Here is a 270,768-nt window from a genome sequence, read left to right on the forward strand (position 1 = left end):
ACTTAATATCAGAGCAGAAGATATCTAAATTATATGCAGAAGAAGACTAAGCAGTGTATGGGGGTGAGTCCGTTCCTCCTCGTGGTGCCCCTGGATAAAGCCTGATGCTGCAGGCCAAACTGAACGCGGACAAATGTAACTTTTGTGACTGGCAGAACGGAAGGTGTAATCTTCAAACTTTTATAGATAACAACTACGGGAATGCCTGTCACAAATGAGAATATGATGAAGAAGTAGAATAGGAAGAATAATAATAGTTGAATAAAATGAATATGAAGAATGTAATTAAAAAAAAATAGATAGAAGATTTAGAAGAAGATGAATAAGGTGAAGAAGAAGTTGATGTCAAAGATGCTGATGATGATGAAGATGAAAGTGTGGGAAAAGTAAAAAAAAAAAAAGGGGAAGGGCGTGGAATAGTGAAACATCAATATCTGACAAAAAAAAAATTACATAGTCAATATCTTTATCAATCCGAACGTCTTTAAAAAAAAAAAAATTATGCTATTCTATTTGATTGGGCTACGCCTCTATGACTTTAATGTCTCCGCCACCTCCCCAAATACATCCTGCATTATTCTTAGTTGTTTTCCTTCATGTAGAATGAACCTACAAGGAAAGAAAGGGTTTATTTTAATTCCGATATTTTGGTCCCATTGACTTGCATTGGGATCGGGTATCGGTATCGGCGATATCCGATATTTTTTGAATATCGGCCGATCCAAACCGATACCGATACTTTCCGATATCGGAAGGTATCGCTCAACACTACTGGTGACAGGTAGACATCATGTGTCTTGTATTCGTGTACAGTCAGGTCATGTCCTGCAATAGGAGTTTGCATGGCCTGGGTACGCGTGATCACTGGTACTGTAGCCACTGCTGTTTCAGTTGTGGTTATGGTACACACTGTGGTCTTGGTGAAGGCTTTAGGGGTTGGTGTTGAAATTGGAGCAGTAGTGGTGACCACTTTGGCTCTAGGTGGCGCTGCTGGTGTCTTAGGTCAGGTACCCTTTAAATTAAAAGCTGCGTCTTTGTTTCCTTACGTTTAAGGCATACCATCCCTTGTCACCAAAATGCCGAGTGAAAGTTACCCCTGGATATAAGTCCCTGTCCGGGTGTCCTTCTCCGAGGTGAGATTCCACATCTCCCCGGTTGACAAACACCTCAGCATACAAGCCTGGCTCCTTGATGAACCCCCAACCTCTGTTTAGCTTAAAGGCCACTACAGTGCCCTGCCTCAGCGGGGGCCTGGTTAGTCTGTTTGTCCTTGTGGGCCTGAGCCTTAGCGCATAGATCTTTCATCAAATGCTTTGCACCCACCCTGGTACGCCTTGTCCTTTTCCTTCCACTTATAGGCGAGCTGCTGCTGATAGTCCTCCCAGCTAAGGACCTCCATTATTTCTCCTTCTTGCCTTTCTGCCCCGGGGAACCCCATTAGACCTGTCCCAGGGTTTTATCTCGCCTGGCATACTGGTGGGTGGGATCAAGGCTCTCATTAGGCTTTCCATCCCATTGGCCTGGTCCCATTCCCCCAGGATCTGAATCCGTCAGGATCCATAACAAAGTGGTGCAGCTAGCAGGCCCAATAGGAGTTCCTCGGTTAATGGGGCACGGTCTGTCTCCTTACCTGCTGCTGTGGTGTCTCCGGTGCCAGTCTCCTCCACTGTCATCAGGGGCCGCCAAATAGGACGCTGCTCCTACAGTTTCACTCCCAGCGCTGCCTTCCATTTGGTCTTGGTGCTCAGCTGCATCCGCAGGAGTTGGTCGCTCAGCTCCTTCACCTCCTCTTTCAGGAACTCTGGGACTTCTGGTGACAGCTCACTGCGGCTTCCATCCTGGTGGCTGGGGGAGTCCTCACCTTCCACCCCACGCTCCGGGTCCGGTCTGCTCGCCATGTCATCCTTCACGTTCCTTGCTGCATCCTCATCTGGTTCCCGATCTCTCCTTTGGGGGCGGAGCTTCATCTTCCTCCTGCCATTCATGATCAGTAGGCGGATCTCAGTTGCTGACGGGCATGTCCTCATGGTGCAAAAGTATTTGGAGTGGGCGGCCATTGCTTTCGCGCCCCACAGCTAGTCCCCGCCCATGATGGCGCACCTTTCTTCTCCAGCGCTTCCTGTGGCGCTATAATGGTGGCAGTTTTGGCAGCAATTCGCAATTAACAGTCTTTCAGCACAACACAGTCTCTTAGGCACACATGACCCGATTCTCAGGGTCGGTCCATCCTGTTCGTGATGCCAAAATGAGTCACACTCCAGGGCCTTGGGGTACCCGGTACCGGGTCCGGTGTTCACAGGGGGATGTCACGGTGGCGACCCGGTTCGTGGCCCTGGGCGCCCATGTAAAAGGGAAATTAATTAAAGTTCATATTCGTGACACCACTGTGGTATTCTGTCAGTGGGCACCAACGCTGCTTTAAGGAGTCCTCTGGGGTGATGTTAGGGCAGCTAGATGGTACAACTTCCCACAGGTGAAGTATATCCCCAGGGCTCCCGGTGTGTAGATGGAAGATGGTGAATGGTGCAGTAAAGAACGAGGACACATGTTTGCAGTCTCTTTACCTGGTTTTCTTAAGATTTCAGGCAGCCACAGTCCAGGGCACCAGATCACAGGACAGGCAGGGTCCCGCTGGCTTGGAAGCGAATCCAGAGTACCCTTTACCAGGTGGAGTTAAAAGCCTTCCTCATAGCGTGGTGGTGTTGTAGTCCCTTACTGCCTATGACTTCTGATAAGGTCCTCACAGTTCTCTCTGTCCTCCATGAAGGTGGGACATAAACCCATATGGCAGGTGACTCGAGTCTTTTTACAGGATCTCTATCGTGACCCGGGCTCTATGTGTCACTGTGCTTCCTGGGTATTAGGGTGAACAGGTATATATATATATATACATACACAGGGGAGTCACCTAGAAATAGGATCAAAAGCTCCCCTGTTGAGAATTCTGTGGCAGAGCTCCCTCCTGTGGTCACAAGTGGTACTTCGGCTGGTTCTCTCTGTGAGCTTCCGTTGGTGGAGGAAAGTGGTACTGCGGCTTCTGAGTTTCCTTCCTCAGGTGATGTGGTGAAGTCGTTAGGTGCTTCTCTATTTAACTCCACCAAGTGCTTTGATCCTGGCTTCCAGTCAATGTTCTAGTATTGGACCTGTTTCCTCCTGGATCGTTCCTGTGGCCTGCTGCTCTGCATAGCTAAGTTCCTCTTTGCTATTTGTTTGCTGTTTTTTTCTGTCCAGCTTGTCAATTTGTTTTTTTCTGCTTGCTGGAAGCTCTGGGACGCAGAGGGTGTACCTCCGTGCCGTTAGTTCGGTACGGAGGGTCTTTTTGCCCCCTTTGCGTGGTTTTTGTAGGGTTTTGTGTTGACCGCAAAGTTACCTTTCCTATCCTCGCTCTGTTCAGAAAGTTGGGCCTCACTTTGCTAAATCTATTTCATCTCTACGTTTGTCTTTTTATCTTAACTCACAGTCATTATATGTGGGGGCTGCCTTTTCCTTTGGGGGATTTCTCTGAGGCAAGGTAGGCTTATTTTCTATCTTCAGGCTAGCTAGTTTCTCAGGCCATGCCGAGTTGCATAGGCAGCGTTAGGCGCAATCCACGGCTGCCTTTAGTGTGGTTGGAGAGGATTAGGGATTGCGGTCAACAGAGTTCCCACGTCTCAGAGCTCGTTCTTGTTTTTTGGGTTATTGCCAGGTCACTGTATGTGCGCTTACCTCTATGTCCATTGTGGTACTGAATTACCTTTCATAACAGTACTGGAAGCCAAGTACTAATGATTCTCAATAGAGGGAAAAAAGAAGTTCTGAGACCATTTTTTTTTCTTTGCACTGTGTTTTGCCTTTTTTTTCCCCTAGACATTTGGGTGGTTCAGGACACAGGTGTAGCAATGGACATTAAAGGTCTGTCTTCATGTGTGGATCAGCTCACGGCAAGAGTGCAAAGTATTCAAGACTTTGTGGTTCAGAATTCTATGTTAGAACCGAGAATCCCTACTCCTGATTTGTTTTTTGGAGATAGAACTAAATTTCTGAGTTTCAAAAATAATTGTAAACTATTTCTGGCTTTGAAACCTCGCTCCTCTGGTGACCCAGTTCAACAAGTTAGGATCGTTATTTCTTTTTTGCGTGGCGATCCTCAGGACTGGGCATTTTCCCTTGCGCCAGGGGATCCTGCATTAAGTAATATCGATGCATTTTTCCTGGTGCTCGGATTGCTGTACGATGAGCCTAATTCTGTGGATCATGCAGAGAAGAATTTGCTGGCTCTGTGTCAGGGTCAGGATGAAATAGAGGTATATTGTCAGAAATTTAGAAAGTGGTCCGTACTCACTCAGTGGAATGAAGGTGCGCTCGCAGCTATTTTCAGAAAAGGTCTCTCTGAAGCCCTTAAAGATGTCATGGTGGGATTTCCTATGCCTGCTGGTCTGAATGAGTCTATGTCTTTGGCCATTCAGATCGGTCGACGCTTGCGCGAGCGTAAATCTGTGCACCATTTGGCGGTATTACCTGAGCTTAAACCTGAGCCTATGCAGTGCGATAGGACTTTGACCAGAGTTGAACGGCAAGAACACAGACGTCTGAATGGGCTGTGTTTCTACTGTGGTGTTTCCACTCATGCTATCTCTGATTGTCCTAAGCGCACTAAGCGGTTCGCTAGGTCTGCCACCATTGGTACGGTACAGTCAAAATTTCTTCTGTCCGTTACCTTGATCTGCTCTTTGTCATCGTATTCTGTCATGGCATTTGTGGACTCAGGCGCTGCTCTGAATTTGATGGACTTGGAGTATGCTAGGCGTTGTGGGTTTTTCTTGGAGTCCTTGCAGTGTCCTATTCCATTGAGAGGAATTGATGCTACGCCTTTGGCCAAGAATAAGCCTCAGTACTGGACCCAGCTGACCATGTGCATGGCTCCTGCACATCAGGAGGTTATTCGCTTTCTGGTGTTGCATAATCTGCATGATGTGGTCGTGTTGGGGTTGCCATGGCTACAAGTCCATAATCCAGTTTTAGATTGGAAATCCATGTCTGTGTCCAGCTGGGGTTGTCAGGGGGTACATGGTGATGTCCCATTTCTGAGTATTTCGTCATCCACCCCTTCTGAGGTTCCTGAGTTCTTGTCTGATTACCGAGATTTATTTGATGAGCCCAAGTCCGATACCCTACCTCCGCATAGGGATTGTGATTGTGCTATCGATTTGATTCCTGGTAGTAAATTCCCAAAAGCTCGACTGTTTAATTTATCTGTGCCTGAGCACGCCGCTATGCGGAGTTATGTGAAGGAGTCTTTGGAGAAGGGGCATATTCGCCCATCATCGTCGCCATTGAGAGCAGGGTTCTTTTTTGTAGCCAAGAAGGATGGTTCACTGAGACCTTGTATAGATTACCGCCTTCTAAATAAAATCACGGTTAAATTTCAGTACCCCTTGCCATTGTTATCTGATTTGTTTGCTCGGATTAAGGGGGCTAGTTGGTTCACCAAGATAGATCTTCGTGGTGCGTATAATCTTGTGCGTATTAAGCGAGGCGATGAGTGGAAAACTGCATTTAATACGCCCGAGGGCCATTTTGAGTATCTAGTAATGCCATTCGGACTTGCCAATGCTCCATCAGTGTTTCAGTCCTTTATGCATGACATCTTCCGAGAGTACCTGGATAAATTCCTGATTGTGTACTTAGATGACATTTTGATCTTCTCGGATGATTGGGAGTCTCATGTGAAGCAGGTCAGAAAGGTGTTTCAGGTCCTGCGTGCTAATTCTTTGTGAAGGGATCAAAGTGTCTCTTTGGTGTTCAGAAGGTTTCATTTTTGGGGTTCATCTTTTCCCCTTCTACTATCGAGATGGATCCTGTTAAGGTGCAAGCCATCCATAATTGGACTCAGCCGACATCTCTGAAAAGTCTGCAAAAGTTCCTGGGCTTTGCTAATTTTTATCGTCGCTTCATCTGCAATTTTTCTAGTATTGCTAAACCATTGACCGATTTGACCAAGAAAGGTGCTGATTTGGTCAATTGGTCTTCTGCTGCGGTGGAAGCTTTTCAAGAGTTGAAGCGTCGTTTTTCTTCTGCCCCTCTGTTGTGTCAACCAGATGTTTCGCTTCCGTTCCAGGTCGAGGTTGATGCTTCTGAGATTGGAGCAGGGGCTGTTTTGTCGCAGAGAAGTTCTGATTGCTCGGTGATGAAACCATGCGCCTTCTTTTCCAGGAAGTTTTCGCCTGCTGAGCGTAATTATGATGTGGGCAATCGAGAGTTGCTGGCCATGAAGTGGGCATTCGAGGAGTGGCGTCATTGGCTTGAAGGAGCTAAGCATCGCGTGGTGGTCTTGACTGATCATAAGAACTTGACTTATCTCGAGTCCGCCAAGTGGTTGAATCCTAGACAAGCTCGTTGGTCGTTGTTTTTTGCCCGTTTTGACTTTGTGATTTCATACCTTCCGGGCTCTAAAAATGTGAAGGCGGATGCTCTGTCTAGGAGTTTTGTGCCCGACTCTCCGGGTGTATCTGAGCCGGCGGGTATCCTCAAAGAGGGAGTAATTGTGTCTGCCATCTCCCCTGATTTGCGGCGGGTGCTGCAAAAATTTCAGGCTAATAAACCTGATCGTTGCCCAGCGGAGAAACTGTTTGTCCCTGATAGGTGGACGAATAAAGTTATCTCTGAGGTTCATTGTTCCGTGTTGGCTGGTCATCCTGGAATCTTTGGTACCAGAGAGTTGGTGGCTAGATCCTTTTGGTGGCCATCTCTGTCGCCGGATGTGTGTACTTTTGTGCAGTCCTGTGGGATTTGTGCTCGGGCTAAGCCCTGCTGTTCTCATGCCAGTGGGTTGCTTTTGCCCTTGCCGGTCCCGAAGAGGCCTTGGACACATATCTCTATGGATTTTATTTCAGATCCTCCCGTCTCTCAAAAGATGTCAGTCATTTGGGTGGTCTGTGATCGCTTCTCTAAGATGGTTTATTTGGTACCCTTGTCTAAATTGCCTCCCTCCTCTGATTTGGTGCCATTGTTTTTCCAGCATGTGGTTCGTTTGCATGGCATTCCGGAGAATATAGTTTCTGACAGAGGTTACCAGTTTGTTTCGAGGTTTTGGCGAGCCTTTTGTGGTAGGATGGGCATTGACTTGTCTTTTTCCTCGGCTTTCCATCCTCAGACTAATGGCCAGACCGAACGAACCAATCAGACCTTGGAAACATATCTGAGATGCTTTGTTTCTGATCAGGATGACTGGGTGTCCTTTTTGCCTTTGGCTGAGTTCGCCCTTAATAATCGGGCCAGCTCGGCTACCTTGGTTTCACCATTTTTCTGCAACTCTGGGTTCCATCCTCGTTTCTCTTCAGGGCAGGTTGAGTCTTCGGACTGTCCTGGTGTGGATACTGTGGTGGACAGGTTGCAGCAGATTTGGACTCATGTGGTGGACAATTTGACTTTGTCCCAGGAGAAGGCTCAACGTTTCGCTAATCGCAGACGCTGTGTGGGTCCCCGACTTCGGGTTGGGGACTTGGTTTGGTTATCTTCTCGTCATATTCCTATGAAGGTTTCCTCTCCTAAGTTTAAACCTCGTTTTATTGGTCCATATAGGATTTCTGAGGTTCTTAATCCTGTGTCTTTTCGTCTGACCCTTCCAGATTCATTTTCCATACATAACGTATTCCATAGGTCATTGTTGCGGAGATACACCTATGGTTCCATCTGTTGATCCTCCTGCCCCGGTTTTGGTGGAGGGGGAGTTGGAGCATATTGTGGAGATTTTGGATTCTCGTGTTTCAAGGCGGAAACTCCAGTGTCTGGTTAAGTGGAAGGGTTATGCTCAGGAAGATAATTCCTGGGTCTTTGCCTCTGATGTCCATGCTCCCGATCTTGTTCGTGCCTTTCATATGGCTCATCCTGGTCGTCCTGGGAGCTCTGGTGAGGGTTCGGTGACCCCTCCTCAAGGGGGGTACTGTTGTGAATTCTGTGGCAGAGCTCCCTCCTGTGGTCACAAGTGGTACTTCGGCTGGTTCTCTCTGTGAGCTTCCGTTGGTGGAGGAAAGTGGTACTGCGGCTTCTGAGTTTCCTTCCTCAGGTGATGTGGTGAAGTCGTTAGGTGCTTCTCTATTTAACTCCACCAAGTGCTTTGATCCTGGCTTCCAGTCAATGTTCTAGTATTGGACCTGTTTCCTCCTGGATCGTTCCTGTGGCCTGCTGCTCTGCATAGCTAAGTTCCTCTTTGCTATTTGTTTGCTGTTTTTTTTCTGTCCAGCTTGTCAATTTGTTTTTTTCTGCTTGCTGGAAGCTCTGGGACACAGAGGGTGTACCTCCGTGCCGTTAGTTCGGTACGGAGGGTCTTTTTGCCTCCTTTGCGTGGTTTTTGTAGGGTTTTGTGTTGACCGCAAAGTTACCTTTCCTATCCTCGCTCTGTTCAGAAAGTTGGGCCTCACTTTGCTAAATCTATTTCATCTCTACGTTTGTCTTTTTATCTTAACTCACAGTCATTATATGTGGGGGCTGCCTTTTCCTTTGGGGGATTTCTCTGAGGCAAGGTAGGCTTATTTTCTATCTTCAGGCTAGCTAGTTTCTCAGGCCGTGCCGAGTTGCATAGGCAGCGTTAGGCGCAATCCACGGCTGCCTTTAGTGTGGTTGGAGAGGATTAGGGATTGCGGTCAACAGAGTTCCCACGTCTCAGAGCTCGTTCTTGTTTTTTGGGTTATTGCCAGGTCACTGTATGTGCGCTTACCTCTATGTCCATTGTGGTACTGAATTACCTTTCATAACACTCCCCCTTGTGGCCTGGAGGGTGAACATGTTGTGTGTATTGTGATTACCTGATAAAAGATATCCTTCATCGGTTCAAAGCTTAACATCAATCTCCCCGTGAGGAAAGTAATGCCACTGTAACCAGGACCCTGGGGTGTTACACTTGATTGCAGTTGTTGCTGGTAAGGGCGGCCCAACCAGTTATTAGGTTTAGGGGGCAATCACTTTTCACACAGGGCCCTGTAGGTTTGGATTTTTTTCCTGTAATAATAAAGACCTTCATTTAAAAACTGTATTTTGTGTTATCTTTATCTAATATTTACTTTTGTTTGGTGATCTGACCCATGTATGTGTGACAAACATCAGACAAAGCTTTGGCCCGCAGCCCCCAATGCCCCTCCCCTTGACTTCTCAGCCCTGTTCCAAAGCCAGCTTCTCCACCATGACAGATGATCAGCTCTACATCCTTCTATCAAGATCACATCTCACCACTTGCACTCTTGACCCGCTCCCATCCCACCTCCTCCCTACCCTCGCAAAAGTCTTCATCCCAACCCTAACATGACTCTTCAACCTCTCACTTACAAACGGTGTCTTCCCCTCATCCTTCAAACATGCATCAATCACACCTATCCTCAAAAAACACTCCCTCGACCCATCCTCTGTGTCCAGCTATCGCCCGATATCCCTTCTCCCTTATGCCTCAAAACTACTGGAACAGCATGTCCATCTTGAACTGTCCTCCCACCTCTCCTCCTGCTCCCTCTTTGACCGGTTACAATCTGGCTTCCGAACACATTACTCAACAGAAACTGCCCTAACTAAAGTGACCAATGACCTACTAACCGCCAAGAGAAAGCAACACTACTCTGTCCGCCTCCTCCTGGACCTGTCTTCTGCCTTCGACACTGTGGACCACTCCCTCCTGTTACAGATCCTCTCATCTCTTGGTATCACAGACTTGGCCCTATCCTGGATCTCATCATATCTAACAGACCGGAAATTCCGTGTCTCCCTCTCCCACACCACCTCATCTCACCCCCTGTCGGTGTTCCCCAAGGCTCAGTTCTAGGACCCCTACTCTTCTCCATCTACACCTTCGGCCTGGGACAGCTCATAGAATCCCACGGTTTACAATATCATCTCTACGCTGATGACACGCAGATCTACCTATCTGGACCCGACCTCACTTCCTTACTGACCAAAATCCCACAATGTCTGTCTGCTATTTCATCCTTCTTTTCTGCTCGTTTTCTAAAACTGAGCATGGACAAAACAGAATTCATCATCTTTCCCCCACCTCACTCTACCCCTCCACCCGACCTATCCATCAATGTCAACGGCTGCTCACTTTCTGCGGTCCCGTAAGCTCGATGCCTCGGGGTGATCCTTGACTCTACCCTCTCTTTCAAGCCACATATCCAAGCCCTTGCCTCCTCTTGCCGATTACAACTCAAAAACATTTCCCGGATCCGTACATTCCTTGACCATGAAACCACAAAAACACTAGTACATGCCCTTATCATCTCCCGCCTCGACTACTGCAACCTCCTGCTCTCTGGCCTCCCCTCTAGCACCAGTCCAATCTATCCTAAACTCTGCTGCCCGACTAATCCACCTGTCTCCCGTTATTCCCCAGCCTGTCCTCTCTGCCAGGCCCTTCACTGGCTTCCTATTGCTCAGAGGCTACAGTTCAAAATACTAAGAATGACGTACAAAGCCATTCACAATCTGACTCCTCCATACATCTGTGACATGGTCTCCCGTTACCTACCTACACGCAACCTTCGATCATCTCATGATCTCCTACTCTACTCCTCTCTCATCTCTTCCTCCCACAACCGCATCCAAGACTTCTCTCGTGCTTCCCCTATACTCTGGAACTCTCTACCCCAACACATCAGGCTCTCACCTACCACAGAAACCTTCAAAAGGAACCTGAAGACCCACCTCTTCCGACAAACCTACAACCTGTAGTGATCCCCAGTCTACTGAACCGCCACATGACCAGCTCTACCCTCACCTAGTGTATCCTCACCCATCCCCTGTAGACTGTGAGCTCTCGTGGGCAGGGTCCTCTCTCCTCCTGTACTTGTGTGTGCCTTGTTTTACTCATGTTTATTGTACTTGTCTATATTTGCCCCATTCACATGTAAAGCGCCATGGAATAAATGGCGCTATAAAAACGAATAATAAGAATAATAAAACATGCAAAAGAATAGGAAATGTGTGTGCATATGTCTATGTATACACATATATATATGTGTGGAAAATGGAGAAGACGTGCTAAGTGCTAGCTCACAGGCCACTGCAACGCATGATGGAGCTTGTAGTATTAGAAAACAGTACGCCTGGGGACAAGAAGTGATTGAAAAACATCAGAGTTGCATCTGGCAGTCACTAAGTGATGCTATCTGCATGATAAAGATATATATCTATAATAGGAGTATGGATGCATTTACTGGCCCATAATAGATTAATGAATAAAAAATGAAACGAATTAAGGTAGTGGATAACGTTTTAAATATTTGGTACAGAAACCTTTGAAATTACAGAGGTCAGACATTTCCTGTAGTTCTTGACTAAGTTTACACACACTGCAGCAGGGATTTTGACCCATTCCTCCATACAGATCTGCTCCAAATATTTCAGGTTTCAGGGCTGTTGCTGTGTAACATTGATATTCAGCTCTCTCTAAAGATTTTCTATTGGTTTCGGGTCTGGAGACTGGCTAAACACACCAGGACCTTGAAATGCTTCTCACGGAGCCATTCCTTAGTTGCTCTTGCTGTGTGTTTTGGGTCATTGCCATGCTGAAAGACCCAGCCACGACCCATCTTCAATGCACCTACTGAAAGAAGGAGGTTGTTGGCCAAAATCTTGCGATCCACGACCCATTCATCCTCCCTTCAATATAGTGCAGTTGTCGTGTCTGCTTTGCAGAAAAGCACCCCCAAAGTATGATGTTTTCCCCACCTTGCTCCATGGTTGGAACAGTGTTTTTGGAGTTGCACTCATTCTTCTTCTTCCTCCAAATATGGCGAGAGGAGTTGATAGCAAAAAGTACTACTTTGTCTCATCTGACCACATGATCTTCTCCCTTGCCTCCTCTGGATCAACCAGATGGCCATTGGTAAACTTCCAACGGGCCTTGACATATGCTGGCGTGAGCATCAGGACCTTGCGTGCCCTGAAAGATTTTAATCCATGATGGCGTAGTGTGAAGTACTACTTCTGGCATCCCTGCATGGTGTCCCCTTCCCCCTCCATGAAGGGACGCCGGCTTACTCACTTCCCCAGACCCTAGGCACAATCATCTGCATTTTCCTGCTTCCTGGTTATGTGAGTGCTGCAGTGGGCACACCCAGTACACACATGTGCACACTCCTATATTCTTAAAGGGGCAGCACAAGCATATACTAAATACCCTCCAGCTTGTTTTTCAGAGCTATTTAGTACAATTACTACATCTGTAAGATGGCTTCCAGCCAATTGCTGGGAGTTATCCTGTTGAGACCTTAGCAATGATGTACAATGTGTGGGACAGAGGAGAGACTGTTGGGGTAAAATTAGAGTAATAATAATAATAATAATAATTTTATTTATATAGCGCCAACATATTCCGCAGCGCTTTACAAATTATAGAGGGGACTTGTACAGACAATAGACATTACAGCATAACAGAAATACAGTTCAAAACAGATACCAGGAGGAGTGAGGGCCCTGCTCGCAAGCTTACAAACTATGGGGAAAAGGGGAGACACGAGAGGTGGATGGTAACAATTGCTTTAGTTATTCGGACCAGCTATAGTGTAAGGCTCAGGTGTTCATGTAAAGCTGCATGAACCAGTTACCTGCCTAAGTATGTAGCAGTACAGACACAGAGGGCTAATACTGCATAAAGTGTTTGAGAACATGATGCGAGGAACCTTTTTTTTTTTTTTTTATTATAAATAGGCCACACAGGGATCGTTAGGTTAATGCATTGAGGCGGTAGGCCAGTCTGAACAAATGAGTTTTTAGGGCACGCTTAAAACTGTGGGGATTGGGGATTAATCGTATTAACCTAGGTAGTGCATTCCAAAGAATCGGCGCAGCACGTGTAAAGTCTTGGAGACGGGAGTGGGAGGTTCTGATTATTGAGGATGCTAACCTGAGGTCATTAGCGGAGCGGAGGGCACGGGTAGGGTGGTAGACTGATACCAGGGAGGAGATGTAGGGTGGTGCTGAGCCATGGAGTGCTTTGTGGATGAGGGTAGTAGTTTTGTACTGGATTCTGGAGTGGATGGGTAGCCAGTGTAATGACTGGCACAGGGTAGAGGCATCGGTGTAACGGTTGGTGAGGAATATGATCCTGGCTGCAGCATTCAGGACAGATTGGAGCGGGGAAAGTTTTGCAAGAGGGAGACCGATTAGTAGAGAGTTACAATAGTCCAGACGAGAATGAATAAGTGAAACAGTCAGAGTTTTTGCAGAGTCGAAATTAAGAAAAGGGCGAATTCTAGAAATGTTTTTGAGATGCAGGTAAGAAGAGCGAGCCAGTGATCGGATGTAGGGGGTGAATGAAAGGTCAGAATCAAGGATGACCCCAAGGCAGCGGGCATGTTGCTTTGGAGTAATGGTGGAACCGCACACGGAGATGGCAATGTCAGGCAAAGGTAGGTTAGTAGAGGGAGAGAACACGAGGAGTTCAGTTTTTGACAGGTTTAGTTTCAGATAGAGGGAGGACATGATGTTAGAGACAGCGGTAAGACAATCACTGGTGTTTTCTAAAAAGGTCGGTGTGATATCGGGAGCAGAAGTGTATAATTGGGTGTCGTCAGCATAGAGATGGTACTGGAAACCAAATCTACTGATTGTTTGTCCAATAGGGGCAGTATACAACGAGAAGAGTAGGGGGCCTAGGACTGATCCTTGAGGAACCCCAACAGTAAGGGGAAGGTGAGAGGAGGAGGAACCAGCAAAACATACAGTGAAGGATCGGTCAGAGAGATAGGAGGAGAACCAGGAGAGAACGGTGTCCTTGAGGCCGATGGAGCGGAGCATAGTGAGGAGGAGCTGATGATCCACAGTGTCGAATGCTGCAGAGAGATCCAAGAGAATTAGCATGGAGTAGTGACCATTAGATTTAGCTGTTAGTAGGTCATTAGAGACTTTAATGAGGGCAGTTTCAGTAGAGTGTAAAGAGCGGAAGCCAGATTGAAGAGGGTCGAGAAGAGAGTTATCTGAGAGATAGCGGGTAAGACGGGAGTGGACCAGGCGTTCGAGGAGTTTAGAGATGAAGGGAAGATTAGAGACAGGTCTATAATTAGCGGCACAGTTTTGATCGAGGGATGGTTTTTTAAGTAATGGATGTATGATGGCATGCTTAAATGAGGAGGGAAAAATACCGGAAGTGAGGGAAAGGTTGAATATTTTTGTTAGGTGAGAGGTGATAGCCGGGGAAAGGGACTGGAGGAGATGTGACGGGATGGGGTCACTGGTGCAAGTGGTCGGGCGAGAAGATGCAAGGAGCCTGCTTACTTCTTCTTCTGTAACTGCTTCAAAGTCAGAGAGTGAACTAGATGCAGTGGGGGAGGGAGGAAAGTGCATGGTATGAAGAGATTGGGAGATGATTTCCTGTCGAATGTGGTCAATTTTTTCTTTGAAGTAATTGGCCAGATCGTCAGCACGGAGATCCGTGGTTGGGGCCTGCTCTCTTGGGTTGAGTAGGGACTGGAACGTGTCAAAGAGACGTTTAGGGTTATTGGACAGGGAGGTGATGAGGGTGTTGAAGTATGTTTGTTTGGAGAGGTGAAGGGCAGAATTGTATGTCTTTAGCATGAACTTATAATGGATGAAATCTTCGGGTAGATTAGATTTTCTCCACAGACGTTCTGCGCACCTGGAGCACCGCTGCAGGAAACGTGTTTGCAGCGTGTGCCACGGTTGTTGCCGTCTGTGCCGAGTTGTTTTATGTATAGGAGGAGCAGCTTCATCCAGAGCACTTTGCAGGGTTTCATTGTAATGCTTCAATGCAGAATCAGGACATGAGATGGAGGAAATAGGGGCCAATGAGGACTGCAAGTTCATCATAAGTTTCTGGGTGTTAATGGCCTGTATGTTTCTATAGGTGTGGAAAGTGGGGGTGACCTGAGCGGGATGGCAGTTCTTGATAGAGAATGAAAGAAGGTTGTGGTCAGAGAGCGGGAGAGGGGAGTTTGTGAAGTCATCCACTGAGCAAAGTCGGGAGAGTATTCCCTTATCCCCATTATGGCAAAATCAGCGACTGGTGGACTTTGACAAATTTACTGGTTCCAGAGGTTGGGAATCAAGGGGAATTCAGACTTTAGATCAGTTAGTAGGAAATGGAACACTTAAAAGCTTTAACAAACTACAAAAAGAGTTTGGATTGCCTCACGGCCTCTTCTTTCGATACCTACAACTTAGATCTGCATGCCTAACTCAGTTTAGTGCTGTGGCACCGGATAGACGAAATAAATATTTACTAGACTCAATAGCAGCGGCAAAATACACGACCGGCTTAATTTCAAACATCTATCAGAAACTCTCTCACAGTCTCGCATGGGAGACCATCCCCTGACAGCTACATTAAAATAGGAAGCAGATGTGATGCGGATTAAGAAGTTTTGAATCCTCATTGGCTGTAGATCTTTCGCAAATATTGTATCAAGCTTACAAACTTATTGCACAACATTGGCCAGACGCTGAACCACCGACAGTTAATAAGTTAATAAATAAGCAAAACAATATTATTTGGTTGGAAATTTGACAACATCTGGGGAACCTGGTTGAATGTTCCATGTCTACCATCTGGAGTACTCCTGAGAGACAACATATGGCAATTTCTGGCTTCATGAACACTTGTAGTATCATCAATTCAGGTAAAATGAGATAAGTAGGGCAAGTACACATGCAAACTAATTATGATAACTGAATGGCAGATATTCTAATGTATACACACCACAAAAAAAATAATATGAATACAGATTTCTCTGGAGTATTATCGGGGGGAGGGATGGTTGTATTAGTTTGAATGAAAAAAAAATCAAATCAAATCCTTGGAAGAAGATGACAACTTTATTATATTTTATGTAGAACAATAACATATAATGATACCATGTAACATTGAAAATATCTTTGTCCTACTGATGTCTCTTTGTAAAAACTATTGTGCAATTTTCTTAATCAAAATTATCTAATAAAAAAGTGTGTCTTACAGACCAAGAAATATAGTAATTTCTAAAGTAATTTCCCATTCAATAATAGGTCTGTCTGTTATGTGTTTTTGTACAATTTGTCAATAATGTATATAGTTTCTGAGTTATTTTTGATGGTAAACAAAATACTATTTTCCAGTAATTCATTTTTCACACTCTAGGTATGATAATGTCATTTCCTCTGTATGGGATTTTGAATTCTCATTCCTCATGTTTGGTCCTGTTAAAGGTACACTGTCACCTGAATTTGGAGGGAACAATCTTTAGCCATGGAGGCGGGGTTTTTGGGTGTTTGATTCACCCTTTCCTTACCCGCCGGCTGCATGCTGGCTGCAATATTGGATTGAAGTTCATTCTCTGTCCTCCATAGTACACGCCTGCGCAAGGCAAGATTACCTTGTGCAGGCCTGTACTATGGAGGACAGAGAATGAACTACAATCCAATATTGCAGCCAGCATGCAGCCGGCGGGTAAGGAAAGGGTGAATCAAACACCCAAAAACCCCGCCTCCATGGCTAAAGATTGTTCCCTCCAAATTCAGGTGACAATGTCCCTTTAAAATATAAACACTTCTATAAACCTCCCATGCTGGCACGGTTCCAGCAGTGTCAGCACTTGCATTTTGGGGGCTCAGGTTTTTATGTCATATGAGCCCTGCTTCCAATTAGCGCTGGCTTCATTGTTCTCACCTTCAGACAAATCGATCAATAAGAGGAAGTCAAATAGAAGTCACAGCACTGGCTTCATGTTCATGTTCAATACATCGAGGGCAACAACCTCATATGAGCCCCAGGAATGTGAGTGACTATACCACTGGAACAGCACCGGTACGGAAGGTGAATGTGATTTTTTTTTATTTTAACAAGGCAAAACATGATGACAACTCCTTTAAGAAAATACAATTTCCATTTAAAACATTTCCCACATTAAGAACGTGAAAAAGGCTTTTCCCCTGTGTGAATTATCTGGTGCTTAAGCAAATCTGATTTCTGGCTAAAACAATTCCCACATTCTGAACAGGAAAAAGGCTTCTCCCCTGTGTGGGTTCTCTGGTGGTGAACAAGACGCGCTTTCTCGTTAAAACATTTCCCACATTCTGAACATGAAAAAGGCTTCTCCCCTGTGTGAATTCTCTGGTGATTAAGCAAATCTGACTTCTGGTTAAAACATTTCCGACATTCTGAGCATGAAAAAGGTTTCTCCCCTGTGTGGGTTCTCTGGTGGTAATCAAGATGCGCTATCTGGTTAAAACATTTCCCACATTCTGAACAGGAAAAAGGCTTCTCCCCTGTGTGGGTTCTCTGGTGTTGATCAAGAACCGATTTTTGGTTAAAACATTTCCCACATTCTGAACAGGAAAAAGGCTTCTCCCCTGTGTGATTTCTCTGGTGGTAATCAAGAACTGATTTTTTGTTAAAGCATTTCCCACATTCTGAACAGGAAAAAGGCTTCTCCCCTGTGTGAATTCTCTGGTGGTAATCAAGAACTCACTTTTGGTTAAAGCATTTCCCACATTCTGAACAGGAAAAAGGCTTTTCCCCTGTGTGGGTTCTCTGGTGGCAATCAAGAACTGATTTTCGGTTAAAACATTTCCCACATTCTGAACAGGAAAAAGGCTTCTCCCCTGTGTGAATTCTCTGGTGCTTAAGCAAATCTGGTTTCTGGCGAAAACATTTCCCACATTCTGAACAGGAAAAAGGTTTCTCCCCTGTGTGAATTCTCTTGTGCTTAAGCAAATCTGATTTCTGGCTAAAACATTTCCCACATTCTGAACAGGAAAAAGGCTTCTCCCCTGTGTGAATTCTCTGGTGCTTAAGCAAATTTGATTTCTGGCTAAAACATTTCCCACATTCTGAACATGAAAATGGCTTCTCCCCTGTGTGGGTTCTTTGGTGTATAACAAAAGCTGATTTGTGGTTAAAACATTTCCCACATTTTGAACAAGAACATCTGTTCTCTGCTGTGTGAATTGTTTGATGTTTAAGAAAATTCTTTTCAAGGGGAAAGCTATTTCCATATTCGGAAGGTGAAAACGGCTTCTTTGATTTAGGAGCAGTTCGTTTTTTAATGCTTATTTTGTGACTTTGATTTTCCTTAGTAGTTGGTAAGGAATCAGAAGACAGGACCTGTTTCAAAGGATCAGATGACAGATCTTTGCTGTGAAGGCATGATGGTATATCTGGCGTAATGACATTCACTTCAATTGTATCCCGTGTGATCTCAAGATCATCTGATTTAAAAATTGAAGATGACAGCTGCCCCTCTGATCTCCTGGTACAGTAATCTGCTAAGAATAAAACCAATTATTTTTACACAAAATATCAAAACAAATGCAATATTTTTTGAACATTTCTACTAAAAAAGGTCATTAAAAATGGCAAGTTATGTAATATATTTGAATTATTCACCAACAAAATGACAGTTCACAGTCTAATAGAAAACATAATAGGATGAACCAGTGGAGCGTGGGGTTCAACAGTCAACAGTTTGTTCATGCTGCCTCCCAAATATGGAATAAAAAGCCACCAAACATTGTTATGTAGACAAAATAATACCAATGAAAAGTTCTACTCATCTTACAAAAAACAAGTCCCCTCTCAGGTCCATCATCTGTCAATGGAAAAACAGAGGTTTCTACATTATTAGTGGCTTGAAAAGCAACATCGCTTCCATAAACCAATCTAGCAAAATCCACTCTTCCAAAGTTAAATCTCCCCCTTGCTTCCGAGCCTTGCAGTGTGCTCAAATCACATTTAGCATCCATGTATTTGGCATCACTATAGCGAGAAGAACTCACTTAATTTATGGTGCGTGTGTCTTCTGGAGCACAATCTGGGCACTATGTGTTGGGTAATAAAATGGTATATTTTCCATTTTTACTCTCCAACATCCACTGCGCGCTAATTAACGGAAAGTGGCTGTGGAGTCAAAATTGTCACTACTCCTAAAGATTAATTCACAGAGGGTTATACTGTCCAAAATGGAGTCACTTTATGGGGATTTCTACTGCTCTGGTTTTCTGACATTTTGTCATATTAGGGCTTTTACAAATGCTGTGTCCCATCTTCTCTGGGATCTGCTCTTATGCCATCTGCTTATTCATTCTATAGGCGGCGCTGGAAATGGAGGAGACATCAGAACCAGCAGCTCTGAGGGGCGCAGACTGTCGAGCCACCAAGTTTAAGTTGCGTGCAACCTGTGATACCATCCATTCTGACAGAGGTACCATCCATTCTGGCAGTTTGGGTGTGCACGCTGTCCAGCCATAGTAATCTGCTCCCTACTTCAGCCAACTGGAAAGCACCGCACCCCACCAAAGCTTGAAGCATATTGCTGGAAGCTGCGATTTACAGGCTGGTTCTCCTCTGGTTCAGTCCTCTGTACTCAGCTCCCAGCTTGGGTATTTGTTTGGTGTTGTGACTCCGGCCTGTTTACTGACTACTCTTGTGTCTTTTGATTTTGTATTTTCTCTTCCCTCACGGTTGAAGACAGACTACCTGACTATTCTTCTTGTCATCTCATACTACTGAAATGCAAATATCAATTTGGCCCAAGCCTAGAGGTCTGTGTGTAAATCCAGATGTAAAGGGGTTAAAGAAGTTAAAGGATGATGGGCAAAACTGCGACTGTATAACACACCTACTGAAATAATCAAGCTGAACAGTCTTTTTAAGTATAAAAAGAAAAAAATGAGTAACTAACGGCAAAACCTCTTCGGGGTAATTAGAGTATGGAACTCAGTGGCTCTTAGCAATATAAACTATCGTAAAGGCCAGTATTTTCTATCACATTAATTTCAACAAGAAATATACTTTTAAATAAAACTATATATAAGACTGTGTGCGCACATTGAGTATTTGCTACACGGTTTCTGCATCTCGTGGCAGAAAAACGCAGCTGACAATACACGCGGTTTTTTGTGCGTTTTTGCATATCCAAAGAGCTAAATAAAGATATATTTAAAAAAAATAATTGTGATGTAATTTCCTTGTTCAACCTCTTCAGCCAGATATCCTCATTAATATTAAATAAAGAGACACACCAGCCTATGTAGGAGCATTAACATATTTAACCTATATATGCTTTAACAAAAAAGCAATTGTCAGAAATCTGCATGAAATGCAATATCTGTTTTGTATTTCAAAATATTTAAAAAAAAATTGCCTGGGCTCCCGCATAATTTCCATAACCAGCAGAGGGAAAGCCGACAGCTGATGTAAATATGTAAATATTCTGGGAAGGAGCCAGTAGCCAAAGATTCGCAGGCTACGAGTATAAATATCAGCTCACAGTTATTTGCTTAGCCTTTTCTGGCTAGTTTACAGGGAAACCCCAGAAAAAAAATTGACATGGGTTCCTCCTATAAGCTCGAACCAGCTAAGGCTTGACAGAGAGCTGCGGGCTGTTATTAATAGCCTGGAAAGGGACCATGGATATTGGCATCCCCCAGGTTAGAAACTTCAGCTCTCAGCCACCCCAGAAATGACGCATCTTATAGATTCGCCAGTTCTGGCACTTAGCCTCGCTCTTCCCACTTGCCCTGTAGCGTTGGCAAGTGGGGTTCATATTTGTGGGGTTGATGTCGCCTTTGTATTATCAGGTGATATCAAGCCCACAGGTTAGTAATGGAGAGGCTTCTATAAGACACCTATCCATTACTAGCCCTAATGATACTGTATAAAACACAGACACCCAGAATAAAGTCCTTTATTTGAAATAATCACAGACTCCTTTATTGAATCAAAATGTACCATATTTACTGAATGCCTAATCTCCAACTCCCTTGTCTCCTGCAAACAATCAAAAAAATAATAAACCAACATATACTATCCTGTCTGCCTTAGTCCATGTAATACCAAGTGTCCCACGGCGATCTCACGTGTAGAACAGTCACATCAGGAGATGGGACTGCTATACCCGGCCTCCAGCGATATATTGACAGGAGGTAATTATTCCCGCAGTGTATCACTGCGCTGCTGTGAGAGTTCACCGGAGTTCATCAGCTGATCAGCTGCGATTCTCTCACTTAGGGCACTACCGCTGTGTGAGAACTTTCCCACGCAGCGATACCGTAAGTGAGAGCACCGGAGCTGATCAGCTAATCAACTCCAGTGAACTCTCACGGTGGCTCAGTGGTACACTGCGGGAGCGACTACCTCCTGTCAAAAGATGTAGCCAGATGGGAGTAGTAGTCCCATGAGACGACGCCTGGGTATACATGTCCGTCGCATGAGTACACACACGCATATTCTCTGCCCACACACAGACGCATACATATTCTCCGCCTACACTCTTCCTCCTTTTGACAGTATTTCCCTTTGACAATTTGCAGCGTTTTTGACAGCAAATCTGAATCTAGCCCGCAAACCTTTTTACACCTGTGTTTTTGCTGCAGATTTTACTGACTCAGTTGAAGTCAATGAGTCCAAAACGCAGCAGAAACGCAAAAAGAATTGACATGCTGCAGAAAATAAAACAATACAAATAAGGACAGAAATTTACTGATAATGTGCAGTACACTTCAGGATTGTCTTTGATTTCCCTTGTTTTAGTATTCCATTGCATTTTTGGAGCATTTACAGACGTAAAAAAATTCCACGAAAATGAATTGTGTGCATATAGCCCAATAGTGTAGAGCAGACGTTTGATAAATTTAGATCTCAAGCATTTGGAAAAGGGAATGGAGACTTTTCTAAGCCCTTAACGACCAGAGGTATTTTTGGTTTTGCATTTTCATTTTTTGCTCCCCTTCTTCCCAGAGCCATAACTTTTTTTCATTTTTTGTTAAATATTGTAATGAGAGCTTAGTTTTAACATATTGTGTACTGGAAAACGGGAAAAAAAATTCCAAGTGCGGTGAAAATTGAAAAAAAAAAGGGCAATCCCAAAGTTGTTTTTTGTCTTGATTTTTTACTATATTCACTAAATACTAAAACTGACCTGCCAGTATGATTCTCCAGGTTACCACGAATTCATAGACACCAAACATGTTTACGTTCTTTTTTATCTAAGTGGTTAAAAAAAAATTCCAAACTTTGTTAAAAAAATAAATAGCACCATTTTCCGATACCCGTAGCTTCTCCATTTTTCGTGATCTTGGGTTGGGTGAGGGCTGATTTTTTGCGCACTGAGCTGACGTTTTTAGTTATACCATTTTGGTGCATATACAATGTTTTTATCGTCAGTTATTGCATTTTAATGCAATGTCATGGAAACCAAAAAAAAAGAAAGTAATTCTGGCACTTTTACTTTTTTTGTCGCTACGCCGTTTAGCAATCAGGTTAATTCTTTTTTAATATTGATATATTGGGTGATTCTGAACTCGGCGATATCAAATAGGTTTATGTTTGTTTTTTTTTTATTGTTTTAAATAGGGCAAAAGGGGGTGATTTGAACTTTTATATTTTTTTAAAAACATTTTTTTTTCTACTTTTGGCATGCTTCAATAGTCTCTATGGCCACTTCTATTTTGGACTAGAAGCTGCCATAACCCGATCAGCTCAGCTACATACAAGCGATGATCAGATCACCTGGATGTAGCAGGATTACTCACTTGTATGTGCTCCCACCACGTGCAAGCCAGCAGTGACAACGATAGAGGTCTCCAGGAGACCTCTGGTTGTCATGCCAACCCATCGGTGACCCGATGTCGGAAAGGGGTTAAGGACTACTACGGAGTTACAGACTCAGATAACTGCGGCAGGGTGATCCCACCACAATCAAAATATCATGCAGATGAACAGGTAAAAAATAGACAGTTTTTTTATTCTATGATACATCCCTAACAACAACGTATGTATGAGGGGAGAGCTCAAACACTAAACCAGAGTTGCACCCATTTATGGTGAACCACTGGAGAAATTATGAGTCCTGTCTAGAAGAGTAGTGAAAGTATTAGTGCCCCCCATTTCAGGAGAGATCGTACATTAATCAGAATTATTGAGGATTGTAAGCCTAATGTACCGCATATACTCGAGTATAAGCCCACCCGATAATAAGCCGACCCCCCTAATTTTGCCACAAAAAAACTGGGAAAACTTAATGACTCGAGTATAAGCCTAGGGTGGGAAATGCAGCAGCTACCGGTAAATGTCAAAAGTAAAAATAGATAACAATAAAAGTAAAATTAACTGAGACATCAGTAGGTTAAGTGCTTTTAATATCCTTATTGAATCAGGAGCTCCATATAATGCTCCATAAAGTTTATGATGGCCCTTTAGATGCTCCATATTAAAATATGCCCCCCATTTCAGGAGAGATCGTACATTAATCAGAATTATTGAGGATTGTAAGCCTAATGTACCGCATATACTCGAGTATAAGCCGACCCGATAATAAGCCGACCCCCCTAATTTTGCCACAAAAAAACTGGGAAAACTTAATGACTCGAGTATAAGCCATGGGTGGGAAATGCAGCAGCTACCGGTAAATGTCAAAAGTAAAAATAGATACCAATAAAAGTAAAATTAACTGAGACATCAGTAGGTTAAGTGTTTTTGAATATCCTTATTGAATCAGGAGCCCCATATAATGCTCCATAAAGTTTATGATGTCCCTTTAGATGCTCCATATTAAAATATGCCCCATATAATCCTGCATAAAGGTTAATAATGGCCCCATAAGATGCTCCATAGACACATTTGCCCAATATAATGCTGCACAAACCTTGATTATGGCCCCATAAGATGCTCCATACAGACACTTGCCCCATTTGCTGTTGCTGCGATAAAAAAAAAAAAAAAAAAAAAAAAGAAATCACATACTCACCTCTCCGTCGCTCAGGCCCCCGGCACTTTTAATATTCACCTGACTTCTCTCCGGCGCCACTCCATCTTAAGCGTCTTCTGCACTGACGTTCAGGCAGAGGGCGCGCACTAACCACGTCATCGTGCCCTCTGTCCTGAGCGTCACTGCAGAAGATGCTGAAGACGGAACGGCGCACGGAACGGGGAGCAGGTGAATATCGCGCAGCGCTGCGCTCCCCGTTATAGTCACCTGCTCCTGGGGCTGTGAAGTTCCTGTTTCTCCGGTGCCGCAGCTTCTTCCTGTACTGAACGGTCACCGTTACCGCTCATTACAGTAATGAATATGCGGCTCCACCCCTATGGGAGGTAGAGCAAGCATATTCATTACTGTAATGAGCGGTACCATGTGACCGCTCAGTACAGGAAGAAGCTGGGGTGCCGGGGAGCCAGGGACCGTGCCAGGAGCTGGTGAGTATAATTAGACGCCACCGCTCCCCCTCCCCTGCCGACCCCTGGGTATGACTCGAGTATAAGCCGGGAGGGGGACTTTCAGCCCCCCAAAAACGGGCTGAAAATCTCGGCTTATACTCGAGTATATACGGTATTTTATGATGTGGAGTGAATCCATGAAACCAGGGCTCGAGCCATGCCAACACATCTCCTGCAGGGGTGAATAAATGTACATTACAGACCTAAAGTTTGGACATATAATTCCACGTGTTAATTCATAGTTTTGATGCCTTCAGTGTGAATGTACAATTTTCATAGTCATGAAAATACAGAAAAATCTTTAAATGAGTAGGTGTGTCCAAACTTTTGGTCTGTACTGTATATTACAGCCATCAGCGCCACACAGCTTAGAGATATATCATGGCACAGGTGTAATGTTTTTTATGTAGTATATCACAATTCTCCTTGAAGTTATTTGGTTTTAAAAGAAAAGCCGGATTGCTTACCGGTAAGGCCCTTTTAATGAGCCACGACAGCACCCACTTGAGAGATTTACAGAGAACCTTCACCTGGGTGGGATCACCGTGCTGAGGACAGCTCTCCCGAATGCCAAGTCAGATGTAGAAGGTGGATCAAGTCTATAATGCTTATAATAGGTCAAGGGTGATGACTAGCTTGCGGCCTTACATATGAGCTCGATGGAGATGTCTTTATTCTCTGCCCACGAGGATGATACAGCCCGGACCGAATGCGCTTTCACTCCTTCTGGAGGATTTTTGCTTTTTGATAAGTAGGCCAGACAGATGGCATCTCTGATCCAGCGGGACAAGGTAGCCTTCGTAACCCCGTGGCCTTTTCTGTGACCCTGAAAACATACAAACAGAGCCCTACTCTGGGTTCTCTCTTTGTAATTTAAGACTGCTCTTTTCACATCCAACATATGTAGCTTCTCTTCCTCTGGATTTGATGGATTGTCATAAAAGGAAGGCAACACGATCTCTTGAAATCTATGGTTACAGGATGCTACTTTGGGAAGATATGATGGATCAGGCTTGAGAACCACCCTGTCCTGGTATATCATTAACAAAGAAGGGTCTATGGAGAGCGCTTGGATGTCCCCTTCTCTTCTGGCTGAGGTCAAGGCTATCAATAAGGCTACCTTATACGTGAGATTTTTTAGAGGAATAGAAAGTAAGGGCTCAAAAGGGGGTTCAGTTAAAGCATCAAGAACTAGATTCAAGTCCCAGGGAGGTCCCAGGGAGTCTTTTTTGCAATCACATGCTGGGGTAGTAGTGTGCGGGCCTCTGATGCTAATAAGCTGAATAAGATTATCAAGAAGGCAAGTTCTGCTGTGGGCTGTAATCTGGACTCTTTTGGGGAGGTAGTGGAGAAAAGAACTCTGAAAAAGTGTATGGCAATTATGAACAATAATGAACATCCACTATATGAGCTATTCATGAGACAGAAGAGCACCTTCAGCAACCGACTAATACTTCTGAGGTGTAAGAAGGAAAAATATAGGAAATCGTTTGTGCGAACTGCCATGGGAATGTACAACAATAACATTAGGGTTAAACCACCAAGGTGAATGTCTACTTATTTCTCTACATTTCAGTTCACTCGTTGTGTATGTCCTATTCTAATGTATAATGTTCTTCTGTCAACTCTACTGTCATGTCAACTATGTAATTTTTTATGATTTTTATGACTTAAGTTGTGCTGCTGTTATACTATAATTTCCCACGGGATCAATAAAGTGTATCGAATCGTATCGTAAACGTGGGATATGTACTGGGGTACATCTTTCGTATGCTCTAATGAATCTTGTTATTCACCTGTCCCCCGGTATGTTAGCACTATAGAGGGCTCCTAAAGTGGACACCTGAGCCCTTAATGTATTGACTGACAAACCCAATGCATGGCCTTTTTGTAGGAACTCTAGGATGGCTTTAATAGGAACCTTGCTAGAGAAGGGTTTTGTATAGAAAGTCAGGAACTTTTTCCATACTCTACTGTATATTAAAGTTGTAGATTTCTTCCTGCTTAACAGTAAGGTGTTAATTAGTTCTCGAGAAAACCCTCTTAATGTCAGTATTTGCCTCTCAAGTTCCACGCCGTTAGGTGAAGGCCTTTCACTTGTGGATAGTAAAATGGACCCTGAGACAGTAGGTCTGGGATCACTGCCAGAATCCAGGGATCGCAAACTGAAATCGCTCGAAGACAAGAGAACCAAGGCCTTTTTGGCCAGAATGGTGCTATCAGAATGATCCTGGCCTTTTCTTCCCTTATCTTCTTGATGACCAACGGAATCAGCGTCATTGGAGGAAAGGCATAGGCTAGGTCGTAGTTCAACAGGTACTGGAGCGAGTCTATTATGTCTGGATGATCTACTACATTTAAGGAGGCGAACATCTGCACTTGTCTGTTTTTTCTGGTGGCGAACAGGTCTATTTGTGGAAGACCCCATATCTTCACTATGCTCCTGAATATTTGAGGATTGAGAGTCCATTCTCCTTGGTGGAGTGCATGGCGACTTGGGAAGTCGGCTTTTGAATTTTCTACTCCTCTAATATGGAGAGCCGTAAGTGACAGAAAATTGGGTTCTGCTAGGTTGAAAATGTTTGCCGCTGAAGACATTAGACTTCCTGATCGCGTTCCACCTTGACGATTTAAATATGCAACGGTTGTTGTGTTGTCTGATAGGATTCTCATATGGGATCCTTGGAGCTGAGGAAGGAAAGCATTTAAGGCATAATTAACCGCTTTTAGTTCCTTCCAGTTGGAGGACTGCTGAATCTCTACCGTATTCCAGCGACCTTGAGCTATATTTTTACCGAAATGGGCTCCCCACCCCTCTGGGCCTGAGTCATTGGTGACTATTTTAGTGGGGATTATTGTCCATGAGACACCTCTGGACAAATGATTTTTATCTAACCACCAATGCAGTGAATTAATCACGTCTTTTGATAGGGTAATTTTTGTATTTAAATGACCCTGACAATGTGATTGTGCATACAGAATCTCATGTTGCAAGGCCCTAGTATCATATTGGGCCCATTGAACCGCAGGGATGCAGGAGGAGAGTAAGCCTAAAAGAGACATAGCATCTCTTAGGGACATTGGAGGATTAGACCTTGCCATAGTAACTTTTGAAATTATGGTTAATTTTTTGGATTCTGGTAAGAAACATTTTTGACTTACAGAGTCCAACATTAGTCCTAGGAAGGACTGAAGTGTTTCTGGATGAAGCCTGGATTTTTTGAAGTTCACAATTCAACCTAAAGCCTGCAAAGATGAAATGGTATTAGCAAATCGTTCTTAACATTGCGAGGCTGAATTTCCAATTATTAAAAAGTCATTTAGGTAAGGTACGATTAACGTATCCTGATGAAGCAGATAAGCCATCACCTCGAGCATGACTTTTGTGAAAAGCCGAGGAGCCATGGAAAGGCTGAATGGCATAGCCGTAAATTGGAAGTGACGGATCCAGCCCTGTAGGTTGATCGCCACTCTGAGGTATTGTTGATGTTCTGCATAGATGGGAAGATGGTAGTACGCTGTTGTGAATTCTGTGGCTGAATTCACTCCTGTGGTCACAAGTGGTACTGCAGCTTCTGGGCTTCCTTCCTCAGGTGTTCTGGTGAGCTCATTAGCTGCTTCGTTACTTAACTCCACCTGATGCTGCTATCCTGGCTCCTAGTCAATGTTCCAGTGTTGGATCTGAGCTTCTCCTGATTGTTCCTGTGACCTGCTGCTCTGTATAGCTAAGTGCTTTTTTGCTATTTTGTTGTTTTTTTTCTGTCCAGCTTGTCTTTTGTTTTGCTGGAAGCTCTGAGACGCAAAGGGTGTACCGCCGTGCCGTTAGTCCGGCACGGTGGGTCTTTTTGCCCCCTTTGCGTGGTTTTTGCTTTAGGGTTTTTTGTAGACTGCAAAGTTCGCTTTACTGTCCTCTCTCTGTCTAAGATTATCGGGCCCCACTTTGCTGAATCTATTTCATCCCTGCGTTTTGTCTTTTCATCTTACTCACAGTCATTATATGTGGGGGGCTGCCTTTTCCTTTGGGGTATTTCTCTGGGGGCAAGTCAGGCCTATTTTTCTGTCTTCAGGCTAGCTAGTTTCTTAGGTTGTGCCGAGTTGCCTAGGTAGTTGTTAGGCGCAATCCACAGCCACTTTTAGTTGTGTTTAGGATAGGATCAGGTGTGTGGTCTACAGAGTTTCCACGTCTCAGAGCTCGTTTCTTTGTTTTTGGGTATTTGTCAGATCACTGTGTGCGCTCTGATCGCTAGGCACACTGTGTCTCTGGATTGCCTTCATAACACCTTTCATTAGCAGACATAACAGTACTAGGAGACTTCTAATGATTCTCAATAGAGGGAAAGAAAAAGTTCTGACATCATTTTTTTTTTTTTTTTTTTCCTCTGCTCTGTGTTCACTTTTTTTTTTTTCCCCTAGACATCTGGGTGTTTCTGGACACAGGTGTGGACATGGATATTCAGGGTCTGTGCTCTTCAATGGATAATCTCGTTATAAATGTACAAAAGATTCAAGATACTATTGATCAGAAATATATGCTAGAACCAAGAATTCCTATTCCTGATTTGTTTTTTGGAGATAGAACGAAGTTTAACATAGTAACATAGTAACATAGTTAGTAAGGCCGAAAAAAGACATTTGTCCATCCAGTTCAGCCTATATTCCATCATAATAAATCCCCAGATCTACGTCCTTCTACAGAACCTAATAATTGTATGATACAATATTGTTCTGCTCCAGGAAGACATCCAGGCCTCTCTTGAACCCCTCGACTGAGTTCGCCATCACCACCTCCTCAGGCAAGCAATTCCAGATTCTCACTGCCCTAACAGTAAAGAATCCTCTTCTATGTTGGTGGAAAAACCTTCTCTCCTCCAGACGCAAAGAATGCCCCCTTGTGCCCGTCACCTTCCTTGGTATAAACAGATCCTCAGCGAGATATTTGTATTGTCCCCTTATATACTTATACATGGTTATTAGATCGCCCCTCAGTCGTCTTTTTTCTAGACTAAATAATCCTAATTTCGCTAATCTATCTGGGTATTGTAGTTCTCCCATCCCCTTTATTAATTTTGTTGCCCTCCTTTGTACTCTCTCTAGTTCCATTATATCCTTCCTGAGCACCGGTGCCCAAAACTGGACACAGTACTCCATGTGCGGTCTAACTAGGGATTTGTACAGAGGCAGTATAATGCTCTCATCATGTGTATCCAGACCTCTTTTAATGCACCCCATGATCCTGTTTGCCTTGGCAGCTGCTGCCTGGCACTGGCTGCTCCAGGTAAGTTTATCATTAACTAGGATCCCCAAGTCCTTCTCCCTGTCAGATTTACCCAGTGGTTTCCCGTTCAGTGTGTAATGGTGATATTGATTCCCTCTTCCCATGTGTATAACCTTACATTTATCATTGTTAAACCTCATCTGCCACCCTTCAGCCCAAGTTTCCAACTTATCCAGATCCATCTGTAGCAGAATACTATCTTCTCTTGTATTAACTGCTTTACATAGCTTTGTATCATCTGCAAATATCGATATTTTACTGTGTAAACCTTCTACCAGATCATTAATGAATATGTTGAAGAGAACAGGTCCCAATACTGACCCCTGCGGTACCCCACTGGTCACAGCGACCCAGTTAGAGACTATACCATTTATAACCACCCTCTGCTTTCTATCACTAAGCCAGTTACTAACCCATTTACACACATTTTCCCCCAGACCAAGCATTCTCATTTTGTGTACCAACCTCTTGTGCGGCACGGTATCAAACGCTTTGGAAAAATCGAGATATACCACGTCCAATGACTCACCGTGGTCCAGTCTATAGCTTACCTCTTCATAAAAACTGATTAGATTGGTTTGACAGGAGCGATTTCTCATAAACCCATGCTGATATGGAGTTAAACAGTTATTCTCATTGAGATAATCCAGAATAACATCCCTCAGAAACCCTTCAAATATTTTACCAACAATAGAGGTTAGACTTACTGGCCTATAATTTCCAGGTTCCCTTTTAGAGCCCTTTTTGAATATTGGCACCACATTTGCTATGCGCCAGTCCTGCGGAACAGACCCTGTCGCTATAGAGTCACTAAAAATAAGAAATAATGGTTTATCTATTACATTACTTAGTTCTCTTAGTACTCGTGGGTGTATGCCATCCGGACCCGGAGATTTATCTATTTTAATCTTATTTAGCCGGTTTCGCACCTCTTCTTGGGTTAGATTGGTGACTCGTAATATAGGGTTTTCATTGTTTCTTGGGATTTCACCTAGCATTTCATTTTCCACCGTGAATACCGTGGAGAAGAAGGTGTTTAATATGTTAGCTTTTTCCTCGTCATCTACAACCATTCTTTCCTCACTATTTTTTAAGGGGCCTACATTTTCAGTTTTTATTCTTTTACTATTGATATAGTTGAAGAACAGTTTGGGATTAGTTTTACTCTCCTTAGCAATGTGCTTCTCTGTTTCCTTTTTGGCAGCTTTAATTAGTTTTTTAGATAAAGTATTTTTCTCCCTATAGTTTTTTAGAGCTTCAATGGTGCCATCCTGCTTTAGTAGTGCAAATGCTTTCTTTTTACTGTTAATTGCCTGTCTTACTTCTTTGTTTAGCCACATTGGGTTTTTCCTATTTCTAGTCCTTTTATTCCCACAAGGTATAAACCGCTTACACTGCCTATTTAGGATGTTCTTAAACATTTCCCATTTATTATCTGTATTCTTATTTCTGAGGATATTGTCCCAGTCTACCAGATTAAGGGCATCTCTAAGCTGTTCAAACTTTGCCTTCCTAAAGTTCAATGTTTTTGTGACTCCCTCACAAGTCCCCCTAGTGAAAGACAGGTGAAACTGCACAATATTGTGGTCGCTATTTCCTAAATGCCCAACCACCTGCAGATTTGTTATTCTGTCAGGTCTATTAGATAGTATTAGGTCTAAAAGTGCTGCTCCTCTGGTTGGATTCTGCACCAATTGTGAAAGATAATTTTTCTTGGTTATTAGCAGAAACCTGTTGCCTTTATGGGTTTCACAGGTTTCTGTTTCCCAGTTAATATCCGGGTAGTTAAAGTCCCCCATAACCAGGACCTCATTATGGGTTGCAGCTTCATCTATCTGCTTTAGAAGTAGACTTTCCATGCTTTCTGTTATATTTGGGGGTTTGTAACAGACCCCAATGAGAATTTTGTTACCATTTTTCCCTCCATGAATTTCAACCCATATGGACTCGACATCCTCATTCCCTTCGCTAATATCCTCCCTTAAAGTGGACTTTAGACAAGACTTTACATAGAGACAAACCCCTCCTCCTCTCCGATTTTTACGATCCTTTCTAAACAGACTGTAACCCTGTAAGTTAACTGCCCAGTCATAGCTTTCATCTAACCATGTCTCGGTTATTCCCACTATGTCAAAGTTACCTGTAGATATTTCTGCTTCTAGTTCTTCCATCTTGTTTGTCAGGCTTCTGGCGTTTGCGAGCATGCAGTTTAGAGGATTTTGTTTTGTTCCAATCTCCTCACTGTGGATTGTTTTAGAAATGTTCTTACCTCCCTTCTGAGTATGTTTTCCTGGGTCGTCTTTGTTCGAGTCTAATGTTTTTCTTCCCGTCCCCTCTTCTAAGTTTCTAAGTTTCAAAAATAATTGTAAGCTATTTCTGGCCTTGAAACCTCATTCTTCTGGTAATCCTAGTCAACAGGTTTTGATTATTATTTCTTTTTTGCGCGGCGACCCTCAAGACTGGGCATTTTCTCTTGCGCCAGGAGACCCTGCATTGAGTAGTGTCGATGCGTTTTTCCTGGCACTCGGATTACTGTACGATGAGCCTAATTCGGTGGATCAGGCTGAGAAAAATTTGCTGGCTTTGTGCCAGGGTCAGGATGATATAGAAGTATATTGTCAGAAATTTAGGAAATGGTCAGTACTCACTCAGTGGAATGAATCTGCGCTGGCAGCTTTGTTCAGAAAGGGTCTCTCTGAGGCTCTTAAGGATGTCATGGTGGGATTTCCTATGCCTGCTGGTTTGAATGAGTCTTTGTCTTTGGCCATTCAGATCGGTCGACGCTTGCGCGAGCGTAAATCTGTGCACCATTTGGCGGTATTGCCTGAGGTTAAACCTGAGCCTATGCAGTGCGATAGGACTATGACCAGAGTTGAACGGCAGGAATACAGACGTCTGAATGGGCTATGTTTCTACTGTGGTGATTCCACTCATGCTATTTCTAATTGTCCTAAGCGCACTAAGCGGTCCGCTAGGTCTGCCGTCATTGGTACTGTACAGTCCAAATTCCTTCTGTCCATTACCTTGATATGCTCTTTGTCGTCGTTTTCTGTCATGGCGTTTGTGGATTCAGGCGCTGCCCTGAATCTGATGGATTTGGATTATGCTAAACGTTGTGGGTTTTTCTTGGAGCCCTTGCAGTGTCCTATTCCATTGAGAGGAATTGATGCTACACCTTTGGCCAAGAATAAACCTCAGTACTGGGCCCAGCTGACCATGTGTATGGCTCCTGCACATCAGGAAGTTATTCGCTTTCTGGTGTTGCATAATCTGCATGATGTGGTCGTGTTGGGGTTGCCATGGCTACAAACCCATAATCCAGTATTGGATTGGAATTCCATGTCGGTATCCAGCTGGGGTTGTCAGGGGGTACATGGTGATGTTCCATTTTTGTCGATTTCGTCATCCACCCCTTCTGAGGTCCCAGAGTTCTTGTCTGATTATCAGGATGTATTTGAAGAGCCCAAGTCCGATGCCCTACCTCCGCATAGGGACTGTGATTGTGCTATCAATTTGATTCCTGGTAGTAAATTCCCTAAAGGTCGATTATTTAATTTATCCGTGCCCGAACACGCCGCTATGCGCAGTTATGTGAAGGAATCCCTAGAGAAGGGACATATTCGCCCATCGTCATCACCACTGGGAGCAGGGTTCTTCTTTGTAGCCAAGAAGGATGGTTCGCTGAGACCGTGTATTGATTACCGCCTTCTTAATAAGATCACTGTTAAATTTCAGTATCCCTTGCCATTGTTATCTGACTTGTTTGCTCGGATTAAGGGGGCTAGTTGGTTCACTAAGATAGATCTTCGTGGTGCGTATAATCTGGTGAGAATCAGGCAAGGAGATGAATGGAAAACTGCATTCAATACGCCCGAGGGTCATTTTGAGTATCTAGTGATGCCGTTCGGACTTGCCAATGCTCCATCAGTGTTTCAATCCTTTATGCATGACATCTTCCGTGAGTACCTGGATAAATTCCTGATTGTTTACTTGGATGACATTTTGATCTTCTCAGATGATTGGGAGTCTCATGTGAAGCAGGTCAGAATGGTTTTTCAGGTCCTGCGTGCTAACTCTTTGTTTGTGAAGGGATCAAAGTGTCTCTTCGGTGTGCAGAAAGTTTCATTTTTGGGGTTCATCTTTACCCCTTCTACTATCGAGATGGATCCAGTTAAGGTCCAAGCCATCCAGGATTGGATTCAGCCGACATCTCTGAAAAGTCTGCAAAAGTTCCTGGGCTTTGCTAATTTTTATCGTCGCTTCATCTGTAATTTTTCTAGCATTGCCAAACCATTGACCGATTTGACCAAGAAGGGTGCTGATTTGGTTAATTGGTCTTCTGCTGCTGTGGAAGCTTTTCAGGAGTTGAAGCGTCGTTTTTGTTCTGCCCCTGTGTTGTGTCAGCCAGATGTTTCTCTTCCGTTCCAGGTCGAGGTTGATGCTTCTGAGATTGGAGCAGGGGCGGTTTTGTCACAGAGAGGTTCTGATTGCTCAGTGATGAAACCATGTGCTTTCTTTTCCAGGAAGTTTTCGGCCGCTGAGCGTAATTATGATGTGGGCAACCGAGAGTTGCTGGCCATGAAGTGGGCATTCGAGGAGTGGCGTCATTGGCTTGAAGGAGCTAAGCATCGCGTGGTGGTATTGACTGATCATAAGAACTTGACTTATCTCGAGTCTGCCAAGCGCTTGAATCCTAGACAGGCCCGTTGGTCGTTATTTTTTGCCCGCTTCGACTTTGTGATTTCGTACCTTCCGGGCTCTAAAAATGTGAAGGCGGATGCTCTGTCTAGGAGTTTTGTGCCCGACTCTCCGGGTTTATCTGAGCCAGCGGGTATCCTCAAGGAAGGAGTCATTGTGTCTGCCATCTCCCCTGATTTGCGGCGGGTGCTGCAAAAATTTCAGGCGAATAAACCTGATCGTTGTCCAGCGGAGAAACTGTTTGTCCCTGATAGGTGGACTAATAAACTTATCTCTGAACTTCATTGTTCGGTGTTGGCTGGTCATCCTGGAATCTTTGGTACCAGAGAGTTAGTGGCTAGATCCTTCTGGTGGCCATCTCTGTCACGGGATGTACGTACTTTTGTGCAGTCCTGTGGGATTTGTGCTAGGGCTAAGCCCTCCTGTTCTCGTGCCAGTGGGTTGCTTTTGCCCTTGCCGGTCCCAAAGAGGCCTTGGACACATATTTCGATGGATTTCATTTCTGACCTTCCCGTTTCTCAAAAGATGTCAGTTATTTGGGTGGTCTGTGATCGCTTTTCTAAAATGGTCCATCTGGTGCCCTTGGCTAAATTGCCTTCCTCCTCTGATTTGGTACTTTTGTTCTTTCAGCATGTGGTTCGGTTGCATGGCATTCCTGAGAATATTGTTTCTGACAGAGGTTCCCAGTTTGTTTCAAGGTTCTGGCGAGCCTTTTGTGGTAGGATGGGCATTGACCTATCCTTTTCCTCGGCTTTCCATCCTCAGACTAATGGCCAGACCGAACGAACCAATCAGACCTTGGAAACATATCTGAGATGTTTTGTTTCTGCAGACCAGGATGATTGGGTGTCCTTTTTGCCGTTGGCTGAGTTCGCCCTTAATAATCGGGCCAGCTCGGCTACCTTGGTTTCTCCATTTTTTTGCAATTCTGGGTTCCATCCTCGTTTCTCTTCAGGACAGGTTGAGTCTTCGGACTGTCCTGGTGTGGATTCTGTGGTGGACAGGTTGCAGCAGATCTGGACTCAGGTAGTGGACAATTTGACCTTGTCCCAGGAGAAGGCTCAACTTTTTGCTAATCGCAGACGCCGTGTGGGTCCCCGACTTCGTGTTGGGGATCTGGTTTGGTTATCTTCTCGTCATATTCCTATGAAGGTTTCCTCTCCTAAATTTAAACCTCGTTTTATTGGTCCGTATAGGATTTCTGAGATTCTCAATCCTGTGTCTTTTCGTCTGACCCTCCCAGACTCCTTTTCCATACATAATGTATTCCATAGGTCGTTGTTGCGGAGATACGTGGCACCTATGGTTCCATCTGTTGAGCCTCCTGCCCCGGTTTTGGTGGAGGGGGAATTGGAGTATATTGTGGAGAAGATTTTGGATTCTCGTGTTTCTAGACGGAAACTCCAGTATCTGGTTAAATGGAAGGGTTATGCTCAGGAAGATAATTCCTGGGTTTTTGCCTCTGATGTTCATGCTCCCGATCTTGTTCGTGCCTTTCATGCGGCTCATCCTGGTAGGCCTGGGGGATCTGGTGAGGGTTCGGTGACCCCTCCTCAAGGGGGGGGTACTGTTGTGAATTCTGTGGCTGAATTCACTCCTGTGGTCACAAGTGGTACTGCAGCTTCTGGGCTTCCTTCCTCAGGTGTTCTGGTGAGCTCATTAGCTGCTTCGTTACTTAACTCCACCTGATGCTGCTATCCTGGCTCCTAGTCAATGTTCCAGTGTTGGATCTGAGCTTCTCCTGATTGTTCCTGTGACCTGCTGCTCTGTATAGCTAAGTGCTTTTTTGCTATTTTGTTGTTTTTTTTCTGTCCAGCTTGTCTTTTGTTTTGCTGGAAGCTCTGAGACGCAAAGGGTGTACCGCCGTGCCGTTAGTCCGGCACGGTGGGTCTTTTTGCCCCCTTTGCGTGGTTTTTGCTTTAGGGTTTTTTGTAGACTGCAAAGTTCGCTTTACTGTCCTCTCTCTGTCTAAGATTATCGGGCCCCACTTTGCTGAATCTATTTCATCCCTGCGTTTTGTCTTTTCATCTTACTCACAGTCATTATATGTGGGGGGCTGCCTTTTCCTTTGGGGTATTTCTCTGGGGGCAAGTCAGGCCTATTTTTCTGTCTTCAGGCTAGCTAGTTTCTTAGGTTGTGCCGAGTTGCCTAGGTAGTTGTTAGGCGCAATCCACAGCCACTTTTAGTTGTGTTTAGGATAGGATCAGGTGTGTGGTCTACAGAGTTTCCACGTCTCAGAGCTCGTTTCTTTGTTTTTGGGTATTTGTCAGATCACTGTGTGCGCTCTGATCGCTAGGCACACTGTGTCTCTGGATTGCCTTCATAACACCTTTCATTAGCAGACATAACAGTACGCATCCTTCAAATCTAGACCCGTCATGAAACATCTAGGAAACAAGAGTTTAATAGTGGACCTTATTGACTCCATCTTGAAGGTGTGGTCATGCAAAAAGGAATTTAATCTTTTTAGGTTAATTATAGTACGAAAAGAACCATCCGGTTTAGGAACCAGAAACAAAGAGGAATAAAATCCTCTCCCTTCCTGATCCTTTGGTACTTCTATCAGAACATTCTTAGCCAAAAGACTCAGAATTTCTGACTGAAGCGCTTCTTGCTGTTCCGGCGCTCTCAGTGATGTTACAATAAAATTATCCCTTGGTAGTTGGGAAAATTCTAATTTTAGTCCGGATTTTACTAGACGAAGGATCCACTGGTTTGAAGTTATGCGTTCCCATTTGTGGTGAAAATATTTCAGTCTTCCACCCATGGGGATTTCATTACTGATGGTATCTACCACATCTGGATGTTTCGGGATTACTAAATACGGCACCTTTTTGTTTTGTTTCCTTTGTTTCCCAGCGATCCCTTTGTGGCTCATACGGCCTTCTCCTGTTAAATGGCCGTCTTCTAAACACTCTCCTATAAGAAGGAAGAAACTGTTTAGGAAATCCCTTCCTTCTTTCTCCTGCTTTATTGAGTAGGTCGTCAAGAACCTTTCCAAACAGGAACTCACCCTGGCATGGGATTTTACATAGTCTGGATGTTGACTGTGCATCCCCCTTCCATCCTTTCAGCCAGAGGGCTCGACGAGCCGTGTTGACCAGGCCTGCTGATCTCGCTGCCAGTCGGAGAGAATCCGCTGAAGCGTCCGCTAAAAATGCCGCAGCACTTCTGATCAGTGGAACTGTCTTGAGAATTTTTTCTCATGTGATCTTGCCTTTTACCTGTTGCTCCAGCTGGTCTATCCAAATTAATAGTGACCTAGCTGTGCATGTGCCTGATATGGCCGGTTTAAAGGCTCCCGTGTTCGTCTCTCAAGATCTTTTAAGGGGAGCTTCAGCCTTACGATCTAGTGGATCTAGTAAGATTCCTGCGTCTTCTACCAGAAGGGAAGATTGCTTTGAGGTGGATGCTACCGCCGCATCTACCTTAGGGACTTTAGACCACACTGCTAATTCCTCATCACTAAAAGGGTAACGCCTTTTGGAAGATGATGGGAGAAACCCTTTGCCCTGTTTGTCCCATTCTTTTTTGACAGGGTCTTTAATAGCGGAAATGACTGGAAAGGCACGCTGTTTTTTCTGGCCTAGTCCTGCAAACATGATATTCTTAACCGACCTGACCTCCTTAGTATCTGGACACCCCATAGTGTTCCTAACGGATTTTATAAGATTGTCTATACTGTCGACTGGAAAACATGCTCCGCCTTCATCCTCAGAAGAGCTTGGAGATTATCCTGAGGTATTGGAGGATCAGATTAAGCCCTCTCCAGACTCTGAACTGGAGACGGGAGAAAGGCGCTTACTTCCATGTTTCTTTAGGGATTTTGATCCCAAAGACTGGATCTCCTGCCTTATTATGGCTCTGATATTTGTGGTCGTAACAGCCGCCTCATCCTGTAAGGTCTGATCTATACAGCTTTGACACAACCTTTTAAGATACATGTCGGGCAGGGGTTGCATACACAGGGCACACTCCTTATGCTTAGATTTACTGGTCTTCTTAGCCTAAGGGGAGAGGCAGAGAAGGAAGAGATCAGCTTATAGGTAGAGGATCATAAACACTCACCCAGTGAAGCTATCATCTTCATCATCATCATCATCATACCGGTTTTGGAGGTGGAGACGCTGTGTGGGGTCTGAGTAGATCTGCATCTCTACTCCTCGTTTTACTGCTCATGTAAGTGTCAGGTCCTTCCATGGAACGACCACTCCTTTTTGCCGATGATTTTGAGCCATTAGCGCTGCTTTTGACAGCGCTATCTTGCTCCACCACTGGTGGATGCTCGTTATGCGCCGGGGACAGCATACTGAGCGAATAGCTCTGTGCCCCAGCCTGCCATTTCAATTGCGTGGTCATCTGTATTGCGCCGCCCGCCATGAACCGGAAGTGCTCCGACCACTTCCGGTTCAATTAAGCAGCACGGACTTACCCGCACGACGCAGCCGCCACCGCCTCCTAGCACTCCACCGCTGGTAACTGGAAGATCGGCCCCACACACATGCCTCCTCCATAGGCCGGGCTTTGTCGCCCGGAACCTGCCGGATGGTGACCAGACGAGGGGGGAGGCTGCATGCAGTGGCTCCCCTGCCGCTGCTACTGATGTCGCAGCCCCTGCTGTCATCGAGAGGACCACACAGGCGGGTGCACAGGCTCAGGTAATTTGGAGGTGCTCCAACCACCTTCATCAGTAGGAATCCAGGGATTTCCGATAGGAACAGGAAACCAACTGAGGAGGAGAGGGGGACCGTCCTTTTTATCTCTGTAGGTTTCCTGTTCCTATGGGCGGGTCCCTCTCTCAAGTGAGTGCGGTCGTGGCGAGGGGTAAAATTGAAAATTCAGTATAAAGGGAAACGGTTACAGTACAGAAAGTCACACTTGGCCCTCACTGCACATTTAATGTTGTCGATCATAAAAGCAAAGTTTGTCCAGAAAGACTGGACCTGGACTTGTAGGGACCATATGAGCACATTCAGCAGCACAGAAGGAGGAGAAGGTAAATTCATCCAATAAGATAACAGGGTTATAGGAAGCCAACAGCATCATTACCCTCCGATTTCTCTTACAGGCCCATCATAGTATTTTTCTTCAAGTGGCTTTCTAACTTGTCAGCACATTCTACGTACACTATCATTTGACTTTGCAGTTTACAGATATGGGCAGGTTACGACCAGCATCTCCTGATTTCAGGGTGTAGGTTGACCCTCCAGGCTATATATTCTATAGAAAGGGCTTTTAAAGTCCAAAGTCATTTGAACAGTTTTGGGTGGAGGAGAATGTTGTGGTCTAGAGGCGAAATGGTGATCACACGATTGTGATACAGCCAGACTACACCACCGATAAAGCAGCCACAGACAGTGGCTGAGAAGAATCTGTGACTTCTCTGCATTTAGTGGTCACTACTCACCTGGGTAGTCATCTGTAGGAATCTTCTCTTTACACCTCTCATCACCCCTCACACATGTCTCTGCAGTATTAATACGGGTCAGATCTTCATCCTGAAACAAATATTGTAAAAGTCACAGACAGATGGAGAAGTCACATCTATGATCAGCTCTAATCCTGCCATCTCCACCATTCTTATTACAAACCGGATAAACCGGATTACTTACCGGTAATTGTATTTTAAGGAGTCCACGATAGCACCCACTGAGAGAGGGGATCCACCCCCAGGAACAGGAAGCCTACAGATAAAAAGGGGTGGTCCCCCTCCTCAGTTGGATTACAGAGTACAAGAGGAACCGCCAAGAAAACATTAGAACATCCTCATAAAAACTACTCAATATGTATAAACATATACCACCATCACCCGGAGTGAATTACATACACATCTCTATTATGTGCTACTAAGGGAGGGAAGTGGGTTCTTTCATGGACTCCATAAAATACAATTACGGTAAGTAATCCGTTTTTTATTCTCGCCATGACAGCACCCACTGAGAGATTTCAGGGAACCATCATCTGGGAGGGACCACCGTATTGAGGACAGGTCTCCTAAAAACCAAGTCAGAAGATGATGACAAATTGAGTCTATAGTGGCTGTAAAAGGTAGATGGTGAAGACCATGTTGCAGCATTACATATCCAATCAATCGATATGTCCGCCTTCTTAGCCCAGGAGAATGCCATAGACCGTGCCGAATGTGCCCTTATTCCATTCGGAGGACCTTCACCCTTTGCTGAGTAAGCCAGACAGATTGTATCTGTGATCCAATGTGATAAAGTGCTCCTTGTGACTCCAAACCCCTTCCTGTGGCTCTGAAAAGACACAAACAGAGCTCTACTCTGCCTTCAGGGATATTTAATATGTACTTTAATGATATGTACTTTAATGCGACAGACAGACGACGGACCTATCAGGGCATCAAAGACCAGATTCAGGTCCTAGTGAGGCAAGCGAGCAATGTGTACAGAGTCGCTACGCTCACACGCTGAAATAAACCATGCAACTCATCTAACTCCCGCAATATTACGACTAGATAGGGCTCCCAAAGCTGATATCTGAACCTTTAATGTGTTAACTGAAAAACCCAGCTCCCAACCCTTGAAAATTGCAGCAACTGGAACCTCACTAGAGAAAGGCCCAGTATGAAAATTAAGGAACTTTCTCCACACTCTACTGTATATCTTGGTCGTGGATTCTTTCCTACTCTGCAGACTGGTGCTCATCATGTTGTCAGAAATCCCCCTTAATCTCAACAACTGCCTCAAGTTCCACGCCTTCAAGTGGAGACCTCTCACCCAAGGATGACAGGATGGACCCCAAGAGAGCAGGCCTGGATCTGATGGGAAGTGTTATGACACGGTGGTTTAGGAGCAACATGGAACGAGCTCTGAAGGAAGTGGTAACTGTACTGACCGCAGTCCCTAAGCTCAACACAACATTAGAAGTAGCCGTGGGATGCTCCTAACTCTCCCTAGGCACCTCGTCACCGCCTAAGAGCTAACTACCCCTAAAGATAGAAGCAGGAAAACTATCCTGCCTCAGAGAAAATCCCCAAAGGATAGATTAGCCCCCCACAAATAATGACTGTGAGTGGAGAGGGAAAAGACATACACAGAATGAAACCAGGATGAGCACAGGAGGCCAGTCTAGCTTGATAGATAGGACAGGATGGAATACTGTGCGGTCAGTATAAAACACTACAAAAATCCACGCTGAGTTTACTAAAAATCTCCACACCTGACTAAAGGTGTGGAGGGTAAATCTGCTTCCCAGAGCTTCCAGCAAGACAGAATTAATTCATACTGATAACGCTGGATAAACAAAGAGAGCACAGAACGGATAAGTCCACAATCTGTGAACAGAAAAGAGCAAGCAAAAAACTTAGCTTTGCTGAACTGGTCAGGATAACAGGGAAATCCAAAAGAGATGTGAATCCAACCAGGAACCATTTACAAGTGGCAGTAGCTGAAGGACAGAGCAGGCAAAAATAGCCGAGCAGAAAAGACGATCAGTGAAAGAGGCTGCTGACAGCTAACTCCAAGGAGCAGCCATACCACTTGAAACCACAAGAGGGAGCCCAAGAGCAGAACTCACAAAAGTGTCACTTACAACCACCGGAGGGAGCCCAAGAGCGGAATTCACAACAGGGAAGATCCAGGGGTCGGATATGGACATGGCCCTGAGCCATGAAAACCAAGGTCTCTTGGGCCAGAAAGGAGCGAAGAGAATTATCCTTGCTCTCTCGTCCCTGATCTTCCTGATGACTTGTGGAAGCACCATCATTGGAGGAAACGCATAGGCCAGACTGAAGCGACAAGGGAACTGGAGGGAGTCGACCAACTCCGGCTGATCTGCCCTGTTCAGGGAGGCAAATCTTTGGACCTTTCTGTTGTCCCTGGTAGCAAACAAGTCTATTTCCGGAAGCCCCCACAAGTCCACTAAATTCCTGAATACTTGGTGACTGAGACCCCATTCTCTCTGATAGAACGTATGGCGACTGAGGAAGCCGCTTTAAGATTTTCCACTCCCCTGATGTGAAGGGCTGAGAGAGACAAGAGATGGGCTTCGGCCAGTTCGAGAATATCCACCACAGTAGACATCAGCACTTTTGATCAAGTTCCGCCTTGCCAATTTACGTATGCAACTGACATGGTATTGTCCGACAAAACTCTCACATGCGTCCCCCACAGCTGTGGGAGAAAGTGATGTAGAGCATAACTGACTGCCTTTAATTCCTTTAGATTTGAGGAGGCATCAGCCTCCTCTATGGACCTCTGCCCCTGAGCCAGGTTATCGTCCATATGAGCTCCTCATCCATCAGGACTAGCATCCGTAGTAACTATCCTGGACGGTTTCACTACCCATGGAATCCCCTTTCCCTCCTGGTCTCCCGGGACCTCCACCACGACATGCTTAGATAACAGACATAAAACTGTTGTGAATTCTGCTTTTGGGCTCCCTCCGGTGGTTGTAGATGGTAATGCAGTTGTGCCTGGACTGCAGGATTGGACAGGTGTATCTGCTAATTGCAAGGCTGACTGGGGTATTTAGCTTTGCAGGACTCTTTAGTCCCTGCCAGTTGTCAATGTTCCTTGTGAAGTGTTGGATCACTTTCTGACTTCTCCTGCTCGCTGGCAATTTCAGCAAAGATAAGTGTTTGGTTTTTGTTTCTGTGGCACACTGCCGGTGTGCTTGTTTCAGTTTTATTCCTGCTCTGATTGTAGGATTCACTGGAGTTGCAGATATACGCTCCTGCATCTTTTAGTAGATGTAGGAAGTTTTTGTATATTCTGCTGTGCTTGTTTTGAAGGGTTTTATACTGACCGCACAGAACTCTGTCCTATCCTGTCCTATCTAGTTAGAGTGGCCTCCTGTGCTAATCCTGTTTTTCTGCCTGTGTATGTTTTTTCCTCTCCGACTCACCGCCAATATTTGTGGGGGGCTGTCTATCATTTGGGGATTTTCTCTGAGGCAAGATAGTATTCCTATTTCCATCTTTAGGGGTATTTAGTTCTCCGGCTGTGACGAGGTGTCTAGGTGTGTTAGGTACACTCCACGGCTACTTCTAGTTGCGGTGTGAAGTTCAGGATTGCGGTCAGTACAGTGGCCACTTTCTCCAGTGAAAGTTCTCATGAAGCTCCTAGGTCACCGGATCATAACAGTACAACTGGCCTACAATGAGTTAATTGCATCTCAGAAGAAGGGAGGAAAGGTTTTGAGCCATTTTTTTTTCTCAGCCTGTTTTGTCTTCTCCTCCCTCTTAATCTCTGGGTGGCTGAGGAACCTAGTACTAGCATGAATGTTCAGTGCTTAGCTTCTCGTGTGGATCAGCTTGCTGCTAGGGTATAGGGTATTTCGGATTATATTGTTCAGACTCCTGCTTTAGAACCTAAGATTCCCACTCCTGATTTATTTTTTGGTGACAGATCCAAATTTTTGAGTTTCAATAATAACTGTAAACTGTTTTTTGCATTGAGACCCTGGTCCTCTGGTGATCCCATTCAGCAGGTTAAAATCATCATATCCCTGCTGCGTGGTGACCCACAGGATTTGGCATTTTCCCTGGAATCTGGCAATCCTGCTTTGCTTAATGTTGATTCTTTCTTTCAAGCATTGGGGTTATTGTATGATGAGCCTAATTATGTGGATCAAGCTGAGAAGACCTTGTTGGCCCTGTCTGAGGGGCAAGAGGCGGCTGAATTGTATTGTCAGAAATTCAGAAAATGGTCTGTGCTGACTAAATGGAATGATGATGCTTTGGCGGCAATTTTCAGAAAGGGTCTTTCTGAATCCGTTAAGGATGTTATGGTGGGGTTTCCCACACCCTCCAATCTGAGTGATTCTATGTCTTTGGCCATTCAGATTGACCGGCGCTTGCGGGAACGCAGAACTGTGCGCGCTATGGGGTTATCCTCAGAGCAAATTACTGAGCCTATGCAGTGTGATAGGATGCTGTCTAAAACGGAACGACAAGGTTTCAGACGTCTCAACAGGTTGTGTTTTTATTGTGGCGACGCTTCTCATGTCATTTCTGTCTACCCTAAGCGGACAAAAAGGATCACCAGTTCATTTACCATCAGTACTGTACAACCTAAATTTCTGTTATCTGTGTCCTTGATCTGCTCATTGTCGTCATTTTCTGTCATGGCGTTTGTGGATTCAGGCGCCGCCTTGAATTTGATGGACTTTGACTTTGCTAGGCGTTGTGGTTTTCCCTTGCAGCCTTTGCAGAACCCTATTCCTTTAAGGGGCATTGATGCTACACCCTTGGCTAAAGATAAGCCCCAGTTTTGGATACAGGTGACCATGCGCATGGCGCCAGCCCACCAGGAAGATTGTCGATTTCTGGTGTTGCATAATTTGCATGATGCTGTTGTGCTGGGTTTCCCATGGTTGCAGGTCCATAATCCTGTTTTGGATTGGAAATCCATGTCTGTAACTAGTTGGGGTTGTCAGGGGGTTCATAATGATGTTCCTCTGATGTCAATTGCCCCTTCTCCCTCTTCGGAAATTCCGGAGTTTTTGTCTGATTTTCAGGATGTATTCGATGAGCCTAAGTCCAGTTTCCTTCCACCAAACAGGGACTGCGATTGTGCTATTGATTTGATTCCAGGCTGTAAGTTTCCTAAGGGTCGACTTTTCAACCTTTCTGTACCTGAACACACCGCCATGCGGAGTTATATTAAGGAGTCTTTGGAGAAGGGGCATATTCGGCCATCTTCTTCACCGTTGGGAGCAGGGTTCTTTTTTGTTGCTAAAAAAGATGGTTCTTTGAGACCCTGTATTGATTATCGCCTCTTAAATAAGATCACGGTCAAGTTTTAATACCCCTTGCCTTTGCTTTCTGATTTGTTTGCTAGGATTAAGGGAGCTAGTTGGTTTACTAAGATTGACCTTCGGGGGGCATATAATCTTGTTCGTATTAAGCAGGGTTGATGAATGGAAAACTGCGTTTAACACGCCCGAAGGCCATTTTGAATACCTTGTGATGCCATTCGGACTCTCTAATGCTCCATCTGTTTTTCAGTCCTTCATGCATGATATCTTCCGGAGATATTTTGATAAGTTCTTGATCATTTATTTGGACGATATTTTGATTTTTTCCGATGATTGGGAGTCTCATGTGCAGCAGGTCAGGATGGTATTTCAGATCCTTCGTGACAATGCCGTGTTTGTGAAAGGGTCTAAGTGTCTTTTTGGGGTGCAGAAGGTTTCCTTTTTGGGCTTTATTTTTTCTCCCTCATCTATTGAGATGGATCCGGTTAAGGTTCAGGCCATTCATGATTGGATTCAGCCCACATCCGTGAAGAGTCTTCAGAAATTTTTGGGTTTCGCTAATTTTTATCGCCGTTTCATTGCTAATTTTTCCAGCGTGGTTAAACCCTTGACTGATTTGACTAAGAAGGGCGCTGATGTGGCGAATTGGCCCTCTGCGGCTGTCTCTGCCTTTCAAGAACTTAAACGTTGTTTTTCTTCTGCTCCAGTGTTGCGCCATCCGGATGTTTCTCTTCCGTTTCAGGTTGAGGTTGACGCTTCTGAGATTGGGGCAGGGGCCGTTTTGTCTCAGAGGGATCCTGTTGGTTCCTTGATGAAACCGTGTGCCTTCTTTTCCCGTAAATTTTCACCTGCGGAACGCAATTATGATGTCGGCAATCGGGAGTTGTTGGCTATGAAGTGGGCGTTTGAGGAGTGGCGACATTGGCTTGAGGGAGCTAAGCACCGTATTGTGGTCTTGACCGACCATAAGAATTTGATTTACCTCGAGTCTGCCAAGCGGTTGAATCCTAGACAGGCTCGATAATCCTTGTTTTTTTCTCGTTTTGATTTTGTGGTCTCGTACCTTCCTGGTACTAAGAATGTTAAGGCTGATGCCCTCTCTAGGAGTTTTTTGCCTGATTGTCCTGAGGTTTTGGAACCAGTCAGTATTTTGAAGGAAGGGGTGGTCCTTTCTGCCATTTCTCCTGATTTACGATGGGTTCTTCAGAAATTTCAGGCTGACAAACCTGACCGTTGTCCTGTGGGGAAACTGTTTGTTCCTGACAGATGGACTAGTAGAGTGATTTCTGAGGTTCGTTGTTCTGTGTTGGCTGGTCATCCTGGTATTTTTGGTACCAGAGACTTGGTTGGTAGGTCCTTTTGGTGGCCTTCTTTGTCGCGTGATGTGCGGTCTTTTGTGCAGTCCTGTGGGACTTGTGCACGGGCCAAGCCTTGTTGCTCCCGTGCTAGTGGGTTGCTCTTGCCATTGCCGGTCCCCGAGAGGCCCTGGACACATATTTCTATGGATTTTATTTCCGATCTTCCTGTTTCCCAGAGGATGTCGGTTATCTGGGTTGTTTGTGACCGATTCTCTAAGATGGTTCATTTGGTGCCTTTGCCTAAATTCCCTTCTTCTTCTGATTTGGTTCCGTTGTTTTTTCAGCATGAGGTCCGTTTGCATGGTATTCCGGAGAATATTGTGTCCGACAGAGGTTCCCAGTTTGTTTCTAGGGTTTGGCGGGACTTTTGTGCCAAGCTGGGCATTGATTTGTCTTTTTCTTCTGCATTTCATCCTCAGACAAATGGACAGACTGAGCGAACTAATCAGACCTTGGAGACCTATTTGAGATGCTTTGTGTCTGCTGATCAGGATGATTGGGTGGCTTTTTTGCCATTGGCCGAGTTCGCCCTTAATAATCGGTCTAGTTCGGCTACTTTGGTTTCGCCTTTTTTTTTGTAATTTTGGTTTTCATCCTTCTTTTTCTTCTGGGCAGGTTGAGCCTTCTGACCTTCCTGGTGTGGATTCTGTGGTCGACAGGTTGCAGCAGATTTGGGCTCATGTGGTGGACAATTTGGTGCTGTCTCAGGAGGAGGCTCAACGTTTTGCTAACCGTCGTCGGTGTGTTGGTTCCCGGCTTCGGGTTGGGGATCTGGTTTGGTTATCTTCCCGTCATGTTCCTATGAAGGTTTCTTCCCCTAAGTTTAAGCCTCGATTTATTGGTCCTTATAGGATTTCTGAGATTATTAATCCGGTGTCCTTTTGCCTGGCGCTTCCGGCCTCTTTTGCTATTCATAATGTCTTCCATAGATCTTTGTTGCGGAAATATGTGGAGCCCGTTGTTCCCTCTGTTGATCCTCCAGCCCCTGTGTTGGTCGATGGGGAGTTGGAATATGTTGTTGAGAAGATTTTGGATTCTCGTTTTTTGAGGCGGAAGCTTCAGTACCTTGTCAAATGGAAGGGTTATGGCCAGGAGGATAATTCTTGGGTTTCTGCCTCTGATGTCCATGCCGCTGATTTGGTTCGTACCTTTCATCGGGCTCATACTGATCGGCCTGGGGGCTCTGGTGAGGGTTCGGTGACCCCTCCTCAAGGAGGGGTACTGTTGTGAATTCTGCTTTTGGGCTCCCTCCGGTGGTTGTAGATGGTAATGCAGTTGTGCCTGGACTGCAGGATTGGACAGGTGTATCTGCTAATTGCAAGGCTGACTGGGGTATTTAGCTTTGCAGGACTCTTTAGTCCCTGCCAGTTGTCAATGTTCCTTGTGAAGTGTTGGATCACTTTTTGGCTTCTCCTGCTTGCTGACAATTTCAGCAAAGATAAGTGTTTGGTTTTTGTTTCTGTGGCACACTGCCGGTGTGCTTGTTTCAGTTTTATTCCTGCTCTGATTGTAGGATTCACTGGAGTTGCAGATATACGCTCCTGCATCTTTTAGTAGATGTAGGAAGTTTTTGTATATTCTGCAGTGGTTGTTTTGAAGGGTTTTATACTGACCGCACAGATCTCTGTCCTATGCTGTCCTATCTAGCTAGAGTGGCCTCCTGTGCTAATCCTGTTTTTCTGCCTGTGTATGTTTTTTCCTCTCCGACTCACCGCCAATATTTGTGGAGGGCTGTCTATCCTTTGGGGATTTTCTCTGAGGCAAGATAGTATTCCTATTTCCATCTTTAGGGGTATTTAGTTCTCCGGCTGTGACGAGGTGTCTAGGTGTGTTAGGTACACTCCACGGCTACTTCTAGATGCGGTATGAAGTTCAGGATTGCGGTCAGTATAGTGGCCACTTTCTCCAGTGAAAGTTCTCATGAAGCTCCTAGGTCACCGGATCATAACATAAAACCTCCAACTCAAGAGCCTCCTGTTTTGCCGGGGATCTAAGAGAGGTGATGACAAAGGAATCTGAGGGGACTCGACAAAACTCTAGTTTCAACCCCGATGTTACTAAGCCCAGGGTCCAGGCATTAGAAGTGATCTCCTGCCATCTGTGTCAAAAATTTTTTAACCTGCCGCCCACAGGAGGGTCAGGGTCAATGGAATTTATTACTCTTCCTGGGAGAGGATCCGCTAAAATGGGCACCTTCTTGTTTGGTCTCCTTTGTCTCCCAGCGATCTCGGTTTTCATAATTCCACCTTCTACCGAATGGTCACTTTCTGAAGGCCTTCCTGTAGGACGGAACAGACTGGTTAGGGAACCCCTTCTTTCTCTCTCCCGCCTTGGTGAGGATCTAATCGAGCACGCTGCCAAACAGGAACTCACCCTGGCATGGAATTGCGCACAATTTAGACTTTGCGCATCCCCCTTCCAGCCCTTCAGCCATAGGACACGACGAACAGAATTCACAAGACCAGCTGACCTTGTTGCCAGGCGTAGGGAGTCCACAGAAGCATCAGCTAGATATACTGTAGTTCCCCTGATCAATGGACTAGAGGACATCAGCCTCTCTCTAGACAATTCTTTCTTGATCTGTTCCTCCAGCTAGTCCACCCAAACAAGCATTGACCTTCCTGTACATGTGCTGGATAGAGCCGGTCTAAAGGCTCTGGAGCAGGACTCCCATGATCTTTTAAGTAATGTCTCTGCTTTGCAGTCTAGACTCTAGACTGGACAGGACCACAGAATCTTCTACAGGCAGGACAAAATGTCTAGAAGTCGAGGCCACTGCGGAGTCCACCTTGGGAACCTTGGACCAAGCTGTCAGGTCATCTTCCTCAAAGGGACAAAGGGATACCTCCTCCTGGAAGATGGAGAGGAACCCTCGCGCTGTCCCTGCTTGTTCCATTCCATCCTGACCAAATCCTTCACCACACCAATAAACGGGAAAGCTCGTATCTTTTTCTGCGAGAGACCTGCAAACATAATTTCCTTTGTAGATCTAACCTCTTTCACCTCTAAAAGCCCCATGGTATTTCTAACTGATTTCACCACATTATCCATACTCTCTATGGGAAAAAAAAGATAGCCCTTCTTCACCAGATGACGATGAATCAGAAGCACCAGGGAATCCAGCCTGTTCACAACCGGAAGCAGAACAGGAGACAGGGGTAACACTTCTTGCTTTAGACTTATGTTTGTTAGGCCTGTTTGAGCATCCTAAGGACTGAAGTTCCTCTCATCATTAATCGTATATCAGCAGATCTAACTGAGGACTCCTCCTCTAAAGTCTGGCTAATACAACTCTGACACAGTCTTTTAAGATAGAGGTCAGGAAGGGGTTGTGAGCACAAGGCACTCTTTGTGCTTGGCTTTTTTTTAGTTTTCTTAGCCTGATAGGGAGGTACACAGAAAGAAGGTGAATCAGCTTAGTAGGCAGAGTCATGTAACACTCACCCAGTGAAGCTGTGATGTGGTACCGGTTCTGGAAGCGGAGGCACAGCACGAGTTCTAGATGGTACAGCTTACTCCGTACACTCTTGTTAGTGGAGTTCCCTCTTGGGAGCGCCCAATGCTGTTCTTGGGATTGCTGTGCGGCTGCACTTCCACCACCTGTGGGTGCACCTCAGATTCTCCTGGAGAGGATATCTTTGGGACACATTGGCAACAGGAGGCCACCGGATCTTATACTTACAGCCCGTCCATCTCCAGAACAAGCCTCCCCGGACCCTAGGAAGTGAACCCAAGCAAATTTAGTTCAGTAATGGTGAATGGGCAGTGTGCATACGTGGGCCTAAACTCGGAAGCACTGCCCGATGGAAGAGCAGGGCAGCCGATGCACGCATCCCGCTCCACAAGATGAGTGCCGGTCTGGTCCTACTGCACCGCGTGAGCCAGGACAGCCTCTTCCGGATCCTGGCCTCACATCATCCACCATCAGACGAGGGTGAAGACTGACAGCCAGGGATCTCCAGACGCTGCTTCTGGTGCCGCAGCCCCTGCTGTTCCCCAGACACCACACAGGTGGCATGCACAGGCCCAGGTAACCTTTCCTGTGCAGGTTCCCACAGGAACAGGAAACCAACTGAGGAGGCAAGGGGGACAGCCCCTTTTTATCTGTAGGTTTCCTGTTCCTGGGGGCGGATCCCCTCTCTCAGTGGATGCTGTCAGCGATAATAAAAAACAACAACATAATACTGGTGGATGAAACAAAACTGAGCACAAAACCTTCACAGTTGTCTACACAGAGAGAGTGAGGGGAGATCTCATGACACCTCTCTATCTACCTGATGATCCTGAGAAACATTAGGATCTCCTTGTTTACAGTCCTGTGGAAGAAGAGGACGGGGACATCTCTCTGGTGTTGTCCTCCTACTGGATAGATCTGGAAGAAACATATACAGGGACTTAATTCATTCTTTACATACAGATAATTATAGGCCGTCTGTATTTAGTCCAGTCCATTACCTGGTGATGTGAGGGGCTGGGGAATCTCCATCATGATGTCCTTGTACAGATCTTTGTGTCCTTCTAAATACTCCCATTCCTCCATGGAGAAATAGACGGCGAGATCCTGATACCTTATAGGAACCTGACACATACAATGATACCGTCATCACCCCGATCCCTTCATAGCTCTATTGTATAATGTCCCAGCATTCCCAGCAGTGTCACCTCTCCAGTCAGCAGCTCAATCATCATGTAGGCGAGTTCTAGGATCTTCTGGTCATTGATGTTCTCATGTATCAGGGGGTGAGGTTGAGGCCCCGTGATTGGGCTCAGGGGTCTTCCCCATCCCTCAGACACAGGGTCCTGACAGCGCTCACTAGAGGTCTTCTTCACTACTGTGTAATCCTGGTTATGGAGAGACACATTAATAAATCTCACTACAGACATTTCCAGAGTCCTCACCTCTCCAGTTCTGTCCATCTGTTATTCCCATAGATAAGAATGATGTAATGTGACATCATCAGAATCTCTCACCTCTCCAGTAAGAAGGAAGAGGATCTCTAGGGTTAGGTGTAATATCCTCTCTGCCATCTTGTCTCTGTCCACATCCATCTTTGATGGGTTAATAAGAAAAATTCCCTCAATAGTAGATCTTCACAGAGGATCGGATATTGTAAATACCTGAATGAGAAGAAGATGAGCCGATGTAACATCATAAAATTCCTGGCGATAATAAGGGGAAACATACAAAAAGATAGAACTTGTAGATGTTGTACTCTCTAGTCTTGTATGGACTGGAACGCAAGTTGAATTGCTGACTAAGACATCTCCTCCATGCTCCCAATCACTGCCTATGTTACTCACTGCTTTGGCGACTGATTGGCTGTAAGAATCATAACTTCGTTAGGACTGAGCAGATAATACAGAGACTGGCGGGAACCCAAGCAGTAATGGTATATTTGCTATTTTACAGTGTTTAGTTTTCTTCTTTCCATCTCCTAATAAAACCAATATATTTAGGCCACAGACAACAAGTAGTTTCTCCCTCGGAGTCGGCAGCTGAATACGTTCCTCATAGACTCATCTTCCATAACGCTAATTCTCGTCTCATTTACCGACCCTGGAATCGGCATTAGCAATACTGCAGGAGATATTCATTACACGTGACAGGAGAAATAACTACTTCATGATGAGGACGACATCTTCATCTTCTACTACGGCTCTAGAAGCAGATTTGTCCAGAGTCCGTCACTGACTCCATCACCACCGGCCGTCTATATGAAGGTTTCCCGACAATAATGTGTGTTGCCCTGAACTATGAGAGTAATACAGGTTTCCTTGGTTCCCGTCTTTCATAGTTGGGTCGTTTGTATCTATCAGCGGAAAAGGAGCAAAACCATTGTGATTCTTATAAGGAGACAACACAAACCCCCTAAATATAACATTTTATAACAACCCCACAATCTGTGACTCTTCAGGGTAAATCGCTCTCTCCCCATTGGATTAGAGCTGATACTATGAAGCTAAAGGGACTAAACAGACTTTCTGTCACCTCCATAAAGGGGCACTTTACTGTGTTTGTCAGAACTGTCCGAGGATTATTAGAGGGGATAGTTTCCCCCTAATTAGAAGGGACACCTGTGGATATTGGGGTCTTTACCTGCTACAGTTCTGGTGTGGACCCTCCACCTGCAGAGCCGCACTCCACATATATGGCAGTTCTGTGCGCACAGGACCTGTGATGAGGTCACAGGAGGGGAGGAGCCAGGGGTCACATGATCAGGGGCCTCAGTGTATGCAGGACTCTGCTGTGCTGGTTGTCATGGTGCTGGATGAGGGGAAGTTTATGTGTGGGGTCAGGAGGGGTTTACAGTGTGGATGTAGCAGAGCCGTGTGTGTACGGGGTGTACGGAGCAGAGCCGTGTGTGTACAAGGTGTACGGAGTGGAGCCTTGTGTGTATGAGGTGTACGGACCAGAGCCGTGTGTGTACAAGGTGTACGGAGCGGAGCCGTGTGTGTATGAGGTGTACGGACCAGAGCCGTGTGTGTACAAGGTGTACGGAGCGGAGCCTTGTGTGTATGAGGTGTACGGACCAGAGCCGTGTGTGTACAAGGTGTACGGAGCGGAGCCTTGTGTGTATGAGGTGTACGAAGCAGAGCCGTGTGTGTACGAGGTGTACGGAGCGGAGCTGTGTGTGTACGAGGTGTACGGAGCAGAGCCGTGTGTGTACGAGGTGTACGGAGCGGAGCCTTGTGTGTATGAGGTGGATGGAGCAGAGCTGTGTGTGTACGAGGTGTACGGAGCGGAGCCTTGTGTGTATGAGGTGTACAGAGCGGAGCCGTGTGTGTACGAGGTGTATGGAGCAGAGCAATGTGTGTACGAGGTGGACGGAGCGGAGCCGCATGTGTACGAAGTGTATGGATCAGAGCCATGATTACAATCAGCCTTTGGGGGCTAAATGGTTTTCTATCCTTGACCTTAGAGGGGCTTATAATTTGATACGCATCAAGAAGGTTGGTGTGTGGTGATGGGAGAGCGTGCTCAGTACTTGATCAAGTATCCATGTATTTGGGGGTCACACTCACGTGTCTACCACCTATTAGACAGCCAGTAAACACTCAGGGATTGCCCGCCATACACAGTAATGACATAAACATGTTGGCTACTGGCATTACTGTGACTGCCCGCCGCATAGTACCATCAAGTCTGTATAAGACCTGGTGACGCCATGTTTGGAGCATTGTACATGGACATAGTGTAGGGAGAGTTTCTGCTGATGTTACATTAAACCAACAGCCCTTTTCCAGACTAACTCAAATACAAGTGCTTCTCACAAAATTAGAATATCATCAAAAAGTTAATTTATTTCTGTTCTTCAATACAAAAAGTGAAACTCATATTATCTAGAGTCATTACAAACAGAGTGATCTATTTCAAGTATTTATTTATGTTAATGTTGATGATTATGGCTTACAGCCAATGAAAACCCATAAGTCATTATCTCAGTAAATTAGAATAATTAACAAAAACACCTGCAAAGGCTTCCTAAGCGTTTAAAAAGGTCCCATAGTCTGTCTCAGTAGCTCCACAATCATGGAGAAGACTGCTGAATTGACAGATATCCAGAAGGCAGTCACTGACACACTCCACAAGAAGGGTAAGCCACAAAAGGCCATTGCTAATGAAGCTGGCTGTTCACAGAGTGCTGTATCCAAGCATATTAATGGGAAGTTGAGTGGAAGAAAAAAGTGTGGTAAAAAAAGGTGCACAAGCAATCGGGATAACCGCAGCTTTGAAAAGATTGCTACGAAAAGGCCACTCAAAAAATTGGGGAAATTCACAAGGAGTGGACTGCTGCTGGAGTCATTCGTACAAGAGCCACCACACACAGACATCTCCAGAACATGGGCGACAAGTGTCGCATTCCTTGTCTCAAGCCACTATTGACCAATAGACAACGCCAGAAGAGTCTTACCTGAGCCAAGGAGAAAAAGAACTGGACTGTTGTCAGTGATCCAAGGTGTTGTTTTCAGATGAAAGTAAATTTTGCATTTCATTTGGAAATCGAGGTCCCAGAGTCTGGAGGAAGAGTGGAGAGGCCACAATCCAAGCTGCTTGAGGTTTGGTGGGAAGTACCACAATCAGTGATGGTTTGGGGAGTCATGTCATCTGCTGGTGTAGGTCCACTGTGTTTTATCAAGACCGAAGTCAGTGCAGCCGTCTACCAGGAAACTTTAGAGTATTTCATGCTTCCCTTGCTTTTTTGGAGATTAAAATTTCATTCTCCAGCAGGACTTGGCACCAGTCCACACTGCAAGAAGTACAATACTTGGTTTACAAACAACAGTATCACTGTGCTTGATTGGCCAGCAAACTCGCCTGACCTTAGCCCAATAGAGCTGAGCTGTGGAGTCTATAGTTTTGACTTGAGATGTGGATACTGTATATAGATTTTTAAACATGTCTTTCCCTCTTGCGGGCAGCATGTGCAGATGGCCGTGTGTATCCTTTGTAGACACCCATATATTTTGCAATTAATATCTTATGATGTGTGTATGCATCTATATATTCATCTTCTGAAGTGCAGGCAGTATTTGCATATCCATAATTTGCATATTTTACTTACATTTTCTGCTGCATTAAAGGGACACAAAAGCCTCTCAGTATAGCTTGCTACCAGTCCTGTTGTGAATTCTGCTCTTGGGTTCCCTCCAGTGGTTGTAGGTGGGAATGCAGTTGTCTCTGAGTCACAGCACTGGCCAGGTGTATCAGCTAATTGCTGTTCTGACTGGGATATTTAAGTGTGCAGGATTCATTAGCCCTTGCCAGTTGTCAATGTTTCTTTGGAAGTATTGGATCTCTGCCTGGCCTCACCTGCTTAGCTGCCAGTTCAGCAAAGATTAGTGTATGTTTCTTTTTCTGAAGCACACTTGCTGTGTGCTTATTTTCAGTGCTGATCTTTTGTTTCTATTTGTCCAGCTTAGACTGTGTCAGCTGTTTTTCTCAGTCTGTTTGGATTCTCTGGAGTGGCAGTTATACTCTCCACGTCTTTAGTTAGATGGTGGAGTTTTTGTATTTTCTGCTGTGGATATTTTGGAAGGGTTTTTACTGACTGCACAGAACTCTGTCCTGTCCTTTTCTATTTAGCTAGAAGTGGCCTCCTTTGCTAAGCCTGTTTTCTGCCTGCATGTGTATTTTCCTCTCCAACTCACAGTCAATATTTGTGGGGGGCTGCCTATCCTTTGGGGGTCTACTCTGAGGCAAGATAGTTTTCCTATTTCCATCTTTAGGGGTATTTAGTCCTCCCGCTGTGTCGAGGTGTCTAGGTTTTGTTAGGTACACCCCACGGCTACTTCTAGTTTCGGTGATAGGATCAGGGTTTGCGGTCAGTATTAGTTACCACCTACTCCAGAGAATGTTTTCATGCTGCTCCAAGGCCACCTGATCATAACAGTACAACTGGCCAACAATGAGTTAAATGTATCTCAGAAGAAGGGAGGAAAGGTCTTGAGCCATTTTTTTTTCTTCAGTCTGTTTTGTCTTCTCCTCCCTCTTTATCTCTGGGTGGCTGAAGAGCCTTGTGTTAGCATGAATGTTCAGGAATTAGCTTCTCGTGTAGACCAGCTTGCTGCTAGGATACAGGGTATTTCTGATTATATTGTTCGTTCAAACTCCTGTTTTACAACCGAAGATTCCTACTCCTGATTTGTTTTTTGGTGACAGGTCCAAATTTTTGAGTTTTAAAAACAACTGTAAACTGTTTTTTGCATTGAAACCTCGATCCTCTGGTGATTCCATTGAACAAGTTAAAATCATCATCTCTCTGCTGCGTGGTCATCCACAGGATTGGGCAATTTCCCTGGAATCTGGGGATCCTGCTTTGCTTAATGTAGACTCCTTCTTTCAGGCATTAGGATTACTGTATGATGAACCTAATTCGGTGGATCAAGCTGAGAAGACATTGTTGGCCCTGTCTCAGGGGCAAGAGGCTGCTGAATTGTATTGTCAGAAATTCAGAAAATGGTCTGTGTTGACTACATGGAATAATGATGCTTTGGCGGCAATTTTCAGAAAGCATCTTTCTGAATCCGTTAAAGATGTTATGGTGGGGTTTCCCACACCCTCCAATCTGAGTGATTCTATGTCTCTGGCCATTCAGATTGACCGACGCTTGTGGGAGCACAGAACTGTGCGTGCTATGGCGTTATCCTCAGAGCAAATTCCTGAGCCTATGCAGTGTGATAGGATTCTGTCTAAAACAGAAAGACAAGGTTTCAGACGTCTCAATAGGTTGTGTTATTATTGTGGCGACGCTTCCCATGTCATTTCAGTCTGTCCTAAGCGGACAAAGAGGATCGCCAGTTCATTTACCATCAGTACTGTACAACCTAAATTTCTGTTATCTGTGTCCTTGATCTGTTCATTGTCATCATTTTCTGTAATGGCGTTTGTGGATTCAGGCGCTGCCTTGAACTTAATGGACTTTGACTTTGCTAGGCGTTGTGGTTTTCCCTTGCAGCCTTTGCAGAACCCTATTCCTTTAAGGGGCATTGATGCTACACCCTTGGCTAAAAATAAGCCCCAGTTTTGGACACAGGTGACCATGCGCATGGCGCCAGCCCTTCAGGAAGATTGTCGATTTCTGGTGTTGCATAATTTGCATGATGCTGTTGTGCTGGGTTTTCCCTGGTTACAGGTACATAATCCTGTTTTGGATTGGAAGTCCATGTCTGTGACTAGTTGGTGTTGTCAGGGGGTTCATAATGATGTTCCTCTGATGTCTATCGCCCCTTCTTCCTCTTCTGAAATTCCAGAGTTTTTGTCTGATTTTCAGGATGTATTCGATGAGCCAAAGTCCAGTTTCCTTCCATCGCACAAAGACTGCGATTGTGGCATTGACTTGATTCCAGGCTGTAAGTTTCCTAAGGGCCGACTTTTCAACCTGTCTGTACCTGAACATGCCGCCATGCGGAGCTACAGTATATTAAGGAGTCTTTGGAGAAAGGGCATATTCGGCCATCTTCTTCACCGATGTGAGCGGGGTTCTTTTTTGTTGCTAAAAAAGATGGTTCCTTAAGACCCTGTATTGATTATCGCCTCTTGAATAAGATCACGGTCAATATCCTTTACCTTTGCTTTCCGATTTGTTTGCTAGGATTAAGGGAGCTAGTTGGTTTACTAAGATTGACCTTCGGGGGCTTATAATCTTGTTCGTATTAAACAGGGTGATGAATGGAAAATTGCGTTTAACACGCCCGAAGGCCATTTTGAATACCTTGTGATGCTATTCGGACTCTCTAATGCTCCATCTGTTTTTCAGTCCTTCATGCATGATATCTTCCGGACTTATATTGATAAATTCTTGATTGTATATTTGGACGATATTTTGATTTTTTCCGATGATTGGGAGTCTCATGTGCAGCAGGTCAGGATGGTATTTCAGATCCTTCGTGACAATGCCTTGTTTGTGAAAGGGTCTAAGTGTCTTTTTGGGGTGCAGAAGGTTTCCTTTTTGGGCTTTATTTTTTTCTCCCTCGTCTATAGAGATGGATCCAGTTAAGATTCAGGCCATTCATGATTGGATTCAGCCCACATCCGTGAAGAGCCTTCAGAAATTTTTGGGTTTTGCTAATTTTTATCGCCGTTTCATTGCTAATTTTTCCAGCGTGGTTAAACCCTTGACTGATTTGACGAAGAAGGGCGCTGATGTGGCGAATTGGTCCCCTGCGGCTATCTCTGCCTTTCAGGAACTTAAACGTCGTTTTACTTCTGCTCCAGTGTGGCGTCAACCGGATGTTTCTCTTCCATTTCAGGTTGAGGTTGACGCTTCTGAGATGGGGCAGGGGCTGTTTTGTCTCAGAGGGATCCTGTTGGTTCCTTAATGAAACCGTGTGCCTTCTTTTCCCGTAAGTTTTCGCCTGCTGAACGCAATTATGATGTCGACAATCGGGAGTTGTTGGCTATGAAGTGGGCGTTTGAGGAGTGGCGACATTGGCTTGAGGGAGCTAAGCACCGTATTGTGGTCTTGACCGATCATAAGAATCTGATTTACCTCGAGTCTGCCAAACGGTTGAATCCTAGACAGGCTCGATGGTCCTTGTTTTTTTCTCGTTTTGATTTCATGGTCTCGTACCTTCCGGGTTCTAAGAATATTAATATACAACCATAATCCTCTAAGGGGTACACCAAGCAGAGGATAAGAAGTGAGATGAACAGTGGGTAAAGTTAAAATAACTGTTTATTAATACATATTAAAAAGGCAAGGGGGGAGAGGGGGGAAGTGGACCAAAAATAAAAATAAAAAAGACACAAAAAAAAAGGGACTTCCCAGTGGTAAAGGGAGAGAGAAGCCAGCAAAGATGGATATATTTATAGAATAGTATATGTGCCGCATGAACAGATGCCCCCTCCAACACAAAATATAGGAGGTCTAAACAACACAAGTGTGGCTACCAGGGTCTGGCTTTTTAGACCGTTAACATTAAACAGGCATATACTACCACCTAAACATATTGTCACAATTATGACACATATGAAAAGAAGGGGGACCAAAGATAAAGTAATTGTAAGGGATATCCCAAAGTACCAATACCGCAGAGGCTGAATGATTAAGCAGCTACTCCTAAGGCTGATGAGAAAAGCCCCTATGTAATAACAGAATAAATGGCTGAAAAGATGGCGTTGGTAAGGTGGATTTTTTTACCTGTGAAATGTCGTGGAGGAGATGAAGGCAAGTGCCGGGGGGTCAGGCAGGCATGCAGAGGCGTGTGGCTGTGTGTGGCTGCGCTCTCCCGACGCCCGTGTATGACACTTATCTTTGCTGAACTTGCAGCTAAGCAGGTGAGGCCAGGCAGAGATCCAATACTTCCAAAGAAACATTGACAACTGGCAAGGGCTAATGAATCCAGCACACCTAAATACCCCAGTCAGAACTGCAATCAGCAGATACACCTGACCAGGACTGCAACCCAGGGTCAACTGCATTACCACCTACAACCACTGGAGGGAGCCCAAAAGCAGAATTCACAACAGTACCCCCCCCCCTTGAGGAGGGGTCACCGAACCCTCACCAGAGCCCCCAGGCCGATCAGGACGAGCCAGATGAAAGGCACGAACCAAATCAGCAGCATGGACATCAGAGGCAAAAACCCAAGAATTATTCTCCTGGCCATAACCCTTCCATTTGACAAGGTACTGAAGCCTCCGCCTCGAAAAACGAGAATCCAAAATCTTCTCAACCACATACTCCAACTCCCCATCAACCAACACAGGGGCCGGAGGATCAACAGAGGGAACAACGGGCTCCACATATTTCCACAACAAAGATCTATGGAAGACATTATGGATAGCAAAAGAGGCCGTAAGCGCCAGTCGAAAAGACACCGGATTAATAATCTCAGAAATCCTATAAGGACCAATAAACCGAGGCTTAAATTTAGGAGAAGAAACCTTCATAGGAACATGACGGGAAGACAACCAGACCAGATCCCCAACCCGAAGCCGGGAACCAGCACACCGACGACGGTTAGCAAAACGTTGAGCCTCCTCCTGAGACAACACAAAATTGTCCACCACATGAGCCCAAATCTGCTGCAACCTGTCAACCACAGAATCCACACCAGGACAGTCAGAAGGCTCAACCTGCCCAGAAGAAAAACGAGGATGAAAACCAAAATTACAAAAGGAAGGCGAAACCAAAGTAGCCGAACTAGACCGATTATTAAGGGCAAACTCGGCCAATGGCAAGAAGGCCACCCAATCATCCTGATCAGCAGACAGAAAGCATCTCAAATAAGTCTCCAAAGTCTGATTAGTTCGCTCGGTCTGACCATTGGTCTGGGGATGAAATGCAGAAGAAAAAAACAAATCAATGCCCAGCCTAGCACAAAAGGCCCGTCAAAACCTAGAAACAAACTGGGAACCTCTGTTGGACACAATATTCTCCGGAATACCATGCAAATAGACCACATGCTGAAAAAACAACGGAACCTAATCTGAAGAGGAAGGCAATTTAGGCAAAGGCACCAAATGAACCATCTTAGAGAATCGGTCACAAACAACCAAGATAACCGACATCCTCTGGGAAACAGGAAGATCGGAAATAAAATCCATAGAAATATGCATCCAGGGCCTCTCAGGGACCGGCAATGGCAAAAGCAACCCACTAGCATGGGAGCAACAAGGCTTGGCCCGCGCACAAGTCCCACAGGACTGCACAAAAGAACGCACATCACGCGACAATGAAGGCCACCAAAAGGACCTACCAACCAAATCTCTGGTACCAAAAATACCAGGATGACCAGCCAACATGGAACAGTGAACCTCAGAAATCACTCTACTAGTCCATCTGTCAGGAACAAACAGTTTCCCCACTGGACAGCAGTCAGGTCTGTCAGCCTGAAATTCCTGAAGAACCCGTCGTAAATCAGGGGAAATGGCAGAAAGGACCACCCCTTCTTTCAGAATGCCGACCGGTTCAAAGACCTCAGGAGAATCAGGCAATAAACTCCTAGAGAGGGCATCAGCCTTAATATTCTTAGAACCCGGAAGATACGAGACCACAAAATCAAAACGGGAAAAAAACAAGGACCATCGAGCCTGTCTAGGATTCAGCCGTTTGGCAGACTCGAGGTAAATCAGATTCTTATGATCGGTCAAGACTACAATACGGTGCTTAGCTCCTTCAAGCCTATGTCGCCACTCCTCAAACGCCCACTTCATAGCCAACAACTCCCGATTGCCGACATCATAATTGCGTTCAGCAGGCGAAAACTTACGGGAAAAGAAGGTACATGGTTTCATCAAGGAACCAACAGGATCCCTCTGAGACAAAACGGCCCCTGCCCCAATCTCAGAGGCGTCAATCTCAACCTGAAACGGAAGAGAAACATCCGGTTGGCGCAACACCGGAGCAGAAGTAAATCGGCGTTTAAGCTCCTGAAAGGCAGAGACAGCCGCAGAGGACCAGTTCGCCACATCAGCGCCTTTCTTCGTCAAATCGGTCAAGGGTTTAACCACGCTGGAAAAGTTAGCAATGAAACGGCGATAAAAGTTTGCAAAACCCAAAAATTTCTGAAGGCTCTTCACGGATGTGGGCTGAATCCAATCATGAATGGCCTGAACCTTAACCGGATCCATCTCCATAGATGAGGGAGAAAAAATGAAGCCCAAAAAAGAAACCTTCTGCACCCCAAAGAGACACTTAGACCCCTTCACAAACAAAGCATTGTCACGAAGGATCTGAAATACCATCCTGACCTGTTCCACATGAGACTCCCAATCATCGGAAAAAATCAAAATATCGTCCAAATATACAATCAAGAATTTATCAATATAAGTCCGGAAGATATCATGCATGAAGGACTGAAAAACAGATGGAGCATTAGTGAGCCCGAATGGCATCACAGGGTATTCAAAATGGCCTTCGGGCGTATTAAACGCAGTTTTCCATTCATCACCCTGCTTAATACGAACAAGATTATATGCCCCCCGAAGGTCAATCTTCGTAAACCAACTAGCCCCCTTAATCCTAGCAAACAAATCGGAAAGCAAAGGTAAAGGGTATTGAAACTTGACCGTGATCTTATTCAAGAGGCGATAATCAATACAGGGTCTCAAGGAGCCATCCTTCTTAGCAACAAATAAAAAAAAATCCCGCTCCCAACGGTGAAGAAGATGGCCGAATATGCCCTTTCTCCAAAGACTCCTTAACATAACTCCACATGGCGGTATGTTCAGACACAGACAGGTTGAAAAGTCGACCCTTAGGAAACTTACAGCCTGGAATCAAGTCAATCGCACAATCACAGTCCCTGTGCGGTGGAAGGGAACTGGACTTGGGCTCATCGAATACATCCTGAAAATCAGACAAAAACTCTGGAATTTCAGAAGAGGAAGAAGAGGAGATTGACATCAAAGGAACATCATTATGAACCCACTGACAACCCCAACTAGTCACAGACATAGACTTCCAATCCAACACAGGATTATGTACCTGCAACCACGGAAAACCCAGCACGATAGCATCATGCAAATTATGCAACACCAGAAATCGACAATCTTCCTGATGGGCTGGCGCCATGCGCATGGTCACCTGTGTCCAAAACTGGGGCTTATTTTTAGCCAAAGGTGTAGCATCAATGCCCCTTAAAGGAATAGGGTTCTGCAAAGGCTGCAAAGGAAAACCACAACGCCTGGCAAACTCAAAGTCCATTAAGTTCAAGGCGGCGCCTGAATCCACAAACGCCATGACAGAAAATGATGACAATGAGCAGATCAAGGACACAGATAACAGAAATTTAGGTTGTACAGTACTGATGGTAAATAAACTAGCGATCCTCTTTGTCCGCTTAGGGCAGACTGAAATGACATGAGAAGCATCGCCACAATAGTAACACAACCTATTCTGACGTCTGAATCCTTGTCGTTCCATTCTAGACAGAAGCCTATCACACTGCATTGACTCAGGAATCTGCTCTGAGGACAACGCCACAGCGCGCACAGTTTTGCGCTCCTGTAAGCGCCGGTCAATCTGAATGGCCAGAGACATAGAATCACTCAGACCGGAAGGCGTGGGAAACCCCACCATAACATCTTTAACGGATTCAGAAAGACCCTTTCTGAAAATTGCCGCCAAAGCATCATTATTCTATTTAGTCAACACAGACCATTTTCTGAATTTCTGACAATACAATTCTGCCGCCTCTTGACCCTGAGACAGGGCCAACAAGGTCTTCTCAGCTTGATCCATAGAATTAGGTTCATCATATAATAATCCTAAAGCCTGAAAAAAGGAGTCTACATTAAGCAAAGCCGGATTTCCAGATTCCAGGGAAAACGCCCAATCCTGCGGGTCGCCACGCAGCAGGGAGATGACGATTTTAACCTGCTGAATGGAATCACCGGAGGATCGAGGTCTCAAAGCAAAAAACAGTTTACAGTTGTTTTTAAAACTCAAAAATTTGGACCTGTCACCAAAAAACAAATCAGGAGTAGGAATCTTCGGCTCAAAAATAGGAGTCTGAACAATATAATCAGAAATACCCTGTACCCTAGCAGCAAGCTAGTCTACACGAGAAGCTAATTCCTGAACATCCATACTAGCACCAGACTCCTCAGCCACCCAGAGATAAACAGGGAAGAGAAGACAAAACAGACTGAAGAAAAAAAAATGGCTCAACACCTTTCTTCCCTTCTTCTGAGATGCATTTAACTCATTGTTGGCCAGTTGTACTGTTATGATCCGGTGACCTTGGAGCAGCATGAAAACTTTCACGGGAATTGGTGGTAACTGTACTGACCGCAAATCCTGATCTTAACACCGCAACTAGGAGTAGCCGTGGGGTGTACCTAACAAACCCTAGACACCTCGTCACAGCCGGAGGACTAAATACCCCTAAAGATGGAAATAGGAATTCTACCTTGCCTCAGAGCAGAACCCCAAAGGATAGGCAGCCCCCCACAAATATTGGCTGTGAGTAGGAGAGGAAAGACAAACACAGGCAGAAAACAGGATTTAGCACAAGAGGCCACTTCTAGCTAAAATAGGAAAGGATAGGACAGAGTACTGTGCGGTCAGTATTAAAACCCTTCCAAAAATATCAACAGCAGATTATACAAAAATTCCTCCATCTAACTAAAGACGTGGAACGTATATCTGCAACTCCAGAGAATCCTACACTCAGAGCAGGAATACAATCAAAAAACAAGCACACAGCAAGTGTGCCATAGAAAAAGATACACTGATCTTTGCTGAATTGGCAGCTAAGCAGGAGAAGCCAGACAGAGGTCCAACACCTTCCAAGAAACATTGACAACTGGCAAGGACTAATGAGTCCTGCAAACCTAAATACCCCAGTCAGAATTGCAATCAGCAGATACACCTGTCCAGGACTGCAGCCCAGGGACAACTGCATTACCATCTACAACCACCGGAGGGAGCCCAAAAGCAGAATTCACAACAATCAAGGACACAGATAACAGAAATTTAGGTTGTACAGTACTGATGGTAAATGAACTAGCGATCCTCTTTGTCCTCTTAGGGCAGACTGAAATGACATGAGCAGCGTCGCCACAATAATAACAAAACCTATTCTGACGTCTGAATCCTTGTCGTTCCGTTCTAGACAGAATCCTATCACACTGCATTGGCTCAGGAATCTGCTCTGAGGACAACGCCACAGCGCGCACAGTTCTGCGCTCCCGCAAGCGCCGGTCAATCTGAATGGCCAGAGACATAGAATCACTCAGACAGAAAGGCGTGGGAAACCCCACCATAACATCTTTAACGGATTTAGAAAGACCCTTTCTGAAAACTGCCGCCAAAGCATCATTATTCCATTTAGTCAACACAGACCATTTTCTAAATTTCTGACAATACAATTCTGCCGCCTCTTGACCCTGAGACAGGGCCAACAAGATCTTCTCCGCTTGATCCACAGAATTTGGTTCATCATATAATAATCCTAAAGCCTGAAAAAAGGAGTCTACATTAAGCAAAGCCGGATTCCCAGATTCCAGGGAAAATGCCCAATCCTGTGGATCGCCACGCAGCAGGGAGATGACGATTTTAACCTGCTGAATGGAATCACCGGAGGATCGAGGTCTCAGAGCAAAAAACTGTTTACAGTTGTTTTTAAAACTAAAATTTTGGACCTGTCACGAAAAAAACAAATCAGGAGTAGGAATCTTCGGCTCTAAAACAGGAGTCTGAACAACATAATCAGAAATACCCTGTACCCTAGCATCAAGCTTGTCTACACGAGAAGCTAATTCCTGAACATCCATTCTAGCACAAGACTCCTCAGCCACCCATAGAAAAAGAGGGAAGAGAAGACTAAGCAGACTGCAGAAAACAAAATGGCTCAACACCTTTCTTCCCTTCTTCTGAGATACATTTAACTCATTATTGGCCAGTTGTATTGTTATGATCCGGTGACCATGGAGCCGCATGAAACTTTCTCTGGAGTAGGTGGTAACTGTACTGACCGCAAATCCTGAACTAACACCGCAACTAGAAGTAGCCGTGGGGTGTGCCTAACAAACCCTAGACACCTCGACACAGCCGGAGGACTAAATACCCCTATAGAGGAAATAGGAATTCTACCTTGCCTCAGAGCAGAACCCCAAAGGATAGGAAGCCCACCATGAATATTGACTGTGAGTAGGAGAGGAAAGACACACGCAGGCAGAAAACAGGATTTAGCAAAAGAGGCCACTCTAGCTAAATAGGAAAGGATAGGACAGAATACTAAGCGGTCAGTATTAAAACCCTTCCAAAAATATCCACAGCAGATAATACAAAAAATTCCACCATCTAACTAAAGATGTGGAGCGTATATCTGCAACTCCAGAGAATCCAACAAGACTGAGAAAATACTGACACAATCTAAGCTGGACAAGAAAAAACAAATGAATAGCACTGAATTATCAAGCACACAGCATGTGTGCCACAGAAACAAAACCAGACACTTATCTTTGCTGAATTGGCAGCAAGGCAGGAGGAACCAGACAGAGGTCCAACACCTCCAGACAACCATGGACAACTGGCAAGGACTAATGAATCCTGCACACCTAAATACCCCAGTCAGAACTGCAATCAGCAGATACACCTGACCAGGACTGCGACCCAGGGACAACTGCATTACCACCTACAACCACCGGAGGGAACCCAAAAGCAGAATTCACAACAGACTATAGAGTACGATAGGAGGAATTCCATCTGCCCCATATCTTTTCAAATTTACCTGGACAACCTCTATTTTGATACATTGTTCTTTCATATGGGACAGTTGAATTCACCAGATCAATCCAAACTCTAAGGATCGGGGGGGGAGCCACCCACCCATCCATCTTAACGCCAATACCTTCCGTGCCAAAAAGAGCGTCTCTCGGAGAAAGATTCCAGTATAATGATCCCAGGTCTCCGTATCCCACACCCCGAACAAACAGGTCAATGGTTCAAGCGGGACAGGGATCGACAGTAAAGACGTTAGTAATGTCGTTACCTCTTTCCAGTAATGAAGAACTACAGGGCACCTCCAAATCATATGGATAAAGTCTGCATCATGCATTTCGTATTTGCGATTGAAAAGCTGACCTTAGTTGTAAATAACGGAAGAATTGAGACCTCGGGATGTTGTAATTATTCTTTAGTTGTTCAAAGGTTACAAAAAAACCCTGGTCATGTATATCGCTCATCGAGAGAACACCACAGGAGATCCAGAAATCAGTGGATGGGTGGTTTAGTAATTCTGGTAGATAACTGTTATTCCACAGTGGCATTTCGGCTATGATATCTACAAATTTAATAACTCTTTTAATTTGTCTCCATATTAATCTTGCCAGCCGGAGCAGAGGCAACAGACGACAAGCACTAACTTTCTCTATCTCCAAGAATCCCAGTGGGCAATCAATCCGGGCAGAATGAATTAAATGACTCTCGGAATTAGGTAGGGAGCTATTAGGCATCCACTTGCTTATCGCCTTAGCCTGCCCGGCAAGGTAGTACAGATAGAGGTCCGGTAGGGCCGCCCCAACCCCTCTTTTTTGGTCTCTGTAGAATAGATAATTTAAGTTTGGGACTGGTCTTCCCCCATGTAAAGGATGTGATTAACCCCTTCATGACCGGGGGATTTTTCATTTTTCCGTGTTCGTTTTTCGCTCCCCTCCTTCCCAGAGCCATAACTTTTTTTTTTTCCGTCAATTTGGCCATGTGAGGGATTATTTTTTGCGGGACGAGTTGTACTTTTGAACGACATAATTGGTTTTAGCATGTTGTGTACTAGAAAACGGGAAAAAAATTCCAAGTGCGGTGAAATTGCAAAAAAAGTGCAATCCCACATTGGTTTTTTGTTTGGCTTTTTTGCTAGGTTCACTAAATGCTAAAACTAACCTGCCATTATGATTCTCCAGGTCATTACGAGTTCATAGACACCAAACATGACTAGGTTATTTTTTATCTAAGTGGTGAAAAAAAATTCCAAACTTTGCTAAAAAAAAAAAAAAAAAAATTGCGCCATTTTCCGATACTCGTAGCGTCTCCATTTTTCATCATCTGGGGTCGGGTGAGGGCTTATTTTTTGCGTGCCGAGATGACGTTTTTAATGATAGCATTTCGGTGCAGATACGTTCTTTTGATCGCCCGTTATTGCATTTTAATGCAATGTCGCGGCGACCAAAAAAACGTAATTCTGGCGTTTCGAATTTTTTTCCCGCTACGCTGTTTAGCGATCAGGTTAATGCTTTTTTTTAATTGATAGATCGGGCGATTCGGAGCGCGGCGATACCAAATATGCGTAGATTTGATATTTTTTTATTGATTTATTTTGATTGGGGCGAAAGGGGGGTGATTTAAACTTTTATGTTTTTTTTATTTTTTTCACATTTTTTTAAACTTTTTTTTTTTACTTTTGCCATGCTTCAATAGCCTCCATGGGAGGCTAGAAGCAGGCACAACGCGATCGGCTCTGCTACATAGCAGCGATCTGCTGATCGCTGCTATGTAGCAGAATTGCACGTGTGCTGTGAGCGCCGACCACAGGGGGGCGCTCACAGCGACGGGCAATCAGTAACCATAGAGGTCTCTAGGACCTCTATGGTTACCATTCACAAGCATCGCCGACCCCCGATCATGTGACGGGGGTCGGCGATGCCGTCATTTCCGGCCGCCCGGCCGGAAGCGGTAGTTAAATGCCGCTGTCTGCGTTTGACAGCGGCATTTAACTAGTTAATAGGTGCGGGCAGATCGCGATTCTGCCCGCGCCTATTACGGGCACATGTCAGCTGTTCAAAACAGCTGACATGTCCCGGCTTTGATGCGGGCTCACCGCGGAGCCCTGCATCAAAGCAGGGGAGCCGGCATCGGACGGTATAGTACGTCCGATGCCGGAAAGGGGTTAAGGAGTTTAAATTTGCAAAAAATGACTTGGGTATTGGTACAGCACTATGTTGAAAGCAGTAATTAAGTTTGGGAAGCAATATCATTTTAATTAGATTAATGCGGCCTGCAACAGAGAGGGGGAGTCTACTCCAGGTTATAAATTTAGATTTGACCAAATCCAACAGTGGATAAATGTTAAGCTGTAGGTCTAACCGACTATATTGAGACATATGAATACCCAGATATTTGAAGTTGCAAACCACAGCTAGCGACGTAAGAGTCCCGAAACAGGGAGCCGAAGTATGAGATAAAGGCATCAGAGAAAATAATGTCTTCAAAAGGAGATTTGTAGTTAAAATTCTGCGCTGCCGCTAAGATGAATTTCAGGAGAGTAAAGTTGATTCACAGTGGTTTTATTCAATGCGTTTCAGGGGTCTCATGCCCCCTTCATCAGGAAATACTACACAGAACATACAGGCATCACAGGTATAAATAGTTTTGCTAGGTTACAAAAAAAAAAGGGCACCAACAGGTCAGATGACTCAGTGTCAAAGTTCAATGATGACACACAATTAACAATTCAAACAATTAGGGAGGTATATACAATGAAAAAAAATAATGCAATGACTTCTTTTATATTTCTAGACAATATTTCCAAATTTGAAGCATTTAAGAGAAAAAAAAAAACAACAACACACGATCTCTACTTAAATAGACAAGAACCTGTAAGAAAAGGAATTACTCCAGTTCAGAAGCAAATGCCTTACAGATGAACTACCGTGTGGAATCAACAAGCTGCTTATTCTTATCGAAAATCCATTGGAATCTTTACATTGAATGTGGAATAAAATCATGTTTTATTATTATACATTAAAAAATATAACTATATGTACATAAAGATTAATTTGTGGTAGTTTGTGGTGATCTAAAATTACGAAAATTATAATTAGTGAGTTTAAAATTGTGTCACGTACATAAAAGTAGCAATTTAAGCAGCGAACCAGCGCTCGAAGTGAGCGCAGAAACACAGTGAAAGTAACACTTCACTGTCCAGGGATCAATGATAGATATCATATGTAACAAGAGACAATATGGCATTGCCAAGAGAGGGGAATGAATGAATACACAGCACTCAGTGATCACAAAGAACAGCAGCATGAGAAGGGACACCCAGCAGCAGAGTGAAGGAGGATTGAGATAAGTGCTCCTGTCAGGAGGGGTCATTACACCCTGTGAAGCTGCCAAAATCAGCACTCTCTCCCAGGATTTAATCCCAAGAGTAAAACTTGTATGGATAAAGGAGTGAAAGTGCTCCTCTCCCAGGCAGACTCAGAGTATGCCTACATGAGGAATTTGATCAATACAGGGCAGAGGAAGAAGAATTTTCTTATAAAAAATAAAAAAAAAAGGAATTACATGGATTAAAGGCGGAAATTACAACTAAACATATCAATGAACAACTCCAAGATAATCCTAAATATAAATATATATATATAAATCTTAAATGGCTCAAAGCACAAAGGATTAAAAAATCTATCATAGCTATACAAATAAAAATATAAATATAGAAATATCAAATTCATAAAAAAGGGGGGAGGGCTGCGCATTCAGATAAAACCTTTGCAGTTTCATTATATATACATATATATATATATATATATATATACACACACATACACGCATATATATATATATACATATATACACACACACACACATATGCAAATAAATAAAAGTATTAAAAAAGAAAAAAAAAAGTGCACTATTCAGATGAAAACCTCAGTTATTTCATTTAAGCCTTGTGGTTTTAGGCTACCTAATTTGTAGATCCAATATACTTCTTTCCTATTTAATTTCATGGATCTATTAGGTACATGCTTAGGTTTATGATCGATAGGGCTGATTTTTAAAAGTTTAAAGTCCTTATTGTGCACCAGGGCATAATGTCTGGACAGACCATGAGTGAGTAAGCCTTTTTTTATATTGTGACGATGGGAATTCAGTCTGAGGTGTAGGGGCTGTGTAGTTCTCCCCACATACTGTTTACCGCAGGGACATTCAATCTAATCTCATCCTAACCAGGTGAGCAAATTTTGGTATATATTCTCCTCTTTGTAACGTGGATAAGACCCTATTGCGCTCTTTGTCTCCCCATTGTTTTACAATAAAGGCATCAGGGCAGATTTATCCCAGTTTATATATAGACCGGAGAATTTACTAAATTTATCTATGGTCGCTATCACTTGTGGTAGTGTTTCTTCTGCTTTATCCATAAATATTATCATGTCATCAGCATAAAGGCCAATGGTATCCACACGGTCCGCAATATTTATTCCCTTGATATCCGTGGAGGATCTTATGCGTATTGCCAAAGCCTCTATCGCAAGGGCAAAGAGAGCCAGGGACAGAGGACATCCCTGACGGGTTCCCCTGTGTATGGTAAAAGAATAAGAGATGGAGTTATTTACAATTACACGCGCCCTGGGATTCTTATACAGTGTATCTATCCCCCTAATAAATTTCTCTCCAAAACCGTATTTCTGTAGACGCGCAGAAAGGAAAGGCCACTCGAGAGAGTCGAACGCCTTGGCCGTATCCAGCGATGCCAGCGCCCAACTATTATCTGGCTCTAGAGAGCTATATTGAATCACCGATTGGACCCGCCTGATGTTGATAGAAGTACTTTTCCCAGGCATAAAGCCGGTTTGATCTGGGTGTATAAGGTCTAATATGAGCATATTTAGTCTAGTGGCCAATATTTTAGTGAAAATTTTGTAATCCAAGTTTACTAGTGATATGGGGCAATACGATCGACATTCCAGAGGATCCTTCCCTTCTTTTTTAAGTACAATAATGTTTGCATCATAAAATGTTTCAGGCATGGATTCTCCCTCCCATATACTTCGAAGTACCTTTAATAAAAGTGGTGCCAGGTGATCTCGATTTTTCTTATACAGCTCAATAGGAAACCCATCAGGTCCAGGGGCCTTCCCGGTGGCCATATCCATTATAGCTTTCTCTACCTCCTCCAAAGTAAACTCAGCCTCCATAGAAGCTTGCTGAGCTGGACCCAGTGAGGGGAATGTTATGTCCGATAAATAGTCTAGACATTCAGGAACACCAAAACCACTACCGGACTTGTATAAAAATTTATAGTAATCGTGAAAACACTGGAGGATCTCCTCTGTAGAGGATACCAATGAACCATCAAGTGCCCGGATCTGTAATACTGTATTAGATGTGTTATGTTGGCGTACTAAAAAAGCCAATAGTTTACTGGCCTGGTTCCCCAATTCAAAATAGGATTGACGGGTAAAAAATAATTTGCGTTTTGATTTTGTGTCTATATGTTGGGTATATAACCTTTGGGAAGTAAGCCATGCCACCCTGTTGCCACTAGTTTGATTGGTTACATAAGCGGCCTCAGATTCCTTCAGCCGTCGCTCCATCTCGTCATCCTCTCCCGCCGTCCTTTTAATATAAGAAATTGTGGAAGATAGACATCCCCTCAGATATGCTTTTAGAGTATCCCAAAACAAACTAAGATTTGAGGGGTCTGAGTGGGTAGAAATAAAGCAGTTTAGCTGATCCAGTGTTCTATCGCTAGAATCTATTAATTTCAGCCAGAAGGGATTCAATTTCCAGGTTATAGTATTGTTTGACTGACCGTACTTAAGGTTAAGAATAACTGGACTGTGGTCCGATATCCCCCTATTGCCATGCTCAACACCATCCACCCATAATGCCAGGTCACTAGATCCAAATATATAGTCTATACGAGATAGAGACCGTCTAGTTGATGAGTGGCAAGTGTAATCCCTTATCTCAGGGTGACGTATTCTCCATAGATCCAGCCATCCGCTACCATTCATAAACAGTGCCAATTGAGAGGGGGATTGAGTAGAAGGGCCCCCAGACATCCCGTCGTCCAGTCCCAATCTATCTAAGGAATTATCCATGACTAAGGTAAAATCTCCCATACAAATAATACTAGCATCAGGATAATTTAGGGAGAATCCCATTGCCAGAACTGATATATTAGCTGGGGGTAGGTTATTGTTATGAAAGGTAATTCGGTACCACAATGGACATAGAGGTCAGCGCACATACAGTGACCTGGCAATAACCCAAAAAACAAGAACGAGCTCTGAGACGTGGAAACTCTGTTGACCGCAATCCCTAATCCTCTCCAACCACACTAAAGGCAGCCGTGGATTGCGCCTAACGCTCCCTATGCAACTCGGCACGGCCTGAGAAACTAGCTAGCCTGAAGATAGAAAATAAGCCTACCTTGCCTCAGAGAAATACCCCAAAGGAAAAGGCAGCCCCCACATATAATGACTGTGAGTTAAGATGAAAAGACAAACGTAGAGATGAAATAGATTTAGCAAAGTGAGGCCCAACTTTCTGAACAGAGCGAGGATAGGAAAGGTAACTTTGCGGTCAACACAAAACCCTACAAAAACCACGCAAAGGGGGCAAAAAGACCCTCCGTACCGAACTAACGGCACGGAGGTACACCCTCTGCGTCCCAGAGCTTCCAGCAAGCAGAAAAAAAACAAATTGACAAGCTGGACAGAAAAAAACAGCAAACAAATAGCAAAGAGGAACTTAGCTATGCAGAGCAGCAGGCCACAGGAACGATCCAGGAGGAAACAGGTCCAATACTAGAACATTGACTGGAGGCCAGGATCAAAGCCAGGAGTTAAATAGAGCAGCACCTAACAACTTCACCACATCACCTGAGGAAGGAAACTCAGAAGCCGCAGTACCACTTTCCTCCACCAACGGAAGCTCACAGAGAGAACCAGCCGAAGTACCACTTGTGACCACAGGAGGGAGCTCTGCCACAGAATTCACAACAGTACCCCCCCCTTGAGGAGGGGTCACCGAACCCTCACCAGAGCTCCCAGGACGACCAGGATGAGCCATATGAAAGGCACGAACAAGATCGGGAGCATGGACATCAGAGGCAAAGACCCAGGAATTATCTTCCTGAGCATAACCCTTCCACTTAACCAGATACTGGAGTTTCCGCCTTGAAACACGAGAATCCAAAATCTTCTCCACAATATACTCCAACTCCCCCTCCACCAAAACCGGGGCAGGAGGATCAACAGATGGAACCATATTTGCCACGTATCTCCGCAACAATGACCTATGGAATACATTATGTATGGAAAAAGAATCTGGAAGGGTCAGACGAAAAGACACAGGATTAAGAACCTCAGAAATCCTATACGGACCAATAAAACGAGGTTTAAACTTAGGAGAGGAAACCTTCATAGGAATATGACGAGAAGATAACCAAACCAAGTCCCCAACCCGAAGTCGGGGACCCACACAGCATCTGCGATTAGCGAAACGTTGAGCCTCCTCCTGGGACAAGTCAAATTGTCCACTACATGAGTCCAAATCTGCTGCAACCTGTCCACCACAGTATCCACACCAGGACAGTCCGAAGACTCAACCTGCCCTGAAGAGAAATGAGGATGGAACCCAGAGTTGCAGAAAAACGGTGAAACCAAGGTAGCCAAGCTGGCCCGATTATTAAGGGCGAACTCAGCCAAAGGCAAAAAGGACACCCAGTCATCCTGATCAGCAGAAACAAAGAATCTCAGATATGTTTCCAAGGTCTGATTGGTTCGTTCGGTCTGGCCATTAGTCTGAGGATGGAAAGCCGAGGAAAAAGACAAGTCAATGCCCATCCTACCACAAAAGGCTCGCCAAAACCTCGAAACAAACTGGGAACCTCTGTCAGAAACGATATTCTCTGGAATGCCATGTAAACGAACCACATGCTGGAAAAACAATGGCACCAAATCAGAGGAGGAAGGCAATTTAGACAAGGGTACCAAATGGACCATCTTAGAGAAGCGATCACAGACCACCCAAATGACTGACATCTTTTGAGAGACGGGAAGATCTGAAATAAAATCCATAGAGATATGTGTCCAAGGCCTCTTCGGGACCGGCAAGGGCAAAAGCAACCCACTGGCACGAGAACAGCAGGGCTTAGCCCGAGCACAAATCCCACAGGACTGCACAAAAGAACGCACATCCCGCGACAGAGATGGCCACCAAAAGGATCTAGCCACTAACTCTCTGGTACCAAAGATTCCAGGATGACCAGCCAACACCGAACAATGAACCTCAGACATAACTTTATTCGTCCACCTATCAGGGACAAACAGTTTCTCCGCTGGGCAACGATCAGGTTTATTAGCCTGAAATTTTTGCAGCACCCGCCGCAAATCAGGGGAGATGGCAGACACAATTACTCCCTCTTTGAGGATACCCGCCGGCTTAGATACACCCGGAGAGTCAGGCACAAAACTCCTAGACAGAGCATCCGCCTTCACATTTTTAGAGCCCGGAAGGTATGAAATCACAAAGTCAAAACGGGCAAAAAACAACAACCAACGAGCTTGTCTAGGATTCAACCGCTTGGCGGACTCGAGATAAGTCAAGTTCTTATGATCAGTCAAGACCACCACGCGATGCTTAGCTCCTTCAAGCCAATGACGCCACTCCTCGAATGCCCACTTCATGGCCAGCAACTCTCAATTGCCCACATCATAATTACGCTCAGCAGGCGAAAACTTCCTGGAAAAGAAGGCGCATGGTTTCATCACCGAGCAATCAGAACTTCTCTGCGACAAAACAGCCCCCGCTCCAATCTCAGAAGCATCAACCTCGACCTGGAACGGAAGCGAAACATTTGGTTGACACAACACAGGGGCAGAAGAAAAACGATGCTTCAACTCTTGAAAAGCTTCCACCGCAGCAGAAGACCAATTGACCAAATCAGCACCTTTCTTGGTCAAATCGGTCAATGGTTTAGCAATACTAGAAAAATTGCAGATGAAGCGACGATAAAAATTAGCAAAGCCCAGGAACTTTTGCAGACTTTTCAGAGATGTCGGCTGAGTCCAATTATGGATGGCTTGGACCTTAACAGGGTCCATCTCGATAGTAGAAGGGGAAAAGATGAACCCCAAAAATAAAACCTTCTGAACACCAAAGAGACACTTTGATCCCTTCACAAACAAAGAATTAGCACGCAGGACCTGAAACACCGATCTGACCTGCTTCACATGAGACTCCCAATCATCCGAGAAGATCAAAATGTCATCTAAGTACACAATCAGGAATTTATCCAGGTACTCTCCGAAGATGTCATGCATAAAGGACTGAAACACTGATGGAGCATTGGCAAGTCCGAATGGCATTACTAGATACTCAAAATGGCCCTCGGGCGTATTAAATGCAGTTTTCCACTCATCACCTCGCTTAATACGCACAAGATTATACGCACCACGAAGATCTATCTTGGTGAACCAACTAGCCCCCTTAATCCGAGCAAACAAATCAGATAACAATGGCAAGGGGTACTGAAATTTAACCGTGATCTTATTTAGAAGGCGGTAATCTATACAAGGTCTCAGTGAACCATCCTTCTTGGCTACAAAAAAGAACCCTGCTCCTAATGGCGACGATGACGGGCGAATATGCCCCTTCTCCAAAGACTCCTTCACATAACTCCGCATAGCGGCGTGCTCAGGCACAGATAAATTAAACAGTCGACCTTTTGGGAATTTACTACCAGGAATCAAATCGATAGCACAATCACAATCCCTATGCGGAGGTAGGGTATTGGACTTGGGCTCATCAAATAAATCCCGGTAATCAGACAAGAACTCAGGAACCTCAGAAGGGGTGGATGACGAAATAGTCAGAAATGGGACATCACCATGTACCCCCTGACAACCCCAGCTGGACACAGACATGGATTTCCAATCTAATACTGGATTATGGACTTGTAGCCATGGCAACCCCAACACGACCACATCATGCAGATTATGCAACACCAGAAAGCGAATAACCTCCTGATGTGCAGGAGCCATGCACATGGTCAGCTGGGTCCAGTACTGAGGCTTATTCTTGGCCAAAGGCGTAGCATCAATTCCTCTCAATGGAATAGGACACTGCAAGGGCTCCAAGAAAAACCCACAACGCCTAGCATACTCCAAGTCCATCAAATTCAGAGCAGCGCCTGAGTCCACAAATGCCATGACAGAATACGATGACAAAGAGCAGATCAAGGTAACAGACAGAAGAAATTTTGACTGTACCATACCAATGGTGGCAGACCTAGCGAACCGCTTAGTGCGCTTAGGACAATCAGAGATAGCATGAGTGGAATCACCACAGTAGAAACACAGCCCATTCAGACGTCTGTGTTCTTGCCGTTCAACTCTGGTCAAAGTCCTATCGCACTGCATAGGCTCAGGTTTAAGCTCAGGTAATACCGCCAAATGGTGCACAGATTTACGCTCGCGCAAGCGTCGACCGATTTGAATGGCCAAAGACATAGACTCATTCAGACCATGACATCCTTAAGGGCTTCAGAGAGACCTTTTCTGAAAATAGCTGCGAGCGCACCTTCATTCCACTGAGTGAGTACGGACCACTTTCTAAATTTCTGACAATATACCTCTATTTCATCCTGACCCTGACACAGAGCCAGCAAATTCTTCTCTGCCTGATCCACAGAATTAAGCTCATCGTACAGCAATCCGAGCGCCAGGAAAAATGCATCAATATTACTTAATGCAGGATCTCCTGACGCAAGAGAAAATGCCCAGTCCTGAGGGTCGCCACGCAAAAAAGAAATAACGATCCTAACTTGTTGAACTGGGTCACCAGAGGAGCGAGGTTTCAAAGCCAGAAATAGTTTACAATTATTTTTGAAACTCAGAAATTTAGTTCTATCTCCAAAAAACAAATCAGGAATAGGAATTCTCGGTTCTAACATAGAATTCTGAACCACAAAGTCTTGACTAGTTTGTACTCTTGCCGTGAGCTGATCCACACATGAAGACAGACCTTTAATGTCCATTGCTACACCTGTGTCCTGAACCACCCAAATGTCTAGGGGAAAAAAAAGGCAAAACACGGTGCAAAGAAAAAAAATATGGTCTCAGAACTTCTTTTTTCCCTCTATTGGGAATCATTAGTACTTTGGGCCTCCAGTATTGTTATGAAAGGTAATTCAGTACCACAATGGCCAAAGAGGTCAGCGCACATACAGTGACCTGGCAATAACCCAAAAAACAAGAACGAGCTCTGAGACGTGGGAACTCTGTTGACCGCAATCCCTAATCCTCTCCAACCACACTAAAGGCAGCCGTGGATTGCACCTAACGCTCCCTATGCAACTCGGCACGGCCTGAGAAACTAGCTAGCCTGAAGATAGAAAATAAGCCTACCTTGCCTCAGAGAAATACCCCAAAGGAAAAGGCAGCCCCCACATATAATGACTGTGAGTTAAGATGAAAAGACAAACGTAGAGATAAAATAGATTTAGCAAAGTGAGGCCCAACTTTCTGAACAGAGCGAGGATAGGAAAGGTAACTTTGCAGTCAACACAAAACCCTACAAAAACCACGCAAAGGGGGCAAAAAGACCCTCCGTACCGAACTAACGGCACGGAGGTACACCCTCTGCGTCCCAGAGCTTCCAGCAAGCAGAAAAAAAACAAATTGACAAGCTGGACAGAAAAAAACAGCAAACAAATAGCAAAGAGGAACTTAGCTATGCAGAGCAGCAGGCCACAGGAACTATCCAGGAGGAAACAGGTCCAATACTAGAACATTGACTGGAGGCCAGGATCAAAGCACTAGGTGGAGTTAAATAGAGCAGCACCTAACGACTTCACCACATCACCTGAGGAAGGAAACTCAGAAGCCGCAGTACCACTTTCCTCCACCAACGGAAGCTCACAGAGAGAACCAGCCGAAGTACCACTTGTGACCACAGGAGGGAGCTCTGCCACAGAAGTTTCAACAGGTTATAGACGCACAGTATCACGTATTCCCGCGTGTTAATAAAGGCGTGTACAAAAACAAAGCGACCTTCGGGATCTCGTCTTGCCTCTCTGGCCTCCCATCTAACACTTCTATGGATTAGCAGAGAGACCCCTCTTGAATAGCTGGTATGAAATGCGTGAAGGGACCACTGCACCCATGGCTTTTGTGTACATTTAGCTGTGTCCCTGGTCAGATGTGTCTCTACATGTGCTACAACATGGGGGTGATACCATTTAATCTGTGAAAATACCTTGATTTTTTTTACGGGGAGTCTTAATACATGCATATTTCAAGTCATGCATATAATCTCAGACCCCATATCCACACTTAAGAAAAGGAATAATATACACCATAGCTTGTGTAGAGATCAGGAACAGCACGCAGAGCACAGAATTATCAATGGTGACTATCAAACATATCAAACAGTCAAAACTGGTATAAAAACCCCCAAAAAACAAAGCTCGAACAGTGGAGGAGTATAATCCTACACTCGTACAGTCAAATAGAAAAGGGGATACCCTCACTGGAATCAGCATTCGGTATTGTTGGTAAGCTCAACACCTCTACGGAGAGCTTCATTTTTTTGTTACCATTAGATAAGGAAAATTGCTCAGGAGTCCGGCACATTAGACACCTTGTATGTTCGTAACCATTGGGTTACCTCCGCCGGATCCGTAAAAAACAAGGAAGAGCCTTCATGGACAACGCGGAGTCGAGCTGGGTAAAGCATGGAATAAATGATGTTTTTATCCCTGAGCCGCTTCTTAACTTTCACAAATCGAACTCGCTGTTTTTGGAGCTCCATAGAGAAATCTGGGAAAATTGATATAGTAGCGTTGTTGAATTTAATAGGGCCCTTCTTGTTATGATCCGGTGACCTTGGAGCCGCATGAAACTTGCTCTGGAGTAGGTGGAAACTGTACTGACCGCAAATCCTAAACTAACACCGCAACTAGAAGTAGCCGTGGGGTGTGCCTAACAAACCCTAGACACCTCGACACAGCCGGAGGACTAAATACCCCTATAGATAGAAATAGGAATGCTACCTTGCCTCAGAGCAGAACCCCAAAGGATAGGCAGCCCCCTACGAATATTGACTGTGAGTAGGAGAGGAAAGACACACGCAGGCAGGAAACAGGATTTAGCAAAAGAGGCCACTCTAGCTAAAAAGGAAAGGATAGGACAGAATACTAAGCGGTCAGTATTAAAACCCCTCCAAAAATAACCACAGCAGATGATACAAAAAATTCCACGATCTAACTAAAGACGTGGAACGTATATCTGCAACTCCAGAGAATCCAACAAGACTGAGAAAATACTGACACAATCTAAGCTGGACAAGAAAAAACAAATGAATAGCACAGAATTATCAAGCACACAGCATGTGTGCCACAGAAACAAAACCAGACACTTATCTTTGCTGAATTGGCAGCAAGGCAGGAGGAACCAGAAAGAGATCCAACACCTCCAAAGAACCATGGACAACTGGCAAGGACTAATGAATCCTGCACACCTAAATAACCCAGTCAGACTGCAATCAGCAGATACACCTGACCAGGACTGCAACCCAGGGACAACTGCATTACCAGCTACAACCACCGGAGGGAACCCAAAAGCAGAATTCACACCACCTTCTGCCTCGGAGTATCGTATCTCTGTCTCTGCAGTTAAGAAGACGCGCCAAAAAGGGCCAGGGTGGAGTTCCGGGGGGGAGAGGCCTCGTTGGATCATATGGGCCCTCTCCACAGAAAATGTTGAGGAGAATCCATCTCCCAGGGAGGTTTTAAGCCAGTCCTCTAGGAATTGCTCAGGTTGCTGACCCTCCGAGCGCTCTGGCAGGCCAATAATTCGAATGTTATTACAGCGCAGTCTATTTTCCAGGTCATCTGCTTTTTGTTTCCAGGCATTCACGGACCCGGCGGCTTTTGACAGTTTAGTTTCCATAGGGGTGATGGTATCTTCTATCTGAGACACTCTTGTTTCAACCTCTGAGATACGCCCTCTCATAGCTTGCATATCATGTCGCAAACGACCCACTTCAGTATGTACGTCTTCTATTTTCTCAGTAAGAGAAGATCTGGTGAGGGATATGACCTGCATCAGTTGCTCAGACGCTTGTTTAAGAGTCAGTTCGCCCTGTTCTCGCTCCTCATTACTGTCAGAAAGACGATTTTTGCGTTGGTTCTGCGTGGGATTATTTCTGAGAGTGCGTACATTGTCAGAGGCGTCTTCTCTGGCATATTTCTTTAATTTGTCAGCAGCCCCTGCTCCTTTGGAGTGCTGCATGGCGGTTAGCAGAAGGACCCTTCAGAGGGATCACACATATAGGTATAGCTGGTCTATTCCCCAATAGCTGATCCGGCAAAGTTAAATACTGAAATAGATCCTAGGGAGATCACCAGCCAGATAAGGGGATCGTCAGATATTTATAGAAGCAGCAACTCAAGATTCACCCAGGCACTACGCCCCTGAGCAGCCCACAGCTTCCACAGGCAGAACAGCAGGGAGGGAGGGGTTAATCCCTCCAAAGTTTATGGCACAAACAGGAGCTTGTCAAATAAGGGGGGTGCAGGGCCCAATCTTCCAGGGAACACACCGCACTACCCCTCTATTATTTCAGTGATGTGCTCACCTCCTGAGTTGTACCGTGGTCATGCTGTATAGTGCCGCTCTCCTTACTGCTGGAGAGCACGCTGCAGTGATGGCTGCCGTCTCCCCAGGCACTGCCCAGACCCAGCACCTGTATATCAGCGTTCCACAGTGCTCCCGATTCAGCGCAGGTGTCTGCCTCCTCCAGGGGGAATATATCTGGCTCCGGTAACTGCCAGCGCTGTGTCCTGTGTGCTGGAACACGCACCCCAAGATGGCCGCCGCAGCACAGTGATTTTACCGCCCGTCCAGGCCACTTCACCTCCCGGCGTCTTAGGGCTCCGATATTGCCACTTCCGGGGATCGACGGTCTCCTGGGGTCCTGAGAGCACCGTTCCAGCCGTTGCAGTTGGTGAGTCAGGGGATTTATGGCAGGATTAAGTTCAGGATGACCGGAGCTCTCCCGAGGTGCGTCCTCTCTCCTGGACTACATAGCCACGCCCCCCGACCCCCCTAATTTTGCCTCAAAAAACTGGGAAAACGTATTGACTCGAGTATAAGCCTAGGGTAGGAAATGCAGCAGCTACCGGTGAATTTATTTCAAAAATAAAAATAGATGCTCCATACCGTTCATTATTGCCCCATAGATGCTCCATATAAAGCTGTGCCATATATAATGCTGCATACTGTTCATTATTGCCCTATAGATGCTCCTTTTAAAGCTGTGCCACATATAATGCTCCATATTGTTCATTATTGCCTCATAGATGCTCCATATAAAGCTGTGCCATATATAATGCTCCATACTGTTCATTATTGCCCCATAGATGTGCCATATAAAGCTGTGCCATATAGTGCTCTGCACCGTTCATTATTGCCCCATGGATGTGCCATATAAAATGCTCCATACTGTTCATTATTGCCCCATAGATGTGCCATGTAAAGCTGTGCCATATAGTGCTCTGCACCGTTCATTATTGCCCCATAGATGTGCCATATAAAGCTGTGCCATATAGTGCTCTGCACCGTTCATTATTGCCCCATAGATGTGCCATATAAAATGCTCCATACTGTTCATTATTGCCCCATAGATGTGCCATATAAAGCTGTGCCATATAGTGCTCTGCACCGTTCATTATTGCCCCATAGATGTGCCATATAAAGCTGTGCCATATAGTGCTCTGCACCGTTCATCATTTCCCCATAGATGTGCCATAGAAAGCTCTGCCATATAGTGCTCTGCACCGTTCATTATTGCCCCATAGATGTGCCATAGAAAGTTCTGCCATATAGTGCTCTGCACCGTTCATTATTGCCCCATAGATGTGCCATATAAAACTGTGCTACCGGTATATATATTGCTGCGGCTGCTGCAATAAAAAAAAATGCCATACTCACCTCTCGCTGCCGCAGCTCCTCAGCGTCCCGTCTCGGCGTCTCTCCGCGCTGACTGTTCAGGCAGAGGGCGGTGCGCACACTAATACGTAATCGCGCCCTCTGACCTGAACAGTCACTGCAGAGGACGGGAAGACTGAGCGGCGCCCGGCGGGTGGAACGTGGACAGGTGAATATGTAATACTTACCTGCTCCCGGCGTCCCACTCCTTCTCCCGGACCGCTGGTCTTCGGGTGCCGCAGCCTCTTCCTCTGTCAGCTGTCACTGGCACCACTCAGTAGAGGAATGAATATGCAGCTCCACCCCTATGGGAGTGGAGTCCATATTCATAAGTTTGACCGCTGAACAGGGGAAGAGCTGCGGCACCCGAAGACCGTGGGACAGGCAGGGGGAGCGCAGGAGCGCCGGGAGCAGGTAAGTATGCCTCAGACCTCTCTCCCCCTCACCCGCCGACCCTGCCGCCGACCGTGACTCGAGTATAATCCGAGAGGGGCACTTTCAGCCCAAAAATTTGGGCTGAAAATCTCGGCTTATACTCAAGTATATACGGTAGTTTTTGCATCATCACATTTTGAGAGCTATAATTTATCCATATTTTGGCCCACAGAGTCATGTGAGGTCTTGTTTTTTGCGGGATGAGTTGACGTTTTTATTGGTACCATTTTCGGGTATATGACATTTTTTGATCGCTTTTTATTCAAATTTTTGGGAGGCAGAATGAACAAAAACCAGCAATTCCTGAATTTCTTTTAGAGGGGGCGTTTATACCGTTCCACGTGTGGTAAAATTGATAAAGCAGCTTTATTCTTCAGGTCAGTACGATTACAGCGATACCTCATCTATATATTTTTTATGTTTTGGCACTTTTACACAATAAAAACTATGTTATATAAAAAATAATTATTTTTGCATCACTTTATTCTGAGAGCTATAACTTTTTTATTTTTCTGCTGATGATGCTGTATGGTGGCTTTTTTTTCTGCGGGACATGATGACGTTTTCAGCGGTACCATGTTTATTTATATCCGTCTTTTTGATCGTGTGTTATTCCACTTTTTGTTCGCTGGTATGATGATAAAGCGGTGTTCACTGAAGGGGTTATCTAGTGGGATAGTTTTATAGAGCAGGTTGTTACTGGAGCGGCAATACCAAATATGTGTACTTTTATTGTTTTTATTTTTTATTTACATAAATAAATGGATTTATTGGGATTTTCTTTTTTTTTTAATTTGGGGATTTTTTTATTTTTTTTTATACATTCTATTTTTTTTAACTTTCTAACATTGTCCCAGGGTGGGACATCACTATATTAGATCAGATCGCTGATCTGAAACTTTGCATAGCACTGTGTCAGATCAGCGATCTGACAGGCATTGCAGGAGGCTTTCCGGCACCTCCTCTGAGCAGGCACCGGCTAGCCACTTCACTTCAGGACCCAGAAGGAGCCCCGCAGCCATCTTGGATCCGGAGACTCCTTCCAGGACACCGGAACAACGCGATCTTCAGGTCTCTGTAAACAAATCAATATTCAAGGGAACATTTGAAACAGTTCTTTTAAAGCTTCTTTGTAAAACCAGTAGAAAGCACCTAAATAGGTGCCAACTATGTACAATAAAGTTTGTGAATCATTCACTGTCCATGATACGAATGTCCTTTAAACAACTGAACTCTTTAGTGCAAAAACCTTGGCCAGGTAAAATGAACTTTCAAACAGTTAACTTATTCACAGTCATATTCAAGCTTATCTATTTTGGCTGCTTCCAAGGCAACACTTGGCACTGTTACTTCCTGGCCTGGGAAGATCATAAGTCAAGGTTACGCCTGGTGACAGGTAGACATCATGTGTCTTGTATTCGTGTACAGTCAGGTCATGTCCTGCAATAGGAGTTTGCATGGCCTGGGTATGCGTGATCATTGGTACTGTAGCCACTGCTGTTTCAGGTGTGGTTATGGTACACACTGTGGTCTTGGTGAAGGCTTTAGGGGTTGGTGTTGAAATTGGAGCAGTAATGGTGACCACTTTGGCTCTAGGTGGTGCTGCTGGTGTCTTAGGTCGGGTACCCTTTAAATTAAAAGCTGCGTCTTTGCTTCCTTACGTTTAAGGCATACCATCCCTTGTCACCAAAATTCCGAGTGAAAGTTACAGTGTCCCCTGGATATAAGTCCCTGTCCAGGTGGCCTTCTCCGAGGTGAGATTTCACATCTCCCCAGTTGACAAACACCTCAGCATACAAGCCTGGCTCCTTGATGAACCCCCATCCTCTTTTTAGCTTAAAGGCCACTACAGTGCCCTGCCTCAGCGGGGGCCTGGTTAGTCTGTTTGACCTTTGCGGGCCTGAGCCTTAGCGCATAGATCTTTCATCAAATGCTTTGCACCCACCCTGGTACGCCTTGTCCTTTTCCTTCCACTTATAGGCGAGCTGCTGCTGATACTCCTCCCAGTTAAGGACCTCCATTATTTCTCCTTCTTGCCTTTCTGCCCCGGGGAACCCCATTAGACCTGTCCCAGGGTTTTCCCAGCGATACACTCTCTGTTCGGCGTATTATCTCGCCTGGCATACTGGTGGGTGGGATCGGGGCTCTCATAAGGCATTCCATCCCATTGGCACAGGTAATATACAGATGATCAGGTTTTTAAATACATCAGATAGGGATTGCATACATTAGTTAGGACTGCTCTGATATGGGTATACCGTGAAGTTTGGTAGAGCAGCTTAGTATACATTTTTTGCAAAAAATGTATCAACCAAATACCCTGTTTTTTACATCTTTTACTAGCACTTGGGGATTACTGCAATTTTTTTCAAACTGAGTGTTTTTAGGTTTTACTATTCTCTTTTGTGTCTTCAGGTTTCTTGGTGGTGTGTGAACATGTTCCTACAGACTTGTTCACTGTGCAAGTAGCCCATGTGTTCCTGTTTCCATAATTGTTCTCTTGTGTCTACAAGACTGGGGAGTTATCCACCATTCCTCTTGGGCTATCTGCACAAAAGCTGTTCTACTTTGTATGCACACATGGATTTTTCCTCTCTGAACCCTGTTCACACAGGTAATATACAGATGATCAGGTTTTTAAATACATCAGATAGGGATTGCATACATTAGTTAGGACTGCTCTGATATGGGTATACCGTGAAGTTTGGTAGAGCAGCTTAGTATACATTTTTTGCAAAAAACGTATCAACCAAATACCCTGTTTTTTACATCTTTTACTAGCACTTGCGGATTACTGCAATTTTTTTCAAACTGAGTGTTTTTGGTTTTACTATTCTCTTTTGTGTCTTCAGGTCTCTTGGTGGTGTGTGAACATGTTCCTACAGACTTGTTCACTGTGCAAGTAGCCCATGTGTTTCTGTTTCCATAATTGTTCTCTTGTGTCTACAAGACTGGGGAGTTATCCACCACTCCTCTTGGGCTATCTGCACAAAAGCTGTTCTACTTTGTATGCACACATGGATTTTTCCTCTCTGAACCCTGTTCACACAGGTAATATACAGATGATCAGGTTTTTAAATACATCAGATAGGGATTGCATACATTAGTTAGGACTGCTCCGATATGGGTATACCGTGAAGTTTGGTAGAGCAGCTTAGTATACATTTTTTGCAAAAAACGTATCAACCAAATACCCTGTTTTTTACATCTTTTACTAGCACTTGCGGATTACTGCAATTTTTTTCAAACTGAGTGTTTTTGGTTTTACTATTCTCTTTTGTGTCTTCAGGTTTCTTGGTGGTGTGTGAACATGTTCCTACAGACTTGTTCACTGTGCAAGTAGCCCATGTGTTCCTGATTCCATCCCATTGGCCTGGTCCCATTCCCCCAGGATCTGAATCCGTCAGGATCTATAACATGGTGGTGCAGCTAGCGGGCCCACTAGGAGTTCCTCGTCTAATGGGGCACAGTCGGTCTCCTTACCTGCTGCTGTGGTGTCTACGGTGCTAGTCTCCTCCGCTGTTATCAGGGGCCGCCGGATAGGATGCTGCTCCTAGTTTCACTCCCAGCGCCGCCTTCCATTTGGTCTTGGCGCTCAGCTGCATCCGCAGGAGTTGGTCGCTCAGCTCCCTCACCTCCTCTTTCAGGAACTCTGGTACTTCTGGTGACAGCTCACCGCAGCTTCCATCCTGGTGGCTGGGGGAGTCCTCACCTTCCACCCCACACTCCGGGTCCGGTCTGCTCGCCAGGTCATCCTTCACGTTCCTTGCTGCGTCCTCATCTGGTTCCCGCTCTCTCCTTTGGGGGCGGAGCTTCATCTTCCTCCTGCCATTCAGGATCAGGAGGCGGATCTCAGTTGCTGATGGGCATGACCTCATGGTGCAAAAGTATTTGGAGTGGGCGGCCATTGCTTTCGCGCCCCACAGCTAGTCCCTGCCCATGATGGCGCACCTTTCTTCTCCAGCGCTCCTAGTGGCGCTATGATGGTGGCAGTTTTGGCAGCAATTCACAATTAACAGTCTTTCAGCACAACACAGTCTCTTAGGCACACATGACCCGATTCTCAGGGTCAGTCCATCCTGTTCATGATGCCAAAATGAGTCACCCTCCAGGGCCTTGGGGTACCCGCTACCGGGTCCGGTGTTCACAGGGGGATGTCACGGTGGTGACCCGGTTCGTGGCCCTGGGCCCCCATGTAAAAGGGAAATTGATTAAAGTTCATATTCGTAACGCCACCTGTGGTGTTCTGTCAGTGGGCACCAACGCTGCTTTAAGGGGTCCTCTGGGGAGCTAGATGGTACAACTTCCCACAGGTGAAGTATATCCCCAGGGCTCCCGTTGTGTGGATGGAATATGGTGTATGGTAAAGTAAAGAACGAGGACACATGTTTGCAGTTTCTTTACCTGGTTTAGTGAAGACTTCAGGCAGCCACAGTCCAGGGCACCAGATCACAGGACAGGCAGGGTCCCGCTCGCTTGGAAGCGAATCCAGAGTCCCCTTTACCAGGTGGAGTTAAAAGCCTTCCTCATAGCGCGGTGGTGTTGTAGTCCCTTACTGCCTATGATGTCTGATAAGGTCCTCACAGTTGTCTCTGTCCTCCATGAAGGTGGGACATAAACCCATATGGCAGGTGACTCGAGTCTTTTTACAGGATCTCTATCATGACCCGGGCTCTATGTGTCACTGTGCCTCCTGGGTATTAGGGCAAACAGTTGATATATAATCCAGCTGTCCTGCCGGTTTCTGCTGTCAGTCTTAGAGTCCCTCACAACCTCGGTGTTCCGGCTACCGGTAATCTGCACCAGCCAGGGAGGTAGCTAATTCACTGCTCTGCTCCACTGGTATCAATCTCCTGTGCTTCGCTCTCCTGGACGCTCACTGCAATCTGTTCTGCTTTCAGTATAATCTCGTTTAATCCCGTAGAATGTAAGTCCGCAAGGACAGGGTCCTCTCCCCTCTGCACCAGTCTGTCATTGTAAATTTGTTTACTGCAAACATTATCTGGAACCCCTTTTCTCATGTACAGCACCATGGAATTAATGGCACTATATAAATAAACAATAATAATCTCTGTCCAGGAGCTGCAGCACTTTCTCGTGGCTGCACGGCCCCTCATCTGTTCTTCCTGCCTCTGCTCCAGTCTGCTGTCCGTCACTATCTGACTCACTTTCCCTCCAAACCACAATATACTGTATATATATATATATATATATATATATATGTACACACACACACATATATATATATATATATATATATACACATATACACACACACAGGGGAGTCACCTAGAAATAGGATCAAAAGCTCCCCCTTGTGGTCTGGAGGGTGAACATGTTGTATGTATTGTGATTACCTGATAAAAGATATCCTTCATCGCTTCCAAGCGTAACATCACTCTCCCCGTGAGGAAAGCAATGCCACTGTAACCAGGACCCTGGGGTGTTACACTTGATTGCAGTTGTTGCTGCTAAGGGCGGCCCAACCAGTTATTAGGTTTAGGGGGCAATCACTTTTCACACAGGGCCCTGTAGGTTTGGATTTTTTTCCTGTAATAATAAAGACCTTCATTTAAAAACTATTTTGTGTTATCTTTATCTAATATTTACTTTTGTTTGGTAATCTGACACATGTACCTGTGACAAACATCAGACAAAGCTTTGGCCCGCAGCCCCCAATGCCTCTCCTCTTGATTTCTCAGCCCTGTTCCAAAGCCAGCTTTTCCACCATGACAGATGATCAGCTCTCCATCCTTCTATCAAGATCACATCTCACCACTTGCACTCTTGACCCGCTCCCATCCCACCTCATCCCTACCCTCGCAAAAGTCTTCATCCCAACCCGTAGGCCATGTTCACACAGTGCGTTTTTTACTGCAGAACCGCCGCGATTTTGCCGCTGCGGCTCCGCAGCTGTTTTCCATGCAGGGTACAGTACACTGTACCCTATGGAAAACAGGAACCACTGTGCACATGATGCGGGAATCGGGAAAAAAAGCCGCGCTGAATTGCTGCGGTAAAAAAGAAGTACCATGTCACTTCTTTTTGCGGAACTGCAGCGGTTCTGCACCCATAGACCTCCATTGTGAGGTCAAACCCGCAGTAAAACCCGCAGATGAAAAATATATCTGCGGGTTTTACTGCGGTTTGTGGTGCAGAACCGCTGCAGTGTGGCTGCCCCCCCGTGCCCCAATCCCACCCCCCATGCTCCGATGCCACCCCTCCGTGCTCCGACGCCCCCCCCCCCGTGCCCTCATCTCCCCCCCTTATACTTACCCGGCCTCCCGGTGTCCGTCCGTCCGTCTTCTCCCTGGGCGCCGCCATCTTCCAAAATGGCGGGCGCATGCGCAGTGCGCCCGCCGAATCTGCCGGCCGATTCGTTCCAAAGTGCATTTTGATCACTGAGATATAACCTATCTCAGTGATCAAAAAAAAAAAATAGTAAATGACCCCCCCCCCTTTGTCACCCCCATAGGTAGGGACAATAAAAAAAATAAAGATTTTATTTTTTTCCACTAAGGTTAGAATAGGGGTAGGGTTAGGGGTAGGGTATTTTCAGCCATTTTAACCCTAAAAAACTCCCTAGAAAACACACAGACTCTGCATAGAAAACTGCATAAAAAAACGCACTAAAAAACGCATCAAAAAACGCACTAAAAAAGCACCAAAAAAGACCTGCGTTTTCTGCCAAGAGCTGCGGTTTTTAGTGCAGAAAAAAAAGGATGGAAATCAGGAACGTGTGAACATAGCCTAACACAACTCCCATCCTCTGTGTCCAGCTATCGCCCGATATCCCTTCTCCCTTATGCCTCAAAACTACTGGAACAGCATGTCCATCTTGAACTGTCCTCCCACCTCTCCTTCTGCTCCCTCTTTGACCGGTTACAATCTGGCTTCCGAACACATCACTCAACTGAAACTGCCCTAACTAAAGTGACCAATAACCTACTAACTGCCAAGAGCAAGCGGTACTTCTCTGTCCTCCTCCTCCTGGACCTGTCTTCTGCCTTCGACACTGTGGACCACTCCCTCCTGTTACAGATCCTCTCATCTCTTGGCACCACAGACTTGGCCCTATGCTGGATCTCATCATATCTAACAGACCGGACATTCAGTGTCTCCCTTTCCCACACCACCTCCTCATCTCGCCCCTGTCTGTCGGTGTTCCCCAAGGCTCAGTTCTAGGACCCCTACTCTTCTCCATCTACACCTTTGGCCTGGGACAGCTCATAGAATCCCACGGTTTACAATATCATCTCTACGCTGATGACACGCAGATCTACCTATCTGGACCCAACCTCACTTCCTTACTGACCAAAATCCCACAATGTCTGTCTGCCATTTCTTCCTTCTTTTCTGCTCGTTTTCTAAAACTGAACATGGAAAAATAGAATTCATCATCTTTCCCCCACCTCACTCTACCCCTCCACCCGACCTATCCATCAATGTCAATGTCTGCTCACCTTCCCCGGTCCCGCACGCTCGGTGCCTCTGGGTGATCCTTGACTCTACCCTCTCTTTCAAGACACATATCCAAGCCCTTGCCTCCTCTTGCCGATTACAACTCAAAAACATTTCCCGGATCCGTACATTCCTTGACCATGAAACCACAAAAACACTAGTACATGCCCTTATCTCCCGCCTCGACTACTGCAACCTCCTACTCTCTGGCCTCCCCTCTAGCACTCTGGCACCACTCCAATCCATCCTAAACTCTGCTGCCCGACTAATCCACCTGTCTCCCCGTTACTCCCCAGCCTCTCCTCTCTGCCAGGCCCTTCACTGGCTTCCTATTGCTCAGAGGCTACAGTTCAAAACACTAACAATGACATACAAACCCATTCACAATCTGACTCCTCCATACATCTGTGACATGGTCTCCCGTTACCTACCTACATGCAACCTTCGATCATCTCATGATCTCTTACTCTACTCCTCTCTCATCTCTTCCTCCCCCAACCGCATCCAAGACTTCTCCCATGCTTCCCCTATACTCTGGAACTCTCTACCCCAACACATCAGGCTCTCACCTACCACGGAAACCTTCAAAAGGAACCTGAAGACCCACCTCTTCCGACAAGTCTACAACCTGCAGTGATCCCCAGTCTACTGAACCGCCACATGACCAGCTCTACCCTCACCTAGTGTATCCTCACCCATCCCCTGTAGACTGTGAGCCCTCGCGGGCAGGGTCCTCTCTCCTCCTTTACTTGCGTGTGCCTTGTTTTACTCATATTTATTGTACTTGTCTATATTTGCCCCATTCACATGTAAAGCGCCATGGAATAAATGGCGCTATAAAAATGAATAATAATAATAATAAAACATGCAAAAGAATAGGAAATGTGTGTGCATATGTCTATGTATACACATATATATATGTGTGAAAAATGGAGAAGACGTGCTAAGTGCTAGCTCACAGGCCACTGCAACGCATGATGGAGCTTGTAGTATTAGAAAACAGTACACCTGGGGACAAGAAGTGATTGAAAAACATCAGAGTTGCATCTAGCAGACACCAAGTGATGCTATCTGCATGATAAAGGTATATATCTATAATAGGAGTATGGATGCATTTACTGGCCCATAATAGATTAATGAATAAAAAATGAAACGAATTAGGGTTGTGGATAACGTTTTAAATATTTGGTACAGAAACCTTTGAAATTACAGAGGTCAGACATTTCCTGTAGCTCTTGACCAAGTTTACACACACTGCAGCAGGGATTTTGACCCATTCCTCCATACAGATCTGCTCCAAATCTTTCAGGTTTCAGGGCTGTTTCTGTGTAACATTGATATTCAGCTCTCTCCAAAGATTTTCTATTGGTTTCAGGTCTGGAGACTGGCTAAACACACCAGGACCTTGAAATGCATCTTACGGAGCCATTCCTTAGTTGCTCTTGCTTTGTGTTTTGGGTCATTGCCACACTGAAAGACCCAGCCACGACCCATCTTCAATGCACCTACTGAAAGGAGGTTGTTGGCCAAAATCTTGAGATCCATGACCCATTCATCATCCCTTCAATATAGTGCAGTTATTCTGTCTGCATTGCAGAAAAGCACCCCAAAGTATGATGTTTTCCCCACCATGCTCCATGGTTGGAACAGTGTTCATGGAGTTGCACTCATTCTTCTTCTTCCTCCAAATATGGCGAGAGTAGTTGATAGCAAAAAGTACTATTTTGTCTCATCGGACCACATGATCTTCTCCCTTGCCTCCTCTGGATCAACCAGATGGCCATTGGTGAACTTCTAACGGGCCTTGACATATGCTGGCGTGAGCATCAGGACCTTGCGTGCCCTGAAAGATTTTAATCCATGACAGCGTAGTGTGTCTGTAGTACTACTACTGACATCCCTGCATGGTGTCCCCTTCCCCCTCCATGCAGGGACGCCGGCTTACTCACTGCCCCAGACCCTCGGCACAATCATCTGCATTTTCTTGCTTCCTGGTTGTGTGAGTGCTGCAGTGGCGCACCTAGTACACACATGTGCATACTCCTTCATTCTTAAAGGGGCAGCACAATCATATACTAAATACCCTCCAGCTTGTTTTTCAGAGCTATTTAGTATAATTACTACACCTGTAAGATGGCTTCCAGCCAATTGCTAGGAGTTATCCTGTTGAGACCTTAGCAATGATGTACGTGTGGGACAGAGGAGAGACTGTTGGGGATAAGGGAATACTCTAATTTTACCCCATTATGGCAAAATCAGCAACTGGTGGACTTTGACAAATTTACTGGTTTCAGAGGTTGGGAATCAAGGGGAATTTAGATCAGTTAGTAGGAAATGGAACACTTAAAAGCTTTAACTACAAAAAGAGTTTGGATTGCCTCATGGCCTCTTCTTTCGATACCTACAACTTAGATCTGCATGCCTAGCTCAGTTTAGTGCTGTGGCACCGGATATACGAAATATTTACTAGACTCAATAGCAGCGGCAAAATACACGACCGGCTTAATTTCAAACATCTATCAGAAACTCTCTCACAGTCTCACATGGGAGACCATCCTCTGACAGCTACATTAAAATAGGAAGCAGCTGTGATGCGGATTATGAAGTTTTGAATCCCCAATGGCTGTAGATCTTTCGCGAACATTGTATCAAGCTTACAAACTTATTGCACAACATTGGCCAGATGCTCAACCACTGACAGTTAATAAGTTAATAAATAAGCAAAACAATATTATTTGGTTGGAAATTTGACAACATCTGGGGAACCTTGTTGAATGTTCCATGTCTACCATCTGGAGGACTCCTGAGAAATAACATATGGCAATTTCTGGCTTCATGAACACTTGTAGTATCATCAATCCAGGTTAAATTAGATAAGTGGGGCGAGTACACATGCAAACTAATTATGATAACTGAATGGCAGATATTCTACTGTATACACACCACAAAAAAAAAAAAATGAATACAGATTTCTCTGGAGTATTATCGGGGGAGGGATGGTTGTATTAGTTTGAATGAAAAAAAAAATCGAATCCTTGGAAGAAGACAACTTTATTATATTTTATGTAGAACAATAACATATAATGATACCATGTAACATTGAAAATATCCTTGTCCTACTGATGTCTCTTTGTAAAAACTATTGTGTCATTTTCTTAATAAAAATTATCTCATAAAAAAGTGTGTCTTATAGACCAAGAAATATAGTAATTCCTAAAGTAATTTCCCTTTCTCATTCAATAATAAGTCTGTCTGTTATATGTTTTTGTACAATTTGTCAATAATGTATTTAGTTTCTGAGTTATTTTTGATGGTCAACAAAATACTATTTTCCAGTAATTCATTTTTCACACTCTAGGTATGATGATGTCATTTCCTCTGTATGGGATTTTGAATTCTCATTCCTCATGTTTGGTCCTGTTAGGCTATGTGCACACGTCAGGTTTTTTTCCTGACAAAATCCGGAGATTTCTGGCAGAAATTCGCGTTTTTTTCCGCGCGGATTTTTCGCGGTTTTTGCGCGGATTTTTTGCGGATTTTTTGCGGAATTTCGGCCATTTTTTTTTTTTCTTCCTGAAAGTCATTTTGGCAAAGAAATCCGCAAAAAATCCGCAAAAAGAATGAGCATGTTCATTTTTTTTGCGGAATGCGTTTTTTTTGCGGTAAAAAACGCATCCATCTGCACAAAAAATCCGGAATGCATTCTAAATGATAGGATGCATATTTTTAGCGTTTTTGATGCGGAATTATAGCGTTTTTATAGCGAAATTCCGCAAAAAAAACGCTAAAAATCAGGACGTGTGCACATACCCTTAAAATATAAACACTTCTATAAACCTCCCATGCTGGCGCGGTTCCAGCAGTGTCAGCACTTGCATTTCGGGGGCTCAGGTTTTTATGTCATATGAGCCCTGCTTCCAATTAGCGCTGCCTTCACTGTTCTCACCTTCAGACAAATCGAACAATAAGAGGAAGTCAAAGAGAAGTCACAGCACTGGCTTCATGTTTAATACATCGAGGGCAGGGACAGTGAAGCTGGGGCTGATTGGACACAGGGCTTGTGTGATGCAACAACCTCATATGAGCCCCAGGAATGTGAGTGAGGATACCACTGGAACAGCACCGCTACGGAAGGTGAATATGATTTTTTAAAATTTTAACAAGGCAAAACATGATGACAACTCCTTTAAGAAAATACAATTTCCGTTTAAAACATTTCCCACATTAAGAACGTGAAAAAGGCTTTTCCCCTGTGTGAATTTTCTGGTGCTTAAGCAAATCTGATTTCTGGTTAAAACATTTCCCACATTCTGAGCATGAAAAAGGCTTCTCCCCTGTGTGAATTCTCTGGTGCTTAAGCAAATCTGATTTCTGGATAAAACATTTCTCACATTCTGAGCATGAAAAAGGCTTCTCCCCTGTGTGGGTTCTCTGGTGTTGATCAAGAACCGATTTCAGGATAAAACATTTCCCACATTCTGAACATGAAAAAGGCTTTTCCCCTGTGTGGGTTCTCTGGTGGTGAACAAGATGCGGTTTCTGGTTAAAACATTTCCCACACTCTGAGCATGAAAAAGGCTTCTCCCCTGTGTGGGTTCTCTGGTGGTGATCAAGAACCGATTTCCGGGTAAAACATTTCCCACATTCTGAACATGAAAAAGGCTTTTCCCCTGTGTGAATTCTCTGGTGCTTAAGCAAATCTGATTTCTGGCTAAAACATTTCCCACATTCTGAGCATGAAAAAGGCTTCTCCCCTGTGTGAATTCTCTGGTGCTTAAGCAAATCTGATTTCTGGATAAAACATTTCTCACATTCTGAGCATGAAAAAGGCTTCTCCCCTGTGTGGGTTCTCTGGTGGTGATCAAGATGTGCTTTCTTGTTAAAACATTTCCCACATTCTGAACAGGAAAAAGGTTTCTCCCCTTTGTGGGTTCTCTGGTGGTGATCAAGAACCGATTTTCGGTTAAAACATTTCCCACATTCTGAACAGGAAAAAGGCTTCTCTCCTGTGTGACTTCTCTGGTGCGTAAGCAAATCTGATTTCTGGTTAAAACATTTCCCACATTCTGAACAGGAAAAAGGTTTCTCGCCTGTGTGAATTCTCTGGTGGTAATCAAGAACTGATTTTCGGTTAAAGCATTTCCCACATTCTGAACAGGCAAATGGTTTCTCCCCTGTGTGAATTCTCTGGTGGTAATCAAGAACCGATTTTCGGTTAAAACATTTCCCACATTCTGAACAGGAAAAAGGCTTCTCCCCTGTGTGAATTATCTGGTGGTTAAGCAAACCTGATTTCTGGCTAAAACATTTCCCACATTCTGAACAGGAAAAAGGCTTCTCCCCTGTGTGAATTCTCTGGTGCTTAAGCAAATTTGATTTCTGGCTAAAACATTTCCCACATTCTGAACATGAAAAAGGCTTCTCCCCTGAGTGGGTTCTTTGGGTTATAACAAAATCTGATTTCTGGTTAAAACATTTCCCACATTTTGAACAAGAACATCTGTTCTCTGCTGTGTGAATTGTTTTATGTTTAAGAAAATGCTTTTCAAGGGGAAAACTATTTCCATATTCGGAAGGTGAAAACGGCTTTTTTGATTTAGGAGCAGTTCGTTTTTTAATGCTTATTTTGTGACTTTGATTTTCCTTAGTAGTTGGTAAGGAATCAGAAGACAGGACCCATTTCAAAGGATCAGATGACAGATCTTTGCTGTGAAGGCATGATGGTATATCTGGCATAATGACATTCACTTCAATTGTATGCCGTGTGATCTCAAGATCATCTGATTTAAAAATTGAAGATGACAGCTGCCCCTCTGATCTCCTGGTACAGTAATCTGCTAAGAATAAAACCAATTATTTTTCCACAAAATATCAAATTTAATAGTTTTTGAACATTTCTACTTAAACGGTCATTAAAAATGGCAAGTTATGTAATATATTTGAATTATTCACCAACAAAATGACAGTTCACAGTCTAATAGAAAACATCATAGGATGAACCAGTGGAGCGTGGCGTTCAACAGTCAACAGTTTGTTCATGCTGCCTCCCAAATATGAAATAAAAATCCATCAAACAATGTTATGTAGACAAAATAATACCAATGAAAAGTTCTACTCATCTTACAAAAAACAAGTCCCCTCTCAGGTCCATCATCTGTCAATGGAAAACCAGAGGTTTCTACATTATTAGTGGCTTGAAAAGCAACATCGTTTCCATAAACCAATCTAGCAAAATCCACTCTTCCAAAGTTAAATCTCCCCCTCGCTTCCGAGCCTTGCAGTGTGCTCAAACCACATTTAGCATCCATGTATTTGGCATTACTATAGCGAGAAGAACCCACTTAATTTATGGTGCGTGTGTCTTCTGGAGCACAATCTGGGCACTATGTGTTGGGTAATAAAATGGTATATTTTCCATTTTTACTCTCCAACATCCACTGCGCGCTAATTAGCGGAAAGTGGCTGTGGAGTCAAAACTGTCACTACTCCTAAAGATTAATTCACAGAGGGTTATACTGTCCAAAATGGAGTCACTTTACGGGGATTTCTACTGCTCTGGTTTTCTGACATTTTGTCATATTAGGGCTTTTACAAATACTGTGTCCCATCTTCTCTGGGATCTGCTCTTATGCCGTCTGCTTATTCATTCTATAGGCGGCGCTGGTAATGGAAGAGACATCAGAACCAGAAGCTCTGGGGGGCGCAGACTGTCGAGCCACCAAGTTTAAGTTGCCTGCAACCTGTGATACCATCCATTCTGGCAGGGGTACCATCCATTCTGGCAGTTAGGGTGTGCACGCTGTCCAGCTAGAATAATCTGCTCCCTACTTCAGCTAACTGGAAAGCACCGCAAGCTGAACAGTCTTTTTAAGTATAAAAAGAAAAAATGAGTAACTAACGGCAAAACCTCTTCGGGGTAATTAGAGTATGGAACTCAGTGGCTCTTAGCAATATAAACTATCGTAAAGGCCAATATTTTCTATCACATTAATTTCAAGAAATATACTTTTAAATAAAACTATATATAAGGCTGTGTGCGCACGTTGCGTATTTGCTACACGGTTTCTGCATCTCTTGGCAGAAAAACGCAGCTGACAATACACGCGTTTTTTATGTGTTTTTGCATACCCAAAGAGCTAAATAAAGATATATTTAAAAAAAATAATAATTGTGATGTAATTTCCATGTTCAACCTCTTCAGCCAGATATCCTCATTAATCTATAATATAACGCTGGGAGCGTCACTCTGTCCGAAGACTTTATAGACTGCGCAAGCGCAGTCTGGGCCTCACAGAGTGACGGTCCCAGGAGATCGCGGTATGCGTAAACACTGAACGCACACCGCGATCTCCAACAGAGAAGCAGGGACCGCCAGGAGGGTGAGTATCGGCTATATTCACCAGGCCCCGTTCCACCGCTGCGCGCCGCCATCTTCCCGGTCCTCGGCCTGTGACGTTCAGTTAAGAGGGCGCGATAACGCGCTTAATGCGCGCCGGCGCCGCCCTCTGACTGACCAGTCACAGCCAGAGGAGCGGGAAGATGGCGGAGCGCAGCGGTGGAACGGGGCCAGGTGAATATAGTAATTGCTGGGGGGACTGAGCTGGTGACGATACCGGCACCTGACCCCCACAGCGCGCTGGTGTCCCCGCCTGCTTAGGCCCCCCAGCACTCGGCGCCCAGCGACGATAGGTGAGTATGTTTATATATATATATATATATATATATATATATATATATATATATATATATGTATATATATATATATATATATATATATATTGCAGCAGCATACGGGGCATATACAATGGAGAATCTTATGGGGCCATAAACCATAATGGAGCAGTGTACGGGGGCATACACTATGGAGCATCTTATGGGGCCATAAACCATAATGGAGCAGTGTACGGGGGCATATAGTATGGAGCATCTTATGGGGGCCATCAACCTTTATGGAGCAGTGTACGGGGCATATACAATGGAGCATCTTATGGGGCCATAAACCATAATGGAGCAGTGTACGGGGGCATATAGTATGGAGCATCTTATGGGGGCCATCAACCTTTATGGAGCAGTGTACGGGGCATATACAATGGAGCATCTTATGGGGCCATAAACCATAATGGAGCAGTGTACGGGGGCATATAGTATGGAGCATCTTATGGGGGCCATAAACCTTTATGGAACAGCGTACGGGGCATACACTATGGAGCATCTTATGGGGACCATAAACCATGAAGGAGCAGTGTACGGGGGCATATACAATGGAGCATCTTATGGGGCCATAAACCATAATGGAGCAGTGTACGGGGCATATACCATGGAGCATCTTATGGGGGCCATAAACCTTTATGGAACAGCGTACGGGGCATATACTATGGAGCATCTTATGGGGGCCATAAACCTTTATGGAGCAGCGTATGGGGCATATGGATGGGAGCAGCAAATTAAAGAACGGTGGCGCAGGATGGGAGCAGCACATGACAGAACGGGGGCGCAGGATGGGAGCAGCACATGACAGAATAGGGCAGCACATGACAGAAAGGGGACGCAGGATGGGAGCAGCACATGACAGAACGGGGGCGCAGGATGGGAGCAGCACATTACAGAATAGGGCAGCACATGACAGAACGGGGACGCAGGATGGGAGCAGCACATGACAGGATGGGGGTGCAGGATGAGAGCAGCAAATGACAGAATGGAGGCGCAGGATGGAAGCAGCACATGTCAGAATGGAGGCGCAGGATGGGTGCAGCACATGTCAGAATGGAGGCGCAGGATGGGTGCAGCACATGACAGAACGGGGGCGCAGGATGGGAGCAGCACATGACAGAACGGGGGCGCAGGATGGGAGCAGCACATGACAGAACGGGGGCGCAGGATGGCAGCAGCATATGACAGAATGGGGGCACAGGATGGCAGCAGCACATGACAGAACGGGGGCGCAGGATGGGAGCAGCACATGACAGGATGGGGGCGCAGGATGAGAGCAGCAAATGACAGAATGGAGGCGCAGGATGGGTGCAGCACATGCCAGAATGGAGGCGCAGGATGGGTGCAGCACATGACAGAACGGGGACGCAGGATGGGAGCAGCACATGACAGAATAAGGCAGCACATGACAGAACGGGGGCTGTTGTGAGTTCTGTTTTTGGGCTCCCTCTGGTGGTTACTGATGGTACTGGGTGACTTGTGTTTTCTGCGGTCTCTGGGTTCCACCTGTTCCATCAGGATATGGGAGTTTCCTATTTAACCTGGCTTTCTTGTCATTTCCTGGCCGGCTATCAATGTAATCAGTGTGTCTTGTTTCCTCTGCTACCGGCTTCAGTAATCTTCAGGACAAGCTAAGTTCTGTTTTTTCTGTTTCTCGTTTTGTTTAATTTTAGTCTTAGTCCAGCTTGCAGATATGTGATTCTTTGCTGCTGGTTGCTCTAGTGGACTGTAATTACTCTTCAATGGTCCATGAGTTGGAACATGAGTTCAAGTAATTACAGGATGGTTTTTTGAAGGGTTTTTAGCTGACCGCGCAGTTCACTTTTGTATCCTCTGCTATCTAGCTTTAGCGGGCCTCATTTTGCTGAAACTGTTTTCATACTACGTATGTGCTTTCCTCTCATTTCACCGTCATATGTGGGGGGCTGCTATTTCTGTGGGTTATTTCTCTGGAGGCAAGAGAGGTCTGTGTTTCTTCTAATAGGGGAAGTTAGATCTTCGGCTGGTGCGAGACGTCTAGGATCATCGTAGGCACGTTCCCCGGCTACTGCTAGTTGTGTGTTTAGGTTCAGGGTCGCGGTCAGCTCAGGTTCCATCTCCCTAGAGCTCGTTTTGTGTCTGTGCTTGTCCTTTTGTTATTCCCTGCCATTGGGATCATGACAGTATAGCCGGCCCTAATGTGGTAATCGTTTTGGCTGAAGTAGGAGGAAAAGTAGTCTGAGGAAGTTTTTTTTTTTTTTTTCCCCTTCAGAGTTTGCTGCCTAGTCTTAATTGCAGCCTGGCTTCTTCTTACCTCCTCTTAATCCTTGAATGGCTCTGACTTCAGCTGTTTATCATGGAAATCCAGAGTTTAGCTTCTAGCCTGAACAATCTTGCTGCTAAGGTTCAAAATATACAAGATTTTGTTGTACATGCTCCTATGTCTGAACCTAGAATTCCTGTCCCAGAGTTTTTTTCTGGAGATAGATCTAGTTTTCTGAATTTTAGGAACAATTGCAAGTTGTTTCTTTCTTTGAAATCTCGCTCCTCTGGAGACCCTGCTCAGCAGGTCAAGATTATTATATCTTTCCTGCGGGGTGACCCTCAGAATTGGGCATTTGCATTGGCACCAGGGAATCCTGCGTTGCTTAATGTGGATGCGTTTTTTCTGGCATTGGGTTTGCTCTATGAGGAACCTGACCAAGAGATTCAGGCTGAAAAAGCTTTATTAGGCTACGTTCACATTAGCGTTCCGCTAATGTGCGTTGCTGTTGCGTCGGCGACGCAGCGGCGACGCGCCCCTATGTTTAACATAGGGGACGCGTCCGTTTTTTTGGTAGCGTTTTTCGACACGTGCGTCGTTTCCGACGCTAGCGTCGGACGCAAGAAAATGCAACAAGTTGCATTTTTTGTGCGTCCGATTTTCGTCAAAAAACGACGCACGCGTCGCAAAACGCAGCGTTTTTGCGCGCGTTTTGCGCGTGTTTTTTGTGCGTCGTGCGTTGCGTCGCCGACGCACCGGCGCGCAACGCTAATGTGAACGTAGCCTTAGCTCTCTCTCAGGGGCAAGATGAAGCAGAAATTTATTGTCAAAAATTTCGGAAGTGGTCGGTGCTTACTAAGTGGAATGAGTGCGCCCTGGCTGCAAAGTTCAGAGATGGCCTTTCTGAGGCCATTAAAGATGTTATGGTGGGGTTCCCTGCGCCTACAGGTCTGAATGAGTCTATGACTATGGCTATTCAGATTGATCGGCGTTTACGGGAGCGCAAACCTGTGCACCATTTGGCGGTGTCTTCTGAACAGGCACCTGAGACAATGCAATGTGATAGAATTCAGTCCAGAAGTGAACGGCAAAACTATAGGCGGAAAAATGGGTTGTGCTTTTATTGTGGTGATTCAGCTCATGTTATATCAGCATGCTCTAAACGCACAAAAAAGGTTGATAAGTCTGTTGCCATTAGTACTTTACAGTCTAAGTTCATTCTGTCTGTGACTCTGATTTGTTCATTATCATCCATTTCCGTCGATGCCTATGTGGATTCAGGCGCTGCCCTGAGTCTTATGGATTGGTCATTTGCCAATCGCTGTGGGTTTAGTCTGGAGCCTCTGGAAGTCCCTATTCCTTTGAAGGGAATTGACTCTACACCTTTGGCTATGAATAAACCTCAGTACTGGACACAAGTGACCATGCGTATGACTCCCGTTCATCAGGAGGTGATTCGCTTCCTGGTACTGTATAATTTGCATGATGTCCTAGTGCTTGGTCTGCCATGGTTACAAACTCATAATCCAGTCCTTGACTGGAAAACAATGTCTGTGTTAAGCTGGGGTTGTCAGGGGGTTCATGATGATGCACCTCCGATTTCTATCGCTTCATCTACTCCTTCTGAGGTTCCTGTGTTTTTGTCTGATTATCGGGATGTTTTTGAGGAGCCTAAGCTCAGTCCGCTTCCTCCTCACAGGGATTGCGATTGTGCTATAGATTTAATTCCTGGCAGTAAATTTCCTAAAGGTCGTTTGTTCAATCTGTCAGTGCCAAAGCATACTGCTATGCGGGATTATGTTAAGGAGTCCTTGGAAAAGGGACATATCCGTCCATCTTCGTCCCCTTTGGGAGCAGGTTTTTTTTTCGTGGCCAAAAAAGATGGTTCCTTGAGGCCTTGTATAGATTACCGTCTTTTGAATAAGATTACCGTAAAATATCAGTATCCTTTGCCATTGTTGACTGATTTGTTTGCTCGCATTAAGGGGGCTAAATGGTTCACTAAGATTGATCTTCGGGGTGCGTATAATCTTATACGAATAAAGCAAGGTGATGAGTGGAAAACCGCATTTAATACGCCTGAGGGCCATTTTGAGTATTTGGTAATGCCTTTTGGACTTTCTAATGCTCCTTCAGTCTTCCAGTCCTTTATGCACGATATTTTCCGTGAATATCTGGATAAATTTATGATTGTGTATTTGGATGATGTTTTGGTTTTTTCTGATGACTGGGAGTCCCATGTTCAGCAGGTCAGGAAGGTGTTTCAGGTCCTGCGGGCCAATTCCTTGTTTGTAAAAGGCTCAAAGTGTCTCTTTGGAGTCCAGAAGATTTCTTTCTTGGGGTATATTTTTTGCCCTTCTACTATTGAGATGGATCCCGTCAAGGTTCAGGCTATTTGTGACTGGACGCAGCCTACATCTCTTAAGAGTCTACAGAAGTTCTTGGGCTTTGCTAATTTCTATCGTCGTTTCATAACTAATTTTTCTAGTGTTGTTAAGCCTTTGACGGATTTGACTAAGAAGGGTGCTGATGTTGCTGATTGGTCTCCTGCGGCTGTGGAGGCCTTTCAGGAACTTAAGCGCCGGTTTTCTTCTGCTCCTGTGTTGCGTCAGCCAGATGTTTTGCTTCCTTTTCAGGTTGAGGTTGATGCTTCCGAGATTGGAGCGGGGGCGGTTTTGTCACAGAGAAGCTCCGATGGCTCAGTGATGAAGCCATGCGCGTTTTTTTCTAGAAAGTTTTCGCCGGCTGAGCGGAATTATGATGTTGGTAATCGGGAACTTTTGGCCATGAAGTGGGCATTTGAGGAGTGGCGTCATTGGCTAGAGGGTGCTAGACATCGTGTGGTGGTCTTGACTGATCACAAAAATCTGATTTACCTTGAGTCTGCCAGGCGTCTGAATCCTAGACAGGCTCGTTGGTCACTGTTTTTCTCTCGTTTTAATTTTGTGGTTTCATACCTGCCAGGTTCAAAGAATGTGAAGGCGGATGCTCTTTCTAGGAGTTTTGTGCCTGACTCCCCTGGAAATTCTGAGCCCACTGGTATCCTTAGGGATGGGGTGATTTTGTCGGCTGTCTCTCCAGACTTGCGACGTGCTTTGCAGGAGTTTCAGGCGGGTAAACCTGATCGTTGTCCGCCTGAGAGACTGTTTGTTCCGGATAATTGGACCAGTAGAGTCATCTCCGAGGTCCATTCTTCTGCGTTGGCAGGTCATCCTGGAATATTTGGTACTAGAGACTTGGTGGCCAGGTTTTTTTTGGTGGCCTTGTCGAGGGATGTGCGTTCTTTTGTGCAGTCTTGTGAGGTTTGTGCTCGGGCTAAGCCTTGCTGTTCTCGGGCCAGTGGATTGTTGTCACCCTTGCCTATCCCGAAGAGGCCTTGGACGCACATTTCCATGGACTTTATTTCAGATCTCCCTGTCTCTCAAAAAATGTCCGTCATCTGGGTTGTGTGTGATCGCTTTTCTAAAATGGTTCATCTGGTACCCTTGCCTAAGTTACCTTCCTCCTCTGAGTTGGTCCCTCTGTTTTTTCAGAACGTGGTTCGTTTGCATGGGATTCCGGAGAACATCGTTTCTGACAGGGGATCCCAGTTTGTGTCTAGATTTTGGCGGACGTTCTGTGCTAAGATGGGCATTGATTTGTCCTTTTCGTCTGCATTCCATCCTCAGACGAATGGCCAGACGGAACGAACTAATCAGACCTTGGAAACTTATTTGAGGTGTTTTGTTTCTGCTGATCAGGATGACTGGGTTACCTTTTTGCCGCTGGCCGAGTTTGCCCTTAATAATCGGGCTTGTTCAGCTACCTTGGTTTCTCCTTTCTTTTGTAATTCGGGGTTTTATCCTCATCCTCGTTTTTCCTCTGGTCAGGTGGAGCCTTCTGATTGTCCTGGAGTGGACATGGTGGTGGATAGGTTGCATCGGATTTGGAGTCATGTGGTGGACAATTTGAAGTTGTCCCAGGAGAAGGCTCAGCAGTTTGCTAATCGCCGTCGCCGCGTGGGTCCTCGACTTCGTGTTGGGGACTTGGTGTGGTTGTCTTCTCGTTTTGTTCCTATGAAGGTCTCTTCTCCTAAGTTTAAGCCTCGGTTCATCGGTCCCTATAGGATCTTGGAAATTCTTAACCCTGTGTCGTTTCGTTTGGATCTCCCGGCATCGTTTGCTATTCATAATGTGTTCCATCGGTCGTTGTTGCGGAAGTATGAGGTACCTGTTGTTCCTTCGCTTGAGCCTCCTGCTCCGGTGCTGGTGGAGGGAGAATTGGAGTATGTTGTGGAGAAGATCTTGGATTCTCGTGTTTCCAGATGGAAACTCCAGTATTTGGTCAAGTGGAAGGGTTATGGTCAGGAGGATAATTCTTGGGTGGTTGCCTCTGATGTTCATGCTGATGATTTGGTCCGCGCCTTTCATAGGGCTCATCCTGGTCGCCCTGGTGGTTCTCGTGAGGGTTCGGTGACCCCTCCTCAAGGGGGGGGTACTGTTGTGAGTTCTGTTTTTGGGCTCCCTCTGGTGGTTACTGATGGTACTGGGTGACTTGTGTTTTCTGCGGTCTCTGGGTTCCACCTGTTCCATCAGGATATGGGAGTTTCTTATTTAACCTGGCTTTCTTGTCATTTCCTGGCCGGCTATCAATGTAATCAGTGTGTCTTGTTTCCTCTGCTACCGGCTTCAGTAATCTTCAGGACAAGCTAAGTTCTGTTTTTTCTGTTTCTCGTTTTGTTTAATTTTAGTCTTAGTCCAGCTTGCAGATATGTGATTCTTTGCTGCTGGTTGCTCTAGTGGACTGTAATTACTCTTCAATGGTCCATGAGTTGGAACATGAGTTCAAGTAATTACAGGATGGTTTTTTGAAGGGTTTTTAGCTGACTGCGCAGTTCACTTTTGTATCCTCTGCTATCTAGCTTTAGCGGGCCTCATTTTGCTGAAACTGTTTTCATACTACGTATGTGCTTTCCTCTCATTTCACCGTCATTATATGTGGGGGGCTGCTATTTCTGTGGGGTATTTCTCTGGAGGCAAGAGAGGTCTGTGTTTCTTCTAATAGGGGAAGTTAGATCTTCGGCTGGTGCGAGACGTCTAGGATCATCGTAGGCACGTTCCCCGGCTACTGCTAGTTGTGTGTTTAGGTTCAGGGTCGCGGTCAGCTCAGGTTCCATCTCCCTAGAGCTCGTTTTGTGTCTGTGCTTGTCCTTTTGTTATTCCCTGCCATTGGGATCATGACAGGGGGCGCAGGATGGGAGCAGCACATGACAGAACGGGGGCCCAGCATGGGAGCAGCACATGACAGAACGGGGGTGCAGGATGGCAGCAGCACATGACAGAACGGGGGCGCAGGATGGAAGCAGCACATGACAGAACGGGGGCACAGGATGGGAGCAGCACATGACAGAACGGGGGCGCAGGATGGGAGCAGCACATGACAGGATGGGGGCGCAGGATGAGAGCAGCAAATGACAGAATGGAGGCGCAGGATGGGTGCAGCACATGCCAGAATGGAGGCGCAGGATGGGTGCAGCACATGACAGAACGGGGGCGCAGGATGGGAGCAGCACATGACAGGATGGGGACGCAGGATGGGTGCAGCACATGACAGGATGGGGACGCAGGATGGGTGCAGCACATGACAGGATGGGGACGCAGGATGGAGCAGCACATGACAGGATGGGGACGCAAGATGGAGCAGCACATACCAGGATGGAGACCATATACCAATATAAATGCTCGCCACCCGGGCGTAGAACGGGTGCAATAGCTAGTATTAAATAAAGACACACACCAGCCTATTTAGGAGCATTAACATAATTAACCTACATATGCTGTAACAAAAAAGCAATTGTCAGAAATCTGCATGAAATGGAATATCTGTTTTATATTTCAAAATATTTTTTTTAAAAATTGCCTGGGCTCCCGCATAATTTTCATAACCAGCAGAGGGAAAGCCGACACCTGAAGTAAATATTCTGGGAAGGAGCCAATAGCCAAAGATTCGCAGGCTACGAGTATAAATATCAGCTCACAGCTATTTGTTTAGCCTTTACTGGCTAGTTTACAAGGAAACCCCAGAAAAAAAATTGACATGGGTTCCTCCTATAAGCTCGAACCAGCTAAGGCTTGACAGACAGCTGTAGGCTGTTATTAATAGCCTGGAAAGGGACCATGGATATTGGCATCCCCCAGGTTAGAAACTTCAGCTCTCAGCCACCCGAGAAATGGCGCATCTTATAGATGCACCAGTTCTGGCACTTAGCCTCGCTCTTCCCACTTACGCTGTAGCGTTGGCAAGTGGGGCTCATATTTGTGGGGTTGATTTCGCCTTTGTATTATCAGGTGACATCAAGCCCACAGGTTAGTAATGGAGAGGCTTCTATAAGACACCTATCCATTACTAACCCTAATGATATTGTATAAAACAGAGACACCCAGAATAAAGTTTTTTATTTGAAATAATCACAGACTCCTTTATTGAATCAAAATGTACCATATTTACTGAATGCCTAATCAAAAAAAATAATAAACCAACATATACTATCCTGTCCGCCGTAGTCCATTTAATACCAAGTGTCCCACGGCGATCTCACGTGTAGAACAGTCACATCAGGAGATGTGACTGCTATACCTGGTCTCCAGCGATACATTGACAGGAGGTAATTATTCCCGCAGTGTATCACTGTGCTGCTGTGAGAGTTCACCGGATTTCATCAGCTGATCAGCTGCGATTCTCTCACTTAGGGCACTACCGCTGAGTGAGAACTTTCCCACGCAGCGATGCCGTAAGCGAGAGCACCGGAGCTGATCAGCTAATCAACTCCAGTGAACTCTCACGGTGGCTCAGTGGTACACTGCGGGAGCGACTACCCCCTGTCAAAAGATGTAGCCAGAAGGGAGTAGTAGTCCCATCAGACGACGCATGGGTAAACGCATGGGTAAACATGTCCGTCGCAAGAGTACACACACACACACACATTTTCCGCCCACACACACACGCACGTATTCTCCGCCCACACACAGAGACACACACATAGTCTCCGCCCACACACAGACGCATACATATTCTCCGCCTACACTCTTCCTCCTTTTGACAGTATTTCCCATTGACAATTTGCAGCGTTTTTGACAGCAAATCTGAAGCTAGTCCGCAAACCGTTTTACACCTGCGTTTTTGTTGCAGATTTGACTGACTCAGTTGAAGTCAATGAGTCCAAAATGCAGCAGAAAAGCAAAAAGAATTGACATGCTGCAGAAAATAAAACAATACAAACACGGACAGAAATTTACTGATAATGTGCAGTACACTTCAGGATTGTCTTTGATTTCCCTTGCTTTAGTATTCCATTGCATTTTTGGAGCATTTACAGACGTAAAAAAAAAAATGCCACGAAAATGGATTGTGTGCATATAGCCCAATAGTGTAGAGCAGACGTTTGATAAATCTAGATCTCAAGCATTTGCAAAAGGGAATGGAGACCTTATTAACCCCTTAACGACCAAAGGTATTTTTGGTTTTGCATTTTCATTTTTTGCTCCCCTTCTTCCCAGAGCCATAACTTTTTTTATTTTTTGTTAAATATTGTAACGTGAAGGCTTGTTTTTTGTGGGTTGAGCTATATTTTTGAACGAGAGCTTAGTTTTAACATTGTGTACTGGAAAAAGGTTAAAAAAAAATTCCAAGTGCAGTGAAATTGAAAAAAAGGGCAATCCCACAGTTGTTTTTTTTCTTGCTTTTTTACTATATTCACTAAATACTAAAACTGACCTGCCAGTATGATTCTCCAGGTTAACCCGAATTCATAGACACCAAACATGTCTATGTTCTTTTTTATCTAAGTGGTGGAAAAAAAATTCCAAACTTTGTTAATAAATAAATAAATAGCACCATTTTCCGATACCCGTAGCTTCTCCATTTTTCGTCATCTTGGGTTGGGTGATGGCTGATTTTTGCGCACTGAGCTGACGTTTTTAGTTATACCATTTTGGTGCATATACGATGTTTTGATCATCAGTTATTGCATTTTAATGTAACGTCATGGAAACAAAAAAAAAAAAGAAAGTAATTCTGGCACTTTGACTTTTTTGTCGCTACGCCGTTTAGCAATCAGGTTAATTCTTTTTTAATATTGATATATTGGGTGAATCTGAACTCGGCGATATCAAATAGGTTTATGTTTGATTTTTTTATTCTTTTAAATAGGGAAAAAGGGGTGATTTGAACTTTTATATTTTTTTTAAAAAACATTTTTTCTTCTACTTTTGGCATGCTTCAATAGTCTCCATGGACACTTCTATTTTGGACTAGAAACTGCCATAACCCGATCGGCTCAGCTACATACAAGCGATGATCAGATCACCTGGATGTAGCAGGATTACTCACTTGTATGTTCTCCCACCACGTGCAAGCCAGCAGTGACAACCATAGAGGTCTCCAGGAGACCTCTGGTTGTCATGTCAACCCATCGGTGACCCGATGTCGGAAAGGGATTAAGGACTACCACGGAGTTACAGACTCAGATAACTGAGGCAGGGTGATCCCACCACAATCAAAATATCATACAGATGAACTGGTAAAAAATAGACAGTTTTTTTAATTCTATGATACATCCCCAACAACAACGTACGCGTATGTATGAGGGGAGAGCTCAAACACTAAACCAGAGTTGCACCCATTTATGGTGAACCACTGGAGAAATTATGAGTCCTGTCTAGAAAAGTAGAGAAAGTATTAGTGCCCCCCATTTCAGAAGAGATTGTACATTAATCAGAATTATTGAGGATTGTAAACCTAATGTACCGCATATTCTCGAGTATAAGCCGACCCGATAATAATAATAATATTAGCCGACCCCCCTAATTTTGCCACAAAAAAACTGTGAAAACTTAATGACTCGAGTAGAAGCCTAGGGTGGGAAATGCAGCAGCTACCGGTAAATGTCAAAAGTAAAAATAGATAACAATAAAAGTAAAATTAATTGAGACATCAGTAGGTTAAGTGTTTTTGAATATCCTTATTGAATCAGGAGCCCCATATAATGCTCCATAAAGTTTATGATGGCCCTTTAGATGCTCCATATTAAAATATGCCGCATATAATCCTGCATAAAGGTTAATAATGGCCCCATAAGATGCTCCATACAGACACTTGCCCCATACAATGCTGCACAAACCTTGATTATGGCCCCATAAGATGCTCCATAAAGACATTTGCCCCATATAATGCTGCACAAACGTTAATTATGGCCTCATAAGATGCTCCATAAAGATATTTGCCCCATATAGTGCTGCACAAACGTTATGGCCTCATAAGATGCTCAATACAGACATTTGCCCATATAATGCTGCACAAACGTTAATTATGGCCCCATAAGATACTCCATATAGACACTTGCCCCATACAGTACTGCACAAACGTTATGGCCCCATAAGATGATCCATACAGACACTTGCCCCATATAGTGCTGAACAAATGTTGATTATGGCCCCATACAGACACTTGCCCCATATAGAGCTGCACAAACATTATGGCCCCATAAGATGCTCCATACAGACACTTGCCCCATTTGCTGTTGCTGCGATAAAAAAAAATCACATACTCACCTCTCCGGCGCTCAGGCCCCCGGCACTTTCAATATTCACCTGACTTCGATCCGGCGCCACTCCATCTTAAGCGTCTTCTGCACTGACGTTCAGGCAGAGGGCGCGCACTAACCACGTCATCGCACCCTCTGACCTGAGCGTCACTGCAGAAGACGCTGAAGACGGAGCAGCACCCGGAACGGGGAGCAGGTGAATATCGTGCAGCGCTGCGCTCCCCGTTATACTCACCTGCTCCTGGCGCTGTGAAATTCCTGTTTCCCCGGCGCCGCAGCTTCTTCCTGTATTGAACGGTCACCGTTACCGCTCATTACAGTAATGAATATACGGCTCCACCCCTATGGGAGGTAGAGCAAGCATATTCATTACTGTAATGAGCGGTACCATGTGATCGCTCAGTATAGGAAGAAGCTGGGGCGCCGGGGAACCAGGGACCGCGCCAGGAGCAGGTGAGTATAATTAGACGCCACCGCTCCCCCTCCCCTGACGACCCCTGGGTATAACTCGAGTATAAGCCGGGAGGGTTCAGCCCCCCAAAAATGGGCTGAAAATCTTGGCTTATACTCGAGTATATACGGTATTTTATGATGTGGAGTGAATCCATGAAACCAGGGCTCGAGCCATGCCAAAACATCTCCTGCAGGGGTGAATAAATGTACAGTACAGACCCAAAGTTTGGACATATAATTTCACGTGTTAATTCATAGTTTTGATGCCTTCAGTGTGAATGTACAATTTTCATAGTCATGAAAATACAGAAAAATCTTTAAATGAGAAGGTGTGTCTAAACTTTTGGTCTGTACTGTATATTACAGCCATCAGTGCCACACAGCTTAGAGATATATCATGGCACAGGTGTAATGTTTTTTATGTAGTTTATCACAATTCTCCTTGAAGTTATTTGGTTTTAAAAGAAAAGCCGGATTACTTACCGGTAATGCCCTTTTAATGAGCCACGACAGCACCCACTTGAGAGAGGGACCTGCCCATAGGAACAGGAAACCAACAGAGATAAAAAGGGCGGTCCCACTCTCCTCAGTTGTTTTTCAGAGTACGAGAGGAACCGCCGTTGTTAAATTAATATATATGTCCGTAAACTTTTGTACATTTTATCTTATTTATATTCACCCATGAACAAAATATACCGTATATGTAACCACACATAGCAACTAGGGTGGGAAGTGACAGGGTGCTGTCGTGGCTCATTAAAAGGGCATTACCGGTAAGTAATCCGGCTTTTTACCATTCGCCACGACAGCACCCACTTGAGAGATTTACAGAGAACCTTCACCTGGGTGGGATCACTATTCTGAGGACAGCTCTCCCGATTGCCAAGTCATTTGTAGAAGATAGATCAAGTCTGTAATGTTTATAAAAGATCAAGGGTGATGACCAGGTTGCGGCCTTACATATGAGCTCGATGGAGATGTCTTTATTCTCTGCCCACGAGGATGATACAGCCCGGGCCGAATGCGCTTTCACTCCTTCTGTAGGATTTTTGCTTTTTGATAAGTAGGCCAGACAGATGGCATCTCTGATCCAGCGGGACAAGGTAGCCTTCGTAACCCCGTGGCCTTTTCTGTGACCCTGAAAACATACAAACAGAGCCCTACTCTGTCTGCAGGACTGGGTTCTCTCTTTGTAATTTAAGACTGCTCTTTTCACATCCAACATATGTAGCTTCTCTTCCTCTGGATTTGATGGATTGTCATAAAAGGAAGGCAACACGATCTCTTGAGATCTATGGTTACAGGATGCTACTTTGGGAAGATATGATGGATCAGGCTTGAGAACCACCCTGTCCTGGTATATCATTAAAGGGAACCTGTCACCCCGTTTTTTCAGTAGGAGATAAAAATACCGTTAAATAGGGCCTGAGCTGTGCTTTACAATAGGGTATTTTTTGTCCCCTGATTCCCTACCTATGCTGCCGAAATACCTTACAAAAGTGGCCTTTTTCGCCTGTCAATCAGGCTGGTCAGGTCGGATGGGCGTGGTCACAGCGCTGTTTCTCCCCCACATCTTGCTTATGTTCCCGTTGGTGGCGTAGTGCTTCTCGCATGCGCAAGTGCCAAATGCACTGCGCAGCTGTAGAAAAAGAGTGCACTCGCCGCTATTCAGCGGTTTCTCGGTGGGCGCGGCCATCTTCCTGAGACCACGCGTGCGCAGATTGAGTCTCGTGCTTCCCGGGGCTTCAGGAAAATGGCCGCGGGATGCCGCGCGTGCGCAGATGGACATCGCGGCGGCCATTTTCCTGAAGCCGAGATTCGAACTAGGGCATAGAAGTTACATGGAAGTAAGCGCCGGACATACACTGGCACCCACGGTATTGGGTAAGACTTGCAGAGCTTTATTATTATTTTCACCTATTTTAGGTCTGATAAGTAACAACATATATGGCGGTATTAGGTGCATGTACGTTCCCCATAAGCACTATGCACTTTATGATCACATTTATGATTGACTGATATGTGCCTAATAGCCATTGGCTCTTGCCCTCTCTATGCCCTAGGTGTTACTTGCAGTGTTTGTTGTCTGCCGTACATGAACTATACGTGTCCCTTGTATGTTATGTCTGTTATTTTTTGACTATATTTAATAAAATTTGTTACGCCTTTTAGCTTATTATGCTTTTTGGGTTTATTTATACTCCGTAGTTTTTCTGTAGGATCTATAGATGTGAAGATGGTAGTATGCATCCTACAAATCTAGACCCGTCATGAAACATCTAGGAAACAAGAGTTTAATAGTGGACCTTATTGAATCCATCTTGAAGGTGTGGTCATGCAAAAAGGAATTTAATTTTTTTAGGTTAATTATAGTACGAAAAGAACCATCCGGTTTAGGAACCAGAAACAAAGAGGAATAAAATCCTCTCCCTTCCTGATCCTTTTGTACTTCTATAAGAACATTCTTAGCCAAAAGACTCAGATGACTGAAGCGCTTCTTGCTGTTACGGCGCTCTCAGTGATGTTACAATAAAATTATCCCTTGGTAGTTGGGAAAATTCTAATTTTAGTCGGGATTTTACTAGACGAAGGATCCACTGGTTTGAAGTTACACGTTCCCATTTGTGGTGAAAATATTTCAGTCTTCCACCCACGGGGATTTCATTACTGATGGTATCTACCACATCTGGATGTTTCGGGATTACTAAATAAGGCACCTTTCTGTTTTGTTTCCTTTGTTTCCCAGCGATCCCTTTGTGGCTCATATGGCCTTCTCCTGTTAAATGGCCGTCTTCTAAACGCTCTCCTATAAGAAGGAAGAAACTGTTTAGGAAATCCCTTCCTTCTTTCTCCTGCTTTATTGAGTAGGTCATCAAGAACCTTTCCAAACAGGAACTCACCCTGGCACGGGATTTTACATAGTCTGGATTTTGACTGTGCACCCCCCTTCCATCCTTTCAGCCAGAGGGCTCGATGAGCCGTGTTGACCAGGCCTGCTGATCTCGCTGCCAGTCGGAGATAATCCGCTGAAGCGTCCGCTAAAAATGCCGCAGCACTTCTGATCAGTGGAACTGTCTTGAGAATTTTTTCTCATGTGATCTTGCATTTTACCTGTTGCTCCAGCTGGTCTATCCAAACTAATAGTGACCTAGCTGTGCATGTGCCTGATATGGCCGGTTTAGAGGCTCCCGTGTTCATCTCCCAAGATCTTTTAAGGGGAGCTTCAGTCTTACGATCTAGTGGATCTAGTAAGATTCCTGCATCTTCTACCGGAAGGGAAGATTGCTTTGAGGTGGATGCTACCGCCGCATCTACCTTAGGGACTTTAGACCACACTGCTAATTCCTCATCACTAAAAGGGTAACGCCTTTTGGAAGATGATGGGAGAAACCCTTTGCCCTGTTTGTCCCATTCTTTTTTGACAGGGTCTTTAATAGCAGAAATGACTGGAAAGGCACGCTGTTTTTTCTGGCCTAGTCCTGCAAACATGATATTCTGAACCAACCTGACCTCCTTAGTATCTGGACACCCCATAGTGTTCCTAACGGATTTTATAAGATTGTCTATACTGTCGACTGGAAAACATGCTCCGCCTTCATCCTCAGAAGAGCTTGGAGATGATCCTGAGGTATTGGAGGATCAGATTAAGCCCTCTCCAGACTCTGAACTGGAGACGGGAGAAAGGCGCTTACTTCCATGTTTCTTTAGGGATTTTGATCCCAGAGACTGGATCTCCTGCCTTATTATGGCTCTGATATTTGTGGTCGTAACAGCCGCCTCATCCTGTAAGGTCTGATCTATACAGCTTTGACACAACCTTTTAAGATACGTGTCGGGCAGGGGTTGCATACACAGGGCACACTCCTTATGCTTAGATTTATTGGTCTTCTTAGCCTAAGGGGAGAGGCAGAGAAGGAAGGGATCAGCTTATAGGTAGAGGATCATAAACACTCACCCAGTGAAGCTATCATCTTCATCATCATCATCATACCGGTTTTGGAGGTGGAGACGCTGTGTGGGGTCTGAGTAGATCTGCATCTCTACTCCTCGTTTTACTGCTCATGTGAGTGTCAGATCCTTCCATGGAACGACCACTCCTTTTTGCCGATGATTTTGAGCCATTAGCGCTGCTTTTGACAGCGCTATCTTGCTCCACCGCTGGTGGATGCTCGGTATGCAATGGGGACAGCATACTGAGCAAATAGCTCTGTGCCCCGGCCTGCCATTTCAATTGCGTGGTCATCTGCATTGCGCCGCCCGCCGCGAACCAGAAGTGCTCCGACCACTTCCGGTTCAATGAAGCAGCACGGACTTACCCGCACGACGCAGCCGCCACCGCCTCCTAGCAGCACACTCCACCGCTGGTAACTGGAAGATCGGCCCCACACACATGCCTTCTCCATAGGCCGGGCTTTGTCGCCCGGAACCTGCCGGATGGTGACCAGACGAGGGGGGAGGCTGCATGCAGTGGCTCCCCTGCCGCTGCTACTGATGTCGCAGCCCCTGCTGTCATCGAGAGGACCACAAAGGCGGGTGCACAGGCTCAGGTAATCTGGAGGTGCTCCAACCACCTCCATCAGTAGGAATCCAGGGATTTCCGATAGGAACAGGAAACCAACTGAGGAGGAGAAGGGGACCGCCATTTTTATCTCTGTAGGTTTCCTGTTCCTATGGGCGGGTCCCTCTCTCAAGTGAGTGCGGTCGTGGCGAGGGGTAAAATTGAAAATTCAGTATAAAGGGAAACTGTTACAGTACAGAAATTCACACTTGGCCCTCACTGCACATTTAATGATGTCGATCATAAAAGCAAAGTTTGTCCAGAAAGACTGGACCTGGACTTGTAGGGACCATATGAGCACATTCAGCAGCACAGAAGGGGGAGAATGTAAATTCATCCAATAAGATAACAGGGTTATAGGAAGCCAACAGCATCATTACCCTCCGATTTCTCTTACAGGCCCATCATAGTATTTTTCTTCAAGTGGCTTTCTAACTTGTCAGCACATTCTACGTACACTGTCATTTGACTTTGCAGTTTACAGATCTGGGCAGGTTACGACCAGCATCTCCTGATTTCAGGGTGTAGGTTGGCCCTCCAGGCTATATATTCTATAGAAAGGGCTTTTAAAGTCCAAAGTCATTTGAACAGTTTTGGGTGGGGGAGAATGTTGTGGTCTAGATGCGAAATGGTGATCACACGATTGTGATACAGCCAGACTACACCACCGGTAAAGCAGCCACAGACAGTGGCTGAGAAGAATCTGTGACTTCTCTGCATTTAGTGGTCACTACTCACCTGGGTAGTCATAGGTAGGAATCTCCTCTTTACACCTCTCATCATCCCTCACACATGTCTCTGCAGTTTTAATACGGGTCAGATCTTCATCCTGAAACAAATATTGTAAAAGTCACAGACAGATGGAGAAGTCACATCTATGATCAGCTCTAATCCTGCCATCTCCACCATTCTTATTACAAACCGGATAAACCGGATTACTTACCGGTAATTGTATTTTAAGGAGTCCACGATAGCACCCACTGAGAGAGGGGATCCACCCCCAGGAACAGGAAGCCTACAGATAAAAAGGGGTGGTCCCCCTCCTCAGTTGGATTACAGAGTACAAGAGGAACCGCCAAGAAAACATTAGAACATCTTCATAAAAACTACTCAATATGTATAAACATATACCACCATCACCCGGAGTGAATTACATAAACATCTCTATTATGTGCTACTTAGGGAGGGAAGTGGGTTCTTTCATGGACTCCATAAAATACAATTACGGTAAGTAATCCGTTTTTTTATTCTCGCCATGACAGCACCCACTGAGAGATTTCAGGGAACCATCATCTGGGAGGGACCACCGTATTGAGGACAGGTCTCCTGAAAACCAAGTCAGAAGATGATGACAAATTGAGTCTATAGTGGCTGTAAAAGGTAGATGGTGAAGACCATGTTGCAGCATTACATATCCGATCAATCGATATGTCCGCCTTCTTAGCCCAGGAGAATGCCATAGACCGTGCCGAATGTGCCCTTATTCTTTCCGGAGGACCTTCACCCTTTGCTGAGTAAGCCAGACAGATTGTATCTGTGATCCAACGTGATAAAGTGCTCCTTGTGACTCCAAACCTCTTCCTGTGGCTCTGAAAAGACTCAAACTGAGCCCTACTCTGCCTTCAGGGATATTTAATATGTACTTTAATGATATGTACTTTAATGCGACAGACAGACGACGGACCTATTAGGGCATCAAAGACCAGATCAGGTCCTAGGGAGGCAAGCGAGCAATGTGTACAGAGTCGCTACGCTCACACGCTGAAATAAACCATGCAACCCATCTAACTCCCGCAATTTTACGACTAGATAGGGCTCCCAATGCTGATATCTGAACCTTTAATGTGTTAACTGAAAAACCCAGCACCCAACCCCCGAAAATTGCAGCAACTGGAACCTCACTAGAGAAAGGCCCAGTATGAAAATTAAGGAACTTCCTCCACACTCTACTGTATATCTTGGTCGTGGATTCTTTCCTACTCTGCAGACTGGTACTAATCAGGTTGTCAGAAATCCCCCTTAATCTCAACAACTGCCTCAAGTTCCACGCCTTCAAGTGGAGACCTCTCACCCAAGGATGACAGGATGGACCCCAAGAGAGCAGGCCCGGATCTGATGGGAAGATCCAGGGGTCGGATATGGACATGCTCTGAGCCATGAAAACCAAGGTCTCTTGGGCCAGAAAGGAGCGAAGAGAATTATCCTTGCTCTCTCGTCCCTGATCTTCCTGATGACTTGTGGAAGCACCATCATTGGAGGAAACGCATAGGCCAGACTGAAGCGACAAGGGAACTGGAGGGAGTCGACCAATTCCGGCTGATCTGCCCTGTTCAGGGAGGCAAATCTTTGGACCTTTCTGTTGTCCCTGGTAGAAAACAAGTCTATTTCCGGAGCTGGCCATGTGAGTGGAAGCAGGGAAGAGTGCTCCTGCTGCCAGAAGGACAAAAATCCTGTTTTAACCCCGATTTTCGGGTAAACTCACCTAAATCCGGCTGGCCGAAGGTCCGGAGAGTGCAGCGGTGCAGAGCAGCGGGTCCGGAGTCGGCAGCGATGACCAGGAGGCGGCAGAAAGACGCTGGCACCAACGATGCAGGAGGCGGCCAAGATGGCTCCAATGCTAGGGAGGATGCCGAGAAGGAGAACGCCGCATGTCAGCGGCGCATGGAGGTGGCCGCAAAGCTGCAGCAGTATGCTAGAGTGGAGGCTGCTGAGGAGGCAGAACCAGGATCTGGAGCTGGAGCTGACCAGGAGGAGGAGGAAGCAAGCAAGGCTGAGCAGCATGAGGTACAGAGGGGGAAGGAGAGAGGCAGCATGGCTGGGGCTAGTGGGGGACCTGAAGCCATATCACAGGGAGAGGAGCCGACTCTTAAGGTACCGTCACACTTTAGCGACGCTGCAGCGATACCGACAACGATCCGGATCGCTGCAGCGTCGCTGTTTGGTCGCTGGAGAGCTGTCACACATACAGCTCTCCAGCGACCAACGATCCCGAGGTCCCCGGTAACCAGGGTAAACATCGGGTAACTAAGCGCAGGGCCGCGCTTAGTAACCCGATGTTTACCCTGGTTACCATCGTTAAAGTAAAAAAAACAAACGCTACATACTTACCTACCGCTGTCTGTCCTCGGCGCTCTGCTTCTCTGGTCTGGCTGTGAGCACAGCGGCCGGAAAGCAGAGCGGTGACGTCACCGCTCTGCTTTCCGGCTGCCCGACGCTCACAGCCAGACCAGAGAAGCAGAGCGCCGAGGACAGACAGCGGTAGGTAAGTATGTAGCGTTTGTTTTTTTTACTTTAACGATGGTAACCAGGGTAAACATCGGGTTACTAAGCGCGGCCCTGCGCTTAGTTACCCGATGTTTACCCTGGTTACCAGCGAAGACATCGCTGAATCAGCGTCACACACGCCGATTCAGCGATGTCAGCAGGACCTCAACGATCAAAAAATGGCCCAGGCCATTCCGACACGACCAGCGATCTCACAGCAGGGGCCTGATCGCTGGTACGTGTCACACATAGCGAGATCGCTACTGAGATCGCTGTTGCTGTGACTCAGCAGCGATCTCGCTAGCGATCTCGCTATGTGTGACGGGGCCTTTAGAGATGTTATCACACTGATCTCTTCATGTCAGCAATCCCTGAACTCCTTGGCCCAGCAGATGCAGGAAGTTAAAGGGGACACGGCACAGATTAATGCGGCTCTGCAGAAAATGGACAAACGTATAGGAGTGGTGGAGGAGAGGGTGAGCACGGCAGAAGATCACATAGTTAAGCTACAAAAAGCTGAAAAGAAGTTTGCCCAAGCAATAGCCGAGCTCGCTGCCAAAAATGAGGATCTGGAAAATAGGTCCAGAAGGAATAACATACGTATAGTGGGGCTGCCTGAAAAGACTGAGGGGAGAAATCCCACTGAGTTTGTGGAGAACTGGCTGCTGGAGAAGATTGGGAACACAGTGTTGACAAAAGTTTTTGCTGTTGAACGTGCTCATAGGGTCCCGCCGCAGCCCCCTGCCCCAGGAGCGAATCCCCGTACCATGCTTGCTAAAATACTGAACTACAGGGACAGAGACATTATCCTTAGAAAGGCTAGAGAGATGGAGGATCTGACGGCTGGAGGTCAGAAAATCGCCATTTATCCGGATTATTCCGCTGCGGTTCAGAAGCAGCGGATGAAGTTTACTGGAGTCAAGCGGTGACTGAGGGAGCTGGGAGTGCAGTACTCAGTGATGTTTCCCGCCAAGCTGAGACTGGTGGCTTTTAATAAGACACATTTCTTCCTGACACCGGAGGACGCTGCCCAGTGGCTTGACACCAATGAGAAAAAGTTGAAAGGAGTGGGAGACTGATATGCCGGCGAGATTTGGCTGGAAATTGGTTTCTCTGTCGTTGGCGGAGAGTTTTGCGCTGGTTAGCGTCGGTTTTAAAAAAGTTGAGCAACTGCTGAGGGTTCTCCTAGGCCATGTTGAGGACTGGCCGGAGGGGACAGTACTGTCTACCAAATGTGGGGGAGGAGGGCTATAACGGATATTGTAAATTGGTTTGCTATTTTTCTTACATGTCATAGAAGTGCAATGTTAAGTTATAATAAAGTTAAAGTTAGGGGGAAATTATGTTTAGTGTGGCAGCGGGACACGAATGGAGAGGGTTAAGTGAGGGAGAGTGTTCGCAGTGGGCAGTGGAGCCCCACTCTTGCTGAGAGGAAAAATGCGTTACACTGGGGGGGTTAGGGGGGTAAGTTGGGAGGAGGTAGGGGGGCGGGAGGGGGTAGGGGGGATGGGAGGGGTGGGGCAGCTCATACTTGGGAAATTGGATAAAATGAGAAATGATGAGCCACAGGGGGGGAGAATGTATTAAAATATTGAGTTGGAATGTGAGAGGTCTGGCGGATAAAACACGGTGAGCGGCAAGTCTACAGTATGCTCAAGAGCAGAAGCTTTCAATGATATGTCTGCTGGAGACACATTTAGTGCGGGAGAGGGTGAATGTATTGAATAGGCGCTGGATACAGAAAGCATATCATTCTACTTTCTCGACGTACTCTAGGGGTGTGTCTGTGTTGATTCCTGCTGGGGTGCAATATGAGGAGGTAGCGGTAAAGGAAGATTTGGATGGTCAGTATGTGGTGGTGAAGTGTAAAATGAATGGAGTATTGATGTGTATAGTGGCAATGTATATTCCGCCCCCATACTCAAGCAAGAAGATAAGAGAGGTGCTGGAGAGGGTAGAGCGCTGGGGACCGTTACCATTACTAATTATCGGCGACCTTAATAATATATGTGATGACTTTTGGGACAAGAACAAGAACCCCCAGAATAGGACGGCGGGACATACCACTACGTTTGGGACTTATGTCGGGGAAGTGGGCATGATTGATTTATGGAGAGTTAGGCATATCGGGGAAAGGGCGTATTCATGCTACTCGCCAGCTCATGGTACGCTGTCTAGGATTGATCTGGCACTAGGTAACCGATTATTAGATACGATGGTGGGGGATGTGAGATATTTACCTAGGGCTCTCTCAGACCATAGTCCAGTTGAAGTGGAATTTAGACCAGTGGGGACACGGAACGGGAGCAGAAGGGAGTGGAAAATTCACCCTAATTGGTTACACAGTATAGATTTGGAGAAGATTAAGAAGGAACTAGGGGAATTTTTTGAGATAAATGAGGGAAGTGTAGATGTGCTTACTGTGTGGGAAGCCATGAAAGCGTACTTGAGAGGGCTGTTGTTTAGGGATATTAGCAGGTGTAAGCGGAAATCGAGAGAGGCAGAGAGGTTGGCGATTGATGGGCTGAGGGTGGCTGAGGATGAGATGGTAATAACGGGTACTCTGGAGGCTGGGAGGAGGTTGAAAGCAGCTCAAAACCAGCTAGAGGAGGTCTTGCTGAGTAAGGCTGAAAGGAAGAGGGAATTCATGAATCTGGCCTATTATCAGGAGGGTGAATCAGTGGGTCATTTACTGTCGCTGGTGGCATCTGCCCAGAGAAATACATCCTTTGTTCATTCTCTGGTGACTGGGAGTGGTGTTGCTGTTTCGGAGACTTCAGAGATTTTGGAGACTTTTGCAGATTTTTACGCAGACTTATACTCCTCTCGGGTAGATGGGTCAATGGAGGACACGGTGGCGTTCCTTGAGGAGTTGGAGCTCCCGAGGCTGAGTGACAGGGATAGGGAGGATCTGGAGGCTCCCATTACGGAAGAGGATCTGGGACGGGCATTACAGTCGATGGCTAATGGGAAGGCGCCTGGCGTAGACGGATTTCCTGCTGAAATTTATAAAAACTTGGGGGAAGTGTTGATCCCTAAATTGAAGGTGGTCTTGGAGGAGGCTAGGATTGGCGGAAGGCTGCCGGCATCTATGCGAGAGGCCACAATAGTGGTGATTCCAAAGGAGGGGAAAGACCTGACACAGCCGGATTCATATCGACCAATTTCTTTACTTACTATTGACGTTAAACTCCTGGCTAAGGTGTTGGCGATGAGGTTGACAAGTGTTATTTCTGGCCTGGTACACTCAGATCAATCTGGCTTTATGCCTGATAGGTCAACTGCGATCAACTTGCGAAGATTGTATGTGAACTTGCAACTCAGAGCTGATAACTGTGGCCAGAGAGTTAGTAAACTGCTAAGACGAGGGCACCATCCAATATTCTAGTAACAGTGCTCAACCTACTGCATGTCAAGCACAAGACACATAAACCAAAGAGAAAAAAGAAACATGCAACTACGCAGGGATCACAAAAATATAACAAAGTTTATTAATAACATGTCTAAAGCCACATATACAGATTTAAAAAACACTTAAAAAACCAACACAAACAAAAATAATATAAGTTAACCCAAGAAAAACCACACAGAATTCCCAGGCCCCACCTCACTCCTCACTAGAGCTTAACCCTTCCTGTTAATAGTCTGGCAACAAATATTACCAACCAGTATCTTGCCCTGATTTACCTATAATTTTAATACCCACAAATACAACCATGGGCAAAGAATAAGCAAAAAAATCTCCAATCTAAAGAGAGGGAGATACTAATAAAGCAGTAATACAGGAAAAGACAAAGCTATTACAGAGCTATTACAGAACCAGAAGGGAGATGGACATATGGGAACCAGCTCCCTCCTCGCTATATGTCCTCCTGAGCGGTATGACTGAACCTTGATCATGCAATATGAGCCTGTCCATTTAAGGTGTATCATGATTTTGTGTATTGTGGGTTTCTTATAGTGATATGTCCATCTCCCTTCGGGAGTAAGTCTATCTTGTTTAAGGTGGACGATGTGGATGGGGAGCCATTGGAGGATGGGCGACTGGAGGTGACGAGTAAATTTAAGTACCTGGGAATATGGGTATCTATGCCGGTCACTGACTATATACATGAGAATCTGACTCCAATCTTGGGTGCACTCAAGGCAAAAGCGGATGCATGGCTCAAGCTACATTTGTCTGTGGTAGGTAGGGTGAATCTTATCAAAATGATTCTGATGCCAAAAATACTGTATATTCTTCACAATGCACCGGTCTGGATACCACGTGGGAAATTTAGACAGATCAACTCTCTGTTTAGGAACTTGATTTGGGGGAGGCAACATCCGCGTATTAAACTAGAGACACTTCAGCGACCCAAGGATGATGGGGGTCTGGCATTGCCTAACCCTGAATTGTACTTCCTCGCAGCCCAGAGTCAGCATCTAAGGGGCTGGGCGCATGAAGGGTCATCTGGAGCGGTACAGCGGTTGATGGAAGTGGTGACAAAAAGAAGGCCAGTGGTACAATGTTTGGAGGATGGATCCTTGGAGAATTTGGGGAAGCTATACCCGACTTTGCTGTTGATACATAGTAACATAGTAACATAGTTAGTAAGGCCGAAAAAAGACATTTGTCCATCCAGTTCAGCCTATATTCCATCATAATAAATACCCAGATCTACGTCCTTCTACAGAACCTAATAATTGTATGATACAATATTGTTCTGCTCCAGGAAGACATCCAGGCCTCTCTTGAACCCCTCGACTGAGTTCGCCATCACCACCTCCTCAGGCAAGCAATTCCAGATTCTCACTGCCCTAACAGTAAAGCATCCTCTTCTATGTTGGTGGAAAAACCTTCTCTCCTCCAGACGCAAAGAATGCCCCCTTGTGCCCGTCACCTTCCTTGGTATAAACAGATCCTCAGCGAGATATTTGTATTGTCCCCTTATATACTTATACATGGTTATTAGATCGCCCCTCAGTCGTCTTTTTTCTAGACTAAATAATCCTAATTTCGCTAATCTATCTGGGTATTGTAGTTCTCCCATCCCCTTTATTAATTTTGTTGCCCTCCTTTGTACTCTCTCTAGTTCCATTATATTCCTTCCTGAGCACCGGTGCCCAAAACTGGACACAGTACTCCATGTGCGGTCTAACTAGGGATTTGTACAAAGGCAGTATAATGCTCTCATCATGTGTATCCAGACCTCTTTTAATGCACCCCATGATCCTGTTTGCCTTGGCAGCTGCTGCCTGGCACTGGCTGCTCCAGGTAAGTTTATCATTAACTAGGATCCCCAAGTCCTTCTCCCTGTCAGATTTACCCAGTGGTTTCCCGTTCAGTGTGTAATGGTGATATTGATTCCCTCTTCCCATGTGTATAACCTTACATTTATCATTGTTAAACCTCATCTGCCACCTTTCAGCCCAAGTTTCCAACTTATCCAGATCCATCTGTAGCAGAATACTATCTTCTCTTGTAACTGCTTTACATAGTTTTGTATCATCTGCAAATATCGATATTTTACTGTGTAAACCTTCTACCAGATCATTAATGAATATGTTGAAGAGAACAGGTCCCAATACTGACCCCTGCGGTACCCCACTGGTCACAGCGACCCAGTTAGAGACTATACCATTTATAACCACCCTCTGCTTTCTATCACTAAGCCAGTTACTAACCCATTTACACACATTTTCCCCCAGACCAAGCATTCTCATTTTGTGTACCAACCTCTTGTGCGGCACGGTATCAAACGCTTTGGAAAAATCGAGATATACCACGTCCAATGACTCACCGTGGTCCAGCCTATAGCTTACCTCTTCATAAAAACTGATTAGATTGGTTTGACAGGAGCGATTTCTCATAAACCCATGCTGATATGGAGTTAAACAGTTATTCTCATTGAGATAATCCAGAATAACATCCCTCAGAAACCCTTCAAATATTTTACCAACAATAGAGGTTAGACTTACTGGCCTATAATTTCCAGGTTCACTTTTAGAGCCCTTTTTGAATATTGGCACCACATTTGCTATGCGCCAGTCCTGCGGAACAGACCCTGTCGCTATAGAGTCACTAAAAATAAGAAATAATGGTTTATCTATTACATTACTTAGTTCTCTTAGTACTCGTGGGTGTATGCCATCCGGACCCGGAGATTTATCTATTTTAATCTTATTTAGCCGGTTTCGCACCTCTTCTTGGGTTAGATTGGTGACCCTTAATATAGGGTTTTCATTGTTTCTTGGGATTTCACCTAGCATTTAATTTTCCACCGTGAATACCGTGGAGAAGAAGGTGTTTAATATGTTAGCTTTTTCCTCGTCATCTACAACCATTCTTTCCTCACTATTTTTTAAGGGGCCTACATTTTCAGTTTTTATTCTTTTACTATTGATATAGTTGAAAAACAGTTTGGGATTAGTTTTACTCTCCTTAGCAATGTGCTTCTCTGTTTCCTTTTTGGCAGCTTTAATTAGTTTTTTAGATAAAGTATTTTTCTCCCTATAGTTTTTTAGAGCTTCAATGGTGCCATCCTGCTTTAGTAGTGCAAATGCTTTCTTTTTACTGTTAATTGCCTGTCTTACTTCTTTGTTTAGCCACATTGGGTTTTTCCTATTTCTAGTCCTTTTATTCCCACAAGGTATAAACCGCTTACACTGCCTATTTAGGATGTTCTTAAACATTTCCCATTTATTATCTGTATTCTCATTTCTGAGGATATTGTCCCAGTCTACCAGATTAAGGGCATCTCTAAGCTGTTCAAACTTTGCCTTCCTAAAGTTCAATGTTTTTGTGACTCCCTGACAAGTCCCCCTAGTGAAAGACAGGTGAAACTGCACAATATTGTGGTCGCTATTTCCTAAATGCCCAACCACCTGCAGATTTGTTATTCTGTCAGGTCTATTAGATAGTATTAGGTCTAAAAGTGCTGCTCCTCTGGTTGGATTCTGCACCAATTGTGAAAGATAATTTTTCTTGGTTATTAGCAGAAACCTGTTGCCTTTATGGGTTTCACAGGTTTCTGTTTCCCAGTTAATATCCGGGTAGTTAAAGTCCCCCATAACCAGGACCTCATTATGGGTTGCAGCTTCATCTATCTGCTTTAGAAGTAGACTTTCCATGCTTTCTGTTATATTTGGGGGTTTGTAACAGACCCCAATGAGAATTTTGTTACCATTTTTCCCTCCATGAATTTCAACCCATATGGACTCGACATCCTCATTCCCTTCGCTAATATCCTCCTTTAAAGTGGACTTTAGACAAGACTTTACATAGAGACAAACCCCTCCTCCTCTCCGATTTTTACGATCCTTTCTAAACAGACTGTAACCCTGTAAGTTAACTGCCCAGTCATAGCTTTCATCTAACCATGTCTCGGTTATTCCCACTATGTCAAAGTTACCTGTAGATATTTCTGCTTCTAGTTCTTCCATCTTGTTTGTCAGGCTTCTGGCGTTTGCGAGCATGCAGTTTAGAGGATTTTGTTTTGTTCCAATCTCCTCACTGTGGATTGTTTTAGAAATGTTCTTACCTCCCTTCTGAGTATGTTTTCCTGGGTCGTCTTTGTTCGAGTCTAATGTTTTTCTTCCCGTCCCCTCTTCTTCTAGTTTAACGCCCTCCTGATGAGTGTAGCGAGTCTTCTGGCGAATGTGTGTTTTCCAGGTTTGTTGAGGTGTAGTCCGTCTCTGGCGAGGAGTCCATCATACCAGTAATTCACACCGTGGTCCAGGAATCCAAATCCTTGTTGTCTGCACCATCGTCTTAGCCAGTTGTTTGCATCAAGGATCCTGTTCCATCTCCTGGTGCCATGCCCGTCTACTGGAAGGATAGAAGAAAAAACTACCTGTGCATCCAGTTCCTTTACTTTCTTCCCCAACTCTTCAAAGTCCTTGCAGATTGTCGGTAGGTCCTTCCTTGCCGTGTCATTGGTGCCAACATGTATCAGAAGAAATGGGTGGACGTCCTTGGAGCTGAAGAGCTTTGGTATCCTATCGGTCACATCCTTGATCATCGCACCTGGAAGGCAGCATACTTCTCTTGCAGTTATGTCCGGTCTGCAGATGGCTGCTTCTGTGCCTCTCAGTAGTGAGTCTCCCACCACCACCACTCTTCGTTGCTTCTTGGCTGTACTTTTTGCTGTCACTTGTTGCTGTGTGCCCTTTTCTTTTTTGCTTGCTGGTATTGCTTCATTCTTAGGTGTGCCATCTTCATCCTCTACAAAGATTTGATATCGGTTCTTCAGTTGTGTGGTTGGTGATTTCTCCATGGTCTTCTTGCTTCTTTTGGTCACATGCTTCCACTCATCTGCTTTTGGAGGTTCTCTGACACTTTTTTCACCTTCTGTGACCAGTAGAGATGCTTCTGTTCTGTCTAGAAAGTCTTCATTCTCTTTGATGAGTTTCAAAGTTGCTATTCTTTCTTCCAGACCCCGCACCTTTTCTTCTAAAAGGGCCACTAGTCTACACTTCTGACAGGTGAAATTGGATTCTTCTTCTGGTCGATCTGTGAACATGTAGCACATGCTGCAGCTCACCATGTAGGTTGTCACATCTGCCATGTTGCTCCTAGATCCTGCTGACTTGCTGTGTGTTTTCCTTCTTGTGTAATCTACTCAGCCAAGCTCTCTTGCAATAATGTCCTACAGGCAAAAATTCGATCTTCTAGCTTAGGGAGACTTCGCTTCTCCCAGAAGGCACCTGGAATATGCAAATTAGCCTCCTGAAGCTTGAATCCCTGGTTTGGTGATGCTTTCGAAGCAGCTGGTCCCGGCTGTACCCAACGATCTTCTAGCTTAGGGAGACTTCGCTTCTCCCAGAAGGCACCTGGAATATGCAAATTAGCCTCCTGAAGCTTGAATCCCTGGTTTGGTGATGCTTTCGAAGCAGCTGGTCCCGGCTGTACCCAACGATCTTCTAGCTTAGGGAGACTTCGCTTCTCCCAGAAGGCACCTGGAATATGCAAATTAGCCTCCTGAAGCTTGAATCCCTGGTTTGGTGATGCTTTCGAAGCAGCTGGTCCCGGCTGTACCCAACGATCTTCTAGCTTAGGGAGACTTCGCTTCTCCCAGAAGGCACCTGGAATATGCAAATTAGCCTCCTGAAGCTTGAATCCCTGTTTTGGTGATGCTTTCGAAGCAGCTGGTCCCGGCTGTATCCAACGATCTTCTAGCTTAGGGAGACTTCGCTTCTCCCAGAAGGCACCTGGAATATGCAAACTAGCCTCCTGAAGCTTGAATCCCTGGTTTGGTGATGCTTTCGAAGCAGCTGGTCCCGGCTGTACCCAACGATCTTCTAGCTTAGGGAGACTTCGCTTCTCCCAGAAGGCACCTGGAATATACAAATTAGCCTCCTGAAGCTTGAATCCCTGGTTTGGTGATGCTTTCGAAGCAGCTGGTCCCGGCTGTACCCAACGATCTTCTAGCTTAGGGAGACTTCGCTTCTCCCAGAAGGCACCTGGAATATGCAAATTAGCCTCCTGAAGCTTGAATCCCTGGTTTGGTGATGCTTTCGAAGCAGCTGGTCCCGGCTGTACCCAACGATCTTCTAGCTTAGGGAGACTTTGCTTCTCCCAGAAGGCACCTGGAATATGCAAATTAGCCTCCTGAAGCTTGAATCCCTGGTTTGGTGATGCTTTCGAAGCAGCTGGTCCCGGCTGTACCCAACGATCTTCTAGCTTAGGGAGACTTCGCTTCTCCCAGAAGGCACCTGGAATATGCAAATTAGCCTCCTGAAGCTTGAATCCCTGGTTTGGTGATGCTTTCGAAGCAGCTGGTCCCGGCTGTACCCAACGATCTTCTAGCTTAGGGAGACTTCGCTTCTCCCAGAAGGCACCTGGAATATGCTAATTAGCCTCCTGAAGCTTGAATCCCTGGTTTGGTGATGCTTTCGAAGCAGCTGGTCCCGGCTGTACCCAACGATCTTCTAGCTTAGGGAGACTTCGCTTCTCCCAGAAGGCACCTGGAATATGCAAATTAGCCTCCTGAAGCTTGAATCCCTGGTTTGGTGATGCTTTCGAAGCAGCTGGTCCCGGCTGTACCCAACGATCTTCTAGCTTAGGGAGACTTCGCTTCTCCCAGAAGGCACCTGGAATATGCAAATTAGCCTCCTGAAGCTTGAATCCCTGGTTTGGTGATGCTTTCGAAGCAGCTGGTCCCGGCTGTACCCAACGATCTTCTAGCTTAGGGAGACTTCGCTTCTCCCAGAAGGCACCTGGAATATGCAAATTAGCCTCCTGAAGCTTGAATCCCTGGTTTGGTGATGCTTTCGAAGCAGCTGGTCCCGGCTGTACCCAACGATCTTCTAGCTTAGGGAGACTTCGCTTCTCCCAGAAGGCACCTGGAATATGCAAATTAGCCTCCTGAAGCTTGAATCCCTGGTTTGGTGATGCTTTCGAAGCAGCTGGTCCCGGCTGTACCCAACGATCTTCTAGCTTAGGGAGACTTCGCTTCTCCCAGAAGGCACCTGGAATATGCAAATTAGCCTCCTGAAGCTTGAATCCCTGGTTTGGTGATGCTTTCGAAGCAGCTGGTCCCGGCTGTACCCAACGATCTTCTAGCTTAGGGAGACTTCGCTTCTCCCAGAAGGCACCTGGAATATGCAAATTAGCCTCCTGAAGCTTGAATCCCTGGTTTGGTGATGCTTTCGAAGCAGCTGGTCCCGGCTGTACCCAACGATCTTCTAGCTTAGGGAGACTTCGCTTCTCCCAGAAGGCACCTGGAATATGCAAATTAGCCTCCTGAAGCTACGCAGGCTCCACGCAGGCTGTGGAGTAGATTGGGGCATGTACGTGGGATCACGGACTTGACTAGATACTCGCCGATATGGCATAATAACAATCTGAAAGAATTTGAGGCATTAGGGGTACTGATAGAGTGGCTGGGCAAAGGGATTCAGTATGTGTATCAAATAATTGAGCAAGGTGAACTGAAATCATTCTCCCAATTGCAGGCGGAATTTGGCCTTGGAAATGCAGGGGAGTATCAGTATCTGCGTATGAGGCATGCTTTTGGAGCTCAGAGTAGGAACGGAGGTATTAGGATTCAAAGGAATATAGTACTGGAGTATGTGTGTAATGACGGGACGACTGGAGGAGTCATATCCACTCTGTACAGGGATCTGTTGCACACTTTCCTATTGGGGTTTCCAATAATGGCGAGAGCTAAATGGGAAAGAGATCTGGGCCCAATGGATAATGAGACTTGGGAGTCGGTGTTGGAATGGATCCCAAAACTGTCGATGAGTGAACCATATAGATTGTCACAGCTTTATGTGGTACACAGAGTTTATAGGTCTCCGATGGTGCTATATAAGGCAGGATTGCGTAATGACTCTGAATGTCCGAGGTGTAGGTCTACGGATGCAGACATTTTCCATATGATGTGGACATGTCCGAGGTTGGTTGCCTTTTGGGTGGTAGTTTTAAGTCGTATGGAAGGTGCGTATGGATGCACGGTGCCAAGGGATCCAGTTGTATGCTTGTTGGGATGCGTGGATGAGATTGGGGTGGATAAACATCTAAAGATAGCTATAGCTAGATTGTTGTACATGGCTAGGAAGGTGATAGCTAGAAACTGGATTAGGGAAGAGCCGCCGTCAAGAGGAGAATTCCTCCAGTACGTATAACACGGCCTGACACTAGAAAAAGGGATTTATAAGAAGAAAGGGAAAACTGAAACGTTCAATAAAATGTGGTCTCCATGGATTGCTATGGGATAGTAATGTGAAGTGTGGCTTATACGATTGGTTGAGGGATTAGACACTCAATTGTTTTAATGATGGTAGTAATTAACAAGACGAGCTGCTTTGTGGGGTGGGGGAGGGGGGCTTTGGGATCGAAGGGGGTTGTTTGAAGGGAGAGGGGGGAAAAATACTCTGTATTGAAAATGCAAATGAAACATGTTAATTGTACTGTTATTCTTAATAAAAATTTATTTGAACAAAAAAAAAAGTCTATTTCCGGAAACCCCCACAAGTCCACTAAATTCCTGAATACTTGGTGACTGAGACCCCATTCTCTCTGATATAACGTATGGCGACTGAGGAAGCCGCTTTAAGATTTTCCACTCCCCTGATGTGAAGGGCTGAGAGAGACAAGAGATGGGCTTCGGCCAGTTCGAGAATATCCACCACAGTAGACATCAGCACTTTTGATCAAGTTCCGCCTTGCCAATTTACGTATGCAACTGACATGGTATTGTCCGACAAAACTCTCACATGCGTCCCCCACAGCTGTGGGAGAAAGTGATGTAGAGCATGACTGACTGCCTTTAATTCCTTTAGATTTGAGGAGTCATCAGCCTCTATGGACCTCTGCCCCTGGGCCAGGTTATCGTCCATATGAGCTCCCCATCCATCAGGGCTAGCATCCGTAGTAACTATCCTGGACGGTTTCACTACCCATGGAATCCCCTTCCCTCCTGGTCTCCCGGGACCTCCACCACAACATGCTTAGATAACAGACATAAAACCTCCAACTCAAGAGCCTCCTGATGTGCTTGAGATCTAAGAGAAGTGATGACAAAGGAATCTGAGGGGACTCGACAAAACTCTAGTTTCAACCACGATGTTACTAAGTCCAGGGTCCAGGGATTAGAAGTGATCTCCCGCCATCTGTGTCAAAAAATTTTTAACCTGCTGCCCACAGGAGGGTCAGGGTCAATGGAATTTATTACTCTTCCTGGGCGAGGATCCGCTAAAATGGGCACCTTTTTGTTTGGTCTCCTTTGTCTCCCAGCGATCTCGGTTTTCATAATTCCACCTTCTACCGAATGGTCACTTTCTGAAGGCCCTCCTGTAGGACGGAACAGACTGGTTAGGGAACCCCTTCTTTCTCTCTCCCGCCTTGGTGAGGATCTAATCGAGCACGCTGCCAAACAGGAACTCACCCTGGCATGGAATTGCGCACAATTTAGACTTTGCACATCCCCCTTCCAGCCCTTCAGCCATAGGACACGACGAACAGAATTCACAAGACCAGCGGACCTTGTTGCCAGGCGTAGGGAGTCGACAGAAGCATCAGCTAGATATGCTGTGGTTCCCCTGATCAATGGACTAGAGGACATTAGCCTCTCTCTATACAATTCTTTCTTGATCTGTTCCTCCAGCTAGTCCACCCAAACAAGCATTGACCTTCCTGTACATGTGCTGGATATAGCCGGTCTAAAGGTTCTGGTGCAGGACTCCCATGATCTTTTAAGTAATGTCTCTGCTTTGCAGTCTAGAGCAGTGTTTCTCAACTCCAGTCCTCAGGACCCACCAACAGGTCATGTTTTCAGGATTTACTTAGTATTGCACAGGTGATAATTTCATTACCTGCTCAAGCATTAATTCCATCACCAGGGCAATACTAAGGAAATTCTGAAAACATGACCTGTTGGTGGGTCTTGAGGATTGGAGTTGAGAAACACTGGTCTAGAGGGTCAGATAGGATCACATAATCTTCTACAGGCAGGACAAAATGTCTAGAAGTCGAGGCCACTGCGGAGTCCACCTTGGGAACCTTGGACCAAGCTGTCAGGTCATCTTCCTCAAAGGGACAAAGGGATACCTCCTCCTGGAAGATGAAGAGAGGAACCCTCGCGCTGTCCCTGCTGGCTCCATTCCATCCTGACCAAATCCTTCACCACACCAATAAACGGGAAAGCTCGCATCTTTTTCTGCGAGAGACCTGCAAACATAATTTCCTTTGTAGATCTAACCTCTTTCACCTCTAAAAGCCCCATTGTATTTCTAACTGATTTCACCAGGTTATCCATACTCTCTATGGGAAAAAAAAGATAGCCCTTCTTCACCAGATGACAATGAATCAGAAGCACCAGGGAATCCAGCCTGTTCACTACCGGAAGCAGAACTGGAGACAGGGGTAACACTCCTTGCTTTAGACTTATGTTTGTTAGGCCTGTTTGAGCATCCTAAGGACTGAAGTTCCTCTCATCATTAATCTTATATCAGCGCATCTAACTGAGGACTCCTCCTCTAAAGTCTGGCTGATACAACTCTGACACAGTCTTTTAAGATAGAGGTCAGGAAGGTGTTGTGAGCACAAGGCACATTCTTTGTGCTTGGCTTTTTTAGTTTTCTTAGCCTGATAGGGAGGTACACAGAAAGAAGGTGAATCAGCTTAGTAGGCAGAGTCATGTAACACTCACCCAGTGAAGCTGTGATGTGGTACCGGTTCTGGAAGCGGAGGCACAGCACGAGTTCTAGATGGTACAGCTTACTCCGTACCCTCTTGTTAGTGGAGTTACCCTCTTGGGAGCGCCCAATGCTGTTCTTGGGATTGCTGTCCAGCTGCACTTCCACCACCTGTGGGTGCACCTCAGATTCTCCTGGAGAGGACATCTTTGGGACACATTGGCAGCAGGACGCCACCGGATCTTATACTTACAGCCCGTCCATCTCCGGAACAAGCCTCCCCGGACCCCAGGAAGTGAACCCAAGCAATTTCAGTTCAGTAATGCTGAATGGGCAGTACGCATGCGTGGGCCTAAACTCAGAAGCACTGCCCGATGGAAGAGCAGGGCAGCCGATGCACGCATCCCGCTCCACAAGATGAGTGCCGGTCTGGTCCTACTGCACTGCGTGAGCCAGGACACCCTCTTCCGGTTCCTGGCCTCACATCATCCACCATCAGACGAGGGTGAAGACTGACAGGCAGAGATCTCCAGACGCTGCTTCTGGTTCCGCAGCCCCTGCCGTTCCCCAGACACCACACAGGTGGCATGCACAGGCCCAGGTAACCTTTCCTGTGCAGGATCCCGCAGGAACAAGAAACCAACTGAGGAGGTGAGGGGAACAGCCCCTTTTTATCTGTAGGTTTCCTGTTCGGGGGGGCGGATCCTCTCTCTCAGTGGGTGCTGTCTGCGATAATAAAAAAACCAACATAATACTGGTGGATAAAACAAAACTGAGCACAAAACCTTCACAGTTGTCTACACATCATAGGGGAGATCTCATGACACCTCTCTATCTACCTGATGATCCTTACGAACATTGGGATCTTCTTGTTTACAGTCCTGTGGAAGAAGAGGATGGGGACATCTCTCTGGTGTTGTCCTCCTACTGGATAGATCTGGAAGAAACATATACAGGGACTTAATTCATTCTTTACATACAGATAATTATAGGCCGTCTGTATTTAGTCCAGTCCATTACCTGGTGATGTGAGGGGCTGGGGATCCTCCATCGTGATGTCCTTGTACAGATCTTTGTGTCCTTCTAAATACTCCCACTCCTCCATGGAGAAATAGACGGCGACATCCTGACATCTTATAGGAACCTGACACATACAATGATACCGTCATCCCCCCGATCCCTTCATAGCATTACTGTATAATGTCCCAGCATTCCCAGCAGTGTCACCTCTCCAGTCAGCAGCTCAATCATCTTGTAGGCGAGTTCTAGGATCTTCTGGTCATTGATGTTCTCATGTATCAGGGGGTGAGGTGGAGGCCCCGTGAATGGGCTCAGGGGTCTTCCCCATCCCTCAGACACAGGGTCCTGACAGCGCTCACTAGAGGTCTTCTTCACTACTGTGTAATCCTGGTTATGGAGAGACACATTAATAAATCTCACTACAGACATTTCCAGAGTCCTCACCTCTCCAGTTCTGTCCATCTGTTATTCCCATAGATGAGAATGATGTAATGTGACGTCATCAGAATCTCTCACCTCTCCAGTAAGCTGGAAGAGGATCTCTAGGGTGAGGTGTAATATCCTCTCCGCCATCTTGTCTCTGTCCATATCCATCTTTGATAGGTTAATAAGGAAAATTCCCTAATAGTAGATCTTCACAGAGGATCGGATATACCTGAATGAGAAGAAGATGAGCCGTTGTAACATCATAAAATTCCTGGCGATAATAAGGGGAAACATATAAGAAGATAGAACTTGTAGATGTTGTACTCTCTAGTCTTGTATGGACTGGAACGTAAGTTGAATTGCTGACTAAGACATCTCCTCCATGCTCCCAATCACTGCCTATGTTACTCACAGCTTTGGCGACTGATTGGCTGTAAGAATCATAACTTCGTTAGGACTGAGCAGATAATACAGAGACTGGCGGGAACCCAAGCAGCAATGGTATATTTGCTATTTTATAGTGTTTAGTTTTCTTCTTTCCATCTACTAATAAAACCTATATATTTAGGCCACAGACAACAAGCAGTTTCTTCCTCGGAGTCGGCAGCTGAATACGTTCCTCATAGACTCATCTTCCATAACGCTAATTCTCGTCTCATTTACCGACCCTGGAATCGGCATTAGCAATACTGCAGGAGATATTCATTACACGGGACAGGAGAAATAACTACTTCATGATGAGGACGACATCTTCATCTTCTACTACGGCTCTAGGAACAGATTTGTCCAGAGTCCGTCACTGACTCCATCACCACCGGCCTCTATATGAAGGTTTCCCAACAATACTGTGTAGGGCCCCGTACTTTGAGAGTAAGGGCTTGTTTTCACTTGTGAGAAACACGTCCATGTCTCGCATGTGGAAACGAAGCTCTGGTGCCGGCACTCCGGAGCAGAGCGTGCGGCCGCATAGCATCACATGGAGCCGCACGCTCCGCTCCGGAGTGCCGGCACCAGAGCTTCGTTTCCACATGCGAGACACGGACGTGTTTCTCACAAGTGAAAACAAGCCCTAATACAGGTTTCCTTGGTTCCCGTCTTTCATAGTTGGGTCGTTTGTATCTATCAGCGGAAAAGGAACAAAATCATTGTGATTCTTATAAGGAGACAACACAAACCCCCTAAATATAACATTTTATAACAACCCCACAATCTGTGACTCTTCAGGGTAAATCGCTCTCTCCCCATTGGATTAGAGCTGATACTATGAAGCTAAAGGGACTAAACAGACTTTCTGTCACCTCCATAAAGGGGCACTTTACTGTGTTTGTCAGAACTGTCCGAGGATTATTAGAGGTGATAGTTTCCCCCAATTAGAAGGGACACCTGTGGATATTGGGGTCTTTACCTGCTACAGTTCTGGTGTGGACCCTCCACCCGCACTCCACCTATATAGCTGCTCTGTGCACACAGGACCTGTGATGAGGTCACAGGAGGGGAGGAGTCAGAGGTCACATGATCAGGGGCCTCAGTGTATGCAGGACTCTGCTGTGCTGGTTGTCATGGTGCTGGATGAGGGGAAGTTTATGTGTGGGGTTAGGAGGGGTTTACAGTGTGGATGTAGCAGAGCTGTATGTGTACGGAGCAGAGCCGTGTGTGTACAAGGTGTGCGGAGCGGAGCCATGTGTGTACGAGGTGTACAGAGCGGAGCCGTGTGTGTACGAGGTGTACGGAGCGGAGCCGTGTGTGTACGAGGTGTACGGAGCGGAGCCGTGTGTGTACGAGGTGTATGGAGCTGAGCCGTGTGTGTATGAGGTGTACGGAGCAGAGCTGTGTGTGTACGAGGTGGACGGAGCGGAGCCGTGTGTGTACGAGGTGGACGGAGCGGAGCCGTGTGTGTATGAGGTGTACGGAGCGGAGCCGTGTGTTAAAGGTGTACGGAGCGGAGCCATGTGTGTTCGAGGAGGACGGAGCAGAGACATGTGTGTACGAGGTAGACGGAGCGGAGCCGCATGTGTACGAGGTGTATGGATCGGAGCCATGATTATAATCAGCCTTTGGGGGCTAAATGGTTTTCTATCCTTGACCTTAGAGGGCTTATAATTTGATACGCATCAAGAAGGTTGATGTGTGGTGATGGGAGAGCGTGCTCAGTACTTGATCGAGTATCCGGGTATTTGGGGGTCACACTCATGTGTTTACCGCCTATTAGCCAGCCAGAAAACACTCGGGGATTGCCCGCCATACACAGTAATGACATAAACATGTTGGCTACTGGCATTACTGTGACTGCCCGCCACATAGTACCATCAAGTCTGTATAAGACCTGGTGACGCCATGTTTGGATCATTGTACACGGACATAGTGTAGGGAGAGTCTCTGCTGGTGTTACATTAAACCAACAGCCCTTTTCCAGACTAACTCAAATACAAGTGATTCTCACAAAATTAGAATATCATCAAAAAGTTTATTTCTGTTCTTCAATCCAAAAAGTGAATCTCATATATTATCTAGAGTCATTACAAACAAAGTGATCTATTTCAAGTATTTATGTTAATGATGATTATGGCTTACAGCCAATGAAAACCCATATGTCATTATCTCAGTAAATTAGAATAATTAACAAAAAACACCTGCAAAGGCTTCCTAAGCGTTTAAAAAGGTCCCAGAGTCTGTTTCAATAGGCTCCACAATCATGGGGAAGACTGCTCACTTGACAGATGTCCAGAAGGCAGTCACTGACACACTCCACAAGGAGGGTAAGCCACAAAAGGCCATTGCTAAAGAAGCTGGCTGTTCACAGAGTGCTGTATCCAAGCATATTAATGGGAAGTTGAGTGGAAGAAAAAATTGTGGTAAAAAAAGGTGCACAAGCAATCGGGATAACCGCAGCTTTGAAAGGATTGCTACGAAAAGGCCACTTAAAAAATTGGGGAAATTCACAAGGAGTGGACTGCTGCTAGAGTAATTCGTTCAAGAACCACCACACACAGACATCTCCAGAACATGGGCTACAAGTGTCGCATTGCTTGTCTCAAGCCACTATTGACCAATAGACAACGCCAGAAGAGTCTTACCTGAGCCAAGGAGAAAAAGAGCTGGACTGTTGTCAGTGGTCCAAGGTGTTGTTTTCAGATGAAAATAAATTTTGCATTTCATTTAGAAATCGAGGTCCCAGAGTCTGGAGGAAGAGTGGAGAGGCCACAATCCAAGCTGCTTCAGGTTTGGTGGGAAGTACCACAATCAGTGATGGTTTGGGGAGTCATGCCATCTGCTGGTGTAGGTCCACTGTGTTTTATCAAGACCGAAGTCAGTGCAGCCATCTACCAGGAAACTTTAGAGCATTTCATGCTTCCCTTGCTTTTTGGAGATTAAAATTTCATTCTCCAGCAGGACTTGGCACCAGTCCACACTGCAGAAAGTACCAATACTTGGTTTAAAAACAACAGTATCACTGTGCTTGATTGGCCAGCAAACTCGCCTGACCTTAGCCCCACAGAGCTGAGCTGTGGAGTCGATAGTTTTGACTTGAGATGTGGATACTGTATATAGATTTTTAAACATGTCTTTCCCTCTTGCGGGCAGCATGTGCAGATGGCTGTGTGTATCTGCAGCGCCCCAGAGATCTGGTCGTTGCAGTAATGTCGCTCTGCCACTAAGGGGAGTGATGGTATGTCTGATGGCACAAAAGGAGTTCTACTGACCAGGTATCACCAGCACACATTACACTTCACACTCCGGCCACTAGGGGGAGAAAAAGGCTTTATTTATTGGGCCACTCCTCACACTGGTAAAACTAGGGGTTGGATAGGAAGTTAGATCAGAAGCTGACTGGGTTGGATTCAGGTAGCACCCCTTAGCCGGGGGTGCTGCAGGGAGAAGATTCAGGGGGGTCCCTGTCAGGCGTGGGAACCTGGCAGGTGCCTAGCGAACAGAACGTTACGGAACCGCGCCTGCACTACCTTGCGGCGGTATCCTGAGAAAGAGACGCGAAGAGAAGGATATTGTGGAACAGTGAGAAACGAGATGAAGCACAAAGGAGAGCCAGTAGGAGTCGTGCCCCGAGAACGGCAACATCCTACTGAGGCGCGTAGCCGGTGGCCGGAACACCGAGGAAGTAACTGACTCTACGCCTTACTTAAAACTTTGCAGGACAGTTAATTATAGGTTGGCTGTCTACCTTAAATTTCCTACGCAGACATAGGGGGCAACGCGTGGAGAAGGGCATGTCTAGGGTCCCGGAAGAACTCCGAGCCTTCCCGTCAAACGGGTGCGTCCTAGCCATAACATACCTAGGGGACGAGAAACTAGAAACATCTGGAATGAAATAGAAGGAACGGGAAAGAACTAGAACGAACGAACGAGAACAGAAGTTGTGAGGACTATTCTGAATGCTCAGCAGGGTAGCACTACAACACACAGGCGCTATTGGTAGGCAACGATTTCCACCTGTGAAGGGAACTCTGGATGTGCCATCGGACCGGCCGGTCTCAGACATCCCTGTTAACTGTGCTCTGGATTGAGGATCCTGAAGTCTTCAGTAAAGAGGTAAAGAGACTGCAACCCTGTGTCCTCGTTATTGTCTGCACCTCACACCATCACCATCCACCTTACTGGGAAGCCCTGGGGACATACTTCACCTGTGGGAAGTTACACCATCTAGCTGGCTTCACATCACCCCAGTGGACCCCAAGCAGCGTCGGTCACCCTGACCGAATACCACAGGTGGCGTCACGAAACCTTGACAGACTCGCACCACCTTTCATTGGACGCCCCTTAGCAGGGACACGGACCGGGTCCAGCCACCATGACATCCCCAGAACTGAGCCAGCAGAGGACCGGTACCGAGTAACCCGCGGCCCTGCGTCTGGGAGCGCTCCATATCCTTTGTAGACACCCATATATTTTGCAATTAATATCTTATGATGTGTGTATGCATCTATATATTTATCTTCTGAAGTGCAGGCAGTATTTGCATATCCATAATTTGCATATTTTACTTACATTTTCTGCTGCATTAAAGGGACACAAAAGCCTGTCAGTATAGCTTGCTACCAGTCCCCTTTGTTACAGCTGCGAACGCAGACGCATCCACGTCGCCAGACCACGATGACGTGGGGTGAGCGTCCCAGGTGGGAATGGAATGTGGACCCACTGGACCACAGAAGGGAACCTGGACCTACCCAGACTAGGGAAGGGCAGCGTGCAGGGTCTGTGGCAGCTGAGCTTGTGGACAAGATGGTGAAATGCAGAACTAGATAACACCGCACAATTTCAGGTAAGAAGAAAGATAAAGTTTACCCTAGCAAAATCACTACATAAACAGAACATAACTATGCCAGGCTCCCGATTACTCACGTCAAGAAAGGGTACATGTCTCAGGGAAACAGACAGGAGGACATCACGGATTGATGCAGTCCAGGGTTATTTGGCATGGGCATACTAGGATGGCCTCTCTCTCAGGCTTCAGCCATAGCACAGGATCAGCGGGAGAACATCAGACACTGACCTCGGACAGACATCAGACAATAGCATGGGTCATCACAGGTTGATGTAGTCCAAGGTCATCTGGCACGGGCATACTAGGACAACCTCTCTATCAGGCCTTAGGCATAGCACAGGCTCAGCAGGATAACATCAGATACTGACCAGGACAGACAGCACAGTGTGGACACTGGGGTAGCGGTGGGACATCTGGACACAGGCAGAACATCTGGACACAGGCTGGACATCTGGACACAGGCTGGACATCAGGACATCTGGACACGGGCAGGACATCTGGACACGGGCTGGACATCAGGACATCTGAACACAGGCTGGACATCTGAACATCAGGGCACAGGCTGGACATCAGGACATTGGACACAGGCAGGACATTGGAGCACCGGCATGACATCTGGACACCGGTGTGCTGGCCTAGGTCATCAGCTGGGACACGGATGGCACAGAACCAGTCAGCGGTGGTTGGTCTCCGGGAACCAGACATCGGACACCATCTCCAGGCAGTGGCTGTCAGGTTTCTAACTACGGCCGCCAGGCTCCGGGAATCGGACCTAGGAAGGTACTCAAGCTGGATGGTGCCAGCACCGCTGAGTTGGACTGGGGCCAGACTGAGTTAGCACTGCATAGCAGGCTGAGCACAGCATAGTAAAAGCTCAGCAAAAACACCGGATTCCATCTTTAAAGGACAAACCCAGGTTAGTTCACAGTCACTGGGTACAGGATTTCAGACACAGAGGGACTTCAGGAACATAACACAGAGGACACAGTTCAGACAGGGTCAGATACAGGAATGGAAACAGGATCAAGGGTTCGGACCTGAGAATGCAGCCCTCAAGGAGGCGGGAAACAAAACACATCAGAAACGGGCCTGGATTTGCAGCCTCCAGGAAAGGCGGATCTGGGAACTCAGCCCCCAGAGCAGGCGGAAAAACAAGACACAAACAGAAACAGATCTGGGTACTCAGCCCCCAGAGCAGGTGGAAAAACAGGGTCAGCTTTCCCAGAACTGAATGCAGGCAGAACAGGAGCTGAACACTGCACACACATGGCAAGACTCAGACTTAATGTAAAGCTCTGGCAACGCCCAACAGGAAAGAGGGAGTTTATATAGGAGCTGCCCCTCAGCAGTAGGCTGGGGAAGGCAACTCAGGTGCACACACTAACCCTAATAAAAGCAGGGAAGGTGTGGCCACGCCCACCCTAAGCACAAACAGAAACCAATACAGAACAGTTAACAGAGGAACTGAGGCTTAGGGCACCTGACAGCGGCTGCAAGCCTGGACACATGTGGAAAGTCATGCACCAGCTGCAGAGGACCTTGCAACCCGCGGATAGCTTCCACAGCGGCAGCCAGGAACCGCACATGCGGATGGTCATGCAGCAGAGCAAAGCCATCACAACACATGTACAGCTACACAGAGGAGTAGGGACCTGAGCTGCATCCATACAGGTAACAGACAGCAGTATCCCTGCTAGTTAGGCAGAGAGGAGCAAAGGGTTAAAGCAGAGACATGCAGAGAAACAAGGTACAAACCCACCAGCATTACATCCTCTAAAGAAGGAAATCGAGTTTTCCAAAACGTGTAAGACTAGGACTGGTGTATCGCATCGGCTTTCTTGCTCCGTGGACTATGTGACATCACACGCTGCTGTACCTGTGACCGTATTGCCTTGGTTTTTGTGTTCAGACACATCACCGTCCAGGCCCGCCTGTTCACTACATTGCAGCTCTTCTTGCTTCTTTATTTCGCCAAGGACCTCTGTACAGCACCGAGTGCAGCTCTTGTTTCAAGTGGATGCAGCTAAGAACTTTGCTGGACTGCATAGCAGGGAATGGGGTAATTACATACTTCATTACTGTATAGTGTTTCCTCTGTTTGTTGAGGTTTTTAATGTGTAGCTGAATGTGTGAAGGAACAAATTAAGAAAGATTCTCCATTTTGTGCTTTGACTCCATTTTCTTGTTGGTTAAAGATAAATTCTGTTATTTAATTAGGTAAAAGTTTACAGCTGCCATGAAGTAATTTTATCTTGTTTTTCTTAAGTCTGTTATTCAACTAGGCTATGGTTCATAATGGTATAAAGACCTTGAGTGTTCTGATTCGAGCCAGGGAGGGGACTCGGGGGTGTATCGCTATACAAGACTGAGGCACCTGTTAGTATGTCTTTTTTATGCCAAAAAGACATGACCATATCTATAGTTTCCGTTTTTTTCTGTATCCTCATGGGTTAAGTTTTTCCTGCATTCTTATAGGTTAAGAACTGTGTGTTTTTATGCTGATTGGTTGAAGTATAAGTTCTATGACTATTAAAAGGCATACACAATAAACGGGCCAGAGATCTGCTCGATCCCCCATACAGAGGCACACATCTCCGTCTGGTCATTTTCAGTTGCCGGCAACACCCTGTAGATAATTTGGAATCACTTTAGATCCTCCCTCAACAGTTGGTGCCCGAAACGTGGGGCCCCAAACAGGAACGCCTCTGCCCAGGAGGACAACAAGACAAAGGACCCTCGGACCGGACACAGGCACTAGAAAATTGGGACTGATCATCCCCCACAACAACCACGGTAAGTTGGCAGTTATACTGTCCAGACTGACCGTTTGGTGTGGTTTTCCTGTGTTTGTGCTGCAAAGAGGATCTGAGGTTTGTCCCCGATGGTGGGGTGATTCTTGGGTGGAATCATATAGAGGTCTAGTTCCGTTGGGAGCCCAGTGCTCGAACCATACCTCATAAGGGACGGACACCCCGGATTGACCAGTGATGTAATTCTCTTTATAGTCAAAATATCCTGAATTCCTGATCATTGTTAGAATCAGGCACGGTGAGGTGATCGAAGATGGGTAGGATGCGTAACTTAGGAATATATAGATATATATGTAAATGTCCAGGGGTATCCGGAGGGAAAGTCTGAGACACCCTCCTCCTTTCACTGAGTACCGCGTTTTTGGGTTGTCCCAGCGGGGGACAGGTAGACCCAGTGGAATAGACTATACGGCCGCTCTAGTACTATGCACAACTAAAGTAAGGATATTTAGCTCTAAAGGAGAATCAGTTTTCGTGGAAGTAAAAGAAGACTTTGAATTTGTGTGAAGAATCTGATACTGTTAGCCCAAAGACGGGGAAAGAAATCTGTCAGGAATGCAGGAAAGATTCTCAATCATGGGTTTTTCTAAGGTGGTCTGGTTTATCATATGAATTGTGTGATGAAGGTTTTGTAGAAATTAATTAAGTCTGAGAACTGCTGTATTCTGTTTCTGTGTGAAATTTCTAAGATACCTGATGGGAGGGGTCAAACAGCTGCGCTATTGCTTTCTTTTTTCTGTGCTGAGGAATGCTGCGATTTTCTTATCTCTGCTTTGTCTCTCGTATGGAGGGGGCACGTAGCTGCGTTCTCTCTGTATTTTAACCAATATATCCTGGACTGCCGACAAGTTCTATGGGCGTCTTATGGTAGTATTTAAAGATCTGGGATTCTCATTGTAACAAAGCCCATACACACCTTTTTGTAGTAGCTTTAATGTCCGGCCTTAAATCTGAATTGAAAGAGGCAATAATGTCAGTTAGACCCGATATTGAGACTTCCACTCCGGATGATGCATTAAAAGTAGTAAAAAAAGGTTTTCAGAACTTAACCCGCTCTGCATCAACAGGGAAATCAAAGGTTAAACCAGTAGCCACAGTGATTTCTGCTCCGATCTCAGCCTCCACCGCAGCTACAAGGACACAGCTGGTTTCTTATCAGTGGCCCATGCAACAGACTCCAGCTCCAGCCCTCCTCCCATACACAAATCCAGTCCCATACTCCAATATCCCTTTTAACCCTATGGAAACCTCCCTCCCAAGCCCTGCCATGTCAATTCTCAGACCAAGAGCTTATTTTAATTAGAGTGGATGGCAGACCCAATAAATATACTCTCACAAAACCCATCCCTGTGGGACCTTTCCCTGAAGTTACTTCTCAGTTCGTAATCTCTCCCTCATGTCCGGTAAATTTACTGGGGGCAGATTTATTATCACAGTTCCGCTCCAGAATATAATTCCAAGATAATGGTCAGATGGTACTTACGTTATATAACCCCTATGCAGATGAACATAATGAGATGTGTATCTTACATGCCCTTCCCACGGTTATGATGGCCATGATAGGCCCAGATCCACCCCCAATAATGCCTTTAGAACCAGTAAAAGTGTTTCTCAAACCTGGTGCCCCTTTTCCCAAAGTCCATCATTACCCTTTGAAACATGATAAGGAGCAGGGCCTCAAGGAGCAAATACAAACGTTACTCGATAATGGTGCCCTGGTACCCTGTGTTTCCCATGTAACACGCCTTTGTTTCCTGTTAAGAAAAAAACCCCACCCTGCCAACCCCCTGTGTACCAGCTGGTACAAGATCTATGGGCAGTTACTGCAGCTACTGTTCTGGAAACACCGGTGGTGCCTAACCCACATACTCTTTTGTCCCAGATATTTCAGGATGCTGCTTGGTTAACAGTCATCGACCTTGCCAATGCCTTCTTCAGCATTCCATTACACCCAAATTGCCAGTTTCTGTTTGTATTTATTTATCAGGGACGACAATTGACGTGGACAGTTATGCCACAAGGGGCCCAAAACAGTCCCAATCAGTTTGCAAAAAAAATATGGGCGAGTGTCTTTTACCCTGGCAGTTAGAACACCCCTATGTCACGCTGCTTCAGTATGTGGATAATTTCTTGTTGTGTGCACGAACAGAGCAGGAAGCCATTGCTGCCACTGTTAGCCTCCTCAAGTATCTGGCAGATCTGAACTGTCGGGTTTCGGCCTCGAAACTTCGGTTTTGCCTTGGTCAAGTGAGATTTATGGTCACTGTCTACTTCATGGTGCCAGACACCTCACAAAAGAAAGAAAAATAGCCGTCAGCTCCCTTCCTTTCCCAAAAGATGAAACTGAACTCCAGTGTTTTCTTGGACTATGTAACGTAGTTATTAAGGTTGAAGGAAGACTTTAAGTACATCTAGTTCAACCTATAGCCTAACCTAACATACCCTAACATGTTGAACCAGAGGAAGGCAAAAAAAACCATGTGGCAAATAGTAAGCTCCACTTTGGGGAAAAAAATTCCTTCCCGACTCCACATACGGCAATCAGACTAGTTCCCTGGATCAACTCCCTATCAAGGAATCTAGTATATATACCCTGTAACATTATACCTTTCCAGAAAGGTATCCAGTCCCCTATTAAATTTAAGTAATGAATCACTCATTACAACAACATACGGCAGAGAGTTCCATAGTCTCACTGCTCTTACAGTAAAGAACCCGCGTCTGTTATTATGCTTAAACCTTCTTTCCTCCAGACGTAGAGGATGCCCCCTTGTCCCTGTCTCAGGTCTATGATTAAAAAGATCAACAGGAAGGTCTTTGTACTGTCCCCTCAGATATTTATACATTAAAATAAGATCACCCATTAGTCTTCGTTTTTCCAAACTAAATAGCCCCAAGTGTAATAACCTATCTTGGTATTGTAGACCCCCCAGTCCTCTAATAACCTTGGTCGCTCTTCTCTGCATCGAATGTACCGATTTTCGTCAGTGAATATCGGACACATCCCGCATAATGCAACCTCTCTACAATGCCCTGAAAGACAGTTCAAGATATGCTGATGATTTTGGCAGATTCCACACCGGATACGCTGTTACTACGGAAGATACTGTATTGCCCGGAGCTGCACTCCCTCCCTCCCTGTCAGCACAAGAAGAAGAACTTCAGGCTCTGTCTACTGCGTGTGTTCTGGCCAAAGACAGGCGGGCTAATATATACACGGACTCACAGTATGCATTTGGTATTGCTCATGATTTCGGAGCCCTATGGGCCAATCGAGGGATTATTACTACCGCCGGGACTCCAGTGAAGAATGCTGAAGCTGTTAAAAACCTCATAGACTCAATCAAATTACCTACTCAGGTGGCCATTATCAAGGTCAAGGCGCACGGTCCTAGGAACAGTCGACAGGCTGTTGGTAACACCTTTGCGGATATGCAAGCAAAAGCTGCTGCTCTCCTACCCGTTGAAATGATCATACCAACTATGGTGACCACACGCTCTCAGCATAAACAGTTACAAGAAACACTGACTCTACAGGAACCTGATGATCCACAACAGACTGAGGTTTTCTGCCGGACCCCGCAAGACCACTTAATGACGATGCAGAGAATGTCGCCAAAGGAAGAATTGAACAGTGGAAGGCTGATGGAGCATGTATGGACAATGGTCTCTGGAAAAAGGACCAATTTGTGTGTCTCCCTAAGCGGATGTACCCTGCTATTGCCACGTGGGCACATGGGCCCACATATCGAGGAAAAAACAGGCCCTAGCCCTGGTACAAAAATCCTACTGGGCTCCAGGTATATCTACAGTCCTGACAGCACTCAACCGTGCATGTAACATCTGTCAGACCTGCAATCCCGGTCAACCTCAACGTGTACCCCCGAAGCACCTTGCTAAGCCTGACTATCCTTTCCGAAGGCTCCAGGTGGACCACATCACGTTGCCTAAGTCTGGAAGGTTTGAATATTGTCTGGTGGTTGTCGACATGTTCTCCAGTTGGCCAGAAGCATTCCCTGTTACCAACATGACTGCAAAGATTACAGCGAACAAACTGGTGATGGAAGTTATATGCAGATATGGTGTTCCCGAAGTCGTCAAAAGTGACCAAGGCCTGGTCTTTTCTTCTCATATGTATCAGGAGGTTCTGACAATGCTTGGATCCACTGTAGCCCTTCATACTCCGTACCATCCACAATCCAGTGGGAGAGTTGAGAGGCTGAATGGCACACTGAAGGGACAATTGACCAAAATGATGCAGGAGACTACGGCTCCATGGCCAGAGCTCCTACCCATTGTACTGTACCATATTTGTACTACCTCTATTGCAAAACATGGCCTGTCCCCATATGAGATATTGTTTGGTGCTAGGTCCCCAGTTGCAAATTTCCAGTCTCAGTAGCTGTCAGAAGGAACTGACCGTGCTGTTCAATATGTTATTCAGCTTAGTAAAAGTCTTGCTAACACCCATGTTTTAGTTTCTTCTTCCCTTCTAGATTCAGTAGAAACTGACACTTGTCACAACTTGAAGTCATGGTGGTTTTGTGGTCGTGAAAAGGCATGTCAGAAAATATGGACTAGAACCCTTGTATGACGGTCCCTACCAAGTCCTCAGTATCACTCTTATGTCGGTAAAGCTGGAAGGAAGGCCGACGTGGATCCACGCATCGCACTGCAAGCTGGTCAAACAGACACGTAGCAAATAAGGGGATATAATGTTTTGGTTTTTCATATTTCCATATAATAATATTGGTAACTGCATGGGACAGCCTAAATTCTCCAATATCCCTGAATAATAAGTTTGTACAATATCATGAAAGATTAGTAGTACAGATGGGTATAGCCAATAAAATTGTGAGTTCTATTTTCACTTATCCTATGATTACACAAATGTGGGATAAATTGGTTAGGGCCACAGACTATCTAGATGATCAAATTTGGGATATATTGGATATACTTAATACTACTGTTGCTGTCCAAAGCCAACTTATCATAGTCATTAAAAAATATACTGTAGTACTGGATTACTTAACAGCAGCACAGGGCGGTATGTGTCAGGTTATTGGACCCGCTTGCTGTTATTATATAGATCCCAATAGCACTATGAAGTTAAAGTTAAAGTTAGAAGACATTAAAAGACTCAGAGATCAATATGATAAGGACAATGACAGTAATAATGACAGTTGCTGGGCAGACACCTTCTCCTTTCTTAATCCAGCCAATTGGTTTAAGGGATTATTTTGGGGCTGGATAGCTGGAATCTTGCAAAGTTTGTTACACATCGCTGCCTTTATCCTTGTCATGCATGTAATATTAAAACTTGTTCTTTGGTGTATTTCTGTATGTATTAGGAAATTCTGCACTAAGCTAATGATGATACCAAAAGCGTTGCCACCCCTGCTCTTCTCTACACCGATTTCACTAAGTCACCTGATGAAGATGTTGAAGCCAAGCGCATGGCTTTATTCAAAAGATCCCCACCAGTTATCAATAATTGTTATTCGTAAATTCTAGTATACAGGGGGGACGGGTACGCCGCAACAGCCATGGCTGGTAACATGGCACCAGTCATGTGAAGACCAGTACCCCTCGAGCTTATAACTTGGGATAGTACCTCTGATTCTGGACATTACTTAACAAAATTTATCTAGGGGGGAATGTGAAGGAACAAATTAAGAAAGATTCTCCATTTTGTGCTTTGACTCCATTTTCTTGTTGGTTAAAGATAAATTCTGTTATTTAATTAGGTAAAAGGTTACAGCTGCCATGAAGTAATTTTATCTTGTTTTTCTTAAGTCTGTTATTCAACTAGGCTATGGTTCATAATTGGTATTAAGACCTTGAGTGTTCTGACTCGAGCCAGGGAGGGGACTCGGGGGTGTATCGCTATACAAGACTGAGGCACCTGTTAGTATGTCTTTTTTATGCCTCCCTCAACAAATGCATATTGGCACATACGCTACGATGGCAGGGTGGGCAGATTAGGCTGATCTCCATACTTTAATTTTTATAAATCACCTGTTTGCAGCCTGGTTTGTCACTACCCCAAAGTTTGCTATTCGGTGTACAGTGCACACAAACTACCTCATATTGTGTTTTTATTGGTTTTCATTTACATATACAGTACAGACCAAAAGTTTGGACACGCCTTGTCATTTAAAGATTTTTCTGTATTTTCATGACTATGAAAATTGTACATTCACACTGAAGGCATCAAAACTATGAATTAACACATGTGGAATTATATACTTAACAAAAAAGTGTGAAACAACTGAAATTATGTCTTATATTCTAGGTTCTTCAAAGTAGCCACCTTTTGCTTTGATGACTGCTTTGCACACTCTTGGCATTCTCTTGATGAGCTTCAAGAGGTAGTCACCAGGAATGGTTTTCACTTCACAGCTGTGCCCTGTCAGGTTTAATAAGTGGGATTTCTTGCCTTATAAATGGAGTTGGAACCATCAGTTGTGTTGTGCAGAAGTCTGGTGGATACACAGCTGATAGTCCTACTGAATAGATTGTTAGAATTTGTATTATGGCAAGAAAAAAGCAGCTAAGTTAAGAAAAGCGAGTGGTCATCATTACTTTAAGAAATGAAGGTCAGTCTGAAAAACTGGGCAAACTTTGAAAGTGTCCCCAAGAGCAGTGGCAAAAACCATCAAGCGCTACAAAGAAACTGGCTCACATGAGGACCGCCCCAGGAAAGGAAGACCAAGAGTCACCTCTGCTTCTGAGCGTAGGTTTATCCGAGTCACCAGCATCAGAAATTGCAGGTTAACAGCAGCTCAGACTAGAGACTAGGTCAATGCCACACAGAGTTCTAACAGCAGACACATCTCTACTACAACTGTTAAGAGGAGACTTTGTACAGCAGGCCTTCATGGTAAAATAGCTGCTAGGAAACCTCTGCTAAGGACAGGCAACAAGCAGAAGAGACTTGTTTGGGGTAAAGAACACAAGGAATGGACATTAGACCAGTGGAAATCTGTGCTTTGGTCTGATGAGTTCAAATTTGAGATCTTTGGTTCCAACCACCGTGTATTTGTGCGACGCAGAAAAGGTGAACGGATGGACTCTACATGCCTGGTTCCCACCGTGAAGCGTGGAGTAGGAGGTGTGATGGTGTGGGGGTGCTTTGCTGGTGACAATGTTGGGGATTTATTCAAAATTGAAGGCATACTGAACCAGCATGGCTACCACAGCATCTTGCAGTGGCATGCTATTCCATTCCATCCGGTTTGCGTTTAGTTGGACCATCATTTATTTTTCAACAGAACAATGACCCCAAACACACCTCCAGGCTGTGTAAAGACTATTTGACCAAGAAGGAGAGTGATGGGGTGCTATGCCAGATGACCTGGCCTCCACAGTCACCAGACCTGAACCCAATCGAGATGGTTTGGGGTGAGCTGGACCGCAGAGTGAAGGCAAAAGGGCCAACAAGTGCTGAGCATCTCTGGGAACTCCTTCAAGATTGTTGGAAGACCATTCCCGGTGACTACCTCTTGAAGCTCATCAAGAGAATGCCAAGAGTGTGCAAAGCAGTCATCAAAGCAAAAAGTGACTACTTTGAAGAGCCTAGAATATAAGACATATTTTCAGTTGTTTCACATTTTTTTTGTTAAATTATATAATTCCACATGTGTTAATTCATAGTTTTGATGCCTTCAGTGTGAATGTACAATTTTCATAGCCATGAAAATACAGAAACATTTTTAAATGAGGTGTGTCCAAACTTTTGGTCTGTACTGTATACCTATTGTGCTGTTGATGTACTGTATACATAAAGTTTTTTACAATTTAGCATACTTGCTGTGAGGCCTACGTGCTCCTGGGAGTGGACCGACATAATAGCGCGAAAGGTATATACCTGTTTATGGTTTCTTGAGTGTATCTTATGTAAATTTGTAGACGTTTGACTGGGTGTGCAATATACCTGTTTGCAGCTTTTGTTTTCTCCCATAGGTTTGTCCTTCTCTGAAGGCTTTTAGCACAGGTGTTTCTAATTTTGTGTCTAATTGGAATCCCCCCAAAAAATATTTGGTGCGGTCACAGAAGAGCATATCTCACAATTTTGCATCCCTTACAAATTAATTTTCCTCCTATTGACGCACATTGATTGTCTTTTGATTGAACCTATAAAGAATGAGGCCAACAAAAACTGCCCACCCAAACCTGGTATGATACCCTCACATTGAATTCCACTACATATGCAGTATGGTGACCCTCCTGTACCCCCCACCTCAACTCCCCTGGAAAAGTGTGGTGACCCCAACACTGTATGATACCCCAACTGTCCAAATATGACTCCCACATGGCCCTACATACATTATAATTACCCACAGACAGTATAATTGCCCCAACACAACCATCCACACTATGTAATGGCCCCGCTAGCCCTTAAAACAATATAATCCACTCTACACAGCCTCTCCTACAGTTATAAAGTTCCTACTAAGCCCTCCGCACATTACGATGGACCCCACCCAAACCTTCACAATTTAATTACTCGCATTCATTATAGTAGCCTTTCAAACAGTATAATGGGCTCTACATAGCCCTGAACACAGTATAATGGCCACCACAAAGTGCTGAAAAAAGTATAATGGCCTTGCAAACAGTAAAATGGCCCTCACATAACCCTTCAAATAGTATAATATTACCACATAGTCCACCATATAGTATAATGGCCACCACATTGCCTTCCATTTAGTATAATAGTCCACACATACAATATAATGGGCCACAATGTACTCACTGATTTAAAATAATAAAATACTCAACTCTCCTGGTTTCCCCGCTGCTCCAGTCTCCATAGTCTGTGCTCTGAAACTCTTCACTTCTCAGCACAGTGACACAATTAAATGACGCACCTACAAAGGGAGAATGATGGTGACGGTTTCCCTATTTCATCATTGCTTTCAACTGTATTGGCATCCAGGATGCAGATACAATTGAACCTATGATGTTGGGTGGGACCCTCTGCCTCACAGACCCCATAGCAGCTGCAAGGTTTGTGCCATTGGCGGTGCGGCACTGCTTCCAACAACATTCTAGTCACCTCAGTGCTCATCTGTCCAGATTGGAGTTGATTCAGGAAGATCCTCGCAGAAGTAACTCCAATCAAGCGACAAAGAAAGAGAAAATGGTCAGCTGAGCCACATATAGAAGATCCATGGAGAGGAAACGTGTGGTGCCACAGGAAAAAGGTAGGTACAGAAATTCCAGCATCTAAATCTTTATAAAACACTATTGAAAAAAATATTTATACGGTCACAAGTCCAGTAACCGTCTGTTACACGCAAACACGTTTCCGACTGCTGTCTTTATTCATTGCACATACAATTGTGAATTGGTCACAAACATGATCAAACATGACCAATCACAAGGAAAGAAGGTCACAGCAGGTAAGAAAGAACTTCAGTAAAAAAGAGATTTGAAAACATGATAATCAGGGGTGCACAAAAAATGATGGGGCCAAGAAGAGCAGATCTCACTTTACAGCACTTACAGAGTAATTTTCCTCCTATTGAAGCCCTAGATTCCCCTTTAATTGCTCCTATAAAGTGTGATGCCAACTGAATTGCCCCAAACACAGTAAGATACCCCCAAAATAAATTCCAACAGAGTACTCTCCGCATGCACAGTATGATGATCCTACTGTACATGGGGATGGAACAAGGCATTTTGTTGCCCTAGACAGTTGAAGCCGATGCCCCCACCCACATGAACCCTCATCCCCATGTAAAGAAATAGGTCGCAGACTAATTTAACCCTTTAGTGACAGAGACAATTTGGTATTTAACCACTTTACCCCCAAGGGTGGTTTGCACGTTAATGACCGAGCCCATTTTTACAATTCTGACCACTGTCCCTTTATGAGGTTATAATTCTAGAACACTTCAACGGATCCCGTTGATTCTGACAATGTTTTCTCGTGACATATTGTACTTCTTGATAGTGGTAAAATTTCTTTGATATTACCTGCGTTTATTTGTGGAAAAAAACAGAAATTTGGCGAAAATTTAGAAAATTTCGCAATTTTCCAACTTTGATTTTTTATGCAATTAAATCACAGAGATATGTCACATAAAATACTTAATAAGTAACATTTCCCACATATCTAATTTACAATAGCACAATTTTGGAACTAACATTTATTTTTGTTAGGGAGTTAAAGGTTAAAAGTTGACCAGCAATTTCTCATTTTTACAACACCATTTTTTTTAGGGACCAAATCTCATTTGAAGTTATTTTTAGGGGTCTATATGATAGAAAATAACCAAGTGTGACACCATTCCAAAAACTGCACCCCTCCAGGTGCTCAAAACCACATTCAAGAAGTTTATCAACCCTTCAGGTGTTTCACAGGAATTTTTGGAATGTTTAAATAAAAATGAACACTGAACATTTAACTTTTTTCACAAAAAAATTATTTCAGCTCCAATTTGTTGTAATTTACCAAGGGTAACAGGAGAAAATGGACCCCAAAGGTTGTTGTACAATTTGTCCTGAGTACGCTGATACACCATATGTGGGGTAAACCACTGTTTGGGCGCAAGGGAGAGCTCGGAAGGGAAGGAGCGCCGTTTGACTTTTCAATGCAAAATTGACAGGAATTGAGATGGGACGCCATGTTGCGTTTGGAGAGCCACTGATGTGCCGAAACATTGAAACCCCCAACAAGTGACACAATTTTGGAAAGTAGACCCCCTAAGGAACTTATCTAGATGTGTGGTGAGTACTTTGACCCACCAAGTGCTTCACAGAAGTTTATAATGCAGAGGCGTAAAAATAAAAAATCATTTATTTTACAAAAATGATCTTTTTGCCCCCAATATTTTATTTTCCCAAGGGTAAGAGAAGAAATTGGATGCCAAAAGTTGTTCTACAATTTGTACTGAGTGCGCTGATACCCCATATGTGGGCGTAAACCACTGTTTGGGCGCATGGCAGAGCTCGGAAGGGAAGGAGCGCCATTTGACTTTTCAATGCAAAATTGACTGGAATTGAGATGGGACGCCATGTTGCGTTTGGAAAGCCATTGATGTGCCTAAACATTGAAACCCTGTTGTGAATTCTGTGGCAGAGCTCCCTCCTGTGGTCACAAGTGGTACTTCGGCTGATTCTCTCTGGGAGCTTCCGTTTGTGGAGGAAAATGGTACTGCGGCTTCTGAGTTTCCTCCCTCAGGTGATCTTGTGAGCTCGTTAGGTGCTTCTCTATTTAGCTCCACCTAATGCTTTGATCCATGCTTCCTGTCAATGTTCCAGTGTTGGACTTGTTTTTCCCTGGATCATTCCTGTGGCCTGCTGCTCTGCATAGCTAAGTTCTCCTTTGCTATTTGTTTGCTATTTTTTCTGTCCAGCTTGTCTATTTGTTTTGCTGGAAGCTCTGGGACGCAAAGGGTGTACCTCCGTGCCGTTAGTTCGGTACGGAGGGTCTTTTTGCCCCCTTTGCGTGGTTTTCTTTAGGGTTTTGTGTGGACCGCAAAGTTATCTTTCCTATCTTCGCTCTGTTAAGAAAGTCGGGCCTCACTTTGCTGAATCTATTTCATCTCTACGTTTGTCTTTTCATCTTAACTCACAGTCATTATATGTGGGGGGCTGCCTTTCCCTTTGGGGTATTTCTCTGAGGCAAGGTAGGCTTATTTTTCTATCTTCAGGCTAGTTAGTTTCTCAGGCTGTGTCGAGTTGCATAGATAGCGTTAGGCGCAATCCACGGCTGCCTCTAGTGTGGTTTGTTAGGATCAGGGATTGCAGTCTACAGAGTTCCCACGTCTCAGAGCTCGTTCTATTATTTTGGGTTATTGTCAGATCACTGCATGTGCTCTGATCGCTATTTCCATTGTGATACTGAATTGCCTATCATAACAAAAACCCCCACATGTGACACCATTTTGGAAAGTAGACCCCCTAAGGAACTCATCTAGATGTGTTGTGAGAGCTTTGAACCCCCAAGTGTTTCACTACAGTTTATAACGGAGAGCCGTGATAATAAAAAAAAACATTTTCCAACAAAAATTATTTTTTAGCCCCCAGTTTTGTATTTTCCCAAGGGTAACAGGAGAAATTGGACCCCAAAAGTTGTTGTCCAATTTGTCCTGAGTACGCTAATACCCCATATGTGGGGGGAACCACCGTTTGGGCGCATGGGAGAGCTCGGAAGGGAAGGAGCGCCATTTGGAATGGAGACTTAGATGGAATGGTCTGCAGGCGTCACATTGCGTTTGCAGAGCCCCTAATGTACCTAAACAGTAGAAACCCCCCACAAGTGACCCCATATTGGAAACTAGACCCCCCAAGAAACTTATCTAGATGTGTTGTGAGAACTTTGAACCCCCAAGTGTTTCACTACAGTTTATAATGCAGAGCCGTGAAAAAAAATCCTTTTTTTTTTCCACAAAAATTATTTTTTAGCCCTCAGTTTTGTATTTTCCCAATGGTAACAGGAGAAATTGGACACCAAAAGTTGTTGTCCAATGTGTCCTGAGTACGCTGAGTACGCTGATAACATATGTTGAGGTAAACCCAGGGCTGTATTTAGAGTTTGTGCTGCCCTAGGCACTTTTCGTGCTGGCTCCCCATTGGTGAGTATGACTAATGTAGACACTGTCGGCAGTGACTTAGGCTACTTTCACATCACCGATTTTTGCCATTCACGGCAGATCCGGCAGGCAACACAATGGGTCAGCATAGGCATTTTCCTTTTAATGGGAGCAAACCTGGGGAATGACAAAGGTTTGTCCAAATAGCAATAACAATTAACAGTAAATACCATAATATTAATATACAACAAGATGCAAACATGAGAATGGACACCAGAGATAAGTGGGGCCAAATTCACTCTGAAGCCGCTTATCCCTCCCTACAAGTGACCCACACACCACGCCTGTCTCATTTGCAATTACAAAGGAAAAATGTGTGCAGATGGGAGTAGTAGACCTCACCTTCTTGATATTTCCAAGGCTAGCACTGCATGGCACAGGAAAGTTGAGGTAAATACAAGACGGTAGGAGGAAATTCACCAAAATGCTCTGCTTCTCCTCTTTGGCACAGAAGTCAACCGGGCAGTAAACTCCAGGCGGCGTCCTACCCTGTGGCTACCACCCCACCGGCCCTGCGGAGAAATCATACTGTATGTAATGTACAGTGGGCACATTACATACAGAACCAGAGACGTCGTCCGGCCCAATAACACCTTGCCCGTATGGCCCACTTATGGCCACCGCACCCAAGGCCACCTATGCAGCTATAGCTGTGAGGATGTACACGGGCATAGCTGCTGTTCCAAAGTCTGGGAAAGCTGGGTAGAGTTATTGTGGCAAACGTTGCCATTTTTTGGGCTTAGTTTAGACTTTAAGAAGCTGCACAAACATCCCAACTATGACGCAGACCATCACCGGACACCACAAACCATCTCAAGCTGATAATCCGAGTGGTCAGACCTGTCTGAGGAAGCCAGTGCTACCCGAGGAAGTCTGTCCCCCCACTACCACCATCACGCAGGTATGTGATATTTCAGGTCTTAGAAACAATGAATGGGAAGAATAAGAAAATTAATAAACCGCCATATTGATCCTATAGTATGACAGCTACCAGCAGAAGAAAAACATATATAGCAAGACCAAATCAGCAGGAGAAAAAGATGACGCCATAATGAGCATATAGTATGAAGGATGTCAGGCAAACAAAGGAAATCATACTGCTCAAAACAACAAAGGGTTCATGTGTCAGATCTCAATGGATGAAAGGTTCAAGTTAAAAATTTTTGCTAAAATTAAATTGTAAATTTCGTTGTCAATAGAAACAAAAGTCATCAACAAATGAGGGCCGGATCCTGGATCATTCGAAAATCAAAGGGAAAAAGAAAAAAAAATACATGCAGGCAAATCCAGTTTGTGTGACATTTATCACTCAGCAGTGTGTGCAGCTGCTCCACATCTGGACAGGCTCCTGACGAGACAGCGGATTGTGTCCGGCCGGATCTCACCCCCACATCTCGATCATGGCATCAGGGAGCTCCCGGACTGTGGCATTACTTGGTGGCAATTGCTGCACTGATCTAATATACGATATAAAACCCCAGAGACGGCATTGGATTCAGATCTAGTGATATGAGAGGGCCAGACACCGGCATCAATGCCGCCATCATCCGGGAGCTGGCTACACATGCTCACCACATGGGCATTATCTTGCACCAGGAGGAACACAGGGCTGACTGCACCATTTAAAGTCTAATTATGGCTCTGAGAATTTAATCTTGGTACGCAACACCATTAAGGGCACTGTTGGCATCTTTTGGAGGTTTATTTAACCCTCCTTGGAAATGCTTACCCGGGTCATCACTGAGTCTGACCCACTAAACAAGGCACAGGGTGGGCAGCATGATGGGTGATGCCAAGCACAGGGTGGGCAGGGTGATGGTTGATGCCATGCACAGGGTGGACAGGGTGATTTGTGATGCCAGGCACAGGGTGGGCAGCGTGATAAGTGACAGGTGATGCAAGGCACAGGGTGGGCAGAGTGATGGGTGATGCCAGGCCCAGGGTGTGTAGTATGAGGGTAATGCCAGGCACAGGGTGGGTAGTATGAGGGTAATGCCAGGCATGGGGTGGGCAGTATGATAGGTGATGCAGGGCACAGGGTGGACAGTATGATGGGTGATGCCAGGCACAGGGTGGGCAAGGTGATGAGTGATGCCAGGCACAGGGTAGGCAGGGTGATGGGTGATTCCAGGCACAGGGTGGGCAGGGTGACGGGTGATGCCAGGCACAGGGTGGGTATCCCCATAATGTCCAAACCAGACCAGAGGCAGATATATATATATTACACCCCCCACCCCACTCACTATCTGGGACTGGGTGCAAACAATGCCAGTGGTGCTTCTGCTGTCTGTGCCCCAGCTTCCAGACAGAAATGAGCCTGAGGAGTCTGAGGGAAGTGGTGAGTCACTCACAGAGCCATGCAGCAAGCAGCGCGGGGGCAGGAGGGAGATCATGTTTACTCACTGTGTACTGCTCTGCCACTGTGAGTGCCAAGCCAACAATGTGTGTCCCAGCCAGGTCGGGAGACAGGGCGCCACCATTCCACCTCAGCCCCACCCCTGGTAAGTGGACTGTGTGTCAGCAGGAAGTAGGGAGAGTCGTCACCACCATCACCTGTACTGACTGCTGCTCTGCCGCCCCCTGTCTTCAGGGATTTACCGACATCCTCTCCTCATTCACTCCTCAGCAGTGACTCGCTGGAGACCCAATCTCCCCACAGCAGCCGGAAGACTGAGGTGGGTGGGCGGGTCATGGGCGGGGCGACCCCAGACTTTTGCAAAAAAAAAAAATTTAAAACTTGCTCAGGTGCTGCCCCGCTCGAATTGTCCCGCTCTAGGCACATGCCTTCAAGTGTCTAGTGGCAAATACAGCCCTGCTCCCTGCTGAGCTTCTCGGTGAGGTACTCACAACTGATGTTGGTGTTCTAGATGTTATTTCTCTTTCTCTCTGTCCCCAGATGGTATGGATAGGACAAACCCTTATGACTGATGGTCTGAGGCTTTTTACAGGGACCCTACGACGCCCCAGCCCCCACAAGTTGCCACCGTGCCTCCTGGGTGTAAGGTCGGGCAGCTAACGTGGTATTAACTGTCCTGCCGATCTCTGAAACAAGGCTTGGAGATGATTGCTTCCTCGGTGTTCCGGCCACCGGCTTCTGCGCCTCAGAAGGAGGCAGCCTTTTGCAGGGCAGAACTCCTTCTGGTTTTCCTCTCTTTGTGCTATGACTTTGTTTCTCACCCGCTACAATACAATTCTCTTTCGTGTCCTTCCTTAGGATGCTGCCGCACGTGGGGCAGGCGCAGCTCCGTGATACTCTGTCTAGGCCTCTGACAGGATCCCACCCCTGTCCGGGACCTCTCTGTCTGCAGCTCTGTGATGTTCCTCCTTCCCCTCTGTCTGCCTGACAGGGTTCTGCCTGGATCAAGTCCAGTCAGCTTCTGCCCAACTTCCTACCAAACCACCAGTTTTACCTAATTGTGAGGAGTGCCCTAATAGATAGGAGCGTAGCTCCCCCTGGTGGTCTGGAGTGTGAAATGTGGTGTATGGTTTGTGATACCTGGTAATGTGATCTCCTTTAGTGCCTTCAGACATAACATCACTCCCCCTGGTGGAAGAATAACATTACTGCAACGACCAGGACTCTGGGGCGCTGAAGTTACATACAAAATTATAAATATTGTTTACAGTAAACACATTTACAATGACAGACTGGTACAGAGGGGAGAGGACCCTGTCCTTGCGGACTTACATTCTATGGGATAATGGGGAAGAGACAGAAGGTCGGGGTGCAGCAGCTCTGGTGGTGGTGAGGCCGCAGCTCGGGTGGTCGTGAGGCGGCAGAATGATTATTGTACGCTGTAAGCTATCCTGAAGAGATGGGTTTTCAGGTTCTGTCTTAATGATCCGAGGGTGGTGGATAATCGGACGTGCTGAGGCGTGGAATTCCAGAGGATGGGGGATATTTGGGATAAATCTTGGAGGCAGTTGTGTGAGGAACAAATAAGTGTGGAGGAGAGTAGGAGGTCTTGGGAGGATCACAGATTATGTGAGGGAAGATATTGGAAGATTAGTTAAGAGATATAGGGAGAGGACAGGTTGTGGATGGCTTTGTAGCTCAGTGTTAGTAGTTTGAACTGGATTCTTTGGGGAATTGGGAGCCAGTGGAGGGATTTTCAGAGGGGAGAAACAGGGGAGTAGCTAGGAGAGAGGTGGATTAGTCGGGTAGTAGAGTTGAGGACAGACTGGAGTGGTGCAAGAGAGTTGGCTGGGAGGCCACAGAGGAGGGTGTTGCAGTAATCGAGGCGGGAGATGATGAAAGCATGCACAAGAGTTTTAGTAGATTGAGGGCTGAGGAAGGGACAGATTCTGGAAATATTTCTGAGTTGGAGGTGACAGGAGGTGGCAAGAGTTTGGATGTGTGGTTTGAAGGACAGGGCAGAGTCGAGATTTACTCTGAGGCAGCCAATTTCAGGTGCGGAAGAGAGCGTGATGACGTTTACCATAATAGATAGATCGGGTAGGGAAGAAAAGTGAGATGGAGGAAAGATGATGAGTTGAGTTTTGTCTACATTGAGTTTTAGGAAGCGAGAGGTGAGGGAGGATATGGCTGATAGACACTCCAGGATTCTGGACAGCAGAGAGGCGACTTCTGGGCCAGAGAGGTAGATCTGAGTGTCGCCCACATACAGGTGGTACTGGAAGTCATGGGACTTTATGAGTTGTCCTAGGCCAAAATAGCTGAATGTAACAATTGCCAAGTAGTAGAAACAATAAATGATTTTACAATATCACCCAAACAACCAGTTAGGTCATTATTCTTTATTTTAATTATGCTTTAACTTTGTACAAGGTTTTTTTTTTTTTTTTTGCATGACAGAAAAATCTACAAAACATTGAATTCAAGAAGGTTGTGTGCAAATAGATGGCACAGACAGCTGTGAAATTAATATGTGATAACATAATGTAGAATTAAAGAAAGATGGAATAATATATGTGGATGTGGCAGAGCTAAAAGTCATGCATTTGTTTCTTACGTGTCTTGGGATAACCAAGAATATTTTTATGCAAAATTTCATAGTAAAGTATGCCTATAGAAAAACATTAGTAATTCAATATAAAATGGCTATTTTCAGAATTTGGCATTGTCATTTGATAGAGTCCAAAACAATATTATTGTGTGTGATTTTAACATTAACCAGTTACATACAAGTTAAAAGCAAGAATCATTAGCTGTATGCTATAAAATATGACAAACGTTATTATATTCACTAATCCAACAAGTTCTAGAACCAAATTTCTACACATGGTGTTTATTGTAGAGATCCATAAACCCATTGCATAAGCCTTTTTTCACATTATCATCAAGGATAATTTTCATCATTTTTGTTTTATAACTAGAACGGCCAATTCTGTAGCATTATTCTTTCCATAACTATTATGTGGGAAACCTTGATAGAATCCCCTTAGACCCCGTTAAAATCAATGGTGTATGTCCGGATTTGAAAGTAGCTATTTGGCTCTATTTTAAGCCTCAGATATTACAATAGTCTGAACAGTGCCTGAGATGTAACTTCATATGAAACTACTGTGATACATTATAAATTACAAAATAGTTTTGAAGCTTTGTGTAGAAATATATCAGACAAAGAATATAAAACTACTAGACTCTCTAAAAGGATAGTTAAAAGTAACTATTAATATGAATACTAGTGATTATAAAAAAACACTCGATTTTTTAGATTTCTGTACAATATTGAGGTTTAGCAAGCATTGCACGTTGTGACTGTGGTTAGCTGACCGCATTGCTGCATAACTAACACTGGTCATTATCTGTACAGGCCGATGCATCTCTGTACTTGTGGCTATTTTATCTGTTAACCACACCGGGCACATAGCCGGATATCACAACTAACACAGCCCCTGGACACACTGGAAAATTATGCTGACACTGCATCATTCTAAATGTGTAATGTCAGCTGTTATGATCTGGTGGTTTAGGAACAAGATGAGACAAGCTCTGAAGGAGGTGGTATCTGTACTTACCGCAGACCCTGAACCTAGCATCACAACTAGAAATAGCCGTGGGGGGTACCTGACGCTCCCTAGACCCCTCGGCACAGCCTAAGATCTAACTTCCCCTAAAGATGGAAACAGGAAACCTATCTTGCCTCAGAGAAAATCCTCAAAGGAAAGATAGCCCCCCACAAATATTGACGGTGAGAGGAGGGGAAAATAACATACGCAGAGATTAAATCAGATTTTAGCATAGGAGGCCAGTCTAGCTTGATAGATAGGACAGGAATGGATACTGTGCGGTCAGTATAAAAACTACAAAACAATCCACACAGAGTTTACAAAATCTCCACACCTGACTAAAGGTGTGGAGGGTAAATCTGCTTCCCAGAGCTTCCAGCTAACAGAAAAAATCCATAATGACAAGCTGGACAAAAATAGAATGCACAGAACAATAAGTCCACAACATGTGGACTGAAAAGAGCAAAGCCAGAACTTATCTTTGCAGAACTGGTCAGGAAACCAGGAGAATCCAAGCAGAGATGTGAATTCAGCCAGAGAACATTGACAAGTGGCATAGGCTGAAGACTAGAGCCAGGTTAAATAGCAGAGCCAGGAGAGACGATTAGTGAAAGCAGCTGCTAAAGCTAAACCCAAGGAGCGGCAGTTCCACTCAAAACCACCAGAGGGAGTCCAAGGGCAGAATTCACAAAAGTGCCATTTACAACCATCGGAGGGAGCCCAAGAACGGAATTCACAACAGTACCCCCCCTTGAGGAGGGGTCACCGAACCCTCACCAGAGCCCCCAGGCCGATCAGGACGAGCCAAGTGAAAAGCACGAACCAAATCGGTAGCATGGACATCAGAGGCAACAACCCAAGAATTATCCTCCTGGCCATAACCCTTCCACTTGACAAGATACTGGAGCCTCCGCCTCGAAAAACGAGAATCCAAAATCTTCTCAACCTCATATTCCAACTCTCCCTCAACCAACACCGGGGCAGGAGGGTCAACCGAGGGAACAACGGGCGTCACATATCTCCGCAACAAAGATCTATGGAAAACATTATGAATGGCAAAAGAGGCTGGAAGAGCCAAACGAAAAGAGACCGGATTCATAATTTCAGAAATTTTATAAGGACCAATAAACCGAGGCTTAAACTTAGGAGAAGAAACCTTCATAGGAACATGACGAGAAGACAACCAAACCAAATCCCCCACACGAAGCCGGGGACCAACACGCCGACGGCGGTTAGCAAAACGTTGAGCTCTTTCCTGAGACAACATCAAATTGTCCACCACATGAGTCCAAATCTGCTGCAGCCTGTCCACCACAGAATCAACACCAGGACAATCAGAAGGCTCAACCTGCCCAGAAGAAAAACGAGGATGAAAACCAAAATTACAAAAGAAAGGTGAAACCAAAGTAGCCGAACTAGCCCGATTATTAAGGGCAAACTCGGCCAACGGCAAGAAAGACACCCAATCATCCTGATCAGCAGACACAAAGCATCTCAAATAGGTCTCCAAGGTCTGATTAGTTCGCCCAGTTTGGCCATTAGTCTGAGGATGAAACGCCGAAGAAAAAGACAAATCAATGCCCATCCTAGCACAAAAGGCCCGCCAAAATCTAGAGACAAACTGAGAACCTCTGTCAGACACAATATTCTCCGGAATGCCATGCAAACGAACCACATGCTGAAAAAACAATGGAACCAGATCTGAGGAGGAAGGCAACTTAGGCAAAGGTACCAAATGGACCATTTTAGAGAACCGGTCACAAACAACCCAGATAACAGACATCTTCTGGGAAACAGGAAGATCCGAAATAAAATCCATGGAAATATGCGTCCAGGGCCTCTCAGGGACCGGCAAAGGCAAAAGCAACCCACTAGCGCGGGAACAGCAAGGCTTGGCCCGGGCGCAAATCCCACAGGACTGCACAAAAGCACGTACATCGCGAGACAAGGAAGGCCACCAAAAGGACCTAGCAACCAAATCTCTGGTACCAAAAATCCCAGGATGACCAGCCAACACTGAACAATGAACCTCAGAAATTACCTTACTTGTCCATCTATCAGGAACAAACAGCTTCCCCACAGGACAGCGGTCAGGCCTATCAGCCTGAAATTCCTGAAGCACCCGGCGCAAATCAGGGGAGATAGCAGAAAGAATCACCCCCTCCTTAAGAATGCCAACCGGCTCAAGGACTCCAGGAGAATCAGGCGAAAAACTCCTAGAGAGGGCATCAGCCTTAACATTCTTAGATCCTGGAAGATACGAGACCACAAAATCAAAACGGGAGAAAAACAGGGACCATCGAGCCTGTCTAGGATTCAGCCGCTTGGCCGACTCGAGGTAAATCAGATTCTTATGATCGGTCAGGACCACAACATGGTGTTTAGCTCCCTCAAGCCAATGACGCCACTCCTCAAACGCCCACTTCAGAGCCAACAACTCCCAATTGCCGACATCATAATTGCATTCCGCAGGCGAAAACTTTCTGGAAAAAAAAGCACACGGTTTCATCAAAGAACCATCAGACTCCCTCTGAGACAAGACGGCCCCTGCCCCAATCTCAGAAGCGTCGACCTCAACCTGAAAAGGAAGAGAAACATCCGGTTGACGCGACACAGGGGCAGAAGTAAATCGGCGTTTAAGCTCTTGAAAGGCCTCAACAGCCTCAGAGGACCAATTCATCACATCAGCGCCCTTCTTCGTCAAATCAGTAAGGGGCTTAACCACACTGGAAAAGTTGGCAATGAAACGGCGATAGAAATTAGTAAAGCCCAAAAATTTTTGAAGACCCTTCGCAGATGTGGGTTGGATCCAGTCATGAATAGCTTGGACCTTAACAGGATCCATTTCTATAGACGAGGGAGAAAAAACAAAACCCCAAAAAAAGACCTTCTGAACTCCGAATAGGCACTTAGACCCCTTAACAAATAAATCATTATCACGAAGGATCTGGAACACCATCCTGACCTGCTTCACATGAGACTCCCAATCATTGGAAAAAATCAAAATATCATCCAAATATACGACCATGAATTTATCAAGATAAATGCGGAAAATATCATGCATGAAAGACTGGAACACAGATGGAGCATTAGAGAGCCCAAATGGCATCCCAAGGTATTCAAAATGGCCTTTGGGCGTATTAAATGCAGTTTTCCATTCGTCACCCTGTTTAATACGAACAAGATTATATGCCCCTTGGAGGTCAATCTTAGTAAACCAACTAGCCCCCTTAATCTGAGCAAACAAATCAGTAAGCAAAGGCAAGGGGTATTGGAATTTGACCGTGATCTTATTAAGAAGACGATAATCAATACAGGGTCTCAAGGAGCCATCCTTCTTAGCAACAAAAAAGGAACCCGCTCCCAATGGTGACGAAGAGGGCCGAATATGCCCTTTCTCCAAAGATTCCTTAACATAGCTCCGCATGGCGGCATGCTCTGGCACAGACAGATTGAAAAGTCGGCCCTTAGGGAACTTACAACCAGGAATCAAGTTAATAGTAGTGTTGAGCGATACCGTCCGATACTTGAAAGTATCGGTATCGGATAGTATCGGCCGATACCCGAAAAATATCGGATATCGCCGATACCGATATCCGATACCAATACAAGTCAATGGGACATCAAGTATCGGAAGGTATTCTCATGGTTCCCAGGGTCTGAAGGAGAGGAAACTCTCCTTCAGGCCCTGGGATCCATAGGGATGTGTAAAATAAAGAATAAAAATAAAAAATATTGATATATTTACCTCTCCGGCGGCCCCTGAACTCAGCGCGGGTAACCGGCAGGCTTCGTTGTTCAAAATCAGCGCTTTTAGGACCTGAGAATCACGTCCCGGCTTCTGATTGGTCGCGGGCCGCCCATGTGACCGCCACGCGACCAATCACAAGCCGCGACGTCACCGCAAGCTATTAACGCGCTCATTTTTAAAAATGAGCGCGTTAATGGTTTTCAAAGACGTAGCGGCTTGTGATTGGTCGCGTGGCCGCGACCAATCACAAGCCGCGACGTCACCGCAAGCTATTAACGCGCTCATTTTTAAAAATTAGCGCGTTAATGGCTTTCAAAGACGTAGCGGCTTGTGATTGGTCGCGGCCACGCGACCAATCACAAGCCGCTACGTCTTTGAAAGCCATTGACGCGCTCATTTTTAAAAATGAGCGCGTTAATAGCTTGCGGTGACGTCGCGGCTTGTGATTGGTCACGGCCACGCGACCAATCACAAGCCGCTACGTCTTTGAAAGCCATTAACGCGCTCATTTTTAAAAATGAGCACGTTAATAGCTTGCGGTGACGTCGCGGCTTGTGATTGGTCGCGGCCACGCGACCAATCACAAGCCGCTACGTCTTTGAAAGCCATTAACGCGCTCATTTTTAAAAATGAGCGCGTTAATAGCTTGCGGTGACGTCGCGGCTTGTGATTGGTCGCGTGGCGGTCACATGGGCGGCCCGCGACCAATCAGAAGCCGGGACGTGATTCTCAGGTCCTAAAAGCGTTGATTTTGAACAACGAAGCCTGCCGGTTACCCGCGCTGAGTCCAGGGGCCGCCGGAGAGGTAAATATATCAATATTTTTTATTTTAATTCTTTATTTTACACATCTCTATGTATCCGATACCGATACCCGATACCACAAAAGTATCGGATCTCGGTATCGGAATTCCGATACCGCAAGTATCGGCCGATACCCGATACTTGCGGTATCGGAATGCTCAACACTAGTTAATAGCACAATCACAGTCCCTATGTGGAGGAAGGGAACTGGACTTGGGCTCATCCAATAAATCCTGGAAATCCGACAAAAACTCAGGGACCTCAGAAGAGGAGGAAGAGGAAATTGACATCAAAGGAACGTCACTATGTACCCCTTGACAACCCCAACTAGTCACAGACATAGTTTTCCAATCCAGCACCGGATTATGTTCCTGTAACCATGGAAATCCCAGCACAACAACATCATGCAGGTTATGCAACACCAGAAAACGGCAATCTTCCTGATGTGCAGGAGCCATGTACACAGTCATCTGTGTCCAGTACTGAGGTTTATCCTTAGCCAAGGGTGTAGCATCAATGCCCCTCAAAGGAATAGGGCTCTGCAAAGGCTGCAAGGAAAAACCACAGCGCCTGGCGAATTCTAAGTCCATTAAGTTCACTGCAGCGCCTGAATCCACAAATGCCATGACAGAAAAGGACGACAATGAGCAAATCAGGGTCACAGATAAGAGAAATTTAGGCTGTATCGTACTAATGGTAACAGACCTATCGACTCTCTTAGTACGCTTAGGGCAATCAGAGATAACATGAGCAGAATCACCACAGTAAAAACACAGCCTATTCTGACGTCTGAATTCCTGCCGTTCTATTCTTGTCAAAATCCTATCACATTGCTTAGGTTCAGGACTATGCTCAGAGCATACTGCCATATGGTGCACAGCTTTGCGCTCGCGCAGACACCGATCAATCTGAATGGCTAGAGACATAGATTCGTTCAAACCGGCAGGCGTAGGAAAGCCCACCATAACATCTTTAAGGGTTTCAGAAAGACCTTTTCTGAAAATAGCAGCCAGAGCCTATTCATTCCATTTAGTGAGCACAGACCATTTTCAAAATTTCTGGCAGTATAACTCTGCTGCTTCCTGACCTTGACACAGGGGCAACAATGTTTTCTCAGCATGCTCTACAGAGTTAGGTTCGTCATACACTAATCCGAGCGCTTGAAAAAATGCGTCTACATTCAATAATGCCGGATTCCCTGTTTCAAGAGAAAAAGCCCAGTCTTGCGGATCACCACGCATCAAGGATATGATGATTTTCACCTGCTGAATGGGATCACCTGAAGAACGGGGTTTCAAAGCAAAAAACAATTTGCAGTTATTTTTAAAGTTCAAAAACTTGGATCTGTCCCCAAAGAACAAATCTGGAGTAGGAATTCTGGGCTCTAAAGCTGGAGTCTGGACAACATAGTCCTGGATATTCTGTACTCTTGTAGCCAGTTGATCCACACGAGAAAACAAACCCTGAACATCCATGCCAGAGCATATATCCTGCACAACCCAGATATCAGGAGGAAAAAAGAGGCAAACCAGAGCACAGAAAAAAAAATGGTTCAGAACTTTCTTTTCCTTCTTTTGAGATACATTTAATTCATTTTTGGCCACTTGTACTGTTATGATCTGGTGGTTTAGGAACAACATGAGACAAGCTCTGAAGGAGGTGGTATCTGTACTGACCGCAGATCCTGAACCTAGCAGCGCAACTAGAAATAGCCGTGGGGGGTACCTGACGCTCGCTAGACCCCTCGGCACAGCCTAAGATCTAACTTCCCCTAAAGATGGAAACAGGAAACCTATCTTGCCTCAGAGAAAATCCCCAAAGGAATGATAGCCCCGAACAAATATTGACGGTGAGAGGAGGGGAAAATAACATATGCAGAGATGAAATCAGATTTTAGCATAGGAGGCCAGTCTAGCTTGATAGATAGGACAGGAATGGATACTGTGCGGTCAGTATAAAAACTACAAAACAATCCACACAGAGTTTACAAAATCTCCACACCTGACTAAAGGTGTGGAAGGTAAATCTGCTTCCCAGAGCTTCCAGCTAACAGAAAAAATCCATAATGACAAGCTGGACAAAAATAGAATGCACAGAACAATAAGTCCACAACATGTGGACTGAAAAGAGCAAAGCCAGAACTTATCTTTGCAGAACTGGTCAGGAAACCAGGAGAATCCAAGCAGAGATGTGAATCCAGCCAGAGAACATTGACAAGTGGCATAGGCTGAAGACTAGAGCCAGGTTAAATAGCAGAGCCAGGAGAGACGGTTAGTGAAAGCAGCTGCTAAAGCTAAACCCAAGGAGCGGCAGTTCCACTCAAAACCACCAGAGGGAGCCCAAGGGCAGAATTCACAAAAGTGTCATTTACAACCACCGGAGGGAGCCCAAGAACGGAATTCACAACAGTCAGCGCCCTGAGCAGCCCCTGTAACAGGCATTGGGATAGCATTTTAATTATAAAGGATTGTTTTTTTATTACACGCAGCCCTGCTATAAAAATCTAATATAAAAACAAATACTGGGATAATAATCACTGTATCAAGTCACAATTTTGCACTATATGTGCTCATTGGTAATAAAACACACTGCCCTGATTACAGAATGCAATATGCAATCTCACAACAGATACATATGAAAATCTAATATAAAAACAAATACTGGGATAATAATCACTGTATCAAGTCACAATTTTGCACTATATGTGCTCATTGGTAATAAAACACACTGCCCTGATTACAGAATGCAATATACATTCTCACAACAACCACAAACAGCTACAAATAATATGAAAATATAATATAAAAACAAATACTGGGATAATAATCACTGCATCAAGTCACAATTTTGCACTATATGTGCTCATTGGTAATAAAACACACTGCCCTGATTACAGAATGCAATATACATTCTCCCAACAACCACAAACAGCTACAAATGATATGAAAATCTAATATAAAAAAAATACTGGGATAATAATCACTGGATCAAATTAACAATATCAAACTATATCAAAAGGGGAAGTCAGCCAGACACAGGGACAGCTGGCTGACAGGGGTCGGGGAGGGGTTACAGACTTTGATACACTTTGATAGGGGCGGGGCACCTGTCAGATTGAGTTTGACGAATCATTCCGATGCTACACTACTGAGGCGTCAATAAGACACCTATCCATTAGTAATCCTATAGTGGTTAAAGGGTTAAATAAAGACATTATTAAGACAAGTATTTTAATGAAATAAAACAACACACAATTTTGACCATATTTTTATTGTTCTGCTATTCCAAAGCGAAGCCCTCGATCTTCTGTAATAAAAATAAAATAAAAAAGTATACTCCCTGATCCGCCATAGTCCAATATATCGAGTGTCCCACCCAGAATCTGGGGGAGATAAAGCTTACAACCAGGAGCGCTTCTAATGCGACCACTCCCGGCTGTAAGCGACTGGGGAATGAATGAGAGAGAGCCGGCACAGGCTCAGTAACTAGCGGTGACGTCACCGAGCCTGCGCTCGCTCACTGCCTGACCGGAGGTAACCTCTGCACCGTGGGAAAATGCCGGGGAAGAGGATACAGCAGGTAATTTATCTATTCCATCAATCTATTCTATCAATCCATCAATTCTATTCTATCAATCTATCTATTCTATCAATCTATTTTTTCATTCTATCTATTCAATCAATTTATCTATTCATTCTATCTTCAGGAAGTTGTTTTTTTTTCTCTGTGTGCACTTTGTCATGCGCAAAGAGAAAAAAAAAAGCATGAAAAAAAAAAACGCACCTAAACCTGCATTTTTTGGTGCAGCTTCTTTCCTGCCAAGATGATCAGGTTTTGCTGCAGAAAAAAAACGCAGCAAAAACGCCCTGTGTGAACTTACCCTTAGGGTACCGTCACACTTAGCGATGCTGCAGCGATACCAACAACGATGACGATCGCTGCAGCGTCGCTGTTTAGTCGCTGGAGAGCTGTCACACAGAGAGCTCTCCAGCGACCAACGATCCCGAAGTCCCCGGGTAACCAGGGCAAACATTGGGTTACTAAGCGCAGGGCCGCGCTTAGTAACCCGATGTTTACCCTGGTTACCAGCGTAAACGTAAAAAAAACAAACAGTACATACTTACCTACCGCTGTCTGTCCCCGGCGCTCTGCTTCTCTGCACTCCTCTGCACGGACTGTGAGCACAGCGGCCGGAAAGCAGAGCGGTGACGTCACCGCTCTGCTTTCCGGCTGACCGACGCTCACAGCCAGTGCAGGAGGAGTGCAGAGAAGCAGAGCGCCGGGGACAGACAGCGGTAGGTAAGTATGTACTGTTTGTTTTTTTACGTTTACGCTGGTAACCAGGGTAAACATCGGGTTACTAAGCGCGGCCCTGCGCTTAGTTACCCGATGTTTACCCTGGTTACCAGTGAAGACATCGCTGGATCGGTGTCACACACGCCGATCCAACGATGTCCACGGGAGATCCAGTGACGAAATAAAGTTCTGCACTTTCTTCAGCGACCAACGATCTCCCAGCAGGGGCCTGATCGTTGGTCGCTGTCACACATAACGATTTCCTTAACGATATCATTGCTACATCACAAAAAGCAACAATATCGTTAACGATATCGTTATGTGTGACGGTACCTTTAGATGTAATAAAAAGTGGAGAGAATAAAAGTGATAGTTGCATTAGACGCAGAGAAGGAGTTTGATAAGGTAAAGTGGAACTGGATAAGACAGGTACTAGACAAAGTAGGTATGACATGTAATTTCAGAAACTTTGTAAGAGTCTTGTATACAAAATCCCACGGTAAAAATTAAAACCTCTGAACCTCTAGGAGTGTCCTTTGTCAACGTTTATATTTGATTTAGCACTTGAACCCTTGGCACACTACTTGGAGTAACAGAGGGAATTTGAAGGGATAAAAATAGGGGTCATGAGGATCAAAGCCTCATATTTTGCGGATGACATAATACTTTACATGGCAGATGTGGAGAGATTTGTCAGAAGTATTAGATTTTCAGGCTTCACCTTCAATAAAAGTAAATTTAGAAAATTATACAATTGTCAGAAAAAAATAGAAATGAGTGCTAGAAGGCTGTGTGGCTCTCTTGTAGGGTGCTCAAATAGGGTTCCACTCCATAAATAGGAAAAAGGGAATTTGGCACTGCAGCATGAGATGCTGAAATCATATAAATTTATTGCACATAAAAAAATAATCCAGTTATGTAATTGACGTTTCGCCCTGTACTGGCCTTCTTCAGAACTAAAATACAACAGATAAATAAAATTATATATATATATATATACACAAAATAAGCAAAAGAAGGCAGCACTCCAAGTCCTTTTCATCGTGAAAAAAAGTGTGACGTTTATTCAACCCACATCTCTGTGCGACGTTTCGGCTCACACTGAGCCTTTCTCAAGCAGTGAGTGTTACTGACAATTGTGTTTTTATAGGCAAAATCTACATTCATTTGCATATTATATTGGCCATCAATCATTAATACATATCTACATATGTACGCGTCCACTCTTCGCCAGTCGTTACACTGGCTACCCATTCATTACAGGATACAATTCAAAGTACTTGTTCTCACCCACAAAGCTCTCCACAGTGCGGCACCCCCTTACATCTCCTCCCTCATTTCTGTCTATCGGCCTAACAGACCACTGCGCTCTGCAAATGACTTTCAACTAACCTCTGCACTAATCCGTACATCCCACTCCCGACTCCAAGACTTCTCCTGTGCTGCGCCAATCCTCTGGAATGCTCTACCCCAAGAAATTAGGACCATCCACAATTTGCATAGTTTTAGGCGCTCGCTGAAAACATATTTGTTCAGAGCGGCCTGTCACATTCAGTAATCAAAGTCATTTTATGTCTGTGTGTGTGTGTAGCCCACTCACTATCTCCATCTATCCCCCAGCCCCTGAAGATGGCTGGACCATGATTGTAAATACATCATTGGAAATACACACCTGTGCTTTGTATCTCCCCCACCTCATTGTAGATTGTAAGCTCTCACGAGCTGGGTCATTTTATTTCGCTTTTATTATTGTATTGTTAACGTTGTTACTGTTTGTGTTTGAAACTGTTAAACTGTAAAGCGCTGCGGAATATGTTGGCGCTATATAAATAAAGATTATTATTATTATTATACATAAATTTTTACAACACATGTGCAAAAAGTCCTTTGTGTAATCCATATCTGGTAAAGTGCACTGTGCTAAGGTGCTAATATAATCATATATCTTCACAATTATTTCTCTTGTTTTTAACATACTCTTACTAAACATTTGTCTCATAATACACATGTTGTGATTGTTTACATCTCTTACCCTGCCGCACGCCGGTCAGACCACATGAGGACGCTTTCTCTGCCATTTTCGGCGTTCTATCACCTCTACTGCGCATGTCCTGACATCATTTTACTCTGTCATAGCCTGCCGGCCAATCACAATCTATTTGCGGTTTATTTCCCTTGGCGCATGCGCACTATCCTTCTGTCAGTGCCGAAGCGCCATCTTGGATGTGGCTTAATGTCTTCTTATGCTCCTCACTTTTAAAAATGCCTCTGTTATATGTATACAGCGATACACACCTGGTATGATCGTATCCCTAGGAAACTATATATTTTTAGTTATATTTTCTAATGATAGATACTATATGGCTTCATGGCTTTAGTTGACAGTCTGACACAACGGACGGCACCTTCCTCAGGCTGTCTCAGTTTGCCGATGTCCCTCCAACTTGATACATAGCCCTTCAAGGCCATACCATCACTATTGGAGTATCCATATAAGTGATTATATATTGCCAAATATCTATTCATATAATAGGCTTTCTTACACCACTATCTTTTACCATGCATTACTTTTATTAGATTAATAGGGCATTGTTACTGGCCGACAGTTATGACACCTTAATTATAAAAAATAAACAAAACATTTAAAAAAAAAAAAAGAAGAAAAAAGCAGTAGAAGAAAAAAATTTAATTCATCCTCCATGCGGTTATATTCCATCCGCCGGCAGGCTGAAGATTGCGTGCAAGTTGCTAAACGTGAAGATATCACTAAAACAATATAAAATAATATTAAAGTTGTAGCGCTATAACAAGATGACAAAATTCATTTATATACCATGCTCCAAACCTTAAACTAGGAGTCCATATACACCCGACTCCTAGTTATACCTTTACGGGGCTAATACATGTTAGGGTGAATTTTAAATTCCACATTGAGTCCTTTCGGCTTTAAAGTGTTAAGTTCATAAATCCATCTAAGATCTTGTTTTTTTAGAAGGCATACTCTGTCCCCTCCTCTCCTTTGTACGGGGATCTTATCTATGATCCTAAATCTGAGATCTTTCTCTGTGTGTCTCAATTCTGTGAAGTGTTTACAACATGTGTATTATGAGACAAATGTTTAGTAAGAAAGGAATAATAAGAGTATGTTAAAAACAAGAGAAATAATTGTGAAGATATATGATTATATTAGCACCTTAGCACAGTGCACTTTACCAGATATGGATTACACAAAGGACTTTTTGCACGTGTTGTAAAAATTTATGTATATATGTATTAATGATTGATGGCCAATATAATATGCAAATGATTGTAGATTTTGCCTATAAGAACACAATTGTCAGTAACACTCACTGCTTGAGAAAGGCTCAGTGTGAGCCGAAACGTCGCACAGAGATGTGGGTTGAATAAACGTCACACTTTTTTCACTTTGAAAAGGACTTGGAGTGCTGCCTTCTTTTGCTTATTGTGTATACATGTTGGGTAGATGAGTGGACCATTCTACCCAGGAGGCCAAGCACCCACCGGTGAGCATTGTGCTGTTCCAATTTTTCCATATATATATATATACTGGAGGGTGAACATGTTGTGTGTATTGTGATTACCTGATAAAAGATATCCTTCATCGCTTCCAAACGTAACATCACTCTCCCCATGAGGAAAGCAATGCCACTGTACCCAGGACCCTGGGGTGTTACACTTGATTGCAGTTGTTGCTGCTAAGGGCGGCCCAACCAGTTATTAGGTTTAGGGGGCAATAACTTTTCACACAGGGCCCTGTAGGTTTGCATTTTTTTCCTGTAATAATAAAGACCTTCATTTAAAAACTATATTTTGTGTTATCTTTGTCTAATATTTACTTTTGTTTGGTGATCTGACACATGTACGTGTGACAAACATGCAAAAGAATAGGAAATGTGTGTGCATATGTCTATGTATACACATATATATGTGTGTGGAAAATGGATAAGAAGTGCTAAGTGCTGGCTCACAGGCCACTGCAACGCATGATGGAGCTTGTAGTATTAGAAAACAGTATGCCTGGGGACAAGAAGTGATGAAAAACATCAGAGTTGCATCTGGCAGACACCAAGTGATGCTATCTGCATGATAAAGGTATATATCTATAATAGGAGTATGGATACATTTACTGGTCTATAATAGATTAATGAATAAAAAATGAAACGAATTAGGGTAGTGGATAACGTTTTAAATATTTGGTACAGAAACCTTTGTTTGAAATTACAGAGGTCAGACATTTCCTGTAGTTCTTGACCAAGTTTACACACACTGCAGCAGGGATTTTGACCCATTCCTCCATACAGATCTGCTCCAAATCTTTCAGGTTTCAGGGCTGTTGCTGTGTAACATTGATATTCAGCTCTCTCCAAAGGTTTTCTATTGGTTTCAGTTCTGGAGACTGGCTAAGCACACCAGGACCTTGAAATGCTTCTTACGGAGCCATTCCTTAGTTGCTCTTGCTTTGTGTTTTGGGTCATTGCCACGCTGAAAGACCCAGCCACGACCTATCTTCAATGCTCCTACTGAAAGAAGGAGGTTGTTGGCCAAAATCTTGCGATCCACGACCCATTCATCCTCCCTTCAATATAGTGCAGTTATCCTGTCTGCTTTGCAGAAAAGCACCCCCCAAGTATGGTGTTCTTGGAGTTGCACTCATTTTTCTTCCTCCAAACATGGCGAGAGGAGTTGATAGCAAAAAGTACTATTTTGTCTCATCTGACCACATGATCTTCTCCTTTGCCTCACCTGGATCAACCAGATGGCCATTGGTGAACTTCTAACAGGCCTTGACATATGCTGGCGTGAACATCAGGACCTTGCGTGCCCTGAAAGATTTTACTCCATGATGGCGTAGTGTGTTTGTAGTACTACTACTGGCATCCCTGCATGGTGTCCCTTCCCCCCTCCATGCAGAGACGCCGGCTTACTCACTGCCCCAGACCCTCGGCACAATCCTCTGCATTTTCCTTCCTAGTTGTGTGAGTGCTGCAACGGCGCACCTAGTACACACATGTGCACACTCCTTCATTCTTAAAGGGGCAGCACAAGCATATACTAAATACCCTCCAGCTTGTTTTTCAGAGCTATTTAGTATAATTACTACACCTGTAAGATGGCTTCCAGCCAATTGCTGGGAGTTATCCTGTTGAGACCTTAGAAATGATGTACAATGTGTGGGACAGAGGAGAGACTGTTGGAGAAAAGGGAATACTCTAATTTTACCCCATTATGGGAAAATCAGCGACTGGTGGACTTTAACAAATTTACTGGTTTCAGAGGTTGGGAATCAAGGGGAATTCAGACTTTAGATCAGTTAGTAGGAAATGGAACACTTAACCCCTTAATCCCATATGACGTACTATCCCGTCCAGGTGACCTGGGACTTAATTCCCATGGACGGGATAGTACGTCATATGCGATCGGCCGCGCTCACGGGGGGAGCGCGGCCGATCGCGGCCGGGTGTCAGCTGCCTATCGCAGCTGACATCCGGCACTATGTGCCAGGAGCGGTCACGGACCGCTCCCGGCACATTAACCCCCGGCACACCGCGATCAAAGATGATCGCGGTGTGCCGGCGGTGCAGGGAAGCATCGCGCAGGGAGGGGGCTCCCTGCGGGCTTCCCTGAGACGATCGGTACACGGTGATGTGCTCACCGTGTACCGAGCGTCTTCTCCCTGCAGTCCCCGGATCCAAAATGGCCGCCGGGCTGCATCCGGGTCCTGCAGGGAGCACTTCCGGGTCAGGATCAGGCTGCAGCTGCAGCTCTAATCCTGCCCGGCTGTATGTCAGATCACCGATCTAACAGAGTGCTGTGCACACTGTCAGATCGGTGATCTGTGATGTCCCCCCCTGGGACAAAGTGAAAAAGTAAAAAAAAAAATTTCCACACTTGTAAAAAAAAATAAAAAAAAAATTCCTAAATAAAGCAGAAAAAAAAAAATATTATTCCCATAAATACATTTCTTTACATAAAAAAAAAACAAAAAAAACAATAAAAGTACACATATTTAGTATCGCCGCGTCCGTAACGACCCGACCTATAAAACTGGCCCACTAGTTAACCCCTTCAGTGAACACCGTAAGAAAAAAAAAAAAAAAACGAGCCAAAAAACAACGCTTTATTATCATAACGCTGAACAAAAAGTGGAATAACACGCGATCAAAAAGACGGATATAAATAACCATGGTACCTCTGAAAACGTCATCTTGTCCCGCAAAAAACGAGCCGCCATATAGCATCATAACCAAAAAAATAAAAAAGTTATAGTCCTGAGAATAAAGCGATGCCAAAATAATTATTTTTTCTATAAAATAGCTTTTATCGTATAAAAGCGCCAAAACATAAAAAAAATGATATAAATGAGGTATCGCTGTAATCGTACTGACCCGAAGAATAAAACTGCTTCATCAATTTTACCAAACGCGGAACGGTATAAACGCCTCCCCCAAAAGAAATTCATGAATAGCTGGTTTTTGGTCATTCTGCCTCACAAAAAATCGGAATAAAAAGCGATCAAAAACTGTCACATGTCCGAAAATGTAACCGATAAAAACGTCAACTCGTCCCGCAAAAAACAAGACCTCACATGACTCTGTGGACCAAAATATGGAAAAATTATAGGTCTCAAAATGTGGAGACGCAAAAACTTTTTTGCTATAAAAAGCGTCTTTTAGTGTGTGACGGCTGCCAATCATAAAAATCCGATATAAAAAACTCGCTATAAAAGTAAATCAAACCCCCCTTCATCACCCCCTTAGTTAGGCTAGGTTCACATTGCGTTAATGGGTTAACGCTAACGGACAGCGTTGCACGGCGAAAATGTCACAATTAACGCCGTGCAACGGGTCCGTTAGCACAACCATTGACAGCAATGTGATTTTCGGGTGTAGCGCATCGCTAGAGCGTGCCATTTTCGGCTCGCGCTAGCAAGGTGCCGTTCTTTTGTGGCGCGCCTCAGACGCTGCTTGCAGCGTCCGCGGCGCGCCCGAGGTCCGATCCCCGATCTTCCAGAGCGGGGACGTTAACGCGACCACTAAACACGACACCTAAAAAGATTGCGTTAGCGCAATCCGCTAGTGCTAAACGGATTTCCCTAATGCAATGTGAACCTAGCCTTAGGGAAAAATAATAAAATTTAAAAAAATGTATTTATTTCCATTTTCCCATTAGGGTTAGGGTTAGGGCTAGGGTTAGGGTTAGGGTTTGTATTACATTTACGGTTGGGATTAGGGTTGGGATTAGAATTAGGGGTGTGTCAGGGTTAGGTGTGTGGTTAGGGTTACAGTTGGGATTAGGGTTAGGGGTGCGTTTGGATTAGGGTTTCAGTTATAATTGGGGGTTTCCACTGTTTAGACACATCAGGGGCTCTCCAAACGCGACATGGCGTCCGATCTCAATTCCAGCCAATTCTGCATTGAAAAAGTAAAACAGTGCTCCTTCACTTCCGAGCTCTCCCGTGCGCCCAAACAGGGGTTTACCCCAACATATGGGGTATCATCGTACTCGAGACAAATTGGACAACAACTTTTTGGGTCCAAGTTCTCTTGTTATCCTTGGGAAAATAAAAATTTGGGGGGCTAAAAATCATTTTTGTGGGAAAAAAAAGGATTTTTTATTTTCACGGCTCTGCGTTGTAAACTGTAGTGAAACACTTGGGGGTTCAAAGTTTTCACAACACATCTAGATAAGTTCCATGGGAGGTCTAGTTTCAATATGGGGTCACTTGTGGGTGGTTTCTACTGTTTGGGTACATCAGGGGCTCTGCAAATGCAACGTGACGCCTGCAGACCAATCCATCTAAGTCTGCATTCCAAATGGCGCTCCTTCCCTTCCGAGCTCTGCCATGCGCCCAAACAGTGGTTCCCCCCCACATACGGGGTATCAGCGTACTCAGGACAAATTGAACAACAACTTTTGGGGTCCAATTTATTCTGTTACCCTTGTAAAAATACAAAGCTGGGGGCTAAAAAATCATTTTTGTGAAAAAAAAAAGAATTTTTATTTTCACGGCTCTGCGTTATAAACTGTAGTGAAACACTTAGGGGTTCAAAGTTCTCACAACACATCTAGATAAGTTCCTTGGGAGGTCTAGTTTCTAATATGGGGTCACTTGTGGGGGGTTTGTACTGTTTGGGTACATCAGGGGCTCTGCAAATGCAACGTGACTCCTGCAGACCAATCCATCTAAGTCTGCATTCCAATTGGCGCTCCTTCCCTTCCGAGCTCTGCCATGCGCCCAAACAGTGGTTCCCCCCCACATATGGGGTATCAGCGTACTCAGGACAAATTGGACAACAACTTTTGGGGTCCAATTTATTATGTTACCCTTGTGAAAATACAAAACTGGGGGCTAAAAAATAATTTTTGCGAAAAAAAAAAAAAATTATTTTAACGGCTCTGCGTTATAAACTGTAGTGAAACATTTGGGGGTTCAAAGCTCTCAAAACACATCTAGATAAGTTCCTTATGGGGTCTAGTTTCCAAAATGGTGTCACTTGTGGGGGGTTTTAATGTTTAGGCACATCAGGGGCTCTCCAAACCAACATGGCGTCCCAACTTAATTCCAGTCAATTTTGCATTGAAAAGTCAAATGGCGCTCCTTCCCTTCCGAGCTCTGCTATGCACCCAAAAAGTGGTTTACCCCCACATATGGGGTATCGTCGCACTCAGGACAAATTGCACAACAACTTTTGTGGTCTAATTTCTTCTCTTACCCTTGGGAAAATAAAAAATTGGGGGCGAAAAGATCATTTTTGTGAAAAAATAAGATTTTTTATTTTTACGGCTCTGCATTATAAACTTCTCTGAAGCACTTGTTGGGTCAAAGTGCTCACCACACATCTAGATAAGTTCCTTAAGGGGTCTACTTTTCAAAATGGTGTCACTTGTGAGGGGTTCCAATGTTTAGGCACATCAGGGGCTCTCCAAACGCAACATGGCGTCCCATCTCAATTCCAGTCAATTTTGCATTGAAAAGTCAAATGGCGCTCCTTCCCTTCCGAGCTCTGCCATACGCCCAAACAATGGTTTACACCCATATATGGGGTATCAGCGTACTCAGGACAAATTGGCCAACAATTTTTGAGGTCCAATTTCTTCTCTTACTCTTGGGAAAATAAAAAATTGGGGGCGAAAAGATCATTTTTGTGAAAAAATATGATTTTTTATTTTTACGGCTCTGCATTATAAACTTCTGTGAAGCAATTGGTGGGTCAAAGTGGTCACCACACATCTAGATAAGTTCCTTAGGGTGTCTACTTTCCAAAATGGTGTCACTTGTGGGGGGGTTTCAATGTTTAGGCACATCAGTGGCTCTCCAAACGCAACATGGTGTCCCATCTCAATTCCTGTCAATTTTGCATTTAAAAGTCAAATGGCGCTCCTTCCCTTCCGAGCTCTGCCATGCGCCCAAACAGTGGTTTACTCCCACATATGGGCTATCAGCGTACTCAGTACAGATTGTACAACAATGTTTGGCATCCATTTTATCCTGTTACCCTTGGTAAAATAAAACAAATTGGAGCTGAAATAAATTTTGTGTGAAAAAAAAGTTAAATATTCATTCTTATTTAAACATTCCAAAAATTCCTGTGAAACCCCTGAAGGGTTAATAAACTTCTTGAATGTGGTTTTGAGCACCTTGAGGGGTGCAGTTTTTAGAATGGTCTCACACTTGGGTATTTTCTATCATATAGACCCCTCAAAATGACATCAAATGAGATGTGGTCCCTAAAAAAAAATGGTGTTGTAAAAATGAGAAATTGCTGGTCAACTTTTAACCCTTATAACTCCCTAACAAAAAAAAATTTTGGTTCCAAAATTGTGCTGATGTAAAGTAGACATGTGGGAAATGTTACTTATTAAGTATTTTGCGTGAGATATCTCTGTGATTTAAGGGCATAAAAATTTAAAGTTGGAAAATTGCGAAACTTTCTAAATTTTTGCCAAATTTCCGTTTTTTTCACAAATAAACGCAAGTTATATCGAATAAATGTTACTACTAAAATGAAGTACAATATGTCACGAGAAAACAATGTCAGAATCGCCAAGATCCGTTGAAGCGTTCCAGAGTTATAACCTCATAAAGGGACAGTGGTCAGAATTGTAAAAATTGGCCCGGTCATTAACGTGCAAACCACCCTCGGGGCTTAAGGGGTTAAAAGCTTCAACAAACTACAAAAAGAGTTTGGATTGCCTCACGGCCTCTTCTTTCGATACCTACAACTTAAGGTACCTTCACACATAACGATTTAGTTAACGATATCGTTGCAACATCACGCTTTTTGTGACGTAGCAACGATCCCGCTAACGATCTCGTTATGTGTGACAGCGACCAACGATCAGGCCCTTGCTGGGAGATCGTTGGTCGTGGAGAATGATCAGGACCTTTTTTTGGTCGCTGATCACCCGCTGTCATCGCTGGATCGGCGTGTGTGACGCCGATCCAGCGATGTGTTCACTTGTAACCAGGGTAAATATTGGGTTACTAAGCGCAGGGCCACGCTTAGTAACCCGATATTTACCCTGGTTACCATTGTAAAAGTAAAAAAAAAAAAACACTACATACTTACATTCCGATGTCAGTCACGTCCCCCGCTGTCAGCTTACCTGCACTGACTGTCAGCGCCGGCCGTAAAGCACGCTGAGCACAGCAGTGACATCACTGCTGTGCTCTGCTTTACAGCCGCTGCTGACACAGTCAGTGCGGGAAGCTGACGGCGGGGGACATGACAGAAATCGGAATGTAAGTATGTGTTTTTTTTTTTTACTTTTACAATGGTAACCAGGGTAAATATCGGGTTACTAAGCACGGCCCTGCCCTACCCGGGGACTTCGGCATCGTTAAAGACAGTTTCAATGATGCCGAAGTCGTTCCCCTGATCGTTAGTCGCTGGAGAGAACTGTCTGTGTGACAGCTCTGCAGTCACCACACAATGACTTACCAACGATCATGGCCAGGTCGTATCGCTGGTCGTGATCGTTGGTAAGTCGTTTAGTGTAACTGTACCTTTAGGCATGCAGATCTAACTCAGTTTAGTGCTTTGGCACTGGATATACGAAATAAATATTTACTAGACTCAATAGCAGCGGCAAAATACACGACCGGCTTAATTTCAAACGTCTATCAGAACCTCTCTCACAGTCTCGTATGGGAGACCATCCCCTGACAGCTACATTAAAATAGGAAGCAGATGTGATGCGGATTATGGAAGTTTTGAATCCCCAATGGCTGTAGATCTTTAGCGAACATTGTATCAAGCTTACAAACTTATTGCACAACATTGGCCAGATGATCAACCACTGACAGTTAATGAATTAATAAATAAGCAAAACAATATTATTTGGTTGGAAATTTGACAACAACTGGGGAACCTGGTTGAATGTTCCACGTCTACCATCTGGAGTACTCCAGAGAAATAACATATGGCAATTTCTGGCTTCATGAACACTTGTAGTATCATCAATCCAGGTTAAATGAGATAAGTAGGGCGAGTACACATGCAAACTAATTATGATAACTGAATGGCAGATATTCTAATGTATACACATCATAAAAAAGTAATATGAATACAGATTTCTCTGGAGTATTATCGGGGGAGGGATGGTTGTATTAGTTTGAATGAAAAAAAAAATCAAATCCTTGGAAGAAGATGACAACTTTATTATATTTTATGTAGAACAATAACATATAATGATACCATGTAACATTGAAAATATCTTTGTCCTACTGATGTCTCTTTGTAAAAACTATTGTGTAATTTTCCTAATAAAAATTGTCTCATAAAAAAGTGTGTCTTATTGACCAAGAAATATAGTAATTTCTAAAGTAATTTCCCTTTCTCATTAAAGGGAACCTGTCACCTGAATTTGGCGGGACCAGTTTTGGGTCATATGGGCGGAGTTTTCGGGTGTTTGATTCACCCTTTCCTTACCTGCTGGCTGCATGCTGGCCGAAATATTGGATTGAAGTTCATTCTCTGTCTTCCATAGTACACGCCTGCGCAAGGTAAGATTACTTTGCACAGGCATGTACTATGGAGGACAGAGAATGGACTTCAATCCAATATTTCGGCCAGTATGCAGCCAGCAGGTAAGGAAAGGGTGAATCAAACACCCGAAAACTCCGCCCATATGACCCAAAACTGGTCCCGCCAAATTCAGTTGACAGGTTCCCTTTAAATAATAGGTCTGTCTGTTATATGTTTTTGTACAATTTGTCAATAATGTATATAGTTTCTGAGTTATTTTTGATGGTCAACAAAATACTATTTTCCAGTAATTCATTTTTCACACTCTAGGTATGATAATGTCATTTCCTCTGTGTGGGATTTTGACTTCTCATTCCTCATGTTTGGTCCTGTTAAAATATAAACACTTCTATAAACCTCCCATGCTGGCGCGGTTCCAGCAGTGTAAGCACTTGCATTTCGGGGGCTCAGGTTTTTATGTCATATGAGCCCTGCTTCCAATTAGCGCTGGCTTCACTGTTCTCACCTTCAGACAAATCGAACAATAAGAAGAAGTCAAAGAGAAGTCACAGCACTGGCTTCATGTTCATGTTCAATACATCGAGGTCGGGGACAGTGAAGCTGGGGCTGAATGGGCACAGGGCTTGTGTGATGCAACAACCTCATATGAGCCCCAGGAATGTGAGTGACGATACCACTGGAACAGCACCGGTACGGAAGGTGAATATGATTTTTTTTTTTATTTTAAGAAGGCAAAACATGATGACAACTCCTTTAAGAAAATACAATTTCCGTTTAAAACATTTCCAACATTAAGAAGGTGAAAAAGGCTTTTCCCCTGTGTGAATTCTCTGGTGCTTAAGCAAATCTGATTTCTGGTTAAAACATTTCCCACATTCTGAGCATGAAAAAGGCTTCTCCCCTGTGTGGGTTCTCTGGTGGTGAACAAGAACCGATTTCCGGATAAAACATTTCCCACATTCTGAACAGGAGAAAGGTTTCTCCCCTGTATGAATTCTCTGGTGCTTAAGCAAATCTGATTTCTGGTTAAAACATTTCTCACATTCTGAGCATGAAAAAGGCTTCTCCCCTGTGTGGGTTCTCTGGTGGTGATCAAGAACCGATTTTCGGTTAAAACATTTCCCACATTCTGAACAGGAAAAAGGCTTCTCCCCTGTGTGAATTCTCTGGTGCTTAAGCAAATCTGATTTATGGCTAAAACATTTCCCACATTTTGAACAGGAAAAAGGCTTCTCCCCTGTGTGAATTCTCTGGTGCTTAAGCAAATCTGATTTCTGGCTAAAACATTTCCCACATTCTGAGCATGAAAAAGGCTTCTCCCCTGTGTGGGTTCTCTGGTGGTGAGAAAGATGCGCTTTCTCGTTAAAACATTTCCCACATTCTGAACAGGAAAAAGGCTTCTCCCCTGTGTGGGTTCTCTGGTGGTGATCAAGAACCGATTTCCGGATAAAACATTTCCCACATTCTGAACATGAAAAAGGCTTGTCCCCTGTGTGGGTTCTCTGGTGGTGAACAAGATGCGCTTTCTCGTTAAAACATTTTCCACATTCTGAACATGAAAAAGGCTTCTCCCCTGTGTGAATTCTCTGATGCTTAAGCAAACCTGATTTCTGGTTAAAACATTTCCCACATTCTGAACATGAAAAAGGCTTCTCCCCTGTGTGGGTTCTCTGGTGGTGATCAAGATGCGCTTTCTGGGTAAAACATTTCCCACATTCTGAACAGGAAAAAGGCTTATCCCCTGTGTGGGTTCTCTGGTGCTTAAGCAAATCTGAATTCTGGTTAAAACATTTCCCACATTCTGAACAGGAAAAAGATTTCTCCCCTGTGTGAATTCTCTGGTGGTGATCAAGAACCGATTTTCGGTTAAAACATTTACCACATTCTGAACAGGAAAAAGGCTTCTCCCCTGTGTGACTTCTCTGGTGCGTAAGCAAATCTGATTTCTGGTTAAAACATTTCCCACATTCTGAACAGGAAAAAGGTTTCTCCCCTGTGTGAATTCTCTGGTGGTAATCAAGAACTGATTTTCGGTTAAAGCATTTCCCACATTCTAAACAGGAAAATGGTTTCTCCCCTGTGTGAATTCTCTGGTGGTGATCAAGAACCGATTTTCGGTTAAAACATTTCCCACATTCTGAACAGGAAAAAGGCTTCTCCCCTGTGTGACTTCTCTGGTGCGTAAGCAAATATGATTTCTGGTTAAAACATTTCCCACATTCTGAACAGGAAAAAGGTTTCTCCCCTGTGTGAATTCTCTGGTGGTAATCAAGAACTGATTTTCGGTTAAAGCATTTCCCACATTCTGAACAGGAAAAAGGTTTCTCCCCTGTGTGAATTCTCTGGTGGTAATCAAGAACCGATTTTCGGTTAAAACATTTCCCACATTCTGAACAGGAAAAAGGCTTCTCCCCTGTGTGAATTCTCTGGTGCTTAAGCAAATCTGATTTCTGGCTAAAACATTTCCCACATTCTGAACATGATAAAGGCTTCTTCCCTGTGTGAATTCTCTGGTGCTTAAGCAAATCTGATTTCTGGCTAAAACATTTCCCACATTCTGAACATGAAAAAGGCTTCTCCCCTGTGTGGGTTCTTTGGTGTATAACAAAATCTGATTTGTGGTTAAAACATTTCCCACATTTTGAACAAGAACATCTGTTCTCTGCTGTGTGAATTGTTTTATGTTTAAGAAAATGCTTTTCAAGGGGAAAGCTATTTCCATATTCGGAAGGTGAAAACGGCTTCTTTGATTTAGGAGCAATTCGTTTCTTAATGCTTATTTTGTGACTTTGATTTTCCTTAGTAGTTGGTAAGGAATCAGAAGACAGGACCCATTTCAAAGGATCAGATGAGAGATCTTTGCTGTGAAGGCATGATGGTATATCTGGCGTAATGACATTCACTTCAATTGTATCCCGTGTGATCTCAAGATCATGTGATTTAAAAATTGAAGATGACAGCTGCCCCTCTGATCTCCTGGTACAGTAATCTGCTAAGAATAAAACCAATTATTTTTCCACAAAATATCAAATTTAATATTTTTTGAACATTTCTACTTAAACGGTCATTAAAAATGGCAAGTTATGTAATATATTTGAATTATTCACCAACAAAATGACAGTTCACAGTCTAATAGAAAACATCATAGGATGAACCAGTGGAGCGTGGCGTTCAACAGTCAACAGTTTGTTCATCCTGCCTCCCAAATATGGAATAAAAAGCCACCAAACGATGTTATGTAGACAAAATAATACCAATGAAAAGTTCTACTCATCTTACAAAAAACAAGTCCCCTCTCAGGTCCATCATCTGTCAATGGAAAAACAGAGGTTTCTACATTATTAGTGGCTTGAAAAGCAACATCGCTTCCATAAACCAATCTAGCAAAATCCACTCTTCAAAAGTTAAATCTCCCCCTCGCTTCCGAGCCTTGCAGTGTGCTCAAACCACATTTAGCATCCATGTATTTGGCATTACTATAGCGAGAAGAACCCACTTAATTTATGGTGCGTGTGTCTTCTGGAGCACAATCTGGGCACTATGTGTTGGGTAATAAAATGGCTTATTTTCCATTTTTACTCTCCGACATCCACTGCGCGCTAATTAACGGACAGTGGCTGTGGAGTCAAAATTGTCACTACTCCTAAAGATTAATTCACAGAGGGTTATACTGTCCAAAATGGAGTCACTTTATGGGGATTTCTACTGCTCTGGTTTTCTGACATTTTGTCATATTAGGGCTTTTACAAATGCTGTGTCCCATCTTCTCTGGGATCTGCTCTTATGCCGTCTGCTTATCAAATAATAATTGTGATGTAATTTCCATGTTCAACCTCTTCAGCCAGATATCCTCATTAATATTAAATAAAGACACACACCAGCCTATGTAGGAGCATTAACATAATTAACCTACATATGCTGTAACAAAAAAGCAATTGTCAGAAATCTGCATGAAATGCAATATCTGTTTTATATTTCAAAATATTTTTTTAAAAATTGCCTGGGCTCCCGCATAATTTTCATAACCAGCAGAGGGAAAGCCGACAGCTGATGTAAATATTCTGGGAAGGAGCCAATAGCCAAAGATTCGCAGGCTACGACTATAAATATCAGCTCACAGCTATTTGCTTAGCCTTTACTGGCTAGTTTACAAGGAAACCCCAGAAAAAAAATTGACATGGGTTCCTCCTATAAGCTCGCACCAGCTAAGGCTTGACAGACAGCTGCGGGCTGTTATTAATAGCCTGGAAAGGGACCATGGATATTGGCATCCCCCAGGTTAGAAACTTCAGCTCTCAGCCACCCGAGAAATGGCGCATCTTATAGATGTGCCAGTTCTGGCACTTAGCCTCGCTCTTCCCACTTGCCCTGTAGCGTTGGCAAGTGGGGTTCATATTTGTGGGGTTGATTTCGCCTTTGTATTATCAGGTGACATCAAGCCCACAGGTTAGTAATGAAGAGACTTCTATAAGACACCTATCCATTACTAGCCCTAATGATAATGTATAAAACACAGACACCCAGAATAAAGTCCTTTATTTGAAATAATCACAGACTCCTTTATTGAATCAAAGTGTACTATATTTACTGAATGCCTAATCTCCAACTCCCTTGTCTCCTGCAAACAATCAAAAAAATAATAAACCAACATATACTATTTTGTCCGCCGTAGTCCATTTAATACCAAGTGTCCCACGGCGATCTCACGTGTAGAACAGTCACATCAGGAGATGTGACTGCTATACCCGGCCTCCAGCGATATGTTGACAGGAGGTAATTATTCCCGCAGTGTATCACTGCGCTGCTGTGAGAGTTCACAGGAGTTCATCAGCTGATCAGCTGCGATTCTCTCACTTAGGGCACTACTGCTGTGTGAGAACTTTCCCGCGCAGCGATGCCGTAAGTGAGAGCACCGGAGCTGATCAGCTAATCAACTCCAGTGAACTCTCACGGTGGCTCAGTGGTACACTGCGGGAGCGACTACCTCCTGTCAAAAGATGTAGCCAGATGGGCGTAGTAGTCCCACCAGACGATGCCAGGGTATACATGTCCGTCGCATGAGAACACACACACAAACACACATATATTTTCCGCCCACACACAGAGACACACGCACGTATTCTCCGCCCACACACAGACGCATACATATTCTCCGCCTACACTCTTCCTCCTTTTGAGGGTATGTGTCCACGTTCAGGATTGCATCAGGATTTGGTCAGGATTTTCCATCAGTTTTTGTAAGCCAAAACCAGGAGTGGATGATAAATACAGAAGTTGTGCACATGTTTCTATTATACTATTCCGCTAATTGTTCCACTCCTGGTTTTGGCTTACAAATACTGATGAAAAATCCTGACCAAATCCTGATGCAATCCTGAACGTGGACACATACCCTGACAGTATTTCCCTTTGACAATTTGCAGCATTTTTGACAGCAAATCTGAAGCTAGTCCGTAAACCTTTTTACACCTGTGTTTTTGCTGCAGATTTTACTGACTCAGTTGAAGTCAATGAGTCCAAAACGCAGCAGAAACGCAAAAAGGATTGACATGCTGCAGAAAATAAAACAATACAAATAAGGACAGAAATTTACTGATAATGTGCAGTACACTTCAGGATTGTCTTTGATTTCCCTTGTTTTAGTATTCCATTGCATTTTTGGAGCATTTACAGAAGTAAAAACAAAAATGCCACGAAAATGGATTGTGTGCATGTAGCCCAATAGTGTAGAGCAGACGTTTGATAAATCTAGATCTCAAGCATTTGCAAAAGGGAATGGAGACCTTTCTAACCTCTTAACTACCAGAGGTATTTTTGGTTTTGCATTTTCATTTTTTGCTCCCCTTCTTCCCAGAGCCATAACTTTTTTATTTTTTGTTAAATATTGTAATGTGAGGGCTTGTTTTTTGTGGGTTGAGCTGTATTTTTGAACGAGAGCTTAGTTTTAACATATTGTGTACTGGAAAACGGGGGAAAAAATTCCAAGTGCGGTGAAATTGAAAAAAAAGGGCAATCCCACAGTTGTTTCTTGTCTTGCTTTTTTACTATATTCACTAAATACTAAAACTGACCTGCCAGTATGATTCTCCAGGTTACCACTAATTCATAGACACCAAACATGTCTACGTTCTTTTTTATCTAAGTGGTAAAAAAAAAATTCCAAACTTTGTTAAAAAATAAATAGCACCATTTTCCGATACCCGTAGCTTCTCCATTTTTCGTGATCTTGGGTTGGGTGAGGGCTGATTTTTTGCGCACTGAGCTGACGTTTTTAGTTATACCATTTTGGTGCATATACAATGTTTTTATCGTCAGTTATTGCATTTTAATGCAATGTCATGGAAACCAAAAAAAGAAAGTAATTCTGGCACTTTTACTTTTTTTGTTGCTACGCCGTTTAGCAATCAGGTTAATTCTTTTTTAATATTGATATATTGGGTGATTCTGAACTCGGCGATATCAAATAGGTTTATGTTTGATTTTTTTATTGTTTTAAATAGGGCAAAAGGGGGTGATTTAAACTTTTATATTTTTTTTAAAACATTTTTTTTTCTACTTTTGGCATGCTTCAATAGTCTCCATGGACACTTCTATTTTTGACTAGAAACGGCCATCACCCGATCGGCTCAGCTACATTCAAGCGATGATCAGATCACCAGGATGTAGCAGGATTACTCACTTGTATGTGCTCCCACCACATGCAAGCCAGCAGTGACAACGATAGAGGTCTCCAGGAGACCTCTGGTTGTCATGCCAACCCATCGGTGACCCGATGTCGGAAAGGGGTTAAGGACTACCACGGAGTTACAGACTCAGATAACTGAGGCAGGGTGATCCCACCACAATCAAAATATCATGCAGATGAACAGGTAAAAAATAGACAGTTTTTTTATTCTATGATACATCCCTAACAACAACGTATGTATGAGGGGAGAGCTCAAACACTAAACCAGAGTTGCACCCATTTATGGTGAACCACTGGAGAAATTATGAGTCCTGTCTAGAAGAGTAGAGAAAGTATTAGTGCCCCCCATTTCAGGAGAGATTGTACATTAATCAGAATTATTGAGGATTGTAAGCCTAATGTACCGCATATACTCGAGTATAAGCCGACACGATAATAAGCCGACCCCCCTAATTTTGCCACAAAAAAACTGGGAAAACTTAATGACTCGAGTATAAGCCTAGGGTGGGAAATGCAGCAGCTACCGGTAAATGTCAAAAGTAAAAATAGATACCAATAAAAGTAAAATTAACTGAGACATCAGTAGGTTAAGTGTTTTTGAATATCCTTATTGAATCAGGAGCCCCATATAATGCTCCATAAAGTTTATGATGGCCCTTTAGATGCTCCATATTAAAATATGCCCCATATAATCCTGTATAAAGGTTAATAATGGACCCATAAGATGCTCCATAGACACATTTGCCCAATATAATGCTGCACAAACCTTGATTATGGCCCCATAAGATGCTCCTTACAGACACTTGCCCCATATAGTGCTGAACAAACGTTGATTATGGCCCCATACAGACACTTGCCCCATATAGAGCTGCACAAACGTTATGGCCCCATAAGATGCTCCATACAGACACTTGCCCCATTTGCTGTTGCTGCGAGAAAAAAAAAAATCACATACTCACCTCTCCATCGCTCAGGCCCCCGGCTGTTATGAACTGGTGGTTTAGGAGCAACATGGGACGAGCTCTGAAGGAGGTGGTACCTGTACTGACCGCAGTTCCTAAGCTCAACACAACACTAGAAGTAGCCGTGGGATGTTCCTGTCACTCCCTAGACACCTCGTCACAGCCTGAGAACTAACTACCCCTAAAGATAGAAACAGGAAAGCTATCTTGCCTCAGAGAAAATCCCCAAAGAATAGATAGCCCCCCACAAATAATGACTGTGAGTGGAGAGGGAAAAGACATACGTAGAATGAAACCAGGATATAGCATAGGAGGCCAGTCTAGCTAGACAGATAGGACAGGACGGAATACTGTGCGGTCAGTATCAAAAACTACAAAAATCTCCACACCTGACTAAAGGTGTGGAGGGTAAATCTGCTTCCCAGAGCTTCCAGCTTAACTGAAAAAATCCATACTGACAAGCTGGACAAAAACATAGAATGTACAGAACAATAAAGTCCACAACATGTGGACAAAAAAAGAGCAAAGCAAGAAATTATCTTTGCTGAACTGGTCAGGATATCAGGGAAATCAAAGCAGAGATGTGAATCCAACCAGGAACCATTGACAAGTGGCACAAGCTGAAGGAAAGAGCCAGGCTAAATAGCCGAGCAGAATAGACAATCAGTGGAAGCAGCTGCTGACTGCTAAATCCAAGGAGCAGCCATACCACTTAAAACCACAGGAGGGAGCCCAAGAGCAGAACTCACAAAAGTGCCACTTACAACCACCGGAGGGAGCCCAAGAGCGGAATTCACAACACCCGGCACTTTCAATATTCACCTGACTTCGCTCCGGCGCCACTCCTTCTTAAGCGTCTTCTGCACTGACGTTTAGGCAGAGGGCGCGCACTAACCACGTCATCGTGCCCTCTGTCCTGAGCGTCACTGCAGAAGATGCTGAAGACGGAGCGGCGCTGCGCTCCCCGTTATACTCACCTGCTCCTGGTGCTGTGAAGTTCCTGTTTCCCCGGTGCTGCAGCTTCTTCCTGTACTGAACGGTCACCGTTACCGCTCATTACAGTAATGAATATGCGGCTCCATCCCTATGGGAGGTAGAGCAAGCATATTCATTACTGTAATGAGCGGTACCATGTGATCGCTAAGTACAGGAAGAAGCTGGGGTGCCGGGGAGCCAGGGACCGCGCCAGGAGCAGGTGAGTATAATTAGACGCCACCTCTCCCCCTCCCCTGACGACCCCTGGGTATGACTCGAGTATAAGCCGGAAGGGGGACTTTCAGCCCCCCAAAAATGGGCTGAAAATCTTGGCTTATACTCTAGTATATACGGTATTTTATGATGTGGAGTGAATCCATGAAACCAGGGCTCGAGCCATGCCAACACATCTCCTGCAGGGATGAATAAATGTACAGTACAGACCTAAAGTTTGGACATATAATTCCACGTGTTAATTCATAGTTTTGATGCCTTCAGTGTGAATGTACAATTTTCATAGTCATGAAAATACAGAAAAATCTTTAAATGAGTAGGTGTGTCCAAACTTTTGGTGTATACTGTATATCACAGCCATCAGCGCCACACAGCTTAGAGATATATCATGGCACAGGTGTAATGTTTTTTATGTAGTTTATCACAATTCTCCTTGAAGTTATTTGGTTTTAAAAGAAAAGCCGGATTGCTTACCGGTAATGCCCTTTTAATGAGCCACGACAGCACCCACTTGAGAGATTTACAGCGAACCTTCACCTGGGTGGGATCACCGTGCTGAGGACAGCCCTCCCGAATGCCAAGTCAGATGTAGAAGATAGATCAAGTCTATAATGCTTATAAAAGGTCAAGGGTGATGACCAGGTTGTGGCCTTACATATGAGCTCGATTGAGATGTCTTTATTCTCTGCCCACGAGGATGATACAGCCCGGGCCGAATGCGCTTTCACTCCTTCTGGAGGATTTTTGCTTTTTGATAAGTAGGCCAGACAGATGGCATCTCTGATTCAGCGGGACAAGGTAGCCTTCGTAACCCCGTGGCCTTTTCTGTGACCCTGAAAACATACAAACAGAGCCCTACTCTGTCTGCAGGACTGGGTGCTCTCTCTCTTTGTAATTTAAGACTGCTCTTTTCACATCCAACATATGTAGCTTCTCTTCCTCTGGATTTGATGGATTGTCATAAAAAAAAGGCAACACGATCTCTTGAGATCTATGGTTGCAGGATGCTACTTTGGGAATATATGATGGATCAGGCTTGAGAACCACCCTGTCCTGGTATATCATTAAGAAAGAAGGGTCTATGGAGAGCGCTTGGATGTCCCCTACTCTTCTGGCTGAGGTCAAGGCTATCAATAAGGCGACCTTATACGTGAGATTTTTTAGAGGAATAGAAAGTAAGGGCTCAAAAGGGGGTTCAGTTAAAGCATCAAGAACTAGATTCAAGTCCCAGGGAGGTCCCAGGGAGTCTTTTTTGCAATCACATGCTGGGGTAGTAGTGTGCGGGCCTCTGATGCTAATAAGCTGAATAAGATTATCAAGAAGGCAAGTTCTGCTGTGGGCTGTAATCTGGACTCTTTTGGGGAGGTAGTGGAGAAAAGAACTCTGAAAAAGTGTATGGCAATTATGAACAATAATGCACATCCACTATATGAGCTATTCATGAGACAGAAGAGCACCTTCAGCAATCGACTAATACTTCTGAGGTGTAAGAAGGAAAAATATAGGAAATCGTTTGTGCCAACTGCCATGGGAATGTACAACAATAACATTAGGGTTAAACCACCAAGGTGAATGTCTACTTATTTCTCCACATTTCAGTTCACTCGTTGTGTATGTCCTATTCTAATGTATAATGTATAATGTTCTTATGTCAACTCTACTGTCATGTCAACTATGTAATTCTTTTATGATTTTTATGATTTAAGTTGTGCTGCTGTGATACTATAATTTCCCACGGGATCAATAAAGTGTATCGTATCGTATCGTAAATATGGGATATGTACTGGGGTACATCTTTCGTATGCTCTAATGAATCTTGTTATTCACCTGTCCCCCGCTATGTTAGCACTATAGAGGGCTCCTAAAGCGGACACCTGAACCCTTAACGTATTGACTGACAAACCCAATGCGTGGCCTTTTTGTAGGAACTCTAGGATGGCTTTAATAGGAACCTTGCTAGAGAAGGGTTTTGTATAGAAAGTCAGGAACTTTTTTTCATACTCTACTGTATATTAAAGTTGTAGATTTCTTCCTGCTTAACAGTAAGGTGTTAATTAGTTCTCGAGAAAACCCTCTTAATGTCAGTATTTGCCTCTCAAGTTCCACGCCGTTAGGTGAAGGCCTTTCACTTGTGGATAGTAAAATGGACCCTGAGACAGTAGGTCTGGGATCACTGCCAGAATCCAGGGATCGCAAACTGACATCGCTCGAAGACAAGAGAACCAAGGCCTTTTTGGCCAGAATGGTGCCATCAGAATGATCCTGGCCTTTTCTTCCCTTATCTTCTTGATGACCAACGGAATCAGCGTCATTGGAGGAAAGGCATAGGCTAGGTCGTAGTTCAACAGGTACTGGAGCGAGTCTATTATGTCTGGATGATCTACTACATTTAAGGAGGCGAACATCTGCACTTGTCTGTTTTTTCTGGTGGCGAACAGGTCTATTTGTGGAAGACCCCATATCTTCACTATGCTCCTGAATATTTGAGGATTGAGAGTCCATTCTCCTTGGCGGAGTGCATGGCGACTTAGGAAGTCGGCTTTTGAATTTTCTACTCCTCTAATATGGAGAGCCGTGAGTGACAGAAAATTGGGTTCTGCTAGGTTGAAAATGTTTGCCGCTGAAGACATTAGACTTCCTGATCGCGTTCCACCTTGACGATTTAAATATGCGACGGTTGTTGTGTTGTCTGATAGGATTCTCATATGGGATCCTTGGAGCTGAGTAAGGAAAGCATTTAAGGCATAATTAACCGCTTTTAGTTCCTTCCAGTTGGAGGACTGCTGAATCTCTACCGTATTCCAGCGACCTTGAGCTATATTTTTACCGAAATGGGCTCCCCACCCCTCTGGGCCTGAGTCAGTGGTGACTATTTTAGAGGGGATTATTGTCCATGAGACACCTCTGGACAAATGATTTTTATCTAACCACCAATGCAGTGAATTAATCAAGTCGTTTGATAGGGTAATTTTTGTATATAAATGACCCTGACAATGTGATTGTGCATACAGAATCTCATGTTGCAAGGCCCTAGTATGATATTGGGCCCATTGAACCACAGGGATGCAGGAGGAGAGTGAGCCTAAAAGAGACATGGCATCTCTTAGGGACATTTGAGGATTAGACCTTGCCATAGTAACTTTTGAAATTATGGTTAATTTTTTGGATTCTGGTAAGAAACATTTTTCACTTAGAGAGTCCAAGATTAGTCCTAGGAAGGACTGAAGTGTTTCTGGATGAAGCCTGGAAAGATGAAATGGTATTAGCCAAACGTTCTTAACATTGCAAGGCTGAATTTCCAATTATTAAAAAGTCATTTAGGTAAGGTACGATTAACGTATCCTGATGAAGCAGATAAACCATCACCTCGAGCATGACTTTTGTGAAAAGCCGAGGAGCCATGGAAAGGCTGAATGGCGTAGCCGTAAATTGGAAGGGACGGATCCGGCCCTGTAGGTTGATCGCCACTCTGAGGTATTGTTGATGTTCTGCATAGATGGGAAGATGGTAGTACTCATCCTTCAAATCTAGACCCATCATGAAACATCTAGGAAACAAGAGTTTAATAGTGGACCTTATTGACTCCATCTTGAAGATGTGGTCATGCAAAAAGGAATTTGATCTTTTTAGGTTAATTATAGTACGAAAAGAACCATCTGGTTTAGGAACCAGAAAGAAAGGAATAAATCCTCTCCCTTCCTGATCCTTTGGTACTTCTATAAGAACATTCTTAGCCAAAAGACTCAGAATTTCTGACTGGAGTGCTTCTTGCTGTTCCGGCACTCTCAGTGATGTTACAATAAAATTATCCCTTGGTAGTTGGGAAAATTCTAATTTTAGTCCGGATTTTACTAGACGAAGGATCCACTGGTTTGAAGTTATGCGTTCCCATTTGTGGTGAAAATATTTCAGTCTTCCATCCACTGGGATTTCATTACTGATGGTATCTACCACATCTGGATGTTTCGGGATTACTAAATAAGGCACCTTTCTGTTTTGTTTCCTTTGTTTCCCAGCGATCCCTTTGTGGCTCATATGGCCTTCTCCTGTTAAATGGCCGTCTTCTAAACGCTCTCCTATAAGAAGGAAGAAACTGTTTAGGAAATCCCTTCCTTCTTTCTCCTGCTTTATTGAGTAGGTCGTCAAGAACCTTTCCAAACAGGAACTCACCCTGGCACGGGATTTTACATAGTCTGGATTTTGACTGTGCATCCCCCTTCCATCCTTTCAGCCAGAGGGCTCGACGAGCCGTGTTGACCAGGCCTGCTGATCTCGCTGCCAGTCGGAGAGAATCCGCTGAAGCGTCCGCTAAAAATGCCGCAGCACTTCTGATCAGTGGAACTGTCTTGAGAATTTTTTCTCATGTGATCTTGCCTTTTACCTGTTGCTCCAGCTGGTCTATCCAAACTAATAGTGACCTAGCAGTGCATGTGCCTGATATGGCCAGTTTAAAGGCTCCCGTGTTCGTCTCCCAAGATCTTTTAAGGGGAGCTTCAGTCTTACGATCTAGTGAATCTAGTAAGATTCCTGCGTCTTCTACTGGAAGGGAAGATTGCTTTGAGGTGGATGCTACCGCCGCAGCTACCTTAGGGACTTTAGACCACACTGCTAATTCCTCATCACTAAAAGGGTAACGCCTTTTGGAAGATGATGGGAGAAACCCTTTGCCCTGTTTGTCCCATTCTTTTTTGACAGGGTCTTTAATAGCGGAAATGACTGGAAAGGCACGCTGTTTTTTCTGGCCTAGTCCTGCAAACATGATATTCTGAACCGACCTGACCTCCTTAGTATCTGGACACCCCATAGTGTTCCTAACGGATTTTATAAGGTTGTCTATACTGTCGACTGGAAAACATGCTCTGCTTTCATCCTCAGAAGAGCTTGGAGATGATCTGAGGTATTGGAGGATCAGATTAAGCCCTCTCCAGACTCTGAACTGGAGACGGGAGAAAGGCGCTTACTTCCATGTTTCTTTAGGGATTTTGATCCCGGAGACTGGATCTCCTGCCTTATTATGGCTCTGATATTTGTGGTCGTAACAGCCGCCTCATCCTGTAAGGTCTGATCTATACAGCTTTGACACAACCTTTTAAGATACGTGTCGGGCAGGGGTTGCATACACAGGGCACACTCCTTATGCTTAGATTTATTGGTCTTCTTAGCCTAAGGGGAGAGGCAGAGAAGGAAGGGATCAGCTTATAGGTAGAGGATCATAAACAATCACCCAGTGAAGCTATCATCTTCATCATCATCATCATACCGGTTTTGGAGGTGGAGACGCTGTGTGGGGTCTGAGTAGATCTGCATCTCTACTCCTCGTTTTACTGCTCATGTGAGTGTCAGATCCTTCCATGGAACGACCACTCCTTTTTGCCGATGATTTTGAGCCATTAGCGCTGCTTTTGACAGCGCTATCTTGCTCCACCGCTGGTGGATGCTCGTTATGCAATGGGGACAGCATACTGATCGAATAGCTCTGTGCCCCGGCCTGCCATTTCAATTGCGTGGTCATCTGCATTGCGCCGCCCGCCGCGAACCGGAAGTGCTCCGACTACTTCCGGTTCAATGAAGCAGCACGGACTTTCCCGCACGACGGAGCCTCCACCGCCTCCTAGCAGCGCACTCCACCGCTGGTAACTGGAAGATCGGCCCCACACACATGCCTCCTCCATAGGCCGGGCTTTGTCGCCCGGAACCTGCCGGATGGTGACCAGACGAGGGGGGAGGCTGCATGCAGTGGCTCCCCTGCCGCTGCTACTGATGTCGCAGCCCCTGCTGTCATCGAGAGGACCACACAGGTGGGTGCACAGGCTCAGGTAATCTGGAGGTGCTCCAACCACCTCCATCTGTAGGAATCCAGGGATTTCTGATAGGAACAGGAAACCAACTGAGGAGGAGAAGGGGACCGCCATTTTTATCTCTGTAGGTTTCCTGTTCCTATGGGCGGGTCCCTGTTATGAAAGGTAATTCAGTACCACAATGGACATAGAGGTCAGCGCACATACAGTGACCTGGCAATAACCCAAAAAACAAGAACGAGCTCTGAGACGTGGGAACTCTGTTGACCGCAATCCCTAATCCTCTCAAACCACACTAAAGGCAGCCGTGGATTGCGCCTAACGCTGCCTATGCAACTCGGCACGGCCTGAGAAACTAGCTAGCCTGAAGATAGAAAATAAGCCTACCTTGCCAGAGAAATACCCCAAAGGAGAAGGCAGCCCCCACATATAATGACTGTGAGTTAAGATGAAAAGACAAACGTAGAGATGAAATAGATTTAGCAAAGTGAGGCCCAACTTTCTGAACAGAGCGAGGATAGGAAAGGTAACTTTGCGGTCAACACAAAACCCTACAAAAACCACGCAAAGGGGGCAAAAAGACCCTCCGTACCGAACTAACGGCACGGAGGTACACCCTCTGCGTCCCAGAGCTTCCAGCAAGCAGAAAAAAACAAATTGACAAGCTGGACTGAAAAAAACAGCAAACAAATAGCAAAGAGGAACTTAGCTATGCAGAGCAGCAGGCCACAGGAACGATCCAGGAGGAAACAGGTCCAATACTAGAACACTGACTGGAGGCCAGGATCAAAGCACTAGGTGGAGTTAAATAGAGCAGCACCTAACGACTTCACCACATCACCTGAGGAAGGAAACTCAGAAGCCGCAGTACCACTTTCCTCCACCAACGGAAGCTCACAGAGAGAACCAGCCGAAGTACCACTTGTGACCACAGGAGGGAGCTCTGCCACAGAATTCACAACAGTACCCCCTCCTTGAGGAGGGGTCACCGAACCCTCACCAGAGCTCCCAGGACGACCAGGATGAGCCATATGAAAGGCACGAACAAGATCGGGAGCATGGACATCAGAAGCAAAGACCCAGGAATTATCTTCCTGAGCATAACCCTTCCACTTAACCAGATACTGGAGTTTCCGCCTTGAAACACGAGAATCCAAAATCTTCTCCACAATATACTCCAACTCCCCCTCCACCAAAACCGGGGCAGGAGGATCAACAGATGGAACCATAGGTGCCACGTATCTCCGCAACAATGACCTATGGAATACGTTATGTATGGAAAAAGAATCTGGAAGGGTCAGACGAAAAGACACAGGATTAAGAACCTCAGAAATCCTATACGGACCAATATAACGAGGTTTAAACTTAGGAGAGGAAACCTTCATAGGAATATGACGAGAAGACAACCAAACCAAGTCCCCAACCCGAAGTCGGGGACCCACACAGCGTCTGCGATTAGCGAAACGTTGAGCCTTCTCCTGGGACAAAGTCAAATTGTCCACTACATGAGTCCAAATCTGCTGCAACCTGTCCACCACAGTATCCACACCAGGACAGTCCGAAGACTCAACCTGCCCTGAAGAGAAACGAGGATGGAACCCAGAGTTGCAGAAAAACGGTGAAACCAAGGTAGCCGAGCTGGCCCGATTATTAAGGGCGAACTCAGCCAAAGGCAAAAAGGACACCCAGTCATCCTGATCAGCAGAAAGAAAGCATCTCAGATATGTTTCCAAGGTCTGATTGGTTCGTTCGGTCTGGCCATTAGTCTGAGGATGGAAAGCCGAGGAAAAAGACAAGTCAATGCCCATCCTACCACAAAAGGCTCGCCAAAACATCGAAACAAACTGGGAACCTCTGTCAGAAACGATATTCTCTGGAATGCCATGTAAACGAACCACATGCTGGAAAAACAATGGCACCAAATCAGAGGAGGAAGGCAATTTAGACAAGGGTACCAAATGGACCATCTTAGAGAAGCGATCACAGACCACCCAAATGACTGACATCTTTTGAGAGACGGGAAGATCTGAAATAAAATCCATAGAGATATGTGTCCAAGGCCTCTTCGGGACCGGCAAGGGCAAAAGCAACCCACTGGCACGAGAACAGCAGGGCTTAGCCCGAGCACAAATCCCACAGGACTGCACAAAAGTACGCACATCCCGCGACAGAGATGGCCACCAAATGGATCTAGCCACTAACTCTCTGGTACCAAAGATTCCAGGATGACCAGCCAACACCGAACAATGAACCTCAGAGATAACTTTATTCGTCCACCTATCAGGGACAAACAGTTTCTCCGGTGGGCAACGATCAGGTTTATTAGCCTGAAATTTTTGCAGCACCCGCCGCAAATCAGGGGAGATGGCAGACACAATTACTCCCTCTTTGAGGATACCCGCCGGCTCAGATACACCCAGAGAGTCGGGCACAAAACTCCTAGACAGAGCATCCGCCTTCACATTTTTAGAGCCCGGAAGGTATGAAATCACAAAGTCAAAACGGGCAAAAAACAACGACCAACGAGCCTGTCTAGGATTCAACCGCTTGGCGGACTCGAGATAAGTCAAGTTCTTATGATCAGTCAAGACCACCACGCGATGCTTAGCTCCTTCAAGCCAATGACGCCACTCCTCGAATGCCCACTTCATGGCCAGCAACTCTCGATTGCCCACATCATAATTTCGCTCAGCAGGCTAAAACTTCCTGGAAAAGAAGGCGCATGGTTTCATCACCGAGCAATCAGAGCTTCTCTGCGACAAAACAGCCCCTGCTCCAATCTCAGAAGCATCAACCTCGACCTGGAACGGAAGCGAAACATCTGGCTGACACAACACAGGGGCAGAAGAAAAACGACGCTTCAACTCTTGAAAAGCTTCCACTGCAGCAGAAGACCAATTGACCAAATCAGCACCTTTCTTGGTCAAATCGGTCAATGGTTTAGCAATACTAGAAAAATTGCAGATGAAGCGATGATAAAAATTAGCAAAGCCCAGGAACTTTTGCAGACTTTTCAGAGATGTCGGCTGAGTCCAATTATGGATGGCTTGGACCTTAACAGGGTCCATCTCGATAGTAGAAGGGGAAAAGATGAACCCCAAAAATGAAACCTTCTGAACACCAAAGAGACACTTTGATCCCTTCACAAACAAAGAATTAGCACGCAGGACCTGAAACACCGTTCTGACCTGCTTCACATGAGACTCCCAATCATCCGAGAAGATCAAAATGTCATCTAAGTACACAATCAGGAATTTATCCAGGTACTCTCGGAAGATGTCATGCATAAAGGACTGAAACACTGATGGAGCATTGGCAAGTCCGAATGGCATTACTAGATACTCAAAATGGCCCTCGGGCGTATTAAATGCAGTTTTCCACTCATCGCCTCGCTTAATACGCACAAGATTATACGCACCACGAAGATCTATCTTGGTGAACCAACTAGCCCCCTTAATCCGAGCAAACAAATCAGATAACAATGGCAAGGGGTACTGAAATTTAACCGTGATCTTATTTAGAAGGTGGTAATCTATACAAGGTCTCAGTGAACCATCCTTCTTGGCTACAAAAAAGAACCCTGCTCCTAATGGCGACGATGACGGGCGAATATGCCCCTTCTCCAAAGACTCCTTCACATAACTCCGCATAGCGGCGTGCTCAGGCACAGATAAATTAAACAGTCGACCTTTTGGGAATTTACTACCAGGAATCAAATCGATAGCACAATCACAGTCCCTATGCGGAGGTAGGGTATCGGACTTGGGCTCATCAAATAAATCCCGGTAATCAGACAAGAACTCAGGAACCTCAGAAGGGGTGGATGACGAAATAGTCAGAAATGGGACATCACCATGTACCCCCTGACAACCCCAGCTGGACACAGACATGGATTTCCAATCTAATACTGGATTATGGACTTGTAGCCATGGCAACCCCAACACGACCACATCATGCAGATTATGACACACCAGAAAGCGAATAACCTCCTGATGTGCAGGAGCCATGCACATGGTCAGCTGGGTCCAGTACTGAGGCTTATTCTTGGCCAAAGGCATAGCATCAATTCCTCTCACCTTTTCTGAAAATAGCTGCGAGCGCACCTTCATTCCACTGAGTGAGTACGGACCACTTTCTAAATTTCTGACAATATACCTCTATTTCATCCTGACCCTGACACAGAGCCAGCAAATTCTTCTCTGCCTGATCCACAGAATTAGGCTCATCGTACAGCAATCCAAGCGCCAGGAAAAATGCATCGATATTACTTAATGCAGGATCTCCTGACGCAAGAGAAAATGCCCAGTCCTGAGGGTCGCCACGCAAAAAAGAAATAACGATCCTAACTTGTTGAACTGGGTCACCAGAGGAGCGAGGTTTCAAAGCCAGAAATAGTTTACAATTATTTTTGAAACTCAGAAATTTAGTTCTATCTCCAAAAAACAAATCAGGAATAGGAATTCTCAGTTCTAACATAGAATTCTGAACCACAAAGTCTTGAATACTTTGTACTCTTGCCGTGAGCTGATCCACACATGAAGACAGACCTTTAATGTCCATTGCTACACCTGTGTCCTGAACCACCCAAATGTCTAGGGGAAAAAAAAGGCAAAACACAGTGCAGAGAAAAAAAAAATGGTCTCAGAACTTCTTTTTTCCCTCTATTGAGAATCATTAGTACTTTTGGCCTCCAGTACTGTTATGAAAGGTAATTCAGTACCACAATGGACATAGAGGTCAGCGCACATACAGTGACCTGGCAATAACCCAAAAAACAAGAACGAGCTCTGAGACGTGGGAACTCTGTTGACCGCAATCCCTAATCCTCTCAAACCACACTAAAGGCAGCCGTGGATTGCGCCTAACGCTCCCTATGCAACTCGGCACGGCCTGAGAAACTAGCTAGCCTGAAGATAGAAAATAAGCCTACCTTGCCAGAGAAATACCCCAAAGGAGAAGGCAGCCCCCACATATAATGACTGTGAGTTAAGATGAAAAGACAAACGTAGAGATGAAATAGATTTAGCAAAGTGAGGCCCAACTTTCTGAACAGAGCGAGGATAGGAAAGGTAACTTTGCGGTCAACACAAAACCCTACAAAAACCACGCAAAGGGGGCAAAAAGACCCTCCGTACCGAACTAACGGCACGGAGGTACACCCTCTGCGTCCCAGAGCTTCCAGCAAGCAGAAAAAAACAAATTGACAAGCTGGACAGAAAAAAAACAGCAAACAAATAGCAAAGAGGAACTTAGCTATGCAGAGCAGCAGGCCACAGGAACGATCCAGGAGGAAACAGGTCCAATACTAGAACATTGACTGGAGGCCAGGATCAAAGCACTAGGTGGAGTTAAATAGAGCAGCACCTAACGACTTCACCACATCACCTGAGGAAGGAAACTCAGAAGCCGCAGTACCACTTTCCTCCACCAACGGAAGCTCACAGAGAGAACCAGCCGAAGTACCACTTGTGACCACAGGAGGGAGCTCTGCCACAGAATTCACAACAGGTCCCTCTCTCAAGTGAGTGCGGTCGTGGCGAGGGGTAAAATTGAAAATTCAGTATAAAGGGAAACTGTTACAGTACAGAAATTCACACTTGGCCCTCACTGCACATTTAATGTTGTCGATCATAAAAGCAAAGTTTGTCCAGAAAGACTGGACCTGGACTTGTAGGGACCATATGAGCACATTCAGCAGCACAGAAGGGGGAGAATGTAAATTCATCCAATAAGATAACAGGGTTATAGGAAGCCAACAGCATCATTACCCTCCGATTTCTCTTACAGGCCCATCATAGTATTTTTCTTCAAGTGGCTTTCTAACTTGTCAGCACATTCTACGTACACTGTCATTTGACTTTGCAGTTTACAGATCTGGGCAGGTTACGACCAGCATCTCCTGATTTCAGGGTGTAGGTTGGCCCTCCAGGCTATATATTCTATAGAAAGGGCTTTTAAAGTCCAAAGTCATTTGAACAGTTTTGGGTGGAGGAGAATGTTGTGGTCTAGAGGCGAAATGGTGATCACACGATTGTGATACAGCAAGACTACACCACCGATAAAGCAGCCACAGACAGTGGCTGAGAAGAATCTGTGACTTCTCTGCATTTAGTGGTCACTACTCACCTGGGTAGTCATCTGTAGGAGTCTCCTCTTTACACCAGTCATCACCCCTCAAATATGTCTCTGCAGTATTAATACGGGTCAGATCTTCACCCTGAAACAAATATTGTAAAAGTCACAGACAGATGGAGAAGTCACATCTATGATCAGCTCTAATCCTGCCATCTCCACCATTCTTATTACAAACCGGATAAACCGGATTACTTACCGGTAATTGTATTTTAAGGAGTCCACGATAGCACCCACTGAGAGAGGGGATCCACCCCCAGGAACAGGAAGCTTACAGATAAAAAGGGGTGGTCCCCCTCCTCAGTTGGATTACAGAGTACAGGAAAAACCGCAAAGAAAACATTAGAACATCTTCATAAAACCTACTCAATATGTATAAACATATGCCACCATCACCCGGAGTGAATTACATACACATCTCTATTATGTGCTACTAAGGGAGGGAAGTGGGTTCTTTCATGGACTCCATAAAATACAATTACGGTAAGTAATCCGTTTTTTTATTCTCGCCATGACAGCACCCACTGAGAGATTTCAGGGAACCATCATCTGGGAGGGACCACTGTATTGAGGACAGGTCTCCTGAAAACCAAGTCAGAAGATGATGACAAATTGAGTCCATAGTGGCTGTAAAAGGTAGATGGTGAAGAACATGTTGCAGCATTACATATCCGATCAATCAATATGTCCGCCTTCTTAGCCCAGGAGAATGCCATAGACCGTGCCAAATGTGCCCTTATTCCATCCGGAGGACCTTCACTCTTTGCTGAGTAAGCCAGACAGATTGTATATGTGATCCAACGTGATAAAGTGCTCCTTGTGACTCCAAACCCCTTCCTGTGGCTCTGAAAAGACACAAACTGAGCCCTACTCTGCCTTCAGGGATATTTAATATGTACTTTAATGATATGTACGTTAATGTGACAGACAGACGACGGACCTATCAGGGCATCAAAGACCAGTTTCAGGTCCTAGGGAGGCAAGCGAGCAATGTGTACAGAGTCGCTACGCTCACACGCTGAAATAAACCATGCAACCCATCTAACTCCCGCAATATTACGACTATATAGGGCTCCCAAAGCTGATATCTGAACCTTTAATGTGTTAACTGAAAAACCCAGCTCCCAACCCTCGAAAATTGCAGCAACTGGAACCTCACTAGAGAAAGGCCCAGTATGAAAATTAAGGAACTTCCTCCACACTCTACTGTATATCTTGGTCGTGGATTCTTTCCTACTCTGCAGACTGGTACTAATCAGGTTGTCAGAAAACCCCCTTAATCTCAACAACTGCCTGAAGTTCCACGCCTTCAAGTGGAGACCTCTCACCCAAGGATGATAGGATGGACCCCAAGAGAGCAGGCCCGGATCTGATGGGAAGATCCAGGGGTCGGATATGGACATGGCCCTGAGCCATGACAACCAAGGTCTCTTGTGCCAGAAAGGAGCGAAGAGAATTATCCTTGCTCTCTCGTCCCTGATCTTCCTGATGACTTGTGCAAGCACCATCATTGGAGGAAACGCATAGGCCAGACTGAAGCGACAAGGGAACTGGAGGGAGTCGACTAACTCTGGCTGATATGCCCTGTTTAGGGAAGCAAATCTTTGGACCTTTCTGTTGTCCCTGGTAGCAAACAAGTCTATTTCCGGAAGACCCCACAAGTCCACTAAATTACTGAATACTTGGTGACTGAGACCCCATTCTCTCTGATATAACGTATGGCGACTGAGGAAGCCGCTTTAAGATATTCCACTCCCCTGATGTGAAGGGCTGAGAGGGACAAGAGATGGGCTTCGGCCAGTTCGAGAATATCCACCACAGTAGACATCAGCACTTTTGATCAAGTTCCGCCTTGCCAATTTACGTATGCAACTGACATGGTATTGTCCGACAAAACTCTCACATGCGTCCCCCACAGCTGTGGGAGAAAGTGATGTAGAGCATGACTGACTGCCTTTAATTCCTTTAGATTTGAGGAGGCATCAGCCTCCTCTATGGACCTCTGCCCCTGGGCCAGGTTATCGTCCATATGAGCTCCCCATCCATCAGGGCTAGCATCCGTAGTAACTATCCTGGACGGTTTCACTACCCATGGAATCCCCTTCCCTCCTGGTCTCCCGGGACCTCCACCACGACATGCTTAGATAACAGACATAAAACCTCCAACTCAAGAGCCTCCTGTTGTGCCGGGGATCTAAGAGAGGTGATGACAAAGGAATCTGAGGGAATTCGACAAAACTCTAGTTTCAACCCCGATGTTACTAAGCCCAGGGTCCAGGGATTAGAAGTGATCTCCCGCCATCTGTGTCAAAATTTTTTTAACCTGCCGCCCACAGGAGGGTCAGGGTCAATGGAATTTATTACTCTTCCTGGAAGAGGATCCGCTAAAATGGGCACTTTTTTGTTTGGTCTCCTTTGTCTCCCAGCGATCTCGGTTTTCATAATTCCACCTTCTACCGAATGGTCACTTTCTGAAGGCCCTCCTGTAGGATGGAACAGACTGGTTAGGGAACCCCTTCTTTCTCTCTCCCGCCTTGGTGAGGATCTAATCGAGCACGCTGCCAAACAGGAACTCACCCTGGCATGGAATTGTGCACAATTTAGACTTTGCGCATCCCCCTTCCAGCCCTTCAGCCATAGGACACGACGAACAGAATTCACAAGACCAGCTGACCTTGTTGCCAGGCGTAGGGAGTCCACAGAAGCATCAGCTAGATATGCTGTAGTTCCCCTGATCAATGGACTAGAGGACATCAGCCTCTCTCTAGACAATCCTTTCTTGATCTGTTCCTCCAGCTAGTCCACCCAAACAAGCATTGACCTTCCTGTACATGTGCTGGATATAGCCGGTCTAAAGGCTCTGGTGCAGGACTCCCATGATCTTTTAAGTAATGTCTCTGCTTTGCAGTCTAGAGCAGTGTTTCTCAACTCCAGTCCTCAAGACCCACCAACAGGTCATGTTTTCAGGATTTACTTAGTATTGCACAGGTGATAATTTCATTACCTGCACAAGCATTAATTCCATCACCTGGACAATACTAAGGAAATTCTGAAAACATGACCTGTTGGTGGGTCTTGAGGATTGGAGTTGAGAAACACTGGTCTAGAGGGTCAAGTAGGACCACAGAATCTTCTACAGGCAGGACAAAATGTCTAGAAGTCGAGGCCACTGCGGAGTCCACCTTGGGAACCTTGGACCAAGCTGTCAGGTCATCTTCCTCAAAGGGACAAAGGGATACCTCCTCCTGGAAGATGAAGAGAGGAATCCCCGCGCTGTCCCTACTTGCTCCATTCCATCCTGACCAAATCCTTCACCACACCAATAAACAGGAAAGCTCGTATCTTTTTCTGCGAGAGACCTGCAAACATAATTTCGTTTGTAGATCTAACCTCTTTCACCTCTAAAAGCCCCATAGTATTTCTAACTGATTTCACCAGGTTATCCATACTCTCTTTGGGAAAACACGATAGCTCTTCTTCACCAGATGACGATGAATCAGAAGCACCAGAGAATCCAGCCTGGTCATTACCGGAAGCAGAACTGGAGACAGGGGTAACACTCCTTGCTTTAGACTTATGTTTGTTAGGCCTGTTTGAGCATCCTAAGGACTGAAGTTCCTCTCATCATTAATCGTATATCAGCGCATCTAACTGAGGACTCCTCCTCTAAAGTCTGGCTGATACAACTCTGACACAGTCTTTTAAGATAGAGGTCAGGAAGGGGTTGTGAGCACAAGGCACATTCTTTGTGCTTGGCTTTTTTAGTTTTCTTAGCCTGATAGGGAGGTACACAGAAAGAAGGTGAATCAGCTTAGTAGGCAGAGTCATGTAACACTCACCCAGTGAAGCTGTGATGTGGTACCGGTTCTGGAAGCGGAGGCACAGCACGAGTTCTAGATGGTACAGCTTACTCCGTACACTCTTGTTAGTGGAGTTGCCCTCTTGGGAGCGCCCAATGCTGTTCTTGGGATTGCTGTCCGGCTGCACTTCCACCACCTATGGGTGCACCACAGATTCTCCTGGAGAGGACATCTTTGGGACACATTGGCAGCAGGACGCCGCCGGATCTTATATTTACAGCCCGTCCATCTCCAGAACAAGCCTCCCCGGACCCCTGGAAGTGAACCCAAGCAATTTCAGTTCAGTAATGCTGAATGGGCAGTGCGCATGCGTGGGCCTAAACTCGGAAGCACTGCCCGATGGAAGAGCAGGGCAGCCGATGCATGCATCCCGCTCCACAAGATGAGTGCCGGTCTGGTCCTACTGCACCGCGTGAGCCAGGACACCCTCTTCCGGATCCTGGCCTCACATCATCCACCATCAGACGAGGGTGAAGACTGACAGGCAGAGATCTCCAGACGCTGCTTCTGGTGCCGCAGCCCCTGGCGCTCCCCAGACACCACACAGGTGGCATGCACAGGCCCAGGTAACCTTTCCTGTGCAGGATCCCGCAGGAACAAGAAACCAACTGAGGAGGTGAGGGGGACAGCCCCTTTTTATCTGTAGGTTTCCTGTTCGGGGGGGCGGATCCTCTCTCTCAGTGGGTGCTGTCAGCGATAATAAAAAAAAACAACATAATACTGGTGGATAAAACAAAACTGAGCACAAAGCCTTCACAGTTGTCTACACATCATAGGGGAGATCTCATGACACCTCTCTATCTACCTGATGATCCTGAGGAACATTGGGATCTTCTTGTTTACTGTCCTGTGGTAGAAGAGGACGGGGACATCTCTCTGGTGTTGTCCTCCTACTGGATAGATCTGGAAGAAACACACACAGGGACTGAATTCATTCTTTACATACAGATAATTATAGGCTGTGTGTATTTAGTTCTATTACCTGGTGATGTGAGGGGCTGGGGAATCTCCATCATGATGTCCTTGTACAGATCTTTGTGTCCTTCTAAATACTCCCACTCCTCCATGGAGAAATAGACAGCGACATCCTGATACCTTATAGGAACCTGACACATACAATGATACCGTCATCCCCCCGATCCCTTCATAGCATTACTGTATAATGTCCCAGCATTCCCAGCAGTGTCACCTCTCCAGTCAGCAGCTCAATCATTTTGTAGGTGAGTTCTAGGATCTTCTGGTCATTGATGTCCTCATGTATCAGGGGGTGAGGTGGAGGCCTCGTGATTGGGCTCAGGGGTCTTCCCCATCCCTCAGACACAGGGTCCTGACAGCGCTCACTAGAGGTCTTCTTCACTACTGTGTAATCCTGGTTATGGAGAGACACATTAATAAATCTCACTACAGACATTTCCAGAGTCCTCACCTCTCCAGTTCTGTCCATCTGTTATTCCCATAGATAAGAATGATGTAATGTGACGTCATCAGAATCTCTCACCTCTCCAGTAAGCCGGAAGAGGATCTCTAGGGTGAGGTGTAATATCCTCTCTGCCATCTTGTCTCTGTCCATATCCATCTTTGATTGGTTAATAAGGAAAATTCCCTCAATAGTAGATCTTCACAGAGGATCGGATATTGTAAATACCTGAATGAGAAGAAGATGAGCCGATGTAACATCATAAAATTCCTGTAGATAATAAGGGGAAACATATAAGAAGATAGAACTTGTAGATGTTGTACTCTCTAGTCTTGTATGGACTGGAACGTAAGTTGAATTACTGACTAAGACATCTCCTCCATGCTCCCAATCACTGCCTATATTACTCACTGCCTTGGTGACTGATTGGCTGTAAGAATCATAACTTCGTTAGGACTGAGCAGAAAATACAGAGATTGGCGGGAACCCAAGCAGCAATGGTATATTTGCTATTTTACAGTGTTTAGTTTTCTTCTTTCCATCTACTAATAAAACCTATATATTTAGGCCACAGACAACAAGCAGTTTCTCCCTCGGAGTCGGCAGCTGAATACGTTTCTCATAGACTCATCTTCCATAACGCTAATTCTCGTCTCATTTACCGACCCTGGAATCGGCATTAGTAATACTGCAGGAGATATTCATTACACGTGACAGGAGAAATAACTACTTCATGATGAGGACGACATCTTCATCTTCTACTACGGCTCTAGAAACAGATTTGTCCACAGTCCGTCACTGACTTCATCACCACCGGCCTCTATATGAAGGTTTCCCGACAATACTGTGTGGGGCCCCGTACTATGAGAGTATTACAGGTTTCCTTGGTTCCCGACTTTCATAGTTGGGTCGTTTGTATCTATCAGCGGAAAAGGAACAAAACCATTGTGATTCTTATAAGGAGACAACACAAACCCCCTAAATATAACATTTTATAACAACCCCACAATCTGTGACTCTTCAGGGTAAATCGCTCTCTCCCCATTGGATTAGAGCTGATACTATGAAGCTAAAGGGACTAAACAGACTTTCTGTCACCTCCATAAAGGGGCACTTTGCCGTGTTTGTCAGAACTGTCCGAGGATTAATAGAGGTGATAGCTTCCCCCCAATTAGAAGGGACACCTGTGGATATTGGGGTCTTTACCTGCTAAAGTCCTGGTGTGGATCCTCCACCTGCAGAGCCGCACTCCACCTATATGGCAGTTCTGTGCGCACAGGACCTGTGATGAGGTCACAGGAGGGGAGGAGTCAGGGGTCACATGATCAGGGGCCTCAGTGTATGCAGGACTCTGCTGTGCTGGTTGCCATGGTGCTGGATGAGGGGAAGTTTATATGTGGGGTCAGGAGGGGTTTACAGTGTGGATGTAGCAGAGCCGTGTGTGTACAAGGTGTACGGAGCGGAGCCATGTGTGTACGGGGTGTACGTAGCGGAGCCGTGTGTGTACGAGGTGTACGGAGTAGAGCCGTGTGTGTACGGGGTGTATGGAGCAGAGCCGTGTGTGTACAAGGTGTACGGAGCGGAGCCATGTGTGTACGGGGTGTACGTAGCGGAGCCGTGTGTGTACGAGGTGTACGGAGTAGAGCCGTGTGTGTACGGGGTGTACGTAGCGGAGCCATGTGTGTACGGGGTGTATGGAGCAGAGCCGTGTGTGTTTGTTAGAAAAAGTAACCGTTCCTTATTTTTTCAAGTAATACGGTGAGAATAGGAAAGATAAGCAAAATTGAATTGTGTGGATAAAACAAGTCTTATTTAATGTCCATTCAAAAAGTGATTACAAAAATGAAGAAAAAGTAAGTTTATCAGTTCATAGCACACAAATCAAGTATTAGATTATAAGAGAAAAATTAAGCATAGGTCTTACGTATGTCTTTGAGGCATGATGTGGTCCATGTGGAGAGTTCTCAAGGAATGAGAAAGTCTGCCCCCTACTGGTGCTGGGTCTACCCTTATATACTCTTTTGACCCATAGACTTCCATTGGTTACTATCTTTTCCTACCTCCTAGCCACATAAGGTGATCTACCTGGTGCTATATCCATAGCTCATACCATATTAGCAAAACCTAGTAATTTGCAAACATACATTGGCTCTTTACATTACTTCATGGTACATCCTAAATATAATTTGCTTTGGTTACGGGTAACCTAAGCAATCCACATATAGATACAGTTTGACAACTCCACTCATTAGTTTTGACATACAAACAACAGATGCGAAAGCCAAGGTCTTCAGGATCAAGATAAGTGAAAGCAGTCACAGGGGAGCGCAGAGGAATAGACCCAGGGAAGGGGAGATGAAAGGGAGTTGTCGAGCACCACTGCAGCTCCAGCTGAATACCTCCAAGGGAGGATAAGAATGCGTGTCAAACAGAAATCAGTCCCAGGAGCGCTGAAGGAAACTCAGACAACATATGTCGTTTGCCACAACGCGTTTCAACGGTAAACACCGTCTTCTTCAGGTGGGAGAAGAAGACGGTGTTTACCATTGAAACGCGTTGTGGCAAACGACATATGTTGTCTGAGTTTCCTTCAGCGCTCCTAGGACTGATTTCTGTTTGACACGCAAGGTCTTCAGGATAGCTGACACACACACTAGAGTTCAGAGCTACTGTTCAATAATTGATCGTTGCATTATTATTTTATTATTTTTATTATATTATTGTTTTACATTCCCCCCTGATTATGATTTGAGAAATATCATAATCAATCCTAAACTCTTTCTCTCACCATTCGTATCACATTCATTCTTTATTCTGAAAACCTTGTATCAACATCTGTTTTGAATGTCATCTAAATTTTGGAGACTAAAATCAAATTAAATCAAAGATTATATTTTTCTTTTTAGCATTTCTCTCAAAATATCATCCTCCTTTTTCATTTCTATCTTTATCTTTTTGTAAATATTTTTAATTTTACACATAATAACTATTTGATATATGATACACAGCAAAACTATAATAAATATAATAACAATCGGATTAGATAATACATTTCCTGCTGCCATTTTCGCTGAAGACTGTGACCAACTATTTACTGATTTTCCTAAATTTCTCCACCAAGATGAGCCTAACATACTCGTTCATTCATGTTCAATATCATTTAGATTCCCTTGCTCATGTCTGAATACAATTTCAGCTTCTTTTAGCTGTTTTGTTAACAAATTTAACAAACCCTTGTCTTTCTTTATCTCATTTGTCCACATATTCCAAGGAAAATTATTAATTTGGGACAAATTGAACTGTATTGGAAGGATTTTTAGGTTTCTTGAACCTATTGACGTAATATTAATACTTCCTTCCTTCTTTGAGAGAGTTTTCACATTTCCCTCAATACAATATAAACCTATTGTCAGACTTTCAGCATGTACACAAGATGAAAAGAATGCAGAAACAGCTTCTTTTTCTGACATAACTTGGAAACAAATCTTATTAGCGCTTACTGGTGTCACCAAGTCATGGATCGTGTGTACATTCTCAACTCTGGCATGACATGAGGTATGATTATGGAAACATGAATGGTATATGACTTTGTCCTGTCCAGGCAATTCTGGATTTTATTGTTCTATTCATCCTTTCCACAATACCAGCAGACTGTGGATGGTAGGGTACATGGAACTGTTGTTGTACCCCTAGAATAGTACAAACGGCTTGCATGATTTTTCCTGTAAAGTGACTTCCTCTATCGGAGGAGATCATTCTTGGGATCCCCCAAGTACAAAAGACATGGTTAACTAATGCTCTAGCTGTAGACAAAGCATCATCTTTTCTGACAGGTAAAATTTCAACCCATTTAGAAAAAAACATCTACTACCACCAATGCATACCTGAGACCATTTTTACCTGATGGTAGCGGACCAATGTAGTCAATTTGTAGTGTAGACCATGGACCATCTGCAGGTGCGGTTCGGAGTAGTGGCGGTTTCTGTCCTTTTGGTCTTGGATTAATTTGGGCACAAATGAGACATGATTGGACAACACCTTGTACTGTCTCTTCCATCTTTTCCCAGTAAAATTTTTCTCTGAGAATGTCTAACAATTTTTGCTGGCCCAAATGACCCAAGCTTTCATGATTATATTTTGTGAACTCGGCCTGTAGATGTTTTGGTACAACAGGACGCAACTCCCCATTTAAGTCATGACACAAAACACCGTTTTCACAAACAAAGGGAGGTTTTGGATCAACCCGGGAAGCAACAAGAGATTTGTCTTTTTCTTGTTCTTCCGCAAAAGAAGGGATATGCGTGTCTGTTCTTTGAACTGCTCTAACCTCGAGAAGTTCGGATTGAAACACTTCTTCTCCTGTCAGGGCTGCCTCTTTGGCTAACCTATCTGCGGTGGCATTTCCAACGGATAATTCGTCATCAGATTTTTTATGGGCAGGAACTTTAACAATAGCAAAACCATTAGGGGTTTTTGATGCTATCACAAAGATTGTTTTCAGTGTGTCACTATGTACAAGAGTCTTATTGGAAGAATCTACATAGCCTCTTTTCTCCCAAACTGGCAGATAATCTGTCAGTGACCTAACAACATAGGAGCTATCACTGTGGATTACAATGGGACACTGATCATCAGCTTCATTCAGCTGTAGCACCATTTTTACTGCTTCTAGCTCTGCCCTTTGAGCTGAAAAATGACTTGGTAATTTGTGTTTTACAACCTGTTCTCTTTTGGGATAAAAAATGACATATCCTGAATAGTAGTGTCCATCTGCATAGAATCTGGAACCATCCACAAAAATTGGTACATCTGTTGCTTCTGCCTCTGAAAAGCGATGGACTAGGATCCTGAAAAGACTGTAAACAATCATGAGTTTGTCCTTCATATTGCATCAACTGAGGAAGAACATATTTGGCCTTATAATCTACCTCAATTTGTTTGGGAGACAATGACAATAACCAATGAGCAAATCTCTGATGTGACACACCTGGGATATTATTCTCAAAGAAAAGTTTTAGTGTAGAATGGGGAGTTTGCAAAGTGATTTTGTTGAACCCAACAATGTGTTCAGTTGCTTTGACTGCAAAGTACACACCAACCAGGTGTCTTGCACATGTCTCAAAACCTCTTTCAACAGGTGAGAGAAGCTTAGAAAAGTAGCCCAAAATTCTCCACTCTTCTCCCTGCAACTGTAGCAGCACAGCAGATACAGAAGTCTCTGATGTGTGCAATTGCAAAGCAAATGGCGCGGAAGGATCTACTGTGGACAAAGCAGGTGCAGTTTGTAAATTCATTTTCAATTGTTCAAATGAGGTTTGTTGTTCATCACCCCAGGGACCAAAGTAATCACTATTTTCACCTTTTAGAAGATCGTACAAAGGCCTGGCCTTGTCTGCAAAATTTTCAATGAAGTCCCTTGAAAAGTTTATAAGACCCAAAAAATGTCTCAATGCCTTGTGTGATGTTGGAACTGGTAGAGAAGCAATTGCCTCTATTCTTTCCTGCAGTGGCTGTCTTTTTCCTGGACTCAACAACACTCCTAAAAATCTGACCTCAGTCTGCATCAATTTGACCTTTTTAGTGTTTAATTTCAACCCTGCATCATGCAGCAGCTCAAACAATTCTTTCAGAAGTGAAACATGTGACTCTTTGTCCTCAGTAGACAATAGGATATCATCCACATACTGCAAAATACAATCAGGCCTCGAAAATTTAGATAATACCTTTGCCAATGCCTGATGGAACACACTGGGTGACAAATGCGCCCCTTGAGGTAGCCTGCAGAACAAATATTGCTCATCCAAGAAGGTAAATGCAAACTTATACTGACAACTCTTTTCAAGAGGTATGCTGAAAAAACCATTACTGATGTCTAGTACAGAGAAATATTTTGCTTTTGCATTCAGCCTTGCCATCATATCATGAGTATCTGCAACAATGGGTGCTACATTGGGAGTATGTTTATTAAACATCCGCAAATCCAATATCATTCGATAAGAACCATCAGATTTTAAGACACACCACAAAGGATTGTTACTGACAGAATTAGCCTTTCGGATGACACCTTGTTTTAACAATTCCTGTATGATCTCTGACATAGACTCAATTGATTCTGGAGGCAATTTATACTGACGCTGAGGGGGTGGATCCTTTCCCTCGACATTTACAACAACATTTTTCATCAAACCCACTTCATTCCTGAACTGAGCCCAAAGAGAAGGCAAAAGCTGTACAATTTCTGTCAATACCTCATCACCACCAGTTTCAGGCCACAGGTGTTCTGCTGACACAACATCATTTAAGCAAATACTTCCAACATGGCTATAATCAATAGGATCAATAACTACAAGTTTACAACCATTAGAATCTTTCCAGATCACTTGATTCCCTAGATCAACAACCCATCCAAATTTCTGCATAAAATCTGTGCCAAGTATATTTTCAGAATCACGACAATACCAAATGTCAATTGTTGTTTTGAAAGAACTAGGTATTTCCAATGTCACATCCGTAACTAAGGTTGCTTTAGTTCCACCTTTTTCACTAAAACCAACAATTGTACAAACTGGTGAATCTGGTTGTAACTTCAAATCAAGATTTGTTACGCTTAATTGGGCTCCTGTATCAATCAAAAATACAACAGTCTGTCCTGCTAGATTTACCTTGATAAAAGGTCTCCCACAATTATCTAATGTCACTCGAGCCACAAATTCCAATGGATGAGGTGTAGGAATTGTCTGTGATTGTCAGAAAGATGGAGGAGACGGGAGAAGTCCAATGTCCTTTTTAAAAGCACTTGGAGTTCTATTTCTGGCCTCAGTCTCCTTCACGGTCATCTCTCTGATCTGTCTGATTAATGGTGCATACGGTGACTGCGTTTGTCTGTTGTCAGTGTGAGTGGGTGCATTTGATTGTAATGGAGGTGCAGAAGGCCTAGTGGATAGTTTTGGCATGAGTCCGTTTTCCCTTCCAAGTTTTTCTGTCCCTTGTGTACCTGTCTCTGATTCTGCTCTCAGGAATTTTCTGCACTGCCACTTTAAGTGTCCAGGTATACCACAGAAATAACAATGGATATTGTTCCTTTGTGTAGTATTTTTACCTCTATGATCTACATAATCTCTGCTCTGGAAGGTTACTGTAGGTCTAGGTTTCAACTGGCTATCTTCTTTCTCATGAACTACCGCTATTTTTGCCTTCACCTGATTTTGTTTCATGGATCTCCTTACTCTGTCGATAAAAACTGTTGCTTTTTGTAATGATGGCTGAGCACTAGCCATTTGCTCTGAGGCAGGATCCAAATATTTGAACTTTTTTACAAAAAATCTGATCATGGATGTTGGCTCCTGATTAGGCCCAATTTCCATCACCATTCTATAGGCCTGCTCAAATTTTACCAAAAATGCAAATGGATCCTCATTAATATTGGTACAAAGTGATTCCAATATTTCAGCTGTCGGGGTAGATTCTCCCGTAAAGAATAAATTTAATTGCCTAAGTCTGTCTTCTCTTGTACTATGAATCTGCTCATGCTCCTAATTCAATCTGGGTGTGGTCTGTAATCTTTTTCCCATATGTGAGGGTAACCATACTTTGAATATTTTATTTTTTTGTTCATCATTAAGATTGTATTTGTCTGTATTTGATTAAAAAATGTCTGCATTATAAAAGGCATCCATCTTGTCATTGAAGTTTGGAATGTCTTTTACAATTTTCATTAACTGATCGTGTATTTTCAGATTAATGCGTGCTGCTCTGTCATGGAATTTTTTCCGTTGTAATTCTTCTGCCTGAATATCTACTGACTCATCCAAATCTTGTGTATCAGGGACAAATGATACAGCGGCATTGTCTTCATGTTGGCCTGATCGTGTAAGAACAGAAGCCTTCTTTATATCTTGTCTCAATTTGGACAATAATTCTGTTCGAACATCAATCTGATCTTCCAATTGTTCAATATGTTCTGACAATATTAAACAATTTGGACAATCAAAGTAATCCTTGTCAGATTCGTGTGTGTCACCTTGTGTATCAGTATGACCAGTGTCTTGTGTGACAGTACATATCTCATGTGTCTGTGTGTCAGTTTTCTCAAAAACTAAATTATTGTATACTCGGACCATATGCATGACATTTTGAAGCTTCCTTTGTAACTTTTTTACTGAAAAAAACTTTTTATCAATTTTAAGATTCTCTGTTTCACATTGACTATACAAACTAGACCATAATTGTGAATCTGTATAGCTATGAACAAACAAACTGTATATTACTTTTCTTAGAATATTCATGAATAAAATCCATTTTCTCACCTAAGGATTTTCTTTTTCCTCCTGGAATGATCCGACCGTCAATGGATGGTCCTCTGTGTCTTTTCACTGATCTTCCGTCTGGATGAGTCGTGCAGCTTTCTGAAGACACGAATGCTCACTCCTCTGTAGGCCCTTCTGACTCTTGTGACGTGATATAGTGGAATTTCTGCGCCTTGAACAACAGGTGTTTAGCAAACCTCCCTTCCCCCCTGTACAAGGGGTGGAATTCCACACAAAAGCACAAAAAAATCAGATCTGGCTTAAGGCTTGCCAAAATGTTAGAAAAAGTAACCGTTCCTTATTTTTTCAAGTAATACGGTGAGAGTAGGAAAGATAAGCAAAATTGAATTGTGTGGATAAAACAAGTCTTATTTAATGTCCATTCAAAAAGTGATTACAAAAATGAAGAAAAAGTAAGTTTATCAGTTCATAGCACACAAATCAAGTATTAGATTATAAGAGAAAAATTAAGCATAGGTCTTACGTATGTCTTTGAGGCATGATGTGGTCCATGTGGAGAGTTCTCAAGGAATGAGAAAGTCTGCCCCCTACTGGTGCTGGGTCTACCCTTATATACTCTTTTGACCCATAGACTTCCATTGGTTACTATCTTTTCCTACCTCCTAGCCACATAAGGTGATCTACCTGGTACTATATCCATAGCTTATACCATATTAGCAAAACCTAGTAATTTGCAAACATACATTGGCTCTTTACATTACTTCATGGTACATCCTAAATATAATTTGCTTTGGTTACGGGTAACCTAAGCAATCCACATATAGATACAGTTTGACAACCCCACTCATTAGTTTTGACATACAAACAACAGATGCGAAAGCCAAGGTCTTCAGGATAGCTGACACACACACTAGAGTTCAGAGCTACTGTTCAATAATTGATCGTTGCATTATTTTATTATTTTTATTATATTATTATTTTACAGTGTTCAAGGTGTACGGAGTGGAGCCGTGTGTGTACGAGGTGTATAGAGTGGAGCCGTGTGTACAATGTGTACGGAGCGGAGCCGTGTGTGTACAAGGTGTACGGAGCGGCGCCTTGTGTGTATGAGGTGTACGAAGCAGAGCCGTGTGTGTACGAGGTGTACGGAGCAGAGCCGTGTGTACGAGGTGGATGGAGCAGAGCAATGTGTGTACGAGGTGGACGGAGTGGAGCCGCATGTGTACGAGGTGTATGGATTGGAGCCATGTGTGTACGAGGTGGATGGACCAGAGCATTTTGTGTACGAGGTGTAAGGAGCGGAGCCGTGATTACAATCAGCCTTTGGGGGCTAAATGGTTTTCTATCCTTGACCTTAGAGGGCTTATAATTTGATACGCATCAAGAAGGTTGATGTGTGGTGATGGGAGAGCGTGCTCAGTATTTGATCGAGTATCCGGGTATTTGGGGGTCACACTCACGTGTTTACCACCTATTAGACAGCCAAAAAACACTCAGGGATTGCCCGCCATACACAGTAATGACATAAACATGTTGGCTACTGGCATTACTGTGACTGCCCGCCGCATAGTACCATTAAGTCTGTATAAGACCTGGTGACGCCATGTTTGGATCATTGTACACGGACATAGTGTAGGGAGAGTTTCTGCTGGTGTTACATTAAACCAACAGCCCTTTTCCAGACTAACTCAAATACAAGTGATTCTCACAAAATTAGAATATCATCAAAAAGTTAATTTATTTCTGTTCTTCAATACAAAAAGTGAAACTCATATTATCTAGAGTTATTACAAACAAAGTGATCTATTTCACGTATTTATTTATGTTAATGTTGATGATTATGGCTTACAGCCAATGAAAACCCATAAGTCATTATCTCAGTAAATTAGAATAATTAACAAAAAACACCTGCAAAGGCTTCCTAAGCGTTTAAAAAGGTCCCATAGTCTGTCTCAGTAGCTCCACAATCATGGGGAAGACTGCTGACTTGACAGATGTCCAGAAGGCAGTCACTGACACACTCCACAAGGAGGGTAAGCCACAAAAGGCCATTGCTAATGAAGCTGGCTGTTCACAGAGTGCTGTATCCAAGCATATTAATGGGAAGTTGAGTGGAAGAAAAAAGTGTGGTAAAAAAAAGGTGCACAAGCAATCGGGATAACCGCAGCTTTGAAAGGATTGCTACGAAAAGGCCACTCATAAAATTGGGGAAATTCACAAGGAGTGGACTGCTGCTGGAGTCGCTCGTTCAAGAGCCACCACACACAGACATCTCCAGGACATGGGCTACAAGTGTCGCATTCCTTGTCTCAAGCCACTAGTGACCAATAGACAACGCCAGAAGAGTCTTACCTGATCCAAGGAGAAAAAGAACTGGACTGTTGTCAGTGATCCAAGGTGTTGCTTTCAGATGAAAGTAAATTTTCCATTTCATTTGGAAATCGAGGTCCCAGAGTCTGGAGGAAGAGTGGAGAGGCCACAATCCAAGCTGCTTGAGGTTTGGTGGGAAGTACCACAATCAGTGATGGTTTGGGGAGTCATGTCATCTGCTGGTGTAGGTCCACTGTTTTATCAAGACCGAAGTCAGTGCAGCCGTCTACCAGGAAACTTTAGAGCATTTCATGCTTCCCTTGCTTTTTGGAGATTAAAATTTCATTCTCCAGCAGGACTTGACACCTGTCCACACTGCAAGAAGTACCAATACTTGGTTTACAAACAACAGTATCACTGTGCTTGATTGGCAGCAAACTCGCCTGACCTTAGCCCCACAGAGCTGAGCTGTGGAGTCTATAGTTTTGACTTGAGATGTGGATACTGTATATATATTTTTAAACATGTCTTTCCCTCTTGCGGGCAGCATGTGCAGATGGCCGTGTGTATCCTTTGTAGACACCCATATATTTTGCAATTAATATCTTATGATGTGTGTATGCATCTATATATTCATCTTCTGAAGTGCAGGCAGTATTTGCATATCAATAATTTGCATATTTTACTTACATTTTCTGCTGCATTAAAGGGACACAAAAGCCTCTCAGTATAGCTTGCTACCAGTCCCCTTTGTTACAGCTGCGAACGCAGACGCATCCACGTCGCCAGACCACGATGACGTGGGGTGAGCGTCCCAGGTGGGAATGGAATGTGGACCCACTGGACCACAGAAGGGAACCTGGACCTATCCAGACTAGGGAAGGGCAGTGAGCAGGGACTGTGGCAGCTGAGCTTGTGGACAAGATGGTGACATGCAGAACTAGATAACACCGCACAATATCAGGTAAGAAAGATAAAGTTTACTCTAACAAAATCACAGTACATAAACAGAACATAACTATGCCAGGCTCCAGATTACTCACGTCAAGAAAGGGTACATGTCTCTGGGAAACAGACGAAGGCAGGAGAACATCACGGATTGATGCTGTCCAGGGTTATGTGGCACGAGCATACTAGGATGGCCTCTCTCTCAGGCTTCAGCGGGAGAACATCAGACACCGACCTCGGACAGACATCAGACAATAGCATGGGTCATCACAGGTTGATGTAATCCAGGGTCATCTGGCACGGGCATACTAGGACTGCCTCTCTATCAGGCCTTAAGCATAGCACAGGCTCAGCAGGATAACATCAGACACCGACCCAGGACAGACATTACAGTGTGGACCCCGGGGTACCAGCGGGACATCGGGACACAGGCAGAACATCTGGACACAGGCTGGACATATGCTGTGCATCTGAACATCAGGACACAGGCTGGACATCTGGACACAGGCTGGACATCAGGACATCTGGAAACGGGCTGGACATCAGGACATCTGAACACAGGCTGAACATCAGGGCACAGACTGGACATCAGGACATTGGACACAGGCAGGACATTGGAGCACTAGCATGACATCGGGACACCGCTGTGCTGGCCTAGGTCATCAGCTGGGACACGGATGGCACAGATCCAGTCAGCGGTGGTTGGTCTCCGGGAACCAGACATTGGACACCATCTCCAGACAGTGGCTGTCAGGTCTCTAACTACGGCTGTCAGGCTCCAGGAATCGGACCTAGGAAGGTACTCAGGCTGGAATGTGCCAGCACCGCCGAGTTGGACTGGGGCCAGACTGAGTTAGCACTGCATAGCAGGCTGAGCACAGCATAGTAAAAGCTCAGCAAAAACACCGGATTCCATCTTCAAAGGACGAACCCAGGTTAGTTCACAGTCACTGGGTACAGGGTTTCAGACACAGAGGGACTTCAGGAACATAACACAGAGGACACAGTTCAGACAGGGTACAGGAATGGAAACAGGATCAAGGGTTTGTACCTGAGAATTCAGCCCTCAAGGAGGCGGAAAACAAAACACAACAGAAACGGGCCTGGATTTGTAGCCTCCAGGAAAGGCGGATCTGGGTACTCAGCCCCCAGAGCAGGCGGAAAAACAAGACACAAACAGAAACGGATCTGGGTACTCAGCCCCCAGAGCAGGCGGAAGAACAGGGGTCAGCTTTCCCAGAACTGAATGCAGACAGAACAGGAGCTGAACACCGCACACACATGGCAAGACTCAGATTTATTGTAAAGCTCTGGCAACGCCCAACAGGAAAGAGGGAGTTTATGTAGGAGCTGCCCCTCAAGAATAGGCTGGGGAAGGCAACTCAGGTGCACACACTAACCCTAATAAAAGCAGGGAAGGTGTGGCCACGACCACCCTAAGCACAAACAGAAACCATTACAGAACAGTTAACACAGGAACTGAGGCTTAGGGCACCTGACAGCGGCTGCAAGCCTGGACACATGTGGAAAGTCATGCACCAGCTGCAGAGGGCCTTGCAATACGTGGATAGCTTCCACAGCGGCAGCCAGAAACCGCACATGCGGATGGTCATGCAGCAGAGCAAAGCCATCACAACACATGTACAGCTACACAGAGGAGCAGGGAACTGAGCTGCATCCATACAGGTAACAGACAACAGTATCCCTGCTAGTTAGGCGGAGAGGAGCAAAGGGTTAAAGCAGAGACATGCAGAGTAACACCGGAGAAACAAGGTACAAACCCACTGGCATTACATCCTCTAAAGAAGAAAATTGAGTTTTCCAAAACGTGTAAGACTAGGACTGGTTTTCTTGCTCTGTGGACTATGTGACGTCACACGCTGCTGTACCTGTGCCCGTATTGCATTGGTTTTTGTGTTCAGACATGTCACCGTCCAGGCCCGCCTGTTCGCTACATTGCAGCTCTACTTGCTTCTTTATTTCACCAAGGACCTCCGTACAGCACTGAGTGCAGCTCTTGTTTCAAGTGGATGCAGCTAAGAACTTTGCTGGACTGCATAGCGGGGAATGGGGTAATTACATACTTCATTACTGTATAGTGTTTCCTCTGTTTGTTGAGGTTTTTAATGTGTAGCTGAATGTGTGAAGGAACAAATTAAGAAAGATTCTCCATTTTGTGCTTTGACTCCATTTTCTTGTTGGTTAAAGATAAATTCTTGTTTTTCTTAAGTCTGTTATTCAACTAGGCTATGGTTCATAATTGGTATAAAGACCTTGAGTGTTCTGACTCCTGCCAGGGAGGGGACTCTGGGGTGTATCGCTATACAAGACTGAGGCACCTGTTAGTATGTCTTTTCTATGCCAAAAAGACACGACCATATCTGTAGTTTCCGTTTTTTTCTGTATCCTCATGGGTTAAGTTTTTCCTGCATTCTTATAGGTTAAGAACTGTGAGCGTGTTCTTATGCTGATTGGTTGAAGTATAATTTCTATGACTATGAAAAGTCATACACAATAAACGGGGGCCAGAGATCTGCTTGATCCCCCATACAGAGGCACATGTCTCCGTATGGTCATTTTCAGTTGCCGGCAAAGCCCTGTAGATTAATTTGGAAATCACTGAGTTAACCGTGAAGGATCACTTTAGATCCTCCCTCAACAAATGCATATTGGCACATACGCTAAGATGGCAGGGCGGGCAGATTAGGCTGATCTCCATACTTTAATTTTTATAAATCACCTGTTTGCAACCTGGTTTGTCACTACCCCAAAGTTTGCTATTCGGTGTACAGTGCACACAAACTACCTCATATTGTGTTTTTATTGGTTTTCATTTACATATATACCTAGTGTGCTGTTGATGTACTGTATACATAAAGTTTTTTACAATTTAGCATACTCGCTGTGAGTCCTATGTGTTCCTGGGAGTCTGGGACCGACATAATAGTGAGAAAGGTGTATACCTATTTATGGTTTCTTGAGTGTATCTTATGTAAATTTGTAGACGTTTGACTGGGTGTGCAATATACCTGTTTGCAGCTTTTGTTTTCTCCCATAGGCTGTCCTTCTCTGAAGGCTTTTAGCACAGGTGTTTCTCATTTCGTCTAATTGGAAACCCCCCAAAAAATATTTGGTGCGGGCACAGAAGAGCATATCTCACAATTTTGCATCCCTTACAAAATAATTTTCCTCCTATTGACGCACATTGATTGTCTTTTGATTGCACCTATAAAGAATGATGCCAGCAAAAACTGCCCACCCAAACATGATAGGATACCCTCACATTGAATTCCACCACATATGCAGTATGATGACCCTCCTGTACCACCAACCTCAACTCCCCTGGAAAACTGTGGTGACCCCAACACTGTATGATACCCAACTGTCCAAATATGACCCCCACATAGCCCTACATACATTATAATGGCCCACAGACAGTATAATGGCCCCAACACAACCATCCACACTGTGTTATGGCCCCGCTAGCCCTTAAAACAATATAATCCACTCTACACAGCCTTCCAAACAGCATAAAAGCTCCTTCCCAGCCCTCCGCACGTTACGATGGACCCCACATAAACCTTCACAATTTAATTACTCGCATTCATTATAATAGCCTTTCAAACAGTATAATGGGCTCTACATAGCCCTGAACACAGTATAATGGCCCCCACAAAGTGCTAAAAAAAGTATAATGGCCTTGCAAACAGTACAATGGCCCCCACATATCCCTTCAAATAGTATAATGTTACCACATAGTCCACTATATAGTATAATGGCCACCACATTGCCTTCCATTTAGTATAATAGTCCACACATACAATATAATGGGCCACAATGTACTCACTGATTTAAAATAATAAAATACTCAACTCTCCTGGTTTCCCCGCTTCTCCAGTCTCCATAGTCTGTGCTCTGAAACTCTTCACTTCTCAGCACAGCGACACAATTAAATGACGCACCTACAAAGGGAGAATGATGGTGACGGTTTCCCTATTTCATCATTGCTTTCAACTGTACTGGCATCCAGGATGCCGATACAATTCAACCTACGATGTTGGGTGGGACCCTCTGCCTCACAGACCCCATAGCAGCTGCAAGGTTTGTGCCATTGGCGGTGCGGCACTGCTTCCAAGAACATTCTAGTCACCTCAGTACTCATCTGTCCAGATTGGAGTTGATTCAGGAAGATCCTCGCAGAAGTAACTCCAATCTAGCGACAAAGAAGGAGAAAATGGTCAGCTCAGCCACATATAGAAGATCCATGAAGAGGAAACGTGTGGTGCCACAGGAAAAAGGTAGGTACAGAAATTCCAGCATCCAAATCTTTATAAAACACTATTGAAAAAAATATTTATAAGGTCACAAGTCCAGTAACCGTCTGTTACACGCAAACACGTTTCCGACTGCTGTCTTTATTCATTGCACATACAATTGTGAATTGGTCACAAACATGATCAAACATGACCAATCACAAGGAAAGAAGGTCACAGCAGGTAACAAAGAACTTCAGTAAAAAAGAGATTTGAAAACATGATAATCAGGGGTGCACAAAAAATGATGGGGCCGAGAAGAGCAGATCTCACTTTACAGCACTTACAGAGTAATTTTCCTCCTAATGAAGCCCTAGATTCCCCTTTAATTGCTCCTATAAAGTGTGATGCCAACTAAATTGCCCCCAAACACAGTAAGATACCCCCAAAATAAATTCCAACAGAGTACTCTCCGCATGCACAGTATGATGATCCTACTGTACATGGGGCTGGAACAAGGCATTTTGTTGCCCTAGGCAGTTGAAGCCGATGCCCCCACCCACATGAACCCTCATCCCCATGTAAAGAAATAGGTCGGAGACTAATTTAACCCCTTAGTGACAGAGCCAATTTGGTATTTAACCCCTTTACCCCAATGGTGGTTTGCACGTTAATGACCAAGCCAATTTTTACAATTCTGACCACTGTCCCTTTATGAGGTTATAACTCTGGAACACTTCAACGGATCCCGTTGATTCTGACAATATTTTCTCGTGACATATTGTACTTCTTGATAGTGGTAAAATTTCTTTGATATTACCTGCGTTTATTTGTGAAAAAAAAAAACGGAAATTTGGCGAAAATTTTGAAAATTTCGCAATTTTCCAACTTTTAATTTTTATGCAATTAAATCACAGAGATATGTCACACAAAATACATAATAAATAACATTTCCCACATATCTAATTTACATTAGCACAATTTTGGAACCAAAATTTATTTTTGTTAGGGAGTTAACGGTTAAAAGCTGACCAGCAATTTCTCATTTTTACAACACCATTTTTTTAGGGACCAAATCTCATTTAAAGTCATTTTTAGGGGTCTATATGATAGAAAATACCCAAGTGTGACACCATTCTAAAAACTGCACCCCTCCAGGTGCTCAAAACCACATTCAAGAAGTTTATTAACCCTTCAGGTGTTTCACAGGAATTTTTGGAATGTTTAAATAAAAATGAACATTGAACATTTAACTTTTTTTTTCACAAAAAATTTATTTCAGCTCCAATTTGTTTTATTTTACCGAGGGTAACAGGAGAAAATGGACCCCAAAAGTTGTTGTACAATTTGTCCTGAGTACGCTGATACCCCATATGTGGGGTAAACCACTGTTTGGGCGCAAGGGAAAGCTCGGAAGGGAAGGAGCGCCATTTGACTTTTCAATGCAAAATTTACAGGAATTTAGATGGGACGCCATGTTGCGTTTGGAGAGCCACTGATGTGCCTAAACATTGAAACCCCCCACAAGTGACACCATTTTGGAAAGTAGACCACCTAAGGAACTTATCTAGATGTGTGGTGAGTACTTTGACCCACCAAGTGCTTCACAGAAGTTTATAATGCAGAGCCATAAAAATAAAAAATCATATTTTTTTACAAAAATGATCTTTTTGCCCCCAATTTTTTATTTTCCCAAGAGTAAGAGAAGAAATTGGATGCCAAAAGTTGTTGTACAATTTGTACTGAGTACGCTGATACCCCATATGTGGGGGTAAACCACTGTTTGGGCGCATGGCAGAGCTCGGAAGGGAAGGAGCGCCATTTGACTTTTCAATGCAAAATTGACTGGAATTGAGATGGGACACCATGTTGCGTTTGGAGAGCCATTGATGTGCCTAAACATTGAAAGCCACCACATGTGACACCATTTTGGAAAGTAGACCCCCTAAGGAACTCATCTAGATGTGTTGTGAGAGCTTTGAACCCCCAAGTGTTTCACTACAGTTTATAACGCAGAGCCGTGAAAATAAGAAAACAATTTCGCACAAAAATTATTTTTTAGCCCCCCGATTTGTATTTTCCCAAGGGTAGCAGGAGAAATTGGACCCCAAAAGTTGGTGTCCAATTTGTCCTGAGTACGCTAATATCCCATACGTGGGGGGAACCACCGTTTGGGCGCATGGGAGAGCTTGGAAGGGAAGGAGCGTCATTTGGAATGCAGACTTAGATGGAATGGTCTGCAGGCGTCACATTGCGTTTGCAGAGCCCCTAATGTACCTAAACAGTAGAAACCCCAAACAAGTGACCCCATAATGGAAACTAGACCCCCCAAGGAACTTATCTAGATGTGTTGTGAGAACTTTGAACCCCCAAGTGTTTCACTACAGTTTATAATGCAGAGCCGTGAAAAAAAAAATCCTTTTTTTTCCACAAAAATTATTATTTAGCCCCAGTTTTGTATTTTCCCAAGAGTAACAGGAGAAATTGGACACCAAAAGTTGTTGTCCAATGTGTCCTGAGTACGCTGATACCCCATATGTTGGGGTAAACCCAGGGCCGTATTTAGAGTTTGTGCTGCCCTAGGCACTTTTCATGCTGCCTCCTCCATTGGTGAGTATGACTAATGTAGACACTGTCGGCAGTGACTTAGGCTACTTTCACATCACCGATTTTTGCCATTCACGGCAGATCCGGCAGGCAACACAATGGGTCAGCATAGGCATTTTCCTTTTAACGGGAGCAAACCTGGGGAATGACAAAGGTTTGTCCAAATAGCAATAACAATTAACAGTAAATACCATAATATTAATATACAACAAGATGCAAACATGAGAATGGACACCAGAGATAAGTGGGGCCAAATTCACTCTGAAGCCGCTTATCCCTCCCTACAAGTGACCCCCACACCACGCCTGTCTCATTTGCAATTACAAAGCAAAAATGTGTGCAGATGGGAGTAGTAGACCTCACCTTCTTGATATTTCCAAGGCTAGCACTGCATGGCACAGGAAAGTTGAGGTAAATACAAGACGGTAGGAGGCAATTCACCAAAATGCTCTGCTTCTCCTCTTTGGCACAGAAGTCAACCGGGCAGTAAACTCCAGGCGGCGTCCTACCCTGTGGCTACCACCCCACCGGCCCTGTGGAGAAATCATACTGTATGTAATGTACAGTGGGCACATTACATACAGAACCAGAGACGACGTCCGGCCCAATAACACCTTGCCCGTATGGCCCACTTATGGTCACCGCACCCAAGGCCACCTATGCAGCTATAGCTGTGAGGATGTACACGGGCAGAGCTGCCGTTCCAGAGTCTGGGAAAGCTGGGTAGAGTTATTGTGGCAAACGTTGCCATTTTTTGGGCTTAGTTTAGACTTTAAGAAGCTGCACAAACATCCCAACTATGACGCAGACCATCACCGGACACCACAAACCATCTCAAGCTGATAATCCAAGTGGTCAGACCTGTCCTAGGAAGCCAGCGCTACCCGAGGAAGTCTGTCCCCCCACTACCACCATCACGCAGGTATGTGATATTTCAGGTCTTAGAAAAAATGAATGGGAAGAATAAGAAAATGAAAACACCGCCATATTGATCCTTTAGTATGACAGCTACCAGCAGAAGAAAAACATATATAGCAAGACCAAATCAGCAGGAGAAAAAGATGACGCCATAATGAGCATATAGTATGAAGGATGTCAGGCAAACAAAGGAAATCATACTGCTCAAAACAACAAAGGGCTCATGTGTCAGATCTCAGTGGATGAAAGGTTCAAGTTAAAAATTTTTGCTAAAATTAAATTGTAAATTTCGTTGTCAATAGAAACGAAAGTCATCAACAAGTGAGGGCCGGATCCTGGATCATTCGAAAATCAAAAGGAAAAAGAAAAAAAAAATACATGCAGGCAAATCCAGTGTGTGTGACATTTATCACTCAGCAGTGTGTGCAGCTGCTCCACATCTGGACAGGCTCCTGACGAGACAGCGGATTGTGTCCGGCCGGATCTCCCCCCACATCTCGATCATGGCATCAGGGAGCTCCCGGACTGTGGCATTACTTGGTGGCAATTGCTGCACTGATCTAATATACGACATAAAACCCCAGAGACGGCATTGGATTCAGATCTAGTGATATGAGAGGGCCAGACACTGGCATCAATGCCGCCATCATCCGTGAGCTGGCTACACCTGCTCACCACATGGGCATTATCTTGCACCAGGAGGAACACAGGGCTGACTGCACCATTTAAAGTCTAATTATGGCTCTCAGAATTTAATCTTGGTACGCAACACCATTACGGCACTGTTGGCATCTTTTGGAGGTTTATTTAACCCTCCTTGGAACTGCTTACCCGGGTCATCACTGAGTCTGACCCACTACACAAGGCACAGGGTGGGCAGTATGATGGGTGATGCCAGGCACAGGGTGGGCAGTATGATGGGTGATGCCAGGCACAGGGTGGACAGTATGATGGTTGATGCCAGGCACAGGGTGGGCAGGGTGATGGTTGATGCCAGGCACAGGGTGGGCAGGGTGATGGTTGATGCCAGGCACAGGGTGGGCAGGGAGATTTGTGATGCCAGGCACAGGGTGGGCAGGGTGATAAGTGACAGGTGATGCCAGGCACAGGGTCGGCAGAGTGATGGGTGATGCCAGGCCCAGGGTGGGTAGTATGAGGGTAATGCCAGGCACAGGGTGGGCAGTATGATGGGCGATGCCAGGCACAGGGTGGACAGTATGATGGGTGATGCCAGGCACAGAGTGAGCAGTATGATGGGTGATGCCAGGCACAGAGTGGGCAGGGTTATGAGTGATGCCAGGCACAGGGTAGGCAGGGTGATAAGTGATGCCAAGCACAGGGTAGGCAGTGTGATGGGTGATGCCAGGCACAGGGTGGGTATCCCCATAATGTCCAAACCAGACCAGAGGCAGATATATATATATTACACCCCCCACCCCACTCACTATCTGGGATTGGGTGCAAACAATGCCAGTGCTGCTTCTGCTGTCTGTGCTCCAGCCTCCAGACAGAAACGAGCCTGAGGAGTCACTGACAGAGCCATGCAGCAAGCAGCGTGGGGGCAGGAGGGAGATCATGTTTACTCACTGTGTACTGCTCTGCAGCTGTGAGTCCCAAGCCAACAATGTGTGTCCCAGCCAGGTCGGGAGACAGGGCACCACCATTCCTCCTCAGCCCCACCCCTGGTAAGTGGACTGTGTGTCAGCAGGAAGTAGGGAGAGTCAGCACCAGCATCACCTGTACTGACTGCCGCTCTGCCGCCCCTGTCTTCAGGGATGCACCAACATCCTCTCCTCATTCACTCCTCAGTAGTGATTCGCTGGAGACCCAATCTCCCCACAGCAGCCGGAAGACTGAGGTGGGTGGGCGGGCCATGGGCGGGGCGACCCCGGACTTTTGCAAAAAAAAATAAATTTTTTTTTTAAACTTGCTCAGGTGCCGCCCCCCTCGAATTGTCCCGCCCAAGGCACATGCCTTCAAGTGCCTAGTGGCAAATACAGCCCTGCTCCCTGCTGAGCTTCTCTGTGAAGTCCTCACAACTGATGTTGGTGTTCTAGATGTTATTTCTCTCTGTCCCCAGATGGTATGGATAGGACAAACCCGTATGACTGATGGCCTGAGGCTTTTTACAGGGACCCTACGACGCCCCAGCCCCCACAAGTTGCCACTGTGCCTCCTGGGTGTAAGGTCAGGCAGCTAACGTGGAATTAACTGTCCTGCCGGTCTCTGAAGCAAAGCTTGGAGACGATTGCTTCCTCAGTGTTCCGGCCACCAGCTTCTGCGCCTCAGAAGGAGGCAGCCTTTTGCAGGGCACAAATCCTTATGGTTTTCCTCTCTTTGTGCTATGACTTTGTTTCTCACCCGCTACAATACAATTCCCTTTCGTGTCCTTCCTTAGGATGCTGCCGCACATGGGGCAGGCGCAGCTCCTTGACCCTCTGTCTAGGCCTCTGACAGGATCCCACCCTTGTCCAGGACCTCTCTGTCTATGGAGCGCCCCCAGACACAGGGCCACGGGGTACTCGATTCGGGGTTATCACAGTGGCTGGACCCGATCTGTGACCCTGCTAAGGGGTGTCCAATGAAAGGTGATGGTGCGTGGTGCAAGGTGCGAGGAATAACGAGGATACAGGGTTGCAGTCTCTTTACCTTTTACTGAAGGTTTCAGGATCCTCAATCCAGAGCACTGTCAACAGGGCTGTCTGAGACCGGCCGGTCCAAAGGCACATCCAGAGTTCCCTTTGCAGGTGGAAATCAGTGCCTACCAACTAGCGCCTGTGTGTTGTAGTTCTTCCCTGCTGGGCATTCGGGATAGTCCTCACAACTTCTGTTCTCGTTCTTTCTAGATCTTTCTCTCTCTGTCCCCCAGGTTTGTTATGGCTAGGACGCACCTTTATGACACCTAGGCCTGGAGTTATTCTGGGACCCTAGTGTCGCCCCTCTCCCACGATTGCCTCCTATGTCCTTTTTAGGCGATGTTTGGTAGACAGCCAGCCTGTAATTAACTGTCCTGCCGCTGTTTGAAGTAATGCGTGGAGACTGTTACTTCCTCGGTGCTCCGGCCACCGGCTACGCGCCTCAGTAGGATGTTGCCGTTCTCGGGGCACGACTCCTACTGGCTCTCCTTTGTACTTGATCTCTTTTCTCACTGTCCACAATATGCTTCGCTTCGTGTCCTTTCTTTAGATACCGCCGCAAGGTAGTGCAGGCGCGGTTCCGTAACAATCTGTCCTTTCGGCTAGGTACCTGCCAGATTCCCAGTTCTGACAGGTCCTGCCTGGAGCTCTCCCAGGCAGCATTCTTCCTGACTTCCTGTCCAACCCCTAGTTTTACCAGTGTGAGGAGTGACCTAATAAATAGTGCCTTTTGCTCCCCCTAGTGTCCGGAGTGTGAAGTGTAATGTGTGCTGTGATACCTGGTCAGATGAACTCCTTTAGTGCAATCAGACATAACATCGCCCTCCTTAGCGGCAGAGCGACATTACTGCAACAACCAGGTCTCTGGGGCGCTGCACTCCCCCCCGGTTAAATCCAGTACTCCCGGACTGGGAAAAGAAGAATAACAATACATGTTAATAGAAAACACACAAAATTCTTGTATACTATGAACAAATAAATATAACAGTGCTTTCCGTTATGGAAGGTAAGGACGCTTGAACGTTGCAAAAGATTGGTCATGCACAGTCCATGACTCCCAGTTCAGTAGGTGCAACCATAGAACAGCAGGGACCCCGGGTAAACAAAGGGGCCCCTGTGAAAGTTTTGGAGTGATTCACTGTCCATCACACCATTGTCCATTTTTAAACCTATAACACAGATATTTACACAAGCATTTTCAACCAAATAGCAACTATCGTTAATATCTCCAAGGTCTATAGCAAACTGAAGTCTGATCCTTGGTGCTACGCGTAGACCTCCGTGGCGCAGGGGTTGCTACTGGCCTGACAGGACCCGCTACGCTTGCTATCGCTAGTTACATAGTTACATAGTTATTAAGGTTGAAGGAAGACTATAAGTCCATCTAGTTCAACCCATAGCCTAACCTAACATGCCCTAACATGTTGATCCAGAGGAAGGCAAAAAAACCTGTGTGGCAAAGAGTAAGCTCGACATTGGGGAAAAAAATTCCTTCCCGACTCCACATATGGCAATCAGACTAGTTCCCTGGATCAACGCCCTATCAAGGAATCTAGTGTATATACCCTGTAACATTATGCTTTTCCAGAAAGGTATCCAGTCCCCTCTTAAATTTAAGTAATGAATCACTCATTACAACATCATACGGCAGAGAGTTCCATAGTCTCACTGCTTTTACAGTAAAGAATCCGCGTCTGTTATTATGCTTAACCCCTTCGCGCCATGCGCCGTACTAGTACTGCGCTGCCGGCACTGCATTTGTGCCAGCAGCAGTACTAGTACGGCGCACCGATCACCGCGGTCTTGCGCTGAGCGCCGCGGTGATCGGGTGCGGGTGTCAGCTGTATATGACAGCTGACACCCCGCAGCAATGCCCACGATTGGCGCTATCGCCGATCGCGGGCATTTAACCCCTCTGATGCCGCTGTCAGTAGTGACAGCGGCATAGAGGGGGATCGCGCAGGGACGGGGGCTCCCTGCGCTCTCCCACCGGAGCAACGCAATGAGATCGCGTTGCTCCGGTGACCCGGAAGGAGTCCCCGGATCCAAGATGGCCGCCGGACTCCTTCCGGGTCATGAAATGACCTGGCTAGCCGGCACCTGCTGAGAGCAGGCGCTGGAAAGCCAGCTAAACTGCCTGTCAGATCGTTGATCTGACAGTGTGCTATGCACAGTGTCAGATCAGCGATCTGATCTAATACAGAGATGTCCCACCCTGGGACAATGTTAGAAAGTTAAAAAAAAAAAAAAATAGAATGTGTAAAAAAAAAAAAAAAAAAAAATCCCCAAATAAAAAAAAAAAACATTACCCAATAAATCCATTTATTTATGTAAAAAAAAAAAAACAATAAATGTACACATATTTGGTATCGCCGCGTCCGTAACGACCCGCTATATAAAACTATCCCACTAGTTAACCCCTTCAGTGAACACCGCAAAAAAAAAAACAAAAAAAAAACAAGCGATCAAAACGACGGATATAAATAACCATGGTACCGCTGAAAACGTCATCTTGTCCCGCAAAAAAAAGCCGCCATACAGCATCATCAGCAGAAAAATAAAAAAGTTATAGCTCTCAGAATAATGCGATGCAAAAACAATTATTTTTTTATATAAAATAGTTTTTATTGTGTAAAAGCGCCAAAACATAAAAAAAATTACATACATGAGGTATCGCTGTAATCTTACTGACCTGAAGAATAAAACTGCTTTATCCATTTTACCACACGTGGAACGGTATAAACGCCCCCCCTAAAAGAAATTCAGGAATTGCTGTTTTTTGTTCATTCCGCCTCCCCAAAATCGGAATAAAAAGCGATCAAAAAATGTCATCTGCCCGAAAATGTTACCAATAAAAACGTCAACTCGTCCCGCAAAAAACAAGACTTCATATGACTCTGTGGGCCAAAATATGGATAAATTATAGCTCTCAAAATGTGGTGATGCAAAAACTATTTTTTGCAATAAAAAGCGTCTTTTAGTGTGTGACAGCTGCCAATCATAAAAATCCGCCAAAAAAACGCTATAAAAGTAAATCAAACCCCCCTTCATCACCCCCTTAGTTAGGGAAAAATAATAAAATGTAAAAAAATGTATTTATTTCCATTTTCCCATTAGGGCTAGGGTTAGGGCTAGGGCTAGGGTTAGGGCTAGGGTTAGGGCTAGGGTTAGGGTTTCAGTTATAATTGGGGGTTTCCACTGTTTAGGCACATCAGGGGCTCTCCAAACGCGACATGGCGTCCGATCTCAATTCCAGCCAATTCTGCTTTGAAAAAGTAAAACAGGGCTCCTTCCCTTCTGAGTTCTCCTGTGTGCCCAAACAGTGGTTCCCCCCAACATATGGGGTATCAGCGTTCTCAGGACAAGTTGGACAACAACTTTTGGGGTCCAATTTGTCCTGTTACCCTTGGGAAAATAAAAACATAGGGGATAAAATATCATTTTCGTGGAAAAAAAACATTTTTTATTTTCACGGCTCTGCGTTATAAACTGTAGTGAAACACTTGTTGGTTCAAAGCTATCACAACACATCTAGATAAGTTCCTTGGGGGGTCTAGTTTCCAATATGGGGTCACTTGTGGGGGGTTTCTACTGTTTTAGGTACATCAGGGGCTCTGCAAATGCAACATGACGCCTGCAGACCAATCCATCTAAGTCTGCATTTCAAATGGCGCTCCTTCCCTTCCGAGCTCTGCCGTGCTCCCAAACAGTGGTTCCCCCCAACATATGGGGTATCAGCGTTCTCAGGACAAGTTGGACAACAACTTTTGGGATCTAATTTGTCCTGTTACCCTTGGGAAAATAAAAACGTGGGGGCTAAAATATCATTTTCGTGGAAATTTTTTTTTTTTATTTTCACGGCTCTGCGTTATAAACTGTAGTGAAACACTTGTTGGTTCAAAGCTCTCACAACACATCTAGATAAGTTCCTTGGGGGGTCTAGTTTCCAATATGGGGTCACTTGTGGTGGGTTTCTACGGTTTAGGTACATCAGGGGCTCTGCAAATGCAACATGACACCTGCAGTCCATTCCATCTAAGTCTGCATTTCAAACGGTGCTCCTTCCCTTCCGAGCTCTGCCATGCACTCAAACGGTGGTTCCCCCCCACATGTGGGGTATCAGCGTACTCAGGACAAATTGGACAATAACATTTGTGGTCCAATTTCTCCTGTTACCCTTGGGAAAAAAAATTGCGGGCTAAAACATCATTTTGTGGAAAGAAAAAATGATTTTTTAATTTTCACAATGCTACATTCTAAACTTTAGTGAAACAATTGGGGGTTAAAAGTGCTCACCACACATCTAGATAAGTTCCTTAGGGGGTCTTCTTTCCAAAGTGGGGTCACTTGTGGGGGGTTTCCACTGTTAAGGCACGTCAAGGGCTCTCCAAATGCGACATGGTGTTCGATCTCAATTCCAGCCAATTTTGCATTGAAAAGTCAAATGGCACTCCTTCCCTTCCGAGCTCTGCCATGCGCTCAAACAGTGGTTTATCCCCATATATAAAGTATCGACGTACTCAGGACAAATTGCACAACAACTTTTGGGGTCCAATTTATCCTGTTACCCTTGGGAAAATAAAAAATTTGGGGCAAAAAGATCATTTTTTGTGAAAATTAATATAAAATTTTTTTTTACGGCTCTACATTATAAACTTCTGTGAAGCACTTGGAGGTTCAAAGTGCTCACCACACATCTAGATTAGTTCCTTAGGGGGTCTACTTTCCAAAATGGTGTCACTTGTGGGGGTTTCCACTGTTTAGGCACATCAGGGGCTCTCCAATCGTGACATGGGCTCCGATCTCAATTCCAGCAAATCTTGCATTGAAAAGTCAAATGGCGCTCCTTCCCTTCCGAGCTCTGCCATGTGCCCAAACAGTGGTTTACCCCCACATATGAGGCATCGGCGTACTCAGGACAAATTGTACAACGACTTTTGTGGTCCAATTTCTCCTGTTACCCTTGGTAAAATGAAACAAATTGGACCTGAAGTAAAAATTTTGTGAAAAAAAAGTTAAATGTTCAATTTTTTTAAACATTCAAAAAATTCCTGTGAAGCACCTGAAGGGTTAATAAACTTTTTGAATGTGGTTTTGAGTACCTTGAGGGGTGCAGTTTTTAGAATGGTGTCACTTTTGGGCATTTTCTGTCATATAGACCCCTCAAAGTCACTTCAAGTGTGAGGTGGTCCGTAAATAAATGGTTTTGCAAATTTTGTTGCAAAAATGAGAAATCGCTGGTCAACTTTTAACCCTTATAACGTCCTAACAAAAAAAAATTATGTTTCCAAAATTGTGCTGATGTAAAGCAGACATGTGGGAAATGTTGTTTATTAACTATATTATGTGATATAACTCTCTAATTTAAGGGCATAAAAACTAAGAGTTTGAAAATTGCTAAATTTTCATAATTTCCGACAAATTTTTGTCTCCTCATAGGGATTGCGATTGTGCAATTAATTTGATTCCTGGTAGTAAGTTTCCTAAGGGCCGATTGTTCAATTTATCTGTGCCAGAACAAGCCGCTATGCGGAGTTATATAAAGGAATCCTTGGAGAAAGGCCATATTCGCCCGTCGTCATCACCGTTAGGAGCAGGGTTCTTTTTTGTGGCCAAGAAGGATGGTTCTTTGAGACCTTGTACTGATTACCGCCTTCTTAATAAAATTAGTCAAATTTCAGTATCCTTTGCCGTTGCTGTCTGATTTGTTTGCTCGTATTAAAGGGGCTAGTTGGTTCACCAAGATAGATCTTCGAGGGGCGTATAATCTTGTGCGTATTAAACAAGGCGATGAATGGAAAACAGCATTTAATACGCCCGAGGGCCATTTTGAGTACCTGGTTATGCCATTCGGGCTTTCCAATGCTCCATCAGTATTTCAGTCCTTTATGCATGACATCTTCCGAGAGTACCTGGATAAATTCCTGATTGTGTATTTTGGATGATATTTTGGTCTTTTCGGATGATTGGTATTCTCATGTGAAGCAGGTCAGAATGGTGTTCCAGGTCCTTCGTGCGAATTCCTTGTTTGTGAAGGGGTCAAAGTGTCTCTTTGGAGTTCAGAAGGTTTCATTTTTGGGGTTCATTTTTTCCCCTTCTACTATCGAGATGGACCCTGTTAAAGTTCAGGCCATTTACAATTGGACTCAGCTGACATCTGTGAAGAGCCTGCAAAAGTTCCTGGGCTTTGCTAATTTTTATCGGCGCTTCATCGCTAATTTTTCTAGTGTTGCTAAACTGTTGACTGATTTGACCAAGAAGGGTGCTGATGTGGTCAATTGGTCTTCTGCAGCTGTGGAGGCTTTTCAGGAGTTGAAGCGTCGTTTTTCTTCTGCCCCTGTGTTGTGCCAGCCAGATGTTTCGCTCCCGTTTCAGGTTGAGGTTGATGCTTCTGAGATTGGAGCAGGGGCTGTTTTGTCGCAAAGAAGTTCTGATGGCTCGGTGATGAAGCCATGTGCTTTCTTTTCTAGAAAGTTTTCGCCTGCTGAGCGTAATTATGATGTTGGTAATCGTGAGTTATTGGCCATGAAGTGGGCATTCGAGGAGTGGCGTCATTGGCTTGAAAGAGCCAAGAATCGCGTGGTGGTCTTGACAGATCACAAGAATTTGACTTATCTTGAGTCTGCCAAACGGTTGAATCCGAGACAGGCTCGATGGTCGTTATTTTTCTCCCGTTTTGATTTTGTGGTTTCGTACCTTCCGGGCTCTAAGAATGTGAAGGCTGATGCCCTGTCAAGGAGTTTTGTGCCTGACTCTCCGGGTGTTCCTGAGCCGGCGGGTATTCTCAAAGAGGGGGTAATTTTGTCTGCCATCTCCCCTGATTTGCGGCGGGTGCTGCAAAAATTTCAGGCTGATAGACCTGACCGTTGCCCAGCGGAGAAACGGTTTGTCCCTGATAGATGGACTAGTAGAGTTATCTCTGAGATTCATTGTTCAGTGTTGGCTGGACATCCTGGAATCTTTGGTACCAGAGATTTGGTGGCTAGATCCTTTTGGTGGCCGTCTTTGTCACGGGATGTGCGTTCTTTTGTGCAGTCCTGTGGGACTTGTGCTCGGGCTAAGCCCTGCTGTTCTCGTGCCAGTGGGTTGCTTTTGCCCTTGCCGGTCCCGAAGAGGCCCTGGACGCATATTTCTATGGATTTTATTTCGGATCTCCCCGTCTCTCAAAAGATGTCGGTCATTTGGGTGGTTTGTGATCGCTTTTCTAAAATGGTCCATTTGGTACCTTTGTCTAAATTGCCTTCCTCCTCTGATTTGGTGCCATTATTTTTCCAGCATGTGGTTCGTTTACATGGTATCCCGGAGAACATCGTTTCTGACAGAGGTTCCCAGTTTGTTTCGAGGTTTTGGCGATCCTTTTGTGCTAGGATGGGTATTGATTTGTCTTTTTCCTCGGCTTTCCATCCTCAGACAAATGGCCAAACCGAACGAACTAATCAGACTTTGGAAACATATCTGAGATGCTTTGTTTCCGCTGATCAGGATGATTGGGTGTCCTTTTTGCCGTTGGCTGAGTTCGCCCTTAATAATCGGGCCAGCTCGGCTACTTTGGTTTTGCCGTTTTTCTGCAAATCTGGTTTCCATCCTCGTTTCTCTTCAGGGCAGGTTGAGTCTTCGGACTGTCCTGGTGTAGATACTGTGGTGGATAGGTTGCAGCAGATTTGGACTCATGTGGTGGACAATTTGACATTGTCCCAGGAGAAGGCTCAATGTTTCGCTAACCGCCGGCGCTGTGTGGGTCCCCGACTTCGCGTTGGGGATTTGGTTTGGTTGTCGTCTCGTTATGTTCCTATGAAGGTTTCCTCTCCTAAGTTTAAGCCTCGTTTCATTGGTCCGTATAAGATTTCTGAGGTTATCAATCCTGTGTCATTTCGTTTGGCCCTTCCTGCTTCTTTTGCCATCCATAATGTGTTCCATAGGTCGTTATTGCGGAGATACGTGGCGCCTGTGGTTCCATCCGTTGATCCTCCTGCCCCGGTATTGGTTGAGGGGGAGTTGGAGTATGTGGTGGAGAAGATTTTGGATTCTCGTATTTCGAGACGGAAACTCCAGTACCTGGTCAACTGGAAGGGTTATGGTCAGGAAGATAATTCCTGGGTTTTTGCCTCTGATGTTCATGCTGCCGATCTGGTTCGTGCCTTTCATTTGGCTCATCCTGGTCGGCCTGGGGGCTCTGGTGAGGGTTCGGTGACCCCTCCTCAAGGGGGGGGGGTACTGTTGTGAATTCTGTTGTCGGGCTCCCTCCTGTGGTCATGAATGGTACTTCGGCTGGTTCTGTCCATGGACTTCCTCGGGTGGGTGTTTCTGAGTTTCCTTCCTCAGGTGACGAGGTTAATTCGTTAGCTGGCTGCTCTATTTACCTCCACTTAGATCTTTGCTCCATGCCACCTGTCAATGTTCCAGTATTGGTCTAGTTCACTCCTGGATCGTTCTTGTGACCTGTCTTCCCAACAGAAGCTAAGTCCTGTTTCTTTCTCTTTGGTTTGCTATTTTTCTGTCCAGCTTGCTATTTTTATTGCTGTCTTGCTTGCTGGAAGCTCTGGGACGCAGAGGGAGCGCCTCCGCACTGTGAGTAGGTGCGGAGGGTCTTTTTGCGCCCTCTGCGTGGTCTTTTTGTAGGTTTTTGTGCTGACCGCACAGCAACCTTTCCTATCCTCGGTCTGTTCAGTTAGCCGGGCCTCACTTTGCTAAATCTATTTCATCTCTGTGTTTGTATTTTCATCTTTACTCACAGTCATTATATGTGGGGGGCTGCCTATTCCTTTGGGGAATTTCTCTGAGGCAAGGTAATAATAATAATAATAATAATTTTTATTTTTTTATAGCGCCAACATATTCCGCAGCGCTTTACAAACTATAGGTAGGCTTTATTTTTCTATCTTTAGGGCTAGCTAGTTCCTTAGGCTGTGCCGAGTTGCATAGGGAGCGTTAGGCGCAATCCACAGCTATTTCTAGTGTGTGTGATAGGATTAGGGATTGCGGTCAGCAGAGTTCCCACGTCCCAGAGCTCGTCCTTATTATCAGTAACTATCAGGTCATTCCGTGTGCTCTTAACCTCCAGGTCCATTATTGTCCTGACCACCAGGTCATAACAGTTCCCCCCCACATATGAGGTATCAGCGGACTCAGGACAAATTGGACAACAACTTTTGAGGTCCAATTTCTCCTGTTACTCTCGGGAAAATACAAAACTGGGGGCTAAAAAATAATTTTTGTGGGGAAAAATTTGTTTTATTTTTACGGCTCTGCATAATAAACTTCTGTGAAGCCCTTGGTGGGTCAAAGTGCTCACTACACCTCTAGATAAGTTCCTTAGGGGGTCTACTTTCCAAAATGATGTCACTTGTGGGGAGTTTCAATGTTTAGGCACATCAGTGGCTTCTTAACGCAACATGGCATCCCATCTCAATTCCTGTCAATTTTGCATTGAAAAATCAAACGGCGCTCCTTCCCTTCCGAGCTCTCCCATGCGCCCAAACAGTGGTTTACCCCCACATATGGGGTATCAGCGTACTCAGGACAAATTGTACAACAACTTTTTGGGTCCAATTTCTTCTCTTACCCTTGGGAAAATAACAAATTGGGGGCGAAAATATAATTTTTGTGAAAATATGATTTTTTATTTTTACGGTTCTGCATTATAAACTTCTGTGAAGCACTTGGTGGGTCAAAATGCTCACTACACCTCTAGATAAGTTCCTTGGGGGTCTACTTTCCAAAATGGTGTCACTTGTGGGGGGTTTCAATGTTTAGGCACATAGAAATTGTCATTGAAAAGGCAAATGGCGCTCCTTCGCTTCCGAGCTCTGTCATGCGCCCAAACAGTGGTTTACCCCCACATTTGGGGTATCGGCGTACTCAGGACAAATTGTACAACAACTTTTGGGGTCCATTTTCTCCTGTTACCCTTGGTAAAATAAAACAAATTGGAGCTGAAGTAAATTTTTTGTGAAAAAAAGTTAAATGTTCATTTGTATTTAAACATTCCAAAAATTCCTGTGAAACACCTGAAGGGTTAATAAACTTCTTGAATGTGGTTTTGAGCACCTTGAGGGGTGCAGTTTAGAATGGTGTCACACTTGGGTATTTTCTATCATATAGACCCCTTAAAATGACTTCAAATGAGATGTGGTCCCTAAAAAAAAATGGTGTTATAAAAATGAGAAATTGCTGGTCAATTTTAACCCTTATAACTCCCTAACAAAAAAAATTTTGGTTCCAAAATTGTGCTGATGTAAAGTAGACATGTGGGAAATGTTACTTATTAAGTATTTTGTGTGACATATCTCTGTGATTTAATTGCATAAAAATTCAAAGTTGGAAAATTGCGAAATTTTCAAAATTTTCGCCAAATTTCCATTTTTTTCAAAAATAAACGCAGGTAATATCAAAGAAATTTTTACCACTGTCATGAAGTACAATATGTCATGAGAAAACAATGTCAGAATCACTGGCATCCGTTGAAGCGTTTCAGAGTTATAACCTCATAAAGGGACAGTAGTCAGAATTGTAAAAATTGGCCCGGTCATTAACGTGCAAACCACTCTTGGGGGTAAAGGGGTTAAGGATGGCTTGTTTCACCTGCATGGAGAGCTCCTTTGACCACATGTTTACTTCACAGCAAAACCTTCCAAATGCAAGCACCACACCTCAAATCAACTCCAGGCCTTTTATCTGTTTAATTGAGAATGACATAACGAAGGGAATGTCCACCCCTGTCCATGAAATAGCCTTGGAATCAATTGTCCAATTACTTTTGGTCCCTTTGAAAACAGGGTGGCACATGTTAAGGAGCTGAAACTCCTAAGCCCTTCATCCAATTTTTTTTTTTTTTATTTAAATAGATTTTTATTAACAATATAAAGAAGAACATCAGAATGCCATTTACATTGCATTATATCACATACACATTTTCTTGTTTTAATAAACCCCAACATTACCCCAACTACCCCCCTCCCCCCTACGACAGCTCAGTCCCAATCTTCACCTCACTGAGGCCTTCTCTGCCTCGTGTGATTTATCCTCATCCAGGTCTTAGGAAACTCGACGACTATACTCCTTAATCCAAATCAAGCCAAGGAGACCATATTTTATTAAACATTTCTATTTTCCCCCTTTTTTTGTACACCCCCTTTTCCAATTTTAGACCATGTTGAACATATTGGAGAAATTCCCTTCTCACAGGTGGTTCCACATTTATCCAATTTCGTGCTATTACTTTCCTGGCCATGTAGAGTAGCCTAGCGATTGCAATTTTCCAAGTATTGTCAACTCCAATTTCTTCCACATATCCCAGCACGCATACTATCGGGTCTCTAAGAACTCTGCACTTATACGCTGCTTCAACTCGGCTCAAAACCACCACCCAATAGGCAGCCAGTCTCGGACACGTCCACATCATGTGATATATTCCTGCATTCTCACTCGCACACCTCGGACACTCAGAATTGGCACGCAATCCCGCTTTATATAGCACTTCCGGAGATTTATATACCCTATGCAGAATGTATAGCTGCGAGATCCTATATGGTTCACTCAAGGATAGTCGCGGAACCCACTCCATCACTGATTCCCAGGTTTCATTTTCCATCGGTCCCACTTCTCTCTCCCACTTAGCTCTCGCCTTTATAGGGAAATCTAGCAGGAACGTGTGCATAAGGTCCTTATACAGAGTGGAAATAACTCCCCTTGTAACATAGTAACATAGTAACATAGTTAGTAAGGCCGAAAAAAGACATTTGTCCATCCAGTTCAGCCTATATTCCATCATAATAAATCCCCAGATCTACGTCCTTCTACAGAACCTAATAATTGTATGATACAATATTGTTCTGCTCCAGGAAGACATCCAGGCCTCTCTTGAACCCCTCGACTGAGTTCGCCATCACCACCTCCTCAGGCAAGCAATTCCAGATTCTCACTGCCCTAACAGTAAAGAATCCTCTTCTATGTTGGTGGAAAAACCTTCTCTCCTCCAGACGCAAAGAATGCCCCCTTGTGCCCGTCACCTTCCTTGGTATAAACAGATCCTCAGCGAGATATTTGTATTGTCCCCTTATATACTTATACATGGTTATTAGATCGCCCCTCAGTCGTCTTTTTTCTAGACTAAATAATCCTAATTTCGCTAATCTATCTGGGTATTGTAGTTCTCCCATCCCCTTTATTAATTTTGTTGCCCTCCTTTGTACTCTCTCTAGTTCCATTATATCCTTCCTGAGCACCGGTGCCCAAAACTGGACACAGTACTCCATGTGCGGTCTAACTAGGGATTTGTACAGAGGCAGTATAATGCTCTCATCATGTGTATCCAGACCTCTTTTAATGCACCCCATGATCCTGTTTGCCTTGGCAGCTGCTGCCTGGCACTGGCTGCTCCAGGTAAGTTTATCATTAACTAGGATCCCCAAGTCCTTCTCCCTGTCAGATTTACCCAGTGGTTTCCCGTTCAGTGTGTAATGGTGATATTGATTCCCTCTTCCCATGTGTATAACCTTACATTTATCATTGTTAAACCTCATCTGCCACCTTTCAGCCCAAGTTTCCAACTTATCCAGATCCATCTGTAGCAGAATACTATCTTCTCTTGTATTAACTGCTTTACATAGTTTTGTATCATCTGCAAATATCGATATTTTACTGTGTAAACCTTCTACCAGATCATTAATGAATATGTTGAAGAGAACAGGTCCCAATACTGACCCCTGCGGTACCCCACTGGTCACAGCGACCCAGTTAGAGACTATACCATTTATAACCACCCTCTGCATTCTATCACTAAGCCAGTTACTAACCCATTTACACACATTTTCCCCCAGACCAAGCATTCTCATTTTGTGTACCAACCTCTTGTGCGGCACGGTATCAAACGCTTTGGAAAAATCGAGATATACCACGTCCAATGACTCACCGTGGTCCAGTCTATAGCTTACCTCTTCATAAAAACTGATTAGATTGGTTTGACAGGAGCGATTTCTCATAAACCCATGCTGATATGGAGTTAAACAGTTATTCTCATTGAGATAATCCAGAATAACATCCCTCAGAAACCCTTCAAATATTTTACCAACAATAGAGGTTAGACTTACTGGCCTATAATTTCCAGGTTCACTTTTAGAGCCCTTTTTGAATATTGGCACCACATTTGCTATGCGCCAGTCCTGCGGAACAGACCCTGTCGCTATAGAGTCACTAAAAATAAGAAATAATGGTTTATCTATTACATTACTTAGTTCTCTTAGTACTCGTGGGTGTATGCCATCCGGACCCGGAGATTTATCTATTTTAATCTTATTTAGCCGGTTTCGCACCTCTTCTTGGGTTAGATTGGTGACCCTTAATATAGGGTTTTCATTGTTTCTTGGGATTTCACCTAGCATTTCATTTTCCACCGTGAATACCGTGGAGAAGAAGGTGTTTAATATGTTAGCTTTTTCCTCGTCATCTACAACCATTCTTTCCTCACTATTTTTTAAGGGGCCTACATTTTCAGTTTTTATTCTTTTACTATTGATATAGTTGAAGAACAGTTTGGGATTAGTTTTACTCTCCTTAGCAATGTGCTTCTCTGTTTCCTTTTTGGCAGCTTTAATTAGTTTTTTAGATACAGTATTTTTCTCCCTATAGTTTTTTAGAGCTTCAATGGTGCCATCCTGCTTTAGTAGTGCAAATGCTTTCTTTTTACTGTTAATTGCCTGTCTTACTTCTTTGTTTAGCCACATTGGGTTTTTCCTATTTCTAGTCCTTTTATTCCCACAAGGTATAAACCGCTTACACTGCCTATTTAGGATGTTCTTAAACATTTCCCATTTATTATCTGTATTCTCATTTCTGAGGATATTGTCCCAGTCTACCAGATTAAGGGCATCTCTAAGCTGTTCAAACTTTGCCTTCCTAAAGTTCAATGTTTTTGTGACTCCCTGACAAGTCCCCCTAGTGAAAGACAGGTGAAACTGCACAATATTGTGGTCGCTATTTCCTAAATGCCCAACCACCTGCAGATTTGTTATTCTGTCAGGTCTATTAGATAGTATTAGGTCTAAAAGTGCTGCTCCTCTGGTTGGATTCTGCACCAATTGTGAAAGATAATTTTTCTTGGTTATTAGCAGAAACCTGTTGCCTTTATGGGTTTCACAGGTTTCTGTTTCCCAGTTAATATCCGGGTAGTTAAAGTCCCCCATAACCAGGACCTCATTATGGGTTGCAGCTTCATCTATCTGCTTTAGAAGTAGACTTTCCATGCTTTCTGTTATATTTGGGGGTTTGTAACAGACCCCAATGAGAATTTTGTTACCATTTTTCCCTCCATGAATTTCAACCCATATGGACTCGACATCCTCATTCCCTTCGCTAATATCCTCCCTTAAAGTGGACTTTAGACAAGACTTTACATAGAGACAAACCCCTCCTCCTCTCCGATTTTTACGATCCTTTCTAAACAGACTGTAACCCTGTAAGTTAACTGCCCAGTCATAGCTTTCATCTAACCATGTCTCGGTTATTCCCACTATGTCAAAGTTACCTGTAGATATTTCTGCTTCTAGTTCTTCCATCTTGTTTGTCAGGCTTCTGGCGTTTGCGAGCATGCAGTTTAGAGGATTTTGTTTTGTTCCAATCTCCTCACTGTGGATTGTTTTAGAAATGTTCTTACCTCCCTTCTGAGTATGTTTTCCTGGGTCGTCTTTGTTCGAGTCTAATGTTTTTCTTCCCGTCCCCTCTTCTTCTAGTTTAACGCCCTCCTGATGAGTGTAGCGAGTCTTCTGGCGAATGTGTGTTTCCCAGGTTTGTTGAGGTGTAGTCCGTCTCTGGCGAGGAGTCCATCATACCAGTAATTCACACCGTGGTCCAGGAATCCAAATCCTTGTTGTCTGCACCATCGTCTTAGCCAGTTGTTTGCATCAAGGATCCTGTTCCATCTCCTGGTGCCATGCCCGTCTACTGGAAGGATAGAAGAAAAAACTACCTGTGCATCCAGTTCCTTTACTTTCTTCCCCAACTCTTCAAAGTCCTTGCAGATTGTCGGTAGGTCCTTCCTTGCCGTGTCATTGGTGCCAACATGTATCAGAAGAAATGGGTGGACGTCCTTGGAGCTGAAGAGCTTTGGTATCCTATCGGTCACATCCTTGATCATCGCACCTGGAAGGCAGCATACTTCTCTTGCAGTTATGTCCGGTCTGCAGATGGCTGCTTCGGTGCCTCTCAGTAGTGAGTCTCCCACCACCACCACTCTTCGTTGCTTCTTGGCTGTACTTTTTGCTGTCACTTGTTGCTGTGTGCCCTTTTCTTTTTTGCTTGCTGGTATTGCTTCATTCTTAGGTGTGCCATCTTCATCCTCTACAAAGATTTGATATCGGTTCTTCAGTTGTGTGGTTGGTGATTTCTCCATGGTCTTCTTGCTTCTTTTGGTCACATGCTTCCACTCATCTGCTTTTGGAGGTTCTCTGACACTTTTTGCACCTTCTGTGACCAGTAGAGATGCTTCTGTTCTGTCTAGAAAGTCTTCATTCTCTTTGATGAGTTTCAAAGTTGCTATTCTTTCTTCCAGACCCCGCACCTTTTCTTCTAAAAGGGCCACTAGTCTACACTTCTGACAGGTGAAATTGGATTCTTCTTCTGGTCGATCTGTGAACATGTAGCACATGCTGCAGCTCACCATGTAGGTTGTCACATCTGCCATGTTGCTCCTAGATCCTGCTGACTTGCTGTGTGTTTTCCTTCTTGTGTAATCTACTCAGCCAAGCTCTCTTGCAATAATGTCCTACAGGCAAAAATTCGCGCGCCGTATGGCGCGCGGTTTGGTGATGCTTTCGAAGCAGCTGGTCCCGGCTGTACCCAACGATCTTCTAGCTTAGGGAGACTTCGCTTCTCCCAGAAGGCACCTGGAATATGCAAATTAGCCTCCTGAAGCTTGAATCCCTGGTTTGGTGATGCTTTCGAAGCAGCTGGTCCCGGCTGTACCCAACGATCTTCTAGCTTAGGGAGACTTCGCTTCTCCCAGAAGGCACCTGGAATATGCAAATTAGCCTCCTGAAGCTTGAATCCCTGGTTTGGTGATGCTTTCGAAGCAGCTGGTCCCGGCTGTACCCAACGATCTTCTAGCTTAGGGAGACTTCGCTTCTCCCAGAAGGCACCTGGAATATGCAAATTAGCCTCCTGAAGCTTGAATCCCTGGTTTGGTGATGCTTTCGAAGCAGCTGGTCCCGGCTGTACCCAACGATCTTCTAGCTTAGGGAGACTTCGCTTCTCCCAGAAGGCACCTGGAATATGCAAATTAGCCTCCTGAAGCTTGAATCCCTGGTTTGGTGATGCTTTCGAAGCAGCTGGTCCCGGCTGTACCCAACGATCTTCTAGCTTAGGGAGACTTCGCTTCTCCCAGAAGGCACCTGGAATATGCAAATTAGCCTCCTGAAGCTTGAATCCCTGGTTTGGTGATGCTTTCGAAGCAGCTGGTCCCGGCTGTACCCAACGATCTTCTAGCTTAGGGAGACTTCGCTTCTCCCAGAAGGCACCTGGAATATGCAAATTAGCCTCCTGAAGCTTGAATCCCTGGTTTGGTGATGCTTTCGAAGCAGCTGGTCCCGGCTGTACCCAACGATCTTCTAGCTTAGGGAGACTTCGCTTCTCCCAGAAGGCACCTGGAATATGCAAATTAGCCTCCTGAAGCTTGAATCCCTGGTTTGGGGATGCTTTCGAAGCAGCTGGTCCCGGCTGTACCCAACGATCTTCTAGCTTAGGGAGACTTCGCTTCTCCCAGAAGGCACCTGGAATATGCAAATTAGCCTCCTGAAGCTTGAATCCCTGGTTTGGGGATGCTTTCGAAGCAGCTGGTCCCGGCTGTACCCAACGATCTTCTAGCTTAGGGAGACTTCGCTTCTCCCAGAAGGCACCTGGAATATGCAAATTAGCCTCCTGAAGCTTGAATCCCTGGTTTGGGGATGCTTTCGAAGCAGCTGGTCCCGGCTGTACCCAACGATCTTCTAGCTTAGGGAGACTTCGCTTCTCCCAGAAGGCACCTGGAATATGCAAATTAGCCTCCTGAAGCTTGAATCCCTGGTTTGGGGATGCTTTCGAAGCAGCTGGTCCCGGCTGTACCCAACGATCTTCTAGCTTAGGGAGACTTCGCTTCTCCCAGAAGGCACCTGGAATATGCAAATTAGCCTCCTGAAGCTTGAATCCCTGGTTTGGTGATGCTTTCGAAGCAGCTGGTCCCGGCTGTACCCAACGATCTTCTAGCTTAGGGAGACTTCGCTTCTCCCAGAAGGCACCTGGAATATGCAAATTAGCCTCCTGAAGCTTGAATCCCTGGTTTGGTGATGCTTTCGAAGCAGCTGGTCCCGGCTGTACCCAACGATCTTCTAGCTTAGGGAGACTTCGCTTCTCCCAGAAGGCACCTGGAATATGCAAATTAGCCTCCTGAAGCTTGAATCCCTGGTTTGGTGATGCTTTCGAAGCAGCTGGTCCCGGCTGTACCCAACGATCTTCTAGCTTAGGGAGACTTCGCTTCTCCCAGAAGGCACCTGGAATATGCAAATTAGCCTCCTGAAGCTTGAATCCCTGGTTTGGTGATGCTTTCGAAGCAGCTGGTCCCGGCTGTACCCAACGATCTTCTAGCTTAGGGAGACTTCGCTTCTCCCAGAAGGCACCTGGAATATGCAAATTAGCCTCCTGAAGCTTGAATCCCTGGTTTGGTGATGCTTTCGAAGCAGCTGGTCCCGGCTGTACCCAACGATCTTCTAGCTTAGGGAGACTTCGCTTCTCCCAGAAGGCACCTGGAATATGCAAATTAGCCTCCTGAAGCTTGAATCCCTGGTTTGGTGATGCTTTCGAAGCAGCTGGTCCCGGCTGTACCCAACGATCTTCTAGCTTAGGGAGACTTCGCTTCTCCCAGAAGGCACCTGGAATATGCAAATTAGCCTCCTGAAGCTTGAATCCCTGGTTTGGTGATGCTTTCGAAGCAGCTGGTCCCGGCTGTACCCAACGATCTTCTAGCTTAGGGAGACTTCGCTTCTCCCAGAAGGCACCTGGAATATGCAAATTAGCCTCCTGAAGCTTGAATCCCTGGTTTGGTGATGCTTTCGAAGCAGCTGGTCCCGGCTGTACCCAACGATCTTCTAGCTTAGGGAGACTTCGCTTCTCCCAGAAGGCACCTGGAATATGCAAATTAGCCTCCTGAAGCTTGAATCCCTGGTTTGGTGATGCTTTCGAAGCAGCTGGTCCCGGCTGTACCCAACGATCTTCTAGCTTAGGGAGACTTCGCTTCTCCCAGAAGGCACCTGGAATATGCAAATTAGCCTCCTGAAGCTTGAATCCCTGGTTTGGTGATGCTTTCGAAGCAGCTGGTCCCGGCTGTACCCAACGATCTTCTAGCTTAGGGAGACTTCGCTTCTCCCAGAAGGCACCTGGAATATGCAAATTAGCCTCCTGAAGCTTGAATCCCTGGTTTGGTGATGCTTTCGAAGCAGCTGGTCCCGGCTGTACCCAACGATCTTCTAGCTTAGGGAGACTTCGCTTCTCCCAGAAGGCACCTGGAATATGCAAATTAGCCTCCTGAAGCTTGAATCCCTGGTTTGGTGATGCTTTCGAAGCAGCTGGTCCCGGCTGTACCCAACGATCTTCTAGCTTAGGGAGACTTCGCTTCTCCCAGAAGGCACCTGGAATATGCAAATTAGCCTCCTGAAGCTTGAATCCCTGGTTTGGTGATGCTTTCGAAGCAGCTGGTCCCGGCTGTACCCAACGATCTTCTAGCTTAGGGAGACTTCGCTTCTCCCAGAAGGCACCTGGAATATGCAAATTAGCCTCCTGAAGCTTGAATCCCTGGTTTGGTGATGCTTTCGAAGCAGCTGGTCCCGGCTGTACCCAACGATCTTCTAGCTTAGGGAGACTTCGCTTCTCCCAGAAGGCACCTGGAATATGCAAATTAGCCTCCTGAAGCTTGAATCCCTGGTTTGGTGATGCTTTCGAAGCAGCTGGTCCCGGCTGTACCCAACGATCTTCTAGCTTAGGGAGACTTCGCTTCTCCCAGAAGGCACCTGGAATATGCAAATTAGCCTCCTGAAGCTTGAATCCCTGGTTTGGTGATGCTTTCGAAGCAGCTGGTCCCGGCTGTACCCAACGATCTTCTAGCTTAGGGAGACTTCGCTTCTCCCAGAAGGCACCTGGAATATGCAAATTAGCCTCCTGAAGCTTGAATCCCTGGTTTGGTGATGCTTTCGAAGCAGCTGGTCCCGGCTGTACCCAACGATCTTCTAGCTTAGGGAGACTTCGCTTCTCCCAGAAGGCACCTGGAATATGCAAATTAGCCTCCTGAAGCTTGAATCCCTGGTTTGGTGATGCTTTCGAAGCAGCTGGTCCCGGCTGTACCCAACGATCTTCTAGCTTAGGGAGACTTCGCTTCTCCCAGAAGGCACCTGGAATATGCAAATTAGCCTCCTGAAGCTTGAATCCCTGGTTTGGTGATGCTTTCGAAGCAGCTGGTCCCGGCTGTACCCAACGATCTTCTAGCTTAGGGAGACTTCGCTTCTCCCAGAAGGCACCTGGAATATGCAAATTAGCCTCCTGAAGCTTGAATCCCTGGTTTGGTGATGCTTTCGAAGCAGCTGGTCCCGGCTGTACCCAACGATCTTCTAGCTTAGGGAGACTTCGCTTCTCCCAGAAGGCACCTGGAATATGCAAATTAGCCTCCTGAAGCTTGAATCCCTGGTTTGGTGATGCTTTCGAAGCAGCTGGTCCCGGCTGTACCCAACGATCTTCTAGCTTAGGGAGACTTCGCTTCTCCCAGAAGGCACCTGGAATATGCAAATTAGCCTCCTGAAGCTTGAATCCCTGGTTTGGTGATGCTTTCGAAGCAGCTGGTCCCGGCTGTACCCAACGATCTTCTAGCTTAGGGAGACTTCGCTTCTCCCAGAAGGCACCTGGAATATGCAAATTAGCCTCCTGAAGCTTGAATCCCTGGTTTGGTGATGCTTTCGAAGCAGCTGGTCCCGGCTGTACCCAACGATCTTCTAGCTTAGGGAGACTTCGCTTCTCCCAGAAGGCACCTGGAATATGCAAATTAGCCTCCTGAAGCTTGAATCCCTGGTTTGGTGATGCTTTCGAAGCAGCTGGTCCCGGCTGTACCCAACGATCTTCTAGCTTAGGGAGACTTCGCTTCTCCCAGAAGGCACCTGGAATATGCAAATTAGCCTCCTGAAGCTTGAATCCCTGGTTTGGTGATGCTTTCGAAGCAGCTGGTCCCGGCTGTACCCAACGATCTTCTAGCTTAGGGAGACTTCGCTTCTCCCAGAAGGCACCTGGAATATGCAAATTAGCCTCCTGAAGCTTGAATCCCTGGTTTGGTGATGCTTTCGAAGCAGCTGGTCCCGGCTGTACCCAACGATCTTCTAGCTTAGGGAGACTTCGCTTCTCCCAGAAGGCACCTGGAATATGCAAATTAGCCTCCTGAAGCTTGAATCCCTGGTTTGGTGATGCTTTCGAAGCAGCTGGTCCCGGCTGTACCCAACGATCTTCTAGCTTAGGGAGACTTCGCTTCTCCCAGAAGGCACCTGGAATATGCAAATTAGCCTCCTGAAGCTTGAATCCCTGGTTTGGTGATGCTTTCGAAGCAGCTGGTCCCGGCTGTACCCAACGATCTTCTAGCTTAGGGAGACTTCGCTTCTCCCAGAAGGCACCTGGAATATGCAAATTAGCCTCCTGAAGCTTGAATCCCTGGTTTGGTGATGCTTTCGAAGCAGCTGGTCCCGGCTGTACCCAACGATCTTCTAGCTTAGGGAGACTTCGCTTCTCCCAGAAGGCACCTGGAATATGCAAATTAGCCTCCTGAAGCTTGAATCCCTGGTTTGGTGATGCTTTCGAAGCAGCTGGCCCCGGCTGTACCCAACGATCTTCTAGCTTAGGGAGACTTCGCTTCTCCCAGAAGGCACCTGGAATATGCAAATTAGCCTCCTGAAGCTTGAATCCCTGGTTTGGTGATGCTTTCGAAGCAGCTGGCCCCGGCTGTACCCAACGATCTTCTAGATTAGGGAGACTTCGCTTCTCCCAGAAGGCACCTGGAATATGCAAATTAGCCTCCTGAAGCTTGAATCCCTGGTTTGGTGATGCTTTCGAAGCAGCTGGTCCCGGCTGTACCTAACGATCTTCTAGCTTAGGGAGACTTCGCTTCTCCCAGAAGGCACCTGGAATATGCAAATTAGCCTCCTGAAGCTTGAATCCCTGGTTTGGTGATGCTTTCGAAGCAGCTGGTCCCGGCTGTACCCAACGATCTTCTAGCTTAGGGAGACTTCGCTTCTCCCAGAAGGCACCTGGAATATGCAAATTAGCCTCCTGAAGCTTGAATCCCTGGTTTGGTGATGCTTTCGAAGCAGCTGGTCCCGGCTGTACCCAACGATCTTCTAGCTTAGGGAGACTTCGCTTCTCCCAGAAGGCACCTGGAATATGCAAATTAGCCTCCTGAAGCTTGAATCCCTGGTTTGGTGATGCTTTCGAAGCAGCTGGTCCCGGCTGTACCCAACGATCTTCTAGCTTAGGGAGACTTCGCTTCTCCCAGAAGGCACCTGGAATATGCAAATTAGCCTCCTGAAGCTTGAATCCCTGGTTTGGTGATGCTTTCGAAGCAGCTGGTCCCGGCTGTACCCAACGATCTTCTAGCTTAGGGAGACTTCGCTTCTCCCAGAAGGCACCTGGAATATGCAAATTAGCCTCCTGAAGCTTGAATCCCTGGTTTGGTGATGCTTTCGAAGCAGCTGGTCCCGGCTGTACCCAACGATCTTCTAGCTTAGGGAGACTTCGCTTCTCCCAGAAGGCACCTGGAATATGCAAATTAGCCTCCTGAAGCTTGAATCCCTGGTTTGGTGATGCTTTCGAAGCAGCTGGTCCCGGCTGTACCCAACGATCTTCTAGCTTAGGGAGACTTCGCTTCTCCCAGAAGGCACCTGGAATATGCAAATTAGCCTCCTGAAGCTTGAATCCCTGGTTTGGTGATGCTTTCGAAGCAGCTGGTCCCGGCTGTACCCAACGATCTTCTAGCTTAGGGAGACTTCGCTTCTCCCAGAAGGCACCTGGAATATGCAAATTAGCCTCCTGAAGCTTGAATCCCTGGTTTGGTGATGCTTTCGAAGCAGCTGGTCCCGGCTGTACCCAACGATCTTCTAGCTTAGGGAGACTTCGCTTCTCCCAGAAGGCACCTGGAATATGCAAATTAGCCTCCTGAAGCTTGAATCCCTGGTTTGGTGATGCTTTCGAAGCAGCTGGCCCCGGCTGTACCCAACGATCTTCTAGCTTAGGGAGACTTCGCTTCTCCCAGAAGGCACCTGGAATATGCAAATTAGCCTCCTGAAGCTTGAATCCCTGGTTTGGTGATGCTTTCGAAGCAGCTGGCCCCGGCTGTACCCAACGATCTTCTAGCTTAGGGAGACTTCGCTTCTCCCAGAAGGCACCTGGAATATGCAAATTAGCCTCCTGAAGCTTGAATCCCTGGTTTGGTGATGCTTTCGAAGCAGCTGGTCCCGGCTGTACCCAACGATCTTCTAGCTTAGGGAGACTTCGCTTCTCCCAGAAGGCACCTGGAATATGCAAATTAGCCTCCTGAAGCTTGAATCCCTGGTTTGGTGATGCTTTCGAAGCAGCTGGTCCCGGCTGTACCCAACGATCTTCTAGCTTAGGGAGACTTCGCTTCTCCCAGAAGGCACCTGGAATATGCAAATTAGCCTCCTGAAGCTTGAATCCCTGGTTTGGTGATGCTTTCGAAGCAGCTGGTCCCGGCTGTACCCAACGATCTTTTAGCTTAGGGAGACTTCGCTTCTCCCAGAAGGCACCTGGAATATGCAAATTAGCCTCCTGAAGCTTGAATCCCTGGTTTGGTGATGCTTTCGAAGCAGCTGGTCCCGGCTGTACCCAACGATCTTCTAGCTTAGGCAGACTTCGCTTCTCCCAGAAGGCACCTGGAATATGCAAATTAGCCTCCTGAAGCTTGAATCCCTGGTTTGGTGATGCTTTCGAAGCAGCTGGTCCCGGCTATACCCAACGATCTTCTAGCTTAGGGAGACTTCGCTTCTCCCAGAAGGCACCTGGAATATGCAAATTAGCCTCCTGAAGCTTGAATCCCTGGTTTGGTGATGCTTTCGAAGCAGCTGGTCCCGGCTGTACCCAACGATCTTCTAGCTTAGGGAGACTTCGCTTCTCCCAGAAGGCACCTGGAATATGCAAATTAGCCTCCTGAAGCTTGAATCCCTGGTAGTTCCGTCACCACACACATACTCCAACACTATATCATCTTGAACCCTGATATCAGCCTTCTTATTCTGAGCTCTAAAGGCATGTCTCATCTGCGCATACTGATATTCCCCTGTGGATCGCAAACCAAATTCTTCCTGCAATTGGGAGAAGGACTTCAGTTCCTGTCGCTGGATTATCTGGTGAACAAAGCAAATTCCCTTATTCTGCCATTCCATCAGTCCTCCCAGGGCCTCAAATTCCTTTAAATTGTTATTAGACCATATTGGTGTGAATTTAGTCAGCCCTTTAACCCCACGAATCTGCCTTAGTCTATTCCACAATTTACGAATCAGGAACAGGGTTGGGTATACTTTCCCCAAAGCGCTCAAAGAGCCATCTTCCAAACACCTAGCCATCGGTCGTCGGTCCGTCACCTCTTCCATTAGCTGTTGTACTGCACTGGATGACGCCCCTCGCGCCCAGCCCTTCAAATGCTGGCTCTGGGCCGCAAGGAAGTATATTTCCGGGTTGGGCAAAGCCAAACCACCATCTTCCTTGGGTCGCTGAAGCGTCTCCAGGCTAATACGTGGATATTGTCTTCCCCATATCAAACTTCTAAAAAGGGCGTTAATCTGCCTGAACTTCCCCCGCGGGATCCAAATTGGTGCGTTATGTAGAACATAAAGAATTTTAGGCATCAGGACCATTTTAATAAGATTTACCCTACCGACGACCGATAGATGTAGCTTATTCCAGGCATCTACCTTTGCCTTGAGTACCCCCATAACAGGAGTCAAATTTCTTTGCAGGAACTCCGCAATTGGCACCGAAATCCATATTCCGAGGTATTTAAATTGGGAAACCACCTTCAGCCTCTCATCCCCAACATCCTCACTCACATTCTCTCCTACGTCATCCACCCTAAAAAGAACCGACTTATCCCAATTAATTGTTAGTCCCGACACAGTACCAAATCTCTCAACAATTTCAACGGCCCCTCTTAGTGAATCGTCTGGATCCGCCAGGAACAGCAAAACATCATCCGCATATAGCGCTATTTTTTCCTCTACTTTCCCATACCTAAACCCAGGGACCCCATCCGCCTGCCGAATCTTAGCAGCAAGAGGTTCTACAGCCAACGCGAACAGGAGGGGTGAAAGCGGGCATCCCTGCCTAGTCCCCCTAGCCAGCCCTATAGGTCGAGATAGCTCCCCGTTTACTCTAATTCTAGCGGACGGTAATGAGTACAACAGCTGTATCCAGGCCACAAACTGCGGACCAAACCCCATGCATTCCAGCACCTGCCAGAGGTACCCCCATTCGACACTGTCAAACGCCTTATGTGCATCCAGCGATACAATCACTCTTCGACCACAGTTGTCAGACTCTACCTGCAAATTTACATATAACCTCCGCAAATTGATCGCCGTTGATCTATCCGGCATAAAGCCAGATTGGTCCGAATGCACCAGACTCGCAATAACACTAGAGAGGCGGAGAGCCAACACCTTAGCCAGAAGCTTGACATCAATAGTTAGTAAAGAAATTGGGCGGTACGACTCCGGTTTCCCCAAGTCCTTATCCTCCTTTGGAATGACCACTATTATGGCCTCTCTCATAGAGGCTGGCAAGCGCCCACAGGACCTAGCTTCCTCCAATACCATTTTTAATCTAGGAATCAACACTTCTGCCAACCCTTTATAGATCTCAGCGGGTAGCCCATCGACCCCAGGCGCCTTCCCATTAGCCATAGACATCAATGCCCGACTCAATTCCTCCTCAGTGATAGGGGCCTCAAGGCTCTCCCTATCTGTCTCACTCAGTCTCGGCAGATCCAGACCTTCCAAGAAAGTCAGTGTGTCCTCGACCGATTCACCAACCCGAGAGGAATACAAATCTGCATAGAAGTCCGCGAAGGCTCTCAAGATTTCAGGCGTTTCCGTTATTTTACCTCCACTAGCAGAGTCCAAAGAATGTATATATGAAGAACCTCTCTGAGCAGCAGCCACTACCGACAGCATATGTCCCACTGTTTCTCCCTCCTGATAGAACAATACCCTTTGGAAATCCCGCTTCCTCTCGGCTTTGCCTAACAGAATTTTTTCCAAATGATCTTGTGCGTTTTTCATCCTTCTCTCTGCCTCAGGGGTTCCCAGCATAGCCATCCCATCTTCTGCTTCCTTCAACTCCTCAACTGCCACTTTTTCTGCCTCTCTCGTCCTCCGCTTACACCTACTAATGTCCCTAAACAGTAGTCCCCTCAGATACGCCTTCATTGCATCCCAAATCATAAGAGCATCAGTACTTCCATCATTTAAGAGAAAGAATTCCGCTACCTCTCGTCCTATACTTTCCAACTCAATACTCTGTAACCAATTAGGATGAATCTTCCATTCTCTCACACTTAGCGAATGAGCCCCCTCCAATCTAACCTCTACTTCAATTGGACTATGGTCCGACAAGGCCCTTGGCAGATATCTCACCTCCCCAACCAACGTGTCCAAAATCCTGTTACCCAGAGCCATATCAATCCTAGAGAGCGTGGCATGCGCCGGTGAATAACATGAGTACCCTCTCTCCCCAATATGTCTAACCCTCCAAAGATCAATCAAACCTATCTCCTGTATATAGGTGCCAAATGTTGTTATGTGTCCCTCCGACCTATTCTGAGTATTTTTATTTTTATCCCAATATTCATCACAGATGTTATTTAGATCCCCGATAATTATTAACGGTGCCAGCCCCCATCTTTCCACTCGCTCCATTACTTCTCTAATTTTCCTGCTAGAGTAGGGAGGCGGAATATACATCGCTGCAACACACAACGTCACTCCATACAGTATACACCGTATTAGTACGTACTGCCCATCCACATCCACACATACCTTCACCTCCTCATACTGAACTCCCGCTGGAACCAAGATTGAGACTCCTCTTGCATACGTGGAGAAGGTAGAATGATATCCCTTCTGGATCCACCGTCTATTCAGAACATCCACCTTTTCCCTTACCAAATGCGTCTCCAGCAAGCATATCATTGAGGCCCGTTGGTCTCCATATTGCAAACACGCGGCACGTCTAGATTTCTCCCCTAGGCCTCTCACATTCCAGCACAAAATCTTAAAACGGGTCCCCATCACTTGGCTCATCTTCACTATAAGTATCGTCAATTTTGAGCCCAAGCTGTCTAACTACCTTCCCCCCCCTCCCAACTCCCCCTCCCACCCTTCCCCCCTCACATCTAACCATTCCACCTCTTTTCAAGAGTGGGGCATCATCGCCCATAGCGAACACTCTGTTTGGCATTACCTTCCCAACCCTCCTCCCACCACTGTACATAACAGGATTTCAGACATTTTGAAAAATAACGTATCTCAAAACATTTTAACGTAGAATTATTTACACACGCAAGAAACCTGCATACATTTAAAATATGCCGCATACCCTTCCTCCCCCTTTCCCAGCAACCATTACACCATCCCTTTAACTTTAACTGAATACAATCCAGCTCCCTTCTTCACCCCCCACACCCCCTGAGTTGTCAATCACATGACTCTTTGCCAACTGACAGATAAGTAACCAAGATCAGACTCTTCCCACAGTTTCAGTCTCCTTTTCCTTTAAGCTTTTTAGCATTAATATCGATCCACTGGGTAGCTTCCTCCGGCTTCTGAAAAAAATGAATTTTATCAAACGCCACCACCCTCAGTCTTGCTGGAAACATCATGGAGTACTGTACTCCCAACTCCCTCAGCCGTCTCTTGATACCCGTGAACATCATCCGTTGTCTCTGCACCAAAGTAGAATAGTCTGGGTATATAGCAATCTTTTGGCCTTCAACTGTCAGATCCGTCATGTCTCTGGCCTTCCTCAGGATAATGTCTCTGTCTCTATAGTTTAGAATTTTGGCAAGCATGGTACGGGGATTCGCTCCAGGGACAGGTGGTTTCGGCGGGACCCTATGCGCTCTTTCTACCGCGAACACTTTTGTTAGCGCCATATCTCCAAATGTTTCTAACAGCCATTTTTCAATATATTCCGTTGAATTCCTCCCTTCAGCTTTTTCAGGGATGCCCACTATGCGAATATTGTTTCTTCTGGACCTGTTCTCAAGGTCCTCATTTTTCGCAGCCAATTCAGCTATTGCTTGAGTGAACTTTTTCTCTGCTTTTTGCAGCTGCACTATATGGTCTTCTACAGTGCTCACTCTCTCCTCTACCTCCCCCACACGTTTGTCAATCTTCTGCATGGCTGCGTTTATCTAGGCTGTGTCTCCCTTAACCTCCTGTATCTGTAAGGTCAGAGACTGTTTACATGAAGAGACTAGCGCAAAAACGTCTCTTAGGGTAGGCTCAGCTTCTGGCGCCATTTCCTCGGGTCCCCCTTCTGCCACCGCCATTTTACTCTCCTTTCTCCCCTGTTGTACCTCATGTTCTCCTGCTGGGCTCTCCTCCTCCTCTTCGGTATCAGCTCCGGCTCCCTCCTCTGCGGCCTCCGCTCTCGCAAACTGCTGGAGCTTTGCCGCTACCTCCATGCGCTTTCTACATGCGGCGTTCTCCTTGTCTGCCTTCTCCCTCGTGTCGGCGCCATCTTGGATTGCGCCTGCATCCCCGGCTCCCGCGTCCTTCTGCCGTCTCCTGGTCATGTTCGCCGGCTCCAGCACCACCGCTCAGCACCGCCGGACCCTCCAAGTCTCCCCGCAGCCGGTAAGCCCCCCGCAGGGACCAAACAGCAGCGGCTCTGCAGGATTTTAGAATGTACAGCGGCGGGAGCTCACAGCCGCACGTCCGCTCACATGAGCTCTCAGGCCACGCCCCCCCCTTCATCCAATTTTAATGTGCATACCCTCAAATGAAAGCTGAAAGTCTGAACTTCAACTGCATCTGAATTGTTTTGTTTAAAATTCATTGTGGTAATGTCTAAAACCCAAATTAGAAAAATGTCTCTGTCCAAATGTATATGGACTTAACTGTATATTGGGCCCTCTGAAAACTGAGTTTAGTCTAGGACTATTTGTCTGCACTACTAATAGACACCTGTTGCAATATTATTATTTATTATTATAGCGCCATTTATTCCATGGCGCTTTACATGTGAGGAGTGGTATACATAATAAAAACAAGTACAATAATCTTAAATAATACAGGTCACAACTGGTACAAGAGGAGAGGGAACCCTGCCTGCGAAGGCTCACAATCTACAATATCTAACTAGGGCTATCCCTATAAAAGAATAAAACACCATAATTATACTGTATTTTCACATGCGTTCTATTCGTGACTGACTGCCACTAGAGTGGCTTATAAACTTATTAAGTATGTAGTTTGAAGTCTGGGATCTGCCTATATGTAACTGGTTTTCTGACTGTTTCGGATAACATGATACATGATTTTAGGTTTTTTGTCTAGTCTCGCTCGAATATAGGTCAATATTAAATAGTCTCTTCAGGAGTTGTCTTTGGTGAGGACGATGAAACCCATAGAAATGAGGCTTGGAGAGTGAGTGTGTATACCTCACCTCACCGTATCTACTGAAACGTGGGGTAAATGTTTTTTCTATTAGTCACCTTCTGACTAACCTTCAGGGAGTTAATTATGGGTATAGTTTTACATTGGGAATAAATAAAGTTTAGTTTTATCCTTTTGTCAGCAAACATAAGGAATGACAAGAGACAACCCATTTAAGAAGGTCCAGTTTTGGTTAAAAAGATTCCAACATTCTGAACATAAAAAAGGCTTCTACTAGTACTGCTCTGCGGGAACTGCTTTCCTGCAAACAGCAGTACTACTACGGCGTCACGATCGCGCGGTCTCACGGTAAGCGCCGCAGTGATCGTGTGCAGGTGTCAGCTGTATGTGACAGCTGACACCCCGCAGCAATGCCCACGATCGTGGGTCTTTAACCCCTCTGATGCCACTGTCAGTAGTGACAGCAGCACAGAGAACATTCGCACAGGGAGGGGGCTCCCTGCGTGCTCCCATCAGAATAACGCCATGTGATCGCATTGTTCCGGTGGTCTCCATGGAGAACCCCAGCTCCAAGATGGCCACGGGGTCCTTCAGTGAGGTGGCTTGTCAGCGCCTGCTGAGAGTAGGCGCCAGCAAGCCTCCTATACTGCCTGTCAGATTGCTGATATGACACTGTGCTATGCAAAGTGTCAGATCAGCGATGTGACATAATATAGTGATGTCCCAACCTGGGACGATACTATAAAGTTTAAAAAAAAAATTAGAATGTGTAAAAATATTTTTTTTAAATCCCCAAAGAAAGAAAAAAGTAACATTTTTTCCAATAAATCCATTTATGTACAGTACAGACCAAAAGTTTGGAGACACCTCATTTAAAGATTTTTCTGTATTTTCATGACTATGAAAACTGTAAATCCACACTGAAGTCATCAAAACTATGAATTAACACATGTGTAATTATATACGTCACAAAAAAAGTGTGAAAGAACTGAAAATATGTCTTACATTCTAGGTTCTTCAAAGTAACCACCTTTTGCTTTGATGACTGCTTTGCACACTCTTAGCATTCTCTTGATGAGCTTCAAGAGGTAGTCACCGGAAATGGTTTTCACTTCACAGGTGTGCCCTGTCAGGTTTAATAAGTGCGATTTCATGCCTTATAAATGGGGTTGGGACCATCAGTTGTGTTGAGCAGAAGTCTGATGGATACACAGCTGATAGTCCTACTGAATAGACTGTTAGAATTTGTATTATGGCAAGAAAAAAGCAGCTAAGTAAAGAAATGAGTGGCCATCATTACTTTAAGAACTGAAGGTCAGTTAGTCTGAAAAATTGGGAAAACTTAGAAAGTGTCCCCAAGTGCGGTTGCACAAACCATCAAGCTCTACAAAGAAACTGGATCACATGAGGACCGCCCCAGGAAAGGAAGACCAAGAGTCACCTCTACTTCTGAGGATAAGTTTATCCGAGTCACCAGCCTCAGGTTAACAGCAGCTCAGATTAGAGACCAAGTCAATGCCACACAGAGTTCTAGCAGCAGACACATCTCTACAACAACTGTTAAGAGGAGACTTTGTGCAGCAGGCCTTCATGGTAAAATAGCTGCTAGGAAACCACTGCTAAGGACAGGCAACAAGCAGAAGAGACTTTTTTGGGCTAAAGAACACAAGGAATGGACATTAGACCAGTGGAATTCTATGTGCTTTGGTCTGGAGTCCAAATTTGAGATCTTTGGTTCCAACCACCATGTCTTTGTGCGACGCAGAAAAGGTGAACTGATGGATTCTACATGCCTGGTTCCCACCGTGAAGCATGGAGGAGGAGGTGTGATGGTGCTTTGCTGGTGACACTGTTGGGTAGCATGACTACCACAGCATCTTGCGGCGGCATGCTATTCCATCCGGTTTGCGTTTAGTTGGACCATCATTTATTTTTCAACAGGACAACGACCCCAAACACACCTCCTGGCTGTGTAAGGGCTATTTGACCAAGAAGGAGAGTGATGGGGTGCTACACCAGATGACCTGGCCTCCAGTCACCAGACCTGAACCCAATCGAGATGGTTTGGGGTGAGCTGGACTGCAGAGTGAAGGCAAAAGGAACTACAAGTGCTAAGCATCTCTGCGAACTCCTTCAAGATTGTTGGAAGACCATTTCCAGTGACTGCCTCTTGAAGCTCATCAAGAGAATGCCAAGAGTATACAAAGCAGTCAAAGCAAAAGGTGGCTACTTTGAAGAACCTAGAATATAAGACATATTTTCAGTTGTATCACTCTTTTTTGTTAAGTATATAATTCCACATGTGTTAATTCATAGTTTTGATGCCTTCAGTGTGAATTTACAATTTTCATAGTCATGAAAATACAGAAAAATCTTTAAATGAGGTGTCTCCAAACTTTTGGTCTGTACTGTAAATAAAAAAAATAATAATAAAAGTACATATATTTGGTATCGCTGCTTCTGTAACGACCAGTTCTAGAAAACTGTCCCATTAGTTAACCCCTTCAGTGAACACCGTAAAAAATATAAATAAAAAACTAGGCAAAAAACAATGCTTTACCATCATACCGCTGAACATAAAGTGCAATAAAACGTGATAAAAAAGACTGATGTACCGTATATACTCGAGTATAAGCCGAGATTTTCAGCCCAAATTTTTGGGCTGAAAGTGCCCCTCTCGGCTTATACTCGAGTCACGGTAGCGATGTGGTCGGCGGGTGAGGGGGAGAGGGCGCTGAGGAATACTTACCTAGTCCCAGCGATCCTGGCGCTGTCCCTGCCGTCCCACGGGCTTCTGTGCTGCAGCTTCTTCCCCTCTTCAGCGGTCACGTGGGACCGCTCATTAGAGATATGAATAGGCGGCTCCACCTCCCATAGGGGCGGAGCCGCCTATTCATTTCTCTAATCAGCGGTGCCGGTGACCGCTGATAAAGAATCTGCGGCACCAAAGACCAGCTGTGACAGGAGGGGACAGCGCGAGGATCGCCAGGACTAGGTGAGTATGTTATATTCACCTGTCCACGTTCCGGCTGCCGGGCGTCGCTCCATCTTCCCGGCGTCTGCGCTCTGACTGTTCAGGTCAGAGGGCACGATGACGCATATAGTGTGCGCGGCGCCCTCTGCCTGATCAGTCAGAGCGGAGAGACGCCGGGACCAGACGCTGGGAGCTGCAATCAAGAGAGGTGAGTATGTGTGTTTTTTTTTTTATTGCAGCAGCAGCGGCCATGGCACAGATTTATGTGGAGCTCTATGGCGAGACATGAACGGTGCAGAGCACAGTATGGGGCAGAGCTATGGGAGACATGAACGCTGCAGAGCACTATATGGGGCAGAGCTATGGGAGACATGAACGCTGCAGAGCACTATATGGGGCAGAGCTATGGGAGACATGAACGCTGCAGAGCACTATATGGGGCAGAGCTATGGGAGACATGAACGGTGCAGAGCACTATATGGGGCAGAGCTATGGGAGACATGAACAGAGCAGAGCACAGTATGGGGCACAGCTATGGGAGACATGAACGCTGCAGAGCACAGTATGGGGCAGAGCTATGGGAGACATGAACGCAGCAGAGCACTATATGGGGCAGAGCTATGGGAGACATGAACGCAGCAGAGCACAGTATGGGGCAGAGCTATGGGAGACATGAACGCAGCAGAGCACAGTATGGGGCACAGCTATGGGAGACATGAACGCTGCAGAGCACAGTATGGGGCAGAGCTATGGGAGACATGAACGCTGCAGAGCACAGTATGGGGCAGAGCTATGGGAGACATGAACGCTGCAGAGCACAGTATGGCACAGCTATGGGGCAATATGAACAGTGCAGAGCACTATATGGCACAGCTATGGGGAAATAATGATCTATTTTTGTTTTTGAAATTCACCGGTAAATGCTGCATTTCCACCCTAGGCTTATACTCGAGTCAATAGGTTTTCCCAGTTTTTTGTGGCAAAATTACGGGGGTCGGCTTATACCCGGGTCGGCTTATACTCGAGTATATACGGTAAATAAAAATAGTAACGCTGAAAACGTCATCTTGTCCCGCCAAAAACAAGTCATCATACAGCTCCATCAGCACAAAAATAGAAAAGCTATAGCTTTCAGAATAAAGCGATGCAAAAATAATTATTTCTCTATAAAATAGTTTTTATTGTGTAAAAGCGCCAGAACAATAAAAAAAAGATATAAGTGAGGTATTGCTGTAATTGTATTGACCCGAAAAATAAAGCTGCCTTATCAATTTAACCAGTCGCGGAACGGTATAAAAATTAAAAAAAAAAAAAAAAAAAGCAATTCCTGAATTGCTGGTTTTTGTTCATTTGCCTCCCGAAAAAAAAAAAGCAATCGAAAAAATGTCATGTGCCCGAAAATGGTACCAATAAAAATGTCAACTCGTCCCGCAAAAAACAAGACCTCACGTGACTGGGCCAAAATATGAATAAATTATAGCTCTCAAAATGTGGTGATGCAAAAACTATTTTTTTTTGCAATAAAAAGTGTCTTTTAGACAAAGAGACGCCATTGCTGCCCACCGGCTGGAGCGAGGAGCCGGAGAGGGATTGCCGCTCTGACCGAGCAGCCAAAGAGAAGGAGACAGAAGTGTCGGCGCCGTAGTCGGCGTTATAGACCCGGGCGCACCGCCGGGAAGGTCCGGGTGAGGGAGTGACGGCGGAGCGGGAGGGAGGCTGCCTGTAACTGCAGCGGCGGCCATCTTGATCCCAGAGCACCACGGAGACAGGCAGTTTGCGGCCCTGGGCGCCGGTATAGCTCCCCCGCTCCCCTCCTCCTGTGTCCCCGCACATTTAATCCACCTGCTGCGGCCCTACCCATCTGCTGAGGAGGACCTGGATTTATCTCCGGCGGAGCAGTGGGACCTCTGGCATGCTCTCCTTCTCTGGGAATTCTTTTTTGGCGCCAAACGCCGCCATCTTGCCGCCCAGCAGACTCCAAGGCAGTAACCTACCCCCTGCTGAGACATAACAGAGCGGCACCTGGGAGGCATCAGGCCACATCTCTACACCGGGTAGAGGTTGCATTGGGGGAGGGAGACCTGCCGATGGGGGATAAGGTAGCTTGATGTAGCTGCTCCTGCCTCACATGCCCCCCCCCCCCTGCGACCACTTATAACCTTATAAAATCCACTTATATATATGGGCAAGTCCAAAAAGCGTGCCGGACAGTCTCTGGATAATAAAGCGCTTACAGAAGATATGGATCGCTTTCTTACTACAAAAAATCCACAACGCAATACCAGATCCATGTCTTCCAAGATCCCTGGGGAATGCTCCTCTTCTTAGGACTCCTTAGCCTCACACGGCTCGCCTGATAGAGCAACGGAAGATGGGCATGATACTCCTGAGTTCTCAGATGACTTAACTATCCACGATATTGGTAAATTTGTCAGAATTCTCCCCACTAAAAATGATCTGGAGACATTCGCCCGCAGAATAGAAAACTCTTCTAAGAAAGAACTGCAGATTCTAAAATCAGAATTCACCTCTAGGGTGGAGGATGTGGAGAAATCCCAGGAACTCATCTTGCAGGAACTACACACCCACAGAGAGTTGATTACTAGCCAAGCCATGAGATTGGAGGACATGGTAACTGGGCTGGAGGATCTGGAGAACCGTAACAGACGAAGCAACATCAGAATCCGTGGCCTCCCGGAATCTGTGAGCCCTTCCGAGCTGAACATAACGGTACAAAAACTGTTCCTTGAGATCTTAAATGACAAGAGGGAGGGTTCCATAGAATTTGACCGGATCCACAGAGCATTTGGGCCTAAATGATCATCAGAACTAAGGCCTAGAGATGTCATCTGCAGAATACACTATTATAAAGTTAAAGAATCCATCATGACCGCAGCCAGACAAAAGGGTACCATTACCTTTCGCGGAACCCAGATCCTAATACTCTCGGACCTGTCTAGACGGACCTTGCAGCTGAGAAGGGCCCCGAGACCATTTTTATCTTTTCTAAAGGAAAAAGACATTCCTTACAAGTGGGGATTCCCATTCCAGCTAATAGCTTTCAAGGGAGGGAAAAGAGCAACTTTTCGCAATTTGGGTGACTTGGCCACCTTCTTGGGAACCTTTGAATTACCTTTAACGGATCTCCCCGATTGGCCGAGATCCCCCCAGCTCCCAGACATCCCACTGAGATGGTTGAAGGCTCAGCATGCCAAACAGCACAAGAAAAATGGCTCCGCTTCTTGCCAAACCTGAGGGGGTTCTCTTACTCTCCCTTTTGTTCCTAGAGTATAATAACCTGCATATATACTCCCCATTGGGTTTCCTTAACCCTTGATCCGGTATACGTCGGGTTTGCCAGTGTCTACAAATATGGGCAATTTTCAACCAAGTGGACTGCATGACTTGTGTTTTTTTAAAGATTAGGAGGTCTAATTACCCCCGCCACAGTTTGCATTTTTAGTTAGATCTTAAAGTTAATCTTAGTGGGGTAAGATGTTGGATAATTTTGATAGACCTTAACCAATGTTTTCTTTGATGGTCATTATTTGCTTAGGCCGTGAGGGTGGCGGGGTGGGGGGGGTCAGGGCTGAACCTCACCCTCGGCTTTTTTTCACCCCAAATGATGTGTCTGGTGGACTCTCGTTACACCATCGCGTCAAGATTTCCGCTTAAAGATGTATATATACTATGCACTAAATTTTTCTTTTTTTTCTTCTTCTAAATCTGTTTGTTTTCTGTTCTTTCCCCGTCTCTTTCCTGTCCCTTTCCCAATCCCTCCATCTATTCCCAACTCTGGAACTGCATATGACAATCCGAGGAATTCGGTGTCCGTTCTCATATAATTAATCATTCAAACAACGCCTTGATTATGGCTGGAGTTAAATTTTGTTCCCTTAATGCCAAGGGGTTAAACATTCCAGAAAAAAAAAGCAGATCTTTTACTCCAATCATAAGCAACGTGTCCTGGTCCTGCTACTTCAGGAGACGCACTTTAAATCTGGTGTGACCCCTGAGTGCACATCTTTTTATTACCCGAAGTGGTACCATAGCACAAACCCTCACGCCAAGTCCAGGGGAGTCTCGGTGGGTTTTCATAAGTCCTTCCTCCCAGAGGTCCTTGACTCGGTGATTGATACGGAGGGGAGATTTATCTTCTTGAAGTTGGCTTGGAGATCTCGTGAACTAATTTTGGCGAATGTCTATTTCCCTAACCAGGACCAGCAGAAATTTGGCTATTCGTGCAAAAAGCTTCTGGAGAAGTTTGCGGGTGATTCGCTGATCATTCTTGGAGGTGACTTTAACCTTCCGATGAATCCTCTGGTCGATGGGTAAGTCCTCTTACTCCCTGTCCTCCATTAAAAAAGTAAGAAAGCAGATGAGCAATCTCCGCCTGGTTGACCTGTGGAGGGATCTCCATCCGGATGAGAGGGATTATAGCTTTTATTCATAAGTACATTCCACTTATAGTAGGATCGACTATTTTTTGTGTCCCACTCCCTACTGGACATGGGGGTGGGGGTGGAGGTGGGGGCGGTGTTGTGGTCTGACCATGCTCCCATTTATTTCTCAATACAATTAGATCCCTCTGCGAAAACTAAGTTCTCTTGGCGACTAAACAAGAATTTATTACAAGACCCAATATGCGTTTCAGAGATTAAACGATCTATCGAGGGTTTTGTGGTGGACCATGCTGAGGACCCCACGTCTCCTTCAATAAAATGGGAGGCGTTAAAGAGTGTCCTGGGGGTTTCCTTATCTTACAGGGTGCCCGCCTTAAGAAGATTCGCATTGCAGAGATAGCTGACCTCTCCTCCCAGATTTCTAAACTCGAGACACAACATAAACAGGATCTCTCCCCGCTCACCCTGTCCAATCTATCTACAGATAGGCAAAAGTTACTCACAATATTCGATCAGAAATCCCGCTGCCTTAGGGAGAAAACTAGGAGCCGTTTCTACCATCTAAGTAATAAAAGTGGCAAATTTCTGGCGAGGGCTCTACACCCACGGGGTCCGCAAACATTTATACCCTCCATAAGAAATGCCAAGGGCAAACTTGCCCATTGTACATAGGATATACTATCCAGCTTCTACGACTGTTATAATTCCCTACATAACATAAAGAGTCACTACAGGGATCTCTCGGCCCACTCACTTCATGACAAAATCAAAACCTATTTACAACTAACCAAGTTGCCCGCTGTTCCAGAGGAGATATTGGCGAGTCTGGAGGACTTCTCTTTGGAGGAGGTTTCCTCTGTAATTGGGGACCTGAAGCTGGGTAAGAGTCCTGGCCCCAATGGTTACACGGCGGGATTCAACAAACAGTTTGCGGATCTGTTGGGCGCTCCATTTCTAGCCACGTGTAATTTTGTGGCATCGGGGATCCTTCCCTCCACAAGCCCTAGCAGCCCATATAACGGTTATCTCGAAGCCAGAGAAAGATCCCTCGCTCTGTAGCAGTTATCACCCTATCTCGCTCATCAATATCGATGTTAAAATATATGCCAAAATGATCGCTAAAAGAATGGGGGGTCTCTTGCCCCACCTGATTAATCAGGACCAGGTGGGTTTTGTTCCAGGGAGGGAGGCAAGGGACAACACCATAAGGGCTATCTTCCTGATAGACAGAGCTAACAGGACGGGGGATCCCATGTGTATATTCTCAGTCGACGCCAAAAAGGTTTTTGACAGGGTGGGGTGGGAGTTCCTGCACCAAACCTTGGAGGGTATCGGATTAAGAACGAAAACTCTGAGGAGTATTAAGGCCCTTTATGAATTGCCCTCTGCACAGATTAAAGTCAATGGCTCTTTGTCAGATCCCTTGCTTATTCGAAACGGCACGAGACAGGGGTGCCCTCTCTCCCCCTTGCTTTATGTACTGACTATGGAACACTTGGCCAACGCGATCCGTAACAACCCATCTATAAAAGGGGTGAAGATGCTCAGAAGAGCACAAGCTGGCACTTTTTGCTGACGACGTGCTCATGTTTATCACCTCCCCCATAACCACATTGCTCAATATCCTATCGGAACTGAATCGCTTTGGTCAACTGAGTAATTTTAAAATTAACTCTCATAAATCCGAAATATTAAATATTTCTTTACCACCCTCTCTTGCCTCCCAGTTACACTCTTTCCTGTTTAAATGGCGTGCGGATTCCCTTAGATACCTAGGCATAAACCTAACTTCGAAAACGTCACAGTTATACAAGGTCAATCATAAAATAGCCCTTCGTAGAGTAGAGCTTGACCTGGAGAGATGGAATAAATTGCATTTATCCTGGCTTGGGAGGATCAACACTATAAAGATGGACCTACTACCACATCTCCTTTATTTTTTCCAGACTATTCCAATGGTCTTACCCGCTTCCTTTTTCTCCAGGCTCAAGACAATAATCACAAGATTTGTGTGGTCGGGTAGACGCCCTCACTTGTATCAACTATTGAGCAAACCTAAACAAAAGGGAGGATTGAGTCTTCCCAATTTCCTATTTTACAATTATGCCTCTCTTGGAACATGCCTTTTAGATCTTTATCATCAGATTCATTAAAAAAAATGGGTGGATTTAGAATCAGAAATACTAATTAACAATCCCAAGGCAAGCATTTGGCGGAGGGGGGATGTGAAGGATCAGAGAGAGGGCCTGCGGTTTTGAATTCCGCTCTTGGGCTCCCTCCGGTGGTTGTAAGTGGCACTTTTGTGAGTTCTGCTCTTGGGCTCCCTCCGGTGGTTTTAAGTGGAATGGCTGCTCCTTGGATTTAGCAGTCTGCAGCTGCTTCCACTAATTGTCTTTCTGCTCGGCTATTTATGCCTGGCTCTTTCTTCAGCCAGTGCCACTTGTCAATGTTTCCTGGCTGGATTCACTTCTCAGCTTGGATTTTCCTGGTTTCTTGACCAGTTCAGCAAAGATAAGTTCTGGCTTTGCTCATTTCAGTCCACATGTTGTGGACTTATTGTTCTGTGCATTCTATATTTGTCCAGCTTGTCAGTATGGATTATTTCTGTTAGCTGGAAGCTCTGGGAAGCAGATTTACCCTCCACACCTTTAGTCAGGTGTGGAGATTTTTGTAAACTCTGTGTGGATTGTTTTGTAGTTTTTATACTGACCGCACAGTGTCCTTTCCTGTCCTATCTATCAAGCTAGATTGGCCTCCTATGCTAAAATCTGATTTCATTTCTGCGTATGTTATTTTCCCCTCCTCTCACCGTCAATATTTGTGGGGGGCTATCTTTCCTTTGGGGATTTTCTCTGAGGCAAGATAGGTTTCTTGTTTCCATCTTTAGGGGTAGTTAGATCTTAGGCTGTGCCGAGGGGTCTAGGGAGCGTCAGGTACCCCCACGGCTATTTTTAGTTGCGCTGCTAGGTTCAGGGTTTGCGGTCAGTACAGATACCACCTCCTTCAGAGCTTGTCTCATGTTGTTCCTAAACCACCAGATCATAACAGTACAAGTGGCCAAAAATGAATTAAACGCATCTCAAAAGAAGGAAAAGAACGTTCTGAACCATTTTTTTTCTGTGCTCTGTTTTGTCTCTTTTTTCCTCTTGATTTCTGGGTGGTTCAGGATTTATGCTCTGGCATGGGTGTTCAGGGTTTGTTTTCTCGTGTGGATCAACTTGCTGCAAGAGTACAGAGTATCCAAGATTATGTTGTCCAGACTCCGGCTTTAGAGCCTAGAATTCCTACTCCTGATTTGTTTTTTGGGGACAGATCCAAGTTTTTGAACTTTAAAAATAACTGCAAATTGTTTTTTGCTATGAAACCCCGTTCTTTTGGTGATCCCATTCAGCAGATAAAAATCATCATACCATTGCTGCGGGGTGACCCTCAAGACTGGGCTTTTTCTCTTGAATCAGGGGATCCGGCGTTATTGAATGTAGACGCATTTTTTCAAGCGCTCGGATTATTGTATGACGAACCTAATTCTGTGGATCATGCAGAAAAAACCCTGTTGGCCTTGTGTCAAGGTCAGGAGGCGGCAGAATTATACTACCAGAAATTTAGAAAATGGTCTGTGCTCACTAAATGGAATAAGGAGGCTCTGGCTGCATTTTCAGAAAAGGTCTTTCTGAAGCCCTTAAAGATGTTATGGTGGGCTTCTCTACGCCTGCCGGTTTGAGCGAATCTATGTCTCTAGCCATTCAGATTGATCGGCGTCTGCGCGAGCGCATAGCTGTGCACCATATGGCAGTGTCCTCTGAGCTGAGTCCTGAGCCTATGCAATGTGATAGGATTTTGACTAGAACAGAACGGCAGGAATTCAGACGTCAGAATAAGCTGTGTTTTTACTGTGGTGATTCTGCTCATGTTATCTCTGATTGCCCTAAGCATAATAAGAGAGTCGCTAGGTCTGTTACCATTAGTACTATACAGCCTAAATTTCTCTTATCTGTGACCCTGATTTGCTCATTGTCGTCCTTTTCTGTCATGGCATTTGTGGATTCAGGTGCTGCCCTGAACTTAATGGACTTAGAATTCGCCAGGCGCTGTGGTTTTTCCTTGCAGCCTTTGCAGAGCCCTATTCCTTTGAGGGGTATTGATGCTACACCATTAGCCAAGGATAAACCTCAGTACTGGACGCAGATGACTATGTACATGGCTCCAGCACATCAGGAAGATTGCCGTTTTCTGGTGTTGCATAACCTGCATGATGTTGTTGTACTGGGTTTTCCATGGTTACAGGAACATAATCCGGTGCTGGATTGGAAAACTATGTCTGTGACTAGTTGGGGGTGTCAAGGGGTACATAGTGACGTTCCTTTGATGTCATTTTCCTCGTCCCCCTCTTCTGGGGTCCCTGAGTTTTTGTCGGATTTCCAGGATGTATTTGATGAGCCCAAGTCCAGTTCCCTTCCACCGCACAGAGACTGTGATTGTGCTATTAACTTGATTCCTGGCTGCAAGTTCCCTAAGGGCCGACTTTTCAATCTGTCTGTGCCAGAGCATGCCGCCATGTGGAGTTATGTTAAGGAGTCTTTGGAGAAGGGGCATATTCGACCGTCTTCGTCACCATTGGGAGCGGGTTTCTTTTTTATTGCTAAGGATGGCTCCTTGAGACCCTGTATAGATTATCGTCTTCTTAATAAGATCACGGTCAAATTCCAATACCCCTTGCCTTTGCTTTCTGATTCGTTTGCTCGGATTAAGGGGGCTAGTTGGTTTACTAAGATTGACCTTCGAGGGGCATATAATCTTGTCCGTATTAAACAGGGTGACGAAAGGAAAACTGCATTTAATACGCCCGAAGGACATTTTGAATACCTTGTGATGCCATTCGGGTTCTCTAATGCTCCATCTGTGTTCCAATCCTTCATGCATGATATTTTCCGCAATTATCTTGATAAATTCATGATAGTGTATTTGGATGATATTTTGATTTTTTCCGATGATTGGGAGTCTCATGTGAAGCAGGTCAGGATGGTATTCCAGATCCTTCGTGATAATGCTTTGTTTGTGAAGGGGTCTAAGTGCCTATTCGGAGTTCAGAAGGTCTCTTTTTTGGGTTTTATTTTTTCCCCCTCGTCTATAGAAATGGATCCTGTTAAGGTCAAAGCCATTCATGACTGGATTCAACCCACATCTGTGAAGAGCCTTCAGAAATTTTTGGGCTTTGCTAATTTCTATCGCCGTTTCATTGCCAACTTTTCCAGTGTGGTTAAGCCCCTTACTGATTTGACGAAGAAAGGCGCTGATGTGACGAATTGGTCCTCTGCGGCTGTTGAGGCCTTTCGGGAGCTTAAACGCCGATTTACTTCTGCCCCTGTGTTGCGTCAGCCAGATGTTTCTCTTCCTTTTCAGGTTGAGGTTGACGCTTCTGAGATTGGGGCAGGGGCCGTTTTGTCTCAGAGGAGTTCTGATGGTTCTTTGATGAAACCGTGTGCTTTTTTTTCCAGAAAGTTTTTGCCTGCGGAGCGCAATTATGGCGTCGGTAATCGTGAGTTGTTGGCTATGAAGTGGGCATTTGAGGAGTGGCGACATTGGCTTGAGGGAGCCAAGCACCGCATTGTGGTCTTGACTGATCATAAGAATCTGATTTGCCTCGAGTCGGCCAAGCGGCTGAACCCTAGACAAGCTCGATGGTCCCTGTTTTTCTCCTGTTTTGATTTTGTGGTCTCGTATCTTCCGGGATCTAAGAATGTTAAGGCTGATCCCCTCTCTAGGAGTTTTTTGCCTGACTCTCCTGGAGTCCTTGAGCCGGTTGGCATTCTTAAGGAAGGGGTGATTCTTTCTGCCATCTCCCCTGATTTGCGGCGGGTGCTTCAGGAATTTCAGGCTGATAAACCTGACCGCTGTCCTGTGGGGAAGCTGTTTGTTCCTGATAGATGGACAAGTAAGGTAATTTCTGAGGTTCATTGTTCAGTGTTGGCTGGTCATCCTGGGATTTTTGGTACCAGAGATTTGGTTGCTAGGTCCTT

General features: G+C 45.0%; 2 protein-coding genes and 1 pseudogene across 2 annotated transcripts; all 3 read right to left on the reverse strand.

Moving 5' to 3' along the window:
* Nucleotides 1–16,435: 16,435 nt before the first annotated feature.
* LOC138666977 (zinc finger protein 585A-like) lies at nucleotides 16,436–134,645 on the reverse strand (annotated as a pseudogene).
* On the reverse strand, nucleotides 18,145–52,385 carry LOC138666975 (uncharacterized). Its single transcript, XM_069755189.1, has 8 exons — nucleotides 52,320–52,385; nucleotides 51,194–51,340; nucleotides 50,885–51,064; nucleotides 50,678–50,801; nucleotides 50,497–50,594; nucleotides 39,550–39,640; nucleotides 24,818–24,995; nucleotides 18,145–18,222 (listed from the first exon to the last, which is right to left on the reverse strand). The coding sequence occupies exons 2-7, from the start codon at nucleotides 51,269–51,271 to the stop codon at nucleotides 24,841–24,843; spliced, it is 726 nt and encodes a 241-aa protein (XP_069611290.1). The 5' UTR covers nucleotides 51,272–51,340; nucleotides 52,320–52,385; the 3' UTR covers nucleotides 18,145–18,222; nucleotides 24,818–24,840.
* Nucleotides 134,646–180,347: 45,702 nt separating the features above from the next.
* On the reverse strand, nucleotides 180,348–208,030 carry LOC138666941 (zinc finger protein 420-like). Its single transcript, XM_069755136.1, has 8 exons — nucleotides 207,966–208,030; nucleotides 207,490–207,678; nucleotides 206,841–206,987; nucleotides 206,532–206,711; nucleotides 206,325–206,448; nucleotides 206,148–206,245; nucleotides 201,477–201,567; nucleotides 180,348–183,685 (listed from the first exon to the last, which is right to left on the reverse strand). Exons 3-8 carry the CDS (start codon nucleotides 206,916–206,918, stop codon nucleotides 181,488–181,490), a joined length of 2,769 nt encoding a protein of 922 aa, XP_069611237.1. The 5' UTR covers nucleotides 206,919–206,987; nucleotides 207,490–207,678; nucleotides 207,966–208,030; the 3' UTR covers nucleotides 180,348–181,487.
* Between the last annotated feature and the right edge of the window lie 62,738 nt (nucleotides 208,031–270,768).

This window comes from Ranitomeya imitator, chromosome 2 (genome assembly GCF_032444005.1).
Source record: "Ranitomeya imitator isolate aRanImi1 chromosome 2, aRanImi1.pri, whole genome shotgun sequence".
Classification (NCBI taxonomy): domain Eukaryota; kingdom Metazoa; phylum Chordata; class Amphibia; order Anura; family Dendrobatidae; genus Ranitomeya; species Ranitomeya imitator.

Excerpts from the sequence above, each read along its gene's own strand:
- LOC138666975 (XM_069755189.1), bottom strand. The coding sequence starts at position 51,271 with ATGGATGTGGACAGAGACAAGATGGCAGAGAGGATATTACACCTAACC. Across the intron at positions 51,065-51,193 it reads TCTTCCTTCTTACTGGAGAG|GATTACACAGTAGTGAAGAA; the intron begins GTGAGAGATTCT and ends CTCCATAACCAG. Across the intron at positions 39,641-50,496 it reads ATGTTTCTCAGGATCATCAG|GATGAAGATCTGACCCGTAT; the intron begins GTAGATAGAGAG and ends TATTTGTTTCAG.
- LOC138666941 (XM_069755136.1), bottom strand. The coding sequence starts at position 206,918 with ATGGATATGGACAGAGACAAGATGGCAGAGAGGATATTACACCTCACC. Across the intron at positions 206,449-206,531 it reads TTGAGCTGCTGACTGGAGAG|GTTCCTATAAGGTATCAGGA; the intron begins GTGACACTGCTG and ends TGTATGTGTCAG. Across the intron at positions 206,246-206,324 it reads CCAGCCCCTCACATCACCAG|ATCTATCCAGTAGGAGGACA; the intron begins GTAATAGAACTA and ends TGTTTCTTCCAG.